Source organism: Vanessa cardui, chromosome 19 (assembly GCF_905220365.1).
Source record: "Vanessa cardui chromosome 19, ilVanCard2.1, whole genome shotgun sequence".
In the NCBI taxonomy this organism is placed as follows: domain Eukaryota; kingdom Metazoa; phylum Arthropoda; class Insecta; order Lepidoptera; family Nymphalidae; genus Vanessa; species Vanessa cardui.
This window is the reverse complement of record NC_061141.1, coordinates 8908000-9151792: the sequence shown is the minus strand read 5'-3', so window position 1 is coordinate 9151792 and position 243793 is coordinate 8908000. Positions and strand designations below refer to the sequence as shown.

The window sequence follows — 243793 nt, the reverse complement described above, 5'->3', positions numbered from 1 at the left end:
AAAAGTCATATATTATAACATCAAAATCTTCTTTTTTCATGTAAGCCCGTAAAAACACTCTTGAGTCATGTTACAGCGTTAAATTAAATGTAAAAAAAAAACGGTAAAAACTTATACATAGATACCTTTTCCCACTATTTTGGGTATCTGATCTATCATATCCGTTTTTTTAAATCAGTATTGTTTGTTTTTCCTTACATTTGACATGGCAAACAGTTTGGACAATTATCTTTCTGGGCAATTTGAATTAGATGATTTGCATTTGAAGTTGGTTGTATTAGTGCTGATTGTTTACGTCATAATCAACATTATAAAGAAATAAGTGAAGGACAAAATATCACAAACAAGTTTAATATAGATCCGACGACTAGGCGCAAACATTAATTATATTATGTTTGCGCCTGATTTACTTAAATAGCAATCGCTTGATCTACTTTCTAGATATATCTATACTTGTTTTTCTGAAAAAAAAGAATTACTAGTTAAACGGTTAATGTAGACTTAAGACTTCATTATATCCATACGAAACATGTGGAAAAAATAAAAATAGACCCAAAGTTGACCTTCATGATTTTATTTGTAATCAAATCATTAAGGTCAACTTTTACATCTTTCAGAGTTTAACTACATTTTTCATATAGACCGGGAGATATAATGACAAAATATTTGGTCATTTGTACCAGTATGGCGGTTCTTCAGGGGTCTACGTTAAGGCGAAAAGGAAATTGATGGTCATAGCGCTCGCACTGGCGGCCCAATCGCGTGGGCTTTAATCGAACGCGTCGGAAATATAACGAGTGTCAAACGATTTGTTCCACAAAAATGCTTGTATATTCAGATAGTCGAAAAAAAAGTAGTCGGTAGCGTAATGCCATATTTCTCGGATGTGGCTTACAGCTCGCCATACCGACGCGAATACATTAATTTTAATAAAACAATTCAACCATTTGTACCAGGCTAATTTTTGGATAGCTCATTATTGTCGAGTAGCCATTCGAAAATCACCTTGCCATACTTTTCCGACAGTTCCCAATGGCCGCCGATTTTAGATTTTATTCGTAATCCGAACGATGCTGGTACAAATGACTAATCTTTTGTCATTATCATCTCCCGGTCTAATATACGATGCACTTGCAACTTACTACTACTGTATGTCAAACTTCCAAGAATTTACGCACTGCTAACTTGTTACTTTAATGTACTTATGTACATTATAAAACAAATATTTTTAATTCTTCATACTTTCAAGACATAAGTTTATTTAATTTTATGCCTTTGATCTAGTCTTCGATATTTATCTCGACGATATTTGAAAATTAAGTGAAATAAGAGGACAACAACATTACGCAAATAGTCTTAAAAATATATGGTAGGTGGTAGATTGTTGACCATCAATAACAAAGTGTAATCACTTCTATTTTGAATAAAGATTTCGGACTTAGACTTAAAAAAAAAGTTTGTATATTTAAATGAAAGGCTGTCACGGTTTTACTTTTTTTTTATTTTTAAAACCACCCAATGATATCGTAATGACCAAGCGCAGCCAATACGATACCACACGGCGCTGAAATGTGCGGTGTTAACGGTAAGATTTCTGGTATCTGGCACGAGCACCTGGACCACCGAATTTCTTGGGCTCGCAGCGCCTGGGGTCAGCGACCAACAAACTTCTGTCGTATTGAATGAGGATATCTTTGATTTCCTTCTTTGATGCTTCATCTACATCTGTAAAACGAAATAAAAATAATTTATAAAATTGTTATTAAAACCTCTGTTGTAAAATAATTCTTATAATATAATTTGTAGTGTACACTTCAAACAAGCAAGTTAATGAAGAGACTTGCCGTTTGGTAAATGTCACAAATTTGATCTCCTTTCTCTGAAATGACTGACTCACACAGAGCAAGACAGCTTTGGAAAGAAAGGGGTTACAGTGAAGCTATAAAAGTATTTCAACAATTTTTAAATAAAAAAAAAATTAAATCACAATCTAAATAGATATGGTAGTAGAAAATTACTTAAACAAAATATAGGCAATGTAATTGATTTATAGGTACTTCTTAAATTGCCCAATGTCTTTCAGTTACTTAATATGAGTATAAACAAAACCTATTCTTACTTACATTTTTGATAAAAGGCAATAAGGGCCTTGGAAATAGCTTGTCTGATGGCGTAGATCTGGGCGACGTGACCACCTCCCTTGACGGTGACTCTGATGTCAACACCGGAGAACTTTTCCTGAATAAAACACACATTTCCATAAATTAAAATGTATATTTTTTTTATTTTGATTTCAAACTCTATATTAATAATCAGAACTGATGTTCACTTCACATTTAAGATGCTCAGGTTCGGAATAAGTTTGTTCATCATGAAGTATTGAAGATTGTATACTTAAATTATTTTGTTAATGCAAATTGCTCTGTTTGTTTGTCTTTTCGAGTCCATATTATAATTAAGTGGTCATTTACTTTTTTTAATATACAATTATTACATATTTTTTTAAACATAATATTAAAATAAAATTAAATGACTAAATTAATATATAAGAAAAGCAATCAAATTGTAATGGTAACTGCTCTCTACTTTATACTCACTGGCTTTAACACAATAAAGCATCAAAGCGTCCATAAACAGCTCATGAATCTACTTTAGTTTTAATGAATGCCATAGCCTTAGCCATTAATTATTCTTAATCATCACTAACATATTATATTTAATCAAAATCGTAATTTAATATTTTATGTATCACATATAATTCATACTTATTATTTGTTTATAAATATTAGAACTTGTTAAAACAAATAAAGGCATAACTTAAGGTGTGAGGTGTAAAAAGATATTTATTTTTAAATGGCAAGCATGTTACAGTAAAAGGCAATACTAAATAATAATAACAAAAACAATACTTCAAAAGAGTATTAACTATTTGCATACTCCTATAACAAAGAGTATAATAATAAAAAATAATTAATTACATAGTGATACATGGTTTTCTGAATGGCCCAATATTTGAGAGTTAGTATGATTTGACAAGACAAAAACAAACAAATAGTGTTAGGAAAAAACACAAAAAAAAATGTTGACTACTGGATAATACAACAAATAATTAAAATTAAATTTGTACACTGAACATTTTAATACTATTTGAAGGGTTATTTTTGATGCATTATCAATAAAAATAATTTGTCCAATGTACATATCTATGTAAGAAATGGATTTGTATTAATTGTGTACAAATACAATTGGAACAAACATGCTATGAACTTAGCGATACTTCCAAATATACCTACTGCTGAGCATATTATTGCTATGTGAACATGCAGCTTCAAATACAAAGATATAGCAAATAACAAAACAATCATGCACATGTATGGAAACTAAAATCTAGTTACACTACATTCTACATAAAATGTATTTTGTTATTAGTCATACCACACAGTTACTGTTGGTTTAATAGATATTCATGTGTAAAATAGCATACATGGAATTTTAAGATTTAAGACTTTACCTTGCCAAGCAGAAGGATGGGCTCCTGTAATTTGTATTGAAGAAGACGGGGCTCCACTAAATCTAGCGGACGTCCGTTTACACGAAGTACTCCATGACCGCGCTTGCAGTAAGCTACGGCTGTTGCGGTTTTCTACAAAAAGACGTTGATACTATAATGAAAGTTAGGGCATGTTTGTGTAATATTCGCAATTGACTTTAGGGTTATTTTGTAGTTCCTATTTAGACCACCCTAGCGAATAACTTCTAGAATGGCTGGTACAACAAAAACAATGCTCTTCTTTCCTTTATTGAGACCGTTAAACAGTATAGGTTACAACGGCCAAGGCAGGAAAGTACTTATAATAACCTTAAATGATTTGAGTTGCAATTTAATAAATAAAATGTGGTCGAAATATATCCACAGAAAAACACGATTAAATTTTAATATCTAAAATATTTAGTTTGAAATATACGAAAATTAAAACAACACGTGGATGCAATTTGAACAAACGTACCTTGCGTCCGAAGACTTGGACGGCCTGAATTGGTTCGCGTCTCGCCTGTAAACACCAAATATAGGAATTTAATATAATTTATCAAAATATTTCACATGATACTATAAGTAATAACAATTTAATATAACACGCACCTCTTGCACGGCAGCCATTTTGACAGAGAAAGAATGAGTTTCTGCATAGACTACACAAACATATTTAGAGACAACAGATATCCTAAACTTTAGGAAATATTTGTTATCTGTATTAAAAGTTTTAAACTAAAATATGTTATTAATATTATTTATCAAAAATTATAAGAGGATAAAAAACATAACTTTTAATTTTATTAATAATATTATTAAATTCAACCATGTAATAATAACAAATGAATATTTTTAACGGCATCTAGTGGTTGATAGCAAAACAATTTTAATATAATATATCGATCGGTAGATGTCGCTAAAAATGAGTGGAAAATTATTTTCAATAGATGTCACTATATGGTTTAGGAATCTTCAAAACAGCGGCCTTTCGATGACTCAATGCATGCGGCACGCATTGTTTTGTATTCGCCGAACGTAATCGCGAGAGTCGAGTCGTGCGTTAAGCTCATCGGTAGTGCACGCTTCTATTCAATGCGTCGCGAAAACATTCCCGCGTAAGTGTTATAGAACTTGAAACAAAACAGTGTGAATCAAAGTTGTTGAGAGAAAATTGTGCTTTATTGTTTATGTAATGTACTCTTGTGACATAAGTTTGATTAAAATTGACTTCAAACAAATCTGAAGGTAGGTAAAAAATATTATTACATATTATTTATACGTTACATTAGTATTTATTACATTCTTCAAACTTTAAATTAATATTCGAATTAGGATTCTTGAGATAAATATTAGATTCATTTACCTGTATTAAGTGAAATAAATTATAACAGAAACCTTATCGAAGTTTAAATAAAATTAAAATTATTTTATTACGTTCCCAAATTTTTTATTCGTGAGAAATCAAGAAACAATACTAACTACATGAGTACCTTTACGACTTATTTACTATAGCTTGCAGTACATTTTTTTTGTAGTGTTTTTACATGTTTTATGTTGAGTGACGCGTCACAAAAAGTAAATGATTCATGAAGGAATGTGGTCGACTACACATACATTTCGAGATCACTTAGATAAAAAAGAAAACTTATAGTATTTGAATAAGGTTTCTTATGTAATACTAGTTATTAGGTATAACTTATACATAAATCGTAAATAGAAAAGATAGTAAAATAATTAAAAAAGATAAAGAGTTATTGAATAATTAAGATTTTGTTTTTGATTAGATTGTTAAGAATAATTTTTATTTTATATTCAAGTTTACCTGTAATTTTATTTATTTAGAATATTAGTTTTTTTCACTTGAACGTCCCAAATATTTTTTACAGATAATGTATTACGAACGTTTTGACCTATTAAATTTTAATATACAAAATAAAGTCAATGTAATTTGTTCCTTCTTACTTCTATACTAATTTTATAGAAGTAACAGGATCTCTATCTGTCTGTTACGCTTTAACGGTTAAACTGAATTTGATCAAATTTTGTATAAAGCAGGTTTGTACCATGGTATAAACTATTTTTTTAACACCTAAGAACTAAAACCTACAAATCGCTTTGCGGAAATATTCTTTTTCATTAAGACATTACCAAATATCTTCTTGTAGATAAGAAAAACAATGAAATTTTTTCTCGATAAAATTTGACGATATTAAGCTTATTATCTCATTCTAGATATATAATACGATCCGTTTTGTTTATTTTAAATAAAAATACAAAAAATGCATATACCTAAACAACGTGAAATCATTCTTTTTACTTAAAATATTCCTGTAAGATAAGAAGACGTAACGGCCAGCTAAATAGTTCGATTTGACAATTAATCGATTAATATTTTTGCAAAACAAAACATGTCTTACTAAAATAAAAACAAAAACCTGAAAGCCTAAAAATAATAAAAAAAATATCGATAACGATCGTATCTTAACTAATATTATGAATGCAAAAGTACCTAACCTTTGCGGATTTATAACAATATTCGGTTTGTTATTATATTGGTTGTAAGTTTCGGAGTGGGGGCGACTTTATATTCAAAATATTTGTATTCTATAAACATTTAAAAATTTCGTACGGGTCAAAGAGCGAGTTAAATTAGTTGCCTATAAAAAGCCAGTACAAAATTTTATAGTATATAGTTTTGTAACATCTATAAACTATAAAACACCTAATTAGTATGTTTATACGAATAGAAACACGTGTTACATAATCGTTAATACGACCGCATAACAGATTATTAAGTACAATTCTATCGATTTAGATAGCTTTCCCTCGATTTGAATATTACAGTATTTTTTTGTATCAATGCATAACATAAAGTTATCTATTTTATTTACTAATAATTCTCAGAACAGACATAAAAACAAAAGTAAATAAATTCGTAAATTATTGGGTAGTAAGTAGCAACGTAATATACCACAGAATTTATTTATTTACACTACATTAGAAACTTCTAAATTAAGAGTATATCTCTACCATACCATACCATATATTATATCCAAAAACCTTCCTCTCGAATCACTATGGCTATTAAAAAAAAACCGCATCAAAAACCGTTGCGTAATTTAAAGATCTAAGCATATATAGGAGCAGACAGCGGTGAGCGACTTTGTTTTACATTATGTAAAGACGAGTTAAAGCCGGGTCTCTTACGCCCGTAAGATTTTTAAAATTTTATAGACTATAAATACTATAAAAAAACAGTCGCCTCTCCGAAACTCAAACTGATCTCATATAAATCCGTACGCGGTTTAAGTTAACAGACAGAGATACTTTCCAATTGATAATATTAGTAGAGGTACCATGATTGGTCACTGACCCTGACATTGTAACACTAATGCTCCAAACATGTCACCTTTGACTTGACTACAGAGTTAAATATGGTCAGAGGTGGGTTCTTGTTATATGATACTACTTATCTGCCGACCCTAGGAACTGCCATCACCATACCTCAACACCAGAGGGATGAGTGAAGCCACGGCGAAGTTATCTGCCGTCTCACATTTCACTAATAAGTTTTAATTATTAAAATTATAAATTAGTATTTTAATTGACCATGAACTATGAGTCCGCAAGGGTGTTATAAATATTTTTATTTACATTTAATTGATTCTGATAAATTGTGCCGAAAGTTAAAAATATCAAGGATTCTAGAAAATATCAAATGGTCACGGACCTAAGCACGATTAAATGTTTATTTTAAAAGAGGTAGGTACTTAGATAAGTTAAAATCGAATAACAAAAAAAATAATCTCAAATTTCGAACTATTAGGTATGACAAGCTCAGTCATAATAGATCCAAACTCCAAAGTGATTAGTTTGCTGTAATACAAATAATCAATAAATAGTCTGGTACAATAAATGACTTAAATTAGATCTACTTACTTATATACTTAAAGTAGTATACGTATAAGGATAAGTACGCATCACTTAGACAAACAGGAATTCCCGAATTTTTAATTCGTGTAGCATATACAATATCTTTCTGGGTTTTTTGAACAGTCACACTTGTAAGTTAATTAAATGAGAAGCTTTAAAGTCTATAAACATTATTACGGATCGGTTTATTTAGCACAACACATAGTCACTTGACTTCGTTAAAAAAATACTTTTAAACAAAACAGATGTACTTATAAAGTACTTGAATTCTTACTTTGAGGCGGAGGTCGTGTTTTCCGGTTACGTTGAAACCTCTAAACAAAAATCTAATCGTCCAGAAATTGCCGTCAAAGAAAATAGATTTTGTATGCTGGTATCTCAAAGGCATAAGACTGGAAGGTGGAAGTACTGCTCAATCCCAACTACTCCATCCTTCTGTAACATCTTCAAAAGAGGTTATTTAATTTTCTATAAAACAAGAAATATTTTTTTTGTCTGTTAGTTATTAACAGTTTTCGGATAAAAAATAATGTTCAAGACATAAATATATGTTATTCAAATTACTTGCAAGGAAGTTATAAGTAATACAACAAAATATTGAATGTCAAATTAAGTAGCACTCATTGCTTGAAAAAATAATATTATAAAAAAAAATGTTTAATCTTTGTTGTCTATTGTCGGTACACTTTTTAATCGCGATGGCAACACCGGGTTTATCGGCCGTACCGTTTACTGACCGACAGGTATACGGCTTCCTGTGTATTAATGGGGTCAAGATAATCCATTTACGTCCTAACTAGGTCTTAATGTTATGGTGTTACCATAAGTACTATCCTTTATATGGAACATATATATCATTCATTACGAACTGATACTATTATAATAGCTTATAGCGTTGCCGTCATAGCATTATAGATCATAAAATTACAAACTTATAATACTAATTTATACACCTAGAAATACATTAAAAAGGTTTTATTATGATATTTTATAGTCTGTATAAAACAGTACATAAAATATTGTTTTAGCTAGATAATTATTAGAAAATAAAATATATTTTTTGGCTCCGTTTCACTTTCGATTTAAATGATAAGATATCTTTTCGGGCAAGTGTTTCAACCTAGTTCGATAACTCGCCTTTTTAATAAGTGTCCAATATGTGTTACGCAAAAAAAGCATTAAATGTATTTTATTTTTCGAATAAATCAAAATGTTTCTGAACGTAATTAAAACACCCGTATTTCTTAATCACATATCGTAAAATCTTTGAAAATATGCCCTACATTTTACTAATTAACTAACAATCCGCCTCGGTTTTTCACGGGTACTGTTTATTAATTAAAAATGATATGATATAAGTGTGATTTCTTCCCAATAGCAGTCCGGAATAATGTAGCAGTCTACCAGTGGAAGCATTTTAAGAATTACATTCATCCATTCTAATTTTATTCATGGCGATTGCCCCGTATATTTGCAAATAAATTTTATTTATTTTTAAATTACATATATCGTCTAAAACCCTTATAGCAAGCTTAGCAAGATAATAATTTAATAAATGCTAACGGCAAACTTTTGTTCTTATTTTACAATATTTCTGTTAAAAATGTCGGTGTAATCTATTCATGCTTATAACTCAAAGTAGTTACTAAAACCAAAATGAAATAAGCACAGTTAAAGAGGCTTTAACTGAACTATTTCTAAAATGGTTATAACTAACCCACGTACATTTATTATATTGATATATGAAGATAAATAAAGAAAACATTTTAAATATATCATTATCCATTGAAAGAGGTTCGTTGGCTGAGTGGAGAAAAGCCTGGGCGCGGTTCACAATTATCTTAAGTACCCATCGTGAGCTCTAAAATGATGCAATCCCTGAAACAATAACATGCAGTAAAAGGGATTGAAAATCAGCATGTGTCTAATTTCAACGAAATTGTGCCACATGTGAATACTCCAACCCGCACTGTAGCAGCGTGGTGGTATATGCTCCTAACCTTCTTTAAGGGAGAGGAGACCTTAGCCCAGCAGTGGAAAATTTACAGGCTGTTTACGATTGAGTCGATTCTTACCTAAGAATCGACTTACTGGATTTCTTGGATTAATTAACATTAACTCTCAATGATTTCCAAACACTAATGATACATAATTAATCTATTAATAGGAAAATTAGTTTGAATTTCCTCGTTAACATATATTATATTTGGAGATTATGCAATTAGGCAATTAACGTTATAGTTACAACAAATTTAAATTTCGTTGAATTTATAATAAAAAACATCCAACATAACTGGTTAATATATGAATATTAAAAAGAAAGTGATATATATTTGGGTATTATTTATGTCGTAATATTAAAAAAAACACGATGCTACATTTTATACTCTGTCAGCTGGTTCTAACTCGAAGATCTCAACCCGTTTATAGTCTTACATAATATATGATATTTATATGTTTTGTATGAAATCAAAAGTTGTAATATATTATAATCTTATCTATAATAACAAATATGTTAGTATAAACTAAACCTATATACATAAAACTTGTAGCAGAATGTGCAGTGCGTTTAGCTTTTAGTTTAGTCTTACTCGGCAGACAATATCTGCTGGCGGTTTTGCTTGTTTAAAGTCAAGAACTATATTTTTTTTCTCATTGATCATCAAACAGTTTTAAGGTAAGTGAAACTTTTTGGTTGGATATAAAAGATAAGTTCCATTAATTTAATTGTTATTTGGTAATTAAAATTATAGAAACAGAAAACACTTCTGTGAATAATTCCATTAGAAGTTTATATGTGACTTTTGGAAACGAAAAGTTAATGACGTAAGACAGCAGCTTCTGGAAGCTTCTGTGGCGTACATCGAACTATTTAATTTCTAACGAGGTATGCGATATCATATGAAGCTAATAAGATACGTTTTACAAATATGGTGGTAGATATAATATCACCGTGTTTACATTGCTAGCTAATACTCAGTAACAAAACGATAGCGTTCTAATGGGTGGTCGTGTCGTACATAGATTATAAATAATATTAGAAGTGACATTTTAGTTTAATTGATTTTATCTTGTCTTAATATCTAGCATATTAATAATTTTCATACCATTGAATTTTATTTTATATCAACTACTAATTACTACTAACTAATTGTTATCCTAGTCATATTTTCTTTTATGCCATTTCTGACTAATCTCTGTTCTATGGTCACACATTATCTCGTCCGGTTGAGATGTTAAGCATTTGTCTTTGGTAATACGATTACCGTGGTAATCATGTTTGCTATTTGATGTTGCTTCGTAACACTTCAAAATTAAATATAGTATTACTTATTGCGTCACCATTTCGTTATTCAGCGAATAAATAGTACAAAGTGGTTCTAAGAAAAGTGTTGCCAGTTAATTGTAAAGCAGTGTTTCTTCCTCTTTTAATCAACTTCAAAATATAACTGTCTCTCATGTATGTATGTATACGGCGGAAAGTATTTCGAAGCAATACTCTTTTTATATTGGCCACACTTATAACGCATATACTAAAATTGAAGATTCTGGATAGATATTATAAAGTAATAGAAAAGACACACGTCATAATTTTGTTATTCAGCGGATAAATTGTAGAAAGTCGTTCTAAGAAAAGTGTAGTCAGTTGTAAAGCAGCCTCTCCTCTTTCAATTAACTAGAAAAATAAACGGTCTCCTAATTTAATACGGCGGATATCTATATAGAATTATATATATACTAAAATGGAAGATTCTAGACAGATATATAAAATATTGAAAAGACATACAAAAGGAACAAAAAGGCTGTGCAGTATTGATTATTGTATATGTTATGTCTATGTGGTTATACATTCTCTATTTAAAATCAATAGAACAATATAACACAAACTCTATTGAAATAATAAATCTTTACATAATTCCATTAAAATACAGATTTTTTTATCCTAATTATACTAAAGTCACTTTACTAGTGTGCCTGTACTTGGTGACTATTTTTGGCAACTTGCAACATTTGACCTAAACAAACAGACTAACATTGCAAGTTGCATAAAGGTTTTTAACAACAAAACAGATACGCTAACTTCCCGTATTATCGTTTCATATAATTAAATCATCAATTATGTCAGTATATCACAACCGGTATTTCTAGTATGTAGTATGAAGTATTCCGATTTACATATGACGCATCTACATACAATCGCCCGTTAGTGTGACAATTTCATCATTATAAAAACATTCAATATGTAAATTTTACGTTTTAAATGAATAATTTTTATATCTTAATAAGTATAGTATACATAACTAATTGGAAATTATTTGAAATTCCTTTGTCGTTTATTAAAAACTAGCGACCCGGCTTCACACGGGTACTGATACTACTGATTTTTACTTTATTGTCCATATAGTCCATATACAAAGACCTTCCTCTGGAATCACTCTATGTATTTCAAAACCGCATCAAAATCCGTTGCGTAATTCTAAATATCTAAGCATACATGCAGACTGCGGTGAGCGACTTTGTTTTATACTATTTAATGATAAATATACGTAACTAATTGGAAATTACTGAAAAGTGTAGTAATGAAAGAAAAAGAATTAAAGTTATTTCATTAATATATTATTAGGTATAAATTTCTTTCTAGTTTTATAAAAAAATGAGATTTCTACTGTACACAGTAATGAAATTATTTTTATTGAGCCTAACAGCTGTCAAATTCGCAAGATAAAGTCAATAATACTCCTCATACTACATACTCAGTGACATTTTAAAGGGTGTCATGTCTTGAGTTCACAGTATCACACATAATTTAAAAAAAAAAAACAGCAAACTACGGTAACATTATACAAATAAACATTGCATTCATTCGATAATCAACAATGAATATATACATATTTATTTACATACAAGTTGCGTGCAATTCAGATACAGGAAAAGAAAATAAATGAATAATGATAAATTTCTTATATTTTATATTCTTAGTTTATGGAGGTTATGTAGGTACAATAATGTGTATTTAATTAGGTAAATTCAAAGTTAAGCGGTAAATATATGGTTTTTAATCGTTACTGACACATTTGCGGTTTTCCTCGCATCACTAGTGTTAATGTGGATGGAATTATTGCGGCCTAATGATGAAGTCGATCAAAATAGTCCATGACTTTTAGTTTTAACACAATTAACAAGCAATGTTTATCGATTTTTAATTTATTGTTATCAAAATATATCACTAAATCTATGGAACCAGCTTTCGCAGGCGATTTTTCCGAACCGATACAACTTGAGAACCCTTAAGAAATGAGTGTACTCCTTCCTTTAACACCGGCAAGGCCCCTGCAAGCCTCCCGGTGCCTGATGCTCGTTTCCCCCTTTTAAATTATTTAAAAAAAAATCTGTCTAAAGTGACACAATAAATATGTCAAGTAACGCAAAATCTTTTAGGAGGAATTACCACATTTCTATTAAATGAAGGGGGAATAACGATACAATAGACCTAAGGGCTCATTTTAGATTGCAAGCGATTAAAGCTTGATAGAAAATCGATATTAAACCACTTCGAATCGAATTGAATGCGTTTATCGACTGTCGTCCGTTTCGCCGTCGCACAGGTGAGATCGCTCCTCTAGTTATGCTGTTTCCTGTTATGCTTTCGAATGAAAGTCTAGACATGTCATATAATATGTAACTAGGAAACCTTAGTAAGTACGCTACACACGTATAAATCGACTCGATTCTGGATTTTGTTAGGTTTCTTGTAATTATAAATTATTACCTAACTTAGCAAGTTAGTCATTTCGAGTTACCTAAGAATCCTAATAGCAAATTTAAATATATATGTATGTACAGCGCTTAATAGATGTTTATTTTTATATCTAATCGCGCTAATATCTGAAACTAAATATGCGTTTTCCAATGTAAATAATTCGTGTGATAATATTAAGAATGTACTATGTAATGTACTATTTATTTTAATCAAATGTTAAAGAAATGTAATGCTTCTGCATATAATGGTTGTATTTATTTTATTTTTTTGTGTCAAATTCATTAAAAATTTCACGCATAAATGGCTATCCGCACAGTCCCATGACATTGAACTTGGTTCATTCAATTTGTATTAATCATTCGTTTAAGTCGCATTTTTATTGCGGATATGATCGAGATTAAATCGTTCAAGCTTGCTCATTCGATTAAATACCTTCAACATGAATGGGTTGTTTTAAGATAGATTTTCCTTAATAATTATTTGAAAATTAAGTTTAAAAAAAAGGTTTACATCCAGTGAATAAACACTTCAAACGCCTTTGTAATTAATTGTATATATTTATTAACGTAAACAAATTAAAATGTTTTTTAAATTATCAGCTGTTAACTGACGTAACGGCTGTCTATTAAATTCCTTTGCAATTTTGTATAGAAAAAAAAAATCTTTGCTATGAAATATTATCATCAACTATGACTATTTTATAAAACCTTAAAGGTCAACGTTAGTATGTAGTGACTCATTCGCGAATTTAAAGACCGTAAGATCTGGCTTCTCGGAACAAATCCGACATTCCCCGTGACTTGATCTACCTTATGAATGAACGAGTGACTCATTCACTTTTACGACGTTCCACTTTTAAACTTTTTTTATTTGTATTCGGAAGTTATTATCGTACGTAAATTATTCTTTATGTTTTTGAGTCATTGTTACTATAACTTATTTTAAAAGAAGGTCATTATTTCCTTTGTTCTATTAACTAATCATGCTAATCGTCTTGGAATTCGGATACAAGTTTATTTGAAAACTAGCGACCCGCCCCGGCTTTACACGGGTGCACTGCTAATACTAACTATACTACAGAATTTGTTTATTTACGACATCACATTAGAAACTCCTACAATTATCAGTGTTTCTTTACTTTACTGACCATGTATCATATACAAAAACCTCCTTCTCGAATCACTCTATCTATTGACAACAAAAACCACACCAAAATCCGTTGCTTAGTTTAAAAGATTTAAGTATACATAGGGATAGAGAAAGCGACTTTGTTTTATACTATGTAGTGATAATTAATCAATTCGTTCTTAATAATTTTATTAAAATACCTATTTTATTATAATAATATATATTTATATGATTCTATTTTTAAATCTCGATATTAAAGGTACTCGAGCGAAACCAAAATGGCTACAGCTAGTATATATTAATATAGCAACATCATTTGTAAATAGAACCTAACATTACATGTAGTAAATTAACCGGATGTCATACAATCAACTAACAATAGTTTCACTATCTATTCTGATATAGACGGACAATATGAACATACGGTAACTAGGTTAAAAAATTACAATAAATTTAATCTAACGAAATCTGGATAACAAAGAGACGGTCAAATATTCAACATGCTTGTCAAACTTGTAATGACAACTTTATATAGAATAGAACTTCATATTTTTATAAAATTACTTTTTTATTCCATTTGCTGTCGAAACGCTTGGCCCTTGGAGTAGTGGTGCAAAAAGCTTCGTCAAAAGTATAACAGCTCGCCTATTCACTCCACTGGTGACAGGAGGGCTGGTTCGTTTTTTGCCCAGAGGATCGGAATTGCGATTCAACGGGGAAATGCTGCTAGCATTCTTGCCACCATTCCACGCGGTCAAGATTTATATAGCAACTAGTTTTAGTTCATATTTGTATATATTTAAGCATTTATTATGTTACTAAAAGAACTTCAAGAAATATCCTACAATACAAATCATATTTATAATATTGTATCGTGTACGGAAATTGTGTTAGGTGTTATGTATAACACGCTACGCTTTTCACACAAAGCATCCTGTAAAAGTAACCCTTGTAATCGAAGTGGATATCAAAATTGACATGATTATCTACACGTACGAGATAAAGTAGATAGATTATGTTATTTTACATAATATAATTGTTAGATCAGACGTTCCCACACAAAAAACATATCTATTGTTAATTTTTGGGTAATATTATTACATTCAAATGTATACAATTATGCGATGTTAAAACATATTATGTTTACCGACCTCTTTATGATGATAATATATACGCATCTTTAAAAAAAACCTAGTGACTATGAATGACCAAATCTTTAACAAAGACTTCTATTTGTTCCACTACCCTGCTAAAGTAGGTTGACGTGGCAAATATTATAAATTCATTTGAATTTTAACGTAGATTTTCTCACGAGGAGAGATGAATTATAAACATAAATAAAGCACTTGAAAACTGTGCTTGTATGGGTTTAAATCCACAGTGAGCACTGAGCCATCTCGGCTCAAGTACTTATTATTATTTAACTTAAAATGTATACTTACTTACTCACTTTGGTACAGGCAATTTTATATTATAGCAAAAACAATTTATAATATGTTAACAATGAATGCTAGAAACAGAAACTTGAATTAAATGTGTTAGAATATTTTATTTATCTCCTCCATAAATCTCTACAAATAAATAAAGATTTTATGTAATTATCAAATAAATTACTTCCAATGATCGGGCTTAACCACGGAACCGCTGCGATGAGCTTAAACCCTAATTAATACTTTTTTCGTTCATCCCTAAAGAGTATTAGTATGGGGTAAGGATTTGAATCCGAATTCTTAGATTTTGGACTTTTATTTGTACATATCTAAAAAAATAAACAATATTATTTATGAGAGAAATTTCAGACCTAGAGGGTTACTATCGATGTGTTGTTTCATTGAACAGTCAGCAAAATAATTAATTATTAAGAACATATCTTCGAAAACCCAGAAGAGTATGTCTTGGAAACTAACTTTTATGTTAAATTCCGATATCTACACTAGACTATCGTTACTCCCTATAAAATATAAAAAGCGACAGATACACGCTAAAATTGTAAAATGAAAAATGTTATAGAATTCAACATAAAAATAACTCAATGCATTCGAAGTTTCGGGTATAGACAGTATGATATTATTACATAACAACGAAAGTCATCAATATAAAACATATGTTTTTGTTTACATAACGATACTAATCCACCCGAGTGAAACCAGTGTTGCACTAATATGTAAATAATGATGTTTTGATCACAAGGTGTCATCGATTCGTCCAAGTGATAGTTAAGTGCAGGAAATATCAGTCAATTGAATTCCGTGTGAAAGTAATGATTTACGTTTCTCAACCAAGTGTGAATTATTGTAAACAAAACTTAATTAGTACCAAATCGTTATACAATGTACGTATATACTACTAGTCGCGGCTTCGCTTGCGTTTTATGAGCTGATTATTATCATCTGCGGCACTATGTCCTTTCTTGGAGATAAATGTTGCTTCGTAGCAAATATCCGTTCAATGGTTTGACAGAGAAAGGGAGACAGAGAAACAGAGTTACTTTCACGGTTAATTTTAATCAAAATTACAGGTTGTTACTTGAGCAAGTTCCACTTGTTTTCAAATCTCGTGCTTTGCGGTAAGGAAAACCATCGTAAGAAAACCCGCACGTGTCGGTTAAATTTCTTTTACACATCAAATGTGTAATGTTAGCTCCATACCTTCTTTCTTTTATATATTATTGTTAAAGAATTAAAATTCAAGAAAAATAAATGTAATTCTTTACGATACATAAAAAAAAATTACACTAATTTATTGTTAAAATTAAACAACCATTTAAATAACACGTGCCAGTATCACAATCACATCAGAATAGATGTCGTCCTCTGCCCATCTGCTTACAGAGTAAGAAAAAAATGCGATTGTATTGACTATTATATATGCATTGCTAACAACTAAGTAACTAGGAAAACTGTGCATGAATTTCAATTGAGTGACCAAAGTTATCATAATCGCAACAGATGTAATTTAGAGCAATCGAGAACGAGGCATAGCAGGTGCCATTTAAATTTTACGATTTGTAAAAGAAATAAATTATAAGTGTCGGAAAGTACTAATATCACTATGGATAGCAAAAACATTTTCTACATATTTTATATCCGATCAAACTCGTTATTCAAATTATACTGAATAATTTAACAGCTTTATATCAATTGTATTTGTAAAATTAGGCGTGATTAAATAAATTTTAATATTTTCTACTATTTAAAGTATTTTAGTATGAATGAAGTATCTCTCATACGTCCAGATATTAATCTTCATTTGACGATGAGTGAATTGAACAGTTATATATATACAACAAAAAACAATAACAAATTATGAAAACAAAACAAAAGATACAATAAAAACTATTTACAAAACAATAACAAATTTAATTGAAATGTAAATTCAATCCGCAGCAATGATGATCGCGAACTTTTTTTCTAACCGTACCGTTGAGACAGAGATGCGAATAGTGTGAGTGAGATGGCATGAGTATAGTCGTCATTTACAATACTGGCACGGATTAACGCAGAGATTGACGGTGCTTCAATTATAACACGCAAGTATAAAATGTGCAAGAAAAAATATTTTGTGGTCGGAAAATGAACGAGTACGAACTTGGATAACATTGTAAGTACTTTAATTGATTAATGTAATTAAGTCGTGCGACACGATCGCTTGTCTATAGGTAACATAGGTGACCTCGATATATCATAGACAATATCGTACACGGGAGTCGGCACGAGTCGTAACCGTTACTGAATCGTATGTTGCATAATTAATAGATACTTTTTACACGCTGATTTTATTTTTTTTAATTTACACTCATAGCAAAGGTTGTGTAAAATAGTGACTGTTTCTTATAAATTGTTTACTGTTACGAATCCAATAAGGATAAGTAGCACTAAAATGTTATGTTGTTTAGTATGAAAATTTAATGACTCCTGTAAATAAAACCCACATTAATCAACTATGATATACTTTTCTATTAAAAATCTATCGAGTACTGTCAGACTAGGCAAGTTCAATCGAGAGAGCAAGTTAAGAATTATAGTGATTAAAAGCGCCCTGCTGTGCCACTCCTGTTTATAATCTGTCATATAAATTCTTAAATAGGTTTTTGATAAAGAAATACAGAGAGTTCCCAGATTAAAAAGTCTGCAGGATTAACTTTTCATTTCTGACAAGATAAAACCTATGAGCTGTGACATTAAATATCAAAAGTATTTCTTTTATTTTAACTGTTATTGTTACAAATAATATGATTTCATTATTGCGAGTAATAAATAAACATATTTTATAGAAGACACATATTCCAAACGTCTTCTCAATATCTCGATTGTTATTTGATATCTACGAATGAAAAAAATCCACATAATTTTTAAAATAAGACATTGAATAGTTGAATCGATTGGAACAACAGTACCAAAATCAACAATTTTAAAAATCGAACGCCATTCTCGATAATGATTCGATTACATTTGAGACTTCCCCATCCCTAACCACCAGCGCCTCCGTGCCATCGATGCTACGTGTTCGGAATTCAAACCGATTCATCGGAATTCTAAAATGGCTGTCTGTCACACCGGCTCATGTACCCTACGTACCAACAACTAAACTTAAATAGTGAGGAATACGTAAATGATTTCTAAGTAAATCCCATATTTATTCCGTACAATTGCTTCTTGGTCGCAGAATAAATCAAGATGTTTTCTTGTATTTTCTATATTAAAACATAATACCATTAGAAATATGACATGTTACTTGCAATGACATTGCTAGATAAATATTTATGAATAGCTTATGAATCATATAATGTCCTGAGAGGATAATAGCTGTTATGCGATTATGTATTTACTTGTATAGGACATAATATGTAATAATATGACTAATCGCAATAAGCAGTAAAGCTCATGAAAACAAAAAGTGACAATATTTGTCTATTTTTAATTGACTACATTTGACAATTTTTCTTCACTGAATTTTAGTTTTCTTAATTGTCTAAATTAAAATTATTCTTTACTCACACATACATAATATAGTGCGCAGTATAGGTACATATGTATATCGATACATATGTATTTTCCTTGTTATTTAAAGTATAAAACTTTCATGTTGGCAACCCTGGATTTAATATTCTAAGCTTAAGTATTAGTATTCTAATACAGAGCTAGACCGGCAGGTGATCTCTACGGCATTTATTTCACATTCCAAACATTTATCTTGATCAGTAAGTACAAACGAACGCAGTTCTGTTATGTGACGAGTTGCTAAATTCATTGAATATTCATATTGCGATAATTTTAATAAATGATAATGTAAAATATTTTGACAGCTATTTGACAGTTCATTTATTAAATGACAGCTAATGACGTTTGAATCAAATTAGTGATTTTTTTATTTTAATTAATTCATATTTTAATAATAATAGTACCTAAATGACATTAAATTATTAGTTTTTAAACGCTTATTCGATTTTATCTGATCTAGAATGAACTAGGCGAGGTATCTTGCAGTGATAACAGCTTTTAAATATTACTTTTCCTGACAAAATAAACGACGGACGATTTTAAAGATGGCGACTGAGAGAACGAATGGGATTCGATTGTTGAAAATTAAATAGCTGATATCATTTAGCTTGTCTATGACTGTAGCCTTCGAATATGTAGAAAACAAACAATGTACACAATTCAACGATCTTGAAATGTTCTTATTTTTGTTTGAGATTAGATTAGAAATTGATGTGATACGTGAAATGAATTTGAGTAATGATACATGTACTGATATAGATTTAAAATTTTATAACATTTCGAAATAGATGAAGTATATAAATAAAATCAACTGCTTGTATTCCCTTAGTCCATAATCTTCCTCTTCTCTTGAGGTTTAAAGTTCCAATACAAGCTGATGGATAAGCATGAAGGAGATTTCTATCCGAAATATGAAGGCTGTCTCACGATGTCGAGGCAGGATGAATTGTTGACACAACCAAACATTTTAAACTTTTGTGAATCCTGCCATGAATCCAGAAACTTCGATTATTCCATTCGATTCCATTCGATATTTAGAACAGATAAAAAACCTTCGATCAATATTGTAGACATAGATATTAGGTACAGATGCATTCCATAATGTGTTAGATTGGAATATATGTGATATACACGATTCCCACAATTATCACTTCTATACCGGATACTCATACAATTCATGACTTGAAACTCGTTCGGAAATCTAGAACACGGGAAGTGAGTACAACTCTTCTCTTCGACACTTGGGCACAAATCATTTTCCGAACAAGTGTTATATTTTCTATACCATTAATGCATGAATGTTGAAAAAAATATTGACAGTGAGTACGAAGCTTAAAAATGGCAAGAAAGTTGATAATATGAATTTTTAATAATGTACATTAATACAGATATTGTTGAAAAACATTAGTGTTATATAAAGGTACATACATTCTCATGTAATGCCCCTTACTGGACAAAGGCCTCAAAGTAGTAGATCTTCGGCAAATCGTACTTCTGTCGAGTTTACCTCTTTTCAATAACAAGATACACGTATCTGTACGCATTGAATCGAAGTAAGTAAGCAAAAAGGTTCTGTTATGTGCAGACTCCTCTTTTTCCCAGTGGGCATTTTGGGCAAGAATCCAGGGCCCCGCGATCGAAAGGGGACCTCACTTCAAGTAAAAAGATCTGCATATTTTCAAAATAAAAATTCTTACTTTTCGATAAATAAATAATTTGGTATTTCAAGAAAGCATTATTCAGAAGAACTATGAAAGTTTATTTTTCTAGTCTAACAAATTAGTGTTCTGTCAAAGTCATAGGGGGCCCCATTATCTTGTTATGCCCAGGGCCTCCAATAGGTTAGACGTCCCTGGTCACGTGTATTTTCTTTTTTGTTCACAATTGTACTTCAGCGTTTGTCACTAGATTCGCTAACGACGAAACAGGCGCATGTTTATTAGTAGCGAGTTACATGTTGGTGGTCACGTCACGTTACGTAATGTACGCTACTTGATCGATTGTGCTAAATCCGGTAGAGCTATCAATGTTCTCAGTATACACTTTCTTTATTTTAGTGATGTTCAAGAAATGTTGTCGATGATTTTTGTCGATTTACTTTCATAGCTAGAATTTGAAGTTTTTTTGTTCCACTTTAAAAATAAAATATTGTTGATATATTTTAACTGGATTTTTACCTTTTGTAAAACTAGTTATCGGACACAGATAAGAATGACATATTATTTTATTCATTTTTTATTCGACTGCTTAAAAAATACATATACACACAAAAGCAGACTACATACGTTCTAAAGAAGTCCCTAATTTTACCTCTTTTTTTTATTTATGCATTTGACCCACGTGAAGTCCGTCAAATCTGTCCTTACGGGATAAATATTTAGACCCCTTGAGGTATGTAATTATGTTACACACAAATTGAAATATCAAACGACAATTGTAATAAATCCCATAGCTAGACAACCACATAATTACTGATTAAACGTTGATCACAATACAGCATAAGAGCTACTAGCGAACATTAAAATAGTTAAAGCATTACCCATTAATATAAACGCACGTGCAAATACCATCAAAGTGATTAACCCCCATATTGAGAGACAAAGAGCATTCTTGCGGTAAACTGAGACACACATACATGTTATCGATACATTTTTAAAACAATCCAAATTAATATCAAACATAATGATATCATCACCTCACTGACGTGATAAAACATTTGGTACTCAGTAAGGAGCTCCAATCTAAATCAAATTAACTTTATTTATTCAAAATATAATTTAATTTATATTTATAAGCTGCCTTTAATCTTATGTGGATCATGTCACGCACACTAAGATATTTTAAACATAGAATGAAGCAATCGTCTTACAAAAAAGGTTTTACTAATAATAATTGATGTGTCCAATCCATGCCATCAGCCCATTTCCGTCCACTGCTGGACATAGGCCTCTCCAATTGCACGCCACTGAGATCGTTCTTGAGCTATTCGCATCCAGCTCCTGCCAGCCGTCTTGCGTAAAATTCATGTGTATAACTAGCGAAAGAATTTTTACAGTAAATATATTAATAATATGATATATTTCTATATACCACTAGCAATTTTCCATAGCACGGCAACATGACAATACGAAATTTATATAAATTAAATATATACATATATTTAGAATGTTACTATAGTCCTAGATTAATTTAACTAGAGAACAACATAATATATAACGAGACACGCAAGAAAACAACGATCGACTTGCCTCCACCTGTAACTGACAGAAACGGTCTTAGCCTTATAGAAAAAAAAATGAAAATGTCAAACGTTTGCGCGGGAAGCCGGGAACTCCATACACGGCTAGACATCTGCTGAAGAATAAATTGTTCATTACACAGTTCGCAGCTGCGGGCTAAATGTCAAAGCTTTAATTGAAAGCCAAGGTTTCTACTTGGTACTTCTAGTCTTTAATAGAATAATTGTTACTGGTTGGTTTCAGAGATGTTTTTGATAGCGCTTTGTGTTTTTACATTATGACGATGTAAGGAAAAGTTAATATTTCTTACAGCGTCATTGTCTATGGGTGATGGTGACCACTTACCATCAGGTGATCCATATGCTCGTCCGCCAACTTATACCATTAAAAAAAACCAACGCCTATAAACAAAGGCGTCAGTCATATATAGCGTTCCTTGCATCAACCAACCTGCTATGGAACACGTTACACGGCCTTACTCATCCTTTAAACGGGAACACAAAAATACTAAGTATTGCCGTTTCGCGGTAAAATATGCGATGATTGTATGATACCTCAGGTGGGCGTGTGCAAACCCCTCCCATCAAGTAAATCAGTACCACAATGCATAATATTATAATACTCTTAAAAGTATATTCAATCGATATTAATGTTTATTTTTATGTTACTTACTGTAAATGAAAATTCAATTAAACAACGAACAACTTAGTTTAATCATCGCCTAAAAAACAAACAGCACACAAGATGATATTTGATTCGTATATGAGAGATAATCCGTTACTAATAATTAACTCTTCTACAAGGTTGTACGTAGTTGAGCTGAGATGGCCCAGTGGTTAGAACGCGTGCATCTTAACCGATGATTGCGGGTTCAAATCCTGGCAAGCACCACTTTATATATGTGCTTAATTTGTGATTATTATATATTAATCATCTCCTGCTCGGCGGTGAAGGAAAACATCGTGAGGAAACCTGCATGTGACTAATTTCATCGAAATTCTGCCACATGTGCATTCCACCAACCCGCATTGGAAGAGCGTAGTGGAATATGTTCCAAACCCTCTCCTTAATGGAAGAGGAGGCCTTAGTCCAGCAGTGGGAGATTTACAGGCTGTTACTTTACTTTACAAGGTTGTATTGTTTTGTGAACAAACACGGTTCCGGTAGCTTGTAAAATAATCTCTGGATTACTAGCTGTGCCTCGCGACTCCACATTTTGTTGTTCCCAGAATACGTAAATCGAAATTCATATATGTATATTGTATATCTATACTCATCCCCGGCTAACAGGTCGCCTCTTGCAAAATTTCGTAACAATAAGGTCAATGGCTTCATCGTGTAAACATATACAAACAATCTTTATATATAAGGTATAATATTTGTTCTTTACATTACTAATCAACAAATCAGTTAACAATTGCGAAAACCAAATATTGATAGCGAGTTTCAATAAAACGGAACGACAAATAAAAACGTCTTATCTAGAAAGTAACGATGAAACGTTACACAATAAAAAAAAGCATAATCCAATTATTAAATGCATAATCGGAAGTTCATACGCCCACACGAGTCAGAATGAGTTAACTATGGACACGTGCGAGACCGCTGTGTTTTTTATACAAGTTTATCAAACATATGGCACCGACGCGTGCCTTATAAGCGTTAGGGTAATGGTGCATTAAACATATATACACATATACAGTAGCAAAGTTTGTTTCTATAAGTTCATAACGTTTGGCATCATGTTATTACGTTTTTTTAACACATACAAACAAAATCACACACATGTAATTCCGTAATGCAACAATTTGAATCGAAAATAATACAATACCTACTAATTTTATGAAAGAGCAATCTTTCATAAAATTAATAGGTATTGTATTATAGTAATTTTTGAATTGTTCAGATAACTTACTTGGTGGTAGTTCTTTGTGCTAGCCCGTCTGGGTAGGTACCACCCACTCATCAGTTATTCTTCCGCCAAATAACAGTACTCAGTATTGTTGTGTTCCGGTTTGAAGGGTGAGTGAGCCAGTGTAACTACAGGCACAATGGACATAACATCTTAGTTCCAAGGTTGGTGGCACATTGAATATGTAAAGAATAGTTAATATTTCTTACAGCGTCATTGTGTATGGTTGATGGTGACCATTTATCATCAGGTGGCCCATATGCTCGTCCGCCAACTTATTCCATAAAAAAAAAAACTTTCCGAAAAGGGGTTAGACTTTAGACCAACATTACAGATACAGAACGTTACTTTAATATTTGAAGTTTTAATCTTAATGTCCCGTTTTTCCGTTTTCTTTTGGTTCTCCTCAGGTCAGAGTATTTTATTTTCCGATTCCGTAGTGTTTAATTTAACAAGCAATAAGTAAATAATGCTTCTATATTGAATAAAGGAGTTTGATTTGTTTTGATTTTAATAGGAATAGTAGTTATACGCGAAAAAAGATACTTATTTAAAAAAAAATCCAAAATTTGATCCGTACCTACAGATCATTTTAGATTATTCCAATTATATTGCAATTAATAAAACGTGATTAATTACACTATGTTTTCCTATTTTGAAAATCTTTTGATTTGTTTGATATATTCATAATTTATTATAACAATCAGTAGTCATTATACAAACTGTATACTAGATACAATAAAAAAAACTAAACTAAAGACCTTGTAAACTATTTACATGATAGTTAAAAGATACAATCACATTCATCGTCAATATAGATAAAGAAAAAATCATACAAAAGTTCCTTTGTAAAGGTTAATTACACCCAAGTGTATCTCGTTTTACGTAATACACGTTACTTTCACTACACACGCCATTGGGCGCGGAAGTCCCAACTCTAGTACTACGTGGAATGGAACGCAACAGTAATGGACAGATGTTAGAGAACCGGTAAGCGACGGGAATGCACCAAAGGGAACCGACGACGTCTTTATACAGGCTGTTCATAAATTGTAGATTCCATTTTCAAAAATATATATATCATTGATTAGAGCCGGAAACGCTACTATGATTATAAATACATATGTAAATATGAGAATTTTATTTTAATCAAATAATCTATATTAATATTATAAATGTGAAAGTAACGTCTGTCTCTGTCGCTCTTTCACGACCAAACCGCTGAAACGAATCTGATGAAATTTGGTATGAAGCAAACTTGAAATCCAAGAAAGGATATATATTAACGAAAACCCTGATACGCGAGCGAAGCCGCGGGCCACTACTAGTTATAAATAAAGCAATAAACAACAGTCAACTAAGTCATACTTATTCATACAAATCTACATACATAACAAGTTAATATTTCTGCGTTTCTTATGCTAATTAATTTGTAACGATTGCGTGATCGCCTATTCAAGTGTTGAAAGTTGCATACGAACAGACAATAGCTGCCACAGAGTATAAATGAAGCAATATGTCACTTCGAAGTCAATCTGTCAACATTGATTCAACATGGCTGCCATGCAAATTATACAAATACTCCTTTGACTAATATTAACAAATATTCGACGCATCTGTGTAAATTTAATAAGAGAAATAATTTAAGTGATTGACGCAAATGGAATATATAATTACTGTTATAACAGTCGAGTCATACTTCTTACATAGTAACTGCGATGTATTCAATCAAAATAATAGTGAAAACTTTTCGTTCGCCCTGTATAAACGTCCCATCAAACGAGGGGTGATAAGGGGCGATACTTCCACGCCAAAAAGCGGAACTTGATCACACCTGGCCGTAACTATAGAGATGAAATCACTACACGGTGTCTCGATCGATATTATGTAACGGATTTTCATTCAATGGTGTTATTTGTGTGAATATTTTTTTACGTAATGGAATGGAGGATAGGTAGCAAATGGGCCACCTGGTGGTAAGTGGTCACTACCGCTTGTAGATATTAAGCATTCCTTACCAATGAGCCACCCATCTTAACTTTGAGAGATGATCCCATATGCTTGTAGTTCTGGCTCACTTAACCTTCATACCAGTAAACACTACAAAGTATTGCTGTTGATGAGTACTACCTAGACAGGTTTGAACAAGGTAAGCTATCTCTCAAACATTGATGAAATAAATGAAATACCTAATATAATTTTATATAACTTTTTTTATAAGTTTTAACCGATATAATGAAATAGAAATTAAACGAAACCTTTGAATAGTGAACATAAAAATTCAAATTACTTACATTTATAACTAATGCCCGTTTTTAAGATTAAGCCCGGACAAAAAAAAATATGTATTTTTTGTGTAAATTGTAAATAGTTTTAACTTTTGAAATCACAAAATTAATTAATTGAATTGTGTGGAGTAGAAAGAGTTGTGCCATTAAATTTTTATACGTTAGTAGACGTAACGACGTTAAAAAACGTAAAATATGTTGTTGTCATACTATTACTTAAAAAAATAAACAAATGAATTAATTAAAGAATGAAAGTTTTTGTGTGAATTTGTTTATACACAAATTAAACATTAAATAACCATACAATGTACAGTTAACGTGAGCATTTTTGCTACGAACTCTTTATAAACAAAATAATAATTTAAACATTAATCAAAAAACGTAATAACTATTATTTCATAATAATTAACTGCATAGTAATCTGAAGTAACTTTTGAAATTTGTCAATGTAACTATTCAGACCAGAGCATTGTGAATGGTTTAATTTCTTTGTAAAAATATCTAATTATATTCGAACAGTAGGTATTATTGGATGTTTATTCGTAAAAAAATTCCAAAATAGTGTTTACATTAAACTTATCTCAAACTCAATTTCGATAAAAACGAATGACTGCATAAAATTGAAACATAAGAAAACGTCATTATCCGTGTTCGAAATTAAATTTCCAATATTTCACGAAAAATAGGGACATGTGTGTGGCAAGGGCGCGTGCGATACAGCCAAGCGTGGCGTATGGCAGACGAGCAGATGACACGCGACCGTTAAACCAGCTGCAAGAATGGACGCCATTTACGACTTATGCTATTTTTTATACCATTTCGCGTTTCTCGATAAACAATAATAATAGTTAACCTTGTCATAGTTAGTTAAGTCAGGTGTGCATACCAAGCCTTATACGGTTTTTATACACAACGTGAAGATGATTATATGTTTATAAATAGTTTTAATTAAGAAATTGGCACGCGTGTTTGGGTTGCGATTAAAATTCAAATTACTTAAAGATGTTTTTAACAATAATCCCTGGCATTGACCTCTTCAAGGTCGATTCACAACATTGTCTACCAAAAGAGTATTTGAAGTGCTTAAATCAAAAACATTGTTGAAAATTAAACTAAAGTAGATTTTGGATCGTAATAAAAATTAAAAAAAAAATCTAATTGACTGAAAACTGGCTATATTTTTTGCGACATTAGACACTATAAATAAAAAAAAACTTGACTAAAGGTTTTGAAAAGGGACATGTATAGTATGTAGGTGTGTTTGTATTACAAAATATGTAACAATTATTTATTTCTTACAAATGCAACTGGTCACGGACGCATCTCTAGTGGAGCGCGGTAAATGTGCCATCTCTTTAATTTGGTCATGCTTTCGCTTCACGATCATTACTATTTATGACGTATGTTTGCTCTGATTCTTGATTCAATTACAACAAAAAAGTTGAATCATAATTTAACTTGTACGTTTACCTACTTACACGATTATAACATAAGATATACATTTGTTAATGTCAATGTAATTACTTTATAAATATTGTTAAAATACTCATTACTTCAAACTATATAATTATGAAGCAAGTTATTATATATATATAACGAAATCAAGTTGTGTCGGTCGCTTCATTAATACGTAATTATAGAATTTATAAAGATATATTACCTACTTTTATTATGACACAGAAATCACTTTACGTGGTAAAAACACATCAATCAACGTTGAAACATAATATCTGTCATTAGTAATAGATTAAATAAAATCCATCCTGTGATTTGCACGGATAGGCAATATGTATTAAAATAAGTTATTAAACTATCTTTAATACTTGATAACGTGCCAGACTCATTGCGTGATGATTATAACAATTAATTTCTCACATCATTCGAAATAAATAAATTATAATAGTATAACTAAGTAAAAAGGCTATTGTATCTTTTGTTTGAAATCGTATTGGATCTTTCAGGTTAATTTATTTTCAGAAAAAAATGTTTATATATTATTAAGAACAACATATTAATAATTCTAAAGACTAATTATAAATAACCTGGAAAGATGATTTTAGAATAATCAAAAAAAGCAAAAATTGTCATTTAAATTCAATGTCAAACAATGTTTGAACCACTCATTGTTAGCATTGAAGCGTATCTAAATGTACCAGGGAGACAGAAAGCGGAGGAAGTATACAAGGGCCTTACGAGGTAAGGTCAAAGACTTTGTGATAAAATTCCTTGATACTTTTTAAATTGCTTGCTCGTGTTTTATCTTATCCTAGTAGGGACTATAATTGTAAATATGTATATGAAATATATTTGATGAGATAGATAAAAATAGATTATTTTTTTGTCTCTGATTATTTTATATTATCAATGACACTTATATACTACTTACTAAATAAACTACTTTTGTTTAGTTATTACCAGTCACTGCACGTGACTTCGGCGGGCTCACTCTCGAATTTTATAATATAAGTTAAGATTCGAAGTAAAAACGAATGACGCGATCAAGATCAAAAACATATTTTTAATTACGCCTTAAGAATTTAAATCACAAATATATTTGTTTCTTTCTTTTGTCTATGTTTGTTTCTTTCAGTTATAAACATATAACGTACTCGATCTATCGGTTACCCCGCATCCCCTATAATTCCATTCCACATAGGCATAGACGTGAGATGCATAGCTTTTTAATAACTATTACTACTTTTTAATAAAGAGATATTTAAGAATATAGTAATCGTTCCTAGTTTTATTAACATCCATGGTAAAGCTTCTAAATTCAAACGGTTACTGACTACTTTGACGTTTATAGTTTGGGTTCTTCAACCCATGTGAGTAGAACTTTAAAGATCAACAGAGTTAAGAGCTAGTCATTAGTCCAACGAGGCAGTTTTATACGCGATAATTAGTATAAGAAATCTTACGAAAAAGCATACTTCAACGCGACTTAGAAAGGAATTTTAAAACCATGAACATTTCTTAAATAACTTGTTTACTCCATATGAAGTACAAGCAAACTCGACTTAAACAATTAACATCAGACAAGTATGACGAAATAATCCAGCTTTGTGCGCTAATTATTAAAAATATTTCCAAGTAATTAACGGTCGTTAGTGTGTACGCGCCACCATTAGTACTGAACTGATAGTTTGCGCAACTTAGGTCACTTGCAATGCGTAATACAGACTCATCATCATTAAATATATGTTTAAATGAGCTTTGAGAACGAAAAAAAATTGTAATAAAAAATATAAAGCTTTAAGAATTAGACAAATTATTCCGCATACATATAGGCTTATGACTGAGAATATACAGCCACCAAAGAATGTATAAATGATAACCTCTTTCGTCGTTATAGTGACGTTAAAAAAAGTAACAGCATATATGTCCCACTGTTGGGCTGAAATCCTCTCACTTTTTTTTACACGTGGACAAATTTCATTGAAATAATCCAGCATTAAAACAAATTAAGTACATGTAAATTAAGGTGCTCCCTTGGTTTTGAACTTACAATCATCATTTCACGATACATTCTTTCTACCCATTGGGCCATGTATTGTTGGTCTTATTTATGCTTATAAAACAACTTATATTAAAAATATTATAAGTAGATGAAAGTATATCAGTTTGAAACCGCAACATTCGGCTAAGATTTACTTGTATAGCCATTGTGACATTTCAACTATTGGCTTATGAACATGTCAAATTCCTTAGCAATTTGATTATTGCCAAAGCATTGTTTCCATGCACAATTCTTTATAACGAAATTATCGAGCAATTATATCGACGTAAGGTCAAAATATAACTAGTTTTAACTTATGAAATATTCGTAAAAGAATAATTAGCGTAAAATTAGTTTTATTAGACTTTGATTTTATATATTTTTATATCGAAAAGAATGTATAAAATTTTTCAAGAAATTTTATCTAATAAAAACATTATATTATCTATATGAATCATTTATCCAATGAGAAGTGAAATTACTCATCGCAGATCGCAGGTGTGTTGCCATTATTGCAAAATCTAAACTATAATCTAATATAACTATATAAACTCTAATTTTGGACATTGACAAAACTAAGCTAGATTACCAAGCTAAATTTATAATTCGAATGCTTAGGTTCGAACAGATTAAAAAAAATTAACCACATACGAAATACGGAACGCAATTTGTGACATAGAGATTTTAATTTAGACAATGATTCATTAAAAAGGTGTTTAGTTCATTACAGGTTTATTGAAATTGGCTGAATGATGATCGTTGAAGATATCCGGGAAAAAAATGCTGAACACATCTCTACAGATGTATTTATGACACACCTTTAGTGACTATAGGTTTAAATACTGTCGTCCAGACAACGGATGGGCTAAAGTTTAGTTCACAGCAGTGCCTGGATGACTGCTAGTATTTCAATAAATTTGAAAGATGAAACAAACAAACAAAATTTAAATTTAGAATGTCTACACAAACTTAACTCCTTACTGTGGTTGTCTCACTAAGAATCTTCTCAATAACAAATCTTAAATCATGTTTAATATTTATGAAATCAATTTCATTGTCTTAGTTTTTTTCTTATTTTAATTTCGGTTAATTTAATTTAACGTAGCAAGATTGACCGGCAGAGCTTGCTTAGTTGGCGTTAAGTCTTTTACCGTTCAATTGTTTTTGATCAATAAAATTTAAATAAAGAATAGATATTGCGTACGTGCCTGCGGTCGCTACTGTCTTGTGTTTTACTCGATTCAAATTGACTATCATTACAAATAAGTAACACTTTGTTATTGTGATTCATATCTTGACTCAGACAAACCGCAAGCTAGCCTTATTTAACTTAGGAAAGAGATTATTTTGTAACAATCGATTATGAATCCTAATACAACTATATATAGTCTCATATTGTATGTTACTAGCAATTAGTACGTTTAAGCGTTTACTATGAGAATACGCAAAGTCCCAGTTGCTACGTCAAAGGCATACGAGGGGCGAAATCAATGCTTAGTGTTTGAACTTCGAATAATGCACTCATACAATAGAAGCTGCAACGGTTTTAAACATCTGCTCGAAGCGTGTTTACAATGTTAAATGTTGCTTGTGACCGAATAATAATAACTTCTCACCTAATAATTTGACCCATCAATTCGGATTGTTGCTATGTTGGAATGCATCGTGTATTAAATATGTAGTTATATTTTGATCATAAGGAAAGAGCCGACACGCATCACGCGTCGTGCATTCTCGGCCTATCCCCGGCTATAATGGACCAAGAAATTACGTCATTCGAAGTTTAAACCGATCATTACACCCGTCACCTTCAATTTTCCCACGAGTCATTTACCTAAGTCTTTGTTTTTTTTTGTTCACAGGATGTCAAATTTTCAACGAACAAGAAGCAAAGTTTGGTGGGGTGACGCATCGCCAAATATTGGCAGTCCGGTGGCTCAACCCGAGTGGAACCAAAACAATCGGAGAGATGAACAAGAGTGGGAGCCTCAGCTTCCTCATTGGATAGCTAATCAGCCCGAACAAAGGAACAATAGCCACGATAATTTGGCGCGCGCGAATAATATGCCAAATCAATGGCCTCTTCGACACGGCAGTCCCGGCAGTCATAAGAGCCAAGATTCAGGATTCTCAGACTCCGATAGCTCTCCGCCAACATCTCAGTATTATTCTTCCCCTGAAAGTAGTGATAAAAATAAATCAACAAATAGCAGCGACTCGAATAATAATGAAAATGTAACTGTTAAACAAGCCAACGACTTTTTAAATAATAAAGACGTTGTCGACAGTTCGAACGTGTCTGATAATGCTAGTAGTGCTACTCCTACACCTAAGCCTAGATTGAGAAGTAGTAGTGTAATTCAGACTCCTTACGATTTACAAAAATATTGTGAAATTCATAAAGATGAGGAACATATGGAATTATTAAAAGATAAAGATGATAATAACGCAGAAACTAAATATCCAGCTCCGAGAAATATTAACGACGATAAACAAAATTTAGATAAAGTTACAAAAACTTATGAGAACAATTTAAATTCAAATTCTACAAAAAATGTTAAAAGTATAATGTCAAACAATAACGTTCAAAACATTACAATAAACCATAACGAGAATACTCCAAATACGAGTGCAATAGAAGCTGATACCAAAGATATATCTGTAAAGAATTTAAATATTTTAAGCCCTTCTAAGAAGTATCCAGTTAAGAAATTAATATCGAGTCCTGACACTGACAGCCCTAAAGCAATCAAATTAGCGAAAGTAAAAGATTTAGAGACGAACAAAAATAAATCAGATGACAGTATCGAATATATAAAACTATGTCACGATAATGAAATCGCAGTCAACAATCAGCCAAGGGTTCGCACGCCGATAACTAACGTATCGTATGTTCCGACCGAAAGAATATCTTCAGCAAGATCTGAATTTAGACGTAGTACGTCAAATGAGGAAAACATTCCTATTTCCACTACTCCTAAATTTCAAAGGAATAGATTAAATCAGTCACTTAACTTTGAAGGGCAGAGATTAGATCAACAAATATTAGACATTCAAGATGGTTATCGTTCTTTGGGTTACATAGATGAAGATGAACTAGCTAAACCAAAAATGGTATATCCAAAAGAACAAATGCACAAACCAACTAAAGCTTTGTTGGGAAAAAATATAATGGATAGCCTTCACTTGAAGCCTACAAAAAAGGTCGGTCCCAAAGCGAAACATCGAACAAAAGGGGAGAAAGTCAAGGAGCCATTCAAATTATTTGCCTCGAAAAAGGAGAAACCTGGCGTTGTTGACAACAAGGCTGGCGGAGTTTTAAATGGAAGCCGAGTGCCATCACTGGGCTTACCTCGTACATGCGAACAAAATTCCTGGGTCATTGTTGGATATCCAGAAGAACATGAAATGTTAATACCAAACTACAATGAACGACTCGTGTCTACAGAAAGTGATGCAAATTTAAAAGAAAAAGATAAATTTTCGGAAACTAATGGTAACGCCAAAAATGGTAGACTAACGCCGCCCCCACAGTTTCAAGATAAACAAAAGATTCCATACGACACAGATTCGAAATCAAACAAAGATTTATCGCACGATTCTAAAAGAGAAAAGTTAAAATTTGAAGATATAAATTTCATGGACGTTCAGTTAGACTTAGCATGTACATCGACACCAAAAATGCTTGCACCTCACGAGTTTATGAATGGTGTAAAGAGTAGCAATAAGAAAACTCCTCGGAGAGTCAACCTTTTAGAAAATTTCAACAGCGGGTAAGTTGCTCTCATTATCAAAAGTATTTAATTATTAAAGTTCTTCCAATAAAGCATTCTAATAATGATTATTGTTTTAGGTTAATTTTAAACAACCGCAACGAGATATTGTACAGAGAAAGAAGCATAGATCAGACAACATTAGAAAGGTTGTGTGAAAGAAAACCGGAACCAGTGCAGTACTGGCTGTGCGATCTGGTCGGTTCATGTGAGAACGAATGTATGACGACACTTCAAAGTAAACCCCTCGGAGCTGAGATGAAAGCATTGGTATCAGCTAGTTCAGCCACAATTACCGGTAATATAAAAAAGGTGCAGACACACGGGCAGATCATAGTACACCAATATAGTGATGTGATAAGGTATATATAAAAACGTTTTTTTTTTTTTTAATAATAAAAAATAAGGATTTTTTAAAATCAGAATTTATAACGAATTATTTTATTTTAGACAAATTGAATCACAACAGACTACGGAGGAACAAATATGTCTCCTCGTAGCGAATATCAATGAATTCGTACTGGCTCACAGCATCACGTTGAATACGAAACCTCCGGGAGAAACGCCAGAGAGATGGGACAAAATCAAACTTTCCCTCCAAATTTACCTACAAAAACTAATAGATATCGGAGAAGATGTGAAAATTGAACTCAATGAAAGTAAACCCGAATGGAGTTTAGTTCAGAAACATTTGGATACATTGATCGAAATATTTCTAGAAACAACCAAAGCGGTTTTAGTTCAGCAAATGAAGGTTAGTACCGTATTTATTAATGTAATTCTTCAGTATCCATTTCCGTTCATTTCTTTCGTTCATTATCCATTCTTCTTTATCCATTATCGAAAGAATACTTTTAACGGATTTCACAATTTCATATTTAAAATCATTTAACATTTCCCATAAAATAAGAAAGTTAAAATAATATTTCTAGTTTGTTCATAAAAACAAAAAATTACTACTAACATAAGTCACTAATTGGCCATACAATCAAAACGTAATAGTTTTAATTGAAATCTAATACGGTTAACGACTAGTGAATGCATCGTTGGAATAAATAGCTGAGATATAATCTCGCAATTTACATAAACAAGTGGATATTTAATATCGTAGGAATGCAATATTCGATAGAGTATAGTGTTATGGCCAATTCTATGTTCTGTAATCCCGATTACATATTTTATGCTCAGTGAATTCCGAAACTGGAAAACATCGTGTTGCGTTTGCTATCTACTTCCTTGTAAACACAAATTTACAAGTTTTTTTTTTTTTTTCGTTAATTGAGCTCAGGCAAAAGTACAAACCATAAAGCCATTAGCATAAGTATTGTATTATGTAATTTTAATAATAATAGACATTTTGATGTATTCTTGTATATTGTTACAAGTGACTAGACGAATGGTCGATTTAAAAATATTCATATGGCTTTTAGGCGTTAATGGACACCGATCAATTTTGCCTTTTTCTCATAAGATAGAATAGCATTCGAGATAACAACTTCGATATTCAAAAACAATCATAATTGTGGGAACGTTTATCTATTCTAAAACAATCTCAAATTCAATTCTTTATTTATCAATGCAAGTATTTAATCACAAATTATTTATTTTTAGACACTAGTGTCAATAATCGAAGAACCGCCATCAGACATGATCCTAAAAAGCACACTCACATCTATCGGTCATTTAGCGATGCTCACTGGAAACACAGAGAATTCATTGCACGAAAAGTGTGCTAAGATCATGAAGAATGTTACTGAGTTACCGTTCGTGGACTGTGGAGTGCCCAGGGCTCTGTTAACGGCCATAATTGAGACCAAAAAGAGCTCAATAAAGGCGCTGTCTCTGAGAGCGCTCGCAACGGTCTGCGTCAACGGGGATGCGGTCAAGCAATTTGAAGAGGTAAGTTATAATTGAATCGGATTCTTGTATTCCGCATACCAAACTTAATTTACTATTCTTTGTAGTTTTAATTGGGCTTGGTAATAAATAAGCCACTTGGGCGGACATTTCACGATTTATTATAAAGTATTTATTTTATAAATTCGCTGAAGGAGGTTACGCAAAAATTGCATGTATTTAATTGTACATTTCATTAATATATAAATAGTGCGAAATTACAGTTTTTACTTCAAATAATTTCTTTATTTTTTTCTATGTTAAAATTGATGCTTCAATATTAAGAACAATTATAACTTGTTCCGTCAAGAAATAAACATAAACGATTATTTTTCAGGGTGGTGGTATAGAAATACTATCAGACATTCTCTCGGACAAATCGAACCCGGAACCCCAGATGCGAGAAGCCATCACTGTTTTAACACAGATCACTGCGCCCTGGCTGAGAGGTCACTATGACCTAACACAGCTGCATGTGTTTTTGAAAAGCATCGTTGCAAATATTACTGGTAAGTTGGAATATAATAATACATTTAATTTATAAATTTAAACCATTCGATAACCGAAATATAATAATACATTTTAATTCATAAATTTAAAGCCGTGATAACCGTGTCCGACCACACATATGTTGACAAATGTCGAAGAAAGCATGTTTAATGTTTAACAACATACAATACTGACGCGCCTTGTTTTCCAACAAGTGTACATCAATATAACATTCGATATATGAGTATATAATTATGTATATTATAACATTAATCTTTTAAAAAAGTAGTCAGATTTAAATCCCATTGTATTTTATGGTGTTGTATTAATTATATTTATTTTTGATTACTGCAAACGAAAGCATAGTACCTAAACAATTATAAAATCTGCGTTACACTTATTATTCAAAACTTAACAAAAAAAATACGTTGGTTGATTATAAAATAAATAAAACGGTTTTTAAGGATATATTTAAGTACAATACACTGACGAATTTTATTCATACTGATACGTGTATGTATTTTGAATGATTACGCATATAATTCTAAGAATTTTAAAGTAAAGACGGAACGTAGAATATTGTAAAACTAAGTTTTGTACACAACTATTACAATGAACGACATCTAGTGTTGAATAGCGGCAACACTTTTTTCCGACATCTTAGTATTATGGTGTTTTACGTTTTTTTTTCTAATAGCATATTCATTATTTGTGTAAACACTCGCCTTGGATGAATTGAGTTGTACGAATATATTTTTTAGCAATATACGTATTACACAATATGCGCCAGAAAACAAAAAAATAACGACTTACGAAATACAGAGTACAATAAAAAAGTGCCTATGCCTTAGATATAACTTATTTTTCTTAATAAAAAAAAAAGAAACAGTAATGGGCAAATTCTTAAGCTTATTATGACGATATAAATTTTAATTAGCAAATTGAAATGTATTACATCGATGATGAAAAAATACATTATATATTTCTTACGATAATCTTTTATGTCTTTAATACTTTAATTATAATTATTAATATAACACCTCACTTGATGTTCAAAGGTAATGACAGCAGAATTAATGACTTTGTTGCAAACTTTCAATTAATTAAACTTATGTAAAGCTAGTGTTTCATGTAATCATTAAGCAATATAGGTATTTTTCATGTTTCTATTCTTTCGCAGATATTCTTTCTCGGACCGATTGCTGTCAACTACTGCTACTTTGTACCGCGTGTCTCGTGAACCTCGTAAGAGAGTTGGAGTTGGAAAAGAAGGAGGACACGAACACTGGCGCCGACATCATAGACGTGCTTATGAAGAACAAAACCCTCGATCGTCTGTTGGATGCGGTGAAACGTCGCGGACCGAACCTTTCCGTGTTCCTACAGGTCAGTAGCCGTGATATTTAGATATATATTTATAATTTAAAATACATATAATAATAAACAAAACTTAGATTTACATATTTCATGTGATATGCCACTTGGTGGTAGGGCTTTGTGCGAGCCCGTCTGGGTAGGTACCACCCACTCATCAGTTATTCTACCGCCAATAACAGTAGTCAGTATTGTTGTGTTCCGGTTTGAAGGGTGAGTGAGCCAGTGTAACTACAGGCACAAGGGACATAACATCTTAGTTCCCAAGGTTAGTGGCGCAGTGACGATGTAAGGAATAGTTAATATTTCTCACAGCGTCATTGTCTATGGGTGATGGTGACCATTTACCATCAGGTGGCCCATAGGCTCGTCCGCCAACCTATACCATAAAAAAAAAAAAAAAAAAAAAAAAATGCCAATAGCTCCACTATATTATGCAATATTTTATACTTATTTAAACTTAACCAACAAAAATGAACCATGTTTCCCCTTAAATTAAAGAGGGAAATCCCAAAAAAGGGCATTGCTATGTATGGGTAGTTGAATCGAGTTCTGTATTGTTTCGTCTCAGGAGCAAACTGCGGCGCTGCTGTCTATGTATCTTATATCATGTTGCCCCTTAAATTAAGGGGGGAAACTCATTGCATTGCTATGGTAAGGGTAGTTTAATCGAGTTCTGATTTGTTTCGTTTCAGGAGCAAACGGCGGCGCTGCTGTCGTCGCTGTCGCGCGTGTCGCGCTGCGCGCTGTGGCTGTCGGGCGCGCGCTGCGCATGCGCCGCGCTCTGCTGCTTCGTGCGCGTCGCGCCCGCGCACGCGCCGCGCGCCGCCGAGATGCGCGCGCAGCTGCGTTTGCACGCGCACGCCGCCGAGGCTATATCGCGGTAACTATTTACCCTGTTATTATTTTGATATAAATAAATAAATAAAATAAGGGAGCCGAGATGGCCCAGTGGTTAGAACGCGTGCATCTTAACCGATGATTGCGGGTTCAAACCCAGGCAAGCACCACTATATATATGTGCTCAATTGTGTTTATAATTCATCTCGTGCTCGGCGGTGAAGGAAAACATTGTGAGGAAACCTGCATGTGTCTAATTTCATCGAAATTCTGTCACATGTGCATTCCACCAACCCGCATTGGAACAGCGTGGTGGATTATGTTCCAATCTCTCTCCTTAATGGAAGAGGAGGCCTTATCTCAGCAGTGGGAAATTTACAGGCTGTTACTTTTACTTTAAAATAAATAAATAAATATGAGACAACATCACATACATTACTCTGATCCCAATGTAAGTAGCTGAAGCACTTGTGTTATGGAAGATCAGAAGTAACGACGGTACCACAAACACCCAGACCCAAGACAACATAGAAAACTAATGGTAATCTACATCGACTCGGCCGGGAATCGAACCCGGGACCTCAGAGTGGCGTACCCATGAAAACCGGTGTACACACCACTCGACCACGGAGGTCGTCAATATATACTATTCTTAATATAAAAAGAAAAATGGTTAAAGCGCCAGAATAGCAACAATAACGACAGCCTGTAAATTTCCACTGCTGGGCTAAAAGTCTCCTCTCCCTTTGAGGAGGTGTGCAACATATTCCACCACGCCGTTCCAATGCGGGTTGGTGGAATACACATATGGCAGAATTTCTATGAAATTTGTCACATGTAGGTTTCCTCACGATGTTTTCCTTCACCGCCGAGCACGAGATGAATTATAAAGACTATTATAATTCATCTCGTGCTCAGCGGAATTATTGCCTGGGTTTGAACCCGCAATCATCGATTAAGATGCACGCGTTCTAACCACTGGGCCATCTCGACTCGCCAGAATGATAGGTTTAAAATGAGTTTTAAATAACATCGAAAGTTTTTTCCAAAAGTACAATTTTAATTCTTTAGCCTGTCTTCCTTTCCACTGATGATTTCATCAATGTTGTCTAGCCCATAGCATTTATATCTTCAAAAATTTCAAATTACTTATTTTATATAATTTATTTCAGACTCGCGATAGTACCAGATGTAACAAGTCAGATCGTTCAACTCGAAGGCGTTCCTCATCTTACCCGCTTGGTTAGGCTGCAGCGAACACGCCCTCACACGGACGTCAACCCAGACCAGACCCTCATCCACTGTCTAAAGGCCCTCCGGACCATATACAAACACCACCCGGAGGCCTTTACAGACCAGAAAGATGTCGATGAAATGATCAAACCTCACTTAATGGAATCTTTAATGCTGTTCTCTGCTAAACAAGAGAGCTATGTGTAAACATGATTCATTGTAGGTGTGAAAGTTATTGATTATGATTTTACAATATATTTATTTTACATCAAATAAATTATTATCCTTCTATTATTAGTAGTGGCTTTCCAAACATTAAGGCGCCGAATTAATCAATTGAGAAATTTTAACGCGAGCCCTGACTTTTATTTAGTTGGATCCGACAGAATAATTGCACTTTATGCGATATTCATTGACTTTTATAACATTTCTTTATATTATTAAAGTGCTGTAAGAACATAGACTTACATTTGGTTCACCGTTTATAGACCATAAATAAATAAGCTAACAAAGATATGGTAAATAATCTAAGACATTTCATACTGAGAACATTCCAAAGATTATTTATTTAGTAACTAACAGAAAACAAGAGAAGTAAGATAAATATATTCGCTGATATGTTTAAAATTGTTTAATGAAAACTCCTTTTTATGTTTCTTTGTCCTGTTACAATCAAGTAAAAAAAAATTGACAATTGAATAAAATTTCATGCTATACTTTTTACTAATATAGTATAATCTGTATAGTTGCAAGTCCTCTTGTACTTTTTTGTATTTATAATAATTGTAAATAAAATGTTTATAGCTTTTTGTTTAATAATTTATGTTATAGTCCCTGAGAGGCCATATTTAGGCTAGTCTTTAAACTACATGTTATTCCATGCACTTCTATAGTACTAAAGCCGACCGGTGATAATGCGTTTCTGACATCTGTCAGTTCATGAGATGCACTACAAAAATAAACAATTGATACAACCTTGTAAGAGCGTAGAATGGATATTCAAAATTCAATTTATCACAAATTGTGACATTAATTGTAAGTTTTATTAAGATATCTTTCAAAGTTACATCGTCCATTCGATCACGAACCTGACGCTCGTTAGAAACGCATTATCTAAGCGCCCGGATATCAAAATATTGTTACTATGATAGAGGACATTAATTATTCAATTGTTCTCTGTAAAATTATGTAAGAAAACATCACAGCTCTCAACTCACTCAATGTAATACAACTTATAGTTTTACTCAAACTTTTATAACTTGTAAAAATATATTAAAAAAAGAACTTGATTAGTTCTGCGTATTGTTGTTTATAAAATAAAATATAATGCTCTATTATAAAAAAAGTGTTTTGTTTTTTTAAATTTGAACCCCGCCTTTACAATCATATATTACATATATACCATTTATATATTATATACTTTACCTTGCCAGGCTGCTAATTATATAAAAATCTTTCTAATATTCTTTATACCAAAAAGCTAACAAGTGTATAGCTTAAAGCTATAAATGATAGATTTTTTAAAAAATAAAGTGTCTAAACACAATCTTTAATAATATTGAAATGAAAAATACTATTTAATTATTATAAAGCCCACGAGTTGTTATGAAGTCACTAGATGGCGCTGCTTACGTGGAAGTATTACAATTAAATATTACAATCGGTTGATTTGAAAGCGGTTGAGTTCTGTTATCGAGTATAGCCGCAGCTATTTATAGTTTTTATTTATAGACAATAATTATTTTCCACCTGTCTGAATGCAGGTGGCTAATCAAACATAAGTTATTAATCAAGTTAATTTTTAAAATATATATTCCATTTTAAAAACTCTTTAAATATGTAAACATGTAATTGACATTTATAATAAATAGGGAACATGCTAATATAATATTTATGAAAATTTTGCTATTAAAATGTTAAAAAAATATAAAAGGGCCACTGCGAAGTTTATATTTGATATAATTTTGTTTTTCACAATAATTACAAATTAAAGTAACGTGAAAGAACGTATTTCAAAACACTAATGTAGTGTTCAGTGACGTCACTCCTATTATGCCCCATTTGAGGTTATAGTTGTAAAAAATTGAACACTAAAACGAAAATTAATTGCGTTTTTCGAATTAAAATGGAAGTTGGGTTTGTCAATGCAGACTCCATATTTCTCTTTTCATCTTAAAAACCCCTTTTATATCAATTTTGTGTCAAAAGTCAAAAACCATTCATTTAAAAACTTTATTGAAGAAATTGGCTCAAAATATAAGTCAACAAAGCTTTTTTTTGTAGGATCGATAGTCTTAAATTTTTACAAAAAAATATCTCAAAGGTCGAGTAAAAATACATAAGTATGAAAGCTAGCGAAGACAAGTACGATCAGTGTGCAAGTGATAGACAGCAGTGACGTCACACGACATATAGATCTGTTTTCGCGCGAAAATTGAAATTGAAATTTTGAAACCGAATTTTTGCAATAAATTAAAGTCTTTTAGATTTTTAATATACTTGTGGTCTATCCTTAAAATTAGCACAAAATAAAAATATCGCATCTTCCCTATTGTACAAAAATTAAATAAATTTCAAAATATAATATTTCAAACTGTATTCTTATTCTTATTTTAATAATTAAATCGTAATTATATACATTGTCCAGTTCATCACAAGGATAATTGACTGCATAAGCCATAGTCACAATATATCATCCATACGATTGCTTTACATTTTTAGAATGAACTATGTCAACTGTGGTCTCGTGGCACGGCCTCAAATCCATATCAAACACACCGAGGCAGAATTTATTTTCGGGCGCTTTAAAAAAATCAAGTCCTCGTCCAATTTTAATTATCCATCCAGAGCTCAACCTGAAATATACAAACAAAGAATCAGTTCCAAACTAAGTTCCATCAGGGGCTTTGTCCATGTATCTGCCAGTGGGCTAAGGAAGCTTTAGTGATCAGATAGTGGGTACCATATTTTCTTTCCTGTACCTAAAAATATTAATACAAAATTTTTTTATAACCACTTGATTAGTGAGTAAAACTTGAAAGTGTCATTAATGAACTTACTTTGACATATATTGTTTTAGTAAATATGATTTTGGCTTATATAAGGAAAATTAAATAGTGTAAACAAAATTCCATTGGCACAAGATAATTAGTTATTTGGGCAATATGTTAATAGCAAGTTGCTGGTGAATATATGAGTATAATACATAACTATTTCCAACTGAATACATATGACTTAAGTACTTTAATTTTTCTTCCAAACTTTTAGTCAGTTCAATTCAAAGTCCTTATTGCCATTGGAAACAGCTATTATTTTAGTATATTAACAATGCATTTACTTACGTTATTTGCCTGTCATGAAGCGTGTCAGAATATTTTACAATCAACTTTATATTGTACTTTATTAAATCATTCTTTAGATTTAGAAGCCATTCCCTTTGATCACCTTCTGATTTTCCATCTTTTGTAGTTATTAGTTCTATGTATCTCAGATTACTACATGACCTTACTAACAATTCGCACAGCCGTAGAAAGTTTTGAATCTGAAACAAAAAAAGTATATTGGAATAGAAAAATGTAATCAAGGCAGCAAAAAGAAGTGAAAGCTTTTTTTTCAGTCCCAATTCTGACATGTTCCATATGCTAACATTAAGACTGGAACTGGTGTGTATTATTTAAAAAAAAATCTTTTTTTTTATGGTATAGGTTGGCATTACGAGCATATAGGCCACCTGATAGTAAGTGGTCACCATCACCCATAGACAATGGTGCTGTAACAAATATTAACTATTCCTTACATTGTCAATGTGCCACCAACCTTGGGAACTAAGATGTTATGTCCCTTGTGCCTGTAGTTAAATTGGCTCACTCACCCTTCAAACCAGAACACAACAATACCGTGTATTGTTATTTGGCAGTAGAATAACTGATGAGTGGGTGGTAGCTACCTAGATGGGCTTTTGTCAATTCATTGTCAAATGTTTTTTACTTGGCTTTTGTCCTCTTGTGACCATATGTGAGACTAATATATGCAATAAATAATATTAACTTTAAGTTATACAACTATTGACAATTATTAATAAGGAAGATACTCACAAGTAAGCTTATTAAGAGGCAAAGATTTGCAAATGTTATGTACAAATGACTCAGTTTTATGACCAAAAGTTGTGCCTCCTATACATGTATAAAATAACATGCACTCTAGTTTTACAAAAAATATATATTAAAATAGTGTTACCTGATGAAAACTTCTTATATATGGATCTTCAACACTAACATACTGGATTTCTTCATCGAGAAACCTTCCGAACAAGGTCTTGTAACTGTGACCAGTAGAATTATTTTCTATGTGTACTTGCTCATGAAACTGGCCAGCTTCTTTTTGTTTTAAAACTATCTTTTTTATTGATTCTGCTCTATTCATGTACTCTTCAACTTTTTTTCGTAAATAACTTTTTGTTGTATCATTACATTCAGCTTTAATTAATAAAATTGAACATTAAAATATCTTAAACATAAATAATAGGATTTAAAAAAATATATTTTAATTATATTGAAACCTGATATCTTGTGATAGTATATTTTATTTTTAATTCTATATTTTTTTTTTTAATATCGTGTCATATGGTACCTATGGCTATTATTGGTATTAGTAATCTAGTTATAAAAGTAAACAAACCTTTCATCTTATTTACTAAAATCTGTATGCCTTCTTGATAACAAACAAGAGCTTCGGTGTACCTCTTGTTTGTATCTAATTCAACTCCTCGTTTCAAAATACTTACAGCAGCACTATCAATATTCATAATTAATATTTATTACTACAAATAAAAAAAATCTGCTCTAAAATCGTGTTGGTCCGTAATTTTGTCTTATGTTCAATTTATAATAAAAACTATGTAATAGATATTATTTAATAAAAACTAAATTGCATTTTACATTTTGACAATGACATGATAATAATAAACAAAAGATTAAGTGTTTTGAAATTTCAACATTCGTATTTACACAAGACTACGTTTATTAGGCTTAAAATTAATATAAAATATTTTTTAATTATTTACAGTAGGCTTATCTAAATAAAACAACAATGAAATATTCAAACGAAATTTAAAAATATGTACTTGGTAATTATTACTTATCTTTACTGAACCATTTTTAATTGTATTAAGAATGGTTCATCATTTATAAATTATTATACACTTATTTTATCACGGCTTCTGATATTTTGGGCCGTTTAGGAATTAATATGTATCGTATACAAGATATTTAGTAAATAAATATTCTTTAATTTAACGTAATTTATAATATGTTATATCTAATAAATGGAATTTTAGCCAAGAAAATTCAATTCAATTCAATTTTTACGTTTATGGCCTCTGTCAATAGCCAAGCAACATAAATATATTTTCACTTTTCTGAACTAGTGATATAAAAATCAAAATTGACGTTAAAATAGCGTGACATTTGACTATGTCAAAAGTTGTAAACAAATGACCATGTGAAATGTGAGTTATAGGATTTAATAAAATCTAGCCGTAGTATTATAATAAGTAATAAGTTTAAGTTATACTTCATATTAAACAGCAACAAAAATGACGCATCAGTTGGGACGTGTAGTTTCTCAGATATTAGTAAGACATTTTGGTGAAATAGTTCAGCAAGTTGGTGACGATCTATTCATGTATGGAAGCAAACCGATTGGTATGATAGTGAAAACTACAGGTCTACCGCGCTCGCAGGTAACAACAGTGATTACACTGTATATGAAGTAATAAGATATCGAACAGTTTTAAGTTAATTTATTGATACATAAATTTGAATTCTTCTCAGTACAATGAAAAAGATTTAGACTTCGTAGGTCACAGTAAAATACAATTAAACTTAAATATATAGTAATATTTATAGATAATCATATAAAAACAAAAAGTTATCATAGTTTCAAACAAGAAAAATCTTTTAATTTCAACATATTGACATATTAACATTGCTGTATTTCAGGTAATTGAAAGTCTGAGAACTCTTCTGAAATTTGATTTGGCAACTTTTGAATCTGATGTCACTGTAGAATACAAATTAAATTCTGAAAATATTCTGTTGCTGATAAGATATCCAAGGTAATTTTTTCACATTTTTTAATGTGAATGCTTTAGCTTCTTTTAAATGAATAATATATATTCTTGTAAGAAATATTCACAATCTCTTACATAAAATTAAAGAACTTTGTCTGTTTTGCCTGTTGCACTGGCTTTAAACAAGAACTACTCATGGATTATAGTTTTTTAATGATTTTGTAGATATCTACTGCAAATGAAGAGTAAGTATGGCAGTGAGGCAGAGATGATAGTGGAAGAACTTCTCCAACAAGCTTCATGTACGGCCACTGTTCTGCTAGTGACGGTTATGAATAAATATAAGGATGACAAGGTAACGGGAAAAATTATACACATGTTTAAGTTTCAGCCACATATGTAGATGAGATTCATAGATGAGATGTTGAAATTGATGCTCAGATGAATGTTAATAACCAATAATATTTTTAAAACAGACTGTTACTGTGGAATTGTCAAGCAGTACTACCTTATTAATTGGTTAACATTAACTGTACTATCAGACATTGTTAATTTTTATCATAATGAATTATATATATTTTGCACATTTTATATGAACATACATAGCAATTTGAACCAGCGGCTTTCAAAATATTATGGATAATACACATTTAAATGGAACATGTCCAATATTACAATTAATAATAACAATTTTTACATTAATTAGAATAGTATGGTTGAATATTTGTCTCAATGGTAAAAAATTGCCAAGGATAAAACTTTATTTGTCCCCTGCAAAGTCGAGTAGCTAGTAAATATACATACATACTCTTAGACAACTTAACACACTGTATATCAATAATTCCAGGAAAAAAACTTGAATATGGTCAACCTCAAGGACACATTTATCAGTCTGGCCACAGCAGGCTACATTCAGCAGGCCCCCGTAGCTGAGCTTAAAGATGGCAGTGAAATACCCACCCTAGTGCCTGTGGCGACAATTGTCCCGGACCTCGATGTTAGGGAATTGATGCAGGCTATGACTACCAACTTAGCTGATTGCAAAGATAGTAAGTATTCATGTATATATTTTGTTTACTGTTTTAAAAAATATAACGATGGTGATACTCATCACCGTCTTCGATCTCCAGTATATAGACTATACTACTACATCGTCATAAAGCTTAGTACTATTCATGATACATTTTACTGGTTGCGCTTTGTATAGCCACCCCATTCATTACATATTTACCACCAAACAGTAATCTATTGTTTCTGTGTTCTAATTTGAAGGATGGGGGAGCCAGTGTCATTTTGTTATTGTGCCTATGCACAAGTTACATCTCAAACCTCAAGATTGGTGCATTATCAATGTGGTATTTTTTTTGCGATGCCAATATGTTTTGGCAGTTGTGACCACTTTCCATCAGGTGGCTAATTTTCACATCCGCCTATCTATGCGATAAAAGAAAAAGTAATTGATAATTTTATTAATTTCAGACACTTATTGGAAAGTCAACTACGACAGGTTTCATTTGGATTTCCGAGATGACATGATGATAAAGGCAATCACGCGAAGAATTGATGAAAATGGTGAGTCGAATCAACTTATTAAATGGGATTAGAAACTTTGCTCTTGTTTATTATGTGGAAAATCTTGTCTAAATACAATCTTTAATTAACGTACACAAATCTATCAAAACAAGAACAAAAACAACATAATGCGTGAGGCATTATAACATTACAAGCGACGTATTGTATTTTATGGATTAATTTAACAGAACTTTAATGTTATTGCGACCTTACTAAAAAAATTGGAATTTTTTTGCTAACCATACTTGATATATAAGAGTCGAGATGGCCCAGTGGTTAGAACGCGTGCATCTTAACCGATGATTGCGGGTTCAAATCCAGGCAAGCACCTCTGATTCATGTGCTTAATTTGTCTTTATAATTCATCTCGAGCTCGGCGTTGAAGGAAAACATCGTGAGAAAACCTGCATGTGTCTAATCTCATAGAAATTCTGCCACATGTGCATTCCTCCAACCCGCATTGTAACAGCGTGGTTGAATATGTTCCAAACCCTCTCCTTAATGGAAGTGGAGGCCTTATCTCAGCAGTGGGAAACGTACAGGCTGTTACTTTACTTTTTTACTTTTAATGTTATTGCGACCTTACAAAAAAAAAAAGTTATTTTTTTGCTAACCATACTTGATTTACACTTTCTAAATCTTTTGTCAATTAGGAAGTGTTTTAATTCGAAGGTAATTATAAATAATTGTCGTGGTCCTCAGCGGGCGAGCTGATGCGTCTGATGCTGGAGCAGATGTATCTGTCGTCGTCTGCGTGGGCGGCGGAGTCGTCCCCCGTGGCGGCGTGCGACCTGCGCGAGTTGGCATTGCGCGTGCACGACCGGCCTCTACTGCACGCGCACGTCGACCACTACCTCAAAGTGCTAGGTGACACAACAGCCTGTAAATTCCCACTGCTGGGCTAAACGCCTCCTCTCCCTTTGAGGAGAAGGTTCGGATTTTCGGAACATTATCCCAGGGCCGGATTTAGGGGGGGGCAACCGGGGCAACTGCCCTGGGGCCTCCACATGAGAGGGGGCCACAGTTTTCAGCAAGTTAAAAAATACTGAGATATAGTCAAATTTTAATAATGTTACTACTTAATATTTTAAAAGTTACCGATACAAATACGAAACAAATCATAGCTTACTGATTGAAATAAAAAAAACTAATTAATTCATAATAATATAATTATTAGGGTGTTCACGCTTCTGTTTGTCTAGGGCCCTCACTGCTTTGTGGCCCCGGGGCCTCCACACCTTTAAATCCGACTCTGCATATTCCACCACGCTGTTCCAATGCGGGTTGGTGGAATACACATGTGGCAGAATTTCTATGAAATTTTTCACATGCAGGTTTCCTCACGATGTTTTCCTTCACCGCTGAACACGAGATGAGCTTGCCTGGGTTTGAACCTGTTTTGAATCATCGGTTATGATGCACTGGGCCATCACGCGTTTCTACGTAACCCGCCTTACTCATATGTGAGGATTATTTTGTTTAATAAAATTCCGCGTCGCGAATGGAATAAACTTAATACGCATTTAATAACTTAGACTATCATATGTATTTATTAATAACATATTTTAAACAAATAATATAGTATATGATCGACCTATAATAAGTAATGATAAAGAAGTGAAATTCATATGAAAAATAATAAAATATATTTATTTACGTGGTATAAAACAAATTCGCCTACCGCCGCATATCCCTATGTATGCTTAGATATTTAAAATTACGCAACGGATTTTGATGCAGTTTTTTTAACAGACAGGGTGATTCGAAAGTAAGATTTTGTACATAATACATTGACAATATAGTTAGGAAACTCTGACAATTTTAGAATTTGTAATGTGATGTCGTAAATAAACAAATTCAGTAGTATATTTAGTATCCACATTATACTCGTGCGAAGTAAATTCATAATAATAATAGTTACTACCAGAGCCGGATTTAAAGGTCTGGAGGCCCCCGGGCCCCGGGCCACAAAGCAGTGGGGGCCCTAGACAAACAGAAGCGTGAACAACCTAATAATTATATTATCATGAATTAATTACATTTTTTTATTTCAATCAGTAAACTATGATTTATTTACTTGTATCGGTAAATTTTAAAATATTAAATAATAACATTATTATAATTTGACTATATCTCGGTATTTGTTAACTTGCTGGAAACTTTGGCCCCCACTAATGTGGAGGCCCCAGGGCAGTTGCCCCGGTTGCCCTCCCCTAAATACGGTCCAGGTTACTACATATTTCAAGGAGACGTGAAGAAATGTGTCTTAAGCTGAAACCGCACTTTAGCGGCGCGGAGCGGAGAGGCGCGGCGCGGAGCGGCGTCGATTAATATTATATCTAAATAATAATATGATTCAAACCGCACCACAGCGGCGCGGCGCGGCGTGAAGCGACGCAGCGCGGCTTGTTTGGGCACCAAAGAATATTTTGCCGCGCAGCGCCGCGCCTCTGCCGCTAGTGCGGTATAGCTAGCGGCGCGGCGCGGTCGAATGTAATATACTCAGTTCCAGTTCAACTAGCAGCCAAACAAGACGACGCACGATTAACGAGGAGAAATTGATATCGATATGAATTTTTCTTTTGACATTCTCAAATTAGTATGAAAACGAACGGTGTCTTTCAGGAGTCGTGGAAAAAGTTTGTGGCATTCTCCCTCTTTGTAGCGAGAACGTGGGATGTCATGTATCCATGTAGATTTCATACATTTCCTTTTCTCTAATTTTTCTGCCTCTTCATATAGTAAAGACACCGCGATCACTTTTTCAAAGGATTCGTCCATCTTCAATGTCGTCTAGCTACGCACTGACTAGTGAAAAGGTCGCAACGCGCCGCTCCGCTGCAGTCTAGTGCGGTTAGGCAGGGCCGCGCCGCTATAGTGCGGTTTCAGCTTTAATCGTAATGGAATCGTGTTCCAGAGGAGAACGGCGGCGGCTTCGTGCGGCGCGCGGGCGACGCGGGCGGCGGGCAGTACGCGGTGCGCATGCGCCGCGCCGCCGCGCTGCTGCTCGAAGCGCTGCTCGACCACACCGTCACCGAGCGCCTCGGCTCCAAGGCCGCACGCATCTTCCGGTCACTCACTCTTCTATATTTCATTCGCGAAATCAGACAAGCAAAATTTTTTTTTTTTTATCGTGTAAGTTGGCGCACGAGCATATGGGCCACCTAATTGTAAATGGTCACCATCACCCATAGACCTCTGTGGTACGCCACTGTGAGGTTCCGGGTTCGATTCCCGGCCGAGTCGATGTAGAAGGTTTATTAGTTTTCTGTCGTCTTGGGTCTGGGTGTTTGTGGTACCTTCGATACTTCTGATTTTCCATAACACAAGTGCTTCAGCTACTTACATTGGGATCAGAGTAATGTATGTGATGTTGTCTCATATTTATTTATTATTTATTTATTTATAGACAATGAGGCTGTAAAAAATATTAACTATTCCTGACATCGTCAATGTGCCACCAACCTTGAGAACTAAGATGTTATGCCCCTTGTGCCTGTAGTTACACTGGCTCACTCACCCTTCAAACCGGAACACAATAATACTGAGTACTGTTATTTGGCGGTAGAATAACTGATGAGTGGGTGGTACCTACCCAGACGGGCTTGCACAAAGCCCTACCACCAAGTAAATAATTGTCCATGTACCTTCTGATGTGGGGTCACCCTTGTGTATAGATAATATAATTTCAATTAACTTAGTAACTCCTTTGATCGCTTCCAGGCCGTTTCAAATACAGAAAATATATTTTACATTCATAACTGTAACTGTAAAATATTACAATAAAAATAAATCCAGCTGAGTTTTCGTTCATTCGTCTCGAGTCTGAGGTGTTCCCAAACCGGTTGTAGATATATAACTATCGATAAGCAAGTGTATTTTTTTAACAAGGAATGATGATTTTTGACTATTGGCAGGGAATGTAACTGGTAATTTATTTTTCAGATTGATAAGGTCGAAAAAGTACATAGAAGAGGAAGACATACAGAAAAACGCCATGCTACCGAACAAGGAGTGCAAGGAGCTGACTTACAAGTTGCTTGAGGAACATTTTATAAGTGTGCAGGTAACGTACATTGTTTAACCGAGTTAATTTTAGGGTGTCTAGGAACCCCCCACTCCATTCAAATCATAGGTAAAAGTTTTTTTTTCACTTAGTTTTATTTAAACTTATGTATAGTACGACACAACTTAGATATATCATCGGCAAAATTCGTAAAACCTATCACATCCGAATTGAGACGCTATCCCAAATTATCAAAATTTATTTCTCATGCGAATATGATCTTTAAATGATCGTAATAACTTCTAATATCATATGACCTAATATATTCGTCAATTTGACACGTCGATTTACATGTACTAGCTTTCTCTGACGCGAGAATCTATAGCGACGAATAGTGTTGAATGGCGCGATATGTACCTAGCTATTTCTATTGGTTGTGTAAATCGGCAGTAATCGATTTTATTTTCATTCCATTGCATTTTCCGATGCTACATCTAATTTGTGTCGTACTATACTCAAATTAAAAATAATGGCTAGCCAAAAATTACTTTTTATGTTTGCATTTAATAAGTTTTTGTTTATTTGATGTCTTTGTAATTTTAATCTAAAAATAAATAAGTAGTAAATATTTTATTTAATGATCAATTGATAGTATTGAGGTAATGTAATAGTAATCGATTTTCAGTTACAAATTTAATCGATTGGCTCTCAAGAGTCGAGAATAACGGAGCTCCCGAGCTGTCCGTTAGACGACTTGATCAGGTCGACATCATTATTTTTATAATTAACAATGACGAAATACTTACAGCCGATGAGGAAAGCAGCGTCCGCCGGCGGCTCGGCGAAGGCGATTTATTTATATCACGTCAAATTATACGATGTAAGTTTATTTTTAGCAACTGGTCACTATAAATATATCATTATAAAATGCTGCTGTTGCTGTAATTTTTTCTTTTTCGAAATTAAAGTATTTTTTTATTATCTTCATTTTAACTTTTACATTTTATATTATAGAATATGTATCTTTTGCTGGGCTGATGTTGAGGATAATGAAAGTTAACGATTTATTAACGAGACGGTACAATTATAAGGACTGTGACGCACTTCATAGACACTCTCTTTTACATATGCAATGCTTCGACTTATATAGATGATATATGCCAAAGAATATGAGATACACAGATGTGAAATATTTTAGTCATAGAATATGTAACTTTACTAACTGTTTACTTTAATACCTATGTGCATATACGGCACATATCCTTGGAAGGTGTACTTGTAAATATCAAATAATTTCGTGTATTTGTGTGTCTGTTGTGTGTGTGTGTGTGTGTGTGTGTGTGTGTGTGTGTGTGTGTGTGTGTGTACGGTACTTGTAAAGATCAAATAATTTCGTATATTTGAGTGTCTGTATGTGTGTGTGTGTATGTGTGCGCAGGCGGCGCACGCGGCGCGCGAGCTGTGCCTGCGCGCCGTGCACAACGTGTCGCGCGTGTCGAGCGCGACGCGCGCCGCGCACGCGCGCCTGCTCGACAAGCAGCGCCGCGTGCGCTCCATCGTGCACGGCATGCGCGTGCGCGGCGAGCCGCAGCAGAACATCGACGACGTGAGTACGGCGGACGCGTTAAGCTGGCTTCCCACGGCCTGATTTCTCACAGGTCAGACCGCGCCAGGACAGACCGATAGGCCATGGGAACCGTCGCATCTGATGTGGCCTGATGTAACCCGCTCGACCCATCGGAAGTCTGTAAGTTCAAAGGCGCGGCGCGGCGTGGCACAACGGTGCCTGTCGTGGCCTGTACGGGAGCGTGTGCATCGGTTGTAATCGTTCATTTCACCTGCGGCCGTGCCTAAGAGTAAGCAAAAGCAAGTCAGTGGGTATTCATAATTTTCACGACAATCGGGTTAAGCTAGTTATGGTCCTACCTTGATCGGCTCTTGTTGTATGACGACACCCACCACCGTCGTTTCTTTTGCTTTCTTTTTGCTTGGCTTATCAAATATTCACCACTGAATAAAACCACAGCGGCTGCACACGCAGCCAAGCGTTCCGTATCACTACTCATATTGGAATGTCAGTCAACAGGCCGACAACTGCCGTGGGAACGCTCAGTACAGGCCGTGACAGGCCTACACAGGTGGGGCAGCGCCTGGTGAGGCCTGTCGCCTAGCGGGTCGTGGGAATCCACCTTTAGGCGACCGCGTTCCGTGACGTCATGACGACCCGCGCGCCCAGAAATCAGGCCGTGGGAAGCCAGCTTTAGGCGACCGCGTTCCGTGACGTCATGACGACCGTCGCGCCCGCAGGTGCTGGAGACGCTGACGCCGCCCGAGCTGGCGGCGGTGTCGGGCGCGGAGCGGCGCCTGCGCGCGCTGTCGGCGGCCGAGCTCGAGCTGGATCGCGCGCTATTCCTCATCTCCTGCTACTTCGCCTTCCCGCAGTAACTTGAGGAGCTGGCGCCGTTATATGTTCAGTTCCACGACAACTTGTATAACTTTAACCAGCCCACCACAAAATCGTTTTGAAACCCAGTGCTGTGACGTCAGCAGTTCGTCATGACATCTTTGAGTTATGTCAGTTCCCCGACAACTTGTATAACTTTAACCAGCCTACCACAAAATCGTTTTGAAACCCAGTGCTGTGACGTCAGCAGTTCGTCATTACATCTGTGAGTTATGATGTAATGATAGTTCGCTCACGTTCACGCAGGTTTCAAGACTAATTGCCTGTGAGCATTTGTATAGCATTCAAGGAATGGCAATTTATTATGTTATGTGATATTTTATATATTAAATAATATATTGTACTGATTTCAAAATTTTGTTTATTCGAAAAGTCAAAGTTTCTTTAACCTCGTTCTACTTTGCAGTCTTACAGTTAGCCATTAACAGCTATAGTAATAAATTATATAAAAAAATATATAAAGTAAAAATATAATATGTAACGAATAAAAGACTTGATACATTCTTAAAATTTTATTTGACCCCATCGAAACTCAATCTTCCAAACAATTTACAACCTATTATGTCGTCCGATTACAAAAGTCTCTATCTACACGTACACGAACGAAACCCGACTCGAAGCGATAATCTATCCTGAAATATCGAAGACGAATATAATTTTGTAACCAACCAAAGTTTCAATTAATTAACATCTTTATAATCATTAATTTTAATATTAACAAGTATATAATTATGTACGAAGTAAACCTGTTACACAGTGACACCTAGTATTTGGAATTTATTACAGTTATTAACCGTTGTATGTGGCGTAATCCTTACAATATTTAATGTTACTACGACATAATAACTATAGAACTATTAAAAAAATAATATGGTGCAAAAATCCGTTACATTCTGCCAAATATATTTAAAAAAAAAAGATCGTTGTTATCACATACAACGGTTTTAAAAAATATCAAGCTAATTTGTTATTCTATATTTGACTAAATAAAAAGACATCGTTATTTACATTTCGTTACCGGCCGTCGCCGTCACTGTCACTGCCATTTCAGAAAAAAATGGTTGCCGCTTCGTATTTAAAGAATATAATTGATTTTACAATTTTTATTTAACAGTTTATTTTTAATAGTAAAATTATAACTTTACATTTTTGATTACTTTAAATTTTCAATTTATACTACAATTTTTATTTTCAATAATAATTTTTATAACATGAATACTCATGGAATAATAGTTCTAATCTCAAGAACATGTTTAATAAAAAAAAAAGTTGACTTCGTTGAAACGGCAGTGACCTCGCCTGCTTACTTAGCGTGCGGTATAAACACTTATAATAATTCGATTAAAAGTAGCTATTATCTATAGAGATATTAAAATACAATGAAGACATCGAACTATCCGGCCTACAATATCACCTCGTCGCGATTCACTACGTCTGACGTCACATCTCAGATCGGAAGCTAAAGTAACTCAGATCGAAGCGACATCTATGTACAAAGGATGGCGAAAAGCGAAATAAAAATAAAACATGCGTATGACCTTGTAGATTTATTTATAATTATAACTAGGTATTTTACACAACTTAACAAAATACATACATACACAAAATAAACAGAATTAACCAAATTAAAATAATAAAATGTTTCATTCATTCGGCATCGGCTGTGAGGAGCGCGAGTGTCAAGACATTCGTTCATTGAACGGTTCGTTCGTTCTCGTTGTATCGATGTTGGCAAGATTGTTTGTTTTCAGTCAACGTTCACAAACAAATATCCTGACACTGTATCATTCCAGTATAATTTGTACAGAAATCTCATTCAATATATGACAAAATGTTAGCTCAAATGATGTAAATTCATTGGAAAAGTACTTGTTGATTAATTGAGCGGTACTTTTCTCATTGTGTACAAATTATTTTGGATTGATGGCGCTCGTGACGCGGTCTTCCTGTCATCTATAAACCAGCTTCACTTAATACTGCTCAAAAAGAATTTTCACTTCGCCCAATATATGTCGTATTGTGTAAATAATTTTATTTGTACTATATCACAAAAATATATCGCATCTTCATAATAAAACGACAGGATGGATCATTGAATCTATACGCTATAATTTCAACGACTTTTACCCAAAAAATTTAAACACTTATAAAATTAAAAAGAGTCAAATTTAATCGGACAACTCAATCTTAAGCCAATATAAAATAATATCTAAAGCTAAGTAAATAAAACGCCGGTAAAAGTAAAATCTCGGTAAATAAACCCCATTCCACCAAAAAGTCTTAAATTCTCAAAAAAAAAAAAAATGTAAATTTGATATCAATGTTCGAAAATGAGAAAAAACGATTATTTTCTTTAACAATGTTTAAAAAGCACCACTGTTTTAAATAAATATATAAATCATTTCATCTATGAAACAAAGGCCTTTTCAATGGAACGGGGTAAAAAAAATAATTGTGATGAGAAATTAAATATATAAGAAGCTCTGTAAGTTATATTATTTACAATAGTCATCGGTTCTGGTAACGCTAGGAGGCAATGTACAGTAATGTGACGATTTTTAAAGGATAGAACACACTTGCGCGATCGAACGAAGCTGAAATAAAGCTACTGCCACACAAGAAACTTAGAATCCGCTGAGTCGCACAGGTGTGACAGAAGCTTATAAACTAACTCGTATAGTCGCGCTGATGTGTTCGCTTCCTAAGTTCAGCACACACAATAATTAAGTCGATAGCGGCCACTGAGTACATCTAAACATTTGTTTAATACTAAAATTTCAACATCAGACAGTCGCCGTGTCGTTACGGTATATTTTTAAACATGCTGCCAGCCAGCGAATTTAAAAGCTAAATCTAGCGCGGTAAATAGCGTTCCTTTTATATATAATAATAATAATAATAATAAAACATTCCGATCCGAATATTGCGAACTTATCACAAAGTAAATATATAGCCCGTTACATGCCCCTCGGGTCATGCTATTATATACTATGTACATTGCAAACGAGATTAATTTACAAACTCCACTGTTCCGCTACGATAATTTTTCGTTTCATATTTATTTATTTTTCATTAAATATCTCCGAAGTAACATTATATAAATTCATGTAGATGGCTTAAATTATAATACTAATGATTTGTCGAACATCAACCAGCCCCCGAGCTGGCAAACGATTTCCGAGGTCCTTATCCTGCCCCGTACAACTACTAAATTTAAAAATATTTCGGCAGCACGGTAATTCTATAATGAGCTATAAATAACGCGGTGAGATACATCGGCTTTGTAAAGCTATACCTGAATTAATTTTCACTGTGACGACGAAAAATTCCTAACCGTATAGCTTGCGATATTTTTAAGAGGCCCCGCGGTGTGCGTACAAATTTTAGCTTACGTCATGTGCTCGCAAATCGTTACGAAATAATAAATTAAATGATAATAGTGATCTAAGTGTTACAATCTTATCGAATAGAAGCGAGTCTTTTAAAAACATCACAAGTCATCATAAAGGTTACGTTACACTAGATTAATTAGGGCGAATGGAATCCTGACTCTACATCACTGAGTGTGAACACATAGTCCGGCCGGCCGCGAATCACCCGTCCCGCTCGCACCCGCCGCCCGCGCTCCCGCCGTCTCGTTCGCACCACGCATTACAATATGCAGCACGATGCTGAACAACAACTGCTAGAGCCACCTTTACTCTTTTGTCGTTGATCTGAAATTCGAAATTCAAAAATTTAAAATGATTTTTATTTTTTTATTAAGTAAAAAATGTTCCTTAGATATTAACTACAGATTATATAATTAATATTAAAGGTTCCTATCTACAGATCACTTACTATATGTATTGGAGGAAGGAAGAGGTATAGGGAATACAGGTATCGGAAATGTTAACTCCACCGAACTTCTGCAAAACGTTATAATTTATAATACAATCACATACATATCACTTTCGCTATAGTGTTATACTTCGATACTTCATTTTGATTTAATTTTAGTAATTAAAGTATTTTAGCTTGGGCTAAAAAAATAATATGAAAATACCCCGAGGGGATCGAACCTAAAACTGCATATAGCTTTCGAAGTTTTAATTTTCTTTATTAAAAAAACATCCCAAGAATACTGTTTTACAGTCAAAAATAAAATAAAGGACACAAAGAAAATAATTTAATTTTCAAAGTAATAAAAAAGAAAAGATTTTTTATTAAAATTAAAATGTGTCATTATAGTCGAATATTGTAATGTCGCGTCCATACCGTGTGAGTTCGGCTCGGGCAGATGTTCGCGCGGCACGAGGTGCATGACGGTCGTGCGGCCGAGCGGCAGGCCGAGCGCGCCGAGGGTCACCGAGCTGTGCAGGAAGCGTCCCTGGTATATGAGCCGCAGGATCTCAGCGCGGGAAACGCACTCTGTCGCCCAATCCGCTGGAATTTTATTATTTTCACATTAGTACTTTCTTTTAATAATATGGGAAAATTAAAAAATATATAAAACCTATTTCAATATTCACTTATTCATGAATTTTGTATTGTAATTTGCTATTACTCTATTTATATCTACTAGTACTAATTTAAAAAAATTCAATGTAAGAAAAAAATAATATGTATTATAAAATATCGAAAAAGTAATGTTTTTCGAAATTCCAAATAATAAATGATTAATTTATAAATAAAAAAGTTATCAACTAATTATAGTTGCCCCCAGAGAGATTTGAACTCTCGACCCCTGGTTTACAAGACCAGTGCTCTAACCCCTGAGCTATGGAGGCTGACGAGTGAACAGTTGTAAATATCGACTCGTACCGGAGCGAGCTAGTCACCCACACTATCGCATTATGATTCACACAAGCAAACTTATCGACTAAATGTTTATACAAAATTGCAAATAGATGGCGTTGTATGGTCATTACACATCAAAGTATACAATATTTTTATGTACGACACAAATTAGTTCGATTTTTAAATTTAATTACGGAATGTCCCTTTGATATTATTATCTAAAATAAGCTTTTACTACTGGCAAAATTAATAAATATTAATTTTGTGTACATATTTTTTTATAAACATTACGTATTGTCAAATATTGTTAGACCGTTTTCTAAATATAACATCCAACGAGAATTATATTTAGCAGAATAACAATTTATTTTCAATTTTATTAGGCAACATTCACAATGAGCAAAGATTTGGACTTTAGCTTGGGTGTAATTTAGCCGGCGGACTATCGGCCAGTATCAGTAGATTTGTGGCGGCCGGGCTAATCGCGCGCGCCCATCTAGCTAGGGGCGATTCACATTTGTGAAAATATTTTCAGAAAAAGAAAAACTTTTATTATATTCGCATATCTTTGAGGTCTTATCTTAACGTTTATTGTCGTTGGAAATTATACACTTCTTATAAAGCTTTTTTTAATATTCTATAATTTTGAAAATAGACTCCTTTATAAGTTCATAAATATATAAACAAAGGTGAAGTACTAGCCCTTTTATGCGTCACTCTTCCCTTTAGGGCGAGGCCCTTTAAGGATATGAAATTTTTAGAATAACAATAACGTACGTTCAAAAATGCTTATAAAAGCCTACTTGAATAAAGTATATTTTCATTTAATTTAATTTATAGCTACAATTTTTTCTTTACTTATATATTTTTCAAATATAAAGCAAAACATAAATGCAGTAAGATTAACTTTAGTATATTAGATATACATATAATATCTTTTACTATTTTTTATATCAAATTTATTCGTACTTATATAGTTATTTTGATTAATACACATTTGTATAAATAAAATAAAAAGGCAAAAACACTGTTTAAGTTTCTTTTAAATGTTCAAATATTTCCGCATTTTCTTTCTAAATATTAGAAAACTAAGAAAAAAGCCTAACCTGAAAAAGGAGAATAGGGATTTATTTATATACATAACTAAATTTGAATAAAATAAAAACGTATACAAATTTCTTGTTGCAAAAAGTGTAAACCGCAGTTTAGGTGAACCCTAAATAAAGCGAGTCGCAAGTTACCGCTGCAGGCTGTAAATAACTCACGGGAGAGCGCTACTGTCGCTGTGAAACAAGGCTTACCGCTGCCGTTTTGTATAAAGCGTACATTTTTCTATAAAAAGAAGTGTTACAAAAAAATATACTAAAAGTCTAAAACAACAGTGACAAAAAATCTTTAGACTCACCTGACCAAAAGGTGATTAATTAAGGTATAAATAATATTAATAGGCTATTTGACAATGCGAAAAATAAATTGTGAATTACTGTAATCAGTGTATATTATGAGTTTAAAAATTGTTATTTACTAACGAAAGTTGAAAATAATACTTAATTTATTAAAAAAATCCATAAATAAAATTGCATTTTTTCGAACGTTTGTCACGTGACACAAAACGCTCCTGATTGGCCAGCCTTATGTTGAATTCACTTTCTTGTAAACCTTGCTTTCCTACTATATTATGTACCACAAATTAAAATACAGAAAAATGACGTCACCGACCGCATTGAAGCGCAATATTGTCCAAAAGGCGTTTTTGCGCGCTATTTAAATATGATATTTTTCGGCAAATATGTACTAGAAATAAAAAAAAAAACAAATTTTACTGGGTTCCTTAACTTCTACTAAATAATCTAAAATGGATTTTAAAAACCAGTCAAATAGTCTATTATTGAATACACTTAACACCTGGGCGAATGGTAGTTTGGTGGTAGTCCATCTAGATAGTGGGGTATAACGCACTCACCAGAGTGGATGAGTGGGTTATACCTCATTACCCCATTTGGATATGCCACATAAATAAATATTAAACACATACAACACGTGTGTAGTCTATTAAAATGTATCTTTAAGAATCTTTGCAAAAGTCAAGGATCATTTCTAGTTTACTGATTGCCGTGTGATATATAACAAGTACTACGAGTTTCAAGCTGCATGTATATCCCTTTTATGATAAACATCGTGTTTATATTTGGAAAATGTTTTTTAACAAAGACAACGCCATCTGATCATACGCTCACGAGACGTTTAAATTGCACTTAAGTGACATAATAGTCGGTCCAGTTCACGCTTTACAGGACGCTGACGATGTAATTATTGCAATTCACGCCGTACTTACAGCTGATTGTACGACGGCAGCAACTGGCGACGCAGTATTGAGTACAGTCAACAAAAAAAGTTTGACAGTGTTATTAATATTTCAAGCAACTAGGATATCCTTCTTTAATTATTTTGGCTGAGAAACCTGAGGATGGAACCGACTTTTGTGATATTCCTACATGATAAAAAAGCGTGGAATCAATACCTGTTGACTTTTAGGTGGGATATATTAATTTAAATAATTGTATTAACTAACATGACTGTATTTTTTTAAATGTTGAAAAAGAGTAACTACTGAGTTTCTTGCCGGTTCTTCTTGGCAGACTCTACTTTCCGAACTGGTGGTAGCTTCACTTAATTGTTAAATGACGATTCAAAAGTGCTTGTAAAAGCTCACTTGAATAAAGTATACTTTGATTTTGATTTTGACTAAAACCACTGCGATAGCCGTCTAAGGTCGCAGATATACTACGATTACGATTATACTACGATTTCATATATCGATTTTTCTATTATCACATTTTACATCTCTACCAATGGACGTGATAAAGTATAAATACGGTCAGCAGGATAAGGAACCAACTCAAAAACAAAGTCATTCACAAGAAAGAGCAGGCAATAGTGTTTCAATCTGTTAACATATTTGGAACATACAGACAAAATGCGGAGCGATGCTGTAAGCGCAACCGTATGATGATGATGACGAATCTATCTCATTTGAGCGATAAAAATACCCTGATGCTGAGACATGATCTATTGGGTTCACTGTCGCATAATCTCGTACCGATATCAACGTCAGCCTTTATTACAACATATTACATAGATCTACAACATTTTAGACATGACATATTAAACCACGCCTTCAAAATATAGAACATACGTACATGCAAGTGAAGCATGAGATGTCTGTTACATTATAGCTCTGAAACCAATTTGATTACAGATAATATTTCAGTGATGTTAAAAAAAAGTCTCTAATTATCTGAAGTGCCTAGTGTAGAAGCTTCCAAAGCTTTTTCTAACTGGACTGACAAATTATTATTATGTTAACGGTACCCTCGAAGGGAACAATTAGCGAAGTTTAGCGTAATTAGCATAATTTTAAAGTCATTTATTTACGTTTCAAACTGCGTACGGAGATGAGGTCAAAGCAATAACGCGGTAGGAAACACACACATTCAAATATACTTGAAGTTTTAGCCGGATGTGATGCATGCTGAATATTAAATGAAAATGTTTTTTTTTAACTTCGAAAACAGATGTGTAAACATTTTTGCTACCACTGTAGAATAAATACATCAGTCACCAATGATTTATTAATAAATCACTTTACGTGACGCCCAAGGGTAGCGGGTTCAATGCCAGTCGTATCTTAAATGCATTTCAAACTTATTTGAATGTTATGTTAGCGTATAGCATTGAAAACGAGTTAGGTTTTTTATGAAACAAACATAAATTACAAAGTAAAATGTATACAAATTAGTACTGAAGCATAAAAATACACTTTTCAAATACATTCGATATTCTCGTTTCATTGTTATTCCGTTTGCGATTGTTTTTCACGGATTTAAAAAATGAAGAAGGTTATCGGTTTGGTTGTTTTTTATATATCTTTATTTAAGACTTTTTGTATTCAAAAATAAAATAAAATCAGGAATATGTTCAGTGGATAAAAAAATAACAAAAGAATTAGCCTTAACAAAATCACAAACCTCCTTTATTCGTATACAGTTTTGAATTTAATAAATGCAATAAAAAAAAAACATAGCAAGAAACAATTTGCTGTGTTTATATCAATCAGAACTCAAAAACATTATTTTAAAAATAATGGTTGCATTCGAAAGAGTTTAATTAAAAAAGAGATTTCAAATGAATGCAAATACTCTATCTTCTTAACCAGAATAAAAATATTTACATTTTAATCAAAAAGTGACAAAGTACATTAATAATCTCAAACAGATATATTATTTACCAATATTTATTTACATATACATATGTCTGATGAACTGACATGACACTTGTACGTATGAACTCAATAAAAACTTATCTTTAAAAATTCGTCAAAGCTGTATGACAGTGTCAGTCACAACAAACGAACGAAGTCAGTCATTACCCCAATTAGCTCTCGTGTAAGAGCAATGATATATTTATCAATCTCAGTAAGACTTTGATAAATATCAAAATATGACAAATAATAATTCATTTATGTATTTATAGTGTTATTGCACATGTCGTGTATAAACGGCTAGAATAAGTATAAAAAAAGTAAATTTCCCACTGCTGGGGTAAGGCCTCCTCTTCCATTAAGTAGAGGGTTTGGAACATATTCCACCACGCTGTTCCAATGCGGGTTGGTGGAATGCACATGTGGCAGAATGTCAATGAAATTGGACACACGCATGTTTCCTCACGATGTTCTCCTTCACCGCCGAGCACGAGATGAATTATAAACACAAATTAAGCACACACACTCACATATATCTTTAGTGGAGCCTGCTTGTGTTTGAACCCGCAATCATCGGTTAAGATGCACGCGTCTAACCTAACATAACCACTGGGCCATTCATATAGATAGTTGTGAAGAAGTATAGTTCATAGCTACAAAATATGGCAATAGCTCTTTAAATTTGTTTGTAAACTACTAAACTAAATGAAACGACCGTTGTCAAATGTCTATCAATTGAAATGGCGATTTGTTGAACGGCATACAAGTTGGTGCGCAGCAATGACATTTAGCAGCGCGTTACAATACCACAATGTTAGATAAACTTTCTCCATGAAAAATACGGACCGATTTCATGGTATCGGTCGAACGGCCTCGAAGTCCATTATTATCAAAAAGATACACTAACATCAATTACTACATACAATTAAGACATTTTTCTTTTGAAATAAGCAATTGTACGGGCAAATGGGACACCTATTATAAGAATTAATAACCATTCCCAAACACACCGATGCGCCACCTTCATTACTAAGATGTCATATCCCTTAATCTTTATTCAAAATTAAATATAAAAGTACTGAGTATTGCTGTATGGCAATAGACTGTGTGATATGTGTGTGGTACCAACAAAGATGGTCTTGTACAAGGACTACCACTAAGTAAGACAGCTAGTGAAGATACACAGCTGCTATGACCTTTTATGTTGAGTGGTTAAGATAAGATATAAAAGCGTACAAACAAATAAAACCTCAAATTCTCATAATTATTTTTTTTTTAATTTTATTTTTATTAGGACAACCAACAGACACAATATCCCTTTAAAATTAAAAAAAAAACTACATTTCAAAATTATCTCGGCAAATGTTCTATTTTATTTACAGGTAGTCTCACCATAGATTATCATATATCACAATATAGGTTAAAAATAAAAATTAATTCGAAATTTAAAAAATACACGTGTTCTTTTTTTAAACGTTAATTCATAAAAAGACTCAAGTACAATTAACGGTTAGCGTCTAGCGAGCTTAACATATGTATACCTTGAGTCCGCTTAGTTATCATTGCGCGCTACCGAGGGCGGGTTACTGACCTGAGACAACGAGGCCGACCGAGTTGATCACTTAATTGTTCTATTTTTCGCAAACGTGGGCGGAGCGTCATACGTGAACATAAATAAAAAGTTTTACAACCGACTATTTAAAAAAGAATTCAGTAACAGACAGCTCACTTCTCACTTCGCGTTCACGAAAACAAGAAACTTCTTTTTTTTTATTTTTATTAATTGTTTTATTCATCGCGATATTCACATACCAATCGAAACATTTTTATCCAAATAGACTTTTTTAAAAGTACTTTTGAATCCACAAGCACTGTCACCGGTTCGGAATGCGGACCGGCAAGAAACTAACATAGAAATAGGTCTTACAAGGGAAAGCTTATCGCTAGAAGAGATTACTTAAAGCTACCCTAGCGCGTGAAGGGTATGGCATCATGCCATACCCTTCACGCGCTTCACACTGCCATTGGCATGGTAGTAATATTGATGGAGGTTGATATTTCAAACATATATGTATAAAGCCAAAATGGCTCAGTGGTTAGAACGCGTGCATTTTAACTGATGATTACGGGTTCGTATATTGCATCAACATGCATATTGAAATAAATATAGCTTTATTTTCAGTTTAAAACAGCTAAATCGGATTTAAATAAAACTTTATCATGAAACAAATGCATTAAACGAGTACATATCATTAAGATAGGCGAAGCGAATATATAGGAGATTTAACAAATTTTAACATTTAAAACATAAATTCACATGTGAAATTTAAAAGGTAACAACTGATAATTATTAATGTGTTGAAATATTAAAAAAGTAGGTCAAAATCAGTGTATCGACAGATTATATAAAAAATTCAACTCTTGAAATACAATAACAATTATACGTTGCAGAAACCTCGGCTTTCACTACTCGTACTGTTACGTACATATATACTAATTGGCTGTCCTGGCTTCACATGAGTTGAAAAAACGAGACAACAATCAGCTTTAGCAAGAAAAAATGATACTGATAATACTTGGTGTTAGGGCTTTGTGCAAGCCCACCTGGGTAGGTACCACCCACTCATCAGATATTCTACCGCTAAACAACAGTATGCAGTATTGTTGTGTTCCGGTTTGAAGTGTGAGTAAGCCAGTGTAACTACAGGCACAAGGGACATAGCATCTTAGTTCCCAAGGTTGGTGGCGCATTGACGATGTAAGGAATAGTTAATATTTTTACAGCGTCATTGTCTATGGGTGATGATGACCACTTACCATCAGGTGGCCGATATGCTCGTCCGCAAACCTGTTACATAAAAAAAGAAAAATGTAACAGAACTACCAAATAAACATTTTTGACAACAGCAACAACAAGGGCCGTCTGAGACTTGATAGAATTTTGTCGATCTTTAACAAAGAGTGTTTACTTATATATTTAATAAAGATATTTGTTTTTTGACAGGTCTTCACGAATACTTATTACAAATTTATCATTAGTAAAGCAGGCAGTAGATTTAAATATATCGAATGTTGCATCTGTAGAATTAAAGTGATGCTGTCAATTTTCTTTTCGGATATATACATCGAATAGATTTTTTTCAAAATTTTCAAAATAAACTTTATTTAAGTAGGCTTTTACAAGCACTTTTTAAACGTCATTTTACAATTAAGTGAACCTACCATCGGTTCGGAAAATAGATTCTACCGAAAAGAACCGGCAAGAAAATCAGTAGTTACTCTTTTTCAACAATTAAAAAATACAAAGTCATGTTAGTTAATACAATTATTTAAATTAATATATCCTGCTTGGAAGTCAACAGGTATTAAATTTTTAGTCACGGATACTAAAAATATTTTTGAGGGTGCAGCTCAAAAGATTATTATTTTTGTGTAAAGTGTAAAGACATTCGTGGCAAAACATACCTATATAATATTTCATTTGAACAAGTGAATTAATTTGAAAACCAAACATGCATTCAACTTTACTTTTATGAGTTTATCAAAACACAAGTTGAGTCGAGATGGCCCAGTGGTTAGAACGCGTGCATCTTAACCGATGATTGCGGGTTCAAGCCCAGGCAAGCACCGCTGATTCATGTGCTTAATTTGTCTTTATAATTCATCTCGTGCTCAGCGGTGAAGGAAAACAACGTGAGGAAACCTGCATGTGACAATTTTCATAGAAATTCTGTAACATGTGTATTTCACCAACCCGCATTGGAACAGCGTGGTGGAATATGTTCCAAACCTTCTCCTCAAAGGGAGAGGAGGCCTTTAGCCCAGCAGTGGGAATTTACAGGCTGTTGTTGTAAAAACACAAGAATTTTGTTTCATGTCTATGTATTCCCCGACTTTGCCTCGACTTCTCACTCCAGTTAGGTTATTATATAACAAAAAATTCGAAATTCACCCCAGAATACAAACAAGAATTATCTCATTGTTATAATTCACGTTCGTATTTTGAATGACGAATCATACATAGTACGTCAGTTGTCAATAGTTAAAGAGTGAAAAGCGAAGTGATTTCTTACAGAATCGCACTGTAGCGTTCGCAATGCACTACGTTTCATTTGCCTGTAATTACTCCGGCTCACCCTTCAAACGGAACACATAGCGATACAAAGTATTGATGCTTAGCGGTTGAACATCTGATGAGTGGGCGGTACTAGCCTGGAAGCCCTAACGCTAGTTTATCATAATGATTTATGACAAACGTGTCAGGAAAAATATTACACGTACATTAGTAATACTATAAAGTTTTATGCTACAATATTTTATCTTCCTTACTTTATTTGACACACAATAGTAAATTACATAAACATGAAAAAAAAGAGTGTATTGTCTAGAAGGATATACTGAACCAATATACGTAGAACTCGTACCAGACGACACATATTCGCACGTTTTAAATTTATCCCATTGACGTGAATTTCACATTCCTGTCTAATATGTTAGTCAACTTTATTGTTATATATTTTTTACAATTTTATGCTTTGCTTTTTTATTCATTATTATAGTATTTTATCTTTGTGACGTAATTTCAACTATTATATAATTAAGTTGTTGCAATAAATTATTTTTTATTAACGTTTAGAGTTGATGCTGAGTTACAGCATCAACTTTCATTTCAATAAATAAATAAATACTAAAACATACATCGTTTGTTCAGTAGTAACCTAATTAAAATTATTAATACGAAAGAGTTTCTATATGTTATTTTACATACACGTAGGGTACGAAAAATAACATAAAGTACTTAACCGTTCCTCTTTACCTCACATGCGAGCGAAACATCAGTCGAAGCTAGTAAATACACAAGGAAAACGTGAAACAATGTAAGATTTGAAATGTCAAAGATAATAATCGTTTTATTACAATCAAAGCATTCCTGATTCAGAGGAGCGTATTCGTCTTCGAGACAAAATTAGCATAGCGGGAGAGAGCGGCTCGGTCGACGACAAGTGCCTACACGCCAAATTACAAAACAAAGAACAAAGGACAATTGGATTTAGAGATGCCTTTATATCGAAATGTAATCATTGTAAAAAAATACGTGTTCTTTGAGTGCGCTTGAGATGATCTATTCCTTGGGCATATATAGAGAGTACTTTTCAACTGCATGCAAATATAATATAGATTAATAATAAATATTATGATAAATTATTTTAACGTTATTTAGCTTTAATGACAAAAAAAAAATTAATTAACGTATGCCTGCTTCTAAATGTAATAAATAATATATATTAATAGTGTAAGCCAATTTTAGTCCCAGTGATTGAGGGCCGATAGCTGCACATAAAAATCGGCTATGGTCTCATTTTGAAACCGTAGTTGTGCATAAAAATAAAGAGGATTCTTGAACGTAATTAGTTACATTCTTATGGTTTATCGAATAATTAATTTACATAGCGAAGAAAGTTTCTAGCCGATTAAAGAGCGGTACTACGGTTGTATAAGAAAATAAAAATAAAAAAACGTAAACAAAATTAAATTTAATTGTTATCGACAAACTCCAGTTCCGAACATTAAAAAAGGCGTCAACTGCAATGAAATCCAAACCAAAACCTGTCATAGGCTTCGAAGTTCTATATTGAATAAACGCAAATTCTCGCTGGAGATTCACTAGTGTAAAAATCTGGCGGAAATTCATTTCATTTTTAGACTCACGCTGATCGCTTATCAATTATATTATAAATCGTAATACTATTATCAAATTTTAATATAACTAAGATTATTACAAGCAACGATTTTCAGTACGGTTTTCCTTTTAAATGCTAAGCATGTTCAATAGCAGCTTTTGTATTTGCTATGCTTGTCATATAACTGATTCCCTTTCGTATCTCAACTCTCGTCGAGACGATCTTTATTGCTTTGAGAATGCATTTACGAACGTTTGTAACGAGATTGAATTGACTGCAAAGTTCCGGAGAAAGCGACTTTAATTAGGATTTTACCAACTTGAATTTCTTTCAAGAATACTGTCATTAAAATCACTAGATATTTATACTACTGAATGCGAAGTATTATTGCTATGCTTAATTCATATGTAACCAATATATAGATTAAAATTTTACAAAGTAACAAGGCGGGTTTCGTTGAATGGTTTACTATATTAAAGTATAAAAAGCTATGCTGATTGATTATTGACGTGACAAGGGTGAATTTTAAATTCTATATAATTATTAATGAAATATATATATATATTAATTGGAAGGTAATTGAAATATTCGTTCCTTTTATATATTTAATCTATTCGATTAAACATTAAAAAGAAAATTTGACAGAACTTGATATATTATCTATGCAAAAGTCGACGAATATTTTTTGCATACTTCAAACTAAGCTATCGATTGAATTTCTGCTTTGAGTGAACTATTTTGAATATGTTGAAGAGAATATAATAAATCGTATGTGACTTTTATCGTAAGCGAAGACATTGTCGCGAGGGATTGACGTAAATACGATATAAATCTGAGATCTTCGCGTCGTTGAGATATTGAGAATGAGTGACTGGATGCTGGAGATAAAGGGAACTCTGTAACGGATTGAATGATAGCACGAACGTTACAATTGAAGTATTCAATATTGGATAGAGTTGAAACGAATATATAGCTGCTACACTATTCGACCTTTTGTTTTTGTTGATTTGTAAATACTATGAAAGCACATTTGAATATAAGAAATGTATGTATTATCTTCTTCTTCTTCTTCGTGAGATTTATTATTGTCGGTAGCGCTTGTCTAGAAATACTTTCACCAATGTATCGACTAGCTTCTTTCCCACCACTCTGTTCTCGGCTAGTCTCAGGGCAGTCAGTATATTGAGTCTCGTTATATTTTGAATCTGGTCAGACCAGCGGCTAGGCAATCGACCGCGCAATCTTTTGCTTACGATTATTACAAGTAAGCGCAAATATAAATTATTAATACAAAATATTTATATTCAACTATCTGCTCTACTAGCTTCATAAGCGCTTCCGAAAAGTCATGTTACAGAATGATTAACTTTAGCTGCAGTTTCATGCTGTAAATTTTTCTCGAATAAAAAATTGCCTCCGTCACTCTCCGGCCTGTATTCTATTTCTACGCCAAAAATCACGATCCATTATTCCAGAGCTGCTTAAAAAACGGACTAGACAGAACAACATTTTCCGGACAAACATAATTTAATTTAAGAATTTATTTGCATGAACTTTTTTTACAGTTGTTACGACATTGTATAAGTACATTTGATAGTTTATTGCATAATATAACATTAGTAACATTAGGAATGATAATACATAAAGAAATTAACGATGCTCTGGACAGATTATAGGTGGTAATTTTTTGCATATAAAATAAAAAAAAAAACAAGATTACACTTTAGGTAATATGTATATTTACGTGGTATTAATACTTGTTGACTTCCAGGTAGGATTATTTTCTTGCCGGTTCTTCTCGGTAGATTCTATTTTTCGAACAGTGGTAACTTCACTTAATTCAGTTCTTAAATGGCGATTCAAAAGTTCTTCGAAAAGCCTACTTGTATTAAGTATAGTTTGATTTTGATTTATAAGTATTTCGTTTTATATATTTACAGTGAAAAGTCAAAAACGTACGTATAAATGATACCATTTTCCGAATCTGCTTTAACAGAACAAAAATATAACACTATTCTCGCGGATAAGAGAATAGCCCGACAATGGGATACAGGGAGACACGTATCCGCCCGCATTAGAGTCAAGGGATACTGTAAGTATCTTAGAGGGTCGCAGTGCTCTCATTAGGAGGCAGGATGCAATCGAGTGCCACTTTAAGAGTACTGTTAGGATTGGCTAATGCAAACACTCTACCGGGACTTTTGTATCAAGACGTTCCTTAATGCTTTTGAAAAGGTTTAGTTGTTAATACATTAACGATTAACAATGTTTCGAAAGATGCTACTATAGCTAGCTAGCTATTATTTTGTCTGTGTTTTTAGATTATACATTTTGTACCGTAATTTCTTTAAAATTTTATAGACAAACAAACGATTTTATTTTATTAAAAAATAATAAGTCAAAACATATTAGGTACCTTTTTAGTAAAACCCCTATTCGGTATAACTTTGAGATTCGTGAAAAAGTGACGTTTTGAATGAAATTGTTTTTGGAAATATAGGGTTCAAATTAAAGTGGATATAAACAGTCAAGTTGAGTCAAAACTGATTCCATAGTGCATAATATAGCACAGCTATTAGTAAATATAATCTAGTATTTGTTTATATTCTGTATTCCTGCTATTGGAATACACTAAAGGCCATAAAAAACATAAGGAATACTCGCTGGTTGTATTCGCTGAAGCGAGAATTGATTACTTTTATGGCACAATGCGGAAACACTCCTGACGATGCAATAGTTCCGAAGAAATCTTAACGACATCTAAGAAACTATTTCCAACAAATATTTTATTGCGCCTTCAGAGGCTAAGACACTACTTAGACCTACTTAAAGGATCATATTAGTCGAATTAAAAAACAGCCAAATCGCTGTACACTACAAAAAAAATACAGACGAATTGATAACCTCCTCCTTTTTGTAGTCGGTTGAAAAAAAAAGGAAAATCTATTTATTATTTTATAAAAAGAGCAGCGGCCCGACCTGCAAGCACGGGAGGACATAAGTTTTCTTAAATATTTTTCTATGTTTTTGTTGCTTTTTCCGACATGTTTAATAATTGCCGTTCTATTTTAATTTATTTACACAAAAACCATAGTAAATTATAAACCTAAACCAAAGCGGTATGAAGATCCGTTCAGTAGTTTTGGAGTTCGTCGCGAACATAGACATACAGACGCTGCCGGGGGACTTTGTTTTATAATACGGAATGACGAGTCGTAACAAATAATAATTTAATGAATATGCCTTTTCCTGTCAACGCTTTAAAGTAACAACAGAAGCACAAATAACATAAATAACTACGGAACTAAACATCCGAGACGAAAACGCTAAAGAAAGTTTTGTCCCATTGTTAAACCAATCGAATACCTTCAAAAAAGTCTTCGAGATAAGTCTCGAAGTATCGTCTACTGAGAAACATCGCTCCCATTGAACTATTCAAATGTTAAAAGGATCTCGTAGACTCCGTCCCTCGCATCCGTCCCACTAGCCTTTTTAATTTATCTTTGACTACATTTCGTGCTATAAGTGGGTCGAATGCTAATACAATTTACCTTGCTGTATGATAAGGGTTTTAAAAAGATTAAGACGAATAATGTCACTTTTGATAAGAAAAAATCTGTCTTCTATAAGGTTACAGGTTACAGGTTCTATAGCGGCTCGTCCCGGATTCGCATGGGTGAATACACTTTTTTTTTAAATATTTTTACTTTTTATTTATATTGTTTTGTTGCTTTTTTCCAACGTGTTTAATAATTGTCTTTCTATTTCAACTTATTTACATAAAAACTTTAGAAATTATATACCTAAAGTTTCTTACGAATCCCTCTGTCTATAAGTGACAACCGCATGAAAATCCGTTGGGTAGTTTTGGAGTTCATCGCGAACATACAGACAATCTACCCCACAAGATAATTATAGTCCACTGCTGGTCGAACATGATTTTTCTTCATATTCCATTTAATGGGTAAACATGGAATTTCATCCGAAATTAATTAAGAAGCAGGAAAATTTAATTAATAAAATTTAAAAATAATATCATGGTCAGAATTAAGTTAAATCAATTGGAACATATTGGAGTTTTGATCTTTACATTATAATTATATTTTAAATATTCGATGAGATGTATTAATGTCATCGTTTGGTATTACTTCACTGGTTTTTTATAATTGAATTAAAAAGTAAAACAAAAATAAATTCGTACACTTTTACGAAAAAAAATCTCACGGCAAGTAATATTCATTATTAATTTCCATTTTAATATTCAATTCGTATATAAATACTTTCTTAACATAATCAAAACTTCGAATACACCGGTTACAGTTTTATTCGTAAGTTACAAACAAACAAACAAACAAAAGACAATTTAAGTTAAAAGGGTTAATTAGCGCAACAGAGTCGCTTTCATAACCTACACTTTCATTACAAAAGCGACATGAAAAACTATGTCACCAGTTCCCAGCGACCTACAGCTGCAGGCGTTCCAAGGAGCCGTCTATTGTCCCTTGTTTTCTGAAAGTCAAGTGTTTATGCACCTTGCTCACGATGATGTATAAACAAGACGTACATATGCAGCTACAACAAACAAACACGGATGGGAAACGAGATATTTTAGACGCATCTATTGCGTCATCGCGTTTTAAAAATTACCGAGATGGACGATTGCGGGTTCAAAATCAGGCAAGCACCACTGAATAATCATGTGCTTAATTTGTGTTTATAATTCATCTCGTGCTCGGCGGTGAAGGAAAATATCGTGAGGAAACCTGTTTGTGTCTAATTTCATAGAAATTATTCCACGTTTGTATTTCACCAACCCGCATTGGAACGGCATGGTGGAATATGTTCCAAACTCCTCAAAAAGGAAGAGGAAGCTTTAGCCCAGCAGTGGAAAATTTAACGGCTGCTGGGTTTTTAAAAAATCTGTAATCAAAGCGATAAGTGTCAATAGCGCAATGGTTTACGGGCACCTAGCTATGTTAAATCTTTTAGGGCTATTTAGCTTAGAAGAAATTATAAGCAGGAATATTAGTAATTCCTTGATTAATTAAGAGCATTGCTACTGTTCTTGAAAGAAAAAAGAAATAATAAAGAATGAAACGGTAGAATTCCTTAATGATATTCAAAGCGCATTTCGATATCCGTTAATCGTTGCTTTAAAAATTTTCATCGCAATCCATTTTGTTTTTAATTTCGCTCATTTCCTTGTAGATTTAAAGGTTTCCCATGAACATTATTCAAAAAAGAATTTATAGCCTCCTTTAATAATGGACGAGGATATAAATTATTTTGTGGGCCATTAGCGCGCTGCGATTCATTCTTTTAAACGGAATATTAAAACGCACCATTGGACACCCTATTACCGTTTCGCGGCAAAAACTCCATTGTGCGACGTCACCTAAGGGCGCCATTTCAATGACTGTGTCACGGCGGCCATGCTCGATTGAGCACGTTGTTTATATTCCGCGCCATTCCGTTAATAGCTTATGAGTATCCTTGTAGCGATACTTGCATTTTTTAAACGAGCTTAGAAGAACACGGGCCACGGCTGTGTGGCGTTCAATTGTTCGACTAATTTGTTATTGTTTTTGCTCGAAAAAAAAATCCAATTTAATTACTAACTCTATAGCCGGAGATAATGTTAATGAACCGAAATCAAATTAGTTTTTTTGTACTCGTTTGACACGGTTTTTTATCACTGAAACATAGCCTATAGTAATCTAATTTTAAGAATTTTGATCGTATTGATATCTTACGAACGTAACGTTGAACGTAAATTACACAATAACAACATTTTAATTGCTATAAAGGTCATTTAAAAAAAATAGTTGATCTCCCAAGGTACATAATTTAATGTATTTTTTATATGTATGATCTGTGGTCCAGTGTTTAACACGATATCTATGTAATTTCAACAGTTGTGTGGATTTCAAATCCAGACAAGAACCGCTAAATTTTAAATGCGTTCAAATTGTTTATAAATATCATATCGTGCTAACATCGCGAGGAAACCTGTATTACTCTTGATTCACTCAAATGAAATCTGTCACTTGTTTATGCCACATATTGAAGTACCCTACTTTAGTAAATTAAACTCTAAAATTTCTCCTCACGAGTTAGGCCTAGCTGTTTGAAATTGCAAATTTTTCTTACAAATTTATTAAGCAAATTATACCCAATAATCATGTCCTAAATCTTCTGTCATTTGTTAAACGTTCTCCTAGATGTGTGTTGTGTGATGTGATATTGACCTTTAGTTGTAAATTGTGATGTTTGGTCAGAGGTAATAACGTCCGTCCTTATGGCACGGCGTTATTTAACGTAATAAATCTACCTTCAGGCCAGTTGTCGTAAACGTGAACTGCTATGTCGCCGGCCGAGTCCACCGGGCTAAACACGAACTCCTTTGTTTTCCCAGACACGAGGATTAATCGCAGGTTGATCTGAAACAAAGAATTACGTTTTTAATATACTAGAAGCACCATGATGTTTAATTTTCTTGATACACCATGAGATAAAATCGAAAAATTTAGTAACAAATATAACGTGCATTCATGTACGTATTCATATGTAAGAGAGTATATTTCATATTTATTTTAAGATTTTAAAGAAATGTATTTAAGAAAGAAAATTAGGAAGTGTTCGAACGACATATTTGAAAACAAAATCACTTTCAAAATATATTTTTTGACACTTTATTAAATTTTCCTATGGCGTAGATCACATAAAAATACATGTTTAGTTTAAACATTTCAAGTTACAATGAATCTATAATTTATTATTAACTTTCCATTAAAGTTTAGCGAATATGTAAGTCCAACTATGTTTGTAGGGCTTTGTGTGACCCCGTACAGGAAGGTACCATCCACTCATCAGATAGTCTACAACCAAACAGTAATACTTAGCATTGTTGTGTCCCGGTTCAAACTCAACAATGCTAAGTACTCGATCACCTTGAGTGTTAGTTACTACTGTCACAACATACACAATATCTTACTTCTCAAAGATAGTTGTAAAAAAAGTTCTTATAATCCATGCAATATTTTATCCGCTGTACCATAGACTAAAATCTACATACATAATATATTCCAACAATGCTTACATCGTAGTAAGCGCACCAGAATATACTGAAGATATTTACTATTCCTACAGATTTTACAGGATCGAGTATGTTGAGAGCTTCGCTTCGATCGCTGTAAGCCTGTTTGTTGAAGCTCTCGCTACGTATATTGAAACATAATATAATATTAAAAATATAATTTCACTCTATTTACAAATTCATTGATAATTAATCAGTTATAGTAATCGTATACTATTTATTTAATATTGGTATATTTAATTTTGCTTTGGCCAAATTTCGGTCAAAATATTTTTATTGCTATTAATAATACTATACAGCATAACCAAAAAAAAATATAAGTAAAAATATATAGTTACTAAAAATATTTTTATAAAAAACTATGATGTTTGCGACCCTGCCAGGATTCGAACCTGGAATCTTCTGATCCGTAGTCAGACGCGTTATCCGTTGCGCCACAGGGCCTTGTATCATTAGCATCAAATACTTTACCCAGTTCCAAAAACAATACAAAAATAAAATATTCAATATTTAGATAACACCTTTGACTTTTTTTAAACTACTTAAGAAAATCCCAGATTTTAACGCTTATATTTTTATACTTTTTATACAGAATGACTAACACATTGCATATATGAATAATAGAAAAAATAATAAGTGTATTAGACTCCATATAATAACAATAATATAGAGCAATATTTCCATAGCTTATTCCGCAGTTTTCTCGTCGCTCGGTGAAAAATTCGTACTTGCGTGTAGTTATTTTAACGACTAAAAATAGCTTTGTTGTCTGCGTTACCGGCGCTAAGGGACCCGGTATTGCGGCGGCCATATTTCATTTTTCCCGCCGTCCGGGGACACCCACCATTGTTATTCTTGCATCACGGCGCTCCGTGAAAAAAAGAATCATATTTTCCTTTGTGATATTGCTGTCATTCATCGCTTAGAAATCGTATACCGTGGATTGGATAAATTTCTAATAAAAAATATATATATTTAAGTGCAACTCGCCCTAACGACTAAATTTAATAATACTTGGACATACGTGAATATTTTAAATATAAATATTAGACAACAGCACAAACATTACTCTGATCCCAATGTAAGTAGCTAAAGTACTTGTGTTATGGAAAATCAGAAGTAACGACAGTACCACACACACCCATACCCAAGACAACATGTAAAACTAATTAAATTTATCTACTCGGCCGGGAATCAAACCCGGGACCTCGGAGTGTCGTACCCATGAAAACCGGTGTACACATTACTCGACCACGGAGGTTGTCATGAAAGAGTATTAGGTAATTAAATTAAATTTAATCGTATAAATACTACATAATTTGTTTATTTACGAATTTTTAAAATTATCAGTGTTTCTTTATCTATATTGTCCAGGTGTTATTACAATAACCTTCCTCTCGAATCACCCTATCTATTAAAAAAAAGTAAATCAAAATCCGTTGAGTAGTTTTAAAGATTTAAGCATACAAAAGGACATAAGCGGCACAGAAAAAGCGGTTTCGTTTTATACTGTATAGTGATTATATCTACATATACAAACGTCGTTAACCAATTTCGAATACGATAGACATAACACATTAACACAGTACTGTGTATTTATATAATTTGCATATTAATATTTTATCACAACAGAAAGGGGTTAGTCTGTTAGTCAGAGCCGGTCACTAAACATCGCGCCCACGTCGAAGAGATAACAGAATCTATTTAGAGCACTTTGCATTTCCTGCCTTCAATCACTTTCTATATAAATCACTACTGATACATTAATTACTAACTCTGGCGCCTTTGAAATTATAACCAGCTTACTACCATTCATTTAATACATTGTAGTAACAAAATTAAAACGTATAAATTAACGAAGGAGGTTTTATGTAAACAATATCCTATTTAAAACAGTAAATAGCTTTTACCCAATGATATAAATCTATACAAATAGTATAAATGCGAAAGTAACTTTGTCTGTCTGTTACGCTTTCACAGTTAACCCACTGAACCGAATTCGATGAAATTTGTTATGCAGCAAGCTTGAACGCCAAGGACAAAGGTTACTTTTTATACCTAACTCCTTAAATGTGATAAGAAATTAATTATAAATTTAGAAAACCAAATCTCATCATTTAATAAGTAGACTATATCATTTTTAATTTAAAAACGAGATAACAAATAATGGCAGATGATTTATATAAAAAGAGTAAAGTGCACCCACTTCTGGAATAAAGCCTTCTCTTCTATTAAGGAGAGGGTTTGGAACATATTCCATCACGCTGTTCCAATGCGGGTTGGTGGAATGCACATGTGGAAGAATTTCGATGAAATTAGACACATGCAGGTTTCTTCACGATGTTTTCCTTCACCGACGAGCACGAGATGAATTATAAACACTAATTAAACACACATATATATAGTGGTGATTGCCTGGGTTTGAACCCGAAATCATCGATTAAGATGTACGCGTTCTAACCACTGGGCCATCTCAGCTCATTAGATTTATGTATGTATGAATATAAATATCTCAATTACTAAAACGCCTCAAGCTCAAACACGGCTGTTATCACAAACATCTTATAATAATCATTAAAGCTAAATAGGAAAATTATTCTAATACAATTCGATACGGGTTTCCTTAAGGGGATGTGGAGGTCAGACGAACGAGTCGGTTCCGCGTAAAAATATACCTAATATGCTAAATCTATATATCCAAAGTATTTAAACCCTAGAAATAGGAATAATCTATAATTTTTTGTAGACGTGCAAAACAAATTATTCAAAATTCGAATATATTTGTCAGTAATCACAAATAAATACGCAATTTTAATAGATTTTGAAACAACTCAAATATAAAAAAATATGAAAGAGTAAATAATTTTAATCAATGTTTGTATATTTCCACAATATTTGAAACTGTAATTAATTTTACAATCGAAGTTAATATAAACAGAAGAAATAAAAACACAGCTATCGCGACCTCTGTTTTATAATTGCTTACAATACAAACGCGATAAAAATTAACACAATGTCAACGTATTTGTATTTGCATAATTTTAAAAATTTTGTAAAACACCTTGAGGTAAACAGTTCGAGGAAGAGGAAAACGCGTCACTTCCGATAAACAACCACGTAGCTATCGACAGTGACGGTGATAACAGAGGTAAAAAATATTGACGACAAATTCTATTCCTTTGTTGCCACCTTACAAAACATATTTGAAAATATAGGTTTTCTTGTATTTTATTATAAATCTTCCTTGTGTGTATTATGTGAACATTATTATTCAGTAACGATGGGATACCTTCATATGATTCGATTTTTGATATTGATGTTGTTTTTCGAATAAAGTAATTGAATATAAACTTTGGATCATCATCATCATCATCATCATCGTGCGTTTTAGTGTCGACTCATTGTTGAAAAGCAACATTGATTTGGCAGACTTTTACGGCCAAATACCAAATCATTTCCTACCACCATACAAGTATATCTGGTATTAATCTGGTCGATTGCGCTTATCAGCACTCCCTTAACCAGCTTTACCATCAACTATAGCCATTTTAGTTAGATTTAGATGAATTTATTCTACTCTACCCAAATCAAACGTTACAATAAAATGTACATAAACACTAGGCATATTAGTTAGAGGTTTTCAAATGAATACAGCTGTTGTCAGCGTGACTACAACAGATGTGCTAACTAAGTCTATGTCCGCTGAATTATCTAAAGCGTACAAAGTTCGGCGATGCACCTCGCTGGCAGAGAGCCAGCGGTCGAGTCTCCAAACAGAAAATCAAGAAACATCTGAATACCTCCCTCGTATTTTCGAGTCAAAACTTTTGAATAGAGCTAATCTGGTATGTAGGATACAGATAAAGAGGCACCTAATTAAAAATACCATATAATTTGCGATACGTAACGAAAATATTTGTTAAGTGAAATATGGATTCAGGACTGCCTTTCTTTCTTTTTTCGTGGTTTTCTCGTGTACAATGGCAAAGTACTCATCGGTTTTCTTTAACTTCGAAGTATTTTATCAAGATAATTAGATCTCATCTTTTGCAATGCAAAAGCCCTATTCATCGGAGTTATTTCTTCCATTCCTGGATATGCGCGATAACAAAAGACTCTTCGAGTTAGCGCACGCGACTAGATAATCACGTTTCATGGCAAATGAAAGCTGCATTGAATCGTAAGCTGAAGCCTCTTATATAAATTTAAAATATCGACGAAGAAATTTATAGAATAGCCATTGTAAGGACATTATTTTTTAAAAGATAATATTCATCCGACCGTAGAATATATATTTACTAAGAGAAATTCTATGTGGGTTCCTCGAATATAAGTAACAGAAAATATCGATGTCTAAAAATGATTCTCCTAATGAGAAATAAGTACCGAATATATGGTATCTCGAGGCGTTTTCTGCCGTCGTAAATCAAGGCGTGTCTTAACACCTATTGACCCGATTCCTGTTTTTCGGAACTCATAATTCACCAAATGATTACGACGTAATATATTTTCCAACATTACTCTGAATGAATCCTCATGGGACCGACTAATAGCCTTGAAAGTCAGTAAGTCGGCCAATAATATTTGTGTCGGCATTGAGGCTGGGGGAAATTTAAAGCGTGTCAGGTTTGATTAGCCTTGAAGATAATTAAATCGTACTCTATTTGATGATAAATAACAAATTAATATTTTAACATTACTTAAGCTATTAAAATAGCGGTCTGAATTAATATTCATTATAATCAGATAAAATATTAACATCCCGTAACATTGTTTACTAATATGTTGGTATGTTTCAAGATACACGTATTTGTAAGTAGCTATTGATTATATTGAAATGAGCTATAAGTAGTGACTTCAAACTATACAGCGTGACGTCATTGAAGCGATATTATTGTAGTTTATTGATGATTCCAGAAAACCAAAGGTCAAAGTCGTTTCATTTGCAGTTAACTGCTGACTATTGAAATCCAATTAGTTTTGAAAGTTAAAAGCAGATATTTCTGTTACTAATTTGGTATGAAATTTTCCATATTTCATTTCATTGACATAAATTGTAGATTCTGGTAATGGCTAACTTGATACATGATAAGCTTTACCGATTCATAAATCCTATGTAAAAAAAAAAACAAATTGTTCAATTAAGGATTATACAGATGATAGAAAGGCGTGGCGATAATATAATTCTTATTGACTTCCAAGCAGAATATACTACATACAATACATATATTTGACTAACATAAATTTGTATTTTAAATGTTCAAAAAGATTAACTACTGAGGTTCTTGACGGTTCTTCTCGGTAGAATCTACCATCCAAACCAGTGGTGATATAATACGTAAAATAACGATTCGAAAGTGCACGTAAGGCTACTTGTATAAAGTATATTTTGATTTTGATTTTCTTCCAATTTTCATAAAACTTCTTAATACCACAAGGCACAAAACCTTAATAACCAGATCAATTTCGCATAAACACAAAAGAAAAATACTCTAATATACATATGTATATCCTTTGTACTTAAGTAAATTCATTGAGTTCTAACACAGATCCAAAAGCGGTAGAGCTCTGTTCTCATTGAGAAGACAACGCTTGTATTTACGAGCTTAGTCTTAGGGTATATGACAACTTAGAGGGAAGTTGCGGGATTTCCTAAGACTATATCATGGATTTATACTACTATCTGAACAAAGCATTACAGATAACTTCTTTAATTGTCTAACGTTGACTATATTTATCAATTTTACCAATATTGACTTTGTTATTTTATAAATTTGCGTTCGTGACGGAGTGCCAAAAAGCAGCGCGCACCAGCGTAACGAGAAAGGCGCGCGGCAGCACGGCTGCCGGCTACAACAATTTTACGGCCTTTACACATTTCACTTATTGGCGGCGTTCAAAATCGATAAGTTTGGCACAGTTAGCTGGTAGGGTTGCCAAATATAAAAAAAACACCATTACTTAAAAGTTATGGTGTTTCATAAATTGCGTAACAACCATTATTTTAGTAATTGATGTCACGCTGATTTTCTGGTCTGGTTTCGTAAACAAGTTCGGTCAAAATTAGGAAATAATTATTAAACTTTTAGGTTAAAAATATTGCGGAACTAGGAATTAGTTGTTTTGTCAAAATTAAAGATTGAGATTGAAACACCCACCTAAAATTTAATGTCTTCTCCAAATTTGAGGACCCTATGTCCTTAAACAGTTCGCGATTAAAAATATTCAAAGCAGCAATGTCTCTTCCAGGTCCAATCATAGTCCACTATAGCTTTGCAAAATATCATAAATTAATTTTGTACATTATGTCCGATTATACTTTTTTTTTGTTTGGTATATTCTAATCTCTATTAACGATCTGTTGTGAAATTAATGAAATTTTTTTTTAAATAAGGATAGAAGAATAAAAATGAGACACCAAATTCCTCTACGTTTCTTTCAAATCAATTATAATACTGGTAGAATTTTAGCCAACACTTAGTATAAAATAGTAACGCTGATTAAATAAACATTTTTCTGAATAGCTGAAATATGTATAAAACATATTTGCAACTAAATATACAACAACAAAACCATTCGTTTTAATAAAGGGACCTAGTTACGCTTTACATTGTATTATTAGTGAGAGAATTGGTGTTTCGAGTAGACTTCATATTTCTCTCCGCATAACAACCCTACTCTGACCCACTTCCACACTGAGCCAGTTTGGCTCACCCTGACTCTGAAATTATAATGGAACGAGCAGTATAACCTCCATTAGATCAATTTTATGAATTGTCGTACTTTATATTTTTAAGAATTTCCTGACATTACTATGGTAATTCTAATATATCTAACACTATTAAGTTGTTTTAATTTCGCTTAGTATATAATTTTTAGCCGAACTATTTTCATATCCATCTGTTGGATCAGTATACAGCTAAATGTATATAAATGACGAAGACCATACTGTGTTTATGGTATCTGTTAAAGCGCCCTACTTAGGATTCATGCTGGAATAATTCGCCCGCAGTACAACGAGGGAAACAAAGATTGAAATAAGTCTGCCGAGAGCGGACACTGAACAAGCGACTTCACGAGCAAGCCGCACATTCAGGGTGACATTTAATACAATCTGCAACATCTGTATTACATTTAAGTATTTCTACACTTACAAATATAATTTCCAATATTGTTAGTTTGAACAAATTTTTGAGCGTTGCTATGAAATATTGCGTTGATCAAAAATTCATTAGGTAGCGTTAAAAAGCGGTTCACGGGCTTTTGTGTGGTCACGACCCAAGAGAGCAATTTCATATAATAACTGAAGCCATAAACACCGTTGATTGTATTGCCCAATAAATTATACTTTATTAATTGCCTCCTCAGCTCCGCTACGTGGGATGATATACAATAGCTAAGGTTTCCATCTCATCGTTCAAAATTAATTATTACAATAGTGCAAATATAAGCTGAGAAAAAATGTGATTCAATACGTACATACTACATTAACATACAACTCCTTGGAACGAATGGAGTAGATCTGATTAATGCGTGGAAATTCGTGCTCAAATTCGAGCAAGCGTCACACATTATGCATGTGCTGTATTAACCCAGGGCCGTTGTGGGGCACGCGGGAATATGGAGCCCTGCAGATGTGGTTTATATCACTACCTTAATACATTTTTCAAAATGAATTAAGGTAGTGATATACTGTATACATCTGAATTGTTTTTTGCCATATTACCTCACGGGGCCCCAATTTAAGCTGTACCGCCAGTATAAGTAACAGCATCACAAACGATTTGATATATCTAAAGCTTTTACTCATCAATTATTATAAGTGTGTTCCATACTTATTGGTCAGCACTTTAAAAAAAAGATTATACGTAAATGAGTTGCTATCATTAATATCACCACTGATTCATGCGGTCATGAACTGTGGCGATAATTTTAAATGTTGATATACATATTTTATTCAATATACAAAGGATAACCATAATCAGCGGCCGTCCAACGCAGACCATATCGTGGTACATGATGATGACGTAATGGATGTAATTGTTCAATCCACTGCAGCGAGTGCTTTTGACATAATTGACAAATTAATAATCGTTTTACTTCGTACGTTGTTATTCTCTAGGCTGTTGTAGCGCACCGAAGTTATGTCTGTATTTATTCAACAGAACAAATTATTTTAGAATTTAACTACGACAAATGTAAGATGAAAAGTTATGGAATTTTGGAGTGGATTTGTTGTTTAGAAGATTAAATATTTAAATAGCTATTACAGTATTCAACTAAGCCATTATTACAGTGTTTAGTCAAGCTGAAATTTATAAAAAGAAATTATTGTTGTTTCTTGGAAGAACTACCCACATAAAGGAATGTATGAAGAATGAATATTAAAAATACTAGTATATTTATTTTAGTAAAATTTACGTCAAAGACTCTGTCATACATTCTGGTCATCGTCCTCCAACGTTATACGGAATACCAGTGATCATAGTGACATAAAATTGTTTTTATATCCCCAGACAGTCTCATTACCTAATGAGAAAATCTAAGTACAATTATCATTATCAAATCACTTATACAGATTATACCTTAATTAAATAACCCTCGTAATATACAATTGTAGAATAAAGCTTTGATTAAAACAAAGAAACCGCCAATGAGTTAGATGGACATAATAGCTGCTCGAAGCTCTCATTAGTAGCGAGCCTTGAATCTTAGTTCAATTTATCTGTCAGCAAAATCCTTCACAGCATAATCGCGCATTTAGTTACATAGGCAACAACAAGCATTATATCACTTAAGATCCAGGCTTACGCACGTCAGGTCCTTGTCAGAAATGCCCAAGAGAACACCTATCTGAGCGATTATGAGGAAACGAACTAAATAATATCAATAGGAATATTATTATCTTTGATCATTAACACACACCGTCTATATTAGACTCCAATGCTTCTATATTAGAATCATTAGAATCTGTATCGATTAATTTTAGTTATTTGTTTATGATGATCAAATATTTTCGAATAATATTTGGCCAATGTTGGCCACAAAAAACGAGATTTAATTTTAGGACCAACATATTTGTCAAAAGCGTGAATAAACTCTCAATTGATTGAATTTACTTTTCATATTGTTCAACACGAATCAGATTTTAAGCTCAAATTTAAAAAGAAATATTCTTCTAGAAAATTTCAATTTTCAATAATCCAGCATATATAAAATGATATAAATATCAAATTGATATAATTATACGGGTTTTATTTTTGTTGTAATTTGCTTTTAACGCAGTTTGATTTAATTAAAAATAAATGTAACCCCGTTTTGTGAATACTTAATTAGGCCTTGATTACTAAATGTTTACGATACACTCGTTTACTCAAACATTTGTTCGGACGTTATATCATTTATAAAAAAAAAATACGCGAAGAACATGATTTAAAAAAACATATCTTACAACTTCGGAAACCTCAAAATTTTTAATTGATTGATTAATTTTTGTCTAAATCTTAAAACTACTTGATTAAGAAAATTATCAAATCCATCATTTTATTCCAATCATATTTTGATTCGACTCAGAAAGAGCCGTATGAACAATTCGACCAAGAAATCTATCGTCACCTACCACGTAATTATTGCGTAACATATTATGGCAGAATAGTAACTAAATAATATCCCCAGGCAACCGTCGATCTTGCCAAACCAGTTACAGATATCCGAACTATTCTGATCAGGAACTAAAATATTTTATTTGTAATACAATTGCATAATTATTTAAATATAGATTCATCAAAAACATATTTACAAATAATATATGCAATCTGAGAATCTTAAGATCGCGGGGTCATACTCATGAATCAACTTTTAATTTGTAGGTGATTACATATATAAGCATATATATATCGTTTCATGCGTGAAGGAGAAAATCGTAAGGAATGATCCATCAAACCTTATTGGAGTAGCGTGGTGGAATGACTTATAAACCTTATCAAGGAGAAGCGCTCTTATCCCAACTGTGGCATATTACATATATACATTTTGCTCTTTGGAAGCAAAATATTTATTACGATTCAAAAATGTACAATAAGTATTCAGTATTCAGTATTCAGTAATGTAAAATAACCCTTAGAAACCAATATCTTCAATAAAATCATAAAAAAATACTTAAAACTCCTGAAGTTGAAAAGAGTTGCGAGAATGTTGCAACATTTTTCAAGATAAAATATTACTCTCGGTCGAATTACATTTCCAAGTAAATAGAAATTTATAGAATTTGTTTATTGAATTTCAATGATATATTGTATTGAAATTACGTCAGAATTTCGAATGTTCAGTTCGAATTTGAAAATAGAATTTACTCGTTAGAGATGTTTAGTGGGACAATGTCTTCGTCGTATTGTTCTGTGAACATTTGGGAAAACTTTTTACCTGGTGGTAGGGCTTTGTGCAAGCTCGACTGGGTAGGTACCACCCACTCATCAGATATTTTACCGCTGAACAACAGTACGCAGTATTGTTGTGTTCCGGTTTGAAGGGTGAGTGAGCCAGTGTAACTATAGGCACAAGGGACATAGCGTCTTAGTTCCCAAGGTTGGTGGCGCATTGACGATGTAAGGAATAGTTAATATTTCTTACAGCATCATTGTCTATGGGTGATGGTGACCACTCACCATCAGCAACACATCCGCCAACCCATTCCATAAAAGAAAACATTACGCTTAAATGAAATAACCACTGATGGCCTAAGATCTTGAAGAAAATTTATCAAACCGAAAGCAGTGGCGTTCATTATATTTATCGTAATCTAATAATAAATGAGTTTAAACTTCTGCGTAACTAATTAATGTCATAATATTAATTTGTTATTTAAATTAAGTAATTAGAAAACTTTGTTATCCGAAAAATAAGTTTAATTGAAATCAGTCTGCAGATTTAGAATTTCTGAATCGAACCAACGTCATTATCGATGATATTGTTTTTTTTCTCAAAAGCAACCACCATCTTAAAAACGTATAACCATAGGTTTTGTTACTGACTGTTCATTTCGGATTGCCAATCCGAGGTTATCATGACAGCAATAAGGCACTGGCAATATTTGTCCAGGAAGACTTAATTATATAACCCAACTAACTGACGCCCGCGGCTTCTCGCGTTTTAGCGGTTGATCATATGTTAGGCAAAAAAGTTGACTATGTTATTTCTTGGAGTTCAAATTTACTTTATACCAAATTTCATCAAGTTCGGTTCAGCGGTTTGGTCGTGAAAGAGCAACAAACATATAGATTTCACATTTATAATATTAATATAGACGACTTGAATTATGCGACACTATTCTCACGGTGTGGTACGAGTCGGTCTTATAGACTTATTCGTATGCCATGGCGACGAATGATGCTATCTTACGCCGTGCTGCCCTCTCTCCATCGCCGCTCTCTACTCACTTGTGTACGTGGGGCGTGTAACACACATTCTCATTGGTATATATTATTATAGCAATCAGATAATTCGTCTTTAATATTTTGTAATTCCTGCAACTGCAATCAGTTTCGATGTGTTACGTCTGTCGAGTCCCGAGTCGACCATTCTATTAAAGATCCACTTGCATTATTAACACGAGAGTCGTACGACAAATTGTTGTGACAATGTAACAATACAAGTGAAACATGCAAGAAACGCCATATTTTTGTAATATATAGGTATAGTCTCCAGGTCCAATCACAATAACCAAATAAACAACATTAGACGAAGAATAGAGGTGACGGTCGAGAGCTTGATTAATCTATTATATTATTATGGCTTTGTGAAAAAATGGCTTTTCGAACGTTAAAGAGGATATGAGTTAGTTTAGTTAAGTGTATTATTATAAATAAATAATATATCCAAACGTTTTAGTAGTGCACGATACAGCCGAACCAATGGCATGAAATATGTTAATTTAATATACGTATATCTTTATTCCAACTTCGATTGGAATATGCTGTACATAGATTCATCAGTGATAGTATTATACAATAGTTGATTGTATAATGCATTGTATAATACTGTCCCATTATACACGTATGTGTTACGTATAAATCACTAAATGAACTATGCAAGCGATGCATCAGTGAAGATATCTGTTTTAGAGGAAGCATAGAGACGTTTATTTTTAGATGTGTATTGAGGCGAGCCCTTTGAATACATGTAGTTTTAGACAAGGCCTGGCACGGCGCCAGTACTATTATTTCTTTTAATTACACGTTACGTCACACCCGTACATACATACACACATACACTAAAACCGGTAGCGATTTAGTTTTCACTCAACCAGCAATGCTAGTTCCGAAGATTTGACTTACATATGTGATCGATTAAAAAAGAAAATATAATTAAAGACAATGTACTTGTGTCGTATGGAAAGCATACAGTATATTAATTCATCAACCTGCCTTAGAGCTGCCTGGTGGTATAAGATACAAAACTTCACCTCAAAAAGAACGAAGGCCATAAACAGCTATAGGATCTTAACAGATAGTGATTTTAAAAGTAAATAAAATAGTTCTAAATTTAAAAGAAAAAAAAAATAATAAAGTTTAATTAAAGATACAATAGTGAACATTTCGTGCTCGGCTGCAGTACAAGTAGCAAACAGCAAACACGTTGCGCTGCGCTAACGGTGTTTCGGTCTGGTTAGACAAGCATCGGAGCCGTCTGTCATTACAGAGTAACAGGACGGGAGGCAGCACGATGTTATTTCAACCAGCGACGACCGCAATGCGTACAAAGAGCCAATGAATCCTAATCAAAGGAGCATTTCAGCACATTTTCTTCCATTAGCGCTAGACACTCGTCTCCTTTCGTCTTGCCCCGAGACGTCTTTATTGGTCGACGTTTTAGCTTTTCGTAATCCAGTTCTTAGACTGTTTATATTGCTAAGCTACTAGTAAAGCGCTTAGTGAATTGTTTATGAAGGTTTTTGTAGCATTTTTATTTCGCAGCTAGAATAAGTGTACATTGTATTTATTCAATGTAGTATGTACCTATGTAGATATAGGTATATATATATATATATATATATATATATATATATATATATATATATATATATATATATATATATATATATACTACGTACGTACTTTGTTGTATGTTAAGCAATCATTGAAAACTTTTATTGATAACGATTTGTTCAATATTAATAATAAAAAAATAATTGTAATATTTGTTATTAATAAAATATTTATCTCCTTTATTATTCTGAGTTAAATATAAGGTAACAAATTCCTAATGGTATGTTAACGGGCGTATGTAATTAAATAAATGTAATCCTAAATATCCATAAGGCAATTAGATGGTATAAATTGGGCTTGTATATAATTTTCTATCCCTAAGAGACTGTAAATGGATATCTATGGTTGATTTAACGTTAATCTTGTTTTCTAGTAATTACTTTTGCAAAAAACAATTATTAGTAGTTTGGTTAAGTCGTATAAATATGTCTTCTTAGAATATGTACAAATAAGTCTAATGCGTTTTTTCATATATATTTCTGATGAAATTTAATATATTTAATACATACCAATAAGTATATAATAATTATTTGTTTAGCAATTCTATGTTGCAACATAGAGTTTGGAAATTGCAAGTGCTTTCGATCGTGTGCCATCCCCTCAGATGAGTCGGATGTTGCGCCATCGGATCGTATGGTAATGAGACAATGAAGAGCGTCGGTTTGTGGTGATTCTCACGACGTTGGTTATGCTTTGAAATCAGTTCTCTTCGATACGTGTCGGTTAAAATGCTTCCTTCGCAAGAAAATTGATCTTAACAAAATCGTCAGTAATATTCCCTTATATATGAGTACATAAAAACCATTGAATATCTTATCTATACTAATCTATAGTTCTATAATAATATTATAAATGTGAAACTAACTGTCTACCTGTCGCTCTTTCACTACAAAACCTCTTAACCGAACTTGATGAAATTTGATATAAAGTAAACTTGAACACAAATAAAGGACATAGTCACAATCACAATCCCAAAAAACAAAAGGCGAACGAAGATGAGGACAACAACTAGTGTTATTATATTATATATTTTTGACGACTCAATCGTTCGTTTTTAACATTACTAATATATAGCTTTATTTTAATTGATTTAAAACATGCATGTAACATGCTACATGCATGCAAACATTACACACATCACCCATAGCGCTTGTGATATTTATCGTCGCTATAAATTAATAAATACATATTAAAACGACTAAAAGTGTACAATTAAATGAATATTATACATAAATTGTGCAAGGAAGGAGTGATTAATAACGCCATTGGCGATCCAATTATCGGCACGCAAGGAAATATTACCTCAGACGGGGGATTCTTTAATACAGGAATTCAGGCATTCTTGCTTATAATGCTTTTATACAACACGATTTAACATTTAACGTAAATATGGACACGACAAGTGTATAATTACATCACATCGCTACTGTCTCGGTAGTCTTACGTCTACAAAGCTCATCCGCGGAGAGGTCCTTTTTTCAAATCGCTGATCTCTCAGTAATAACGCAGGGGAAGGATAGGTAAGACTATGCCTAGGAAAGCCTGCCGCATTGCCGCCACACTGGACTTTGATGAGCGTTTGCGTAGGTACCTGTGTTTGCGCAAACAGTATAATATCTCTTGCGCAGATTTACGCCGATAGAGATAATGCAACACAATTATTAAAGATAATTCAATACAAAGATTTATTATTTGTATTAAACATAAAATAAGATATATTTGGTATTAATTAGACTTTTGTGACCGTTTTCTTGGAGTTTTTTTTTTTAATTTAAAATGTAAAACATAGGCTTTTCTTTAATTAGGACGACATATACTAATGAACGAGAGAGTTGATAAGATTAAACTAATCACAAATCGTGTCGACTAAGAGCTTCGATACGAGTGTTTCCAATCGAAGGTTGTAGGGCGGGCGGCGCGGGCGGGCGGCGGCCGTGCTGAAGTGGCTGCAGTGCGGTCGCTGCGGAGTGCATTTAAGAACACGCTACGGACCTATAGAGCTCAAGGTCGAGTTCACGTTGCGCTTTCATGTTCGAGAATTTTCTGCCGCAGATTCAGTAAAATCGATTTACATTTCCACAAAGTATAAAAACGATATTGTACGGAAGCAAAAGAGAATCGTACTGCAGCATTTTTTATGAAGTCTTTTAACCGTAAATCAAATAAAAATTGACTGTATTAAGAAAGCACTGTTGGATCGTCATATTAAATAATTTCATATCAATTGGGTTTATCATTATTATAATTTCGCTAAGGTAATGTTATAAATATTAGTTATTAAATCGGTTTTGATAATTACATTGATATAAAGCTAATGTCAATATATGTTTGTTCAATTAAGGTTTGTGCGCTCATCTGTCAATGCACAGTCCAGTGCAGTTTTCAAACATTAAAGCTTAAGCTTACAAGCATTTAGAGAGCGGAAAGCCTCTAGAAGTACAGACATAAAAGACGTGATCTGAATTGCCAAGTTTGGCAGGGTATTAATGATGATAAAACCACTAAATAGGTACATGTGCCTGTTATAAATAAATTAAGAATGATTATTGTAATGCAACACTACTACAGCTATTTCAAAATTTGCTTAATATCATTACGTCATTATTTAAGTTACGATTTACCTATCTCATCTGCTCTATGAAATAAATTTCAACTTATACGTACAAAAATAAAATTTTCAAGCACTTCGTCATATGTGAAAATGTCTATAGTATTTAATAAAACTTAAGATTAATAAATATCCATTCTTGCTCATATACTTCATTACTTGTTTCGTTGAGTATCTTAAAACTTTGTTCTCATCAGAGGTCTAATAACAGCGGTATATAAGTAAGCTTATCTGTGATTACTCAATTTAGTAGTAATACTATGTATCCTATTATATAATAGACGAACATACTATTTCAGTTTTCTTATTTTCCCAGTTGGACATTTTTCGTGCAGCTCGTAACTTGGACACAGACATTAAGGTAGCTTTATTGGTGCATCGCGTTTGAAATATGGAGTGAAATAGGAAAGAGAACGTGATACGAATCTGTAGCTGCAGGATTGTACGAGTGAACGAAGAAAGTAGAAAATAATGTTGAAGTTTGAAATTATTCCAAGCGTTGGCCGGTTTGAAGAATTCAATTGAATTGTCACAATATATCTATAGATATAATAAAATTGGAGTGTCTGTTTGTAATATTAAGAGCCCTTTTACTCAATGCATATGTATGTATACATGGTACATATACCAAAATATTTTTTTTTACAATTTTTGTCTATATGTCTGTTTGTCAATCTCTTGCCAAGCTGCATCTCTTGAATAGCTGGACCGATTTTAACGGGAGTATCACTGACAGATAACTGATATAAAATAAGAAGTAACATATGCTAATATATACTTTTTTTGTTAATTCAAACACGTACAAGATCGCGGGTGCAGCTAGTATTGTATAAAAAGCATACTTTTATGTAAAGAATCAATAATAAATATGTATTTTTTTTCTTTTCAAATGAACAAGTCAACAGAAAACGAGATCCCTAAGAATCCAGTTTTTTCCCGGAATTAATGAAGTTAAATAACAGTCTATTAAGGTTTACTAGAAAAGGTCTTCCTTTCTGTAACGGAAATAAATACAGGGCCTACTCCTATATATTTATCATGTTTAAAATAATATAGGATCGCTTATTCTCTTATTCCTTTATCCAGGGTCAACCTTAACAATGTAGTCGATGTTGATAGAATTCGGGAACTACGTTTATTTTTCGTACGTAGTGAAACAGGACGTGATCTAAAGATATTCTTGGGGTACAGTACTGACTAATGAGGGTATGCAGTAAGAGAGGTAAAGCATTCAGACTGCGGTTTCACTCCAGTCCCCAAATTTGACGACCTGAGACGTCGCTGTATTTGGACTCCCGCCCCCCAACGCCGAGTATTTCAATAGCGTTGTAACAACTGGGTTTTGTAGATCATGATTGCATGCCTTAACACTGTTTTCCTTCCTTGAGCAGAATTTCTCTTTTTTGTTTCAAATTTTAGTTAAGAAGAAAGGATAGAGAATTAAATGTAACACACTTCAAGAAAAATACAATCGTTGAGGTAATTAAATTCAACGTAAGCATATAAACTTAAGCAAATTAACTCCCTGTTTTACTGTCTAACCCTGCGAAATAATGTTGCTCGACTAAAAAAACTTCTGTTAGTGAAAACAATTTACTGCGGATTCTAGCAAATTGATTTGTTTTTTCTCGGTAAAAAAAAATCTACTTTAACCGCTATGCAATTTATTTAGAGATTTCTAAACAAATTGCAGAACAATGGAGAGTTAAACTTGAATATTTCACGCTGAACTAATTTTATGATTTCATAAAAAAAACATTTACGGCCGGTTTTAAAAGGTTGTTTACAACAATGTAATAATTCATAAATTTATCGCTACTTAAATTAAAATTTGTTTACGAAACTTTTCATTTATTAATAGATAAAGTTGCCTTGTTCATGGTATAAGCATTTTTTTAGTATTTTAACTTTTTTTGATTTAGCACTGCTATTTGTAGTCCAGAGCTACCTCATTGGTCTAGAGGATCATTTGGTCTCATTGCGTGCGGTACTGGATTGGAATTTCAAAAAGAAAAATTTTATTTTTATTTTTGACAGGCGACGATGTGGCGAAACGATGGTCATTGACCTCCGATACGCACATGAAGTGTAAAAATCTTTTTAAGATGTTATTGTTAAGTCCCTTTTATATTTAATTACACTACTCCTTTAACTATATAACCAATCCGGAACATTATTGTCGCTGTCATTATATATTTATTTTCCAGTATTTGTAAGAGTTAGGTGCAGGCTGTGTAAATGACGTCACGCTAGCATGCGAAAGCGATACCGTGTCGCCCTTCGATAAGACGGAGAGGGTACCGCTGGCTTTTAATAAGTATTTCGGTGTACTGGGGCGCACTCAGCGTCCAGCGCTCCTGCGAGTCCCACATATCCCCCTTTTTACACGTGGGAGAAACGCATAACTTTACCAGCGATATAAAACAAAAGGCTGTGCAAGTGTACGAGCTTGAACTAGTCAAATACCTTAACATACTTTTGCAGATAGCACGTACTTCGAAGTAGCTGGAGGTTGCAACCTTAGTTATATTAGTAAAATAATTATACCACATAATAATTGTTTAATTTTAATAATTGAAAAGGCAGGCATGTTACAATGTAAACGTTAAAACTTCAAGGTCGTAATGAAATCTTACAAGACATTCTCATTACGCTACCCCAGACGTAGCATGATGGATTTCCATCCACAGTGATATATTGGATCCGGCGCCTTGCTATGGGGATTATTAGAGGCGGCCGTCGTGTAATTAGTCAAGCATGTTTGTCCTTACTGTTAAACAAACGTTTTTACAACGAGAACAATACTTTTAATCGACTTTAAATGGAAGAAGGTTATCCTCGATATATTTGACAATTGTGAACAGATTTTATTTTAACACGCAGTACCATTTAATTTTTTTAAATCCAAAAACAATTTGCTAAATCAAAACCTATAACAACATTTCGCTATTCAAAAAAAAAATCGCTATTTTAAGCGTATAAGTATAATTAATTCTATAAGATTTTTTTAAAATATAAATTATAATACGAGCAAAGCCACGGGGCTGATCTGGTCATTAATATTATATCACACACTTCCCTGTTACGATAGGCGTGGAATGAACATGTATGAATCAGCTATATGGATATGAGCTGATAACAATGATGTATGGGGATGAACCGGTTGAATCATTCTATGTTAATATTTTATCTAACGAGAAGAATATTACTTAATACTTACCGATCTATTTTATATAACTACATGTATTTATATAACAAATTAAAAATAGTTTCTGATGCGATTTTATTAAGAGCCCAACATTATTAAAATACAATAAGAAAACTTTTTCATAAATATCTCGCTAGCCATTTTTACCAACAAATTTGGATAAATTTATTACAGCAAATACAATCAGGGTTTAAATTTCTGATAAAAATATACCCTTCATTGATACAGTAAGATCAAGGACAACAGGTCTAACCGCCCCTAGTAAAGATATTGACAGAAGAACGATAATCAACCGTAATGACGAGTATAATTACTGACACCAAAATACTCAGAGAATTAAAAATAAAAGCACAATATAATAACACTATACAAGCCCTACCATCAAGTGCTGAATGTGATATGCATTACAATTGATGTCTTGACTTGATACGATACAAGGAACCGTTTAAATATATCGACGATTCAAAAATGTTTGTTAAGTATAATTGAATAAGTAAATTTGATTTCATTTTAATTGTATTTATAAATATTAGTTTAGTTAGTGGACATTGAAAATGTTAGCAAAATAAGTGAAATATTGAAGTGTCTTGAAAATTCAGATTATGGGCTGTTCGTGACTATGGTATTATCGAACAATGAAGTATCTCTCACAAACTAGGGCATAGCTGGTTTCTTTGTATTATGTCTAATTAAAATAGCTTTCATTACTTTGTTATGATAATTATTGTTTACATTTATTACAATGTTATTCAAATTGTATTCTATTTATTTATTTGAAAAAAATAGTAATAAAAATAGTACCTAGCCAGTTCTAAATATATTTTTTCTTCATTATGTACATTGTACAGGGATTGCACAACAACTAACGTGTGTACACAATGGAATTCTTAGAAATAGTATATATATTTTCTAAGCACTTTAAATAAAACCTTATTAAGACTGTACGTAACATAACTTAACCAATAACATTCTAATCCACTTACGTACATCTAATTCATTTAACCAATACTATAATAATAATTCTAATACATTTGTTATTGTATTTTATCATTTACATTTCTTTACGCTTCCTTCGCGGATTATAAATCTATTAAAAAAAAACTTCATATAAGTAAGTATGTTTTCAATTTCCTTCAAAACGTTTCGAATATACAATTTTCAATAAACAGTATACATTATTAACATTTAATCTTAAGCTAAAGATGCAGCCAATATAGTAGTAGAGTAGAGTAGTAGTGACGTCACCGGGCGCAAGGCAGTGCCAAGTAGGCCACTATGGCTAGCCTGAACGACCCTCTGCCTCCAACAGATGTTGCCCGCCCTTGTGATTACATGTGTCAGCATCCTTTTTCGAAAGCAAGAGCGCTTGAAAGCGATTCATGTTTTTTTGTAACACTTTATTTTGAAACTTTGCCGACTATCTATTCTTTACGTAATGCGCTTTTATGAGGTTTTGAATAAACACGTTAAAAAATATCATTTTGCAGCGCAGATAAAATACCTAATGATTTCTCTATTCAATAGTTTGCTGAAAATTTGTTTTATTTATATATTTCTAGGTTTTCCTTTATTTAAATATGATATTTAAAGAAGGTTAATTTGAATATATTTATAGTAAAGCCTGCAATTATAAATCGCATGATAAGAAAAAAAATATTGACAATATAAAATAATTTATACAAACTACTATATGACTGGATGAAGTAAGTCTATATAGATTCTGACATTCGCCATATTTATATACACATTTATATACCCTTATATACAAATTTAATTATATCAATTGAACATATGTGATCGATGATGTAGTTTTTAATATAATACTTTAAGATAAGAAAGCTTATGAAAGTTATTTGCATGATAATCGTTCACACTGTTATTCGTGAGCGATATAGTAGTTGATAAGTGATGTATAGGTACGTTAATAATGGATCTATTTTTAATAAAGGCGCTCTGACAGTTATTAAGTTGAAACATAAACGAGAATTTTCCGTGCACGCGAAATTGGTCACAAGGGATTAAATTCATTCGTAGTACACTGGCTGTAAAGTATTAGTACACAATTTCATACAGCTATTCAATTGAACTTCAAAACTTTTATTGCTGAGTATATTTTTAATCTATACTAATCAATAGTACAAGTGCGAAAGCAACTCTACATATTTCCTATTTTTTCACGGACAACTGCTGAACCGACTTTGTTGCAATTTATTATGAAGCAAGCTTCAAGCTCAAGGATGGACAAAGGCTACTTTTTCATGCGTAGCACCTGACAACAAACCATTGAAGTCGCGGGCGACCACGTCTAAATATACTTTATCAAAGTATATTTGACTTTCAATGTAGTGCAACGAAAATGAAATTCTAGATTTTCACGTTATTAAATATTGATGCAATACGTTTCGCATACGAGTCTATGCCAACAGTAGTATCAATTACAGGTCTGCATTATCTTCATCTATATACATTGCTTGTATATCTGGCTTTCCTTTCTTTATAGTATTATTTTTGCAATGATTCTAATTTAAGGTGTGATCGTTCAAATGCTTAGTTTTAGAGATGTACAATATTGTCCCAATGAGCGTTGATGTGGCAGTTTCTCATCTAACTCTAGTAGGTTTCCAAACGATATTTTCGTTGAATGAAGTATGTCATAACTCAGGTTATGTTTAATAAAAACTGTCCAGATTCAAGTTCGAGGCTCTGGAAAAAAATCTAACAAATCTACGTACAAAATCAGTTTGATTAATTCGTAATGTTCATGAGTAACAATGGCCCACTATTGTCCGTCACATGCTAAATCTGATTTCAAGTCTTTTGCTAAAAAGTCACGATCTTTTCGGCTGTAGAGGCGTGAAAGCAGAACAAACAAACACTCGTTGCATTATCTGTACTGTAATGACAGTCATATTCACGTGTAGGAGCACTTAGGGTATAATGTTACCAGATCACAATTACATTGAAATACCGCCACGGGATTCTGAACTATAACATTAACACGTTAAAGACGAAAACACAATGTTAGGTAAATAATCAGCTGTGGTTCCGTGGCACAAAGGAGATGTCGTCGACCGAGCAGGTTACGTTCCCTGAATTTATAGTTGAGGTCAGGTGCCTATTACATGTAGCCGTAAAGCGGGTTATTATTATAAATTAACAAAGAAAGTTAACATGTTTTTTTGGTAAATAAACTTAGCATAGCATAACACAAAAGTGCTCATGTGTAGGCATATTATTTGACACTTTAAATTGTATGTGATAAAGAATCGTACTGACCGATTTTGTTACGGTGGCCAATTTTAAGGGAGACCAACCTGACCGTTTTAGTTACAAGAGGAATTGGAATCTTAAGGGTGATCAACCAACAACGTAGGATATATTACAGTGCTAAGGTACAGGCGTACAGACCCGGATAATTAATCGGATAGGATGTTTAAATGACTAGGAAGGGTTCAGTTGCATGACCGACAGACGTGTACAGGAATTAAGCTATACTTTAAACGTCTACGTTTCACGTCTGATACAATGAAAAAAACAACAATAGTTTTTTCTCCTACCCGAATTACTTAACCCAGTACCTGTGACCTTACACCAAACACTAGACCGACGACGTAATAATAAATTATAGCGATACGTATCTTACATATAGTTATTTTAGTAATGGGTTTTAGTGTATTATAATTAACATTTACACCATAACATGGTTGAACAAAACTTATAGCAGTTTGAAAGTAAGTTGTTCTTAATCATTGAAACATTTGTACTATTCTAGACGTTCAATCGAATATTAAAAACCTGGCAATACATCCCTGAAAACATTAAGCACCTTTTTTAGGTCAACGTGTATAAATTCAAATAATTTAAACGAAATAGTTACAACGCAATTATTAAATATTTAAACTTCAACCAAACGATTAGGTACTTAATTTTAATATCAATTAATTGATTGATTGATTGAAACCAGCAATAAATTGATAAAATTTTGATTGTGGTTTCATTAATTTCGTCTGCGGTTATTTTGTGTTGCCATAAACGAAATCACAAAATGTAAATGGAAAAATGTTTCGCGGCGAATAATTTCGGAAAATATAATTTAATTTAAAAGATAATTGAAACATTTTAACAAAATAATATATACATATATCATATAAGAGCTTCGTCAGTACGTTGGATAGTACGCAATCCACAGTTATATGATCAAATATCGTTATATTTCCTTTGAGTTATATAGTTTTTAAACCAAACAATTAAAACGACTTTAATTAGAAAAATAACATCGATAACTTAAAAGGTTTCTCTTTGCTTTAGTGAGTAGTAGCATGGTTTGACAGCCTATGAATCGTGCCTCGGAGAGTCCGTGAATAGCTCATTTTCTCCGATCGTTTATGATTTTGATAAGAGCTATGTAAATATTTAGGAATAATATTAATATTACTTACTTTAAATTAGTTTACTATTACTTTTAAATAGTTTTGTTTTATATAAATTAGTAAAACACTATTTGAATCGTGGCATTACTCGCGCGAAATTTATAATATTTTATCTAAAGCATACAAACCGTCACCTCAACATATTAGCCCCTCGAAGGGTAAATTAGAAAAGTACCCCATGTCCTACCATGGAACTAAAACTATCTCTATAACAAGTATCATCATAATCGATTCAGCGGTTTAAGCGTTAAGAAATAGTTACTTTCGCATTTACTATATTACTAATTACTTGTTAATAATTACTTGTTGGAATTATTTAATAAATTCCACATCTTGAAAATTCAACTAAAATGTCTTAACAAATTGAACTTGCTCCTCTACTATACAACAACATTTAATCCCATAACATTACCCAAATTACAACTGAACTATAACTATGCCGATGATTTCGAAATATATTAAAATACCATAACTCAACGTCGATACGATGTCAATGTACAGTTCTGATAACGGCACCGTAATATTCCTATGGGAAAATGTCCCTTTGATGTGACCGATGACGTAATTAACGATACAGTTACACAGTACCTCCTGTTTAACTTGCCGCTATAAAGGATTGAGATAAAAATATAACAAATGGCTTTATCGCTACAATATCAAGGGTGTTTAAGTTTAATAGATCAGCAAACGACCACAGACTAAAGATTGTTGTTTTAATGTATCGCTTTTATTGTTCATTGTGTTTCCGTGAAATAAACTTCACCTCGTCTGCGTGTTTAGATAATGTTAGCAACTACAAATTTATATTAATTAACTTTTCGTATTAATGAATGGAGAATACAAGAATGTTATTGTATTTCACTTACAATATAGAAGTAAATAACACTTGATTGTATTAATTGAAGAATTATAAAATAGGTATGTCGACTGTTCTCAGTGTGTATGTTCTCATAGTCACTTCTTACAGTCGAGTGGAAGAGAAAAAGAGTCGTGAGTTTCACAGCAGATATTAAGTCTATGGAAATCTATTATCAGTTCGAAACTCCTTCTCCAGATCCTAAAGAAACGATGACACCTACTAGGCGGATTTAGAGTATAATACGTACACTTATTTATTAATTGATTGTCGTGTGCCTAACTAGTATTCATTATTATTAATCTGGTGCACTGCAGCTGTAAACAACTTTGTTGATATGCCTGACTACATTTTGCCACATCCTCCTACTCGCTCTCGAGGAGCTTGGCGGAATAAACACCAAAACGAGAAGGAATGCATTACGAAGGCTATTGATACTTACAAAAATAATTAACAATCTGTACTATTAATATGTGAACTCATATATTACACATCAAGCTTAAACCGCTAAACCGATTTAGATACAATTTAGATAGTTGGAAATCCGGAATAGGCTATTTTTATATTAACATTATCAATGTTACATTTCTTTGATTTACCCCTCAAGGGTGTTGGTTTGTGTGCTATAAATAATACATATAAAAAACCAACATAAGCACACAAGTGAAGAAGTCTTTGCTTCACCTCAACGTTTAAAGAATTGCTGTTAGGTATTAGACATGAAAAAAGAATCCACGTCCTTCACTGGAGCTCAAGCTTGTTACATAGCAAATTTCATCAAAATCTGTTCAATAATATTGCAGAGCAACAAACAAGAGTTTCACATTTATAATACTAGTATAGATGATCATAAACTACATATAACGAAAGCGAAACCACTCCTTATCGGCTAGAGATTTGATGAAAGGTTAACTTAATGGTATTGATACTTATCGAAGGAGCGAAGTTCTTAATTGCCCCCAGCTATAACAATGGAGGCTATACAGGCTATGGAGGCTATGGAGAGAGATAAAGGCACGGCGATAAACAATTTAGCGGCTTTATTGAATTAGAATATATTAGGATAATGTGATCTGGTGTTATCGAATCGAATTGATTTGAGCCTCCGTTTTCTTTGTGTATCAAATGCTACCATTAAAATATATACTTACTGAATGTGACATCTTTATATTAACTCGCTTCTATATATTCCTCATAATTACCTGAAAATAAAAGATATAAACTGTTAAAACAAAATTATATAACAAATGTTTTTTACTTTGTAATTGGGTTGATAGACAACTTCATATATAAAATTACCAATTTCTTATCTTATAAAAACGATATTTAAATTTATATAGGACTATCTTAGAAACACAATTTCGTAACAGTCAGTACATAACCGGTTATGAAGAATACTCCATTTCAGTATTTTATTATTATACCATACCAAGAACTTTCTTCCTCTTTAATTACACATACATAAAGACACTATGTGCACATTAAAGATTTGTCATTTTCGGTTAATTATTTAAAAAAAGAACTACGAATTGATAAATTTAGTAATAAGTCTTCAAAAAAGTAAAAGTGTTCTAAAAGTCGCCTCCGATAGTCAAATATGCGACTAAAATCGTCGAGCGCTGTAAGTGAATTCCACATTGCATTCTTAGTTGGATCACTAAGTACAAAAAAAAACAAAACATCCAAGTTCATATTAGAGATAACCTTGATAACACTTTAATGACAATACAATTAATTATTTAAAAAAAAACTAGAGTAATTTTCTTATAGATCCAATTATTATAATTATAGATAAGAGTTTAGATGACTTCATTTTTTTATTTAGTAATACTTAAATAAAACAAATTCGAAAACAAAACAATCTCTTAAACAATACCTCCAATTACGTTTCTATTGAAACGAAAATACATAATACATAAAATAGGTGACTTTTTATTCCGTCTTGAAATACACCCCTTATTTCCTGGATAACTTCCAAAACTCGATTAAAACGCTGTAGCCCGCAAACACATGCATGGAATTATGCATTAGCTCGTTACCAAAGAGTTTTTCCGAACTCTATATGATATTTTAGTCGAATCATATCGGAGTAAATTATAATATTTATTTTAATTGTCATTTGAGAATTGTACTGTAAAAAAAATGTTAGTTTTTTTGTATGTAGACTACATACCGTCGCTCAACAAATATACGTACATATAATATGTTTCAATACAAGAATACTCTAATCCTTGTGTTAGTTTTTACCCACAATCACTTATATCAGTCATCACATAAACTATCCATATCAATTGAATAAAATTAAAAAGGTGATGTCGGTTGTCTACGCAAAGAATTTGCTATGTATTATGTATCTTAAATGACAATCACAATGAAATAAATTAATAACATTTGAGAATTAAATAACAAGAAATTAAGATTTTTAATCAAAATCAAAAAACCCCGTATGAATTAAAACTTTAACATAAAATAAATGATAAATATTGTTATTTTCAAACCGCATATGTAAATGGATAAAGAGGAAGAAAAAAGAGAGTAAGGTCGAATGGAGACACCACAACGCTTTTTTCTTATTTCTGCCAGTTCACTCTACTGCAGTCGCGTAAATAAACTTCGCAACAGAAGTATTCATAGATTTTCATTTGCACACCTTACTTTGAAAATTGTATTGTTTTAAAATTAAAATTTCGCTACACGTGAGGAATATTTCTGACTAGCTAATATAGTCAACAAGGGTGTTGTTTTTGTTAACTCAGGTGAAATCCGGATTTACATTTTACCTATTAAGCTCCGGTCATTTACTAGGAAATCAGTACATAGTATGAAACAAAGCCGCTCACCGCTGTCTGTCCCTATGTATGCTTATATCTTTAAAATTATACAAGGGAATTTGATGCGGATTTTTTTAATAGATAGATAGATTCAAGAGGAAGGTTTGTATGTATAATATGCACAACATAGTAGAGAAACACTAGCAGTTTTAGACGTGTGAAGCTGGGCTGGGTCGCTAATTATTAATAAGATAAAAACATAGTTTTTATTGGTTCGATAGTGGGTTTGATACCAGGACTAAGGGCTTTTTTTCTTATACAGGTATGCGGAAATGCAAATAGGACATCTGATGGAAAGTGCCCACCACTGCTTATAGACATTGGCGTTGTAAGGAATATTAAACATTTCTTACATCATCAACGCGCTACTAACCTTCGGAATTAAGATGTACCTATAGTTACACTGGTGCACCCTTGTAACCGGAATACAATAATGCTAAGTATTGCTGCTTGGAGGAAGAATATTTGACGAGTAAGTGGTACCTACTGAGAAGCCCTACCGCTACTAAACAATATATATACTTAGAAATTAATACTTGACCAGGCAGGTCGGTACTATTTATTATTTTACATATAATTCAAACAACAATACGAAACAATAGTCGTAAAACCTTGCATTGTTAAAATCAATCAGCGCTTCTAAACTGAACACATGTATAGAAATTTTTATAAATGCAAATAGACTGCTGTTTGCATACAGTACATAGTGCTCGCAATACGCCTCTTGCATACTGAAATAGGCTCATTTGTGATAAATGGTCCAGGCGATATTAGGTTTCATTGCATACATTATAAGCACCACATTTGCATGAATAACTTATATTCTGGTTACAGCTGCTTGATATATTGTTATGTTTGTTTGTCGAGGTTTGTCTGAAACATGCTTCGATCTAGAATTTGTGCAGTTTACGTACGGAATAGTTTTTATTAACATAAGGTAATAAGTTGCTTCTTTTTGAGTACGGTCGCATTGAATTATTTATAAAACGAAACTCACTTTTTTAACAGAATAAGCATCGTTATGAACAACATAGAAATCGGAATAGGGATCTTATCGTATTGTATAAAAACTTTTAAATGGAATAATCTTGTAGTTCAACTTTTTCGAAACAATATTTTGCCTTTCATTGAACGAAAGTTAAAGTAGCAAAAATAGTTTATTATATTTCTGTACTCATTAAGCGAACATGAACGCGAATCCGGAACGAATAAAAATTATTATTGGAGTATTCTTTAACAGTATGACGTTTATACGATTGTAAAGCTAATGAAGCCGTATAATCGGCCTTTACCTCGATACGTTTGAGGACAATTTCTTTTAGAAAACTGTTTGAAATAATGTTACCAGTGGCAAAGTCATCATGCAAATTGTTTAAGACGTTAGGAATATTTTTTTCCTTAAATTAGTTAGCTAGGGTCATTTCAGAAAAGGGTCGATTGCAATTTGATTGTGATATAATTTGATTTTATTTTTAGAATTATTAAAAGAAAACATCAATCAAATATTTCAAGATTAATTTCCAACAGTTTACTAAGAATGTGGTCGCTTAAAACCATTATATATAGATAACTAGAGTAAACCCATTATATATAGATAACTAATTATTTCTTTGTATATTTAGAGACAAGTAGGTAAATCTTCGATAAACAATTTATTTCGATTATTCATCGTATATTTATTGGGTGTATCAGAAATTCGAATGTGAAATAAATTTAATAAATTAGTATATAAATTGTTTTAATGACAATTATAATATAACATTATCAATATCGTTATTGGAAAAGACTAACTCCTGAGCTTCTTAGAACAGAATAGAAACAACACTTGTTGTATTTGTTTTTAATATACCTTAATAATTATATATAATAGTTTAATAATGTATAATCTTAAAATCTTGATAAAGGTTAGTGTACGTATACCAGTGGTTAAGTCACCATAGGTGCGGTAGGGCTTTGCACTCGCCCGCTGATATAGATACCAAATCTTTATTACTATTTTGCGTATTTTATCGCCAATAACAGTTGATTATTTTTCTTTATAAATAGGCGGACAGGCCATCGAGCTCCTTTATGTATGTCACTGCTCCTCATAGATATTGGCGCTGTAACAAGTAATTCTTTGGATTGCCAATGCGTCACCAACATTGGAACCTAACAAATTATATCTCCTGTACCAGCCACCTTCAAACCGGAACACAATAATATTAAGTTCCCGGGTAAGTGGGTGGTGCCTAATCAGGCGAAGACAAGGCACTTGCATAACGGCCTACCAACAAGTTTTCCGGTTTTGAATTGTGAGTGAGTCACATATCCCGACATAACAAGTACAGGTGTTGACCACAATCAGCTAGATCGTCTGTCTACAAATAAATATTACAAACAATAAACAAGATACATTATAAATTTTTTCGTGTTAATCTCATTACTATTTGATTTTTACGAATGTACACATCGTATGAGCTCTTCAGTATTCCATAAGTGCTTGTTTCCTTTGAAGCCAATGTTTCAGTCATCTCACGCGAGTGGATGCTGAAGAGTCGGGGGCGCCTTTGATTGCTGGATGAAATGAAAAAAGTATATACGAGACTGTAATAAATAAAAAAGGCGACACAAACAAACAGCGTTGTGTAAAAATAAAAATATATAGCGAATAAAGAGACGGGAAATTTTGACATACTCTTTATATTTGAGTACTAAAGAGCAAATTTACAGCAAATACCTCTACAAAACCTAGATAACAAGAACAGCAACAACAGTCAAGCGTTCTAACCACTGGGTCACCTCGACTCAAACCTAGATTACCATTTTAATTTTTTTAGTAAAATTTGTCCGCTAGTGATACCATCACGGGCGAACGTCTATATGTAAAATACTGCTATCGATTGCAAAAACTTTATCGTTACCAAATTCCTGTCAACGTAATTAAAATAGTTAAATATTGGGTAGTACTCGACAAGCATTTCTAAAGCCTATTTCAAACATCAGAGGATAAAACCTACATGAGCAACATTTGACGCATTATCATTGGTTGACAGCTAGTCTATAGTATTCATTATGGATTTGGATATGGACGATGATGGATAAGTTATTATCGGAGCTTTGGAAGTAATATTAAAATAGATATAAGTAGTTAAGTATAATAGCATTGTATTATAAATAAAGATATATTAATCAAGAAATGTTAGTGGTGTACAATTAAGCTGAGTTACTGTACATATGTTATCATTATTTTGTCTTTGATTATATACTATTTAAAATTTTACTTACAATATCTTTCGAATAGTATAAATAGATTTTTTAGAATTATCTCAATAGCTATTGTATTCAATATAACCTGATATATTCAGATCTGCAATGCATTTCTGTGAGAAGTAAAATTGTATGTATAACAGCCAGTTAACGTCCTACTGCTGGACAAAGGCCTCCTCAGCTTTTTGAGGAGAAGGTTTGGATCTTACATTATCACGCTGCTCCGATATGGGTTAGTGTATCCAAATTGTACATCACTCGCGAAGTAGTCATACAAATTTAACATTAACACGTTATTTCTACGGTTACATCCGTATGTAACCATAGAAATTCCAACATAAAATAAGAATACAAACACAAATTGTCACTTGGTGGTAGGGCTTTGTGCAAGCCCGTTTGTAGGTACCACCCACTCATCAGTTATTCTACCGCCAAATAACAGTACTCAGTATTGTTGTGTTCCGGTTTGAAAGGTGAGCGAGCCAGTGTAACTACAGGCACAAGGGATATAACATCTTAGTTCCCAAGGTTGGTGGCACATTGACGATGTAAGGTATAGTTAATATTTCTCACAGCTTCATTGTCTATGGGTGATGGTGACCACTTACCATCAGGTGGCTTATATGCTCGTCCGCCAACCTAACCATAAAAAAAAACAAATTCCATAATTTGTTAAGATCCAATATATGATACGATACATTTCTTATATTTCTAAAAAGTAAATCCGAATAACCTGATTAATATTATATTTTCTTTCAGTAAGATTAATATTTTAGATTTAAAAATATTGACTAGAAAATACAGCAAGATAACATAGCAAGTTTCTTTGAAACTCTTTATTTTCAACGTGGGTTATAAAATAAATAATGGTCAAGGAAACTCCAGCTTAATTTTGAAAGAGCTTTTTAAACTTACCTTACGTTCGCTAAGATAAATGGAAAGTAAATGTAAAAACATTTTTCATTGTATTTGTAACTTCAATACAATTTACAATGAAATAGTAAAATGGTGGCAATGTAAATATTGCAAAGTGTAAAATAAGTGGTATACCTATCTACGTTCTTCCTACGTGATAATGGTATATGTCCTGTCGTGGTATCTAGTGGAAGGGGGTTTTAAAGGGAGACAACCAGTGCAATTAGAGCACAAGGGGCGCAGTGTTGTGGTCGCAATGTTAATGTTTTACTGATATGGAATGATTACTTTTTAAAATGCCAACGTCTATTGATGATATCTTATAATGAAATAATTCTATAAGTAATTGTGACACTTAGAACAGAATGTTATTTTTGTTATATTTTATTATTATAAACAGTGTACAAATTGTTGAAGAACCAAATAAAATAAATAAATAAATAAATAATTATTTTACCTTCAAATTTTAAATAAAACAATATTTGACGTCCCCCGTGGTCGAGTAATGGGTACAACGGTTTTCATGGTTACGCCACTCCGAGGTTCCGGAGTTCGACTCCGTTCGACGGCCGTGTCGATGTAGAAAAGGTTCATTAGTTTTCTATGTTATGTATCATGGATCAGAGTAATGTATGTGATTACAGTTATTAAACCCACCCACCGTGTTTTTTTTTATTTGAAGGAACCCGATATTTCAACATTATCTACAAGTGTCTTGTTTACGAAACTGAAGTTTGCGGGTATAGGGATATAGAAGGGATTAGAAGTAATGTCAAGTCAAGCAAGTCCGATTTCATATAAAACACTGGTCACCACTACCAATTGTTACTTTCACCCCTACCTTTGAGCTATATCAAATAAAAATAAAAAACATGGTAAATATCAAATAGATTTTTAATAACTGAAATAATAAAAATAAACATATTAATTTAAAATCTTATAATGTGTCATGATGTCCAAAATTTATTTATGTATCTATGGGCAAAATAATTTATGTTCATTTGCAACATCTAAACGCTATAAATTAAACGTTTCGCTCGGATTTCCGTTTCGTTTTCACGAACACATCCGCAGTAATACCGCGGTTTTTATGAATGCCCACTCCGGCTCGCGAGGCCTCGTAATAACGCTAAATGCCTTCTCGATACTCTATTGACCCGATTCTTCTCCGTGCTTCCCTTTGAACTTCCGAAATGTTTGCTTTCTCAATTAAGCGGATAATTGTTCGGATACGAAATGAAATTATTTTTCCAATATTTTTTTTTTATGAAAAGATTTTTTTTATGTACAATTATAATATAAAAGTATATCAATTTATTTATTCAACCTAAGAGGATTATGCTCACTTAGCCAAAGTATATAACTATACTATATACATAATTTTTTTATGGTATACGTTTGCGGACGGGTATATGGGCCACCTGATGGTAAGTGGTCACCATCACCCATAGACAATGACGCTGTAAGAAATATTAACTAATCCTTACATCGTCAATGCGCAACCAACCTTGGGACCTAAGTTGATATGTTCCTTGTGCCTGTAGTTACAGAATTTTCTTCAATCCGGAACACAGCAGTACTGAGCACTGTTGTTTGGCGGTAGAATAACTAATTATTGTATTCATTTTAAAATTGTTCGCAGTTTTTTAATAAGTTGTAATAATTATTGGACATCAAAGATCAAATATAAACCTCGCATGACAATCTATATTATATATTCTAACTCTGTCTGTCGCTCTTTCACGACCAAACTGCTGAACCTAATTTGATGAAATTTGCTATGAAGCAAAGTTGAATTCAAGGAAAGGACATAGGCAATTTTTTTGTCTAACACATGACAACCAACACGAGCGAAGCCACGGGCGGCCACTAGTGTTATATATGTGTATGTATTTATGTCTATTATTTTAAAAACAGCAAATAAATAACGTAGATCAAGAAAAAAGGTAATTGCAATTGTTTCAACGTAAATTGGTGAAACGAAAACTCTGGAATATAAGTAAGATTGGGGCGTGACTGTCATGGCAACGGAGTGTTAAGAGTCGCTGGGGATTTAAAAGAAAATATATAAACATACATTTATATATGTTTGAAGATCTGAGATCGCTTCGATTATAGTAGTATTTTTTTAATAGATAAATATATATTAAAAAAAATACAAGCATAGCGTTTAAATACTGTAAAAACATCGCATTTGACTTTTAGTTTTTGTTCAATTGTGAAGCTGTGAATTTGTGGACGTATTAAGTCATTAAAATTATAAAAAAACTGACCAAGGCCGATCCGATGTGTGTATTTGTAACGAAACATTTATCACAAAAGTATTGTAAACAATTTACTTCAGATATATTACTGAAAAATAATATTAATTTTGTCCTCCAGTAATACTTGGTGGAAGCGCTTTGAGACCGTCTAGGTAGGTACCACCTACTCTTCAGATAAGTATTATAACTTAGTATTGTTGTGTTTTATTTTAAAGTGGTGAGTGAGCCAGTGTAATTATCGGAACAACGAACAATACATCTTAATGCCAAAGTTGTTTTTAGCATTGGCGATATAAGGGAATAATTTGTGGTAACAATTTACCATTAAGTGATCTTTTTACCTGCCAAACAATATTCAATAGTAAAAAATTGTTCCGTGTTGTTATTAGATGTATATAACGCTATAACAATTATAAACAAGATAATTAATGTAATTATAAATTAAAACAATACACCTCGTGTTATAACATCGTAAACAGGTTACGGGTCGTATAATGGCTAAGTAAGTAAGACAGCTCGTTCGTAAAGGCTCAACCACAACTTGTGGGGCGGAGTTTAACTCAGCTCCTCGAGACCAAGAGTTAGTTAGTTATAATAACTGTTATTATAATACGGATTAGTTAACTCAGTATGCTGTGTTAAATCCTGTTTGGGTACTAGATATGTATATCTGTTTACATAAGTATTATAACGTCGTATTTTATAATATTATTTCTCAATATAACACGAATTTTATTTGGTGTTTAGGCTTTGTGCAAGCCCGTCTGGGTAGGTACCACCCACTTATTAAATATTCTGTCGGCAAGCAGCAATACTTGATATTGTTGTGTTTGGTTCGAAGGATGAGTGAGCTAGTGTAACTAAAGTCACGAGGCACATAACATCTTAGTTCCAAAGAACGGTGGCGCATGAGCGAAGTAGAGAGTAAGTGATGTAACAGCGGCAATGTCTACGTGATACCACCATTTGCCGGTTCACCTAACTATTCTATAAAAATAAGAGATAAATAGAACTAGAAAAGGATTTGGTTGAGAGTTAAGAGTTGAATATAGAAATAAGAGTGGAGACAGTTTGTTGATCTAGATAACTCGTGTTGAGTTGAGTACACAGTTGTACTCGACAGGCATGTGTTATGTAGGTAACTATCAAATGTACTTGTCAATTACTAAAAACTATTTTATACCAGTAGTCACCCGCGGCTTAACTGCATTTCAAGGTCAAAAAATTTGTATGTCATAATGTAAAAAAACATCTCATTTTTATTTTGTTAAGCTTAAATAGAATAATATTTCTTCGGAGGTTGGGCTTTGTAAATCATTACCTCATTAACTATTCTACCGCCGAACGTCAATACTCCGAAGTGATTTGTTCTGATTGTAGTTGGTAACGAAGCCGACGTTATTCAAGCGGCTATTGATTAATACCTTAGAACCAGTAGCCTGCAAAACATCGACGGTGTAAGGATTCCTTAATACTTTTTTGCAGTGATAGGCAAAAAGTATCAAGTAGTCGTTCACCAAACTTGGCATTCATCCGTAGTGTGACGCTTTTTAAATCTCTTTAACGGTCTATCTTAGGCTTTAAAATTAATTATTGTTGGACTAATTCTGAAATAAGCATGACTAAACTAACAAACAAACTTTTCAGATTTATAATAATAGAATCAATATGATATTGTGGGTCCTTTTTTGGATATTATGATAAAGATGTTGAGCTCAATCTGCTGAAAAGGACAAAACTAAGGTAGCATTTGTGTTGTCGAGCAGATACTCATAAAAATTGCTGCATTTAGCTAATGTTTCGCATCCAATATTACACACGAATTTTAAGAATTGTGTTTTCGTTATCAATACTAATATTATCATTGCGCAAGTATCTCTGTCTGTATGTTAAACTGTCACTCTTTAATCGCTGATTTTGATAAAGTTTGATATAAATCTTGAACCATATGGCAGGACATATGCACTTTTTATGAAATACATGAAAACGCGACGTATGGAAGATTACCTGTTCTTTTATTAAGGTAAAAAATATATATTTTGATCTGGATATTTCGAATACAGATTTTGGTGACTTTCGGAGTATTTACGAAAAGAGGCAAACTAATTATTTTACTTATTTCATATTTTAGTGTAACTCTCACAATTACTACGGGCATTAAACAACACAACACACACAGTTAACACTTAATTAGTACTTCTATATATATATTTGAGTCACAAGGATATGAAATTCACAGGTTATCACGTCAATGGTCTTAATTTACAGCGAGCGAATCTGTGCGCAGTGCAGCTACTTATATAATAATATTATGTACTAGCGACCAGTCCTTGCTTTGCATCGGTGCAACATATAAATTGCCAATTCTGTAGGCCTTTAAAGACCTCATATTTTCTTCTATATTGTTTGAATTATCTCTTAAAGTTGAGCAAGCGTTAGCCATGCAAACGTACGAAAACAATTTTTTGGGTAAAATAAAGTCATAGTTCAGTTATTCTCTACAAAATATTTCCAATTTATTATACAAACCAGATACAGAAAGAGAAAGCTACTTTGTTTTAAGCTATTGGTTACAAACCAAAACTTCCAAAACGCGCTGCAATTTTAGTAAAATTTTAAGTAATACATAGTAAATATATATTTTTTTTAATTTATGCATTACAAAAATACCCCATTTATTTGCATAGATAGTTTCTATAGCGTTTCCTTCGAACGATGTTTAAGTTGTAGAACCAAAGCTCTAGCCTAGCCATTATGGCTGTCTAATAGACTTAGGTACAATAGTGCACACGTTCGCTTTCTGAAGGTGCTTCGTAAGTTGTGTGTTAGTTCTGAACTCTACTTACAATTAATCTACGTCTGGTGATAAATAGATGATTTAATAATAATATTATCTACACCTTCACATAAAACCTTCAACCTTCTTTGTTGTTTACGGTTGCAGATCTAAGTTCTGGTCGGGCTAGTTAAAATTATTTGACTTTACTATAAAAAAAACTCTCAATAGAAAATCGCAGATCTCTTTCCGGCCACGAAAGTGTATCGTACCATCGTTACAAGATTGAGGTAACAGAGACTGCACCTGTGTGTGTACACGCAATTATGAATCAAAACATCAACCATTGATTAGTGATTAAAATATTAACTTCTGTGAGTATATGAGTCTTTATTGAGATTACAGTACACTTACTAGATCCTACTAGTCTTAGACCCTACGATCTACAAAGTGTAAAGGTGTATAAAAACTAGTTGTTAATAACTGAATACAGAATCACAAAATATTGATGTAATCAATTACTTTGTACTGTAGAAATCATGGTGATTATGATAATGTGGTTCTGATCAATTTTTGGCACGGCAATCGATCATAAGGAAGACAGACCCCTACTACAAACAGACAGACCACTCACTTCCAGCTCTGGGCCGTTATTCGGTCGTCTTCGACATAAAAACCGAATAATTTTCTATAGGACCAATCTGTGGTTTGAACCTAAAACTTCGGAATCTGTAGCCTTATATCCAGCCACCAGACATTCAAGACAGTAATAATATTACAAAGTATAATTTCTCATTTAATTATTATAATTTTAAACGAAACTTTATAGGATTAAATATAAACATTTTTCCTTACCCTTCAGCTGAGCTAATATGCTTTTAAGTAGAGAGGTGCTACAGGATTCGAGTGGCGATAAATTGAAACGCTCATACGGCTCAGACTTAAAAGGGTCTTTAAAACTAAAAGGGCACGAAATACCTCAATCACGGACTATTATCGTAAATGTCCACGGTTTAAATACTCGTGTAATTACAGGACAAATTAAAAAAAAATACATATTTAATTATTTCTTCCATTAGCGGAATGAAGGATATATTTACAATTTCAACGATTCGCTTAATGATAAGTAATTAAAATCCTCTTTAAATTACACATGTTTACGTAAACAATGTCGGATGTAGGCTGAGGCAAATCAGAGTTGACATTCAGAAAAGCTTATAAATTGCTAATTAAACTTTGACCCAAACAATTATTCATCACTAGATATAAAAATTCCCCCGCGTCTGGCTGTTTGTATATTCACCAATAAACTTAAGACTACTGAATCGATTTTCATGAGGTTTTTACTAATAGACAGAGGGATTTATAAGGAAAGTTTAGGAAAATAATTTATTAAGGTGTTTGTGTAATTTGAAATAAATCATACCATTAAATAAAAAATCATTTTTTAGAACCAATATTGAACTATAAGAAAGCCCAAGGGATGATGGAAGATGATGGTGATTGGTAAATCAAAACCGAGAGGAGCAGTGAAAATCAGTACAATAATTGTTATTCAAGTATACCTTATAAGATGGATGAATTGACTATAGCGGACATTCCTGTATGCTACAATAAAAACGACATTTATTGTAAGGTTTTATGTAGAACATTAGGTTTAGTAAACAAAAAAAATATCGACGCATCCATTTGAAGCCTGTTACATTTGTGACGATATAATCATTAAACTTTCGTTTTTCGACTTCTAAGCAACAAACTGTAATTATTCAATGCTAAGTTCGTTACCCTCACTTCATCCCCTGGGAAATACATACGTAACGTCGGACCGGCGGCTAGATGCACAGGGGAATGAAAAGAACTAATCAATAGTCGCTCGCCAGACACCAAACATTATCGCCTCGCTGGTCTAGCGCAAACAGAACTTTTTATTAACTATCCTGGGTACGTTCCCCGGTCGGTTGGATGTTTTTTTAATAAATGAATCGAGCTCTCAGCTCGGTTAGCGCACATTATTATAAAGTTACATGTTAGTCGGTTAACGTAGAATAGTAAAGGCAACGGTTGAATGGCTGGATAAATACTGATTAATAAATTAAAACCAATTTTCGTCTGAGTCTTAGTGCGCTATGTTGCTTTCTGTACACTGACAACTTGCTTAGTATTCGTCAAACTTGATGTATGATCATCATTTGAACAGGTAAGAGGTTAATATGTAACGCAAAACTTAATTACGTATTTATAATATTAGTCAAATACTAGCACAAAATAGTCACAATGAATATATCGTTGAGGAGAACGTTTATTGGGACGCATTGTACCTATTAGTGCTTATTTTCATTGTATTTTTATGTAAGAAAGAAATAAATTGGTCGAGCGGGGAACAACTCGACAATACATATTTACGTCCGGGGACTTCATAACGAGCCACGCAGCTCCCCTGACATTGTCTCCGGCCTCCCTCCTTTTTTATGTACCCATAATTCCCCTGCCTTTTAGTAACCGAACCGGCTGCCTTTTTTCACGTATTCGTCTCAGTCCTTACTGCTCTTTTTCATATCTTTGTTATTACGTTTCGTTGTCCCTTCGTTGCGATTAGACTGAGGCTTTAATGATTTATCTTATTTTCAAGTGACTATGTTTAAATTTCTCGAATCATCTGCGAACGGAACATTGATATTTTATCTTAACCGTGTGGCGTACATTTTTTTTATTGTGCATTTTAAGGGATTAACCGCCTCTTTTTTATATAAATTAGAGATTAATCGTCATATCAAAATCGAGGTGTAAATTTTTCGCTCGACGATAAACATCATGAGCAAAATTATGATGCACCCTCATCGTCAACCCAACTGACACCGGAGTAATGTGATGAAAGAAGTTCTAAGCTTAATTTTGCCTATTAAAACATCCATAAATCTAAATTACCTCAACAGCAAAGCGATAGACTTTTAAAAAAGGAAAAAACACAATTGCATTAACAAAACGCCTCACCGCGCAAACGAGCTACGACCGTATAAAATCACATCGTGTACACGAAGCAATAATTTTTACGACGTTCAACTCCAATTTAGCGATAAAAGTACAAATGCGTCCTTTTAGCTACTCATGTATTATTCAAATGATTCACGCTGAATTGGCTTTTATTTGTGTATGTGTGTACATGACACGAAACGAGAGCTTTCATTGGGATTTAGTCTTCATTTGGAGATGCTGCCTTAGTTTGCGGGTTTACTGATATTCATTTATACTTAAACATAATATATACCAAAAATAGTCTCGCCTATATTAATATGCAAACATAGAATGGGCATAAAAATAAAAGCTGGAAAGAGAAGTTAAAAAAAGAGGTTTTATAATTTTAATTCCTCCTGACGATCAATTTAGTAATAAACATATTCACGTGGTGATATTGGATGTTAATAATCTATTTTCTTGATGTTTTATTTTATTAAGCATATTTTCATTGATAGTATGCGAGAAGTTAATGTCTTTCTTGAACGATTAAATAATAAATAATTCCAACTCATTTTCCAGGACTTTCGAAAAGTGGAGATTTTAGCGCTTAATGATTTTCTTCATACTTCAGCGCTTTAAATGTGCATCTGCAACTGACTGGTCCATTTATCTCGTGTATCAGACGTCCATAGTAAACTTTGTAATCTTGCTGATATTAATTTTTTTTCTATATCTGGTGCTGCCCATTGAATAATCTTTAAAACTAACATTCAATTTAAACCTATTAATAAAACAATAATATTTCAACAAATTCTAGAGAGCAATTTTTAAATGAATAAGAAAACAGAGGCCAATAAACAGGAAAATAAATTTTCTTGCACAGAAATCTACAAGAATGTCTCACTGATTAAAGAATACGCGGAAAGGAAGTCCTTGGATTACTGAATCGCTGTTTAAAATTAAATTGAATACGAAAAATTATGAACTCATTCGTATCACTTAATATTTTCCACGCTAATAAAATTATTCAAATAATAAATGTCGAGCTGGAACGTGAATGGAATGGAAGAAATATCGTAAAAGTGGATACATGTATCGGCTAAAGCGTTCCCGGAATGGCCATTCTCTCGGGGCCATCTCGATGCAAATCCCCTGCTACAGCTCTCTTCAATGGACGTACATTTGAATTTTTCACAACACCTTGGACTTTAATGGAAAGAGGTAAACAGAATTCATTCTCCTTATACAAATATACAAGTTTACTTTATATTTTATACAGAATTTTACTTCATAAATAGAAATAATCTGTGACAGAAAAGCAAGTAAGCAAGTTTCCTTTCCGAAAGTTAAACCGATAGGGAGCATGTTCTTTTGTTTCTTATCGTACAAACAACGTACGAAAAGAACAATAACAAACAGCTTCGATATATTCAAGCTTCACACGCGAATATGTTTTCGAGTTCACCCGGAATGGATTGTATGTACATACATAATTAATCTCGTAGTGGTATATCGGGCCGGCCATTTATTGCACGCACGGAGCTAGTTATGTACGAAATAGGAGAGGAAATGGTTCATTAATAAACATGGTTTAGAAATTTTACGTCCTGTCTGTCCGAATGTAGAGCAATAACGAAATATATTAGTTATATGACCTCTGATTTTTGAATTTATAACCACGTTGTTATTGACGTTTTTATTCACAAAACAAGAAGCATTATGTATCTGATGGGTAATTTTTAAAATTCGAAATTTTAAAATTTTTAGTGAGGTTTTTTTTTATTATTGTGTAAGGTAAACACATGCAAGTTAGCCACTTGTTGGTAAGTGGTCAACACTTCCTAAAAACATTGGCATAGGTTAAAAGGCATAGGTTTAGGTAAGAAACCTTAACTAATACATATGTTATATCTTGTTCCTATGTCGAAAGTCCCTGGCCAGGTGGGCAAGCACAAAGTACCAACAAGTTTAAGCATGTTCCAAAGAAAAATTCACCAGGTTACTTAATTTTGAGTTCACTCCGCAAGATAATAGAAATATTCAATAGGAATGAACCGGATATTACATTATTATTATTTTTCTTCATACCGTTATAAATTCTTAAAAGACACGGTTTTGAGTTTTTCTTACGAAATATAATAGTGAACAGAAAATGATACTTAAATAACCGGTCTCATATGATTATCACAAAATTCAGATGTTATTTATAAAATGTGTTAGGCATTCAATTTTAAAGTAACATGTCGAGTCCTGAGTCGGTTGTTAGTAACTTTCTACGCCACAGAGCAACTACAGGCAACCGCAAATTCGTTTTATATTAGATCCTTTATCGTGGTGCCTTCGAAAGTCAGTGCAGGCTAAAGTGAAAGCAGTTTTTACTTTTTTGTGGCAATGTTAATGTAACTTTAGTGAAAGTCTGACTGGTTTCATTTTTAAACATTTTTTTTTAAATCGAACTGTTTGCCATTGTTATAATCAATCCTAATAAATAGGTCACATATCTTTCGAGATTTTTCTCTCAGAACACTAGCTTATAGTTTAAATATCGAGAATAGTAGAAACATTTCCAATTCAGTTGAGACACATATATAAATGCCGTTTAGCATTTCTTCTAAATGCTTGAATGTGCCGATTTCACAATACGATGGAATTTCCAAAAGATCACAAAATGACGGGAAAGTGTTGGGGGCTAATATCCTCGTGTTCTTTAAAATTACCCCTTACTTTTATCCCATATCTTAACGATAATCAGTATGAAATGGGTATAGGTATAGGATAGTCCAAATTGAGGTCACAATGGTAAACCAGTGCGAAATTAAATCGGTTATGAAGTATAAGTATCTAATATAAACAATAATACTTAAGCTATTAATAATAATCTTGTGTCAGTCCAACGTCTGCCCGAGAAAGTATCTGCTGAAGATGATAATTCATCTATAAGGCCATCTCTTCAAATCAAGGAGAGCACTCATCATAGCAATCTCTCATTATTATCCGTGCCAAGCTCTCTCAGCCGCTTGAAAGCGACAGGATAGGGCTAGTTACTGCTTTAACATTTGGCACAATAGCCGTATCTGAAGTGAATTTTGAAAATACGTTTAATTTTGAACGTATTTAGTACTAGTAGTCGCCCGCGGCTTCGCTCGTGTTTTGAGGGTTGGTTGTCATGTGTTAGGCAAAAAAGTAGCCTGTGTATAAAAGTATCCTTTCTTAGAGTTCAAGTTTGCTTTACACCGTATTTCATAAAATTCAGTTCGTTGGTTTGGCAACGCAAGAACGACAGACCGACAGAGTTATTTTCTTTCCCATTTATAATATTAATATAGATCGATGAATAGGTTAAGGTAAATACAGAAGATGACTTCTGCTGCAAAAGGAAATAAGATTTGGGATTTTATTTATATATTGTAATATTAATTTCACGAGAAGCATTGCTTTTTGTGGATACATAAAGCTTTGTTTAAGCGGTTCTATACCTACTTATCCATAGCATTGATTTGAGATATTATAACGCACAAGTGTGTGCTCTACATAGTGCACAGTGAGATGGTCATTTGTGTGCTCTATATAGTGCACTATCTCGTTTCTTATTCTTATAATCCGATGGACGGCAGACACGAGCGATGAGTTTAGACGGGAACGGCTTTATGTGGATTTGGGATTTAAACGAAAAACCTGGGGGATGTCTAGCCTTTAATCCTTACTATTAACAGATGTATCAAAATTAAAATAAAAGTTTGCTGTCTGAAAAAAAAGACTTACAGGATAATCAAACAAATAAATTCAATCAAATTACAGAAACGTAGACAATTTACAATCAATATTGATAGAAACATATTTTTTGTCTATGTATATAGTAGTTCCCATGAAGTGATTTAAAAAACCGTCATAATTTTGTAATTTGATCTAAATCATATTTAGCAAAAAAATAAACGAAATAGGAAAGATATACATAATCGAACATGCTGTATGTTTTTGTATGTCACACATTTAACACAAAAGCAAACTATCTCCGTTTGTATATCCCAAGCCATTACTGTAGAGATAACATTTAAATATTAAAAATAAACTATACTTCCTTTATAAATGTACATATTATGTGCAAAAACCGTATCCAAAAAATCTTTCAATAGAAATTTAAGACTTTTCTATTTATTCAAATAAGTTGGACAAAATCATCTAATTTTTAATCAAGTATACTAATTGATAATAAAAGACAACGCTAACGAAGATGGCCATTAATAACCCCACGACAAATTTCCGTCAGGGTGTTCCTCGGGAGCCTTAACATTCTTTAATTAACCCGACACGGACCGGGACTGCGAATTAAAAGGGATGCTGTGAGATAACTCGTCGCTTCATTTGTCTTTATCTCGGAGAGCAAGAATCGCGGCCAGCGGGATAAAAGCAATTTGGGAATACTAAATCCAGAAATTTTGCTTCAGATAAAACAACATAGACGTCAGATAGTCATTCACTTCATTTTTCCTAGTATAAATTATATTTTTATTATATATACTAATTACACAAGAACGCAAAAGGACAACGTTATAGTAAATTGACTTCTTCCAAAATACCGCATGCATAAAAACCTCAAAAATAAAATAAAACGATCAAATGACATCACTCAGAATACAAAAAGCTTAATAATTACCTCGTTTTTGTATTTGTCTTACGTCTGCGTTCTACCTTAACTCAAAACATTTTAATAGAACATTTTTCATTTACAATTACAAATTCTTGTCTAAGTGAATTTTTTGAGGATAGGTAGTATAATACTTCGTTTATTTTTAACACGTGCATACCGCCCACGAATTTGAAGCTTGCTGATTCATCGCACTATAAATTACTAAACTAGCAAATATACGTGGGATTATGGCGGATCTTAAAAAGCAAGCATCTAGGTCAAGAGTAAGTTATTTTAAACTACAAAATTTGTACGAGTTGTTTAAATCTATTAAGAACCCTTTGTTATCTGAAATTAAATTAATAAATGTTCTATGTTCGCCCAACTGTTCTGTATAAATTATTTTCGAAATTGGAAAAAATATCTTTTAGCAGAAAGATTTCTTCATTCAAAGAAATTATTTGATCCGAGGTAAGTTTCTAGTCTGCAGAACAGCTGAAAAGGAGGTTACTAGTAAGGTGTAAACAATTGATATTAGAATAAAACAGTTTGATTAAACTCAACATGTAGTACACATGCATAGAAATCGCGTAACATAGTAAGTTATTTTGCAACACATCACAAGCAAGATACGAAGAAAAGCGCTACCGCGTAGTTTATTTCGTTTAGTTTCATAAAACTGCGATGACACTTAGGTGAAGCCTTGCACTGTCTTGGTCAAGAGTCACATATAATGGTCTAATTATGTAGATTATTTATTCTTATCGGTTAAAAGCAATTTAAATTTTGTACACTCACCATTCATTTAATTGAGATAAAAAAGAAAATTGTACGGAAAAGGTCCTCAAAGTTAGAGGAGACATAAGCCCAGCAGAACATTTGCAGACTATTACTTTACTTTTTATATTGTGGCAGATCTGAGGCAGACTAATGAAAAGGTTATTTGTAACATCATCTATTTTTATTAAAGTTGAGATTAGTGCGAGCAACTATACATATTGTGTGGTGAACAACGCGCTGATCTGACACTACAAGATTTATTTGAATATGTTTTTTTGGTATGTAGATAGCAATGTGCCAACTGATAGTAAGCGCCCATAATTTAACACGAGTCAACAGATCTATACAATATATTCCTAATAAAAACGTCAGAGCTTCTATAAGTAACAATGTCGCGTTGTGGATGTGAGTTCGTTAACATTTTAATCATTATATTTTATTTTGTAGTAGGAATTAAATAATATAATAATCAATTATTTAAAACTTTACGGTAACTGTGCTGTGTGTGTCTATCAAATACTGATCTTTTACTTAAGGTACTGTATGCCAGTGTCTATCTAATGATCTTTAGGTACACTTAAGGTCATTGAATGGTTAAGACGAATAATAATGGTAAAGTAATAATAGATATCTATTATATCTATTGAGTACAGGTGCCATAGTTGAAGCAAGTGCATCTTAAATTTTGTTTATAATTCATATCGTTTTTGGAAATGAAGCATAGTGCCAGAAAATACATGTGATGTATGAAAATTGGTCATATGTGTTACATACATATATCACATATAATAAATAAAATAATCTCCAAACACTTTTAAGTAACGAATAAAAATAAAACTATAACAGACAAACATTTTGACTAGTAGCACACAATGTTAACATGTTTGCACACGTACAAGTAACAGACCAAACAGCCAATATTGACGGTAGATTCAATTAATATGCTACGCGACGCCTACGGCGCTCTCCTGGATTATAATTAAAGGGAGCCCATCGCAGCGATATGGGCCCATTAACTGATATATTAGCGAAACGTGCTACATTTTTGAGCGAAACTTTATTGATGCTGTAAATTTTAATACCCCTTTAATATCAAAGTGATTTACATTTACAGTACAAAAGTTAAATTCGGGGTTATCATTTGCTCAACTGAAGTTGACGCCTCTGTCTAGCGGCGAGACATTCACTGGCTACGTTACTTTTAAACATTAATCTGATATAAATAGCATTTTTTTCCAATTAAATAAACAATGAAAAAAAGAAACACTTTTTAAGTTAAGTCATTTAATAAACATTTATAAGCAATTATAATGAATGCCATTAACGATTTTTAATTGAATAAATAATGATATAACATCTAATTTTAAATCTAATTCAGATTTTAAATATTTTTTGACTCCATTTTGTTTGTTCGATGATTGATATAATTAGACTGGAAGGAAAAAAACTTCCTATAAAGTGTTAGTGAAATTATCGAAACGATTACACAGAGTGTACCTGTGCACTAAAATGTACTAAAATCGCCAATGCGCTCACAAACTTGAGAACTTAGATGTTATGTCCCTTGTATCTGGTATCACCTATCCAGACGGGCTTGCACAAAGCACTACCACTAAGTAAAATAAAAAAAAAAAAGTATAACTATTTTCTTTTTTTTTTAAATTGTTTGAAATATTTATAATATTCAATTAAAATACACAATTGTTTATAGGTTACAGTTTTTATATATATTCGACTTAGAAGTAGGTCATCCAAAAGCGTCGATAGCATGACACAGCGTCGCTAAAACGAAACCGTTTATTTTTTTTATTTTTATTGAATTAAGACCACCTATAGATACAAATATGGAATGACGTACACACAAAAAGGTCAGCTGATTTGATAACCTTCATTGTTTAAAGACGTCTAAAAGCGTCTACTTGACCCAGTATGTCTGCATTAAAAACTATTATCAGTAAAGGTCACAGGCTATTGTCTGTAACGCGACGTGAAAACCACTAGACGCAGACGCAGTCGAATGGCGCGTTTATAGCTTATATCCTGGGGCACTATTCGGAAAACATTTTATCCCATCTTTATGATCAACTACTTTTCTTCCGTTGTTCGGGCGCGTATTTTCATACGTTTAAGGTTTAAAGAGGCTTATGTCATTTTTGGAGCTATTGGCATTTTTTTCAGTCTTAGTTCATAAAAAATACCTTTTAATTCGGTTCAGACAAGAGTTACTTTTTATTCTTGGCACTTATTAGTAGAGATATTAACGCAAATTTTTTTTTAAGGATTTGTTCATAAATCGTGTTAATTTTGATATATAGAAACGGTGCGCTTCCTTAATGGATAGATCGAATCAACTGGGTTTTATCACTTCAGATAAACATATATTAAATTCAATATACTCGTTCACTGAAGTACTTAACACTTGGATGTAAGGGAATTAAATACTCTTTTTAATTAATATCTAACCTCTATTTTTTTCATTTGCTTTTTGGATGATATGATTATCTTGAAGAGGACTTATAAGTCCTAGTAACTAGGCTCTTGGCCTTAATACAAAAATACAAAATATTAATACATAACATAAAATAGTGGTAGTTTTATCTATATAAATATAAATAAGGCTTAGACAAACAATCAGTAGCAACCTTTCTTCTGTGTTTGTTAAGCGATTTTCTTGATTTTTGTGCAAAAAATGATTTATAGCTTTTATAATTCAAAAAAGGAAAATGTTCCTAAAATTTTAAATACACTTTTTCCGATAGTTTTTTTGCTGTACACCTGTACATTGCATTTGCCTTGTTTGCCCTTCACAAGAACTGACGTTTATGTCTTAACGATGTTGATGTGACGCATCGAATGTTGATTAATAGGCGAAGACTAGTTAAAAAAATGTGTTATATTTACAATAAAAACACAGTTCCAAAGTGACTATTACTTTGTTGAGATAAATGCAACTGCGTTGAATGACAGAGATGTTGTAATATAATCCAGCGATACGTTGCTATTAAAATAGAACGCGCATTATAAATGATAAATCGTAACGCTGAACAACAGTAAACTTATACACCACACTATATATGAAGAATATAGCATGTCAGGATTTTTATTACAAGTCAACCACTCAAGGCCTTCGAGTGTAGAAATAAAAAATAAAAAAAAGTTTTATACTAGTTGTCGCCCGAATGTGTTGCTCACGTTTAAGGGGTTTGGTTGTCATGTTTCAGGCAAAAAAGTAACCTATGTCCTTCCTTGTTCAGTTCAAATTTGCTTCATACCAAATTTCATCAAATTCGGTTCAGCGGTTTGGTAGTAAAAGAGTAACTGATAGACAGAGTTCCTTTCATTTATAGCATTATAGAAATATATATATAGAAAGAAACCCACAGTACAATCACAATAACGTAGTAAGTAGCAGCCTGGTAAATTTCCCACTACTGAGGCAAGGCCTCTTCTCCCAGTAAGAGAGGGTTTGGAACATATTTCACCACGCTGTTTCAGTGCGGGTTGGTGGAATGCACATGTGGCTGAATTTCGATGAAATTAGACACATGCAGGTGTCTTCATGATGTTTTCCTTCAGCGCCGAGCACGAGACGAATTAAAAAACACAAAATAAGCACATATATATAGTGGTGCTTGCCACTATAACGTAATGTACTGCATTTTAGATCTTTTGAAATTTAGCAAAGCTGTCGATCATTGCTATTAGCATACTAACGATTTTACTTACTTTTAAAAAAATACCGTATAAACTGTAAACTGATTCAATTCTAATAAACTAATAAACGGAATCCTCCAATCAATACAAAACTAATCGACTGATGAAACGAAGGCTGCACAGCGCTGCGGGTATCAATTTATATGGAGTTGTTAAATCTGGACATTAAATAACAGATTTCATATCGTCTATATTACAATCATACCAATAGTTCAACGAATGTAATTATGACCAACGGTAGCGGATACAAATTCGACAACAACAAATAAACATCACTGACTTTTCAAGTGATTTTTAACCGACTTCCAAAAGGAGGAGGTTATTAATTCGTCTGTATTTTTTTTTTTTTTTTTTATATTTGTTACCTCATAACTTTTCACTGGGTGGACCGATTTTGATAATTTGTTTTTTGTTTGAAAGGTAGTGCTTCCCGTGGGGTCCCATTTTTTTTATTTTTTTTTCCGATGATGGTATCCATGTGAAAACGACATAAGTCTTAAATTTGCGTTATGTATATGCGCGACAAATAGGTGAATAACTGAAAATCACGTTAACCAATTTTGATAATTCTTTTTTTATTATAAAATATATACTTCAAGGGTAATTTGGTGAAAGTTTGGTAAGGTTCTGAGCACAGGATCCATGACAAAGTGACGGAACGGAAGGGAACGGAACAATTCTGAGGAGCACGTTAGCGATACTCAGTCGAATCTTTTATTTATAGGTTATTTGGATATTTGAGTCACCTTCCGTAATGTGGTTATATTTATGTAATTATCATAGTCGAATCTTATAATCAACTAGCTACCCACCCCGGCTTCGCACGGGTGCAATACTGATACTAAATATACTACAGAATTTGTTTATATACGACATCACATCGCAAACTTCTAAAATTATCAGTGTTTCTTTACTATATTGTTCATGTATTATATACACAAACGTTCCCCTTGAATCACACTATCTTTTAAAAAAAACCGCATCAAAATCCGTTGCGTAGATTTAAAGATATAGGGACAGAGAAAGCGACTTTGTTTTATACTATGTAGTGATGGAACTCCTATACGGCTCGCAGTTAGGGTGCGATATGGGGCAGAATTTCTTACTATCTTTAATCAAATTTTGTGTATGTGATGTGATGTCATATGATGTACGAAATATAGTTGGTCTTTTTCAAAGTTTTTTTGCTGAGTTCGATTACAGAGCTCTTTCGAGGGATCCTTGTAGTTTACGCCGCGTGACGTATTAAATCCGCATTTTCGAAAGTCTATTTTTGCTTTATTCGCAAGTTTCCTTTGAAATTGTCCTCGAAGTAGTTTCTGTCTCATATAAACGGAACGCTTAATCTATCCATATTAAAAAAAATTAGTTTGTCAACATCAGCTTCACTTAAAATCAAAAAATAAATAAAATTTTAACAAAAAGAAAAACCGACTTCAAACAAAACACTATTTTAAAACAAATGAATATGCACGAAAAAGTAATAAAAATAATTGCGTATTCAACATATTTTTTAGAGTCTTCCTAAGTTAAATGAAATGAAAAATATTAGACTACTTAAAAGTCGATTAACGATTATATCATGTAGTTATAATTATTGTTATATTTGGAGTCGGTGTCAGCCAATAAAACCCTACAGTATATCTATCAAAAAACAATACGAGAATACTTTAACAAATATGTTTTTTACAAATTACCTTTTACACAATAATATACTGGATCAATCAAGGGGCTCGTATCGCTTCTTTCTTTTGATTGTTGGGGCAAGGGCACCGTGGCTGACACCGGCTCCAAATATACCAATAACTATAACTACATGATATAATCGTTAATCGACTTTTAAGTAGTCTAATATTTTTCATTTCATTTAACTTAGGAAGACTCTAAAAAATATGTTGAATACGCAATTATTTTTATTACTTTTTCGTGCATATTCATTTGTTTTAAAATAGTGTTTTGTTTGAAGTCGGTTTTTCTTTTTGTTAAAATTTTATTTTTTATGTATACCTAACCTAACTTTTCACTGGGTGAACCGATTTGGATATTTTTTTTTGTTTGAAAACTAGTGCTTCCCCTGTGGGTCTATTTTAATTTGGTCCAGTTCTGATGATTAAATGAAATATAACAATAATTGCAACCACATTATATGATCGAAATTAATCGAAAATACACTTTTAAATAGTCTAATATTTTTCATTTCTTTTACTTAGGAGAACAATAAAAATATTTTGAATAGGTACGTTTTTTTTTTACCTTTTAGTGCATAAAAATTTGTTTCGAAACAGTGTTTTCTTTGAAGTCGTTTTTTCTTTTTGTTAAAATTTTTATTTATGTTTTAATACATATTGACGTATATATCGGTAACGCGACATATATCTTCATATGACGGGTGAACTTTTGACGTGTAGGTACCTAAGTACATATTAAATTAATTTCACTAAGTAATGAGAGTGAAAATGTAATTACTCAAGTTAAATATTATGTCAAGTAATACGTTTCAAAGCTAGCTGAAATTAAATAAGTCAAGTCGTGTAGCGCAGCAAAAGTTGCGTGATCAGATGTCATGCTGTCTCGCAGATGCCAACTTAGTCATGGCGCTGAGCAATTATGTGATTGGAGGGAATATTTCACTGAATACTCGACTTATTTGGGCATTTAATTTTAAATGTTGACATTTGTATCAAAGTTTCGTAAACATCCTATAATTAATTTCATACTAGCAACCCGCCCGGCTTCGCACGGGTGTAATGCTGATACTAAATATACAACCGAATTTATTTATTTACGACATCACATTAGAAACTTCTAAAATTGTCAGTATTTCTTTCTTCATTGACGACCTCCATGTTTGAGTGGTGTGTACACCGGTTTTCATGGGTACGCCACTCTGAGGTCCCGGGTTCGATTCCCGACCGAGTCGATGTAGATTACCATTAGTTTTTTATGTTGTCTTGGGTCTGGGTGTTTGTGGTACCGTCGTTACTTCTGATTTCCATAACACAAGTGCTTCAGCTACTTACATTGGAATCAGAGTAATGTATGTGATGTTGTCTCAAATTTATTTATTTATTTCTTTATTATATTGACCATGTATTATAAACAAAAAGTTTTTATCGAATTACTCAATCTATTAAAGAAATGCGTTGCTTAATATAAAAGAACTAAGTATACATAGGGACAGACAGCGGTAAGCGACTTTGTTTTATACTATGAAAAGATTTGATTGAAATGTTGTGCTATTTCAAGTCACGTTTCTGAGGGGTATTTTATCTTTTGAGTAAATTTACGTTTTCGCTCTAACGAATATAATAATAATTGGCATCCTATTATAATATGATTTTCGGTCTTACGAATATATATCGTGTACCACGTCGCGTATTCGCTGAGCAGAATATGAAAATAATAAAATTTATTCGACATACGATGACACATATTTGGAACAGATTTCGTAATTTTCTTTGTTTGCATTAGAAACACATAATATACTGCAAACAACGAACACAATTTATATGATAAACGATATAATTTAATATTAATTTAATTACATCAGTACCTAAGCGTCCGATTGAAAACGAATACTTCAAAAACCATAAAAAATGCATTTTGTTACGTGTGACAACATCTGTCACCATACCTATGCATAGACAAAATATGTAATAACAGAAAAATAAAACTGGCAAACATAGCATATAATGACAGAACTTTAAACTCAAATTGATTACATAAAACCATTATTTTGTATGAATATAAGCACAACAAAAATATACAATATAGATAAATATAATATAATAAAGTATTAAAAGTAAACGGTACGTTATTCAGGATATGAATTAGCCGAGTTAAAACAGCTTCTACGGTTTTCGGATGTTGCGACGAGGGAGTCGAATAGACACAGGATGCGATGCAAGCGATAATTTGTATGCAAATCTCGGTGAAACTTCAGCATCCCCATTAACATACGTATAGCCGTGTACCGCTCGTATATCTCGTGCCCCATCTTGTGATCCTGAATATCAAATACATGGGGCATAACTGACTTTATATTACGCTCTGACTTTCTGCGTGTATATATTTTTTTTGAATTTATTAGCGTTTTACGTTTGGCAAGCGTTATGTTAGTATTATTCAAAATCACGCTGAATGTATTGTAGTACGTTTTCTTTGTTTGCGACGATGATATAGTAGATTTTATAAACGTTTTATAAAACAAATATACAAGATTCGTCAAAATTATCGAGACCAATATTGACAGACTCTTCAATGTTATTTTTTTATACATAGTCTCGGAGGTCTTTGCCTACTCTAAGCCTATTAAGTCCAAATTTTAAACATAACAATCCAAGTACAATCATAATTACTAACGGTGTAATAAAAAACAAAAACCAAACAATCAACCTTGAAGTATTACCCAACAGTCATAACATTGTAATTAGCTGATATAGAGCATGTATTTAAACTCGGAACGATGTCGCATCAACTTGATAACATTCGACATTAATAAATCCACAAATCCATCCGGCGATGTGTCTCGAGCGAGCTCCGGTAAGGGTAACAGTTTGCAGTTGCATTAAGCCCGTATGTGCTTTGGTAATGACGTTTGGAATGCTAAATTGGATTGGATATTACTCAGAGCTAAGTCGCAAAAACGTTATTCAGTCATTCCCGCTCGTAATGGTCTTAACGACGGCTTAGTGAGTTTTATACTAAGTTCATTCGGTGCTAATTGTAAGTGCATTAGTGTATTAGAAAAATGTATATAAACATCTATGTTATAAATAAATATATAACATTTTTCGTAACTACAGTTTTGTATCACAATTATGAAATCTAACAATTTTATTAATCTCTTATATTAATTAAGGGTGTATGGATTTCATTAAAATTCTGATTGTACAAAAAATCCTATCTTATTTCACAAGATATTCGAGTATTATTAAATCCAGTTCAACTGTTATTGTCATCATAAGCACTTTTTAACACGAAAAAGATTTTTAATTCTGACCTTTTTATATTCCATTTAATATTTCATAATGCAGATAAATTATAAGTAATAAATCTTCTATTATTACAATCTACCAGACAATCGTCGGAGTTAAGACAAATATTCAAACGAACGTTAACACGATACGATAAATTATAATATTATGAGTTAAATTACAAATTAATTAAATCTCTTGAATAAATTTAAGGATATAAGGTATACATTATACCTTATTTAAAAGTAGAATATCACAAATCTTTATTTAATTTAATTTACATAATCTACAACATAAAGCCATACATGCTACCCGTTAATCTACACCAGCGGCTTCGTTTTAGTTTTAATTAAACATTTATTTACTTTTATACATCAACTATTTTTTTTAGGATATCCGACCCTATACTTAAAATTAATAATACCGTGACGTCATTCGATGTGATTGAGTTAAGTCGTCAATGATTAAACGAGATTTCTGTATGCAAATTCGTCTTAACTTCTCCAAGACTTTCAATCAGTTGCAATCACGATCGTTTATCCAAATTGAGATTGACTCGAGCATCGGGGGTCAAACGTCGATTTGTTTCGAGGTGGGTCAGCATATGAATCATGAATTCGTTCTATCGTATAGCCACTTTGGAAGATCCTAGGAGTAAATATAAGCAAATTTGACCTTGAATTAACTTGATATAATTTGTCGAGATGTTTCACAACCTTTGTTACTATCGATTGTTGAATAGCGTCAGCAAAACAAATTTGTAATTGTATTTATTTTATGACTTACTAACTGTACTCGCGACTTCATGCGCATTCGAATTTAACAAAAAAAGTTATTGTTGTAAGCCTAAGCTTGAACCGTAGCGTGCACAATTACTAATATCAATATTACTTAATAATTAAATTTAACGTATCTAACAAGCAAAAGTTATTATGTACACTTACAGTTTACGATAGATTACCTCGTTCAAATATTATAAGAAACGTTACTGTTTAATCTTGGAAAACGGTAACGACCAAGAAAAGATACACAGATCTCGTGATTATAGAAACTTTGTACTATCTTGATCCTGTCAAACTAAATTAAACAATATATCTTAGTTTAATTAGTAGTATGTGTAAGTGTGCTGACTATAATTAAATAGATGAATCATATATGTATGTACTTAATTACTTATTCTGCAACGGCTGCGTTTCTGATGATGGTATATATACCTGTAACAAACAATGCGTGATTAATACTTATCTATACATATCGTAATTCTTATCTATACATATCGTAAATACTACCTTAGATGACGTATTCATTAAATTTAGAATCGAAATGTGAAATTAAAATTTTAAAATTCCTGTTAAATTTTATGTTTTAGAACGTTTACTGAATTTGAATTTAATTGAGCTGACTTGCGCGCAATTTTCACACCTAGTTCATTAAATTAAGGGTGATAATACCATTTAATATTTTCATAGCAAGTAAGCCTTATAGCTATTGCCACAGAGCATACATATATAATACTGCCTTCCTTAACAAACATAAAATACATTGCAAACCTGATCGATAATCATTTATATTACTTCAGAGTTATCAAGAGATTAACCAGTTGATAACTACAGATGTGTTCACTCACTTTTGAATCTATAATCCTTAATTGGAATTTACTACACACTCATAATCGCCCGCAGCTTCGCTCGCTAATTTATGGGATTGATTGTAATGTGTCAGACAAAAAAAAGTATATATAGCCTAGGTCTTGAAGTTCAAATTTACTTCACACCAAAGTTTCAGACAGACAGAGTTACTTTCACTTTTATAATATTACTATATACATACAGTAGTATAGATTATCTCTTGTACTAGATAAATATCGTAATAACCGTGGACGACGCTACCAGCGAATAGCTGAATAACTCATCAGCTCTGACTCGTGAATAATCTTGATGTTTAATAAATTGCCTTCGTTAGACCGGAGTATCCCGTTACTAAAACGAACATAATTAAGACAGTTCTGAAACTAAACTTATTTATTGAAACGAAAGGCCTTCCATTCTCAGTCGAACAACAAAGAGATTTGATGTCGAGGACAATGTCATCTTACTAATATTAATTAAAACAAAGTTTGTTGGTTTGTCCCGAATGAAAGCCGCAAGGCTACGGGCGAACATCGTGACACAGATAGACTAGATATCGACTACTTATTTTAAACTACGAATAAAATATTCTATCTTACCACTGTCGATATAGTAATGTTACAGTCAAATACATATATTTGTACTTTTATTATTAACTAGCGACCCGCCCCGGCTTCGCACGGCTGCAATACTGAGTAATATAGACGAGACAGCGCGGCGTATTGTCTTCCAATTCGCTGAAAGCGCGCCTGGAGAGGATATCAAGTGACACTTCATAGTTCGTCCGGCTTGGCGATAATATAGAAAATAATGAATGCTTTAAGTGGTAAGGCTTAGTGGAAGTCTGTGTGCCAAGCAGGAACACAATATTGTTGTGTTAGGAGATTATGTTATGTTTGTGTTATGAAAGGTGAATCCTTGGAACATACGCGAACTAATACTAACTTGCGAAGATTGATGACGCATTGGCGATACAAGGGATGTCAATTCCTATATTTTTACAGCGCCAATGTCTGTGGGCAGCGGTGACAGCTTACCATCAAGTTGTCTATCAATGCGTATGTATATCTCCATATACATATGTATCAAACAATGTTGAGTTTATCTTTTCGAACAAAACTTGTCTGTTTAATTGGCGAAAAAAATATTATTAATAACATTGAAAAATAAATCCATCTTTTATAACTTCGATTAAGAGTTTATTTAATTTAAAAAAGGGTATAATTTCGTGACATCGTACTAATTACAAGTGTATCACTGAAACCATCTGAGTACACAGTGATAGGAATTTAATAAATAAAAATTAAAACAACCTCTCACTAAAAGTACCGGTCGGTCGAAAAAACACAAGGCACAAAAGAGTCAACAACGAAATAAGTGGCAGACTTGAGACGCACGAATAACGATGAAATTAAATTATATTATTCTTGGGGGGAGGAATGGAATGAAATTTGTCTCAATAATAAAGCGGGAACTTTTGGAAACGTCAGGGAAAACTCTACAAAACTTTCCCTCGAAACTCCTCTCGTACTTAACCGTAATCAACGATGACCCAAATACTGTGTTCTAAATATAAAAATATATTATACATCACGTATAATATTTATATACATACATATCAGTACTATTGACACACACGTGTGTTGTTATAAGACTTATCAAGTTATATTCAGAAAAAAACTACCTCCTTATTTATTATTAAAGAAAATGATAAGTAAGTGTATCGAAGAAATATTAAGTAAGTATATTTATTTATTAGTTATTAATATAAAAATTATGTAAACATAGTTCATTTTTTGTGTAATTATAATCGCTCACTGACTCTTAATGCCAAGCCATAGTGTAAAATGAAATACAAACGAATCCATCGCCTAAAACGTAGCCGCAAAAAGTGAAAAAGGAATTGAAGGAAAAAAAAGCCGTACTTCGTTTCTTGCGCAAACATTTTCACTACGAAATTTTACCAGATGTTAAAAACTCCAAGTTTATTCGAAAGAAAGGCTAACTAGGGTCATCTAAAAATGGCTATGATTAATGTAACAGCTAGTGAATACAGTTTCGAAAGTAAAAAATATATAATACCTTAGCAATGAATACGTAACATATTAACCTTACAAGTATATATTAAGAAATTACATATAAATCTATCTATCAGTAGGAAATGTGGAAATCAAAAGTTGAATTTGAGAGCATCGTGTCTGCGTGTAATGTTTCTGATGCTCAAATGCTTCACTCCTGACGTGTTTTTACAATTACAAGTAACGTTTGTATAATACATCGGATACCAAATAAACTATTTTTTTTAAAAGTGTTATTTAATTATAGATATGTGCACTAATATTGAATAAACCTAAACAAAATCAAGGAAGTAAATCTATTTCTCTACATCTTTGTCACGGTCACAAGTCCATACATAATATTCATGCAAAAACATAAAGAAGACCTGAAGATTAAATCTAGTCTCCCAAGTGAAGTATTAAGGCGACCTAGAAAGAAAATGAGGACTCATCTCTGTAGCCGCGTGTTAAGTGCTGAAAATACGAGGAACCGTGTCAAGGTGAAAAGAAACATATCCGTGTATTACGAGTAAAATCATTTATAAATTAAATCGTACGAATCTCAGAGAGAAACTATACGCTGCGTTACATAAAAGGTTTTTTGAATTTTTGTTAGGAAGGAACGAACAATTTAAAATAAACCAACGTATTTGCTTTTTATCTTTTTAACTTACTCTGAATTTATTGCAGTTAGCTTTAAAAATATGTAGGTACATATGTAAAATATAAATAAATTTGAACAAAAGTATTTATATAAGATTTAATATTAACATGTTTATTTTTATTACTAAAGTTATTAATTGCGGGATATTCTATTATCAGTCTCGTCAGCAAGACATTCGTAGATAATGTCGAAATATCGAGCTCCACCGAATAAAAATAAAAAACATGGTAAATATCCCGCAATTAATAATAACTTTAGTAATAAAAGTATTTATATTATATAATGTTATACGCTTTGATTTGTTTAACTACACAGCACGGGCTGAATTATAAACACAAAAGAATCATAAAAACATTGAGTGCGGGTTCAAAGCCACAATCCACGAGTTGGGTCACGTGTCTCTTGGATGTGACACTTAGCGTTTTAACAAGTAAATTTTGATTCAAAGTTTATTAAACAAATCTTCGGAAATAAACTACATTAAATAAAACTTATAATCACAAAAATATGCCTCACATACTATCAACATTATTCCAGGATTATAAACATAAAATAGTATGTACCTTTAATTCATATTTATATACTTATCAATTTTATTGAACAAAACACATGAAAGGCGTTATATTTAATAATTAACTTTCGATTATATTTACGAACAAACGCAACCGTGTGTTTGTAATACATATTGCCTGGGCACCTGCTCGTTAGGCCTTTAAGCTCACACGACCACAGATTAAACACGTCTGTGCCTTCGACTGTTTTCAGTACACTTGACCTCCTTTATAGACAGCGAGAAATATTGGCCCTTTGAGCAATAGCTGTAAAGTACTGAGTGATGTATATATGTGTAACAAAACTTGCACAGGTCATCTTTATGATCAAATAACACATTTCCACGCGGTTTTGCTCGCGGAAAGTTGGAAAATTAGTATGTTTTTTTAAATTATTTAACCATATTAATTTAACGAATTCATCCTTTTATCCATGACAAAAATCATTTTCAAAACTTCATATTTATTTACGTGATAATTTATTTACCTAATGTTTGAACATTAAATACGTACCTATATGAAAACTTTTAATGTATTTAATACAAATTTTCAAAAAATTACAAAATCTTTAAACAACTGACTGATATTCTATTTTTAAGCATTATTTCATATAAAGTGTTGAAAGAAAAAAAATGTATGATTGTTACAATACTAAACGTGGCCGTTTTAAAAAAAAATGATTGTATCAAATGCGAATAAAAATAGTTGCAGATATAAAATTTCCATATGAAAACAGGCTCATTACAAACGTGATTCCTCTGACGACGATAAATACTGAAAATGAAAATGAATGAATTGTTTGTTCAAATTTTAAATTATATCTTTCATTATTGTTTTAAATCTGAAAATATATTACAGCTGATTTTTACTCACCATTATTATAAAAATAATCTCAAAACATAAATAAACACATATAGTTTGCGGAGCTACTGGCTGTTGATACTATTTCATGCAATTATACTGAACTTAATATAAATAATCTAGAATTTCTTATATTAGTTACCCCGTCCAAAATGAATAAGCATCTTCGACAATTTACGTTTGAATGAAGTCATAATTTCTAAAGAAATTGCGAGACCACGACAGTCAACGTCCGCCCATGATAATGCGTGTTAATTTTTGTAGGACTAAGTATTATTGCGTGCAATACACTCCAAACAATTTACAGCAAAATGTTTGCTATTTGTTTCATGTGTAAATCACTCAATTGATGCTCAGTAAACAGTAAGGGTTATATTTATAGTTCCAAAGACAAACGAAATAAAAACAAGACCTTTCATTTGATATGCCACACGATGCAGTTTTCAGATGTTTTTTTTTTTAATTTTCCCCTTCCCCCCCAAAAATGACCCCCCATATACAGATTTCATCTGCTCACGTCACACCTCTGTATTTGGGTTACAGGAATTGATATGTGTACCAAATTTCAACTTAATCGGTCTAATAGATTCGGAGATAATTGACTGTAAGCGACGGACGGACAGACACACGAGTGATCCTATAAGGGTACCGTTTTTGTATTCAGACGTACGGAACCCTAAAAAATGTATCCAAGTTACGAGCTCATTATGGATTCTATATTTAAATACACCGATTTGCTAACTTTAGTCTATACAACAAAACATAAAAAGTTTTATCGTATTATATTCGTTGTGAGCGTGAAACTAAAAATGTAATTCAAAAAAGTCATAAATTCAACCGAATTATTCATGAAAACTGACCCGAGATCAACAGTGTCGGACGTGGATAAAAACAAGTTTAGTCGGGGCAGACTTAAATATGTGAATTTAAAATGACTAACTAATCTCATCGAACGACCGTGCGATGAATACCTACATACATGTATACGAGTATATATTACTAGTTGCTACCTGCGCGTTTCGCTAGACATAAAATAAACCTAAAGAAAGGGGGAAGAATCGATGGTATTTAAAAAAAGTAATATCTTATTGCCATTTCTCTTATAACGGTATGTTATGTTTTAAGATTAACTTTAATTAAAGATATTTTTTTCATATAAGTCGAGTTTATCTTACGTCTCATTCTTACAGTTAAAGTATATATAAAATACCTATGTAAGTATTCTTATGAAAATGATAACAAATAACTATTTTTAAAATATTTGCATAAACGTAACGCAGGTAACGTAATACAATATTCGCAGAATTAAAACCCTTTATGGACCTTTCTTTTATAATAACACAAAATAGCAGCATGAAATTATTGTATATTATATTATATTATTTATTTATATATTCCTGATACACAGATACATTCATAGAACACGAAGCTTTTATTTAGTCATAAGCACGTGTGACGCATTACACCAGAAAGGTCATACTAAAAATATGGATAAAATAAAAAAAAATAAAAAAAACCTCACTCACCGCCCCCCACAAGGATAGCGCGACCGTTACCACAGCTGCCAGTTATAGTAACCCGTTGCTTATTCGATTATTCCGTTATCATGTACATATACCTACATATTATAAAAAAAGTCCTCCGACCTGACTGTCTGTATGTATGTTCGCGATAAACTCTGAAACTATGGAACGGATTTTCATGATGTTTTCACTAATAAACAGAGTGATTAATGAGGAAGGTTTAGGTATATAATTTATTAAGGTTTTTGTGTAAATAAGTTGAAATAGGACGTCAATTTCTAAACATGTCGGAAAAAGCAACTAAAAATATAAATACTTAAAAAGAAAACTCTAGTGCGAAGCCGGTACGAGTCACTAGTAATATAACTTTTAACCAATTACATAATCAATACTGCCGACCATGATATACAACCACTTTAATTACATATAAATTATTAACACGTAGAATATTATAAATGTTGCTTTTCATTTAATAAAGATTTCATCAAATAGTACTTCGCTATTCGGATTGGTATCAGGAATAACATAGCACACAATATTTTTCACACACGACACACGCGAGGCCGTCTAAAGCCTTTACTTTTTAATCCTTGTCTGGGCTTAATGCCTTATATTAAGTTACGAAGCAATCACTGTATCATATGGCATACATGCATTTTTGTGTTACTAAATTACTTGCAATTTTAGTTCAAATTTACGGTTCAGTACATAAAGAAGTTTAATACTCCGTATGGTACACTAATAAACAAACAATAATAATACCTATTGTATTTTAGCAATTAAATATAACATTTAAAACAATTTAAATACATATTTTATGAATAAGTGATATGTCAATGGAAGACAAATCATATGTTACAATATGGTCCATAAAGCCGGATTTATTTTACATACTTGAATACAATTTTAGAATTGTAATGATTAGGTACGGCATATGTTTTTGTAATAATTTTTAAAATAATTATATTGCTTTGACTAATTTCATCTATGGCAAATCATTTTTCTGTGATTCATTTTAAAAGAATAATGATAAACATCATCAACTTCCATCATCGTAGTCTACTATTCATTATTGACATTGTGCCTAGCTGTTTTCGGTAAAAACATCTAAATATATTTGAATTTATATTAAACAAACTAAGTTGATGAATTTGTCTTATCAGATAGGCATGTAGGTATGCCTATCTGTCAAAAAGAATGTTACGAGTAATTTAATTGACATTGTTCACTTAATCTTTGGTTATCAAAATTCTTCTCGTTGTGATTACATTTTCAATCATTGGTGGTCATTGACTATTCAGATGTCCTGTGGAATGGAATACATTTTTATTTTTATAGTTTGATGAACGACTGATCATTTATCATGGTGTACAGTTTCAAACGTGTTTTTTATTTCCGTAATTAAATCACAAACGCACACATACACAACTTACACTTACGAGTACGTAAAACAACTTATATATTAACTAAATCATTTTAATTGCAATGCAAACGTATCTTTTGCAAAGTAAAATTAACTGATTCTGTTTCTCTTCGTAATACGAGTGGCGGGAAACTTGGAACGAAAAGTTTTGACAGACTTTATAATTCAAGTCGCATGTGCAATTTCATATATAAGTGCAATAACTGTGTGTTTCGCAAGAAAACTTGAAGCCTTTTCGCTTATTAGTTTGAATTACATTTTCAGCATATTAAAGTTTGTTTAAGAAATTATTGTCGTACAAACTACTAATGTTATTGGTAAATGCACTCGTGACGAAACTTTGTACGAGTTCGTATGTGTAGGAGCCACTCAGTCACCCGTTATTTCTGGGAGAATTATTTAGACTTATGACGCATTGACACTATAAAAAATGATATACATTTACCATCACATAGTAAACGAGTATATGCTCGTTTGAATTCCTATTGTAGTTTTCGTTTAGAACGTTATATATTTATGGATCTTTATTATGTCACAGCTGGTTATCAACCATTTACCTTTCGTCTAATTGAGAATCGATGACGTAATCTTAAAGTGTCCTTAATGGAAGCTATTATTGATGAATATAGTATCCAATTTGGTAACAATCAGGAATTTGAAATGATTTCATCACGTGAACAGTCGTAATATATAAATTAAAATGTAGAATTATTGAAACGTGTAAATATCTAGATATACATAACAACTTTGCAAGAATTAAAGTCATTATTTTGCGGTAAAATATAATGGTGAAACAAATTTTAAAGTATTATCGTTAAGCAGGAAAGTATTAACGAACCTCGGATGCAAACTTTAGCTATCAAATTTAAGAGGAACAACTGACTTAATGATATCTCGCCTCAGAATATTTCCTGGCAACCTCATCGAATCTCATCTTCACTGATCGATAAATGCGTTTACAGGTAGAGATATAAATTGTTACAGTAAATATATTACTTGTTGGAGATTCAAACCACATTATCAAGAGAAAATGTTTGGACAAAAATGAAACATGTACAAGTCGTAACATTATTACCCATGGCATTAGTAAAATGTTGACATCTAAACTAATATAACTGTGAAAGTAACTCTATCGGTCTATCTCTCTTTCACTACCAAACTTCTGAATTTGATGAAGAAAGACTTAGGCTACTTTTTTTAACATATTACAACCAAACACCTAAAACGCGAGAGAAACCACGTGCAACAACTAGCATTCAATATTATTTATAATTTTCGTTATAAAGTCTTCGAATACGGAAAAAGGGCTGAGATTTAACAGTCATATTAAAAGCCATTACATATCCCTTATTTCTTTGTACCCGCGTCACCTGCGCCCTTACTTGTAGCCGCACTAGTAATTGACAACGGGACGAGGGTAAATTCTAATACGATATATTACTTAATGTCATTCGAAAAACGAAACATAGCATAATATAAAAAAAAAAAAATTATAGATAAAACAAACGAGCAGCGAGTCCCTTGATTTATGTACGAATTATTCGCAAAGTCCTTCAGAATACAGATGGACGAATGAATATATTCATTGGCCTGTTAAGTTATCATTCATACGATCCCTTGTTATATACACACTTTATTCTAAATCAGCGAAGTACCGTCTATAAAACAACGTTTACGTAAGCGCTCGGACCGGATTTTCTTTCCGACAAACAAATATATACAAACATATAACTACACTACGTATCCTGACCTGAAACTATGAAGCACGTATATTTTTAGTATTTATTCATGTACATATTTCGGAGTAGTATATTTTTTGTGAAACCGTGTGTTTTGAACCGATATAGCCCAGTGGTTGCAACACTCTTAATCAACGATTGAGATTACAAGCTGCATGTTTACAATTCATCTCGTGCTTGGCGAGGGAAAATACTACACTTTATGTTAATCCAAATGGAAATAAGCCATATTTCTTCGTGATTAAGTATTATTTACGAAACCAATTGTACAAAAATCTTTTTTCATTCGAACACGTTAAATTATACACCATGTTTTACTGTATCTGATATGTTTATTTCGTATAAATGAAACGTAATGTTAAAATGGAAATCATGTTTTATGTCAATCGCACGCAAAACGTACAAATTAACGATACAATATCAGTTTCCTGTTTTAAGTTTAAAGGCAATGACCTAGATTTCACATAGGTATTATCGCATTTGTTAATTCGATTTACGTCTCTACTGTACTAATTGATAAAGAACACAATTGTAGGTTTCAATTTTAATTAATTAATACAATTTATTACAATTATTTTATGTAAAGTAAAAAGTACCCTTTTTTATCTCGCTGACCCTTTTTATTCGATATCGGTTTAAAAACGCGTTACGCGTTTTCCCCATATGAAGTAGGGAGTATGCGGGGCTCGACGGTAAACAGGATACCTAGTGGGTCGTAATACACAGGAATATCCACTAAAAAACCGACCCTTTCTCTTCTGGGGCGTCACGGGATCACTTTCTCGTACTACTGTAATGTCTTGAGGAGTAAAAAGGACTCAGAGCTAGACGTATTCGCCTCACCCGATTGAAATTTCTTTTTTGTGAATGATATTAAAGAATTCATTTAAAGAAGGGGTTTTACCATTTCGGCGCCAAATAACTTCCAGTTTACAATGGAATCAAAACAAAACCTGTCAAAGGCTTTGTTCCTAAAACGTCTTTTGAATAAAGGCAAAGTTGTGATAACATTACACCATTCTAATTCAGACGATGCGATATATTGGGACAATTCCATTCCATCGACAAAAAAAAAATTCAAGTACGTAACATACATACATACATATATGGATTATTCAACTGTCTTCGTAATGTATGTATTCAAGTTGTTTTTATTAGAATACCATTCATGGAAAAATGTTACGATATCTTTTAATAACCGGTTAATGTTTAGCATGCGTTGTGAACCCCTTTTTTGTCAGCAATTAGTTGATATTACTGACGCATCGAATGTTCTACCTTGGTGGTACTATGCCAGGAACCTTCATGCAAGTGCAAACAACGACTGTACCAAGTTACAGCTCAATCGGATACACATGCGTGAGTGCGTAGAATACGAAACTCATTTTCATATGTGCTCAGTGGCTTTGCTCGCGTAGAATATGTTTACAAATTTACTTAAAATGATGATTGGTTTAGAAAGAGGTTTTACCTCTTTGTTTCCAGTAGCCTATGTCATTTCACATGCTCTAGAGTATTTGTGTACCAAATTTCATTAAAATCGATCCAGTAGTTGTGGCGTGAAAGCGAGACAGACAGATTTGCTTTCACGTGTATAATATTAGCATGGATTCTAACCATAAGAGGAAAAAGCCCTATAAAAAACAACAACAAACAACAACAGCCTGTAAATTCCCACTGCTGGGCTAAAGGCCTCCTCTCCCTTTGAGGAGAAGGTTTGGAATATATTCCACCACGCTGTTCCAATGCGGTTGGTGGAATACACATGTGGCAGAATTTTTATGAAATTTGTCACATGCAGGTTTCCTCGCGATGTTTTCCTTTACCGCTCAGCACGAGATGAATTATAAAGACAAATTAAGCACATGAATCAGCGGTGCTTGCCTGGGTTTGAACCCGCAATCATCGGTTAAGATGCACGCGTTCTAACTACTGGGCCATCTCGACTCTCCCCTATAAACATTAAACAACAAATTGCCGCGATACCATTGGTCGAGAGCTCGATTAATCCATGATATTTACTACGGATTTGCGGATATAATGTCTACACTATCTCTTAGTCATCCACGATATTGTTTAACTTCTAAGATCATCATTTAATATTAATGATGTTGCGACCTGATCGTGTTCTAGTTACGACGAAATTCGTCTCCTGAAACTTTTAGAAATTTGAATTTAGACGAGCGAAGCCGAAAACTTCTTGTATAAATAATGTCCATAAATCAGGCGTTCTTCTTGATTAATGTTTTACTTATCAATTACATTTGTATAAAACAATCTAATCTTATAAACTATATATTATTCTATTATTCAAAATTAAATACAATTCATTTTTTAATTGTGCAAAGTAACTCTTATATTTTTGTATCGCATCGAAAAATATATACCAATGGTACATTTTTTGCGGTTTCCTATATATCACATAGCAATATCGCACATTTTGGCCGTTTCGGCTGACATGTTCCAACAATTTGTACCGCATCGCGGTTGAATAGCGAAACCAATAGCATATTTCAGACAGAGAACTATGAGTGCATACGCGATACAAAACTCGGGAACACGTTTTTGTTTACTCGACAAACATTCTACAAGGTTTGTTTTACATGTTTCTTTTGTTTTCATACATGTATCTGCCTCGTTTCATTTACATTATTTATTTGATTATTGTGTGTATTAAAATTAACTGTTTAATGATCACTATTATTGATTTTCATTCAAACCTTCTTGATTGAAAACTTTCATAGATCTATACTAATATTATAAGAAGGTAAGTCTTGTTTCTATGCAGGAGGTAATCTTCGGATCCTATCCAATTCAAAATGTACATTATTCAAGTAGGATTTTACAAGCACTTTGTAATGACAATGGCAGTAGATACTCTTTCCCAATATTTAGGCGAACATGGGACGGGTCACCAGTATTTTTTACATACTTAATAATACAATACATACGATAAATAAACATATTATTATTTCGTATAATGCCTATTACGCGAAGTTATAATATGTTAACATGTTTATTTGAATATGACACGCTGATTATGTTTACAAGTTGTGAACGCTAAGCAAAGCTGAGGGGCGGTTACACCTGTGTTCAATTTGAATTATAAATCTTAGTGTGGTATAGCTCACCACATTTGTTGACTTGTATGGACGTAATTGCGGTATTTAGAAACGTACGATAAAGTCATTAAATCTATAAAACACTATTATTATTGAAATCAGCCGTATAACTACGTGATTAGCGGGTCCACTAATAGTACGCCTCAAAATAATTTCCACTATTGGCTAGGGCTGGATAAACAATAATAAAAATCACATTTCCAAATCTGACGTTGATAAGGTAAATACTCGTAAGTCACAGAACATAACGTTCTCGTGAGCGTTAGTCCGAATACCGGTTCTGTAGCGCTGCGGGTGCGCACAATGCGCTCGCGCAGGTCTACACGAACACACCCTAGCATGAGTCAGAGCACGATGACCCGCCGACCGCGTCGGACGTATCCCACATCACTCTGTAATTATCACGCACGAATTACAACCGGTTTTACGCATGAGGTTACTTATTACTATAATTGATACGATTTATGTAAATATAAAACGAGGCTATGGCGCATGAGTAATCTGGTGTAGGATTTATATTTTTTTCTTAGCAAAACATAAAACAATACACTGAACTATAGACATTATACATACAAAAGAATGTCATAATTCGTGTCACATTTTATGTTGTGACGTTCTCCTGGCCGATTTCGGTGACGGCAGCCATTTTCTATTGACATATATAATGCACAATTGTGTGTGCAAACACAAGTGTCTAATTATGTATGTGTCCTCTCTATTCCTCAACTCTCATAATCGACTGGGACGGCGAATACGGTACGACCAGTAGAAGTTCTGAAGTCGGGAGTATAAATACTCTGCCAACTGCTTAATTCCGCTACTGATATTTTATTGAGGAAAGACTCAATGATTTTTTAAAGATCCGAGTTTTGAATCCAGGGCCTCGTAATCTGCATCTGATCTGCCTGACAACTTAGCCGCTAGACCAATAAGGCAGTAGATACAAATTACTGAACATGATGAATGATATTATAATGATGTTTAAGATGACCATAATTTGAAAGCAAATGTCGTTGGAAAGTTGATTGAGATAGAATCTCCGGGGAAACTGGGTAACGGGCAATTAATGTCATATTTAATAACGTTCATGAAGCTGACAGATGATTTTACCATGTAGAAGTTTCAACCGGTGAACGACAGTTTAATACTTTAATATTTCAGGCGCAATTCTTAATTAAATGTACTGAAATATAATTCACTAGTAACTGTCCACGGCTTCGCTCGCATTTTAGGATATTGGTTATCATGTGTTAGGCTTGTGTGCTTCATACCGAATTTTCAATTTTCAAATTCCATTCAGTGGTTTGGTTGTGAAAGAGCGACGGACAGTCAGAGTTACTTTTGCATTCATAATATTAATATACATTTAGAAAATAGTCACAGAGGTCGTACATAAAATTGTTCTTAATAAAAAAAAATACGTAATTGACAACAAAGAGCGCATGTGACGAAACTTTGTTGTTTAAATTGATGAATCACATAATTGTTACGTTTGAACTGAAGTAGGGGTTCAGTCGCACAGGCATCCGGGATGCAATCTGCATGAGAGACGATATCGGACATGTTCAGATTTGATTCGACGAAAGACGTAACGTACATACATGACGTAAACGATTACACGGTCTATACTGATACACACGCCATTGGTTATTTATTTGTTTATTGTGTATATTAACTTATGTTTCTTTGTTTTGTTTTCGTTAGGTATTTATACATTATCTCTATCGGTACATACCGATTGTATTTTTACGCACATTGTTGTGAAAATAAACATTACCTTATTCATATTCTGATATAACTGTTTAATATAAAATTGACAGCCTGATCTAGTGGCTAGCTTGTAATGACGCAAGTTCCGCGGTTTAATATTCAAAGGTCTTTGGACTACTGATGAACTGTTGGAATAGCATCTGGGGTTTAATTGGCTGGCTCTATTCTATTGTAACCAGCATCATAAATGAAGTAAAATGTATCAAGAAACTGTTATAGTAAAGCAATACAGATAGCGAAAGGAGGAAGATTCGAAAGCTTGAATACTCATTGTCATTTTTCTCCAACAAAACCTTTTCCTTTACCACAGAAATAATTTCTATACGAACTAATAACATACGAATTCCAGCGTTCCCGATGCCTTAATATGGCTTACGATTAGGATGATTTTATTTGGGTTAACTTACCTATTTACTAAATATATTTTGAACCAAAATTGCATCATGTTACATTATTAAATCTAATATTATATAACTACCCCAGCCGGTTCGGAATTGTACCGAAAAAAAACCGAAATAGAAATGATTGTCCTTTAATTTATATGAATTTGCTAACAACAATTAAATTTATGAATTTGGGTGTTATGTATGACAATTTTATTACATTTTAATTACAAAAATGTTAAGCCTTTTAAAGATTAAAATAAGTATAGTGGAATAAAACGAAAATAACAAAACACCACAAGCAATTCAAAGTTTCCCTGTAAACGACATCGGATTGTTTTCACCTGTAACTTTCTCGCGATATAACTTCCGAACCAGACTTGGAAACTATTTTAAAACGACTTTTATAATTTTATTAAAACTTTCTAAGGGAAGGAAATGGTCATTGGTTTTGATGGCATTGTTTTTGCTAAAGTAACGTCGAAAACATACTAATAAGTAACGTGTACTTAATCGTCCCACGGCTGGGAAAGTTCTCTTTGATTAAGAAGGTTTTGTGTTTGTTTCAACAAACTATTGCACTATGACTTCTGATACACACGAGGTTAAATTTACACACACATTATACTTTGCACGCAAATTAAAAACATGAAGAAACAGCTGGATTTGAAATCGAGATCTTCTGGGTTTAAATGCTCGTATATAACTACTGGGTTATTGCCGCTCTGTAAAAGTATTAAAAAAGAAGTGAGGCTATTGGATTAAGGATCGGATGATAAAGACTGCGTCGTTTAAGACTTTATCAAAGAGGTTCGTTATCTTGAAACTTTACCTTTTCTTAATTTAAATCGTTGCTCGAACAAATAAATACAGCTATAAATAAGATATAAAAAATATAGTAAATTTAATTGACTTTCATTTAATTGTGTCTGGCGGCATCCGCATAATGATCTCGTCAAAAACCACAGAGAGCTCAATGTCTCAACACCATACATTTAGTGGTTTACGTTAATATATAATAACGTTTAAATAATAATTATATTACATTTATTCATAACCTTTGATAATGATATTTAATTTTAATGAAAAACAAAAACAAATACATTAATAAAAAAACATATTTTTACCGAAACATATATGGAAATAATTTATGAAAGTGCTGTTGCTTTATGTGAGGCCAAAAAATCCATTTTGATTTAATAAATCATATAACTCTAAAACGAATAACATGTGAATACAGTCATCAAATTCCGGCAAATCAAATCGAATATATAAAACCTCTAACTGTCAGAAAACTTAAAAAATTGCTTAATTCGCAATATCAACCGCGACAGACGTTTCATTATATAAGTTAATATAATGAAAAGTCTGCCACAATATTACTATACATACTTAAATACAATACATATTTTTTGTACTAATTAAATTCGATACAATTTACAATACAATTATGATTACGAAACATTTTTTTTAAATATAGTGAATGCAACACAAAAACAATTATCACCATAGTCACCCGTTATAGCCTTCATATGTTAATTATATTTAACCTCTGTGGTCAGATCGTAGGTTAGTTAGTCTATCAAAATACAGCGCTATCAAAATACATTAATGATCATGTTGATAAAAAATTATAAACTACGTTTTACATTACAGACGGAGGTAATTGACTTACCAGGCGCCGAGGTCAAGGAACGTGACCCTGCCGCAGTAACAATTATTGACCCTCGACGATTGAAACGGATACCTACCTCCAAATGACACTTTATTAAGAACAACTAGGGCTGATACGGTTGACGAAAAAATATATATTTGTTACCTTTAAGAGCGACTTATAAAATATATTATAATTGAATTTTTGCCATTGAAATGTATCTTAGTTATTTACCCTGTTATAAAAATTTTAATGTTACCAGGCGTCACTTCGTTTGTCACGTAATGACTGTAAGTAGGCTGTGAGTGATACAATAATTTAATTACTATTGTAATCACATTGTATACTTTACACTGATTACACAATTCTTATTAATGTAAAATAACTATTGAGGTCTTTATTGGATATCTCTTTAAGATCTAAACTGCAAACCAGTAGAAGCTTATCATTTAATTTATTCCTGTGAAATGACGATCATAAGTTCTTTTGTTTCTGGTAAAGTTACTTATTGGCCACTGGTAAATTAAAATTGGCGCCTTTAAAAACTTTAATCACTCCTTACATCGCCAATGCGCCACCAACCTTGAGAACTAAGATGTCATGCCACTTTGAAAACTTTCTTTCTCGAGTTTTAACAGCAAACTAACAAAGAAATTAATAACGTTATACGTATCATTTTTATTTAAAATTTTATATAAAAATATTATTATTCATAAATATATTTATATTGTAAGTAAATACTTGCTTTGTATTTTTCTATGAATAAATCATGTTGAAAGCATTTCAGTTGCGATTTTCGGTTTTATCTATTAAGGATATGCATGAAAATTTTCTTTTGTCATGTCTTAAATATGAATAAAGTTAAAAGCAAACCATTCATGTTATTTATGGAGCTTTACACAAAGTTTATAAAGGCACTCATAACATCGAGGCTTCAAAAACTTTAGCACGTTTTGTAAGCGTGACGCCATTGAAACTCCGAGGGCGAAACGGAATACGAGGGATCTATTCATTTACAAAACCAGTTGAGATGAAATGTGTTGGAGGAACAAGGACATGAGATTTATTTTTCCATATTTATACGTTTGTATTTTTATTATTTTTTAAGTAAGACTCCATACATCCATGTAATACATACATCCTGTTGAATTTCACCGATATTCACATCACTTTGATTGCCATAAAATACGCAACAGCGCGATTTTAACTCGCACAATCATTCTGTGGAACCAGTTTTCACCGACGGATTTCCTGAACGAATTGGGAACCCTCAAGGAAAGAGACTTGTCGTTCCAACAACACACCTGCAAACCTCCAGGTGTTGCAGATGTTATGCGCAATGTTACTTACATTCCAATAGAATGAGAGAGGGAGAAAGTTCGTTTGTCAGCCATACCAAAAATATCTAAATATAAACCAGCAATAAGCAACGTGGTATAATGAGCTTCAAAATATCTCCTCAACGGGAGTTCAGCATTTTATGAATGTGTAAATACTTATAAAAATAAATTTCGCACCTATATCGAATGTGAGTGATTTGTTCGGCCAGTCCATGCGTTGTTGACGTCTGTGTTAAAATTGCGAACACGCAATATTTAGTCAACATAGCGATATCGCTGCGCGAATGAAATGAAGAAAAACCATTATACTAAACATACATCACACATTTATATTTGTCCTTTTTAATTTACTTGTTTACACGACTGTACTTGCCAAATTCCTACAATCTTAAATTTCTTCCTTCTGAGTTATACAGAAAAAATACTAGTCAAGCAATAGGCAAACTTATTTATAGGTGGCCCTATTGACATAACAATTTCACATGTAAATTATTAAACGGTTCGTAATAATAAAGTTACAATACGTTCGTAATAACTCTTAATTATTCACAGTGCTCGATTGACATTAAAAATAAAGAGCTTAATGATTGAATTACATACGTTTTATTAAATCATGATGATCAATTTTATCAATTACTGATATGTTATTAAATTTAAAAACTTTAATCAGTTAAGAAAATTCATGAATTGTTTAAAAAAATGACTCGATAAATGCCAATATGCATCCGACACGTGCTGTTTTCCACGTCGCAGCACGATATAATAAACAACAACATATCAATAACAATAAACACAAATTTAATAACGAGATTGAAATGAAAACATGGTGCTACGAAAATACGAAATCTCCTCGATGATCTTCCTACAATAGATTGATTATTGATAATTATATTTTAATAACTAGCTTTCACATTTGGACGGGTTTTAGGTAGGAATATGTATCAAGTTAGGGTATAGCGAATTCTATTCCAAATTTCTCTCAAATACCTCCAGCGGTCATTGCGTGATTAAGGATCAATCATCAAAACAACAACCTCTATCATTTCAAAACGCTAGTATAATAAATCAAAGAATAGTTACATACATACATATATATGAACATTATAAATATTCAAAATAAAATTTAACTCGTTCATCGTTCGAACCACAGAGTACAGTGACGTTAACGAGGCTTGCCAACTTTATCTCCGCTCAGCGAGACCGGTGTGGTCACTAAACCGAAGAACTCCACCACCGATATGTACAGCTGTTTCAACGCTATGTAGAACTTATTACAAAGTCCGATGAAAGTTTGTCTACAAGTAAATGTTATGCTTTTGTCGCTCTGCAGAAAACTGACGATCGATTTTACAGAAAATTTTCAAATATATCTTCTGACAAATGGCTCTATCACGAACGCAAACTAAACTTTTGTAACTTATCAAACAAGTTTTACTTTGAAAAAGATGTTTTATTATTTATTATAATAAAGATATTGTTTTATAAAAATATTAACGTTACTTTATCCTTTAATATTAAGATCATACATATTAATTAAGAACGGAGTATATTCTTCCATTACGCTTAAATTTAGCGCACACTTTTAATGTTGGTGAAAATATAAGGTATTTATTTGAATACTTTCAATGAACATAAGTATCGTAATGTGGATATTGGGGAAATTACACACATACATATAATTGAGTATATAGGTTTTATTGTGAAATGATAGTGCCCGCTGGCCGCTAGTGACAAAGGCGTAGAGGTGTCACCGTCAGCGAGCGGTGACAACTTTATCAGTCCACTAGTTTGCGGTTGGTTTGAGCTCAGTGAACAGACTCGTGGACAACGAACTTACAGTAGCTGGACGCTGCACTTTCTGTTAAACTAGGACAATGCGACTCATTACAATAACACGTCACCATTCAGTCTGACACCTATGTACGAGAGAGTGCAGAGTACGAGCGGTATATTCTTATTAAAAGCTTTGTATAAGCTTCATTTGCACGATACTAACAATGCCAGTATGAAAATGAACGGTATGAGTCGATTTTAACCCAGTTAACTATCGTATCGATTTGAAACTATGCTATTAGTTCGGATGACAATACAATAATTTGGTGCGGTCGAATTGATCTGATGGAACTAGGAGGTGGAAAGTAGAACTCGACAATGGCTCTAGTATCTACTCTAGAGTTTAGGCTAATTTGGCTTACTTGGACATAAATAACACTTTCAACTTTTTTTTTTTCAACTATTACTTACATAGTCGCATTGCTTACATTGATTTCACAAGAGGATCAATGTTTTAATTCGAGAAAATTGTATTATAACATCGGCGACGATCAAAGCCAATTATAATTTATATAATATAGTACATGAGGAGTGGATTCATATTTGCACGATTAATAATAAGGTCAAAGTAATAATTGCTTCAAAATAAGTATTCCAATTATGATATTATGTACCTATTAAATGTTATATTTCTGTCTATTGTCTGTAATATTATAATGTGTTGACTGAATATTTATATTTCTACTAGGTGGGTTATGTATGGAAGAGGGCGAGATAATTTCGGTCGACTAAGTCTCGGCAATCGCCAGACATGCACAGACGCACGGAATTAACCGCAAACACTGCGTCACTTGCAACAAACGAAATGACAGGAAGTGACTATATGGTATTGCTGATTGAATATTAGAAACACCAATACGTACTTAGACAGACAAAACGCGGTATCGTTTCGAAAACCACAACAATATTACATATGAAAAAAAGACCTTAGACGCTTATTTAATATTTTAGCGTAATATAAAATTTAAAGTTAAAAAAAATCCTAGTTTCAAAACTAGAGATTGCACAAAGTTAATTAACGCAAACTTCAGCCATTTATACTATAGATAAAAATCTAATAAAAATGTCGACGTTAACGCCTCTTAAGTACAGCTGACGTAACGTTAGCCGGCGAGTAACTTTAACTTACTTAAGCCTTGAATTTTTATAGTTCAACTTTTATAAAAGATGAAACTCTACTAAAATTTAGTGAGTATGTAAAAGGGATGCCGGACATTCGCAACATTCCGTTTCACGTATACGAAACGAATCTGTAAATAAACTGCATCCTTATCGTAATAGTTTCGGTACAAATTTTAAAAATTACATTACGCAATAAAAATATCGTTTATATCCAATTTTCAGGCAAATTTTGTCATACAAAAAATGCTTAAAATTGAGACTGATAATTTACAAAACAAAAACTTGTAACTGATCCCTTCATATAATTTTAAGTTATATGGTGCCACAATTCGAGACATAACAGCTTAGTACCAAAGATTAGTGGCGCGTTTGTAATGTAAGGAATGCTCATTATTTCTTAAAGCGCCAATATGTATGGCCAATTAGCATCATATTGCCCATTTGCCCATCAACTAAGTAACTTTACTAAAAAAAATAAACGATTACGCTACTAACAGTTACGCTGTTAGTAGCAACTCAACTCTTTACTAATACTTATACCATATTTAGTAATAAGTAATATATAAAATTCAGACGCATTGAATATAAACATTTTCACAAATTACATTTGCACGGATTTATGCGCGTACTAACGACACGAGTAGGTTTCCCGTTTCATGGTGGGTGCATGGTGCTTGCTTCAGTCGGCTCCGCATAGAATGGACACGGAAGTTCCATCACCGGGAGCCCTATCATTCCCCCCTGAATTTAATTACGCGGCTGCGAGTAATACATCGCGCTCGGTGCAAAATCGAAACAGCCATAGTGCAGCTAAGATATAATAATTTACACAAATATAGTCGTGATTCGTAATTATTTCACACTTACAAATATAAATAAATATGACACAATATCACATACATTACTCTAATCCCAATGTAAGTAGCTAAAGCACTTGTGTTGTGGAAATACAGGAGTAACGACGGTACCACAAACACGCAGACCCAAGACAATATAGAAAACTAATAATAATCTACATCGACTCGGCCGGGAATCGAGCCCGGGACCTCGGAGTGGCGTACCCATGAAAACCAGCTTACACACCACTCGACCACGGAGGTCGTCATCATTATTTATACATAAACATTCATACGTTTATTGATATAAATATCTACATCAATTGAATACTTTAGCTTTACAGGAATATTTATTAATTTCAAATCATTTACATATCAAAGTATATTTATTAATGCATAAATTAAAAATTAAAGTTTAGTTATTAAAATATAGTTCAACAGCGTCCCGCCCCTGCTTCGTACGTACAATACTGATACTAAATATATTACAGAATTTGTTTATTTACGACATCACATTACAAACTTGTAAAATTATCAATCACTGATAATATTTACTAAATTGTCAATATATTATAAACAAAAGCCTACCTCCCGAATCACTCTATCTATTAAAAAAAAAACCGCATCAAAAGCCGTTGCGTAGTTTTAATGATTTAAACATACAAAGGGACATAGGGTCAGAGAATGCGACTTTGTTTTATACTATGTAGTGATGTGAGTACTTTGAGGATGATAAGACAATCGCGCAGTATTTACTATTTTAAACAAAACAAAACGTTTATAATAATGTAACAATGTAACATTTTGTGACAAAGCACTGGTTATACAAAAGAGAAGCACAGGACCGTGGGAGGCACGGACAAGACATAACAATATTCATTTTCAATGACTAATCAAAGATAACTTCACTTATCGACAGGTGCTAGTAAATATAAGCATTTAAAAATAATGACAGTTGTCTATGGACTTGTGAAGACTCATTGGACTTAATTAAATAATAATAATAAACAATACACCCATAAGTATAAGATTAGTTCAGCTCACATTCATGGATGCTTATTTGATGGCGAATCCTATTGACGGATTGAGTTGACGCGTTGAATAACAAATATTGTCACGTATAGATTACCAAATTATTTATCGAACAACGTTGAGGTAATTGTGTTTTATTCGAAAATGTAATTCACGACAGAGAATTGTATTACGTATTCAATTGGGTTCCGCATTTAGGATTAAACCGGTAAAGTAATGGCTTTTCGGAATTGATTATAATGGACCCTACAGCCCGATAGGCTTGTTTCATGCAGATTCCCGTTTACGTCCTCGATTTATGGTTTTTTACCAGCTTTGCGGAACCATTCAACCACGATGCCGGAAGTTAAATTCCGGCAAAGTGCAGTTCGTAAAGCACTTCTTTCCTTGGACATTCATAAGTCGAGCGGACCCGATGGTATCCCTCCAATCGTGCTACGGACATGTGCTCCCGAGTTGGCACCGGTCTTAACGCGTCTTTTCCGGCAATCCTACACATTAGGCGTCGTCCCGAATTCCTGGAAGACAGCTTTGGTGCATCCGATCCCTAAAAAAGGCAACCGCTCAGACCCGTCCAATTATAGGCCTATAGCCATCACCTCCTTGCTCTCCAAGATAATGGAGTCCCTTATTAACTGCCAGCTCCTGCGGTACCTAGAGGAGAATCAGCTGATTAGTGACCGCCAGTACGGTTTCCGTCGGGGTCGCTCAGCCGGTGATCTTCTAGTTTACCTTACTCATAGGTGGGCTGAAGCAGTTGAGAGCAAGGGGGAGGCATTAGCAGCCAGCTTGGACATAGCGAAGGCCTTCGATCGCGTATGGCACAAAGCGCTTCTTTCGAAGCTTCCTTCCTATGGGCTTCCCGGGAAATTATGCAATTGGATTACCAGCTTTTTGGCAGATCGGAGCATCAAGGTCGTTGTCGACGGTGCATGCTCTGACTTAAAATTCGTCAATGCTGGTGTTCCACAAGGCTGCGTTCTATCACCCACTCTGTTTCTTCTGCATATCAATGATTTGTTGCAAATCGGGAACATTCATTGCTATGCAGACGACAGTACCGTTGACACCTTATACACCGGCCGCGCTAATATTTCTCGGGAAAACGTCGAAGAGAACCGGAACAAACTTGTGTCTGAAATCGAGTCTTCATTAAACGAAGTCTCGAATTGGGGCCGGCTAAATCTAGTCCATTTCAACCCCAAAAAGACGCAAGTTTGCGCGTTAACCGCTAAAAAAACACCATTTGTCGTATCTCCACGATTTGAGAACATTCCGATAGCCGCTACAGGTAGTATCGGAATACTTGGCGTTGATATTTCGAGCCTCGTTCAGTTCCGCGGTCAATTGGAAGGCAAAGCCAAATTGGCTTCAAAAAAGCTGGGCGTGCTCAGCAAGGCGAGACAGTATTTCACGTCGGCCCATCGCCTAAAACTTTACAAGGCGCAAATTCGGCCTCACATGGAGTACTGCTCTCACCTCTGGGCGGGTGCTCCCCAGTACCAGCTCCTTCCATTTGACCGCATCCAACGTAGAGCGGCTCGAGTTATCGACGATCAAGCCCTTTCCGATCTCCTTGATCCTTTGGCTTTGCGTAGAGATGTCGGATCACTCTGCATCTTCTACCGAATTTTTCACGGGGAATGTTCCGAGGAATTGTTCGGATTAATCCCGGCTGCTGAATTTCACCTTCGGACATCTCGTCAAAATTCTAAATTTCACCCGCACCATCTTGATGTCCGAAAATCCACAACAGCGCGATTTCTTAGACATTTTCTGCCTCGCACAACCACTTTGTGGAACCAGCTTTCGCCGGCGGTTTTTCCGAACCGATACGACATGGGAACCTTCAAGAAAAGAGCCTACTCCTTTCTCAAAGGCCGGCAACGCACCTGCAAGCCCCCGGGTGTTGCAGATGTCCATGGGCGGTGGTAGTCACTTTCCATCAGGTGAGCCTCCTGCTCGTTTGCCACCTATGCCATAAAAAAAAAAAAAAAATTCTCGATGCTTGGTCAATTCACATTGTATGTAAAATTTGTATTCAACGTTACGTTGGAATGTTTGACATAGAATGTTAAGAGACATTTATGGTAATCAATTTCTATTCTTTCATTCAATATGCATTAATATTTAAACTATTTTTCGTTCTAAAACAGAAAGTAATATCATTTTCATACTCTGACGGAGAGAAATTATTAAGACCAATTAGTCAACGTGATTTCCAAGACGGAAGTAACACTGCCTTATTCAAAATTCCGGTATACTACTGAGAAGATTTTTGCCAAAAAAACTTTGTTTTCATAATTATTCAAAGTCTACCTGAATACGTAATAGCTTCGGTAACGAGTCCGTGTTTACCTAAAAACATAGTACAATACGACGCTAAGAATACTTACTACTTACTATGAAGAAATGATTTAGTGTAATTGTTTTATTTGATCCAAACTCATCTTCTAGTAAATGTTAAAGCTAAGGCTTTTATATACAATTCCTATTTCTCAATTAAAATATCATATTATACAAAAATAAAGCTATGTATGTTTTGGAATATGTTCTTCAAACAGAAACGTCATTTGTATACAGTTATATAAACAATCATAATAACAAAAATATTTATCTTATATCTTGCATAAAAAGCAACAAACACATTTATTTTATATATTTTTCAAGTCAGTTTTACATAAAATATTACTTGGTGAAATCATGATTACAAAAGAAACCATAATAAAATTCATATTAAACCTTCCTTTAGATTATTTCGAACATTGTGAGATATAATTGGTCGATCAAACAATCCGACCGTATATCCTCATACGTGACCAACAATAAAGCAAGTTCAAGAATTTTGATTGCTCGGGGCACACGACCCTCATATGGAATCTGTTCGGTTTAATTATTATTAGAATTGTGAAATTATGGTATCGGGGAATTGGAAATTGGACGTTATGAAATCACATTTCAATAACAAGCGACAATCTTATATTATTGAATCGAAAATTTTGTTTAAACATTTCACAGGGACATTTTTTAAAATGAAATGATTTAGTATGAATAACTGTATCGACCATAAATTAAATACATAATTGTAAAATATTATCTGTTAATCAAATATTATATTACTAGCGACCCATCCCGGCTTCACACGGGGGCAATATCGATACTAAATATACTAACACAATTTGTTTATTTACGACTTCACAATAGAAAGTTTTAAAATTTTTACAATATAGTAAACAAACATCTTTACTACTATATATTGTCCATGAAAATCTTCCTCTCGAATCAATCTATCTATTAAAAAAATACTTTACGTAATTTTTAAGATCTAAGCATACATAGGTATACACAGCAGTAAATGACTTTGTTTTATACTATGAATGAAAAATGTATTCTGCCTTTATTTTTTTTTTAATAAAATATATTATTCTTTATGAATACAAAATTAAGCATTCACCGTGGTGTGTCGCAATTATTGTTTTAAGTATAAAGCATGTAATTTGACTCTTTCTTGTTGCACATAAGATTGTAATTTACATATACCAGTCACCGGTCTCAGTAATGAGAATGAAAGTTATGATGCGTGAATGTTCACCGTTCGATTTGCAAGTGAAATTGGTTCTAAACGTCAGTTCCGGCTTCCTACAGTTAATGGGCGTTTGTATGCAAAACCTTTTTTATTTAGCTTCCTACATTTTGTGTGTTTACCGTTATTATATACAAAACAATTTAAGACACATTGTTTAAATGGAAAACATTCTTAAATACCGAGATGGCCCAGCGCTTAGAACGACTGCATCTTAACGAATGATTTCGGGTTCAAACCCAGGCAAGCACCACCATTTATATGTGCTTAATTTGTGTTAATAATTCATCTCGTACTCGGCGCTGAAGGAAAACATCGCGAGGAAACCTGCATGTGTCTAATTTCATAGAAATTCTGCCACATATGCATTCTACATTGGAACAGCGTGGTGGAATATGTTCAAAGCCTTCTCCTTAATGGAAGAGGAGACCTTAGCCCCTCAGTGGGAAATTTCCAGGCTGTTCTACTACTATTCTTAAATGTGATGAAGGTATTGTTTGGAAAATCAAATGATATGTTTTTTGCATATAAAATTTGTTCATAAAAGCAATATAAGAAAACATACGAAATATCGTTTCTCAGTCCTGTTATGTCGCAAACAGAATACGCGATCAAATGGTGCGAATCAAATAAAAATGTATCTGATATGTCACAGTGTCACGTGTGCCCGTATCGTCGCATTTTCCTCGTCACGTCGCGTCACCTTCTGCATTCGCGTCGCGTAACCAGCGTGACGACTACGTGACGACTACACGACGAGGTGACATAGGTTTTATTGATTCGCCCGACCGGTTCGCCCTTGTTGGAGCGCTTAGGGGTTGGAATGAAAATATTTTTATCTCGAAACGCGTCTGTTACATTGTGGTATAACTCCGAAGTTATTTAAATAAATGGCGCTGTCTCCTCGTGTTTTTATAAATAAAATTATCATATTTACGTTATAATAAGCATATTTGAAACGTTATTTAGTAATAATTCAACAAGTATTTGCAAATATAAATTTGGCATAATATGTATGATTATTAACTAGGTCTGTTCAAATAATATAATTGTGTATAATATATGTTACACTTACCGCTCAATAATGTATATATACATTATAAGTAAGAACGACTTTTCAATTCACTTATTTACATATCAATCAATATCGACATACAAATCGTAAAAACGTGTTGAAGCAAATAAAATCTATTTCGAATACTAATAGTTTAAAATCGTGCGTACTGCTGACAGGCGATGCAGTGTAACAGTACCGCTGAACGCGCGTAAATTGCCATCAACGTGTCAATGAAAATTAAATTGACTGAACGGAAGGACAATGATCCAAATTAATACTGACGCTGCTCATAATTTTATATAGAAACTTCATATACGTACGGGCTAAACTTGTAAAATTGTACCTTTACCATACAAATCGTCACGACCATCTATTCAGCAGTCAATTCTCTTCCTGGGACTCAAACTATCTGTACGCCAAACGATATCAAAATCGGTTCAGCGGTTTAAGTGTGACGGTAAAAGAATTTAATAAATCAACATTAGTATTGATAGCACTAAACGTGTCGAGTTCGCACGTGAAAACTTTCTATTGACTAAGAGCTTCGCGACCTAAAAACTAAATACAGATACTCAAGACTTACCTTTATTGTATATAAATTAATACTATTATAACATTGAGAATAATAAGCGTCAAGCCTAAGTGCTATTTACTATTTAAATAATTAATGATGACAGAAAAGAACTTTATAACGATACAACGAGGTTACAACTAATAAGTTATAAACTGGTATAAATCTAAAAGTAAATGAAGTAAACGTCCATAGAACCTTTATATAACAATGGGACGATTTTTTTAAATTATTTAAGCCTGTGTAAACTCCAGCCTTTGTGTTTGAAGCATACAGGACATAACACACTTCATAGACAAAATTAGTTCCCAAGGTTAGTAGTGTTTTGGCAACATGAAGAATTATTTCTTACGGTACTAATGCCCATTGGCATTGGTAATGACATACACTCAGACCCATTTATTAGTCCGCTTATATTTCTGGTTTATCACGTAGCAAAATTTTCCTTAATAAACGCACTCTTCGATGATCCATCAATGTGAATTAGTTTAATGTATTATTAACACTGCTTATCGTACGATTTTTAAGACACATACCAATATTTTACCGCAAATATAAAAACGGAAGACTGGGTTAATTAAATTTGTAATAATATAATGAAGTAAGCGAAAAAAATGGAATTGGAGTTTAAGTGATATGACTGCACATGAGGTCTTGGAATTTAATCACAATTCGGGCTAAAATAATGGGAATCATACAAATCTCAGTAAGTAACAGTGTTGCCAACTGGTAAAATTAAACTCTCTTAATTCAGCAAACACGTGCAAGTCATTGATCCAGCGCCTTGCCGTGTCATATTATCGTCCCCTCGGATTATAAGATTGAAGGATTAGAAAGAGCACCTGTGTTTGCTCATCATAATATATCCTGTGACGTTGGCAAATCTCCGTTGAGGATAGCCGATGTACGTACGGACAGAGATACATCACTAGATTATTAATGCCTTAATTAATCTGAAGTTAAACAATCGTAGAACTTCAACGAAATCACAACAATATTTTAATACTAGTTTGTAACACATATTAACAATAAGTAGTCTATATAGAAACCAGCGGTCATTTCAGATAACATTTACGAAGAATAATTAGAAAAAAAGTATCATCCATTACATCGCAAAAACTAATACAAAGAGTTGTTAATTAGTTCGCAACAATTTCTGTTATAACGATACCGGTGATTATTCCAGGAGCGGGGCGAGAGGGAATCGTGTTTAACTACAGTAAACAGAATATCGCGGACGACCGCAATTTCCGCAGTAATTAAAAACTCGACGGGGATGGGATATACGACGGACTAGGCGATTCGATTCCGTCAAGTTAAACGAATATTTCTAAGCATCAATTTGAAATTATGATCAGTCGGATATACCAAACTGACTTAATACAAAACGCTTAAGCTTGTTGTTATACAACATTGTGTTAATCGAATGCTTCATTTATAAAATAAAAAATAAAAAATTTAAGTAAAACTCCTTGGAACTCCTCCAGTCAACGCAGAGATTGTTTTAGGGATGAGGACGACAATACCCGAAGAGTGAGCATCGTATTAACACCGCTAGGCGTTATGTATATCGCTGACCTATTGATAACACCTCACATCTAATATATTATTAATACATCATCATAAATCCTATTAACAGCTGTTTTCGGATTTCAAAACCACTTATGTAAAACTGAACTAGATAAATCGACGTCAATTTAATTAACAAATACAAAATAACCAAATCGTTAAGGTGCTAAGCTGTCTTCTTCTCTCGAAGTTCCAATCAGTTAAGACAGAAAAAGACAAATCATTTGTTAAACCACCAAAAAGCTATATCTAGTATTTTTATGTTCTAGTTTGAAGTATGAGTGAGACAATGTTACCTACACAATTGCATTGCAGTCTTTGCATGACCACCTAACGATGATCTATGAAAAAATGTTAAAATAAACGCGCTAACTAAAGTTTAAAAGTAAAAGGTCGTTAATGAGCAAGTGTTATATATTAAGTACGGCATCATAAGCCATTTAGACGGTGCACTTGCAACAATCTATTATCACTATCACTCGGTACCGAACGTTTCCTCGGAACGCCTGGCCGACGATTAATAGCTTCACGACTTCCTTTAGAGTGTCGTTAGCATTCATAAACTTTACAAGGGCTATACCGTCGTTACTCGAAATTATATCCGCTTCATTTCCGCGACTACAATGGAACAATATTGACGTTATCTTCGAAACAAAACACTGTAATACCAATTTAAGAGGAAAAAATATATTTAAACAAACCTTATTAAAATCATAAAATTTCCGACTATGAAATACGGTCGATCGAAATATTAATCAAAGAGAAATAGCATGAACCTCGTCGGATAGCTATTTCTCTTTAAGTTGTTATTATATTATATACATATATTATAAGTAGATACTGGACACATCTATATGTCCGATCCAGTATCTACACACGAGTGTAAACCGTATATTGCGAGTTGATACACGGAATCAGTTTTCATGTTCTTAATTTGTGTTCGTAACTCATAGTAGTTTACTTTAAACCTTTTCTTTTTTTTACTTACAAGCAATACCAATACAAACGATATCATTTCAAAATAAGAGAAAATAATACATTCGCATTATAATTTACAAAAACATAATACTCGTTATTAATTTTTTCATTGATGTCAGTGTTTTTGACAGATAGATTGGTTGACTTTGTAAATATTGCAAGGGCAAACAGTACTACTATACTAGATTTATACAATTTTTTATTAAATTAATTTACGTATATGTATAATAATTTATTATTAGCAAAAAATTTAAGCTCAATTCTAATAATAAAAAGCAGATATATAGGTATAAGCGCAAACGTTTGAGCACTTTTCAAAACTCCGCTTCCAGTTTTGTATCTATTATACGAGTATACAAGTATTGACGTGTAAAGCGTTGACGTTCTCTTAAAGTCCGATGGTAAAAAAATATGAACGTTATTAATATAATAACATCAAATCGACGGATTTGTCTCGTTTATGAAGATAATATATAAAAATCGATGGATCTGGTGATAAAAGCGATGACGAGGAGATAAGACACGATACAAAACAAAATAAACACGTAGCACATTACACGAAAAGCAATCAAAACTATCGAGTGATCCAATTCCGAAATCGCGTTGTTACAGAGCGAAACGGCCCCGAGCATCCAATCGCAGCGCACCGTAATTTCCGCTCGCTAACAACTATTGAAGACGGTATTGTTTGACATCTATACCGAAAATTTGTACTTTTCGCTGTGAACACGTCCAACAGCATCTATTTCGCTTTGTACCAATTGTCACCTGTGCGAATTAAAAACAGTTAGTTCTAAATCATCAATGGAAAACAGACATTCAGTTTTTTTTTTTTTAATTTCTCTATCACTGTAGAGTGATTTTGACGACTTCTGCGGTCGAGTGGTGTGCACACCGATTTCATGGGTACGCAACTCTGAGGTCCCGGGTTCGATTCCCAGCCGAGTCGATGTAGAAGGTTTATTAGTTTTCTATGTCGTCTTGGGTCTGGGTGTTTGTGGTACCTTCGTTACTTCTGATTTTCCATAATACAAGTGCTTTAGCTTTACATTGGGATCAGAGTAATGTATGTGATTTTGTCCAATATTGTAAGTTCACGCTACACTTGCTACCATACTATTAATATATTACAGTAAATGTTATATTGTGATATATTACTTTTAATCTTTAAATACATTTGTGATCAAAACTAGATCTAGTTCTAAACTTAATTTTTATTGAAGCTTTACAGTTCCTTTTTCAATTTCAAATGTTAGTTGCCAAAAAGTACACTCAAACTGTTTTTATAAGCGACATTGCTTTAAGAGGGGTCATGTCAGAACCCCAACCATGAGAGTTAAGGCGGCTAAGAGCAAAAGTTATGAAGATTGCTTGAACATTCCAGTAATTCGATTTGTTTTCCAACTGGTAGACGAACAAGTTCGTTAATTTTGGAAACATTTCTATTTTCAAATTTAATTTGTAAAATTGTGTAGATAACTAAAGTAATTTAAAAAAAAAAACACATATCAACTTAAATTTGGAACATATATTTTTAAATTCAAAATTTAACAAAAACAACTGGCCAGTTGTTTGGAAATTAATTAATAACGTTTGTACATTGTGAAAAAAAAAATTGATACTGAGTTGTAAGCAAAAATTTAAATAACATCACCTCACCCTCAGGTAGATAAGAACATTTTCAATTAACTGATAGGGTTATCAGAGTTATGAATCGACACAACAAATCGCTAGATCGATCCATCGACAGCGAACCTGAATAGAATGACACTGTGACCTATTTCCAAAAGAGGTCACCCGTGTAACTATCCGTATTCAGAAACTGTCCCGGCTTTAGTGTAGTATAAAGCGTAAAAGTAATTTCACTCTGACAATGCTTGAACGAAAAACAATGTTTCGTTATTAATATATATGAATACTGTAACATAATACCGTATATTATTATATGACCTTATGAATCTGAGCGTATTGAATGTCTACTTTTCCAACAATTAATTTATAAAAAGTAATTGCCTAACAAGAAATATTTTGTTATTATATGATGCACAGACGAGTATGAATTTTGAAAATCATTTTATTCCAAGAAAAGCAGTTAAAAGTAATAAAATACAGTAGCACAAATATAACTGCAAACTACTACATTAAATAAATCTCGTAAGAGACAACATCTAGAAAAATAACATTCCATTTAACATTTAAGTGCTGCCATAAAGAACTCATAGCTATTAAAAAGAAGCCTTTGAAAATGTTAAAATAAATAGAAAAGTTTGTCGAGCAAGAGAATTGAATTTCAATAAAAACTTCTTCTAAAAAATCAAACCGACTTCAAAAATGTTACATAATATAAATAAATTGAGTAAGTGTACATATATAAATCTGTCTGTAGTCGATGCAAATAACGTGATACCGTATCACTGAACTAGAATAAACAACTTCATTTATTCATAATATAATATAAGGAAGTTTTTAAAATTCGAAATCTATAAAAATATATTTGATTTGTTTTTATTATTACCTGAATTAAATGCCTGCTTTTCGTATTGGATTATCTTCCTACCTTAATCTTTAATAGATTTTTTTAACGATATCATCGAAACTGATCATTCGAGTCTTAAGTAGATTTTTAAACGTTTTTGAACGACACATAAAAAAATCTCAGTTAAAAATAGAATATTGATTGAATTAAAAGATACTTACGAGGGAAATGACCTAATCATGATCGATGACTCGCTAATGTCAAGATTAACTAATTGTGATTATATTATGATTAGTGGCAATAAATCATACGTGTATTATATTAAATATACAATGAAAATAGTTACGAATTGTACAGGTATACAGGAGATTATAGCTTTGAATAGTTCTAGTTCCTAAAACATCTAGCAACGTATCTCGTATTCGAGTCGACTTAGTCGCCGGTTGCAATTTAAAATTCTTTCGAGGACGCTTATTCGTATTGACCATACAGACATTATTTTCAATTTGACTACATTCTACCTCGAAGAGCAAGACAAATCGTCGTTTCTGATTCACTCTAGATAGAAAATATACAATACTGTGTGGAACAAATTCTTTGAATAAAATGTTTTCTTATGTAACTTAAAGTTGCGTTTTATCCGTTCACTTTTTGCACACCTCAAACGAGAAACAGCAATGTAATGTTCTGTTATTTTGAAATATACCAAATCTTGTATATAAACATACAATATGTGAAATTGATGCTGTAATATTTATCTGATAAAATAATTCAGGCTTCATTCTGCTTCTACAAAAAAAAAAATCTTGAGCGTCCTCATTTTTACTTTGGGATTGAATTAGATGCCATTATCCTGATTCAAACATCAAAGTGTGTATATACATACCAGATAAATATATAAGCTATTACAAATCTATATAACTGTGGACATATCAGATTTTCTTACATTGTAATTTAATTTGTATGATTGAACGTGTTCTACTTGGTTAGGACGTGGGTGTGATGGAAGAATCCGTTTACAATAAAAATCTTTTATTATTTCGTTTGTATGTAATTTATTTCTACAATACAATAAATATGAAATCAATAAACAATAATATATATAATAAATGTTAGAGTATAATAACAGATTTTACTAGTATCATTCGTTTTCAAAGATAGAATGTATGATATTGTCAGTCACGAATTCTCAGGCATTTAAAGGTTAGGGCACGTGTTACTTGTTTATGTAAAGCAGAAGTTTTAAGATGAAGGAGTTTTAGGTCACGATAATGTCATATTTAAAAGTATGCCAAATCGTTTAAGTAATATATTTTGTATTGATTATAATTTAATCAATATTTTAGCCGAGATAGCCCAGTATTGTATGCATATTCATGTGCTTAATTTGTGTTTATAATTCGTCTCGTGCTCGGCGGTGAAGGAAAACATCTTGAGGACCTGTGTGTTTAATTTCATAGAAATTCTGCAACATGTGTATTCCACCACACCACACCGCATTGGAACAGCGTGGTCGAATATGTTCCAAACCGTCTCCTCGAAGGGAGAGGAGGCCTTAGCCTAACAGTGAGAAATTTACAGGCTGTTGTTGTCGTCATCGTCGTCTATATTTCCATATTAATTCTATCATTGAGACGACAAAGAAATGAGCAACGTGATATTAAATTATCCATTATCGACTTTAGCGAGTGAATAACTAAACAATAATGTATTTTTTTCAAGTCAAATCAATATGACATAAAGAGAGGAATCAATTTTAAAAATACCCTCTAAATGATTTTTATAAGGAAGATTGGTTTTAGATTAGTTTATAAATCCAATATATATTAGGCACGATTGTAATTTATATCAATCGACTGTACGTTAAAGGTTATAAGCACACAACTCTGATGTATTGTCGGAAAACTTAATGAAAATTACAAATGTTTGTCCGACTGAACCGGCAGATTGAATTTCGTTGGAAATTATTTGTTTGTCAATTATTATTTTGCATCCAAAAGCGTCGTTACGCTGGAATTTAATTAGCTTTGCTTGATTTTATGTCCGCTGGTTTGTTGATAATATAATAATAGTTGATTGGGACAGGAATTGAAGAAGAATTAATTTAATAAAGATTTCATAGTCACTTACGATCATTTAGTTATGGAATATGATTTTAATTCGTCGGCTTTCAGGATTTAGGTTTAAGGCAACAAAAGTAGCCTATGTCCTTCCTTGCAGTTCAACTTTACTTCACACCAAATTTCATCAAATTCGGTTCAGTTGTATGGTAGTGAAAAAGCGACAAACAGACAGAGAGAGAGTTACATTCAAATGTATAATATTAAGTATAGATTATTTAGAAGGCAATCTCTTTAATATTAAATTTCAATTTAATTGACGTTTATAAAACCAATTGCTTGGTAGTGCTTCAGGTATTGAAATAGGATTTTTATCTCAGACACTTTACAGTCATCTTGTATGCTCTGTCAACAATATACATATGTCTAGTGAGCGTACGACCTTGCGTCGCGGACCGTGTCCAATCGATACAGCGACGTAAACTGTAAAACTAAGAGTATACAATCGGACATGGGCTTAAAGAAAGTAAAATTTATCTTTAAATAACCAAATGGTCTTACAGCATTGGTCATCAATGAAATTAATGGTCAAAATAGCCTCTAATGTCTTGAAATAGGTACGTATATTATTTTTAAAAAATATCTCAAGGAACTATAAATCTATATACCACTCGATACAGAGGTATTTCAAGATTTTATATCATTACAATAATTTTGTCTTTCCAATAGAAAATTGGAAAATTTAAAATTTCATCCAAATTTATATTCATCAATTCTATTTATAAATAATGACAATTCAAGTTTTCTATTTAAGAATATTTATTAATCTTTTGCTATGTAATTCTGTATAGCTTAATCAAGGGGCATCATAGGATGTTACGGAGAAATCGTAGCGGACCGTAATTTGTGGCAAACAAGCAACAAGCCGTTGTGGACTCATGAATCGCTAATAGCGTTCATAAAAAGGCAAAGTGCATGTCGTTAGTAAACGTTACTACGATGATAGCGGAATAATTTGCCAATTCCAGCTGTAAACATGAAGAACGAGCTGCTCGTGATCTCATATCGTAAATTTATTATTAAGGTCCTGAAAAAACTTAATAATTTTAAACAGCTTTGAGACCAGTTTGTTTGTTTCTCTACTTATTAAGTTTTTGTATTATTTTCTTTAAAACTAATAATTGTTTCTATGATTACGTTCTGCACTAGGTACACACTGTGATCACTATAAACGATCGAGGCAATAACACTAAACGATGTGACCTGTTATTGTGCAATTTAGCCACTAGAAAATTACATAACCCGAGACAGGGTTACCAGGATTCGATTTAAATAAAATAACTTCGATTGTTTAGCGATGAAATGATATTTAGTTGAAATACATACCATTTATAATTATTTCCTCAAATATATTCAGTTACAACGATAAATAGGCCAAAATCGATATAGATTAATGACCTAGAGCTGTATAATAAACTTCTCCTGGCTTCTATTCGCACAGGTGTAAGTTGATTACTAAAGAAAATGAGAATATATTGTAAGTTCATACATTAATTATTTTAAATAAACAGCCCCAATTTAAACATTAAACATATTGTGAAATACAAATCAAATTTGTGCACGACTTTTTCATTCAGCTTTGGTTGATTTGTAGTGTCAAGGAAACAAAAAATATTTCAGATAATTAACCATTTTATTTAATACTCGTAATTAAAACAGTGACATCTTCTTAAAGTGCTCTTTTATAATTAACTAGCGGTCGCCCGCGGCTTCGCCCGCGTAGATAACGGTTCATAATCAGTCTTCTAATATCCCTACTGCTGAGGCACGGTCACATTTGAAGAATTACTGCAACCGGCGCTTGGATCTATTGTGACTCAAATTCGTGATCACAACACCTCAGCCAGACCAACATCAGCCACGAATCTGATGAGGTTCTTAGGGTCGGAGGCCATTATGCCCTCTAAGGACCGGAGTAAGAACATTTTATAGTTCTATCTTTTATAGTTTAAGCATCATACGCAAAAAATCAACTTTTTTGGTAGATTTTTTCCTTTTTTGTCCGAAAAACCCAAAATATCTTACGGAACCCTATTTTTTTTTCAAAATAAAATTTAGCCTATGTTATGCGGGATTAATTTAGCTTTCGAATGGTGAAAGAATTTTTAAAATCGGTCCAGTAGTTTTTGAGCCTATTCATTACAACCAAACAAACAAAGTTTTCCTCTTTATAATATTAGTGTAGATATATTTACAGTAAAATCTGCAAAGAGTGAAAAACTAACGAGTGGTTTGTAAGCAGTTCTAAGTCAAAGATCCTATTCAATACAGACGTGTCACACTTGCCCAGTAATGACGTAATGTAATATAACAGGATATTCCGAAACATATTACAAAACGTGGCCACCCTAACCCGAGGTCATAAGCTGACCACTTATAGTTCGAACTCAAGGATGGTCACACCAATTGTTACACTTCACGCTATACGTTCGTCAGCAATTTAATCAAGAGTTTTTTTTTTTTAAATTGCATTGAAAGTGTTCTCATGACACAATTTCCAGAAGCGGCCCCAAATGTGATTCACATTATTGTATTCACAACAGTCTTTGTTATTTATTAAATAACAAACTTGTTACTCGTTTCGATTTGGCAATTTTATATTGAAACTAGTTATCGCCCGTGACTTCGCTCGCGTTTTAGAGGGTTAGTCGTCATTTGTTAGGCAAGAAACGTAGCTGATGTCCCTTCTTGAAGTTCGAGTTTGCTTCACACCAAATTTCATCAAATTTGGTTCATTTGTTTGGTCTTGAAAGGGCGACAGAGTTACTTTCACATTTATAATATTAATAAAATCTTTTATGGATGATTAACGATAACTATGACCATAACATCATTTTAGATTATGTTTAACTTAACGGATCGACATTATACACCCTCGGACAAAGGACCATGACATGGGTCAAGGGAACACGTTCCGCATAGCTGGATTTAATATACTGCATTCGCAATATTCGTGAGGAGAAATTTTGAAATTCATATTTGAAAATTGTTATGAAAATTACAAAGTTAATATAAATTATTTTATATATAAAGAAATAAAAACTAACAACTACGGGGATAAATTTAAAGTGAGATCATTTAATTTATCATGACACACCTTTCAACGACTTTTTTATCAAACATAATTTAATTATTTTTAAAAAAAGAAGATACAAGCTCGGACCGTGGTTGGTATAATTTTTCCGAAGATTTATTATATATTTATACGTGGGAATAATAATAACTCCTTTACGCCAAAAGGAGAGAGCCTGTTTAGTATTCATAGAGGCTGCATAGTTCTCCATTACCCTGATCTTCGCGAGAGTAGTTTCGGATTAGGCAACTCCCTTGTTGGAATTCGTTTAAGTTAGTAGAACTCTATAAGGGAACTGATACTATCGGTATCTTCTGATAATATTTGTACAAATCTCATTAAACGTATTACAGAACCTCTACTGAAACCTTACGATAATACAGCTTAATAAATATTTAGAGGTGAAACGGTAGCCGTCATCTTAGACTTCGTCAATCATCTAAAAGAAACTAATCAGTTTAATATACAACATCGAGGTCTCAAAATCCAATCAAGCTATGAATTCGATACGACGGGAGGATTACGTGATGCCGAAAGTCCAATCAATATTCATGAAGAGACATGTCGATGAATTGTCTATGAATGTCGAACGTGTTGCCATGTCGATATTTTGTTTCTCACTTTCCATCAGCACGTCACTAATTCACTGTTAGACCTGACCATGTCGCATTAACGTCCGTTCCAACTGAACTGTTTCGACATAAATACATATTCTCACAACAAAAACTAACACGGTTTGCGTAATTTATATAAAACGAAACAATTAAAAACGAACGATGTTTTAACAAGAATTGAGAAGGTCGTTTTGGAAGACGAATTAATAAAACAATTGAAAAATATAAATTTTATTTACGAAAGCAAGCAACGGAATTCTTTATATATTTTTTTTATAAGTAGATCGTTTGAAAGGTACCATTCCGTATTCAAAAGACCTAAACGTAAATCTTTCACTAAATATTATATGAATTGTACAGAACGTAACATAGGCTTAGAACAAAAGCCTTGACCTCAAAAATATTTTCATTATTACTACGAGAAATCCCTTCAAAGCTTGTTACATTAGTATGCAAATTTTTCAAGTCCCCTTCGACGGATGTCCTTTCCATTTATAAAATCCAGGTGCCGACCGTTACCATGGAGAAACTTCTTCAATTACGGTTATTTAATTTTATCATAGCAAAAATGGTAGCAACGTTTTCGAAGAAACTTTTCATTTAGACAAAGAGCGATATGAAGAGGTTTCAAATTTAAATGAGGGGTTTTGTAAGATACTTAATATTATAAAGATCTTAGTGAAATATCAAGGATATTGCGTTATAATAGATATTTAGGGCAAGCGAGCAATTCATGAATAATAAATCTTGACCTAATTTAAATCAGGTTATTGTTCAAATAATAACGCTTATTTTACCTTTTCGGCCAAATACACAAATGATGCCTGATGACGTCAGTTAATACAATAAAAAAAAGGATTAGTTGAGTTGGAGTCGTAAATATTTTATTGTTATTCGTGAATCAAAAATACATGAATAAAAAGAAATCAAAGAACATAGTTGAGGTCATCCATCACACAATTAGGTTCGACTTGTGCGGAGCAGAATCCATGATCTATCAACGTCTACTTCAATTCGAGAGGGTCGAGATTGATCATGAAATTATTATCAGGTACAAAGGCTTGGCTCGTATTCAAGCGAAGCTTTGTTCTCAATTCATTGGTGTTTAATTCTATATATTTAACGAAGTATATTATTTATATAAATAATTTAATTTATAAGGTATATACATCATTCATTAGAATTAAAAGGTATTTAATCTTATGTTCAATAATATTATAATGTTTTTGGATAGGATTTTTTATTTAATTCGAATGTCTTAAATTATAGTTATGGCCAGATTTACAATATGATAACATAATTGCTTAGAGTTCATTCTTTCGCAATTTTCGTAAAAAATAAAAAAAATATTTAGGACAGATCTAATTAAGAAGGAGAATTATTTAATTTTATGTTATTATGGACTACCAAATATATATATTAACTAACTAAAAATCAATAAATTATCTATTCGAGTTACAATCATTGTTCCACTGCTGAGCTGAGAGAAGAGAGGAAGTAATTTAAAACGAGGTTTGGAACTAACTCTTGTGATATTAATGATCATCCATAAATTTCCTAACGAAGTTTTCCTAAATCGTTGAGCATGACGAGAACCACATGAAGACCGTACACACTAGGTCTATAGCTCGAAATATTTAGTCAAAATGCACTAGGATTGCGTGCCTTTTGACTAAAACCACTGGGCCAAGGTGGATCAATTTATTTCAATATTTTCCTAACTAGCAACGTATACAACTAAAATGAAAATTCAGGGATACCGTTAGAAAGTCTGCGATTACGCGTAGCGTAAAAAATTGCTAGGCGAGGTGAAACACTGCCTCTCGGACGGACAATAAACAAACCAATCATTTTGCCGGCTCGTTGAATCGACAATGTTTATGTTTTATTAACACTGTCATATAATCAAATTGTTACACAAGATTTTAATTTTGTAGAATTATTTTATAGCACTAAAACTTTCCAACGTTTCGTTCGAAAAACAAATTACAAAATTAAATTTATGTAATGTTCCAATAGACTAGCTATAAAGTGAAGTCATCGTCGTTTTCTTTGCATAGATATTGTAGTAAAACGACAGGTTATGTATAGCACTATTATACGAAGAATTACGAAAGTTCTTTTTCAATATCTTCTTACTTCGAAAGTATCCTTTTAAACTTCACCCCCGTAGCAATGCAGAGGACGTGACTAGCGTTCAGCCGTAATTTTTCATCGGGAACCACTCAGTGGGTAATCGAGTGGAAAATGCACGAGTATCGAATTGCATTGATAATCCATTTAATATTGCCGACGTACATTCTAACACCATTTTACTATGTGGAACGGAAAGTAATAAGAAAAAAGTTCGTATAGGTCAAGGGTCATTGACATTTACGTGCTGGAGCATTAAGACAATACGAATCCATTATAATAATAATTACGCTAAACGTAGTCCTTTAGCGGAGCTAGTTCAATTAAAAATATAGGAGATGTGTTTGTCAAAAGCACAGAGCGAAAGACAATAGAATGCCATTACTTACGCCAACATACCGTGATGACAGCGTGGGCAGCATTCCCTGCTACGACGATTTACGGCTCCACAAACGCGTAACGGAAAATAAACCGTTAAATTGCAACACACGTTAAACCATTTTTTTTTTGTAGACGTTTGGCGTTCCCAGTACTGTCACGGTGAAAGTACACTCAAGCGAGAAGTTAAAAAAAATAAGAATAAACAGAAAATCTTTTCATCATTCTAAATCACTGTCTGATAATATACTGTGTATTAATTATTAATCATGTAAAAGGAAAATATAAAATATATGTATGACTTTATAATCAAGACTTTGGCACGTACGAGCACGTTATCGTTTACCACATAATTATACATATTATTAGTTTTCAATAATCAATGTACCGAACTTGTAAACAGCCGAAAAATAGTAAACAAACGTTCAATTAGTTGAACAAATATCAATTCAATCAATTTTTTTTAATTTAAAATATCCTCTTTACTGCTGTTTTTATTATTATTTTGTTTGAATTTTGAATTCTGAAATCAATTCAGCTTACTTCTCATATATTCTATTGCCAATTAGCAATAGATTTTTAGTGTTTCCATCTGAAGGGTTTTTGAGACGGAGTATCAGGTACCAGACATAAACACTTTGGCACCTAAGGTTGGTGATTTAAGGAATGGTTTGTATTTGTACATGCGAACTGGTGACTACTTACCATCAAGTTATTAAATAAAATAAATTTAAAAGTTCGGTATACGTTTTTTATACCCCTATTATAATGCTAAAATATTTTATTCATAAATTTGGTGATATGAACTCAATAATCTTAGTACATATATTTTAGATATATTAGGAATAGAAAATGGTTATTGATTATCTAACATAAATATTTATAAATATACCTTTCTAAAAGGTAATAACTACCATAATTTCATTTATTTTTCACGAATTTACGACATTATATTATCTCGTTAGATTAATAAATAATATCAATAAGATACTCGTATACAAAAACTTTTTAAAGTAACATACGTTAAAGAAACTAATTATAGCTTACGTCACGTTGTTTAACTAGAATCCGACTTCAGCGAGAAACTGGTGATTAAGTTACTGTTACAGAGGACTGTGTGTATTTTCTTTCCATTTCTCTTAGCTAACTATAAACAAGGTTCCATCTCTTATCCAACTAACTGAGTTCTTAAGTTAGCCAATCAATTAGTCCGTAAACAACTGTTGGCGAGCCGGTCCTAATGAGGATTGAATTGCACTAACGATCCTTTGATAAGACGCGCACGTGCCGCTCACGACCTTTATATTCATTGTGTGACGTATGTATGTCTATTCATAACACCGATCTATTGCGATAACTGCGGTAAACCACAAATAGATCCTAAGCTCCTTAAATAGAAATAGAAAACAAGTATGTTAACTTATGTAATATTTATCAATTTGAGTATTAAAACTTTATTACAAAATATATCGATTCGTTAATAATTTGTCTTTATTAGTCTACTATTAATAGATTAAGTTTTACGTAACGTTTGTAACTCATTTTTGAATCAACTCAACAATTGAAACGCTAAGCAAATATTTACGAGTGTTTCTTTATTGCTAATAAATCACGTATTTTACATTTACATATATGTTTAGCGAGTTGATATCTTCCGTGCACGAGAAGTTACCAGTGAGGGTGAATTTGAGGGATGTGCGTGGAGCCCAACACGTGAGCAACAACGGATGCGCTATGTCAAAACGATGTCACCGATATTGATCCGAGCAGAGGTCAACCATAGCCGGGTTTCAGTGGGTAAGAATCTCACTTACTTCGGATTCATATCGAATTACCGCTCCATCGAATTATTAGAGAGAGGGGAAAAAAGCACACCTGTTTGCTCGTTTTATTATAGCTATACCTAATCCTTGACACTAAAGGTCGGATTCTAAGTTTAAATATAAGTTATTTTTTTAACTAATCAACAACGTTATACCTACTATTATTGCGTTCAATTTATATTATTACGCTAACAGGATATTATCGTAAACAGTGTAATTGGACGCCGACGTTATGAAACAATGCAAAATAACGGTCGAACAACTCTTTTATGTGTGTTTTTTAGCCACGATGGGATGACCAGCTAAAAAATAAGCTGTTCACAATGGGATTAATGTCGTTTCACGTTTGAATTCGATTATGATCGTAGGTTTTAAAATTAAGCTAGCATTTCTGTATCTAGTACCATACCTACTGGAGAGTTGTATTCAGTTTATCAAAGCTTTTACGCATATGCAACTGTTATTACGGATAAGATCTGCAACGATGTAGATAAGCCAGTGAACCATTGCGTATAAACTCAGACTCGAACTCAAATTCCTTTATTCAACATAGAAGCAATACCCTTACTTATTTATGGTCAAATATATAACGTAAAATGGTATAAAGCTTCTCATCGACAAATCAAATTACACTTAATAATATATAAGTGAAAAGGAATATTAAATAAAAAGTCAATCACAGTTTTAGATGTAGGAAATAGTTCGAATGAGTATTGTACAAAATGGCGGTCAATATTGCTTTCACTTTGGTTTAAATCGTCGAATAATCGTTAAACTGTTATTGTGAATACGAAATGATTTTTAAACACGCAAGAAAGAGATGGTAATATTCTCAATCTAACGGTTAATCATCAGTTCAACGACCAGTACAAACGACCTCACACAATTACTAAATGATACGAACGATTTATCGCTCTAGTTAATACTTTAACATGTCACAGCTATTGTTACTAAACTACTTTAAACTGTTACGTTACCCACATGTAATAATCACAACACGCATGAGATTATACTTATTTCATTCTAATTTTACGGTAAAAAAAAAGTTGCAAAATCTAGCAGGTTAAACCAGTTTTTTGCAAGAAAAATCTTCGAAAAATGCCCGGGCGGTTTATTTGGGATTCTCATCGATTGAAACCTATGGCTAACCTATGGCTTTAAGAGGAATTTGGGCTGCAAGTTTACACATACGTATCTGCTGTAGCCTCGTTGAAGATTGATATTAAGAGATTGAGATTGATCTCAAGTCCAGCACTTTTTACTAGTGCGTTCGTCAGTCCAAGGCTATCCCGATGCTCTGCACAGAGTAAAACCGGTTTACTTAACTAAGCCAATAAGTATCATTGATTTAACGATTTTGGGTTCAGGTCATCAGCACTTAACGCCTCAGAAACCCGCAAAAGTATTTATCTGGTCGTCGGCAGGCAGGCGACCAATCGTAGAAATCTACGAAGTATTTATTCTCACTTTTAAAAAACATAGTGCCCGATCCTAAATAAATAGGCAAAGAGCATGCGAATGGTGGATGTAACACGAAGTCTTTTTCTGGTTCATGACAAACTCGTTTCAACGGTTTTACCTGTAAAGTTAACCGAGCTCTGCTCTATCAGGTTGAAGGAAAGGCTAAAGGATTTATCTTTTCAAATATAAATGTGAAAGTCGTCTGCCAGTCACGTTTTCACGACTAAACCGCTTAAACGACTTTTATAAAGTTTTCCTATAGAGATAGTTTAAGCCCTTGGGAATTCGAAAAGTTAATTTTAAAATTTAATCGACTTTTTTACTTTTTATATCTATTGAATTGCTTCACGGCGTCAACGAAAGTCTACTAATGGAAGATTTTAGATATATTTACGAGCCTTAACAATACCCGACTTAAAATTCACCAACAAAATATTTTAGGATACACTCTTGGGAAGCTTTTGGATTGCGTGAAGCATGAACTAATTAGGAAAATAAATAGATGCGAGAATTTTTCAAACAGGCTGTATAAAGATATTTTTCTTCCGGAGGCATCTTATATGTTCAACAAAATTGTGTTTATGATTTGATGCTGAGATTTGGTACGTGATATCCTAAATAAAATTGAAAATATAAAAACATTTCTTAATAAGCTGTCTACGCAAAACGGAAGTTGGCATATTTTGTATTCCCACCACACGTTGATAATAAAAGATTAATTATATAGATAGGGTACAGGTAACCACAGCTCATAGAGATTGGCGCAGTAAAAAAACATTCCTTAAATTTCCAATGCACCACCAACCTTGAGAAATGTGATGATACCCAGAGCTTGCATAAAGGCAAACCAACTTGTAAACACAATATGTGTATTTGTTTGTGAGTAAAGAAATACAAACAGATGCAGAAACTATAAGCGACTTCAACGAAAAACCATCATAATTAATTAAATTAAATTAATTTTCAACAGAGTATATTTAGAAATTTAATGAAAACATGAATTATAACAATAATAAACGCTGTTTACTTACGTAATGAATTCGTTGTATTCAAGAGATCGAAATCGAGATTATAATTTCATTACCTGTAAGAGAAATAAAGATCATCAGCAAACATAATTAAGAAGTCGTTATAAATTTTAAATACATTTTCCAGCCACCCGTCCAAACTTCGCAAGGCGTATAATTAAGGTTAAATTTTGATTAATATCATTTACATTGTATGAACGAGAAAAAATATATTATTTTTATATATTTTTTTTACATTTAAATGTGTATATGTATTATTACATTTGTGAAAGTTTATGTGTACTTATTATTTTGCGTACCTACAATTTTTAAACATTCTTGTATATAAGAAGATAAAATAAGGACACTTCTTAATTATTAAAAGAAGTAATTTACTACTATCCTCTATATTCTAAAAATCTGCAGTGGATTTCCACTGCAGATTTTTAGCGTAAACTTAAAACATAACTCATAAAATATTGACAAGAACTGATTTCATTGTGTAAGTGATCGATCGTTCACAAAGGTTTATTAATATAAATCAACGTTGTCTATTTTTTGTTTCTTTTATTACATTTGGCCAATTTTTGTGAATTAAGTTTATTTCTCTTTTATTTAATATTAAAAGCTTCCTAAATCGTTACTCATATTTTAATATCTATTTAAATAAATGGAAACGAGCTAATTACACACTACACAGCAAAACCGGTGGTTCAAGAAACATAATTTTCCACGGGAGTTTTTTTGGTAGGTGAGTATTAAAGAAGAATTTTCTAAAATCAATTCCCTAAAGTTAATTATAATCAAGTGTAAATCCCTTGCCGTATGTATGCATCTGTACCGTATACCCCGGTTTTCTATTTCTTTCGACGCAATAAAATATCTTTATGATATTCCTTTAACACGTAATACGCTTCACGTAAATATAAAGCCATTCGATTAAAATTGACATAAGTTCTATTCAAATGGCTCATTTGAATGTATCGCTCAAAGGTCTAGACATGTTACATAACATATCAACAAAATAGCTTTTATGAATAACATATAAATATAAAGAAATGTATGAGAAGTTACGTGATTAAAGATTGACAAAACAAAGCCCCTAGAAGCAACGTTGTTTGCCGACGATGTTCCAACCCACAGAAACACTAAAACTTGTTACCGTTGTAGCATGAAATGTTCAAAAGATTATATAACAGGGTTACTGTCACTATTAAAATGGTTTTCTCTTTTCATCTTAATATCTTTTATTTGTATCCGTAGACTGCAATATTACTGCACAAGACAATCCAATTTATCTTTAGATACGAAAGCACATAAAAATTCAGTGTTGCTTGCCTGGGTTTAGACGCACGGCCTTTGTTCGAGATTTAATTGTAATTTGTTTCATTAAACAAGAGCACAGAAAGTTAGTCAGTGGTTTTTAAATATTATAATGTAAATAAACTGGTAATCGCCCGCTCGCGTTTTAGGGCCCTGGTTGGCATGTGTCAGACAAAAAAGTAGCCTACGTCCTTTTTTGGAGTTCAAGTTCACATAATAACAAATTTCATCAAAATCGGTTCAATGGTTTGATCGTGAAAGAGCGACAGACAGATAGAGAGACAGACAGACAGACAGAGATAGTTAGTTTCAAATATATAATATAAATATAGATATAGATAATAAAAACCTTCGTAGTTATGTAATGTTGGAAAACTTAATTATTATTATTCTAGTTTATTTACTCATACCGGAAACATATAAAATGACCTTAATGAATATGCTTTCGTGGAATTTAAATTGCTAATCATATGATGACACATCGTGTTGACAAAGGCAAGTGTTTGACGAACTAATAACATCTCCATCTGTGCTAAATATACAACCTGCAACAAAATGTAGTTTGTTTGTGTCAATTTAAGGAAATACTATATTAATTATATACGAAAGATACGCACTAAAATGGTTATGTGAAATACACTTATATCATAAATACGAATGCTGGCTTTTGGAGTTTTACTCAATTAATTCAAAACTGAAGCCAAATAAAATGAATGAAATATTAGAAATAGAATGTCCAGTACGCTTATTATTTATTTTTATTCATTCATATTCATAAAACATTACTACACTTTAATTAGCAAAGCGGGTCTACTTGAAAATACAGTGTTTAGCTTTAAATAAATTACGCGAAAATTTAATAATTACCATAATCGAAACCGAAGTCTTGTCTTTCCACTGAAATCAATTAAAGTCCACAAAACAGTTACATAATATACGATACAATCGAAAATGTCTTTACATATATATTGAGCAAGTAGTGAACTGTCATTAGGAAGCGGTACAGCGCAGTATGTACAATGTACATACAGATCACATAAGGGCATACCACTAATGATCGTCGCCTGTGGTCACGTGACGCCGGCTGTACCGATTAATACGATACGACGCTTAATTCGTATAAGCGGCATCTTTAATTAAAACAGTAATCGTATACGTTGCATCTAAATTCGACCTTGAAAATTTACTCACATTATTACCAAAGGTTGACTTGGAAAACATTTTATTTATTTATAACATTTATATCACTTATAACAAGAGGCATTACAAGTCAGTGCAAGATACCCATCTCATCAGACATAAAGAATGTTCACGCCGCATCGAATTGACGCGTCTAAGCTTTTTCCCGACGTGAGGATCCCTTACAGATTTTGGAGTGGATTGTGACTTGGGATAAGACACGGGTTCGTCACTTTGAACAAGACTCAAAGAAAAAGTCTAATGTAAATCACATATCACCATACAAAAAGTATACATTAACAATAGCCTTTCAATAGCGCCGACTTATCTATCTACTCTTGTTATTAAATAAAACCTATTAACTTATATATATATATATATATATATGTCTATGTAAATGTAAAGACTTGAATTTAATTAAATAATGTTATCAAATAATTGTTAAGAAATAAAGTTATCGAAAATATCTTCGCATAAAAACAATCAAAGTAATTATTTTCTAGTAAAACAACGTCTAATCTCAGATCATGGCTTAATTAAGTTTTATCGTAATGATACGTTCACGTCTAATGAATCTAAAATAATTACGTATTTTTCTGTAAACATGTAGAAACTTTTGATTAACCAAAACTATTTCTAGTATTACAATATTAATAATACACATATACATAGGCATGATATAATAAAGTTATTGATTTCGGGATATTTACCATGTTTTTTTATTTTTGTTCCACCGAACATTTCGGCTCGATATTTCGACATTATCTACGAATGTCATATAGGTTAAAATTATGTACTTTTATGAAGTTACACTTACTACTAACTTTCCGTCAAATTCAAAGATAATGATTTCTTTTAAAAAATATACATTATTTAGTAAATAAGTCGTCATACGATGAGTAACGAAATTCTTACATAATTCCATTGATTCCATGTGTAAATGAATGAGTGAAAACTGCATCTGGATATTTTTCCATCACATTTCGATTATCACGATTCGAACAGCTCCAACGGATATTCCCATGCAACGAGCTCACCGGATGATGGTACGTACATTACTCAACACAACTACACTCGCATGTAGGTACAATTACGCAACTAATATCAATTGACCGCTTCTAATTTTACAACTCAGCCGGCCATATGATATAGTGATCATTAGGATCGCAGTTCTGTTACTAGCTAAGCATATAACTTCCTTGCAATTAATATTATATTTAGAACTTCATTGAAACGATGCCCATAAATCCAGTCAATTTATTTCGCATTGTAAACTGCATAATAGTCTTTGAACGTCAGTAGCTGTTTAGGCAATTAATCGTGTTCAGTAATTGTATAATAACAACTTCGTAAACGTAATGTTTACATTTAAATATAACAAATATTATATACTGAAATAAAACTTTTTTATGGAATAGGTTGGCGGACGAGCATGTGGGCTACCTGTTGGTAAGTGGTCACCACCACCCGTAGACAATGACGCAGTAAGATATATTAACTATTCCTTACATCGTCAATGTGCCACCAACCTTAATAACTAAGATGTTATGCCCCTTGTACTGTACTTTAGTTATACTGGCTCACTCACCCTTCAAAACGGAACACAACAATACTACTCAGTATTATTAAATTGCAAAAAACTACCTAGTACTGTTGTTTGGCGGTAGAATAACTGAGTGGGTGGTAGGTGGGTACCTAGACGGGCTTGCACAAGCCCTACAACCAAGTAAAAATAAAAAATGTTTTAATTATAGTAATCTAAATGTTCAGCTTAAGAAACTATGCATACAGCATAAATCAGAAACGTAGACGACATAAATAAAACATTTGCTCTTCTTGTACAAAGATGTCCATCTTGAGATATTTCTGCTAGAAACCTGTTCGGTGCATTAAATCTTTTAAAACTAACGCCATAAAAGCAAAGTGAAATAATGTTTCAACTAAATCTAAAACCTGTTCGTCGAAGGTAAACCTGTTTTAGGACGGGAGTTTTCGCTTCGACCGCGAGCTGCAGAAACTTAGCTGGGCGTTTGTGATACCATTATCCACAACATTTCCAGTAATTGTTTCATTCAACTTTATTGTTTCTACAAACGTTTAATTTCGTAGAATCGTGTCTGTTATAAACACGTCCGACCATTCATTCTATTTGACCTAATAACGGCAATATTATCTTGACAATTAAAACTTTCAACATGTCAGTATAATTATAGGCTTATGTTTCTAATTTTAAGGTCAACGTGAGTGAAAATGAAATATATTTTGTGGCAAAATTTAGAACACATTTTCAAACAGATGATCTGAGATAATAATGTTTTAACTAACATTAGTAAAGAAGAATGCATCATAGCTGTGTGAAATTGTAAACTTTCTCAAGCAGACAATAGTACGCGTAATCTTTGTCAATAAACGTGTGCGAGTTAGCTTATATAATGGACAACGTAACATTATATCACAATACAACAGTTTGTTGATATAATAAGCTAAAAATCAAACATATTTAACATCGCTTGTAAAACAGCATTTAGTACGATCGATTATATCTAATCGTGAATTTCGATAAGCTTCGATAAGGATTTGTTTGACTACAAAATAAAACTAGTTTAGGGAAGTATACTTAAAAAAAAGAAAGATTTTTAGAAATCAGTAATAAAGAGGTTAGAGAAAAACGAATTGAGTAGCTCCGACATTTTTGGAAGTTTGTTAATCAGTGAAGGTTGTTGTTGATTGTAGTTATTAAAGATTTGTATTCAATTTAGGAACCATAGGAACACACTTCATTTAAACGTATTGAAGGAGATTTATTTTTATGACATGACTTATGCAGTTTTTTTATATTGATAATACGCTCATCAGTGTTTACTGCATTTTGCATAGGATATGAAACGGATTGATGATAAAATGAGCTGTGATAGCGTAAAAATAATATTCCATTCGAAAGAGATACATGACTATAACATAATATAAAATGATAAACAATTTATTATAACTACAAATTTTAATATTGCTTGTTAATAAATTTTCAAAGTGTCTGAAGAAACCTTACCATAATGTCAAATGAAATGTCTAATCTGTCTTTATAAGTCGTGGGGTTTAAACACGGACATCAAAGTTATTAAATGAAATATTTGTATAGTTTCTGTCGCTACAGAAAAACACAACGAGTAAACCTACACGACTTGGTAGAATACATTACATGGATATCTGCCAACAGTATGAACAATCCTAGTGCAATTTGACAGTAGCGTATTTCACGAGATGATAGTACATACTCTTATGGCAGCGTTAAAATTAAATACTAGCCAGTAAATGGAAAACAATGATGACTTGAAAAAAATTAAATAATTCGAATTTGACTTTGTCCCATTTGCTGTCGAAACACTTGGCTCTTGGGGTAGTGGTGCAAAAAGCTTCATCAAAAGTATAACAGGTCGCCTTATTGCCTCTACTGGTGACAGGAGGGCTAGTTCGTTTTTTGCCCAGAGGATCGGAATTGCGATTCAACGGGGAAATGCTGCTAGCATTGTTATCACCATTCCACGCGGTCGAGATGTATACAGTAACTATTTTTAATTCATATTTAAGCATTTAATGTTATTAATTCTTATGCTAATAACTTTTTTATGACGACTACTTGCATATGTATATCAAAAGTTTACATATGTAGTCTATAAATGAATCACATCAATCAAAGTCGTACATAAAACAATACCATCCGATAATGCTGGATTCGAACGGAGAATGTGGCACCGATATGTTTAGTAATATATATTATGCGAGTTTCCGTAAGTTATTTAAGTAGGTTACCTTAATCTAGGCCGGATTTAAATCACGTATTACGCCTCACCATTAACACAGTTTCCTGGTTGAAAAACTAAGTAGGTTTCCTTTTTAGAAAATTTTCTTTTAGTGTTTAAAACGGTGCATTTTATAAATTGTAAATATTTCATGAATAGACGTTTCTCTATAAAGATTTATTTTTAAAAAACGAACCTATTTGATTTTGTAAAGACGATTACTATAAATATGGTAGCATTTCCAAATTGCATCATTAAATTTATTTAACTGGCAATTTGTAATGAATTCCTATAAGGCATTACTACTCGCATTCATTTTCGGTTGAAAAGATAATAATCATATATGCAATATGTATATCTAAACTTATATATTGTACATAGCGATGATCATATCGAATTTCAAAAAATTCATATAACAGACTTCGCTTTATTCATAACATACTCAGAACTATCAAAGGTACTTTCGTTAATAATGATAAACATACTATATTTTTAAAACATACTGAATTTCATCCAACACGATATTTCTCTCCAACGCTTCACATTATATGATATACATCAAAAAAATTAATTGAGCATACAAAAATCCAATCCCGTCCCAACATTAACCTGCGATTTTTATACACAATATTTTATTTACTATTGAAGATATAACATCAACAACAGCCTTTAAATTCCCACTGCTTGGCTAAAGGCCTCCTCTCCCTTTGAGGAGAAGGTTTGGAACATATTCCACCACGCTGTTCCAATGCGGGTTGGTGGAATACACACGTGGCAGAATTTCGATGAAATTTGTCACATGCAGGATTCCTCACGATGTTTTCGTTCACCGCTGAGCACGAGATGACTTATAGAGACAAATTAAGCACATGAATCAGCGGTGCTTGCCTGGGTTTGAACTCGCAATCATCGGTTAAGATGCACGCGTTCTAACCACTGGGTCATTGAAGATATAATTCACAATAATATAACAGACTAAACAATATGACAGACTTAACAAGAATTCAAAGGAAACGAGATAGTCTTTCACAAATATTGAGAGTATCTCTCGATTTAATAAACAAACTGCATCGAACGCGACAGGATATTAGAGCATTCTTTAACAATATAAGGATGTAACTGTATCAATAACAACAGGATACCGTATTTAGTCAGCGTTATCATATGTAAATGTTATTGCAATGACTGGTTGGTAAAATGCGCTGTTAGATTTATCTTTAAAGTTCTTTTGTATAATTGCACATACCTACTGGTATACTAAATTAGATGAGATATCCCTTTGTTTCAACGCTTATATCGTCTATACAAGAAGTATTATATTATAGAGCAGTAATTGCTCGTGTCTTCGCTCGCGTTTTCTGGGTGTTGGTTGTCTTGAGTTCAAAAAGGAGTCTATGTACTTTCTTAGAGTTCAAGTTTGCTTCATACCAAATTTCATGAAATTCGGTTCAGCGGTTTGGTCTTTATAAACCGACAGACAGACAAACAGAGTTACTTTCACATTTATAATATTAATATTGCAGTTACTGATAACATCTTTTTAAAAGATGTCAATAACTTTTCGAACTAAATATATTTAAACTAACACTATATTAAGAAAGCTATTATTATAACTTGTATATATATATACATATATATTATATATGTATTTGTATAACAGTTAAACTACATGTATGACAAATCCAACGTAACATATTAACTAGTCATCATCGATACTACCATCTTTGTTCGAGCTTGCTAGGTGGGTGTCACCCACTCACAAGTTATTCTACTGAGAAACAATAATACTTAATTCGGTTATAATAGTGCGTGTCTACACGAGGGACATAATATTATAAATCCCTTTATCGACGACGCAAATAGAATTGAACGTGTAGGATGTACTTTATATCTCATACGACCAGTAGCTACACACAGATGGTCAGTTTTCTTTTTTTTATGCTATAGGTATACGGCCGAACATATGGGCCACCTGATGCTAAGTAGTCACTACCACACTACATTGGCGCTTTTAGAAATATTAACCAATCTTGAGAACTAAGATGGTATGTCCCTTGTGCCTGTAGTTTCACTGACTCACTCACCTTTCAAACAGGAACACAACAATTCTAAGTACTGTTATTTGGCGTTAGAATATATGAGGAGTGAGTAATAACTATAAATAATTAATAAACCCAGGCGGGCTATCACACAGCCATACCTCCAAGTAAAATAATTTTAAAAAAGGAACATCTAAAAATCTTGTATAAATTTTAATGCTGCGTGAATTTGATACAAAATACAGTTTCAATATCGTAACACAGATTTCATCAGTGCACAGTGCGTACCCATTTGAAATTGCATTAGCGATAATATCATGATTCTGTCGATAGCACTGCGTTGGTGCGTGTTACTCGTATTATCGTAACTCGTAAACCCACAACAATAACGAAGCAAAATAATGATCCTGGATTTATAAACAATGAGATATTATATTAATGTACATATTACACATTAACTTCGTTTAAAATAAACTTACTTAAAACACATTTGTTTGTCTATTACAAACAATTTTTTTTTTCAAATTTAATGTAAAGATGATCTTCTCAACTAGAATATATGTATTGTAATATTCCGATTTCGCATCCAATTGTCATGAACGGAGACGATGTCAACCCAAGGTTATAAATAGAACCTCTTTCATATTGCTAAGCAGTTTATATGTAAGCCATCGCGTTTACGTTACCGAGAAGACTGACGACGTATCCGAATTTTAAGAAAACCTATGCGAGTCGCTCTATCTTACTACATATAATAATTTCGTTACCGCAAACGTTATAGTTTACGTTTAAAATAGAAATACAGTTCTGCGTGTTACTTTACGTATCTCGAGGCCACGATTGCATTATCCGGCAACGGTGAGATTCATTTAATCTTGCAATACAAGCCAAGGGCGAACGAGTTTCACGCACAGTGAGCACGTTGCTTTGTTATTGAATTTTAAGCAATAAAAGATCGTTTTCTGTATTTATTATAATGCATATTTTAGTTAAAATTTGTAATCTAATTTCGAGAGGATTCGTCAATCAACGGGCAAACATTGAGGGACAAGACGAAATAACAAAGATTTCACTTTGTAACCTTAGAATACTTTATCGATAAATCATTGCAAGATTTAACAATGCATTTACTTTAAAGCGTACATTATTTAATGTATGTCTTATGTCGAATCCAGTACAACTTGAGCGTATTCATACAAAAACATATAGTATTGCATCTTCATCGCGACATATTTGTATTCGTCTAATCCCAAAAACGTAAATCATCACATTTTAATTGGTGTGCTGAGAATATGCACTATGAACTGGTCTTTGATATAAATTTGTCGTGAGTACTGGTTCGGGACTCAAAGAAAATATCTCTAAATATCAATTTTAATTTGTCTTATAGCTAAAGCCTATTGACAATCACTACATACGACTGTTCACTCACAGACACGACATAGCCGGTTAAAAGTTGCATATTAAATCCTATACAGTACTGTACATTTAATATGAAAGAAATATATTTAAAAAATAAAATTTACCCTCTAAAAATATTTAATTTACAACGTAACACAATGTGTGAAGTACAAGGACCTGTCAACGTTAGATAACGAGTGACACATGTGTAACCGACCTTACTTAACTTCGTCCTAAGTTTAAAAATAAAAGAATACGCGAGTTAAAATAAGAGCTGTTCGAAGAAACGTTCCTGTTAGTATCAATTTCACACCTGTGCTCCGATGCAGCCGCCTCGGATGTACAACACTACAGTTAGTACTAACAGCTTTGGACATACTTAAGAAAATAAAACTATGTTCAACTCGGGATTTATATGTACACTTTTTGTTTAAAACTTCCAATGTCCACTTACATTATATATATGAAGAATTTACCCACATCTTAAATTGTACTAAGATCCGAGCTGGCCGAAACGAATCTTAACTGATCATTGCGGTTTTAAAACTGTACATGTGTTAAGTTCATCTCGTGCTTATATTGGGAAAGTTTCATGTGTCGATTTCAATTAAATTTAGTGTCTGTAATACGCATGTCCACTATCCACCAAGCATCAAACGAGCTGCGCGGTGGATTAAGCTCGAAACTCTTCAGGAAATTCATTATCACCTCTTTTGTACAGCCGTTTGTAAATTAACAGAATTTAAAAAGACATATGCTTAATATATGTTTAACCTGCAACATTATTGCGTTATACAATCACTAAAGTATTCAATACGCATACCGTATCATTCGATCTCAAGTAAGTGAAAGTCGTTGAAATCAAAAATATCAAGAAGGTAAGGGCGTGCAACAATTAGGAAACGATTTATACTTATGAGTAGAGATGGCCCAGTGGTTAGAACGCGTGCATCTTAACCGATGATTGCGGGTTCAAACCCAGGCAAGCACCGCTGATTCATGTGCTTAATTTGTCTTTATAATTCATCTCGTGCTCAGCGGTGAAGGAAAACATCGTGAGGAAACCTGCATGTGACAAATTTCATAGAAATTCTGCCACATGTGTATTCCGCCAACCTAAACAGTGTGGTGGAATATGTTCCAAACCTTCTCCTTAAAGGGAGAGGAGGCCTTTAGCCCAGCAGTGGGAAATGTACAGGCTGTTACTTTACTTTACTTTACTTTTATACTTATATTATAAGTGACTGTTTGTATGTCTTATGATTTCACGATCAAACTTCTGAATACATTTCTGGATAGGCTAACTTTTTTATATCTAAAACCTGACGACTGACCTCTGAAACGTGAGCAAAGCCGAGTGACAACTAGTTAATCAATATATTATAACAAAATAATGATGTATTACATTCACCAGTCGCGGTTATGACAATTCAATACTGTCACAGGTGACGATCACATCGGTTCACCATTTAATATTATCAACACATGTTCACTTATAAAAAACTCCATAAATAGACGCCCCTAGACGTTTTATCGTCCATAAACCCACATGCAGTCTCCCGGCTCACGATAGATCACGTTCACATAGGGGAATACTTTTTTTTTGCTGTATTTTTTCATCTCTTTACTTTCGAAGAATGAACGACTTTTCAAAGTAAAATCGTTTCATCTACCAAATGAAAGTCTTTACTGTGAGTGACTTTAAGTCGTTTCACTTTATTAAAGTTATTTACAAATGCAACAACATTCGTTTGTCTCGTATCTATTTTGAAGTTTAAACTAAAGGAATTCCATTAATGAAACGAACCAATTATTTTGACTTGGTACATGTATTTAACGAAACGTTATTGTATTAAATCGTTTTTGTGTTAAGCCTCGTAAACGATTCTACTATCTGCAAGCAAAATAAAACGTTCATTATGAAAACCATGAATACACGTCACCAGGAGTGATTTGCCTGTATGATTCGTTGTATTGATAGAGTTTTGTGAAGAACCATCTGAGGGGGATAACCCTCATAATTTATTCTATTGCTTCTCGGTATAAAGGTTGAGTAAAGTGAGTGTGTTAAGATTTAGAGACCATTACACTAATACCATAATATCTTGGCTCCAAATGTTGGTGGTGCATTGGTGATGTAAGGAAAGGTTAACATTCCTTACAGCGCCAATATCTGACCGAGTCAGAGTTTGGTAATTATCATGATGAAGAGGCAAACTGTGGCTCTATTCCCGCCAGCATATCAATTCTAATAATTTTTTTTTTGACTTTTGCATGATTTACTTTTTCCGTTCCATCGTCAATCCTAACTAATATAAAAAACTATTATGAATTATAAAGAGTATATTTGCACGCACCTCATCTTAGTATTTACCAATCCAAACAATAATAGATCCTATACAACAAGGCAAGACGTAGACGCTGATATTTAGTGAGCACTTTCTATAAGATGGTATAATTGCTTGTCTGAAACAAAGCCATTCTTCGTACGCGTGACGTAGATCAAAGTTGCTCAACTGGTGGTCCATGAACTTCTTAGTATGTATAACATTGTTTTGCAATATTGCAATACATTGTTTTGCTACCTGAGAAAACAAAACACTTGTTTACTGTACAACTGAGAGTTTTCATTAACTAGAAACGCCATTTAATTGTTTGACGTATACATGTAATTGGTACGTTTGTTGTGATACTGTTTGAAGAGTTTTAAACAGTTTGCTTAGTTAATTTGTTTGTTTGTTATTCATTACAGTACTGTAAACTAAAGACTGTATTAAGAAAGGGGTTCCTTTTTCAAAAGGGTAGTATGAGTGACGTAGACATTTGTTATTTTTTTAGCGTCTATAATATTTATACATTTACCGTACTTGGTTATATATGAAGTGTCCTTTACCTTAAGAAACAACCAGGAGGTAGCTTCCAAAATAAAATTCTTAATTTCGGAAATTGATATATCAATTTACTAATAAATTTTAGATAATCCAATAAAAACAATCCAATTTTATTAGATTCAATTTGGTATTCGTCTTTACATATGATCCGCAAAATAAGTTAAAAATGTATTTTTCCTACATATCTTTTGTGTTTGTGAGTCGTTGGTATAGAACAAACATTACGAGTAGCAGATTTATAACACAGGCGAGGCCGTATGGGAACAGAAGGGATATTTGTAACTCTATACGGAGCGAGTTGATAAGGCCACTAAAAAGCTGTCTTAGTAACCGCCTATTTCTCAGAATGCTGTTAAAGCAACGCTCGAACACTCGAAATAGTTTCAAAAGCTTTTGTATTTTCTCTTCTTCCGCCTTGTTTTCGATGAAAGCTGTATACTCACGTATTTAAGTATATTATCTGTAACGATACGATTTTTAAGAGTACGGTCTATCTTACTTTGCACCACTGCATCAGATATTCTGTCGCCAAACAACAATACTTAGTATTGTTATGTTCCAGTATAAAGGTAAAACAAAAACTCAAGAATTTAACATATGCCTTTATGATTTATGTATCGAAACAAATGTTACATTTATATTTATTACAATATATGTTTATTTAGTAAAGAAACGCGAGGTGATTTCTGACAACTGAGGTAATAGAATGACGTTGCCTTCGTAACTTTGTAAAAAAGAAAGTAGTATAGTTCCTTGAACCCTGAGCGGGGCTTTTATCTGCAAGCGCATCTCCCTCGGATAGATTGGCTGAGCGTGAATCAGCACGATTCAGACCATTAACATAATCCCGCCAGCTAAAATCAAAGATCCCCTCAATGAAACCACCCTCGTTCCCATTTAAAGCGCAACCTCAGCGTCTTCGGAATTAGGTGTAGGTATTACATATCAAATATTTTTCACATCGGTCAATATTTAAAAACTTAATAGAATAGACAAAGCCTAAACATATATATGAATGGTATTACTTGATAAATATTTATAATTAGCTTTAATTAGATTCGAGTAAAAATATGTAGTCGTCACGAGAAGTCCAGAAGATTAATTAATAATACATAATTAAAACCATAATGTTTATATAATAGTACAGTATATTTGTGCCACGTACACACGATGCAGTAGAAAACTGCGGTGAAGGGACATGTATTGTCTATTCCAATCAAAGGAAGAATAGAAACACCTTAGATTTACGTGTACCAATATATATTAAATACACTGTTTTGTCAACGTTCAAAATGCTTTTTTTTTCGGAATTCATAGCGAATCGATTATTGAAGCTCTCTAACTATTATATCTCTTCAATTCGATTTCAAGTGTTGTTCATATTACTTTTGTCCTCTAAGACAAACAATTACGAATGCACAATGACAGTATACTATACAGTCTATAAATAAAACATAATTAGTTACTATAATTATGTATAAGTATTTCGTATACAATTAATTGTTCTCAACTGTTACTGATGATGTTGATGCATATCGAAGTAATCGATGCGATCGTGTGATCAATTTAGAATTCTAGCTGCCCTGCACTGTTCACATAAGTTTATTGAATTTGATCAATCAATACAAATTGTTCTGACCTGCATGCCTTTACCAGATATAGTCTTATTATATTCAATTATCGAATCTATTTGTACTGAAGTTTGGTGTAATTAAGAATCTAACTAAATTAACTATGTAGTCATAATAGACATAAATTTGTCATATAAAAACGAAACAGTTTGATGTTTCTTTTACAACTCCGTACGATTAACAATATGTTATTTCATAACATTCGTTCCTTTTACCTAATTACTATGACTTTTATAATGTATTAGATCTACATATATTTAACATAGCTTAGTTTTGCAAGATTCGCGATTATTAATTGTCTATATGTATTTTGTTAGACCTACGCCAAGATGGCGTTTCTCAAAGAAGACTAACTACTCGGGACGTATTATAATGCACAGGTGCACTTCTTTTTCCTTTACTCAAATAATCTGATGGAACAACAAATACAAAAGGACAGCAGAGTTCAGGCGGAGTACCAACGAGTTTTACGTGTTATTTGAAGCATAAGGATGTAGTCTTCCAACTTGTATTTCGGGCTACTACTGAGAATATTTCGCCAAAAATGCCCAATAACGTGTATTAGTCACTATACTATGAAGCATCGAGCTAGTACTTATTTCATTTTATATAATCAGTATCAGGCCACTCCTGGACAAAAACCATTTTCTAAATTCGAACGAAAAATAAAAAAAATATGTATGGCAATTTTAAACCAAAGCTAAAAGTATCTTTAACAGCTGATTTATTTGATATTTAAGAAAAAAATACTTTGTATAGTTTCGACTTAATTTTTCTTTATATATATATAAATTAATATTAACAGTATTCGTGTGTTTCAAAATATCTGATAATATTATCTTGAACAATATTGCAACGAGTTATAAGTTTCACGTGTATATAAACGTACCTATTTCATTTGAAATTAGATTTTATCATTCCATTCACCTCAACTACGAAACACGATACGCCTGCTTGTATTAAAGGGTAATGACGCTTTTCGTCTTTGTGAAATGTTTTTCATTTAAATTTTCATAATGCATGCTATGTGATACTAACATTTACGTATATTATATACGATAGTGGTAAATGTTTTTACACTTATATTGTCATGGTTTTAAAAGGTCAGAATTATTTATATGATATTCTAAATTAGTTTTTTGTCATGTGTCTGTCTTTGATAAAATTATTAATACAATATTTATAATCTACATATACCAAGAGAGTACTCGGTAAACAAATTTTCTCTCGGTTTCGCCATTTCTGCATAATTCACAGAGCATTTTCTTCCACAGTAGACGTCATTTCTAATTTAAGTTTAACGAAGAGATGGTCCGTACAAAGGAAGATAATTCCATTCAAGTCTCGGAGGTACCTTGATGTTTAATTGGCTTTAGAAAACCGCGGATTCGGGACTAACAACTTTATAGGAGCGATGACTTATATTTAATCAATCATTTTTTTATGCAAAATATTCAAAGGAATAATATCAACGAGATTATTTTCATTTTCCGTAACGTATTAAAAACCATTCAACAGCTTTATATGTAACAGCTTATAATGAAGTTAAAACATATGTGTAAATGAGTTGTATACTAGACACATATAGGCAAGGATTACTTGTAAAATCAAAGTGTAAAATAACTTATGATGACTTATGACAGAAAGAGCCGCCTTTACATGATAGTGATTAATTTAATAACATTTGAAATACCAAACTGAAGAAACTTAGACAAATATTTCAAAGAACAATAGTATCTCTACGAAGGTAAAGTAACAGTTAGTTACTTTAATAAATCTAAGCTTACAAAAGCTCATATCTGTGCGCCTTTAGGTTTAAATCCTAAAAGAATAGAGGCACCTGATTTAATGCCCCCCGTCGGCGATAACGGGAAACAAGGCTCGCTACCAGCTCCATAAAACTACCCGCATTTTATCGGAGATCGCTATCGCTCCGCATCTCGGCCGCAGTCTTACACCGTCAGCACTGTGCGCCGGACGCGAATTATGTAGCCATTACGCCTGAGGGACGATGCAGGGAAAATCTGATAAAATTCCGTTGAACCTTTATTCGATTCTATTTGCAGTCTACCTTATATTTATTATATTCCTCCACCTAGTTTATGCGTTGTTATTGTTAAATATTGTTTAACTTTATGCCGTAAGATAGTAAGAACAATTAAAATATTAAAATCTTATTATTAATTTCATTCTTGGTTGTCTTTTTGTTTGTAATCTTCTATATCAATCAATGTCAATAGATTTTGCGTGAATTATAAATACAAGCAAAGCACCTGAAAATTCAATGGTGCTTGCCTGGGTTTGAATCCACAATCATAGGTTAAAATGTACGTGTTCTAATCACATTCCAACCTACATCTCAGTTCTCTAATATATAATTTTGATATAGCCCATAGTAATTTAATTGGGCTGACCCGGGGTCTTTTTAGCCACTCGGAACTTAAAAGACATCAAAGCTTTAAGACTACCAATATAATAACTAAAATGTACAGATATACTTATAACTGTAAATAAGAAAAGCATATAAAATGATAAGATGCATTAGCAAATGCAAGCCGCCGATGTAAATAAAATTGCATAAGACTAAACACAGAACGAGACAGTCTAGTTATAAAGGATTATTGTCCCAACACTTGAAAATGCACCCTCGCCGAAGCAGAGGGTACGTCAATACTGACCTTGTGGCTTTGGGAATAAAGAAGAGAATGTGGTAAGGATTGAATAACGACGTCACACATTGAAAAAGGGCGAGAACCCCTTGGTATCGCTGGGGATTATTGGTATATCTCTTTACAAAGCGTTAGGTTTCCTGATAAGCTGCCATAATCTTTACGACTCTTTTTGTTCATATTGTTAAAAGACATGTTCAAATTTTGTATCTTATCAAATCTATTTACCTACATGCCTATCGATTTTTTGTAATCATCATCAGTTGGTCCAGTGTAACAGCCTTTGTTACATTCACCCGCGATATAAAAAAGTAAAGTTTAAATAAACGAAATGTTCTCGTAAAAAAATCATTACTTTGTAAAAAAAATCTGTTACCGTTTCTCTTAAAACTGGTTTAGAGTTTGGGTCCTTGATGTATACGAGTATTGATTTAAATTTCACCGCTCGTAACGCCTTGTGTAAAACTTCGAGAAGTGGACAGTTTAGTAACGGTCATCTGGTACGTTAAATTATTTAGGTAGTGCCCCCGGGTTTCCGATGAGTCACAGGGACAGACAAATGACTTCGCATGACGAGCGTGAGCCCTTGTCAATTAGTTACATGTCCGATTTTATGCTTAGACGACTATTTGAGGGTACATTTCCACTTTGAACGTACACGCTCCGTTTGTAATTGAATTTCAATTAAATCAAATTAAAAAACTTAATCTCACTTATAGATTAGACGAATTGAATGTGTGTGTAAAACACTTCAAATAGTTAGATTTATAAAATAACACCATGATGTAAAGAATACTACTATATTAAACAAAAGAAGGATAACGATCTTTCTTAAACTTTGCTTATAAAAATAATATTTAAAACTAGAAATCGCAATCGTCTTTTCTGTAATATTTAGATTGATGTTTTATGCAGCAGCAAAATATATAAATATCGACGACATTGACAAATTCTCGGGTCGAATCTACACACATGGCTTGCATGGAGTAAGATCTGTACCCAAAATCACGCGATAAGAAACTAAGAAACATAATAACTGTGGTTGATGTTTTTCTTTACTAATTTTATAGTTGTAAGTCTTATCATGGGAAAAAACGCGTGGTGCACCCAATATTATAAATCAAACTTTGTCGTCCATTGTTTTTCTTTTATGATCTTTTTATTAGGCTGTGGTCATTTATGAGGCTCAAAACATATTGGTCCGCGAGAAGAACTAATTATCCACAGATAAAAACATATAAAGTTCTAAAGAACTGCTGAATCATTAGATGTACATATACAGGGTTATTGGTAATTCGACGTATATCCGTTAGGAGGTGATAGGGGTGACTATTTGCAATTATTTTAACCCCCATATGCATGGTTTTTTGAGTTATTACGTTTTTTAGCTATTTTCAAAAGTGCAACTTCAAAAATTTCATTAAAAAAAAAGTATCAATTAAAGTCTATTTCTTTCTTCTGTTTTATATAAACTATTAAACAATAAATATTTATCAACATTTAAACATTAATTAACCCTGCATATGTATATTTATTTAAGAAATAAAAAAAGTATTTTGTCGTTTGTTACGCAACGTTTTATTCAATTTTGACCGTCTTTTCGATTTTTATTTATAACCGAATCCAATAAAGCCTCCGTGAGGCGTAATTCCGTTAGGTTTTTGTGTTGTAAATTTAGTTCATGATCCAGTTGTGTAGATTCGGTCCAAGGCTAGGTAAACTCAAAAGACTTAGACTCAATGTCGTATCAGCTTTACCTTTGTTATCGTAAAATATTCTAAATCTCTGGTCTTGAAACGCGAGATAAAATATTAAGTGAAAATACCTATTCTCTCGAGTAATTTACGGAGAAATGGCGTGAGCAGAGGCATTGGCCGCCTCTAACGGTCATCTATCTTTAATCATAGTCTAACCTTCTTCATATTTAATATTAATATTAAAAATAACTTAATAAATACATAATTTAACGTTACTATATCATACTCGCCAATCTAGAATACATATCGATTTTTAAGAAAGGTCAGAGGTTTAAGGTTAAATATCCTAAGCCCTGATCAAAACTAAATTGTATAGTTTTGTACAAAAATGCGCAAAACATATTTACACGTTCGTGCGTTATTACGAGGGGTGGGTGTAAACTAACAAGGGTGCAATATTCTTATTAACGGCCTGTCAAAAACGTTACCCTCTAATCCTGAGTTATGTATTCTCTAACGCAATCGAATATTGAACACATTTGTTATGTAACTAGAATGTCATTATAGATATTACTAAAGAATAAAATCATAAGAAGAGCTTTCTTAGGATCGATATTAATACATTTTTGATCTGATCTGATCTGATTTGATGATTTCATAATCATCTGGGTACTTTATAAACCGATAAAATATTAACAAAACATTACATAATGCATTAATACATATAATATGTGAATCAATTTAATAATCCCAATCATGACATGACTGTTTTTTTAATCTGTTTAATAACTTGAAGTATGGAAATATTATGGTTATAAAAACTTTCCTTTTTAATTATTTCTTTCGCACATAAAAGTCAAACTTATGAAAATATATTAAGTTTAATATTTAAGTAGTTTCATGTCACATGGTAATAACATGTACTGAGTATTTCTAATAAAGTATATTAAAGATTATAAAAATAATATTATTTCAAACATATTTTGTGATAATATTTAGTAATGTGTGTGCATAACGCACACAAAGACATGTTATATTCTTATTGATCTACAAAATACCCGACAAACGACGTCTACGATTTTCTATCTATTACAAAAATACCAATCTCTACGTAGTATACAACAAAGCTTCCGCCTGGATGCTTGGCTATTTTAAACTACGCATAAACATACGATTTTAATGCGGTTTTCATAAATAAACATAGTGATTCAAGAGAAAGAATTATCAGTTAAATACACGCATAGTACATAAGAGAAAGGTGGAGAATTTCAATTACACAAACCGGAAAATTATATTTTTTTGTCAATAAAAGCGACTATGAGTAGCTAGTAATAATATAACACAGACAGAAATATTCATACAAGCATTTAGATGAGAATCTAAGACTCTAGAAGTCGTTAATTTTAATCGATGATGGTGGATTCAAATTCAGATAAACACACTTAAAAATAGTCAGCAATGTCTTGGTATTCTGAAAGGTATTTCAATATGAACCTTAGATACCATATTAAGGCAATTGATGTCGTTATTAAATATATATATGTGAGAACATTATTTCTAGTAGTTGAAACCTACCTTTGTTTTTGTACGATAATGAGATGATGAAATTCAATGATAAAATGATATATCTGTGTGTAAATGTCTTAAATCTTTTATAGCGCTTCTTCGATTATGTTTCATATTAAGGATTTCAGAATACAAGAATAAGAAGAACCGTTTCAAACTATTACTTTTTCTAATAATATGAGATAAATATAACTTTGTTTATAACTTATTAGTATTCAAGACGTTTGAACACGTCTTACATTATGAAAAACCTACAAGTTTCCAATAAAAGCGTTACGAAATGCTTTAAAGTTTTCAAAATGAAACACCTAAAGGAAAAGGGTTATTTTACTTGAGAAAAGTTAGAGGGAATTCTAACGGAGTGAAAGTCGAAATAAAGAAAGTTTCGTAACAAAGAAAACGTTGTAAGGTACTTTCGGTAGACATCTCAATGACTTAGTATGTTAAAATTACGAAATACTTCTACAAATTATCAAAAGTCTACACGTAATTCAGAAAATAAAATATAAATTATGCACATCTTATGTAATAATAATTCTTATCGCTATTGTGGGCAAAACAGAAGTAATTAGTTCCAGTTATTATCCATAATTGCATAGTTCAAGTGCAATGTCAAGGTATACGAAATAATCGTACTTTGATCGAATAAACAAGAAGATAAATAGCTCAACAAAAAACTAAGGATTAGACGAACAATATGATTTTATATTCCTTTTAAGATCTGATGTTTATGTTCCTCTGTTCGATTTGGTTGGTTAACCAACTACACCGAACATAATATAAAGTGTGTACAAGCGCATACTCAATCTCATAATAGACCCATCAATCAAATCAAAAAACATAACTGTTTCTAACAGAAAACCGAATCTTTTTATTTTCTCGCACCGAATTTCCAAGAGCTCAGCTCTGCTTCCTTATAAACAAGACGGGAGACAAACAAAGCAGTTAATCCACTATATTTTATGTAAATATTACGACCAAACATAATTCCTAAAAGAATCAACCGAATGTTCTTCCAAGTGTTTAACATATTACATCACGATCTGTCTCAGTGGAAAAAGTAGCCAATTTATTGTATTTCCGCAGCCGAGGCGGGTGCGGGTGGTTTACTCGACCACCCCTCTCGAGGGAGGCACTCGGCACTCATTCCGCGGGAGGTTTCCCTTAGCAAACACTTTAATATAGCACCGTGCAATTCGTCCGTCTATTTCCGACGAGAAAAGGATCCGAACAAATACGAACATTTGAAGAAACGCTTCACAACTCTCCTGCATCGGACTCGGGGAAGTCATTGCGTTGCGAAAAATACAGATAGTTCAGAGTTTTAATTGTAAAACGCTCACGCTATGTCTAAGAACATACATATACATGAACAACCATATTCTATATTATAATACGTGGCGATAGCAAATACAAGATATCGATCTTTCTAAAAAATATTTCACAAGTAAATTGAAGTAGTAGAATATACATTTTTATTTATTTTACAAAGGCAGACAAAATCAGCTATTTAGTCGCTCACATTTGGTTCTTGAAATAAACATACAACTCCACACATTGCACCGCCAATGCGATGAAGAGATGAATGACATCTAATGTGTAATATATGTACCTTTATTTTGTAATTAGTGGCGCGTTCACCCTTCAAACCGAAGGACCCGAACGTAACTAACGAGCGGGCTCTAATTCCATTTGCCCGATGATATTACAAGCATTTCCAAAACATAGATTAAAATACCACAACATAGAAACTTAAGCTATAATAAATTATTTATTACATTTTACATATTACACCAAAATTCAGTCTGGCAACTTCGGCCACTTGGTAGTAATGGTCGCAAACATTAAAACTATATCCAAACGTACATCGCCAATGCATCACAAATATTGGACTAAGATGTTATCTCACAGGACCATACATTTTTTTCAAATAAAATACTAGTTCCAAGCATCTGGATTCTCTTTTCCACTAGATCGTATTTTTTGGGCCTCTTTTCATATCAATCAAAGTTCAATTCAATTTCATTCTCATTTTAAAATAGAAACTCACAGCATAAAATTTAAGCTATAATAAATCATTTATTACATTTTACATATTACACTTATACTAAAATTCAGACTGGCAACTTCGGCTACTCGGTGGTCGCTAACATCCAAACTATGTCCAAACGTACATCGCCAATGCACCACAAATATTGGACTAAGATATTATTTTACAAAAATAAAAAAAATATTACAATATTTGTCGAATGTTTGGTACATAACAGAATCGATCATCTCTTCTCTATCAAAATCAAAAAGAAATATTCTTAATTCAAATAGGTTCATATAAGCACACCTAAATCGTCATGTAAGACTACCGTCGATGGAATATCAAACGTTTAATGATACTCAATAAAATAGTGCTAGAAAATATGTCATTATTGGTATCGGTGTGATAACAATTGAAATAATATAAATACAATCTGTCATTACAATGTATTGTATCGTAATGTGAATGCCCTCAATCAATGGCTGAGGCGAGCCGGTACCATCGCTCAGTGACCGCCCACATCTTGTCACTCACCTGTACTTTATTCTTTGTGAAAGTACTATCAATAGAGACTACGATTTCTTAGTAATGAATCGTGTATAAAAGGCAACCGTTGAATCAACTATTTTCTTCTTTTACTGACATCTAATGAAATACTTTCGAGGATTTACATAATACAGTACGGTACATAGAAATGTAACGAACATTTCTATAAGACTTTTTTATATAAAAAAAATTGTGAGACTTCATTCAAATTTCAATCAATCAAGATACGATAAAGTGCTTGTTATAAATTTTACAGCACGGACTTTCACAGTTAGCAATAAAGCATCCATGATTTATGAAAAACTTGTTATTCCCACATGTATATTTTATTGCACTAAATTATTATTATTTAAATACATAAAAAAACATAACAACTTTCGACTTTATTAATGTTGCCAGGAGGTGCAATTTAACAATGTTGCGTCTTCTTTCGAATATCAAATCTATGATGACAAATACAGAGAAAGCGGTATTCAGTGAAATAAAAATGTTCATTAATAAGGCTGCTAATTATATGAGTAAAAAAGAAAATACATTTTTTCAAATAAAATACTAGTTCCAATTATCTGAAATCTCCCCATATAGCTATATTTTTGGACCTATTTTTATATAACTGCCGTTCCCTTAGGACAGGAATTTAGTCACTATGAGATGACCGGCAGACGTATTATTTAAAAATTCTTTAATTACGTTATATACTTACAATATATATTTACATATACTAAAAAACTGAAAATAATATAGGTAATGTAAATATTCTCTTATTCAGTTCATAATATTCTGTAGGCATATTGATTTCTGATTGTGTAATGAACTTGGTTACAGAAAAAGGAGAACGAGGCAAATAACAGTATATCTCCGTTATGCGCATTATCACGTAGAGATTGTCGCATTAAGAACTGTTATCCACGCCGTCACGTCACAGATGTTGAAAAGAGTTCTTTTATAACAAAAAAAAACAGTTTGACTTGTTAGATGTTTTAAAATAAAATAGTAATGAACTGATATTCATTTATAGTAAAAAAATCACTCTATTCAAATCAATTTATCGCAATTAATACTTAATTAATTAAAATCTAATCAATTAAATACACCGAAGAAATTAAATACCAGTGATTCATAAATAATTGAAATCAATACAGACGTAATTTGTCACCGTCGATTCACGTCAAATTCAGCGCTCGAGCCATTCATAGTGACTAACAAAGCCATCGAAAATCAATACTCATATCTTCTTTAGAAACCGTTACTCGATACCACAAAAAGAACATGTACACTTACCGGAAGGTAAGTACGTAATCAACACAATGATTTCACTTATTCAAATGAGCAAGCTAAAAAATATTCTATATTCGAAACTTCATTAGCGTTGCCTAATTCATGCTCGAAATACACGTCCTGGCTTGCAAGGGCAAAGTATGGGTCTCCTTGAAAAGTTTGCATCTGATAACATAAAACTACGAATCTACGCGACGCACGCCAGTAAAACTTCCAATTTATACGACTTATTTCCGCCGTCTTCAACAACCATCCAAACACACAGATCTTTAATGAATAATATACTTAAATACTACTCATGAATATTAGGCTACTGATGAAAAACGTTTAAAATTCGTTCGGTAGTTTTCAATTTACGGCGTAGGTGTTAGACAGACAGACTTGGTTGTAGAGTTTTTAACAAGGTAATGCTATACAGCATGAGATGTTACCTTGCTATTAAGTTAAATATAATAAATATAAGATAAACTCGCAATAATATACATACGATTGCACTGAATAAATTAAAAGGTTCCATTTGAACTAAGTAAATGTATCTTTTTTGCATTGATATTCAATGTTGAGCTTAAAACTTAAGTAGTCAAAAACCAATCAGAAAATTTCACCGTTCACACATCGTCCAACATTAATAAAAAAAAAAATACAATATTTTTGTTAATTCCATCCAGCCTTGACACGATTGCTATATATTCATCTACCATTACGTACATACACACAACAATGGCTGTGATCTGGAGCAATGTACAAGAGCTATTTGGCGCAGCGCTTTATTAATATGACTTGAAGAATGTTCTTGGCATTTCCTATTTCTAGTGACTTTAGAACCACAGAGGAAACCTGTTTGTTTTATAATAAAAAATGGCTAACAAGATGAAATATATCCTACTATTAAATGCGATTATAAACATTGAATATTTTTTTTTTTATAATGCGTACTCGCAATGCCTTAATTGTATTATGTACAAGATGTGTGTGTACGTTTGAATTTAACAAAAATTAGTTACCGTTGGAGTAATGTAAATACTCCTTATTACATTTTCTGCCAGTGGAAATCTGGTCAAAATCGGTCCAGTCGTTCCAGAGAGCCGGGATAAACAGACAAACAGAAATATTGGAAAAAATGTTATTTTGGTAATGGTCCGTGCGTGTACACATAATATTACAAACAGACGCTCCAATATAATAGATAATAATAATAAGATAAATAAGACTAAAAGTTTATGTTTAAACGCGCTATCAGTATCAACCAGTCCAATTAAGGGATAGTTTTGGAACGAAGTTCTTTAACACAGCTTACGGTAGAGTGAACTGGCTGAAATCTTCACTTAAGAAAAAAGAAAGAAAAAGCATTATACAGACGACCTTGTATTCTCTATCTTTTTCGGATGTTTACTGTTTAAATAATATTATTTACTTAATAGGTTATTATCATCGTCTTTTTAATTCACGCGGATTTTTCAATAACCGTTTTAATTAATTTCATTGAATTATTCTCAAGCGTTATTTATTTGTTTCATTGTGTCTCTCATTGAATACATAACAAAGGCAACGTTCTTACTGGGTATCCCACTCTTTTTATGCGAAGTATCTCAATAACCACGTAAAAAAAAATAAACTACGACCCACGTATATAGAGCAGTAATATTCAACGCGAGTGAAACCGAACAACGCTACATGTTTCGTAACCAAATACATGTACATTTATAAAGAACCGCTAGAGCTGAATATACACTTCTACCTAAAAGCACGAAATAAGCGACAAATTAAATAAGGGCCACATTGAGTCAGGGCCTTTCTTTGAGCTCACAAAGAATAGGAGAGAAATGATTTATCCTATCGATCTTAATCCATTAAAGCATAGTAAACATCATTAGTATGTTAGTATTTCAGTCAGTTGTTATATATCATTTAATTAATAGTAGTATATATATTAGGTTGGGGAAAAAGTCTTTTCGCATATAGTATGCATGAACTTGTAATAAAATCTCGTTGGCTATACCATTTGTATCTTGCTGGTTTTGGTATCATTATAAAGTTTTAATTTTAAAGAAGGCACTTCCAAATTCAAATTAGGAATTTGTGTGATTTTCATTTGTTTTTGTTGTTGTTAAAATGAGTGAATCTTAAGAAGAAATTCGATACATTTTAAAATTTTACTATAAAAAAGGTAATAATGCAACTCAAGCCGCGAAAAAAGTTTCTGATGTTTATGGACCTAATGCAGTATCTGTGAGAGTAGCGCAAGTTTGGTTTAAGCGTTTTCAAGCCGGAAATTTTGATATCAAAGATGCATCTCGCTCTGGTCGCCCTGTTACGGACAAAATTGATGCCATTTTTGAAAAAGTGGAGCAAGATCGGCATATTAGTAGTTACGATGTAGCTGAAGAACTGGCAATTGACCACAAAACGGTTTTGACTCATTTGAATAAAGCTGGGTACACAAAAAAGCTCGATATATGGGTGCCTCATGAACTCACTGAAAGAAACCTAATGAACCGTGTACTCATTTGTGATTCTTTATTACGACGTAATGAAACTGAACCATTTTTGAAGAAGCTGATAACTGGTGATGAAAAGTGGATCACATACGACAAGAACGTGCGAAAAAGATCGTGGTCAAAGGTCGGTCAAGCTTCACAGACTGTGGCAAAACCCGGATTAACTCGCAACAAGGTAATGCTGTGTGTATGGTGGGATTGGAAGGGCATCATTCATTATGAGCTGTTACCGCCCGGCAGGACCATCGATTCAGAACTGTATTGCGAACAATTGATGAGATTGAAGCAAGAAATTGAGAGAAAGCGGCCAGAATTGATCAACAGAAGGGGTGTGGTTTTTCACCATGACAACGCTAGACCTCACACATCTTTAGCCACTCAACAAAAATTACGAGAGTTTGGCTGGGAGGTATTAATGCATCCGCCATATAGTCCTGACCTTGCACCTTCAGATTTTCATCTGTTTCGGTCTCTGCAGAATTCCTTAGGCAATGTCAGGTTAACATCACGAGAGGACTGCCAAAACCACTTGTCGCAGTTTTTCGATCAGAAGCCCCAAAATTTTTACAGCAATGGGATCATGTCACTACCAACAAGATGGCTAAAAGTTATGGAACAAAATGGCACCTACATACTTTAGTCAAATGTAAATGAACTATAAAAAAAACTTTTTGAATTTTCATATAAAATACGAAGAAACTTTTTCCCCAACCTATTATATATACATTAATTGATCGAGAACGTTATAGAACCTATCACTTTTAAAACAGATCGTTACTTTCGCATATTTATAATCAACCAATTATATTTTTTTTACAAAGCTGATCCACCCAAACTGTACATAGACAATGGAATCAGATTATTTTTAAAAGTACTTTTAATAATAAGAATAAATTTAACAACAATTTACAGAATTTAATGTTTAAGAATTTACTGAGATAAAACGACAAGAAACGCACTAGTTACTCTTTTCAATTTGAATTACAAAGTTGTGCCGATAAAATACATTTCTGACACTGTAAGAAATATTACGATCCCTTCATTCGCCAATGCGCCACTAACCTTGGGAACTCAGTTGCATGTTCCTTGAGCCTGTAGTTACACTGTAATATTTTAATATTACTTGAATAATCGAAGAGATGGTCCAGTGGTTAGAACGCGTACATCTTAACCTATTATTGCGGGTTCAAACCCAGGCAAACACCACTGAATATTCATGTGCTTAATTTGTGTTAATAATTCATCTCGTGCTCGGCGGTGGAAGAAAATATCGTGAGGAAACCTGCATATGTCTAATTTTATAAAAATTCTGCCACATGTGTATTCCACCAACTCGCATTGGAACAACGTGGCGGAATATGTTCCAAACTCAAAAGGAGAGGAGGCCTTAGGCCAGCAGTGGGAAATTTACAGGCTGTTGTTATACCTATGTGAACCTGGCACCCTAATTAAGAAAATCGCATTTTTTTTAACGCATTATCGAAGAGCTTGGTATGTAGTTGATTGTAGTGAAAAAAAAAAATGTTTGTAGTTTGACCGAAAAAAAAATATGGGTCATCCAAAAATAGCCATCCCCCGGATATGCAAAAAATAACTTCTAACGGTTGATTCCTATAGGAAATCGTTAGTAGTTGATTGTAGTGAACGAATTTTCGTTTGTAGTTATTTGTTGAATTTTTTTTTTTTTATTAATATTTTTTTTTTTTTTTTTTCGTTAAAGTTAATCGTTATTGAAGCTTTTGCCTAAATTGTGCTTCAAAGTAAAAGAATTTTCGATTGTGGTAAAACAGCAGTTGATAAGGAGCAATCAACTTGAGTCAAACTCGCTTCGAAGTGATGAAGATTGAATTACTCCGGTTGTGAACACTAGACGACTACTACAAACGTCGAAAATGACTCAAAGATGCTTGTTGTGGTTTGTAGTAAAGGAATTGTTGACTGTAGTAGAACGGAAGTTCATAAAAAGCGACCAATTTGAGTCTAACTCGCTTTGGAGTGACTCCGGGTGAATTACTCCGATTGTGAAGATTAGACGACTACTACAAACGTCAAAAACGACTCAAAGATACTCGTTGAGGTTTGTAGTAAAGGAATTGTTGATTGTAGTAGAACGGAAGTTCATAAAAGCGACCAATTTGAGTCTAACTCGCTTTGGAGTGATTCCGGGTGAATTACTCCGATTGTGAAGATTAGACGACTACTACAAACGTCAAAAACGACTCAAAGAGACTCGTTGAGGTTTGTAGTAAAGGAATTGTTAATTGTAGTTGAACGGAAGTTCATAAAAGCGACCAATTTGAGTCTAACTCGCTTTGGAGTGATTCCGGGTGAATTACTCCGATTGTGAAGATTAGACGACTACTACAAACGTCAAAAACGACTCAAAGATACTCGTTGAGGTTTGTAGTAAAGGAATTGTTGATTGTAGTTGAACGGAAGTTCATAAAAAGCGACCAATTTGAGTCTAACTCGCTTTGGAGTGACTCCGGGTGAATTACTCCGATTGTGAAGATTAGACGACTACTACAAACGTCAAAAACGACTCAAAGATACTCGTTGAGGTTTGTAGTAAAGGAATTGTTGATTGTAGTTGAACGGAAGTTCATAAAAAGCGACCAATTTGAGTCTAACTCGCTTTGGAGTGATTCCGGGTGAATTACTCCGATTGTGAAGATTAGACGACTACTACAAACGTCAAAAACGACTCAAAGATACTCGTTGAGGTTTGTAGTAAAGGAATTGTTGATTGTAGTAGAACGGAAATTCATGAAAAGCGACCAATTTGAGTCTAACTCGCTTTGGAGTGACTCCGAGTGAATTACTCCGATTGTGAAGATTAGACGACTACTACGAACGTCGAAAATGACTCAAAGATGCTTGTTGTGGTTTGTAGTAAAGGAATTGTAGATTGTAGTAGAACGGAAGTTCATAAAAAGCGACCAATTTGAGTCTAACTCGCTTTGGAGTGATTCCGGGTGAATTACTCCGATTGTGAAGATTAGACGACTACTACAAACGTCAAAAACGACTCAAAGATACTCGTTGAGGTTTGTAGTAAAGGAATTGTTGATTGTAGTAGAACGGAAGTTCATAAAAAGCGACCAATTTGAGTCTAACTCGCTTTGGAGTGATTCCGGGTGAATTACTCCGATTGTGAAGATTAGACGACTACTACAAACGTCAAAAACGACTCAAAGATAGACGACTAGATTAGACGATTAGACTCACCCGGAATCACTCCAAAGCGAGTTAGACTCAAATTGGTCGCTTTTTATGAACTTCCGTTCTACTACAATCAACAATTCCTTTACTACAAACCTCAACGAGTCTCTTTGAGTCGTTTTTGACGTTTGTAGTAGTCGTCTAATCTTCACAATCGGAGTAATTCACCCGGAATCACTCCAAAGCGAGTTAGACTCAAATTGGTCGCTTTTATGAACTTCCGTTCTACTACAATCAACAATTCCTTTACTACAAACCTCAACGAGTATCTTTGAGTCGTTTTTGACGTTTGTAGTAGTCGTCTAATCTTCACAATCGGAGTAATTCACCCGGAATCACTCCAAAGCGAGTTAGACTCAAATTGGTCGCTTTTATGAACTTCCGTTCAACTACAATCAACAATTCCTTTACTACAAACCTCAACGAGTCTCTTTGAGTCGTTTTTGACGTTTGTAGTAGTCGTCTAATCTTCACAATCGGAGTAATTCACCCGGAATCACTCCAAAGCGAGTTAGACTCAAATTGGTCGCTTTTATGAACTTCCGTTCTACTACAATCAACAATTCCTTTACTACAAACCTCAACGAGTATCTTTGAGTCGTTTTTGACGTTTGTAGTAGTCGTCTTATCTTCACAATCGGAGTAATTCACCCGGAATCACTCCAAAGCGAGTTAGACTCAAATTGGTCGCTTTTTATGAACTTCCGTTCTACTACAATCTACAATTCCTTTACTACAAACCTCGACGAGTATCTTTGAGTCGTTTTTGACGTTTGTAGTAGTCGTCTAATCTTCACAATCGGAGTAATTCACTCGGAGTCACTCCAAAGCGAGTTAGACTCAAATTGGTCGCTTTTTATGAACTTCCGTTCAACTACAATCAACAATTCCTTTACTACAAACCACAACAAGCATCTTTGAGTCATTTTCGACGTTTGTAGTAGTCGTCTAGTGTTCACAACCGGAGTAATTCAATCTTCATCACTTCGAAGCGAGTTTGACTCAAGTTGATTGCTCCTTATCAACTGCTGTTTTACCACAATCGAAAATTCTTTTACTTTGAAGCACAATTTAGGCAAAAGCTTCAATAACGATTAACTTTAACGAAAAAAAAAAATATATATATATATTAATAAAAAAAAAAATTCAACAAATAACTACATACGAAAATTCGTTCACTACAATCAACTACTAACGATTTCCTATAGGAATCAACCGTTAGAAGTTATTTTTTGCATATCCGGGGGATGGCTATTTTTGGATGACCCATATTTTTTTTCGGTCAAACTACAAACAATTTTTTTTTCACTACAATCAACTACATACCAAGCTCTTTGATAATGCGTTAAAAAAAATGCGATTTTCTTAATTAGGGTGCCAGGTTCACATAGGTTGTTGTTATTGTTGAAAAATCACGCAATGTGTCTACATATAAATGCATCAAAAGAAGTTGATGAGATGCTTACATTTGTTCCTAAATAGTTTTATCTGCGCACTGACTCGTGACTAATGTCTGACCGGTCAACTGAGATACGCGAGTATTGTAATTAACCTACAAATATATACCGTTTTAATTAATACTGTGTTGTCGCTATCAAAAAACAATTTATTGTTTCCTTATTATGTGCGTGTTAAATTAAATTATTTTAGTTTACATTTACATAATCGATATTGTTATTCATCCTGACCATTTATATATCTGTCGTCGTTTTATTCATTATAAAACAGATAAAGATTGATAAAACTTAATTTAATTCGTTGAAACGATCAGCATAAACAGAGGGTGACCGCAGCAAGGCTGTTAACGTGTTGAAACGCCATTAGGTTATATAATATATGAATCAATTCTTAGACCCATCCCATTATACAAGATCATTAACCTCGATACGGGTTTCGTCTTATTAAGGACTAATTGACAAACATTTGCAGATTATGTTACTATAATTAAATCCATTAGTTGAGAACAAAAGATCAAATCAGATGTCAAAAGTAATACTTTAGTACTATAACAAAGGATCTTACATATAACATTCTAAGTAGGTATTATTTAATTACGTAAATTGATATTTCAATCAACTCTGCGTTTATATGAATTTTTATTGTTATTTATTAAATATAATTATCTAATTAAAATGCAAATTCAATATCACAACAGTGACCACGTCATAAACATAATATATAATGTAAGTATACAAATAACTCATAATCGTTATTAAAATATGTACCTATTATAAATGTTTAAAACAACTTAATTAAAATACAATACTTTAAAAATCTTGTTAAGAATTTTATCAAAAACATTCCGTTTATTCTTGGTACATAATTTATTTTGATTCACATAATTCGAAAATTTTAACTATAAATCTGTTGCGAATTCCTTGACCCGAATAAAAAATGTGCTAACGTATTAATTTTAATAATTACTGAAGGTGGAATTTATTAGACAGGTATTACGTGAAGAATAATTGAAATCGTTATCATATACATGCAAACACACACACACACATATGCGATATGGAAGTAAAAAATAGTAAGCTCAACGACGACGCTTGTAAGTTAAGCATGTGTGAAAATATTTTAGCATTGAATTGATATTCAATAGCATAAGGATAATTTAGATGTTTTTACTCAAATACTATTTGCAGCTGTAATTATGACATCTTTCTGAGAAATTTAATCCACAAGCATTGTCAAGCAACATAGGATTTTTTTAAAGTGCACAAGCATCGGACCTATTTGTATTCTCTCTCAAATAGACTATGTTGAATAGGGGCTATGTGATCGGTTATAAATTCGAAACAAATGAAGTGAAATCACACGCAGGACACCGACATGTGTTTTCTTTTTTTTACGGTATAGGTTGGCGGACGAGCATACGGGCCACCTGATGGTAAGTGGTCACCATCACCCATAGACAATGACGCTGTAAGAAATATCAACTATTCCTTACATCGTCAATGTGTCACCAACCTTTGGAACTAAGATGTTATGACCCTTGTGCCTGTAGTTACACTGGTTCACTCACCCTTCAAACCGGAACACAACAATATTGAGCACTGTTATTTGGCGGTAGAATAACTGATGAGTGAGTGGTTCCTACCCAGACGGGCTTGCACAAGGCCCTGCCACCGAATTTTCTATAATATAGAAGTATAGTTTTGAGAATTTCTTAACAACATTTCATTATCTTTGTTCCAACACGGCATCAGTACCGCGAGTCTAGTCTCATGCTATGTAGTAGAATAAGATCATATGTATCTGATCTTTAAGAATTAGAATAACATCAGTTAAGTACAGAGTATTGAGTATTTAATATTTAGAGGCATTTTAAATTTAAAACTGTGTATGTATAATTATAATAAAATATCACTCTTACATCAATTAGTAAATTTCAAATTAATTTCCTGTTTAATTATACGTAACGAGAATTATTAATTACGATTCATTCATTTTAATATGAAAGAAAATTATAGCTTTATAAATAAAAAAAATACACTTGAATATATAACTAATTATAATTTATTTATATTTATTTTATACGTTGAATATCAATATTAAAACAGCCTTGGTGACATTTTGTAATTATTTTATTTTTATAAGCATTTATTCACATTTAGAAGGCGAGTGAGTAAATAGACCACCTGATGATGGCATGTCCCTAGTGTATTACACTAGTTGGAGATATGTAGGGTGACTGCACCCTTCAATCGGACCATATAAGGACAAAGTACTTTTTGTTGTTTGGTGGTATCACTAACAATTGATAAAGGAGAATATGTACCACCTGTTTTATAATTATGCGACTCAGAGGAAACATTTACGGTGACATTGAATTACATACTCATACTTTCCATAAAAAAAAAAACATTCCATTATATATAATATTGTAAAAACGCTACATTTCTTAGCAGTTCTTGACGCGACTATTCGGAATTTAATAACGGTTCTTATTTAAATTAAATTATTTTTTCATGTTTGAAAAAATAATTTAGTTGCCAGTATCGATGTTCATGGAGTAGTCCTGATGGGCTGGTTGTATTTTCTAAAAACGTCTTTGAGTTATCAGCCGCGTTTGGAAAACAAGAACTGCTGCCGCAAATACAAAAAATGATAAATAGTATTCATCTTTAATCCTAGATTTCTTTTAGTGATAACAAATTAAGTATCTCACTCACTTAAACACCGATTTTGATTACATTATATTGATGTTGAGGTTATTATATTTATGACATGTGAAGTTGAAATTTTTGGACTTTAAAGTAAAAGTGCAATGCATAATATAAGAAATCACATTTTAGGGTGTTGGTTGTCATGTGTGAGGCAAAGAAAGTAGCCTATGTCCTTTCTTGCAGTTCAAGTTTGCATGAAGCAAAGCTAACCAAATTTTATCAAATTCGGCTCAGCGGTTTAGTCGTGATAGAGCACTGACAGGCAGACTTACTTTCATTAAATCAGAGTTCCTTTTATTAATTCATATTAATATAGATAATACCCCCATCACCGTTGTCACCTCAAAGTGTTTCATTCGACGGTCAGAAAGTCGAGGGCTCGGCGCAACCGAGAAACGCTGAAAGCATTCTTGCCACCATTCCACGCGGTCACGGTTTGTGCAGAAGATATTTTTAATATCTGTATATTATATTAAATTTATTCCCTTATGGAAGCACTATAATGCTATACATAATATACATTTTCTTTAATAAGGTAATTCGTAGTTAAATAAACAATAAGTAACTAATACGTTGCCTTAAACATATAACATATATCATAACCGATTACTCGGCAATCGCTTTAGATTTCGCGAAACTCTGTATCCGTCTAGACATAAATTGTAATAATATATATTATATTAATGTTCCTCAAAGTCAATACAATTATTCCACTTCACGTATAACTTGAACGTATGTCTATAATACATTTTTGTCATATTAATTGAAAATCGAATACCTATAAACTATTTCAAGAGTTCAGATTTGAAGTTCATCACATTCTCTCGTTTTTAACGCGAAAATCTCGCACAATCCTATAACTTCTAGTAATATATAGGATACTAGTCGTCGCAAGCGGCTTCACTCGCGTTGAGGGTTGGTTTTCTAATGTTAGGCATTCAGAAAAAAAAACAGGCTATGTCCTGCCTTGAAGTTCGAGCTTTGTTTGTTCAATGGTTTGATCTCAAAAAAGCAGCTGCCAGACAGAGTTGGATGTAAGTTAGTTGGACAGTATATATAAATAAAACGATACGAATATAAACGATTTAATCGTGCGTCTAAAACAATATTTTAGTATAAATACACTATCGACTTGATCTATCATTATAAATAATAATAACTCTGGGCGACACATGACTGCACGTAATATGTTTTGATCAATCAGTAATCCCTAACAAACGGTCCTCCGTTCTTCTTTATTCAGCGTGATAACATCGTACACGCCAGCGACAAAAACAAACTGTAAATATCAAAGTGTTGTTTTCTTTTTAATATATATTTGTTAATAATACCAATTTCGGGTTAACGAGTTAACTGCTTTTAATACAGATAGGTTACCTACCTTGATATTATAATTTCGAACTATGAACAAGACGAAGACATTTTCTTCTTATTTTATCTACACCTACAATATTCATTTCATTGACAATGTATATGTTTTTTTTTATCCTATTTACAATTTTCTCTGGATATACACTCAGCGGCAGAAAATGTGGCCCAAACTCTAAAATTCTTATAACATGCAATTTTGGTGTTGCGTATGAGAATTTTAAGTGGCAGCGTATCGTGGCGTTAGTTTTTGTTAATTTATGAGTTTCAAAGTTATAAAAAAAGGTTATTTGTTTAACGTAAGTGACACTTAACGTTATTAAGTGTAAAAACGCCCAAAACTCAGTTGAGTTAAAGTTCGATATTCAAACGGTCGTGCATTTAACCCTTATTGTTTTGTTTTAAATTTAATCTTTAGTCATTTTTCTTACTAAAAACTGAAAACTATGGCCTTAAGTTCAGCACAAATCGCTCAAGCTGTGTTACTTCGGATTCAAGGTTTAACGCAGCGTGAAATCGCTGTATCTTTAAATGTAGCACGTACAACTCTAAGATATGCCCTAAAAAGATACGATGAGACCGGCCTATACACGAGGAGACCAGGAAGTGGCAATATCAGATGCATATCAGCTCGAGATGACCGATTTATCATCCTCGCAATATTGAGAAATCGTTTCCTTACTGCGGGTGAAATAATGCAGCGTCTACAAACGACAAGAGGCGTCCGTGTAAGTGAGCGAACAATAAGAAGAAGAATGGAGGAACAAAACCTGCGTTCCCGAAGACCAGCACGAGGTCCAGAACTGCTCCGACACCATCGTGTAGCTCGACTTCAATTCGCTCGCGAACACGCTAATTGGACTCACGAGCAGTGGGCTAAGGTTCTGTGGACCGATGAATGCAGAGTAGCCTTAAGGCATCCAGATGGTCGCGAACGTGTGTGGAGAAGGCGAGGAGAAAGGTTTTTACCCACCACTACCTGGCAAACAGTGAGTTTTCATGGTGGCTCTGTTATGGTCTGGGCAGGAATAAGTTCAGACGCACGTACGGAGTTAACAATAATCGAAGGTCGCTTAACAGCAGTGCGATACATCGAAGAGGTCCTCCAAGAACATGTTCTACCATACATGGAATTTATTGGAAGCCAGGAATTTCTTTTAATGCACGATAATGCGCGACCTCACACAGCATTTTGCGTGAATAGCTACCTATCGGAGGTAGGAATTTCAAAATTGGACTGGCCAGCACGAAGTCCGGATTTAAATCCAATAGAACATGTATGGGACATGCTTAAAAGACGCATCAGATCCAGCATCAACCCTCCAGAGTCTACCAGTGATTTAAAAACCGCCTTGATAACCGCCTGGGAAGAAATACCCCAGGTTGACATAAAAAACATTATTAAATCCATGCCTGATCGCATGCAGGCAGTCATCAAGGCTAGAGGAGGCAATACCCGGTATTAATTTTAAGTCCCGTAAGTTTTTGTAATTTTTTTTTTAAACTTTCTTTTGTTTATTTTTTTCCAATTTTAGAGTTATTTGTTATTTTTAAGATAAAAAATTAATTAATTGAGGTATTACTTTTTTTTTACTAAATATTCACTTTAATACCTTTAAATTTTATGTACAAAAAAAAATACCCCTATTTCGTGTTTAATTTTGATGTTTAACCACATTATGTGTTTGGGCCACATTCTGTGCCGCTGAGTGTATTTAGTAGCTTACAGTGGTTTGGGACCATAATAAGCTAGTCAAACATTACATCATAGCAAAAACATACTCATATAACAAGAGTAGGTGACTAGCATAAAGATAGATAGATAGATAGATAAAAACTTTATTGCACTCCAAATCTTATAAAATAACAGTACATATAAAATGGTTAATTACAGAGAATTGAAGGCAAGGGCGGCCTTATCACTAAAAGCGATCTCTTACAGGCAACCCAACAGATGAGGACAACATATTTTGTAAAGAAGGTAGTGCATAGTTATATTATGATGCATACATATTATACAATCGATATTTGATTTAATATAAAATTACATATAAAGAAAACGTAAAATAAACATACATGCAAATACCTGTACATATATATATACACATACATATATATCTACATAAATAAATATATACATACATATAAATATATATATATATAAAAAAAATAAAAAAAAAGGAATAGTTACGAAGACATATAATGATGTTTGACTCGACTTTTAAATATATTTAAGGACTGTGACATCCTAATGTCATGTGGGAGCGCATTCCATAATTTAATCGATCTGACAGTAAAAGAATCATATCTGACAGTAAAAGAATCAATAAAGGTACATATACATAAATAGTTTTAAAGATAGGAATAGTCTATTTTAATGAAACTGTAAATTTTATAAACCTAGGCGATTTCTTAGAACATAGCCGGTGAAGACATCTTCGTATCGACGATACATATACCACATCAGCAGCATGCAATCTGATAGATGGGTAGCTTTCGTCACAAATTGGGTCTAAAACGTCGGGGTCATCCTATGATGCGCCGGTGTGGACGACCTTGATACCTTCATCAGAGAGATTGGATTGAGGCGGCTAGGGACCGAGATTGACGTAAAGGACCTTGCCTAACAGTGGGTTCAATAAAAGTTCGTAGTTTATTTACGATTTGTAAATCAGAACACAGTCACTAAGTGAGTGATATGATTTATTAGCTGTTCTGATGTATAAAATGATTAAAAAAAAAACAACAAACATAAATTAACGTTTGTATCACAGGCAATCATAAAACAATGAGCTATTATGTTGTGTAATTTCAATAATGAGTATTGTTACGATACTTCGTAATATACAAATGAACAATATCTAGAACCCTATTTTTAATATTGTTACGTATCTGCGTACCGATATATATTATTTACTTACATTTTAATTTGACCAATATTAAATCCTCGATCTTTCGTTCTACGGCAAGAGCTTCGAAAAATTAACGTTATTTATTTGATCACAATAAAATAAAAATGTCATCAACCCAAAAGCTTTTCCTGTTGAAAATGTATCTAAGGGTGGCAAAAACCCACGGAAAGTAGAAATTTACGAACTGAACGACAGTGGTCTTCCATTTGAATGCACCAATGGACATTATTTACGCCTAGAACACGCGTATTTATTAGTGATCATCAAAATAAAATGTATACAGTATATTATAACCTTGATTAACTTTTTAATGCCTAATGCCTATGGCCCACCGGCTACTTATAACCTCTGCTTATAATATACAGACAAAATTTGATTAGGAATATTTATAGGGTATTTCACACATATAAACAAATATAATAAAGACAAGTTAATTCATCGGTGTATATTTTTCAGTAACACCAAAAACCATTAGTTAGACATAAAAAAAACAATAAATAATTAAAAAAACTATACTTCTCTTTTATTTAAGATCTAAAAAAGGAAAATCAAAAATATTACAATAAAGAAAATTTTGCAATAAAACATGCAAATATTAATAAGCGCTGCACAATGGCTCAATACAATTTTATTTTGACTGGCTCGCTCGATTTGATTTTGACTTGTGCCCTATTAAATATAAAAAGTTCAGATACCACCATAGACCATACTCATGTATAATACATTATAATTTTAAAGCTTGTGTACAATTAAAGTGGCCTAGGAAAAGTTAATAGCATTTAAAAAACAACAATTACCTCTATATCACCATTATATGACATAAAATAACTATTAAGTAATGAATATATGTAATTAAATCACAATCACTATTCATCTCCAATTTATTTTCATTATTAATTTGTCATTATATTCTATACTGTTTCTTTTGGACTGGTTTAAGGTATTTCATTTATTTTGAAAAAAAACTAAATTAAATACATATAAGAAACTTTTTAGTAAATACCATCCGATTAGCAAGCTACAATTGTTTTGATGTATTATCACCATTTTTTATAACTATGTATTTGAATCAAGTATTTTTAATTTTTTTATGTATTTTCTTTTGTGAAAATTACCTACATAAATTATTTGTTTTAAGTATTTATATGTACCCATTGTTTAATAAATCAATAAAATATGATTGTATTTTCAGCTTTTTATTGTTTCTCTTAACTTGTAAATAAAAATGTAACAAATACTTTTTGAGAGGAAGCTTTCATTTTTTATAGTGTACAATATAAAGAAACAAAGTGCTCTAAAGAATTATTTTGCCTTCAAATTGATCTCATTACATTTTTAGTTTAGAGGTCAAAATTGATTGAATATTCTACAATACTGGAGTAAATATTTATTTCCCTTTTAATATTATCCACGTAGCCAAATAAGAATTTTGGCTGCGATCCACGCCTCAATAAGAGAGAGGAGACGTAATAAAAACAAACAAAATCTGACCTTTTGTGAATTCTTTGTAACATAATCTCACAATTACCTTGTCTCCTGGAATGTTTTTCGCCGACATGGTGCGTCACCTTCCAGTCCTTTTATCCGACGTCGTCTTGGGGACGATTTATCCAAAGAAAGGAGCTCAATGTTGCTGCGGCAGCCCAGCATACGACACAAAACACTTCACTTTATCAATCACTCGACCATCATCACTGATAGAACGTCGCATTAAAACCACAAACACAATAACCGAGCCATCTTTTGGCGTTGTAATTAGCACGATTTCCCATTGAGATTCATCGGTACAAATAATTTTTCATATCACAACACACAAACACAGCGACTGACAGAAGCTAACTTGATTGAGGTTGACGGAAAATGGCGAGAGATGGTTACTGCTTCCCCCCTCATCCCGCGCATGCTATAGTTTGGTCACTTTTATTTCTAAATGTTTTTCTAGATGGCAGCACACTTGAATACAAACTGAAGTAGCATCTATAGATGTACAATTACTTCTAACAGATGGCGTTATAATCTAAATAATATAAAAGAGTCGTATTAATGACTGAATTTCCATATTTTAATTACTTGTAAATGAAATTACAAGTTATAAAAATGTACTATATAAATAGTATACTATTTTACATGTTGTAGTACTATTAATGATGTAGGTACACAAGTAAACAATATATTTTATTTCATAGAGTTACTTTAAAAAATATGTATTATATATTACTACTATTTTGTGTCCTTTTGAATTATTTAGGTAACGTATACGGTAGAGAAAATACTTCACAACAATATTATAAAAACTATTAAAAGACTTAATTTATTTATTTTGTCAATAATTGTTATCAATATACTTTTTGAAGCGGTGCTAAGTGGCAATTTATATATAGTTTAATGTGTTACTTTCCTATTTTTTACGGAGAGTATACGTAATAAATTGAAAAATACTAAAACGTATTATAGGTTTTTAGTAATTTGAGGTTTATGATTACTCAAAGACATCTGTTTACAATTTATTTTTAAAAATACACTCTTATATTCATAGTAAATTTTCTGTATTAGCCGAGCCTCAGCCTATTTGCTAGTGGTAAGTTTTTAGCAAATGGCAACACAAATGTTGGCCGCTTTCAAGTTTTAGTTGTCGGCCGCGCATCAAACGCCACTGTTGCCGCCATTGTTGTTTCATTTCGCAAAATGGCGGATGGAGGCGTGGATATAGATTTATACGCCGATGATATAGAATCTGACTTTAATAGACAAGTAAGTTTACCTTATTCTTTTAGAATTACGATAATTTTACATTATTACATGAAATTAAATAATGTTATATTGTAAATATTTTTAATAAATGAAAAAATGCAATGCGTTTCAGGATGATTTTGGAGGAGAAAATGTCGACTTATATGACGACGTTTTAGCAGCACCTACAGCGAAACCAGAGGACGGAGATGGGCCACCGAACTCAGCGGCACCGCAGCACCCTCACCCACCAGAAGAAACAAATGGTACCGCTCCTTACCATAACAACGCACCCAGCCACGGGCATCATGGCCGCCGCTTCCAACTTTACGTCGGCAATTTAACCTGGGTTTGTACCTGATTTTCTCTTTAAATATAAGTGTAAATATAGGACATATTATTTTAATTAACTACTTTTAATAATTTTTAAATATCTGATATTACAAAACAGATATTTTGCCGGGACTGCCATCTTGAAAAATGTTAACCTTTTAATCGATTTTTAGAATCACCTACTCGCGTTATCAAATGTTTTAATAAATTAATTATCCGGTTCTTAGTACCATTAAGTATCAAAATAATGTAAAACCATCCGATGTAAAGTTCATATTATTTGTCAACTGTTATACGAATTTTAGCTTTAATTACAGCTTTCGTTGTTATTGATAAAAAAATATAAGGCTACGTATTTTACAATAATTCAATCAATTTATATTTTGATATAGAATATTTCTGTAATCTTGAAGGATTAAGATTGAAGTTCAAAAAATATATAATAATAATTTCGACGATGACTAGGTATATGTGAATATTAAGTTTTGTTAATCTATATTCACATACTTACATATTCTATGTGGGAAACTGTTATTATTATACGTCTAACATTGTTTCCACATAATCTCATACAATCTAAGTGTATTAAGTGTATTTATTTATAAGATGGCAGTCCCAATGATGAATAACCAAATGAAGCTGACTGTCTTTGTATTCCTAAGAGTTCCTACTAGTTGTTAACTACACATATTGAATGAAATTGAATAAATCTTGTAATTGTTTTGTAACATACTTTTGGTTTTTAATCTGTAATTGATGTTATTTCTTTACTCACATGTTACTCTTAGCTTAATAATAGCAAAAAAGTTGTTTATATATTAATTGTATGTTTGTTTTTAGAATGAAATAATCTTATAGTACTACAAACATATATGAAATATAGATACCAAATTAATAGAGTTTTTAAATTAATATATTGTGTACGCTGATAGAATCACTATGTGTCTAAAATTCTGCATGTAAATTAAAGTTTGTATGTTATAAAACATGGACACAAGAGATGATGAATTGTATTATGTGAATGGTTTCATTTGGCTATTTATTACAAGTAAAATGTGCCATTTTGTTTTAAACAAAAACTAAACATTATGGTACTTTAAATATGTTATAAGTTACTGTTTGGCTATATATTTACGTAAATTCTACTATGATGAAATATTTCTATAATTACATTGATATAGCAACATCATAATTGAACATTTTAATTAACAAAAGCCTGATAGTTTTTGGCATAAGCATCAGATGATAGAGGCAGAAGCAAATAGAGTTCCTGTATTTTGATAGTGAAATGTAGATATATAATATATAAGTATGTTTAGGTATGGAGAACTTATTGTTTATCAGTATTTGAATACTAGAATTATTAAGATCTCATGTTATTATTTTATGATTTTTTTTTTTTAATATGGAATCAAAATTTTATTGATGTGTTTTTAATTTCACATATTCTTATGTTTATGATGGTGCTATATCAATATTTTTTAGCAAAAACAGGCAAGTCGATACCTATCTGTGATACTTAGCTGTGACATATAAACATAGTTGTTTTTCAGTATAAATTTTGTGAAATATTGAATCTTGTTTTTGCTTTTTTAGTTTACAATATTAATTTTTAATGTTGGTTAGATAAGATTTTTAATATTTTGTTATCATTGCAATTAAAAAAATACTATAAAATTAGTAAGGAAACAAACTAAGATTGGTCTTATTGCGTTTATTTATAGTCGGTAAAGGTGTGTTTTTTTTAATCATACCATAGTGTTTTAAATTCTGCACTTCACAAACTTGTAGAATAGTTTCTTTTTTTTTAATTCTTTCATTTTGTTTTAACACATTGAGAAATATATTAGTAATTATAAAAAGGAAAGAGATATTTATTTATGTATTGAAATGATATATGTTATGGTTTGTATAAGCTATTCTGTAGCTCAAAGCGAAATTCATGTCTGCAATTTTTTGATAAATATCAATGTTTATTATTATTTGTATAAATTACAAAAATATTTATATGACAAGTTTCACTCATAAGTGTTGAGTTTTATCAAACAATCCATAACAGAAGTTTATAAATATCACTTTTTAAATATCTCATGTCAACTAAATGATTGTTTTGTGGTTAAAGTATGTTTTTGGAATGGAATTTGAATGTATATTTTATTTGGAAGGATGTTATAAATGATGATGGATGAGAGCTAGTCGCATTATATATTTATATAAAAAAATACTTCCATTAGGCATATAAAAACCCTAAAGATATGTAATTCCATGAGCTGTTGCTTTATTTTCAAAAAATGTTAAAAACATTTTGCAAGCAGATTGTATTTTGTCTATAGCGTTACACCGGAACCGTGTTAGTTTTAAAATATCTTTATTATATTTAGAACTTGTTTAATTAGATACATTCTGTTGAGGGAACTATGTATCAATGAATTTGATGGTAAGGCTGCATTTATATAAGAAGCGATTGATTTGCTATAAAATTGCATTGTTTTGGAATCAGAATATTGGGTAGAATGTGGCTGCATGTCAAATACAAATTAATATCATTACCAAAATTCTGATTTTTCATAAATACTATATAATCTACATTTTTCTTTATCAGGTTACATCAAGGTAAGAATTTTAAACTTGTAAACTGTAGCTCTCTGTCTAAAATTCGTATATCGACTGTTTTTTGTCTCTGTTGAATAAGTGTAATATTTATTTACTTAATCATATTGTATATATTTAAACTAGTAATGGTTTAGATATAAGCCATTATTGGTGTATTTCTCTATTTCGGTGCGAAAAGATTATTGTTACGTTATATACTTTTGTAAATAATTGTTGATATGAGGCCGTGAAAATATTTTTAATGTTAATTTAAAATAAATATTAAATCATTGTCACTATATGATTGAGGTGGGAAATAGGGTAACTAGCATTTTGATTATCTAATAACTTTGTTACGCGCGTTCGATAAAATCTACAAAATGTACAAATTGTTATAAGGAAATACGATTTGTACTACATGATGTTAAAACCGATTGTTTATTCAAAATAAGTTCATTGTATCGAACAAACTAATGATTTATTGTGAGTAATTAACTTCATTAATCCTGTTAAAATATTACGTTAATGTTTGATTTTTCAATAAAACTGAAACTAATGTCTAATTTAATCTTCGCCTTAGTACTTAACCACTTAAATAGTTAAATTAATAAATTAAATTATAAAGATCTCAATTCTTTTATAAAATGTTAAATAATTTATAAAATAAGTACATTGTTAATAGAATTGTAAAATTTTCCTCCTTCCCTGTTATTGAAGGAAAACATATCCATCCGGCTTGTTTAAATTGCAGTATGTTAACTGCTTTTTTTTCTTTAATATATCATTAATATGATAATAACGAAAGATGTGATGATGAAAATAAAATTATGGTTAAAAATAAAACTGTTTCCTTTCGACCCAATATTTTCCTAACGTGGAAATCAAATGAGAGTAAACAATGAAAATGTCCAAAGTCAATTTGAATGTAAGGGTTATGCTAGGTTACGAAAGATTGGCGTGAAAGTAGAATGATTTATATTGTCTATAAAATAACTTACGATATACCGAATATGATAGGAACACGTAGCATTCTATCGAAGTTAGTGCAGTTCAAAAATCGCGTTGTAAAAAGTACTCGTAGGGCTAAAATTTCGGAGTTATTACCTATATCGAGCTATTGCGACAAAGGCATTCGAGGCACAGTCAAGTATGTATTTTATATTTCGCTACACATACAACGTGATAGCTTTTTCCTGAGTTTTGGATACGTATTTTTCAGTGGGCGACAGATCAAGATATTGCTAACGCGATCGCCGATATCGGCGTCACGGATTTTCAAGATGTCAAGTTCTTCGAAAACAGGGCAAACGGACAGTCGAAAGGTTTCTGCGTCATATCGCTGGGTTCCGATCAGTCCATCAGGGTGGTCATGGATCGGCTCCCGAAGAAAGAGATTCACGGTCAGCATCCCGTCGTGACATTACCCACTAAACAGGTACATATCAAATAAGTATGTTCAGAATTTATCTTTGATATTAATTAAATGTAATGGCTATAAATTATGAAGCATAGATTTTTTTTAGAGAATTTAGATCAACACTTTTGTGATAAGTTTAATACAGAAATCATTTGGAATGTCATAGGCTGATATTGATTATTATCACTTAACTAGTTAGTGTAAATAAATTAATTACAGAGTTTGCTACTGCAAATTCTACTGAATAACACAAAAAAAATCTTAATTTCCTTATCAAATTACTGACATAATGCAAGCATACAAGTTGCAAGTAAAGATTATTTTAGCAGACAGTATTCAACAATATTATAAGATTATTGAGGAAATTATGTATAATGTTTTCAATTAGTAATAAAAAACAGAGAAGTCAAAAAGTTTGCATCCTTATATAAATCAATAGTAAGAGATTTATCCTCCTAGATGTTGTTGTCATGTGGACGAAATCGAGAAAAGAGCAACAAACTATTTAATTAGTAATAAACAGTCTCAGATTATGCAATCAGTGCTAAAAATCGAATTCTTTTTGTCTCAATTACTTAATTAAATTTATCTATTTCTTTTCTTTTTCTTTATCGAGTTTTTATTAGTTTTTAACTTTAATTGTATTTCATAGGCTTTGAACCAGTTTGAAAGCCAGTCTAAGACAAGGTCTACCCCACCTGGACCCAACCCTGGCATGAGAGGACCTCATCCTGGTGGACCACCTGGACCACACCCTGGAGGTAATAATAAATATCATTATTAAATAATTATGATTAAAAAATAAGTTTTACTATAACAGAAATAATTATGATTGAAAGACTCAAGTGGTATATAATCTTAGTTTCCTTTTACATCATACCACCCACCCAAATGAAAACAGCAAGTATCTCTTTTAGTGTCAATATCTATGGGTGATGACAACAATTAACCATTAGGTGGCAGATATGATGGTCTGCTTATGATATTTTAGTTTATAATAAAAAATATGATTATAAGTAGTTTTTTCTTAGATTGGACTGTTATTATTTAATATTTAGAGTAAAATATAGTAAAAATGTTAAAATTTATAAGAAAATAATTGAACAACATAACAATATATTTTTTTGTAAACATAAACTATTATAAGATACTATTGGTCAAAATGTAAACTAACAATCTATCAGCAATGCATCGATCTCCAGAATTCTTCGGCGGTGGACCAAACGGACCGGGGCCCAACGGCCCTCGTATGATGATGCCTGGTCCTGGTCCTCATCACCAGCTCCGTGGACCCCCGCCAGGGCCTCACGGACCCCCGCCTCATCATATGCCACAGCATCAGGGACCACCACCGCATCACATGCCACCCCATCAAGGTCCACCACCCCATCAGGGACCACCACAGCATAGGCCACCCATGCAGGTACGATTTTATTTGCAAGAATGGTAATAGTTATCATGTTTCAAAAGATTTTTATACAAGCACATTTTTGATTGTTTACAATAGAATAGTTTAAGTAGAACACTGCCCAAAGAAATTTATTTCAATTTTGGCTTTCATCATAATAAGAGACAGGCTTAACATTTTGTATGTTTGAATTTTCCATATTTCATTCATATTTTTTATTTCATGTAGCATCAAAAATTATTTAATCTATACATTAATGACTGGCAGCTGGATTATCTAAAATTAATTTGTACTATATGGTATAAATGTTTTAAATAAAAATATTTGTATTCAGTTCCAAGGGCCGCCTCAGATGCAACGCGCTCCTGGAGGTCCCGGAGGGCCGGGCGGCCCGGGTCCCGGGCCCGGCCCGCGCTCCGGCCCCGAGTGGCCGCGCCCGCACCACATGCCCGCGCCCGCGCCGCAGTACGGCCCGCCGCAGCACCAAATGCCGCACCAGATGCCGCCGCCGCACGCTGTAAGTGTCCTTTAAACTAATCATTATAAGAACACAGCTTAAACTGTATAAATAATTATATTTAGAAATGTATTGCTGTAAATTGGTGGTAGGGCTTTGTGCAAGCCCGTCTGGGTTGGTACCACTCATCAGTTATTCTACCGCCAAATAACAGTACTCAGTACTGTTGTGTTCCGGTTTGAAGGGTGAGTAAGCCAGTGTAACCACAGGCACAACGGACATAACATCTTAGTTCCCAAGGTTGGTGGCACATTGACGATGTAAGGAATAGTTAATATTTCTTACAGCGTCATTGTCTATAGGTGATGGTGACCACTTACCATCAGGTGGCCCATATGCTCGTCCGCCAACCTATTCCATAAAAAAAAAAAAAAAAACAAAACAAGTTATATATAGCATAACTTTTAAGACTTCTTGTTATTGCTTGTTTGTTAAATTATTGTAACATGTATATATACATTAAGTTAATTTTTTTAAACAGCCTCCTGGCCAAGGCATGCCGCCTCCCCATCACCAACTTCCGCCGCACCAGCAGGGACCTCCTAGGGGACCTGCACCATTACCGCAACACCCAGGTAACGTTTTTGATTTGATTTACCGAAAGTTGTTCATGAATATTAATTCACTTTTGAATCGGGATTTTCAGTCGAGATGGCCCAGTGGTTAGAACGCGTGCATCTTAACCGATGATTGCAGGTTCAAACCCTGGCAAGCACCGCTGATTCATGTGCTAAATTTGTCTTTATAATTCATCTCGTGCTCAGCGGAGAAGGAAAACATCGTGAGGAAATCTGCATGTGACAAATTTCATAGAAATTCTGCCACATGTGTATTCTACCAACCCGCATTGGAACAGCGTGGTGGAATATGTTCCAAACCTTCTACTCAAAGGGAGAGGAGGCCTTTAGCCCAGCAGTGGGAATTCACAGGCTGTTGTTGTTGTTGAATATTAACTCGATGGTTTCTTAAATTGATGATATTATATAATGATTTTTGTTTGATGCAGGCGTAGGTGGTGCACCGGCGCCTCATGTGAACCCAGCTTTCTTCAGCCAACAGCCTCCTGTGCAACCTGCACCGCAAGTGCAACCGCCACAGCCTACACCGCAAGGTTAATACAAATATATTAAAATATCTCAAATTACATGCCCACCAATTTCAACATTTGATAATGACTTTATAACATAACTGAATTGCGTATATTTTTATTTAATTATTCATTATCAAAATCAAAATCAAAATAAACTTTATTCAAGTAGGCTTTTATAAGCACTTTTGAATCGTCATTTTACAATTAAGTGAAGCTACCACCGGTTCGGAAAGTAGATTCTACCGAGAAGAACCGGCAAGAAACTCAGTAGTTACTCTTTTTTAACATTTAAAAAATACAACGTCATGTTAATTAAATACAATTATTTCAATTAATGTATCCTGCTTGGAAGTCAACAGGTATTAACTCCACGCTTTTTTATCATCTACAAAATCTTGTATCGAATAGTATGCTTTTTCTACCAATGTATTTTTAACAAACGATTAGTATTGTGAAGCGTATTCGCGTAATATTATCTTTTAATTTCTGATTAAGGTATTTTTAATCAAGGTGCTCCATACGGTCACCCGGCTCATGGTGCACCACCTCCGACGCAAGGGCCACCACCCGGCGCACGACAACCTTATGGAAGACCACCGACGGTAGGTTACATCTTATAACAAAATCAAATCATTTTGCATACATATACTGCTGCTAAAATACCAAAATATTTTGGTATGACATTGAGGGTTCATATGCATATTCGGACGACCTCCATGGTCGAGTGGTATGTACACCGGTTTTCATGGGTACGCCACTCTGAGGTCCCGGGTTTGATTCCCGGCCGAGTCGATGTAGATTACCATTAGTTTTCTGTGTTGTCTTGGGTCTGGGTGTTTGTGGTGCCGTCGTTACTTCTGATATCCATAACACAAGTGCTTCAGCTACTTACATTGGGATCAGAGTAATGTATGTGATGTTGTCTCATATTTATTTATTATATTATTATTATTTATTATTATTATATATAATAACTTTTTCTTTTTTATGTAGAGCTACCCTGCTGGCGTCGAAGCGCGACCGGCACATCACGCGGCACCGCTCGGTCCTCACGCGCCCCCACACGCGGCACACGCACCTCACCCGACGCATCCGCCACATCCGGCCATCAGTGAGGCTGAGTTCGAAGAAGTTATGAGTCGCAATAGAACCGTGTCGTCCAGCGCTATTGCGAGAGCCGTCAGCGACGCAGCCGCAGGAGAATACGCGTCAGCTATTGAGACGCTCGTCACTGCCATTTCGTTGATCAAACAGAGCAAGGCAAGTTATTGTTCCTTTTTTTCTTAGCATCTTTTATATTATTACTATTTACTATACATATATGGATAGGTACATATAATGGCTACTATTTTTATTAAAAACAATATCGTTAACATGTATTGTTTATGAATATTACTGTAAATCGATACTGGCAATAAAACTATATGATTGTTATTTAGACCTTGCTTTCGGTATAAATCATGGTCGAGATGGCCCAGTGGTTAGAACGCGTGCATCTTAACCGATGATTGCGGGTTCAAACCCAGGCAAGCACCTCTGTTTCATGTGCTTAATTTGTCTTTATAATTCATCTCGTGCTCGGCGGTGAAGGAAAACATCATGAGGAAACCTGCATGTGACAAATTTCATAGAAATTCCGCCACATGTGTATTCCACCAACCCGCATTGGAACAGCGTGGTGGAATATGTTCCAAACCCTCTCCTTAATGGAAGAGGAGGCCTTAACCCAGCAGTGGGAAACTTACAGGCTGTTACTTTACTTTACATGGCAAAAAGTGTGCATAAACACCGTATTAATGTATAACAATATGATACAGGTGGCCCACGATGACCGCTGCAAGATCCTAATCTCATCACTACAAGACACGCTGCACGGCGTGGAGACCAAGTCGTACGGCGGCGAGCGGCGGCGCTCGCGCTCGCGGGAGCGGGACGCGCGTGCGCACCACCGCGCACCGCGACGCCGGGAGCGCTCCGCCTCGCGCTACCGGGACCGCTCGCGCGACCGCGACGACCGCGACCGGTACTGACGAGCGCAGCTGTTGCATGCTCTGCACATTCAAGTCATCTTATGCCATCTCCATTATCGAACGACTTAAATCCAAACGAGATAAGACCTCCCGTGCCTTAAATTAATAAAATGAAATGAGGGTGTCGAATTACTAGCTAGTTATCTTACGCGCAATATTCGATTGTTCATGTATCCACGGTTTGAAATTGGTGCCTTGAATTCAACGACGCGCAATGTTTTATAAGTATTGTGTACTACGTTTTAGTAAGCACCCTGGGTTGTAATCTCCAGATATTCAAGAGAGTTATATTCAATTCAATGTAATCACTTGATTACAGGTACAGGGAAAGGTCGAGGGATCGGGAACGCGACCGTGATACGTAAGGCTTAGAAATTAGAAAATTCGATAAAACAAACGATTCAACATCCCTCTATATCCACAACGAATTCATTAAAAATAAAAACATTTGTATCATTTTAAAGTAGCTCTTTAATCATTATTTTTTATTCCCAGGTATTACAGAGATTATCGCGAGAGGGAACGCGACAGGTCCAGGTCAAGGGATCGTGAACGTACCGATCACTACAATAGAGGACACAGTCGAGAAGAGAGGTGAGACTTCATTGAAATTGATCTGTATAAATGTACAAGGTCACTTTGCAAAATGCAACAGGAATAGTTTACAACGTTTAAATGGTTATTAACTCCTTGACGACCTCCATGGTCGAGTGGTGTGTACACCGGTTTTCATGGGTACGCCACTCTGAGGTCCCGGGTTCGATTCCTGGCCGAGTCGATGTAGATTGCCATTGGTTGTCTCTGTTGTCTTGGGTCTGGGTATTTGTGGTACCGTCGTTACTTCTGATTTCCATAACACAAGTGCTTCAGCTACTTATAGTACGACACAACTTAGATGTCGCATCGGGAAAATTCGTAAAACCGATCACATCCGAATTGAGTACGCTATCCCAAATTATCAATATTTATTTCTCACGCGAATATGATCTTTGCACAAACGTAATAACTTGTAATATCACATGACCTAATATATTCGTCAATTTGACGCGTCGATTTACTTGCACTTGCTTTCTCTGACGCGTGAATCTATAGCGACGAATAGCGCCGAATATCGCGATAGGGAGCTATTTCTATTGGTCGTATAAATCGGCAGTAATCGGTTTTATTTTCATTCCTTTGTATTTTCCGATGCTACATCTAATTTGTGTCGTACTATACATTGGGATCAGAGGATAATGTATGTGATGTTGTCTCATATTTATATATTTAAACTTTTTATAGGCCACGCAAGTCTCCCGTGGAGCCGGCCGCTGAGGCGGGGGCGGGCGACGCGAGTAGCGCCAAGAGCCGCACGGCGGCCGCGCCCTACTACGACGAGCGGTACCGCGAGCGACGCGACCGCGACCCGCCGCCCGCCGACCGCGACCGCGACCGCGACCGCGACCACCGCCGCGACGCGCGCCACTAGACCCGCGAGCCACGTCACCAGTCACTTCTCGGATAGCAATAAAAGTAGTAAAGTAACAGCCTGTAAATTCCCACTGCTGGGCTAAAGGCCTCCTCTCCCTTTGAGGAGAAGGTTTGGAACATATTCCACCACGCTGTTCCAATGCGGGTTCGTGGAATACACAATAGGCAGAATTTCAATGAAATTTGTGCAGGTTTCCTCACGATGTTTTCCTTCACCGCTGAGCACGAGATGAATTATAAAGACAAATTAAGCACATGAATCAGCGGTGCTTGCCTGGGTTTGAACCCGCAATCATCGGTTAAGATGCACGTGTTCTAACCACTGGGCCATCTCGACTCACCGGATCCATCTTAACCGGATAGCAATAATCGATCTAATTCAAATTGCGTACGCGTGACGCGCAATATTTGTAGCGTTCCCGCCGTCACTGGGTCGGTTGTTTTGCCCATCAAAATAGCTGTAGGCCGAAGCAGCATTAGACTGGCAAACGAAATGTTTGTGTCTGCTTCAATTGTGTTTCAACGTACTGATGTTCACAGTGTTATTCTTTCTTATATTGCAATTTTGGTGTGCTCCTCCTATGCAGTGTCTTCGGTTTCGTTGTATTAACATGGATATTTTGCAACGTCCATAAAGTATTTTCCTTGTGAAATTCCTTTAATTAACTTTATATTAAATAGCTCATTTGAAATTTCATTCATTACTCAAACCCTACTTTTGAAATTACAAAATTGTTATTTAGTTTTCATAACGCCATGTACATGCTGATGTTGTTGTTTTTTTTTAATGTTAATTATGATTGTCCTTATGTGAGTTTGAGTTAATTTATATAGAATTGAACAAATATAATTGTGTTGTTTTCTATAGTATTTCCGCAGACGCATTCATTTTTGTTCGTTATGCACTTAAAGTTGCGCATACGCACTAAATATGACACTACAGTAACAAATAAATAATGTTAACAAATTCCGGCGCCACACATTAATCGCGTTAAACAAACAAGCATATTGCAATGTCAAGAAATATACAAATTTTAACGTTAATGATATGTTTGTTAGAAAGCATAAGCCTCATACATAGTCATACAAATATGGATTTGTACGTATAGATAATACGTACTAAATGGGTGACGCCGGCTTAAATACCATTCTCTAAATGGAAATGAACAACATTCCAACAGAGGTTCTTTTAACCTAAAATTGACACCAAATCTAATATATTTGTGTGAAGAAAGTAACTTTAAAGATTTCTTGAGAGTTGTAAATCTATATTTTATTGAGTAAGTTTGATATTCGGGAGGAATATCAAAGTTATTTAAATAAGTACTAATTAGATGTTAGTTAGGTACGTAGAATTAAGAATTTAAGTATGGATTTGTTCCATATATATTGTGACACTGATTTTTAGGGCTTATTTCCTGAATAAATAAATTTATCATTAAGAATTTGTTTTATTTCGATGTTTTCTTCATTTTTTATTCTAGTCCTAACAATTCATTAATTAATCTTATGACGAGTGTTGTGGTTTTATTATACTAAACTATAATTCATAATATTATACCTAGTAAATGGTAATATCTTATTGTAAGTAAATATTTACACTTAATGCATATTAACAGTTGAAAATGATTATAAGGAAAACGAGACACGAATATGGAGTTACTTAAATACAGTAGTTTCTTTATGTGCAGTAGTGTTCAATTTTAATTTTATTTTTCGTGTAAAGTATGTATTATATTTATTCAAGCGGTTACACGACCGTTGTATTTTTCTTATTCTTTTTTTGAAAGCCACTCGTAAAAAAGTTACGTTTAAAGCCTGTCTGAAAATTGAGTTTTTGAGGACAGAAAATGTGCTTTAGATCGTTATAAAAATGCTCTAGATTAATTGTAATGATAACTAATTATTCAAATTTCTTCTCGATACATATATCATTTTGATAATGAAGAAAATATTTTGTCTATCAAAGACAGAAGAAAGAAATCTAAAATATCGTACATTTAACATATACAATATTTTAACTTGGAACTGTATTAATATATAGAAACAAAAAAGATTAGCTAATTTTTTATGCCTCTTTATCCACGTGAAGGTAACATATCAAAACCATTTAGAATAGGCTATTTGACAATGCGAAAAATAAATTGTGAATTATTGTAATCAGTGTATATTATGAGTTTAAAAATGGTTATTTACTATCGAAAGTTGAAAATAATACTTAATTTATTCAAAAATCCATAAATAAAAATGCATTTTTTCAAACGTTGTCACGTGACACAAAAAGCTCCTGATTGGCCGGGTTTATGATGAAGTCACTTTCTTGTAAACTTTGCTTTTCTACGATATGTACTAGAGATTAAAATACAGGAAAGTGACGTCACCGACCCCATTATAGCGCCATATTGTCCAAGTAGCGTTTATGCGCGCTATTTAAATTTTAAATATGGAATTTTTAATATGATATTTTTCGGCAAATATGTACTAGAAATAAAAAACACAACTTTTACTGGGTTCCTTAACTTCTACCAAATAATATAAAATGGATTTTAAAAACTAGTCAAATAGCCTATTGTCTCATATGTCGTATTCGGCCACGCTTATCTGTCGCTTGTAGCCATGTGTTTCGAATATTTGCCTTTTTATTTTGTTTCTTAATTATTAAGCTACTTTGAAACAAAATACAGAAAACTGATGCGAGTAATTGCTATTATTTAAATTGTTGCAATTTTCATTTCATCCTGAAACATGTTTGGAGTTTTATATATTTTAAATATCTTCACGCAAGGCAATTATTATCTTCATTTGGAGTAGGGGCCTTAGATGTCACTCCAGTACATTCTGCTGATGCGTTAACTATGTGCCGTATAAGTATGCACATAGGTATTAAAGTAAACAGTTAGTAAAGCTACATATTCTATGACAAAAATATTTCACATCTGTGTATCTCATATTCTTTGGCATATATCATGTATAAAAGTTGAAGCATTGCATATGTAAAACAGAATGTCTATCAAATGCGTCACAGTCCGTATAATTTTACCATCTCGTTAATAAATCGTGAACCATAACATAAGGCGTTTTAATATTTAGACAGTTTCTCCATCTCTCTTCTCTATTTTCCCCAAGTCTTGAAATCTTCTATAGTTATTTTTTTTGTACGACAATAATTTATAAATTGCTCTACAATTCTTGTATTAATCAGTCTTTACAGTAATTAAGTCACGTAAAATCGAGGACTTCAGTAGCGCTAATCAAGTATGGTGGCTGTACCGTAATGATCCAAAGCACAGCTCAAAATAATTTATTATATTTGGTTTATTTAGAGTAAGCACAAAGAGATCTAAGGAATGTAAAAAGGATGATTTGTCCTGTAAAGGGTTCGAAAAAATGTTACAAAGCAGGATTTGGCCGGTTCGGAGCCAGTCTGTCTATTGCCGTCCGTTGCGTAGTGCATAGTTTGTAATAAGATAGTGTACTATACGTGCCACGCACACATATAAGAGAGCGGATATGGAAAGGGGCATGAAAGCCTAAGAGATCGTCAGATTTCACGACTAAGTCAGGATAGATATGTCACATCATTAATATCACAATTGATAAAAATAAAGTTCGGTTATATACCTAAAACACTAGATATTAATACTGAAAACTTATTTTTATCACAGCAACATTTGTGTAATTTATTGCAATAACCTAACTAAGATTAAGCGTTTCTGAAATGCACTAATTACATTAAAGTGTTCTTCTATTCTTGTACTAAGCGGGATGAAGATTGCTGTGTTAATCTTGATTAGAGATATTTTAAAATTAACTTGGTGTTTTTAAATTGCTTTTCATTTATTTATGCGTGTTTAAATTTAAGTTTGCCAAAGAAAACGTGTTTTTGTTTCTTGAAATTTTTAGTATCGTTTTACATTTGTTTGAGTTTTCTGGTCTTTAATTAAGATTGGAGAGAAATGAGTAATTTTGTAAGACCTTTGATAAATATTTAAGCAATATTTCAACGAGACAAGATATTTTTTCTGTATAAAATAACTTAAGCTTTACTCGGCGTGCATTACCTTGGATATTATAAAGATTAAGTTTATTCCCTTGACAATTTATCTCCTTTTAAAAGAAAAATATTCATAATTCTATACCAATATATTTTGCGTCATTGTGATTTGAATGCAAAGATATTTTTTATTTGTGATATTTATATATTAATTTAATGGTAAGCGTGTTATTTATTGTAACAAAACTAAAAATAGCTTAGAAGCTCACACACGGTCAAGTTTCATTAAAGTCCGTTCAATAGTTTACATATGATATATTGTCAAAAAAATATGAGAGTGCGTTTTAAAAGCTTTTACATGGCTTTTATTTTTTTTTGTTCGTAACGTTTTGTTATAAAAAATACGTTATATACCTACGTTATATAAAATAAATTTATTCAGAGTTAAATGCATTTGAACATATTTTCCTCAAAGAATTTTTCAACTTTTTGTAATGATTTTGAACTATATTGAATAGTAAAACTGACTAGTTTTTTTGATAATTTTAGCTGGATGGAATTCCTTTTAAAAAACGCTTCGATTTTAGTAAAAGCTTTACAATTAACTGACTGAGTAAATAACGTTTCAAAAGCTTTTGTAAAAGTCGACTGAAATAAAGTTCATTTTGAATTTATTTCCTTTGTAAAACGGACAAAGGAAATAAAATAAACTCCTATACGTATATGTATATATAAATATATATAATTTTATTATTTATATTATTATTTAGGTATATAATAGACATTTTTATAAAGCCAATAAAATACATTCATGCCAACTAATTAAATATATGACTATAAACAGAATTAAATATTACCAGATCGAGTAACAGTTATCTCGTTAAAACTTTCCTTTTGTCTTTTGATGACATTATCAGCATTTGACAATAAAGCATTGTTAAAAGTTTTCCAATTAGTAGGAGTTAAGTAAAAGGTTGAAAAATAAAGCCAGTATGAAATTAAAAGTCGTTGATTATTTATTGGTCACTGTTCAAAAATAACAATCCACATTTGTATTGCTGTTTTAATCTTTACGGATTCTATTGTTTGTGAAAATATTATATACATACAAGAATTAAAAAAAAAGATCAAAATAAATAATTACTGAAGCTTATGCGTGTGCAGAAAATTATTTCACACCGTATTTATTTCTTTGAAATCTTTCAATAACTTTTAACTTTCTCATTCGCTGTGATGAGTCCATTTTTTTATTCATTTTCATTGTATGTATATTTCTGAAACTTTGAAATTCTTTATTGTACACCACAGATAAATTAAAATATAACAACATAGATTTGGCTATAATAAAACAGGAGTACAATTTTGGCGACCTCACCGCTACATAGCGATCTCTTCCAGGCAACCAAATTATGTAATAATAACTATGCAAAAGTAACCTATTTCCTTTTTAGGACCAATTATCGCTTCATTAAATTTGCCGCCTTGTCTAAAATGAACTGTAAATTCTAAAACGAGCAAACATTTATTTTAGTATTTAATGTCAACCGTGAATATTTCAATGTTAAATGAATTCGCGTCATTAATTTTACGATCTTTATCTTCACCTAGCGAAAGTCGCCTCCAGTCGTTTCATTTAAAACAGATTCGAATTGATAACAGTAATGAAATTAGTTAGAGCAGGTCTTCATAAAGTATGATAATTGAACTAAAAAAGCTCTCTTTATGGGTAAAACATTAAGGGATAAGAAGATCGACTTTATAATTAAAGTTTATGTTAATGGACTAATCCGGTGGACATTCGTTTTTCGATTGTGACGGCTTATGGGTTTAGGGAAAGGTAAGGTAAAATATGTTAATTGATATGCTGGATATCTGTCATGATATATCAAGAAAAGAAAAATGGCGTTTTGGACAACGTAAGTAACGTGGGAAAGCCCATATAATATTCACAATCTGCATTTATATTCTAACATTTGTAATGAAATGAGAGTTAAATGTTGTCTTTCGTTTTGCTCTTATAAATTTAATGCATTTACAATTTGTTCTAACATTTCTACATTACCAGTACGCTCAGATATGTTATAGAAGATTCTGCTGAAACCTTTTAACGGGCAACAATATTATAGTACAGGATCCGGGGCCTATTTTGTCACTTGATTACTATCAAGCTAATTTTCCGTGAGTAGCTTCATTTTGATAAGACGCCCAACAATTTCCTGTGCGAAAATTCTCGATATTGGTAGCTAACAGAGGTAGCAATAATAAAATATGTCGATTTGATGATTCTCAAATATTAATTACTAACTGGATTGTTTTTTATTAAATCTTAAGATAATTATCTAAATTATTTGAAAAAATATTTGTCCTACAAAATCTATGGTTTCATCAAAGAGTCCTCCCCCTCCAACATGTATTGATAACGAGATTACCAAAAATTATTACTAACCAGCTGATTTTTTTTTTATTACTTAGTTAATATATATATAATGTCACGGTCATATTGTCCTACAAATTCCGTGGTATGTTATCCCGGTCCTACGGTCAGAAATTGTTAATACCATAAGACCATTTTTCTCATTACTAACTGTAGGACCAAAATATTACATAATAGGTTAGTGTGTTCAGTGCCCAAATAAAACAATGTCCTACAAAAAAACAGGTATGTATCACTAGTCCGACAAAAATTGTCATTTTTTCGTTTTCCGATTTCTAACATAAGATACAGTGAGAAAATCTTTTTTAAAATTTAAATAAGTTTATTTTTTTGAAAAATGAGGTACAAAAATTGGTGTATTGGTGTATTTATAGATAATAAAAATTAATCTTCATCTTATTCATCCGATGAATCATAATCTTCGCTACTAACATCGCTGTCATCTTCATTTGTGTCACTTTCCTCACTTGTGATATCTGACTCTATAATAACATGAAAAAATTAAGTAAATTATATAATAATGAATAATCAATCAATAAATAACAATAGTATAAATAGGTTACCTTGTATTTCAGAAGATAATTCTTCAAAAGATGGACTTTGGGGACCATCAAACCAATAGTATTCATATTTGCCATCAATTATTGTTTTGTTTAATTTCAGTTGGCGTTCAGTAACTTTTTAACTTATTGTTAAGTGAAATCTACCGAAAAGTCAAGACTTTTTTTTTCTCACGCTTGAGAAATAAATTGATTTTTAATTTCATGACTTTCCAATATATATTCAATTGGAGCACCGCAATAGCGTACCACGCTATTTTTACATTTATGATCTGTACTACTACTTTTGACCGTAGGACCGGGATAACATACCACGGAATTTGTAGGACAATATGACCGTGACATTATATATATATTAACTAAGTAATAAAAAAAAATCAGCTGGTTAGTAATAATTTTTGGTAATCTCGTTATCAATACATGTTGGAGGGGGAGGACTCTTTGATGAAACCATAGATTTTGTAGGACAAATATTTTTTCAAATAATTTAGATAATTATCTTAAGATTTAATAAAAAACAATCCAGTTAGTAATTAATATTTGAGAATCATCAAATCGACATATTTTATTATTGCTACCTCTGTTAGCTACCAATATCGAGAATTTTCGCACAGGAAATTGTTGGGCGTCTTATCAAAATGAAGCTACTCACGGAAAATTAGCTTGATAGTAATCAAGTGACAAAATAGGCCCCGGATCCTGTACTATTAACAATCAAAGGGACCGGGAGTTATCTCTGTTGATATTTCAAAGGCATTTGATATAAGCACCATCTTGCGCACATTACCGTGTCGCGACGAGTCACCTCTCAACATCAATATGACAAATCGTTGCGTTGTGTGAAGCATACAATCAAAGGTGGTTTTTCTCGTTGTGTTCCTCTGTTGTAGAGTATTTTACACCTATAATCCATGTCCATCTTTATCCATTTTTCAAACAAGATTTTCATTTTTCACTTGGTCTAAGTAAGCCAAGTAAGTAACCACAGGCACAAGGGACATAACATCTTTGTTCCCAAGTTTGGTGGCCCATTGACGATGTAAGGAATAGTTAATATTTCTTACAGCGTCATTGTCTATGGGTGATGGTGACCACTTACCATCACCTGATGACCTATACCATAAAAAAAGACTCAATATGGGAATAGGAATAGTGATTAGCTATGTATTATATGTAAGTAGTAATTTACTGTAGGAAATTTTATTATCAATATAACAAAACTGACGTTTGAATTCGAAAATTCATCTTCCATGGCGTTGACATATATACGTTATACAATATTTTTCAGGACAACGGCATGATAAAGATTAAGAGCTCCTCGGGTCCTCTAAATAAGAGTAAAAACTCAAATATAGTACGCATTGATAGTGTCCTACTATTTTATGACAACAACGACTTGGTTTTGTTCGTAAAAGTTTACAATATTTTGTGAAAACGTATCATCCAGTTAGTAGTAGAATATGACCCGTTTTCAAAAAATATTTTTGAATATAGATTTCGAACAATATTTTTCCCTGAAGTTGTCAGACTGCCACGCAACATTAATACAGAGGGCAGGTGGCTGTTCACGGCTAACTGATCTTTTACGTCTCGTTTTATTTCACTGTTACAATCGACAGGAATTTATCGTCTCAATAACTTCAGTTTTTAAGTGACAGCTAGATGAGAATGATTTGGTACATTTACTATTTGTAAGGTCGAAATCCATTTGTTATTATCGTTTATATATGGAAAAAATATGTTTAAAACTTCCAAATGTTAATTTGTTTAAACAGATTCCCTGTCCAAATAGACGACACAGTAGTTACACATTACCATATGTGAATCATGCTTACTGTTTACATAGGCCAAGGATTAAATTTATTTTTATAAAAATATTTGTCTATCTATTTATGTTCTAAAGGAGTTTCTAATTTAAGATTTATTACCATTAAAATATTTGAAATTTTATAGTTAGCAACTACGCTTTTTGTTCCCAGAAATTCAGAAGCTTGGTGTCGTCGTGTATATTTGGAGGCCAGAGGCAATTTAGTCAACTGTTACACGGCAAACCAAAAATGGCTTTTTATGGTTCAAATCAAAACGAAATAGCTTTCCAGCCTTCCATTTCGTAAATATGTAAAATAGTAAAACGCTAGTATCAATGCACAAGAGCACCAATTACCAAATCCAGAACCCCTCATGCAATTCGAGACAATTTTATTGTTACGTTATTACACTCTCAAGTGACTTTGCTAGCGGCTTGTGAAGAAAGTATCATAAAACCACCATCTTAAGATCTTGCGAATGTCTCAGCTGGTGACGCGGCCAGGATTCTATTGGGAGAAATATTATTTTAATTGTAATTAAAAGCCATAGTTAATTCAACTTGTTTTATTTGTTTACGTAAAAACTTCTTATATAATTATCTAAAGAGCATTTGTCTGATACAAAGCCCTTTGAATGTTGCGAATTTTAAAAATATTTCCAAATGTAAAATTGTTAATTCCATTTTAAATGTTTGCCAAGAATAATGAATTAATTAGCATTCAGTGCAAAATTTGAGTAATTAAAAATAATTGAACTTAATTACATAGTATAAAACAAAGCCGTTTATAGCTGTCTCTCCCTATAATCTTAGATATTTAAAATTGTAGGTACAACGTATTTTGATGCAGTTTTTTTTAATAGATAGGAGTGTTTCGAGAAGAAGGTTTTTGTATATAATACATGAACATTATAGTTAACAAACACTGATAATTTGAGAAATTTCTAATGTATACATATATTTAAGTATTGGATCCGGACGAAGCCGGGTGGGTTGCTAGTTTTCTCTAAGAGATGGAGATACTTTTTGCACGTTTAGTCTTGCATTTCCTGAGGTTGGTTGTTTGGGATTACTTTGACCATTAAATTATTTTGTTCGATATATAACACATTTGTGCTTTCAGTAAAGTAATTAACTAATGTTTGCCATAATATTTTTCCTTGCGAACCTGCTGCCGACCAAGCGATCAATTTTTTATGACGTATGTCGTCTAAATAACACTCAGTTTTATCACTTACCATCCATCATTCAGTTTTTGGTTATTTTGTCGTCAAATAACCATTTCTTATGGAAGTAAATTTATGTTTTTAATATAAGAATAAACTTTAAAAAAAAAAAATTTGTTTTTCGAACAAAATTGGGCACTCAGAGAATATTATGTAAATGTATACGTGGAATATTGGTAGAATATGTTTTAAAACCGTTTCCTCAAAGGGAGAGGGGGCCTTAGCCCACCAGTGGGAAATTTACAGACTGTTGTTGTACAATATTATTGGTGTCTCATTAACAGCCGCTCAATTTTTCAGAATATCTATATTATTGTTTTCGCATTAACATAGAAAAACATGGAGTCGTCATTTTAATTACATGAGGGATAATATTTTAACGATATTTGTTATTTTGTAACTAAACATCACATTTTCGTTACAAAATTCTTTAAAATTTATATTTGATCAATAAAGATAATGTGAATAAGTCAATACAAGTATAGTGTAGGCAAACACAAGATCAGAACGGAAAACTGTCATCTTATATTTCCAATTATATATAATTTCAATCTTAGAATATTTGGTGGAAATAGACAAAACCTTGTCATTGAACCGATCTGGGTATCGATTTAAACCGAAACACCAACGAGGCGGATGGAACCTGCAATACAGAACACGTGAACGTAGCGAAACTTTTTGGAGCAGATTTCGCTTTATTACCTTCGTACATACAAAAGAATTCCGACTTTTTTTTTCACTTTACTCCATACAGTTTTACGTCCGAATATTGTCTGAAGTTGAGCGGTTGTTTCCAATAATGAACGTCCGCCGCTTGTTTGCTGGGACAGGTGTGTTATACAGTCTGCAAACTAAGTTACTCGCTTACTTTACGATTTTATTAGTAAGTAATATTATATAATATAATATAATATAAATAATATAAATAATATAAATATGAGACAACATCACATACATTACTCTGATCCCAATGTAAGTTGCTGAAGCACTTGTGTTATGGAAATCAGAAGTAACGACGGTACCACAAACACCCAGACCCAAGACAACATAGAAAACTAATGGTAATCTACATCGACTCGGCCGTGAATCGAACCCGGGACCTCAGAGTGGCGTACCCATGAAAACCGGTGTACACACCACTCGACCACGGAGGTCGTCAAATTTTGAATGCTATAGTAGCATATAGTTGTTAGTTGTATGTAGTACTAACCTGATTTAAGATAATGTACTTATCAAGTACAATACCTATGTACTTGATTTGTTTTAAATACCAGTTAATATTGATTATACTTTTTAATGTTACATGCTACGAGCTTGTAGTACGCAGGTTTAAAGGCTTTTTAAGGGTACATTTCAATGCACGAGAATCAAAAGTTGCTAGTTTCGTGATACTATTAATAACTTATTGTCTAGTAAACTATCTAATATTTTTATTAGAGCAATCCGGAATACAAATGCATCACCTACAAAAGCTTTGTATATTATAATACAAACGTACCTGTGTGGTAGGTTGTACGGTATCCTTCAACAAACTCTATAGATCGACGTATTGTTTTCTTTTGTTAGTTTCGGCGACGGCTTATTAAGTGCTAAGTTGTTTTCTTACAATTGTCTTTAATTGGATCAGAAAAAGTTATTATTGAAGATCAACATTGTCGATAATTTGTTATAGTATAACATTATCCTCTTAAAACTTACTCGAGTAGTTATTTGAATATTGAATAAATAATTTGAGCTTATATTTAAATTAAATTATTCTACTGGTTACGCCCGCGACTTTGTGCGCGTTCGAATTAAATAATAAATATGGATATTGTTCAGTTCGCCCAGGACTCTAAAAATATGTTGAATACGAAATTATTTTTAATACTTTTTAGTGCATATTTATTGCATATTTTAAAATAGTGTTTTGTTTGAAGTCGGTTTTTCTTTTTTGTTAAAATTTTTATTTATTATATATAGGTACGTGCCTCGGAAATTAGGTAAAGTGATTTCTAGGCCTGTACCCTTTTGCAGCGTTTCATTTATCGATCATAAAATTGGGGTAAAATATACCTGTTTGTGTTCGTTCTATGTCCTGCGCGGTTGCCTATTCGCTCTTATATATGATTTTTGTGTGTAGAACCGACACCTGTATATATTCTGGACTATTTAACCATATCGACCATTCATTTGAGCGTAGAGAGCATCGATACAATTGACGTACAAACGTGTGATTGGGTGATACTTTCCACTTTTCCCAACAACAAAAGACTCTATTATGACAGTTATTAATGGTGCAAGAATCGTAGCGTAGATTTTAATTGTCATTTTTTTATTTTGTTTACAACGAAGACGAGTTCGATTTCCTGTTCTCAGTTGGACCTGTCGAAGCGGCAAGATTCAATCTGCTGTCGTTTTTTACTTTCATCAATATGCCATTAATATTGCTGACTTGTTTTATATAATTTCAGACGATCATTTGTAATGGAACTTTACAGTACTTCATTTATTATATAAGAGTGGTTTTATATTTTTATTGTATTTGGGAATAGGATTGAGTGATGTGTACGGCAAAGGCAGATAATAATACAACCCTATCTTCGCGTTGTTAATGAAGGTTCAGGTAAGGGTAAATTTAATCGGGGTATTGATGATTTTGTACGGCAACATTATGAGACGTTGAATATAATCTTTTGTTAATAGTTTGTTGTTGAAATTTAGCTTTTGATGTACCCTTCGATCCTCCATTACAGTTTCATTTTTGTTTTCGTCTTGTAATAATTGTTTTATTTATTATATTCTTTATTTCAAGCATAAGACACATTAAACATGCTCACACTTATAAACTTTGTGTAGTAGGTATTGCACAAATTGATATCTCTCTGTTTGTTATCAAAGATCTGCGAAGAAAGTCAGACAGACAGTCAAGTCAGTCAGAGGAAGTGGGTATCGTTTTTTTTATTATTTATAAAAATGAATATTGCAATTCTTTTAATTAAAATATTGTACTAGTATTTTATATTTGTGATATTGTGAGGTAAATAGAAAAGAGGTTGTCAATGGTGTGAAGTGTTGTGAAAAGTGGAGACTCGACGGTTGTCAAATAATATTTGAATTGTTATCTCGATAGCAGAGGTGACAGTTGCTTTAGAAATTACTTAAATTATAATGGAGTTGTTTTAACGATAACTTTAATACATTAAGATATCAGTTTTTTTTATTGTATAGGTTGGCGGACGATCATATGGGCCACCTGATGGAAAGTGGTCAACATCACCCATAGCCAATGACGCTGTAAGATTTACCTTACATCGTCAATGTGCCACCAATCTTGGGAACTAAGATGTTATATCCCTTGTGTCTGTAGTTACACTGGCTCACTCATCCTTCAAACCGGAACACAACAATACTGAGTACTGTTATTTGGTTGTAGAATAACTGATGAGTGGGTGGTACCTACCCAGAGGGGCTTGCACAAAGCCCTACCACCAAGTAAATGTGAAAATGAACAAAATAAAATTATAACTCATGATAAATATAGAAATACGTTACGAATTCGTATCGCTAATCGCACTCGAGTACAAATAGAGCGTAGCTCTTGTATAAAATAAAATATATTTGTTACTTTACCGCTTGCAGTTATATCGCTGGTAAAGTAACTACTAAACCAGTCAGTAAATATTATATTAAACATGCCTTCCCCTATATTAATATGTATGAAATAAGAGTTTACATATAGCATTTAATTTTTTAAATTTATGGATTGCTATATTTCTGCTAGATTATTTTGAACTAGATAATATTTTGAGACCCTTTTCGAGTGTCTGCCGTAAAGCCTTTTATTTAAGTAGCCATTCGTAACTTGCGGACGTACGTCAACGTCCATTTCGTTTTCTACTTTATATACTTTACCTCCTACATATTCCTCCTTATTGTGACTGTTTGCTGACGTAGTTTTGAGGATTTTACAATCCTATATTTCTATAGGATCAATACAAAATTGAACATAAAAATATTTCAAATCAAGCAAGGCTAATTATTTTTTTCTTAATTAAGATAAATTAAATTTCAATTAGGTGTTGGAGATGGGTCGGTGGTAGTCCGTTGTAGTCACTTTAAATCAGATTCCTGCTAGTTTGCCATCTATGATATAAAAATATATATATTAAGTCCTCGGAGTAACAATATAATATTGAACATTGAATATTTCGCAATGACGTTACACTCGTTTGTTAGCTTATTTTGTACTATTTTCATTCTTTACTGTAATAAAAAATTATCCCAATAAAAGTTAGTTATCCCCAGTAACAACCATAAGATCTAACCTTACAGAGTGGACCTTGAGGAGAGTGTATGAGAGAATATGGAGTTAACAGCGGCCGTGGCACCAGGTTTATGGCTGCACGATCATAATATGCGTCGTAGTACTATCGAATCTCGAATGAATATAGTATCAGTCTTACTTCAAGGGTGTTTAGTAAAATATTGTTTTTTTCTCTTTCTTTTATTACTAATTTAATATTCAAAAGAAGAAGATAGAGCATAATTTAATACAGACTGTTTATTCATTAAAGAATTAAACAAAATATAGAGGATAAAATAAAAAAGAGGCTATTTTATAGTTATATATGTTTATTATATTATGCACTAAGTATTCGGTGGACCAATTTACGAAGTTCCAAATATTAATCAATAACTAGAAAAACACAATAAGAACATGTTGTATTCTTTAAAAAATATTGGTATTTATTGTGCATTGTCATTTTATTTTCTTTTTCCTCTTCTATAGGTAACTACCTATAATTTAGATTTTATGTTATAGTTTTTTTTAGAATTAATAGGTTTATGTGTTATTTTGTAATACGTATATTTTGTTTCGTGAGATATCATAGTACGGGGTTCAGTTTATAGAGGTAATAAGAGCCATAATACCAGCTTGAATAGGTGCTGTAGAGCGCCGAGATGCAATATTGCGATGTTTTATGCCGTTATGTAATTAATAGGTATAAATATTTTCAAGCATCAACCATCAAAACAAAACTTTATTCACTGAAACAATTTGAAAAGTTATATACTTTCCCCGTACAACAATTTTAGTTAAAATATATACAGGTTTTAATTTCATAATTGATTATTATCATTAAATTTAAACTTCTCATCTTAATCTCGAGATGCTCTCTTATAGTCTCCCTTCTTAATTTTAATAAATTTTACCAGTTAATGGGTTTTATTAATAATTCATTAATATATTTAAAATGTTTAGATATGTCTAAGTCTTATAATCCTAAGCTCAGGGTGCTCTTTATACGAAATATGAATATCCGACGGCTGGGCAAGGCCACACATGTGTCTGAATTTCATTTCAATTTAATTACATAAAGTTTTCTCGGGTTTTCCTTTACTGCTGAATCTGAGATGAGTTATAAGCACAAATTAAGCATATGAAAATTCAGTGATGCTAACCACTTGACCACTTCAAATCTGCTCGTAATCTTAATAAAACTAAAAGAATATACAATCTGAAAATTTAATTAGCAAGTCTAAATTGTAGTTAAATTACCACCTCTTGAAGTCGAATTGCATGATAGATACTTACGCTGGAGATGTATGTTTTAAAGAGCCATAACATTCATTTCTCTATGTGAGGGTATGTCATAAGTACATATGTATAGTGACCACAATGCGTTGTGTGTGTAACACATGTCCGTACTGGTTAGTTTAGAATTAAAAAGCTCAATCTAAGCTCAGGGTCCAATCCGCGGTTAAGAATTTACTGGATCTTTCAAGTTAAATAAATTACTTTGTTTTTTCAGTTAATAAATAAAGCGGGAAGTTAAGAAGTTAATATTTATGAAGCACATTTACACATTTTAGGTACCTTTAGATTTGCATATTTAATAATTACGCTCATTTTAACCAAGTAACAAATAAACAGCGTTTAAATAACGAGAAATATATAATATTATATGTATATATAGCAGTTGGGTATTTTATCTACATAGGATACAACATGGGTTTAGATCAAACGTTTCGTGTTTCAATCTGATGGAAGAAACTCAATTGTTAAAAGTCGCGTGTATTGTTTATCTCTTTGTGTTAAGAGCAAATGCATAAATTATTTTTTTTACGTCTTGGAAGAATACAAGTTTCTCATTATGTATTTGCACAAATTATGTATGTGGTTAGAAAATGTTGATCTTAATAAATCATGTCGATATCAAACCCAGACATGCAAAACCAAGTGCTCGTAATTTATCTTTACAATAGTAACTTTTCTTTCGCCTTTTTGATAATAATTCTTAAATACCTTAATGCAATTTATACAGCATGATTTAAATGAAAAAAATATATTATATATATTATATATTTATAAATTGCATATCATTTAAAAATAATTACCAATTTTCACTTCAACTTCCGAATTGACAATGATAATGAGCTGTGGTTCATTACTACGGGAATTAGCGGTTTGTATCAGGAGTCGGTGCAGCGCCGGTGTAGTGCAACGACGCACCATTTTATTAGTACAAAATATTATGGCACAGGGAT

General features: G+C 32.8%; 6 protein-coding genes and 2 non-coding genes across 12 annotated transcripts; 3 read left to right on the top strand and 5 right to left on the bottom strand.

The window, feature by feature from the left end:
- Window positions 1-1482: 1482 nt before the first annotated feature.
- Window positions 1483-4240, bottom strand: LOC124537990 (40S ribosomal protein S16). Its single transcript, XM_047114990.1, has 5 exons — window positions 4142-4240; window positions 4008-4052; window positions 3512-3643; window positions 2124-2238; window positions 1483-1725 (listed from the first exon to the last, which is right to left on the bottom strand). Exons 1-5 carry the CDS (start codon window positions 4157-4159, stop codon window positions 1580-1582), a joined length of 456 nt encoding a protein of 151 aa, XP_046970946.1. The 5' UTR covers window positions 4160-4240; the 3' UTR covers window positions 1483-1579.
- Window positions 4241-4549: 309 nt separating this feature from the next.
- LOC124537889 lies at window positions 4550-41239 on the top strand. 2 transcript variants are annotated; one of them, XM_047114848.1, is made up of 9 exons: window positions 4550-4777; window positions 32152-34062; window positions 34143-34424; window positions 34513-34816; window positions 35674-35961; window positions 36296-36467; window positions 37628-37833; window positions 38517-38704; window positions 39834-41239. In XM_047114848.1, the coding sequence occupies exons 2-9, from the start codon at window positions 32153-32155 to the stop codon at window positions 40099-40101; spliced, it is 3618 nt and encodes a 1205-aa protein (XP_046970804.1). In that variant the 5' UTR covers window positions 4550-4777; window position 32152; the 3' UTR covers window positions 40102-41239. The 2 variants fall into 2 exon arrangements, with proteins under 2 accessions (XP_046970804.1, XP_046970805.1); XM_047114849.1 differs by lacking the exon at window positions 4550-4777 and adding an exon at window positions 17838-17954.
- Window positions 41240-42530: 1291 nt separating this feature from the next.
- LOC124537865 (MIT domain-containing protein 1-like) lies at window positions 42531-44900 on the bottom strand. Its single transcript, XM_047114815.1, has 4 exons — window positions 44572-44900; window positions 44131-44369; window positions 43236-43435; window positions 42531-42749 (listed from the first exon to the last, which is right to left on the bottom strand). The coding sequence occupies exons 1-4, from the start codon at window positions 44696-44698 to the stop codon at window positions 42587-42589; spliced, it is 729 nt and encodes a 242-aa protein (XP_046970771.1). The 5' UTR covers window positions 44699-44900; the 3' UTR covers window positions 42531-42586.
- Window positions 44901-45359: 459 nt separating this feature from the next.
- On the top strand, window positions 45360-54411 carry LOC124537969 (DNA-directed RNA polymerase III subunit RPC3). The gene is made up of 11 exons (XM_047114967.1): window positions 45360-45634; window positions 45894-46009; window positions 46190-46319; window positions 46812-47013; window positions 47444-47536; window positions 48239-48403; window positions 50454-50607; window positions 51482-51602; window positions 52351-52422; window positions 52981-53148; window positions 53850-54411. Exons 1-11 carry the CDS (start codon window positions 45488-45490, stop codon window positions 53985-53987), a joined length of 1506 nt encoding a protein of 501 aa, XP_046970923.1. The 5' UTR covers window positions 45360-45487; the 3' UTR covers window positions 53988-54411.
- Window positions 54412-54503: 92 nt separating this feature from the next.
- LOC124537805 (ubiquitin-like protein 3) lies at window positions 54504-215536 on the bottom strand. The gene is made up of 4 exons (XM_047114715.1): window positions 215183-215536; window positions 75059-75167; window positions 58264-58431; window positions 54504-57722 (listed from the first exon to the last, which is right to left on the bottom strand). Exons 1-4 carry the CDS (start codon window positions 215210-215212, stop codon window positions 57658-57660), a joined length of 372 nt encoding a protein of 123 aa, XP_046970671.1. The 5' UTR covers window positions 215213-215536; the 3' UTR covers window positions 54504-57657.
- Trnat-ugu lies at window positions 58703-58775 on the bottom strand. The gene has a single exon. It is a non-coding gene; the product is annotated as a tRNA-Thr (tRNA).
- Trnar-acg lies at window positions 76195-76267 on the bottom strand. The gene has a single exon. It is a non-coding gene; the product is annotated as a tRNA-Arg (tRNA).
- A 710-nt stretch (window positions 215537-216246) lies between the features above and the next one.
- Window positions 216247-228683, top strand: LOC124538040 (cleavage and polyadenylation specificity factor subunit 6). Of its 4 annotated transcripts, none has more exons than XM_047115048.1 (14): window positions 216247-216405; window positions 216518-216733; window positions 220529-220744; window positions 221379-221487; window positions 221929-222149; window positions 222469-222651; window positions 223133-223226; window positions 223658-223762; window positions 224237-224343; window positions 224735-225001; window positions 225559-225764; window positions 226091-226132; window positions 226267-226365; window positions 227053-228683. In XM_047115048.1, exons 1-14 carry the CDS (start codon window positions 216340-216342, stop codon window positions 227237-227239), a joined length of 2118 nt encoding a protein of 705 aa, XP_046971004.1. In that variant the 5' UTR covers window positions 216247-216339; the 3' UTR covers window positions 227240-228683. The 4 variants fall into 4 exon arrangements, with proteins under 4 accessions (XP_046971004.1, XP_046971003.1, XP_046971001.1 ...); XM_047115047.1 differs by having other exon boundaries at window positions 221911-222149; window positions 224252-224343; XM_047115045.1 differs by having other exon boundaries at window positions 221911-222149.
- Window positions 228684-243793: the final 15110 nt, after the last annotated feature.

Bases quoted from the DNA above. Each gene is read 5' to 3' on its own strand.
- LOC124537865 (XM_047114815.1), bottom strand. From the start codon at position 44,698: ATGAATATTGATAGTGCTGCTGTAAGTATTTTGAAACGAGGAGTTGAA. The intron at 44,370-44,571 runs GTTTGTTTACTT...TATTAATTAAAG, and splicing joins TTTAGTAAATAAGATGAAAG to CTGAATGTAATGATACAACA. The intron at 42,750-43,235 runs GTAAGTAAATGC...TGTATATTTCAG, and splicing joins CTTCATGACAGGCAAATAAC to GTTGAGCTCTGGATGGATAA.
- LOC124537889 (XM_047114848.1), top strand. From the start codon at position 32,153: ATGTCAAATTTTCAACGAACAAGAAGCAAAGTTTGGTGGGGTGACGCA. The intron at 34,817-35,673 runs GTTAGTACCGTA...ATTTATTTTTAG, and splicing joins TTTTAGTTCAGCAAATGAAG to ACACTAGTGTCAATAATCGA. The intron at 37,834-38,516 runs GTCAGTAGCCGT...GTTTCGTTTCAG, and splicing joins ACCTTTCCGTGTTCCTACAG to GAGCAAACGGCGGCGCTGCT.
- LOC124538040 (XM_047115045.1), top strand. From the start codon at position 216,340: ATGGCGGATGGAGGCGTGGATATAGATTTATACGCCGATGATATAGAA. The intron at 216,406-216,517 runs GTAAGTTTACCT...AATGCGTTTCAG, and splicing joins AATCTGACTTTAATAGACAA to GATGATTTTGGAGGAGAAAA. The intron at 225,002-225,558 runs GCAAGTTATTGT...AATATGATACAG, and splicing joins CGTTGATCAAACAGAGCAAG to GTGGCCCACGATGACCGCTG.
- LOC124537990 (XM_047114990.1), bottom strand. The intron at 3,644-4,007 runs GTACGTTTGTTC...GTCTTTTTGTAG, and splicing joins TCCAAGTCTTCGGACGCAAG to AAAACCGCAACAGCCGTAGC. The intron at 1,726-2,123 runs GTAAGTAAGAAT...TTCGTTTTACAG, and splicing joins TATTGCCTTTTATCAAAAAT to ATGTAGATGAAGCATCAAAG.
- LOC124537969 (XM_047114967.1), top strand. From the start codon at position 45,488: ATGACGCATCAGTTGGGACGTGTAGTTTCTCAGATATTAGTAAGACAT. The intron at 50,608-51,481 runs GTCACTCACTCT...TTTATTTTTCAG, and splicing joins AAGGCCGCACGCATCTTCCG to ATTGATAAGGTCGAAAAAGT. The intron at 53,149-53,849 runs GTGAGTACGGCG...TCGCGCCCGCAG, and splicing joins CGCAGCAGAACATCGACGAC to GTGCTGGAGACGCTGACGCC.
- LOC124537805 (XM_047114715.1), bottom strand. From the start codon at position 215,212: ATGTCGGCGAAAAACATTCCAGGAGACAAG. The intron at 75,168-215,182 runs GTAATTGTGAGA...TCTTTGTTTCAG, and splicing joins AAAACATTCCAGGAGACAAG to ATCAACCTGCGATTAATCCT. The intron at 57,723-58,263 runs GTATGGACGCGA...TTCGAATTTCAG, and splicing joins GCCCGAGCCGAACTCACACG to ATCAACGACAAAAGAGTAAA.